We start from the raw sequence: 288358 nt of genomic DNA, 5'->3' as shown, positions 1-288358 counted from the left end.
ATGATTTGACGGTGAAGTGATGGCCAGCACATGGCGACTCACTGTTGCCAGCATTCTCGACAAGGAGAGAACAGCTGTCAGTGTGCCGGGGGACCTTGATGTGTGGATCCCGAGTGGTAATTCCACACAAGTTAAGGGATAGAGTGCTCAATGAGCTTCACGAGGTTCATCTGGGAGGGGTAAAAATGAAAAGCCTAGCCAGAGCTTATTTGTGGTGGCCGGGAATCGATAAACAAATCGAGGACCTGACCAAGAGCTGCTCAGGATGCCAGAAAGTCCAAAATGCACCACCACAGGCCCCTCTACACCCATGGGAGTGGCCTTCATCTCCATGGCAACGGGTGCATATTGATTTTGCTGGTCCATTCATGGACTCAATGTTTTTAATAGCCGTGGATGCGCACTCGAAATGGCCTGAGGTCATCAAAATGTCCTCCACCATCACAGAGAAAACTATTGCAGTCCTATGGACCATTTTTGCCAAGAATGGCTTGCCAGAACAGATTTGCTCCGACAATGGACCACAGTTTGTGTCCGAAGAGTTCCGGAGGTTCTTGAAAAAGAATGAGGTAAGGCATTACACATCCGCCCCGTATCATCCAGCCACAAATGGATTGGCTGAGAGGTTCGTACAAACCTTTAAGAAGGCAATAAAGGCTATGTACAATGGCAACATTCCGCTGCAGCACAAGGTGGACTATTTCCTGTTCGCCTACCGGAATGCGACACATGCAGTCACCAACCAGGCCCCAGCCATGATGTTCTTTATCCGAAGGTTAAGATCTCGCCTGGATTTGCTCAGACCAAACGTACGAAGAGATGTTGAGAGTAAGCAATTCCAGCACATCCATGAGAAGCCAACAAGGAGCTTCAATGTAGGGCAACCAGTCTTGGCCCGCGACTACCGAACAGAAAAATGGCAGCCTGGAACGATATGCACACAGCAGGGCCCACTAATGTACACAGTGGACGTTGGGGAGAGCATCGTGAGACGCCATGCTGACCAGATCCTAGAGTCACAGGAACAAGTCAACCCCATGCCTCGCCCATACGTGCCTGGTGATGAACCCGACGTACAGGTTGCATCTACCCCAGAAACAGTAGCATCGGAAGCTGATGAACCAACTGACGACAGGGGGCCAGAATCGCCTCCGCACCAAGAGCAAGACACTCGGGAAAGGCGCTATCCAGAAAGGATCAGGAAGCCTCCCCAAAGACTGAATATATAAATAGACTTTTTTCAGCTAATGTTGCATGTTAAAAGTGTTAATTGTAATTAGTTTGATATTTAATTGTTAAATGAGTGTTATGGTACTGTTAATCTAAAAGGGGAGGAATTGTGATGTTTATACCTTTAAGGCGGGAACTATCTTTTACAGCTCATGTATACTGCAGTACTGGCAGTGACCACACCTGTATATAGCTCTGAGTAGTAATATGTACAGATCAGTTCCAGTGTGAGCCACATTGAGTAAACACCTGTTTTACCGTTCTCCTGCAGTCTGTCTTATTATACACCGACACAACAACAGGCGCTATAAAATACAAGTTGTTGTTGTTATTTCAACTTAGCTCACTTTAACTTTTATTATAATTACATTTTTGATGTATATGCACCTTAAAAATAATATCAATCAAATATCCAAACATTCTAGCATTAATATGCCTTAATATATTTGTTGGCTTTACTTATTCTCTTTTATTTTAAAACATATAGGGCGCGATCTTGCCAGCCCTGGGAAGGTGGGTGTGGATGCAGGACTGCCGGGAAAATGGCAGAATCTGGGGGCGGGTGCCCAACCCGCCCCCCCACCCTACTCCGTGTCATCTTGCCAGGAGGCAGGTAGCCGACCCGCACCGGGTCCCGTCACCTTGGAGGCGGGAAAGGATTACAGCCACTTAACTGCCTGTTAACAGGTAGTTAACAGGCAGAAAATAGGCTTATCACCATTTTGCCCACACAAGTGCAGGCTTCCCGAAGGCTCCGAACCCCGCCAGGGTCACCGAGGCGAGTAGTGGGCCTGCAGGGTTGGAGGGGTGCAAAAGTGCGCTGTGGAGGTAAGTAATGGGTGCAAGTGTGGAGAGGTGAGTATCTGAGGTAAGTGCAAAATGTTAGAAAATGTGTACTTACCTTTGTTTCTTCCTGCAGGCTACAGGCCTTGTATATGCGGAGAGTCTCGCACTTCCACGGTAGAGATGACAGATGGCCGTTGAATTCTCCAATGCAGCAACCATCTCATTTCTGCAAAAGAAAGAGGTTTGATGAGGTCTTATAGATACATAGAAACATAGAAGGTAGGAGCAGGAGTAGGCCATTCGGCCCCTTGAGCCTGCTCCGCCATTCAATGAGATCATGGCTGACAATCCAAATTCAGTACCCTGTTCCTGCCTTCTCTCCATAGCCCTTGATCCCTTTAGCCTTAAGAAATATATCCAACTCCTGCTTGAATATATTTAATGAATTGGCCTCTACTGCCTTCTTTGGCAGAGAATTCCACAGGTTCACCACTCTCTGGGTGAAGAAATTCCTCCTCATCTCTGTCCTAAATGGCTTAACCCTTATCCTCAGACTGTGACCCCTGGTTCTGGACTCCCCGACCATCGGGAACATCCTTCCAACATCTAGTCTGTCTAGTCCTGTTAGAATTTTATAAGTTTCGATGAGATCCCCTCTCATTCTTCTAAACTCCAGCGAGTACAAGCCCAATCGACCCAATCTCTCCTCATACGTCATTCCTGCCATCCCACGTATCAGCCTGGTGAATCTTCGTTGCACTCCTTCCATGGCAAGAACATCCTTCTTCAGATAAGGTGACCAAAACTGCACACGATACTCAAGATGTGGCCTCACCAAGGCCCTGCACAACTGCAGCAAGACATCCTTGTTCCTGTACTCAAACCCTCTCGCTACAAAGGCCAACATACCATTTGCCTTCTTAACCGCCTGCTGCACCTGCATGATTACTTTCAGCGACTGGTGCACAAGGACGCCCAGGTCTCGTTGCACTTCCCCTTTTCCCAATCTATTGCCATTTAGATAATAATCTGCCTTCCTGTTTTTGACACCAAAGTGGATAACCTCGCATTTATCCACGTTATATTGCATCTGCCATGCTTCTGCCCAATCACCCAACCTGTCCAAATCATACTGGAGTTTCTCGGCATCCTCCTCACAGCACACACGCCCACCCAGCTTTGTGTCGTCTGCAAACTTGGAGATACTACATCTAGTTCCCTCGCCCAGATCATTAATATATATTGTGAATAGCTGGGGTCCAAGGACCGATCCCTGCGGTACCCCACTAGTCACTGCCTGCCACTCGGAAAAAGACCTGTTTATTCCAACTCTTTGCTTTCTGTCTGCCAACCAGTTCTCTATCCAAGTCAATACCTTGCCCCCAATCCCATGTGCCTTAATTTTACACACTAATCTCTTATGCGGGACCTTATCGAAAGCCTTTTGAAAATCCAAATACACCACATCCACTGGTTCTCCCTTATCTATTTTACCAGTTACATCCTCAAAAAATTCCACTAGATTAGTCAAGCACGATTTACCTTTTGTTGACTTTGTCCAATCCGGTCACTTTTTTCCAAGTGCCCTGCTATTACATCCTTTATAATGGACTCTAGCATTTTTCCCACTACCGATGTCAGGCTTACCGGTCTGTAATTCCCCATTTTCACTCTACCACCCTTCTTGAACAGTGGGGTAACATTAGCTACCCGCCAATCCATGGGTACCGTTCCTGAGTCTATCGAATTTTGGAAGATGACCAGCAATGCATCTACTATTTCTAGGGCCATTTCCTTAAGTACCCTAGGATGTAGATTATCAGGCCCTGGGGATTTATCGGCCCTCAATCCCATCAATTTCCCTAACACCATTTCCCTACAAATACTGATTTCTATCAGTTCCTCCCTTACATTAGACCCTATGTTCCCCGACATCTTTGGGAGGTTATTTGTGTCCTCCTTTGTGAAGACAGAACCAAAGTATGTATTTAATTGGTCTGCCATTTCTTTGTTCCCCATTACAAAGTCCCCTGATTCTGACTGCAAGGGACCTATGCTTGACTTCACCAATCTTTTTCTCTTCACATATCTATAAAAGCTTTTACAGTCAGTTTTTATGTTCCCTGAAAGCTTACTCTCATACTCTATTTTCCCCCTCTTAATTAATCCCTTTGTCCTCCTTTGTTGGATCCTAAACTGCTCCCAATCCTCAGGTTTACTGCTTTTTCTGGCGAATTTATATGTCCTCTCCTTAGATCTTATGCTATCCCTAATTTTCCTTGTTAGCCACGGTTGAGTCACCATTTTTGTTTTATTTTTATGCCAAACTGGGATGAACAAATTCTGTAGTTCATCCATGCGATCTTTGAATGTTTGCCATTGCCCATCCACTGTCAACCCTTTGAGTGACATTCCCCAATCAATCCTACCCAACTCGCACCTCATACCATCGTAGTCTCCTTTAATTAAATTCAGGACCCTAATCTCTGAGTCAACTATTTCACTCTCCATCTTAATGAAGAATTCTATCATATTATGATCGCTCCGACCCAAGGGGCCTCGCACAACAAGATTGCTAATTAATCCTTTCTCATTACATAATACCCAGTCTAAGATGACCTGATCTCTAGTTGGTTCCTCGACATATTGGTCCAGGAAACCATCCCTTATACACTCCAGGAATTCCTCCTCCACACTAATTTGGTTTGCCCAATCTATATGTAGATTAAAGTCACCCATGATAACTGCTGTGCCCTTATTGCACGCTTCTCTAATTTCCCGTTTAATGCCATCCCCAACCTCTGCATTACTGTTTGGAGGTCTATATGCCACTCCCACTAACGTTTTCTGCCCCTTGGTATTTCTCAGTTCTACCCATACAGATTCCACATCATCAGAGCTAATATCCTTCCTTTCAATTGTGTTAATCCCCTCTTTAACCAGCAATGCTACCCCACCACTTGAATTCAAGACCTCATCAAACTACAGAGAATGTCACTGTTTGACAACTTCACAGAGCTGTCAAGCGATGACAATTCACCTGTCAAAAATTTTTGACAGATGAAAAGTCATTTGTTGACATTCCCTGCAACTGGCTCTCCCTTAATTGGCCTGCTAAGCCCGCTGGGTGGGCTTAACAAGGTCAATCAAGGGAAAATATCATGAGTTGGCCAGAAGTTGATGGAGGCGGAACTGAAACCCAACAAGTGGGAATCCCACCTCCAAAAGCTCCCCATTGGCAAAATCACCCCCATACTTTAAAATTCATATATAAAGTAAATATCATTCTTCAATAGTACATGTACCACATAACAATGACTTCTGGCTTTTTTTAAGTGAACGACAAATCCAGTTTAATTACAGGTTTGCGGAGCCTTCCTGATCTCCTTACAGAAGGTTTTGGTGTTGAACCAATTTTAGGACTGACTTGTTTTGTTTCTGAATTCAAATCCTGTTTCCATCTCAGACTTATTTGAAACTGGTACTTCAGTTACTGAAGTCTGAACTGAGTAAAACTCATGTATGAGTTCATGATCAAGTGGTTCGCGATCATGTCTTGGTTCATCTTGCGCAGAGATCATTTAATCTACATGAAAACTTCAGATTTTGTTACCATTTCAACCAAATATCTCTTGGTTCCACCAACTTCTACTACAGTTCCTACATCCCACTTGTGCGAACTTGACTTGCCAGGGGGACTGAGAACACAAACGCACTCCTTTTCTTTGAAACTGCGTTCTTTCTGATTGGTGTTTCTGTTCAACTCTTGGGGCCAAATTTGGTTGAACAAGACTCAAATCGTGTCCTCAATCTCCTGTTCATCAAGAGTTCTGCTGGGATATGTCCAGTTGTAGTGTGCGGAGTAGTTCTGTACTTCAGCAAGAAATTTTTGAAATGTTGCTTCATGCTGAGTCACGAACAACCCTGCAACACTTGCTTTTTGAGAGCTTCTTTCACTATTCTGACTGACCTTTCGGCTGCTCCGTTTGAAGCTGGATGATATGGTGGAATGAGAATGTGTTTGATTCCGTTCCATTTCATGAATTCTTGGAATAGAGCAGAACAGAACTGAGGGCCATTGTCAGAAACAAGCTCTTCAGGTAAGCTGTGACATGCAAAGATAGACCTCAATTCATCTATGGTACTTTCAGTTGCATCATCTTGATTGCATAAGGAATTTGGAATTTCTTGCAAAATCTTATAAGACGTAGGAGTAGGAGTAGGTCATTTGCCCCCTCGAGCCTGCTCCGCCATTCAATAAGGTCATGGCTGATCTGATCTTGGCCTCAACTGCACTTCCCTGCCCACTCCCCATAACCCTTGACTCGCTTACCATTCAAAAATCTGTCTATTTCCACCTTAAATATATTCAATCTCCCAGCCTCCACAGCTCTCTGGGGAAGAAAATTCCAAAGATTCATGACCCTCTGAGAGAAGAAATTCCTCCTCATTTCTGATTTAAAAGGGTGCCCCCTTATTCTGAAATTATGCCCCCTAGTTCTAGATTCCCCCATGAGGGGAAACATCCTCTTTGCATCTATCCTGTCAAGCCCCCTCATCATCTTATATGTTTCAATAAGATCCCCTCTCATTCTTCTAAACACCAATGAGTATAGGCCGAACCTGCTCAACCTTTCTTCATAAGACAACCCCTTCATCTCCGGAATCAACCTCGTGAACCTTCTCTGAACTGCCTCCAATACAAGTATATCCTTCCTTAAATAAGGAGACCAAAACTGTACGCAGTACTCCAGGTGTGGTCTCACCAACACCCTGTTAAGTTGTAACAGGACTTCCCTACTTTTATACTCCATTCCCTTTGCAATAAAGGCCAACTTTCCATTTGCCTTCCTAATTACTTGCTGTACCTGCATGCTAACTTTTTGTGATTCATGTACAAGGACCCCCAGATCCCTCTGTACTTCAGCATTTTGTAATCTCTCTCCATTTAAATAATAATTTGCTTTTTTATTTTTCCTGCCAAAGTGGATAACCTCACACATTTTTGCCCACTCACTTAGCCTATCTATATCCCTTTGGAAATTCTTTGCGTCCTCCACGCAACTTTCTTTCCCACCTATCTTTGTATCATCAGCAAATTTGGCTACATTACACTCAGTCCCTTCATCCAAGTCATTAATATAGATTGTAAATAGTTGAGGCTCCAGCATTGATCACTGCAGCACCCCGCTGGTTACAGTTTGCTAGCCTGAAAATGACCCATTTATCCCAACACTCATTTTTCTGTTAGTTAGCTAATCCTTTATCTATGCTAATATATTACCCCCAATCCCGTGAGCTCTTATCTTGCGTAGTAACCTTTTATGTGGCACCTTATCGAATGCCTTCTGGAAATCCAAATACACGACATCTACTGGTTCCCCTTTATCCACCCTGCTCATTACATCCTCAAAGAATTCCAGCAAATTTGTCAAACATGATTCCCCTTTCATAAAACTATGCTGACCCTGCTTGACTATATTATGATTTTCTAAATGTCCTGCTATCACTTCCTTAATGACGGACTCCAGCATTTTCCCAATGACAGATGTTAGGCTAACTGGTCAATAGTTGCCTGCTTTCTGTTTCCCTCCTTTCTTAAATGGGGGCGTTACATTTGCGGTTTTACAGTCCACTGGGACCTTTCCAGAATCCAGGAAATTTTGGTAGATTAGAACCAATGCATCCACTATCTCTGCAGCCACCTCTTTTAAGACTCTAGGATGCAGGCCATCGGGTCCAGGGGACTTGTCCACCTTTAGTCCCATTAGTTTGCCTTGTACTTTCTCTCTAGTGATAGTGATTGTTTTAAGTTCCCCCCTCCCACCCCAATAGCCCCATTGATTATCCATTATTGGGATGCTTTTAGTGTCTTCTACCGTGAAGACCGATACAAAACATTTGTTCAAAGTCTCCGCCATTTCCCTGTTTCCCATTATTAATTCCCCAGACTCATCCACTAGGGGACCAACATTTACTTTAGCTACTCTCTTCCTTTTTATACACCTGTAGAAGCTCTTACTGTCTGTTTTTATATTTCTTGCTAGCTTACTCTCATAAGCTATCTTCTCTCTATCATTTTTTAGTCATCCTTTGTTGGTTTTTAAAAGTTTCCCAATCCTCTGGCCTTTCACTATTCTTCACAACATTGTATGCTTTTGTTTTCAATTTGATACCATCCTTTACTTCCTTAGTTAGCCACGGATGGTTCATCCTTCTCTTAGAGTCTTCCTTTCTGGAATATACCTTTACTGAGAGTTATGAAATATCTCCTTAAATGTTTGCCACTGCTTTTCTACAGTCTTACCCTGTAATATATTTTCCTGGTCCACTTTAGCCAAGTTTGCCTTCATACCTTTGTAATTACCTTTGTTTAAGTTCAGGACACTAGTTTGAGACCTAGCTTTCTCACCCTCAAACTGAATTTGAAATTCTACCATGCTATGATCACTCTTCCCAAGAGGATCCTTCACTTCAAGATCATTAATTAATCCAGCCACATTACCAGATCTAAAATAGTCTTCTCCCTGGTTGGTTCCACAACATATTGTTCCAAGAAACCATCCCGTATACACTCTAAGAACTCTTCCTCAAATCCACCTTTGCTAATTTGCTTTGTTCAATCTTATCCATCGTAGTCTGGAAGATTTTGAGGGAGGACTTTACATGACACGGCAGCTTGGTGTATGAGTGCAGTCCCTTGTGTGTGTTGATGGTGAGGTACTGTTGACTCTCTTTGTCAACATTCAGCTGAGTATAAGCACGCGACAGGTCAAACTTGGTGAAGACCTTTGAGCCTGAGAGTGGTGCATACAAATCTTGAGATGTAGGCAATGGGTACTGCTCATTGTCAACTGCTTGGTTGATAGTAACTTTGTAGTTACTACACAAGTTTTATCTGCTTTGGGCACTACCACAATCGGGGTAGCCCATTCACTTTTTTCAGTTTTTACTAGCACTACGTTCTCTCTGAGCTTCGCTAGCTCTTCCTCCACCTGAATTTTCAACGTAAACAAGACAGGCCTTGCCTTACAATAGACAGGCTTTGCGTTGGGCTTGATGCAAAAATGTGCATCATACCCAGTGATGCCCTCATAACTGTCTGAGAACATGCTTTTGTACTTGTTCAACATTGTGTCGAGTCGCTTCTTTGAAGCATCTGCACTAAAGATGTTTTTCCAGTCTAGTTTTAACTTTCTCAACCAGTCTTTGCCCATGAGAGTTGGCCTGTTGTTGTAGCTCACTACAATAATAGGCAGCTTTACTGACTGGTCATTGTGTTGAACTGTACATACCATTTGTCAACATGTCTCTAGGATTTCTCCGGAGTAAGTTCTAACTCTACGGTGCTCTTTGTAAGTGGTACCTGATTAAACTTACTCTCATATATGTCCGCACTCATGATAGAGCAGTCTGCCACCGTGTCAATACACATATCAATATATAGCTCGTTGATCAAAAGTTTTGTATGGAAGTCTTTCTCACGACTGCTCACATTGCCGTTAGTGGCATAGATATTGTAGATGCTGAGTTCTTCAGCATCAGGTGTGTTCACTTCAAGATTGTGTATTCCTCCCTTTTGTTGTTGCTGCTTTGCATTGCTGCTAAAATGGTTCTTACTTCCTGCTTTAGATTTAACTCTGCAAGCTGTTGAAATATGGCCTTTCTTCTGGCAGTGAAAACACTTCTCATTTCTGTATAGGCAGGACTGTGGTGAGTGGTTTCCATTGCAGTGATAACAATTTACTGAACTGCTCTCACTGACTTGCTTTCAACTCGGTCTCACAGCTTTAGGTTTGACGGTGGCTTTGTGACTGTAGGCCTCAGCTACACTAGTCACTTGAGTTGGATGGAGTTCCCTAGCATTCTTAGATGCCATCTCCATAGATAGGGCAATTTTCCATGCTACTGTATATCAAACGTTAGGTTTGAAGTGTTCAGTAACTTGGACTGTGTGCACTCATCCACCAGTCCACACACAAACGCTTCATGCAACACACGATCCAAAAATGTGCTGAAGTTACAATGCAAAGACAGCTTCTTAAGAGCTACGATGTACTCACTACTGATGGTTTCACTTTGTTTTTGGTTTCTGGTACTAAACTTGCAGCTCTCTGCTATTTCTAACAGCTTTGGGCCGAAATGGTTGTCAAGTTTCGCAACAATGTCTTTAAAAGAAAGACTTGCATTTATATAATGCCTTTCACGACCACCGGACGTCCCAAAGCACTTTTCAGCCAATGAAGTATTTTTGACGTGTAGTCACTGTTGTAATGTAGGAAACACAGCAGCCAATTTGTGCACAGCAAGCTCCCACAAACAGCAATGTGATAATGACCAGATAATCTGTTTTGTTTTATGCTGATTAAGGGATAAATATTGTCCAGGACACCGGGTATAATTCCCCAGCTCTTCTTCAAAATAGTGCCGTGGGATCTTTTACGTCCACGTAAGAGAGGAGACAGGGCTTTGGTTTAACTTCTTATCTGAAAGCCGGCACCTCCGACAGTGCAGCACTCCCTCAGCAATGCACTGGAGTGTCAGCCTAGATTTTTTTTGTGCGCAAGTCTCTGGAGTGGGACTTGAACCCACAACCTTCTGACTCAGAGGCGAGAGTGCTACCCACTTTTTTTTTAATATTATACTTTATTGAACATTAAGAACATTTACAACATCATGATCATTACATTGTATGATACAAATCAATTCCACTGCTCTGCACAGCCATTCCGTCACCACCTTTTAACATCAAAACCTGAAGTTTAATTTGTCACCTGCAACATATATTAATCGATTGTACTTTAAAAATTGGTTGTAAAATACTGTCCTTAAATTCCTTTCTGAATAAAACATCCACAGAGCCTTATAATGATCTTTTAGCTTATATTTAAAATATTCTTTTAGATTGATTCTCCTCCCTTTAAAAAACAGAGCATTCCTTCTTTGCACAATCACGAATCTAGCCAAACTGAACATTAAATTAATTGCCGCTCCACTAGACTCGGGCAGACTCTCCTGCAATCCCCATCTCAAAATTGAGCCCCACGGAATTCCCATTCTCGCTCTTCGGTCCCCACCCAGCAAAAAAGCTTCACACAACTGTCGAACATAGTACTTAAAGTCATTTAACTGTGGACATAACACCAGTAAATGGGACAGAGTCTCATTCTGTGTCCCACACATTGGGCAAGTTGTCGCCTCCACTCGTCCAATCTTGCACAAGACCGTCATGGTAAAAATCCGGTTATGAGCCAATTTGAAGTCCAGTTCAATCCATTCTGGGCATTTAAAATTCGCCCACACTCCCTTCCAAATCCTGTTGAAGTCCAGCTGTGGGTATAAACTCTGCCAAAACTCCTGACCAGCAGGTGTCTTGAATCTCCATTCTCTAAATACCTCATAGAAATCTCGAGTATTACAGTTGTCAAATTGAAACAACTCTCCCCCTTTCTCCAGTACAAAGCTTGGAAAAGCAGGACGCATTTTACTTCCTTTGGAGATTTCCGCATTTATTTCTTCCATCCAATCCTGTGGCATTGCCCTCACAATCTTCTCATACATGATTCTTATTGCTTTTCCTTCTACCTCCTGATCCTCCTACCACACCATGTCCCTCACTATCGCTTTCGGCAACCAACCTGGAATCACCTCGTATAATACATCTTTCACAGATATAATCCCAGCTTTTATAAAAGCTTGATTAAATAAAACCTCTCCTTCGATGTTGACACACATATTCAAAAATAAGGGCTGTTCTAAAAATTCCTCAGCCCCCTTGGGCATAAACTGCACACTTTTAAAAAATTGAGCCCAAGTCTCTACAACCCCCTTATAAAACCTAGGGAGAAGTTTAATCGATTTCAAAAACATATTATTATATTCCATATACAATATCCCCTGCCCTCCTATCCCACTTCGTTTAAAAAAATGCTCAAAACAACTCTTCCAAAAACTTGTACTTGACTTCTGAAGAAATCTCTTCACCCATTTGATTCTAAAGGATTTTTTTCTTCAAATCAATATCTGGGAAATTGAGTCCTCCCTGATTTCTCCGTCCAATGATGGTATTGCAAGCCACCAAGGCTGGTTTCCTTTCCCATAAAAACCTCACACAAGCCTCTCGGATGGACTTTTCTGCCCACTCAGGAATATCCTCCACCGTCAATAAGTACCATAGCTTAGATAGCAGGAGAGCAGACACCACTGTCGCTCTTCCTTGCACTTTCAACCACCTTCTTTCCCATCTTCCCAAAATCTTTTTAATTTTCATAACCTTCGGTTCCCAATTTAATCGATCCACTTCTTCCCTATCTTTCTTGCACCTCATATGCACCCCCAGAACTTCCAAAACCTCTACCACCTTAAAGGGACATACCCCCAACCATTCCCCCCTACCCCTCCCTGCAACCAGGCATTGGGACTTACTATAATTCACTCTGGCACCTGAAGCTCTACAATATTCCTCCACTACCTCCATAGCTTTCCTCACTGACTCCCCATTTCTCAATGTTAAGGTTGTGTCATCTGCATATTGGTGTATCACCGACACCAGCCCAGAACTGGGTACCACAATCCCAACTACACCTTGTTTCTTTCGCATCATGTAAGCTAATGGTTCTGCTACCAATGTGTACAGCAATGGGGACAGGGGGCAACCCTGTCTCACTGATCTCTGTATTGGAAAATACTTAGATAAAAAACCATTACATTTAACACAGCTAAATATGTTTGAATAAAAAATCCTTATCCACTGAATGAAATTTTCCTTGAAACCAAATGCTTCCAAAACCTTCAATAAAAACTCATGAGACACCCTATCAAAGGCTTTCTCTTGATCTATCTTTAAATCATAAGCCTCCCTCCCACTCTCTTCCATGAGCTCTATCGCATCTCGGATTGAGACCACAGAGTCTGCGATATCCCGGCCTATGACTCCATAGGACTGAGAGGGCCAAACTATCTCCAGTAACACCTCCTTCAAACGATTTGCCATAACCCTCGCCAAGATCTTATAATCCACATTTAATAGTGTGATGGGCCTCCAATTCTTCAGATCTCGTCTATCCCCTTTATTTTTATAAGCTAAGCTTATGATACCTCTTCTCATAGATGGGGCCAGGCTTCCCTCAATATTAATTTCCTTAAAAACTTCTAAGAGCAATGGACTTAAAATCTCGAAAAATTCCTTATAAAATTCTGCACTTAGTCCATCGGCCCCTGGGCTTTTCCCCCCCTTCATTCCACTTATTGCTATTTTTATTTCCGCTAATCCTACTTCTTTATCACACATGCTTCTCTCATCCTCCTTTAAACCCTTTTCAATAAAAGCAGTAACCTTCTCCATCTCCAAATTGGAAATGTCTTCTTTTGTATATAGCTCTTGATAAAAGCTGCTAGCCGTCTCCAAAACCTCCTCACTTTCATGAATGATCTTCTCCCCAACCTTCAACTCTTCAATTAACGATAATCTCTGTCGCAGCTTCTCTTGCTCCAGAAAATATCTGGTGCATCTTTCGCCCTCCACTGCATCTCTAGCCTTTGCGCGGAGAATGGCCCCCTTGCATTTTTCAGCTTGCAATAATTCCCACTCTTCCTTTAGCACCCGGAACTTAGTCTCAGCTCCCTTATCCCCTCCGTCAACTGCTTTACAGACATCCGTAAACATTTTGTTTATATTCTCTTCTCGATGCCGGTTAGCTGCTGCCCTCTTTTTCCCATAACGTACCGAAAAAACTTTTACCTCATATTTGAAATTGTCCAACCAAATTCTTCTTTCTTTCAAGAACAAAAGTTCCTTCCTGTTGTGTCAGTGTATAATAAGACACAGACTGCAGGAGAACAGTACAACAGGTGTTTACTCAATGTGGCTCACACGGGAACTGATCTGCACAGATTACAACTCAGTGCTATAGACAGGTGTGGTCACTGCCGGTACTGCAGTATACATGAGCTGTAAAAGATAGTTCCCCCCTTAAAGGTATATACATTACAATTCCTCCCCTTTTAGATTAACAGTACCATAACACTCATTTAACAATTAAATATCAAACTAATTACAATTAACACTTTTAACATGCAACATTAGCTGAAAATAGTCTATTTATATATTCAGTCTTTGGGAGGCTTCCTGATCCTTCCTGGATAGCGCCTTTCCCGAGTGTCTTGCTCTTGGTGCGGAGGCGATTCTGGCCCCCTGTCGTCGGTTGGTTCATCAGCTTCTGATGCTACTGTTTCTGGGGTAGATGCGACCTGTAAGTCGGGTTCATCACCAGGTACGTATGGGCGAGGCATGGGGTTGACTTGTTCCTGTGACTCTAGGATCTGGTCAGCATGGCATCTCACAATTCTCTCCCCAACGTCCACTGTGTACATTAGTGGGCCCTGCCATGTGCATATCGTTCCTGGCTGCCATTTTTCTGTTCGGTAGCCGCGGGCCAAGACTGGTTGCCCTACATTGAAGCTCCTTGTTGGCTTCTCATGGATGTGCTGGAATTGCTTACTCTCAACATCTCTTCGTACGTTTGGTCTGAGCAAATCCAGGCGAGATCTTAACCTTCGGATAAAGAACATCATGGCTGGGGCCTGGTTGGTGACTGCATGTGTCGCATTCCGGTACGCGAACAGGAAATTGTCCACCTTGTGCTGCAGCGGAATGTTGTCATTGTACATAGCCTTTATTGCCTTCTTAAAGGTTTGTACGAACCTCTCAGCCAATCCATTTGTGGCTGGATGATACGGGGCGGATGTGTAATGCCTTACCTCATTCGTTTTCAAGAACCTCCGGAACTCTTCGGACACAAACTGTGGTCCGTTGTCGAAGCAAATCTGTTCTGGCAAGCCATTCTTGGCAAAAATGGTCTGTAGGACTGCAATAGTTTTCTCCGTGGTGGTGGAGGACATTTTGATGACCTCAGGCCATTTCGAGTGCACATCCACGGCTATTAAATACATTGGCCTAGAAATTCAGTTGGGCGCGCCAGCCGTTAGCGCCTTAGGAGGAGTAGATCTCGAGCGCTAGGCGCTTAGTGCCCGGGCGCAGCGTGATCTGCACCTCGCCCCAACTTCAGTACACATTTAGCGCTGGCGCAAAGTCTTAGCGCGCTCCCTGCTGCGCGCGCAGATCATGACGTCATTTACTAGTGCAACGCCCTTTGTGCGCCCCGAAACGGAACTTCACTCGCGCCGGGCCATTGTGCGCCGGGCGGCCCTAACGACTGTGATGTGGAACGGTACACAGCCGAGGCTCGCCGCGGGGAGCGCTAATTAAAGGGCACTTACCCTGCACTATAAAGGCCAGCCATTTTGCAGCATTCACTCTTGTGCAACGGTTTTTTGGAGAGAGACCAAGGAGGAGAGCTTACTGGTTTGGACCAACACTAGGACAGGTATTTTTGGCTCAGGCCAGAGCTTAGCAATTATCTTTGCCTTCATTGAGAGCTCAGTGTTTGCCAGCATATAATGGGGGCTGCATTGGGTGCCAACGCTGACTTTCAGCCTTATGCCAGAAGGGCTTACAGACGCCGTGAGAGAGTGGCAGCCCTGGCTAGATGCAGAGGAGGCAACAGGCGTCGCCAACTGAGGCCTTACCCACCCAGGGTATACCGCCAGCAGTCCTCCTATCTGACCATGTCTGCCGCGATGTGTGTAAGAAGGCTGCGATTCAGAAGGGAGGTGGTTGCAGACATCTGCCAGCTGCTTCAGAGAGATCTGCAGCCACAGCTGATGCGCAGGACGTCTCTGTCGGTGGCAGTGAAGGTGACGGTGGCTCTCAACTTCTATGCCACCGGCTCCTTCCAATCCGCTGCTGGGGACATCGCTAACATCTCCCAGTTCGCCGTGCATTGCTGCATCCGCCAGGTGACCGAAGCCCTTTTCAGAAGGAGACATCAATTCATCTCCTTCCCCATGACCCTGGACAAGCAGCAGCAGCGTGCAGTGGGATTTGCAAGAATAGCGGGCTTCCCCATGGTGCAGGGCGCCATTGACTGCATGCATGTGGCTTTGCGAGCACCTCTGGAGCATGCCGAGGATTACTGCAATCGGAAGGCCTACCATTCCCTCAACGTACAGCTGGTGTGTGACCACAGGCAGCGCATCCTAGCTGTCAATGCCCACTTTCCAGGCAGCAGCCACGATGCCTTTATCCTGCGACAGACAACTGTGGCTGACATGTTCCAGGCACAGCCTCACCCAAGAGGATGGCTTATCGGAGACAAAGGCTATCCTTTGTGTACCTGGCTCATGACCCCGCTCCGCGCGCCCACGACCCCTGCTGAAGAGGCATACAACGAGAGCCATCAAGCGACTAGGAACATCATAGAACAAACAATCGGCATCCTAAAGCAACGGTTCCACTGTCTCGATCGCTCCGGGGGAGCCCTCCAGTATTCGCAGGAGCGAGTCTCCCAATTCGTCGTCGTTTGCTGCATGCTGCACAACCTGGCTATCCGCAGGACTCAGGCACTGCCACTTCACGTTGGACCCCCACCTCAGGAGGAGGAGCAGGAGGAGCATGAGGAGGAGGAGGACGAGGAGTACCAGCCCAGGAGGGGGGCAGAAGGTCCAAGGGCCGCCCGTCGGCGGCTTATTGAACGTCACTTCTAGGCCCCCTGTCAGGGAATGGCTTGTGCCAATGAAAGAACATGATTGCAGCCGCTCCGCAAGCCCTCAGCCGGTTAAGGCAACAAACACTTCAAAGATCAAACATGGACAATGTTAATAAATAAAATGCTTTATTGTACAAACTCAGGGCCCTTCCCACATGAAAACCAAAAACAGACGAGACCCCCAAAAAACACTCAAACACATTACTCGCTCCCACAACCTGGAGAGGATTAACAAAACAGTGCAACTCAAATGGCCGTCATCCTCGGCCTTCGTAAAAAACAAACATCCAATTCTCGGCCTCAAAAAACAAACATCCAATTCTCGGCCTCAAAAAACAAACATCCAATTCTCGGCCTCAAAAAACAAACACAACTGGCCACACATTCGACTTTTTGGCCCGCTAGGGCGATGCCTTGGCCATCTTTGTGTGGCCCCTGCCCGCCCTGCTGCTCCTCCTCAAAGTAAGGCCATTGGCTGCTGCAAGGCTGGGGGCAGGCTCCAGAGGGGCACATGTCGTGACGGCAGATGCCCTTGGGGGTCGGCCTAGTTGAGGTCTGGCCGTCGAGCGGCCGGCTGTTGAATGCTGCAGCTGTGGCTGGCCAGCATCAGTCGCTGCAGCAGCTCCTGGCAGCTCCACTGGGGGAGTGGCAGTGGCGGCGGGAGGAATGGGGGCAAGCTGGCGGATGGCAGGCGCTCGCTGGTCGCCTGAGACACTGGCACTCGCCTGGGCCAGCACTGCAGCATGCTCACCAATCTGCCGAGGGACAGACCGCTGTGCTGCTGCAGCGCGCCGGGTGCCCTGGCGATGCCTGGCTAACACAGCGAGTGTGGCAGCAGTGAGTGCCCGTGTTGACCTGTTCAGTGACCTCATCAGAGCACCCAGTGACTGCACGGCACCACTGATCAGCTGCCCATTCGCTGCCTGAGCTGCCCCGAATGCCGCCCGACTCGCTGCCTGCTCTGCCCCGAATTCCGCCAAACTGATGGCCTGTGAGGCCCCGACGTCGGTGACACTCCGAGAGAGGGACTCGATGGCCTCAGGCAACCGTGCCACTACCCCCATGAGCTCCGTTTGCCGGCGCTCCGAGTCCGCGGACAAGTCCTCGAGGCGTTCCATCTCCTCGGCGAAGACCATCTCCGGACTGGAGGCCGGACTCTCCCTCTGGGGAGAAGGCCGCCGAGCTGGCCGACCCTTCCTGCGTTACTGGCCGCCGCTGGGCCCAGCAATTGGACTCCCCTCCGACCCTTCCCCCCTCTGGGGAGAAGGCCGCCGAGCTGGCACCCCCCTCCCGCATTTCTGCAGGCCGCAGGTCCCATGAGCTCCCCTCCCCTCTGACACTTCCGCCACGCTCCCCTCCAGGGAAGACGTGTCCCCTACATTCGCATGGGTTGCCGCGGCTGAGGGTTCCCCTGATGGGCCGCCTTCCTCTTGCTCCTCCTCCTCCTCCTCTTCTGAGGGGCTGTCACTGGCAACTTCAGGGACCTCCTCCTCACCATCTGAAAGCAGGAAGGCACAAGAGTAGCTTTCGAGTGAGGAGAGGGCATCAGCGAGGGATGCATGAGTGGTGGCATTCAGCGCATTGGTCGGACAGTGGCAAAGGATGTAGATCTGATGCGCAAGTTGGACGAGAGAGGTACAAACGTTGATGTCCTTGCCATTGGTGCCCAGAACAGGGTCGGCATCTCCACATGCAACGGGGCCAATCGCCCGGCCACCCATGATGCGCTCCACGCGATGTTGCAGCTCAGTGAGCGGCTGGATCTGGGGTCGGCCTCCCCCAGTCGCAGTCCGGCTCTTCCTATTATTGGCCAGCTTGGACTGCAAGAGAAAGGACAGCCTCTAAGTACAGTGTGTCGCCCTGATCTTGTGTGCACTGTCTCCCATGGTGGAATAGCCTGGCCAGTGTGTCGCCCTGATCTTGTGTGCACTGCCTCCCATGGTGGAATAGCCTGGCCAGTGTGTCGCCCTGATCTTGTGTGCACTGCCTCCCATGGTGGAATAGCCTGGCCAGTGTGTTAAGTGCAGAATGTGCAATTGATGTTCATGCCTGTCCCATAGCTGCTGGATGAGGGCTGGCCATTAGGGCTTTCAGGTCCCTTTGCCCATAATGTGAGGTGCACATGCAAGGATGAGGAGGTCACTGGAAAGGGTACTCACCCTGACAATCCGAGTGAGGTCATTAAACTTTTTGCGGCATTGGACACCGGTCCTGGGGACCTCGCTGTTGGCTGACACCTTGCTGGCGACATGCCTCCAGGCTCTCCGGTAGGCGTGGACCGGCGCCTACCTGCCATTGTCTGGGTGCAAAATATGGCGCCTCTTCTCCACACCACCAACCAGCACACTCAGATCACGCTCTGAGAAGCGCTGCGCTCGTTCATGGGCCTTCTGCATGGCTTCAGGCGCTATTTGGGTCCAGCAGCAGTGTTCAGGCCTAGCTGGAGGGCTCCACTATCCAGGGCGTGGCAGCAGACCAAGTCGACCCTTCCCCCTTAAGAGCTGGCCGGCGCCAGGGTGCCTGCTGTCAATCACGAGATGGCCGCACCTGCGCTGCACCCGGCCTCGGCGCTCTCGCTCAGCACCTCCGGCTTAGCGCCTAAAGAGAGGCGTCCAGCGCCAGTTTTAGCGCTCGAGCAAACTCTTAGGGCGAAGCTAATGAATATCCGAGAAGTGGCCTCGATTTGGCGGCAGGTGCAAACTTTAGCGGCCGCCCGACTTTACCGCCCCAAAAGTGACTACAATGAATTTCTAGGTCATTGAGTCCATAAATGGACCAGCAAAATCAATATGCACCCGTTGCCATGGTGATGAGGGCCACTCCCATGGGTGTAGAGGGGCCTGTGGTGGTGCATTTTGGACTTTCTGGCATCCGGAGCAGCTCTCGGTCAGGTCCTCGATTTGGTTATCGATTCCCAGCCACCACACATAAGCCCTGGCTAGGCTTTTCATTTTTACCCCTCCCAGATGACCCTCATGAAGCTCATTGAGCACTCTATCCCTTAACTTGGGTGGAATTACCACTCGGGATCCACACATCAAAGTCCCCCGGCACACTGACAGCTGTTCTCTCCTTGTCGAGAATGCTGGCAACAGTGAGTCGCCATGTGCTGGCCATCCCTTCACCGTCAAATCATATACCCGAGACAGTGTCGGGTCATTTCGGGTTTCCTTTTCGATACAAGCGTTAGTTACCGGTAGGTATTCAACTATAGTCGAATGGAATATTTTGACAGGATCCACTGCTGGTGCTTCCTCCACAGTGGGCAGTGGCAGGTGTGATAGCCCATCAGCATTTCCATGCTGTTTCGTGCCCTTATCTTCAATCTCATAGTGGTGCGCCCCTAGAAAAAGTGACCATCTTTGTAGTCGTTGCGCAGTCATCACCGGAACACCCTTCTTCGGATTAAAAATGGAGTCAAGAGGCTGGTGATCAGTCTGCAAGGTGAATTCCTGCCCGTGCAGATAGTGATTGAACTTTTTCACTCCCCACATTAGGCTGAGGGCCTCCCTGTCAATCTGGGCATAGTTACGCTTGGCTGAGGTTAGTGATCGTGACGCAAAGGCTATTGGCCTCTCTGAGCCGTCCGAGAATTTGTGCAACAGCGCCGCTCCAATGCCGTAGGGTGACGCATCACATGCCAACCGAATTGGTAATGACGGGTTGTAATGAGCCAATACCTCTTTCGATGTGATTAGTGTTTTGCTCTTCTGGAAAGCTCGTCTACATTCGTCACTCCACTTCCATGGCATCCCAGTTTGCAGTAGGGTGTTCAGTGGGTGTAGTATTGTAGACAAATTTGGCAAGAACTTATGGTAGTAGTTTACCAGCCCGAGGAACGACCTCAGTTGTGACACATTTTCTGGTGCTGGAGCCTTGACTACTGCCTCAATCTTCTCTGGGGACTTATGTAACCCCTCTTTATCGATAAGGTGGCCACAATACGAGATCTGTTTTCTAAAAAACTCGCATTTGGGGCGGTTAGCTCAGAGCCCATATTCCTGCCATCTAGTGAGCACCTGCTCCAGGTTGGCAAGGTGATCACTGTCATTTTCGCCCGTGACCAGGATGTCGTCCAAATAACACTGGGTCCCTGGGATCCCTTGCAGGACTTGTTCCATTGCCCTCTGTCAAATAGCCGGAGCTGATGCTACCCCGAATACCAGCCGGTTGTACTGGTAGAGACCTTTATGGGTGTTGATTGTGAGGTATTTTTTTGATGCTTCTTCTACCTCCATTTGCAGATACGCCTGGGCCAGATCAATCTTAGTGAAGCGTTTCCCTCCAGATAGTGAGGCGAAAATATCTTCAATCCGCGGAAGTGGATATTGTATGGTGTGAAGGACCGGGTTCACTGTTACCTTAAAGTCCCCACAGAAGTGAACCTTCCTTGGTTCCCCAGGCGTGCTGCTCAACGACTTTTTCATCACAGGGACAATGGGTGTAGCCCACTCGCTCCAGTCTACCTTGGACAGTACACCTGAATGTTCCAGACTCTCCAGCTCTGCTTCGACGGCTGGCCGGATCGCATAAGGTACCGGTCTGGCCTTAAAAAATTTTGGGCTTGCGTTTTCTTCAATTTTAATCGTCGCTGTCATGCCTTTTAGTGTTCCGAGTCCTTGCTGGAACACTTCTTTCACGTCAGTTAGGATCTTTGACAGTCGCCCAGGTGTGACGTCGTCATCCTTTTTGTCAGCCACAGTCAGTGCCTGTATTGAATGCCAATCCAGTTGTATTTTCCGGATCCATTCACGTCCCAGTAATGGTGGTCCTCCATCTTGCAATACATACAGGTCTAGTTTTGGTGTTTCCTTACCGTTATATATAACGGTCACCCTTATTTTTCCTTTGGGGTAGACTTTCTGCCCCATGTACGTCTTCAAAATAATTTTTGTGTCTCTCAAGGGTATGTGTGAGAATAGCCGCTCGCCGTCCCATCGGTTTATGACTGTTCGGGCTGATCCTGTGTCCAATTCCATCTATACCTGGACTCCTGCTATCTTGAGAGTGACCCAAATGGTTCGGTGATCCTCCATTGTGATCACATTATGTAGTTTCAGACAACTCAGTTCCCTGCTTTCGGAGTCGTTATCACTCTTTTGTTCGTCTGAACTATTCTCCGTCATCTTATGTACCTTCTTGTACTTTTCTTTGGTAGGTTTCTTATTGTTGGTTTTCTTTCCTGACCTGCAGACTCGTGCTATGTGTCCTACTTTTCCACACTGTCTGCACACTTTGTCTTTGAACCAGCAATCATTCTGGTCATGTGTTGTTCTGCCGCAGTGATAGCACTTCTCTGTTCCATATGACATTTTGTTTGTGCCATATTCCTGCGGTCTCTGTTGTACCTCTGCAGCACCCCGTGCTGCTGCTTCATATGATACCGCAATGCTGAAAGCCTTTTCCAGCTTAAGGTCCTTTTCAGATAAAAGCCGTTTCTGGGTTCCTTCACTTTGAAGCCCACACACAAACTTGTCCCTTAAGGTATCTGCCAGTCCCGCTCCACACTGGCAGTGTTTCGATAGTTTGCGCAGTTCTGTTAAATAATCAGCATTGCTTTCATCCTTATGCTGGTTCCGTTTGTGAAACTTGAATCTTTCTGCTATCAGCAGCGGTGTGGGGTTTAAATGTTCCTGTAGTATCGTCACAATGTCTTCAAAACTCTTTTCCATTGGCTTCGTTGGGGTTACTAGATTTTGTAATAAACCATACGTCTTTGCACCCATTAAATTTAACAATACCGACGCTTTCTTGTCATCTGACACCTCATTTGCCTTGCAGTATACCTCTATTCGTTCGACATATGTAGTCCAATCTTCAACTTCATTGTCAAATGCGGTGATACTGCCACTCTTCGGCATTCTGTGTGTGGTTTAAAATGGCGTCTCCCAATGGCTTAAAATGGCGTCTCCCGCGCTTTCCTTCCTCCCCCGCTGCTGCCAACGCTGCTCCCAGCGGTTCTCATGGCAATGGCGGTGCCCTGTAGGTTTCGCGCGCTTCTCCTGCGCTGCTGCCAATGCCGCTCTCGGCGGTCCTCGTGACAATGGCGGCGCCTCGTGCGTTTCTGCACGTCTGTCTCTCCCTCTCTTCGACGCTGCTCGGCCCCTGAACACCGGCTGCGCCCTGTGTACTCTGCCCTCTCTCTCTCTCCCCCGTCGACGCTGCTCGGCCCTTTGCTGTGCCGCTCGGTCGGGCTCTAGCACACCGCTGTCCAGGAAGGGTCTGCGCACTGCCTGTTGCCAGCCCGTTTCTCTGGACCACCTCGACTGGAAAGCCAAACTTGGCTCTCGACAGCCTCCCCCACAATTCTCGAGTCTCTGCTGGATGACTGGGCGGTTGCCCGTGGTCGACGCCCGAGTCTCTGGCCTTGACCTCCAATCCACTGATCTCCAGGAACGAATCCCCGGGAGGTGATGCAGAGTTGCAGGTAGGTTCGAACTTGCCTTGTCGCCAATGTTGTGTCTGTGTATAATAAGACACAGACTGCAGGAGAACTGTAGAACAGATGTTTACTCAACGTGGCTCACACGGGAACTGATCTGTACAGATTACTACTCAGTGCTATATACAGGTGTGGTCACTGCCGGTACTGCAGTATACATGAGCTGTAAAAGATAGTTCCCCCCTTAAAGGTTACACTTCCGAGCATTCTTTATTATATTTATAATCCCTTCTTTATAAGCACTTTCTTTCAGGTATTGATTGTTTAAAATCCACACCCCTGAGCCAATCTTAACCCTGCTGTTCCTAATTCTAAGAACCAAAGCCGAGTGATCACTAAAAAATACTTTTTTATAATAAATCTCCATCACCTCCGAACTTAACCCTTCCCGCATTAACACAAAAGCTATTCGGCTCTGTTTTAAAACATCACCCACCCAACCTGCTCTGGAGAACTCCCTTTTTATGGGGTTCCGGTCCCTCCATAAGTCTCTCAAATTTAAATTTGCCATCATTTTTACAATCATCCCTCTGGAGTTATCGGCCTAGAAATTGGGTATAGACCCGCTTGGAGCGTTAGAATTGGCGCAGCGCAATTTTTATAGCCAGACGCAACTTATCGCCACCTCGCACGATATTGGGTTGCAGCGCCCCAAAGGTGATTGAGGCGCGAGTTCAGGCATTACACAGGGCTCCTAAGGTGCTAACATGCCGGCGCAACCCAATATCGGGGCGGGCGGGTGCAGCGCAGGTGCTCTCAATCACCGGTGACCACGAGACTTCCAGGCGCCGGCCAGCTCTTAAATGGGTGGGTCAGGCAGCTCCAGCATCCACACTCTGTGCCTTGTAGGCCTGCAAATCGGCGCAGGCCCTTCTCTGGTGCAAAAAACTTGGAGCAGATGGAAAGGATGAGGCAGAGAGCAGAGCGCTTCACCAATGTGTCTCTAGAGGAATTGGTGGCCGCAGTGGAGCGCCGGCGAGATGTCCTCTACCCCGACAATGGCAGGAGGCCTAATCATAATGACTACCGACGAGCTTGGAGGGATGTTTCTCAGAGGGTCAACTCCAGCAGCATGGCAACCAGGAGCCCTGTGCAGTGCAGGAAGAAATTCAACGACCTCACTCGGGTCGTGAGGGTGAGTGTTGTTTATGTAAACTTATGCATCCCTCCATTCGCACCTGACTTTATGGCTAACTCAGGGCATCATGTAACATCACTTCCCGTCCTTTCCCCTGCAGGCCAAGCTGGCGAAGATCCACAAGGACCTGCTTCGCACCGGAGGAGGTCCTCCTCAACTGCAGACTCTGACGGATCTCAAGGAGAGAGTCCACCAGATTGTTGGAGGACGTCTGAGTGGTCCTGTCACCACTGCAGCTGCCGACCCCATTGTCCACAGCGATGGTAAGGTTCTCACCTTTTACAGCTGTCTCCTTCCACTTGTTTCCCCTGCCAGCATGCTTTCTCACTGTGGACCCATGTCATAGCATTGCCGCACTCTTGCATCCCTTGCTGCCAAGCTGTCCTTTTGCTAAAGCCACTCTTCAACCTCCCTGCTTTCAGATGCTGCATCACCAGCTCGGGAGCCGGCCCCTCACGCTGCCAGTGCCAGTGCCTCCGGAGGCGACGATCAGGAGGAAGCCGGACCATCTGTGCCAGCCTCAGGGGAGCCAACGCATCTGGAGACTGGGGATAGTAGTTCCCTAGAGGGGAAGGGGGGCCCTCTGATGAGGAGCCAGTTGCAGGAACCAGCGGCCTGCAGCAACGCGAGGGGGGTAGGGAAGCTCGGGGGCCGTCTCCCCGGAGGTCGAGGCAGGCCACGATGACTGCTGCACAGAGTGCAGAGGAGGTGCGTTGCCTTGCCGATATGAGTGCCCAGGCCCGGCTCAGGCACACTGAGCTTATGGCTGCAGTGGGGAGGATGCCTGAGTCGATCAACACACTGGCAAAGAGTGTGCTGGACTTTGGGGCAGCAATGGAAGGGACTGTCCAGGGCTTCGGGGCAGCAATGGAAAGGTCTGTCCAGGGCTTCGGGGCAGCAATGGAAAGGTCTGTCCAGGGCTTCGGGGCAGCAATGGAAAGGTCTGTCCAGGGCTTGTCCGAGGCAGTGGAAAGGACTGTTCCGGCCTTCTCCGAAGCAGTGGAAAGGACTGTTCCGGCCTTGTCCGAAGCAGTGGAAAGGACTGTTCCGGCCTTGTTCGAAGCAGTGGAAAGGACTGTCCATGGCTTGTCCGAAGCATGGAACCTGCCACGCAGGTCCTCACTGCTGCCACGCAGTCACTTGCTGGCCTCGTCCACACGCAAATTGAGGTCACGCGAACACTCACTGCTGCCACCCTAGCTGCATCAGGCAGGATCACCCCAGGCCCTTGCAGCACCACAGCAGGCCATGAATCTGTGGAGCAGTCGGTTGTGGCGGATGATCCGGTGCGGCCCCGTCAGAGTGCCAGTGTGTCGGCCAACCACGGTGCAGGTGTCCTCTCTCTGCATGTGAGCATTCCTGATGCCACCGCTGGAACGTCAGCAGTGCAGCTGCCACCACCTGCACGGCAGACTGCTTCCAGACATGCCCAGTTGGAGCAGCCAGCTTGAGGGCCCTCCAAGCCCAGAGGTCATCCAGGCCGTCCCTCAGGGGCTTCAGCGCTTCCAGACACTCAGCAGGCATCCCCCAGCCTTGATGCAGCCACTGGGGTCCAATTACGGAGGAGCTGCAGGGAGGGATGGGGCCGACCTCGTAAGAGGAGCCGGTCTCCATCAAGGGGTCAACAGTAGAGGGAGGTGCTAAGACGTGTCTTTTTTCGAAATGAAGGCCGTCCACACCTGCTGTGTTTGTTTGTTATGTTTTGGTTAGTCTCACCGGGTTGTCAGACAGTTATCTGTTAGTTTGTTAGTTATGATTTCTGTTACCATGACGTTGTCATGCTGGAAGGAAGCACTTGTTTGAAAATAAAGAAAATGTTTTATTTACAATGGAGCTGTAGACTATTTACAATCATTGTGGCCTTCATAGGCTTACTGCGAACTGAAGGGCGCTGTTCCAATCACAGCCAGCATTCCGTCCGAGGGGCCTGGAACCGAGTCCTTATGAGCCTCTGACGAATGGCCCTTCCAGTTTCTGGAGCCCTCCCATCTTCCTCCTCCTCCTCCTCCTCCTGATTCTCCTCATCCGCATGCTCCTCCTCCTCCGCCTCCTCCTCCTCCTCCTCGTCCGCCTGCTCTGCTGGACCTTGAGGGTCAGCTGGCATGGGCTGGGTGCGTCGGATGGCCAGGTTGTGGAGCATGCAGCAGACAATGACGATGCGCGCCACATGCTCTGGCGAGTACTGTAGGGTGCCCCCCGAATGGTCTAGACAATGGAAACACTGCTTCAGCACACCAATTGTGTGCTCCACAATGTTCCTGGTCACCTGATGGCTGTTGTTGTAATGCTCTTCTGCCGGGGTGCTGGGCAAACGGAGAGGGGTCATGAGCCATGGGCAGAGAGGATAGCCCTTGTCGCCAAGAAGCCAGCCTCGTGGGTGAGCCGGGGCCTCAAAAAGGTCAGCCACTGAGGTCTGCCGCAGGATGAAGGCGTCGTGGCTGCTGCCAGGGAATTGTGCGTTGACCGCCATGATCATCTGCCGGTGATCACAGACCAGCTGGACATTAAGGGAGTGGAACCCCTTGCGGTTGCGGAACTCCTCAGGATTCTGTAATGGCGCCCGCAAAGCCACGTGTGTGCAATCAATGGCCCCCTGCACCATGGGGAAGTCCGCAATAGCCGCGAAGCCCTGCGGGCGCTCCCCCTGCTTCTTCGGGGTCACAGGGAAGGTGATTAAATCGCGCCTCCTTTTATAGAGGGCAGCTGTCACTTGCCGGATGCAGCAATGCACCGCAAATTGTGAGATATTTGAGATGTCCCCAGTTGCTGCCTGAAACGAGCCGCTGGCGTAAAAGTTGAGGGCAACAGTGACTTTCACGGCCACCGACAGAGAGGTCCTGCACCGTAGCCGCGGCTGCAGATCCTGAGCAAGCAGGTGGCACAGTTCAGTCACAACATCCTTACCGAATCTGAGCCTTCGCAGACACTGCTCCTCCGACATGGTAATGTATGAGACCTGCTGCCTAAAAACCCTGGCAACGTATGGTTGGATTTGGCGACGTCCATTGGCCCTCCTCCTTCTGGCCAATCCCGGCCCTCTCTCCCTCCGTCTCTGTGCCCTTGCCAGTTGTTCAGCCAGGATGAGGTTCCCCTCCAAAGCAGCTCCCATTATTCTGTCAGACGAGTAAGACGCAGTAATCTCTCAGGATCAAACTGTTCTGGACAGGGCTGAAGGTCCCAAGGCTCCTCTGGCTCAATGAGAAGAGCTCTCTGCAACTGAAGGTCTGCAACTCTCTCCAGCAGCGAGCAGGATGGCCAAGCCAAATGGCTGCCGCTTTTATACTAGCGCTGTCCCCTTTAAAGAGCGCCCCCCGAGTACGAGAAGGACCTGGTAACGCTCCATCCAACTGTCACTAATAGCGCCAGGCGGAACGGAGGGGGGCGCCACTGAATTTCCGGTCCAGGTCGCCAAAAAGGCGTTGCACAATGAAATGACGTCATGATCTGGCTGCGCCCACGAGCGGGCGCAAAGAGTTAGCACTGGCGCTAAAAGACTACTCAATATGGCAGGAAGCACTGGGATCACTGCACCTGGCTGAAAATTGGGTAACGCCTCAAAACTCGGGCTCATTAGGCGCTAATCGCTGGCGCAACCAACCGAATTTCTAGGCCATCATCTTTAAAGGTCATCTGGGCTGAAATGTCCATCCAAGATAAAAATACATTAAATCCCCCACTATACAAGGATTTTCCACCTCTGCCACTTCAGTGAATAACCCCGAAAAAACTTGCAATGCTTGCAATGGTCGTTCGGTGCATAGATATTAAAGAGATCACAATTAAATCCCTCCAATTTTAACCTTAGCCGTAAAAATTTCCCCTCAGTGTCCTTGTCCACCAAGGTAACGTTCTCTTCTATGGACGTCACCAAAACAGCCACCCCTCTACGGTTATTGTTTGCACAACTTGCAAACACCTCTCCCTTCCAAACCTTCTGAACTCTTTCTAGAATATCCTCATCCCAAAAGGTTTCTTGCAGACACAACAAGTCCGTGCCTTTAAAACCCTGCAACAACTGCTGCAATTTCTTCTCACCCCTCAGTCCGTTCACATTAATCGAGACCAATTTAATCATGGCTCCAAAGAAGGGAAGTATGCCCAATAATCTCCCCATCATTTAATCTCTGGCTCTTCCCTCCTCTCATGCTCCTTCTCAACTTTTCAGCCAGCTGTTGCTTTTTCCTGCAGCCTCCGGCTCTTTTTCACCTCCTGTTTGACCCCTCCCTGCTGTTTCAGCCTCTTCCTTGCCTTAAGTTTGGACCCAGGAGCTGCCCTTTCTCCCTCCTTCTGCCCCTCACTAACCTTTCCCTTTCCACATGATGCCACCCCATCCCCGACTTCCATGTCTCTATCCCCCTCTAATTCCTCACACTCAAGCTCTTCTGCAGTCCCCTGTGCCTGCTCCCGTCAGATACATAATCCTGCTCCCCGTCACATACTTCATCTCCCATAGAGAGTCTTCCTGCTATTGCAGTTTCTCCCACTGTGCCGCCCCCTGCGACCACGTCTCCACCACTGACCCTTGCACCTTGTTCCCTCACTCCATGGGACAATAGCGCACCTAAATTGTTCCCTTCTGACGTCTCTATCTCGCCGATCCCAACCTGCTGTCCCTTTAAGGCTCCTGCCTCTTGCACCCTCTCCCTGCCCTGCCCCCTCCCGCTCACCAAAATATCCGACTCCCCGTCTCTCCCCGGAGCACTCACTTCCACCACACACCCCACTCCTGCCTCCTCTCCCCCCGCAGACACCAGACTCCCCAGGGGGAGCCGAACTGCACTAAGGCTCGAGTCTGCACTCGACCCTCGCTGCCCGCTGCTGTCTTTGTTCCCCTCCACAGCCCTCGCCGTGTTTTCCGCCATCTCCATCTCGATCTCCGCTCCGCCATCCTCTGCCTCTTCCTGTGCTCCTTTTTCCATCATTTTACCGGCTGTGTCCTCCGACTGCACCGCACCTCCGGCCGTTCCACACTCCTCTCCTGCTCCTTCTCCCATCTCATCACTCATTTCACTCCCTTCTGCCACACACTCACAGCGGGTGGGGCCTTTACGACACACCCCACAGCTCTCCGCCTTGCAGCTCCGCGCGATATGTCCCGACTCACCGCAATTGTAACAATACAAATCAGAACAGTTTCTTACGAGATGGTCATGTCCCAGACAATAGTAACTCACCTTTACTTGGTTATCGTGCAGCACACGAAAGTACTGCACTCCTTCCAGTGTCTCGAACTTCATACTGTACGGCAAAGACCTCACCCCCTCTGGGAACCGCACCTTTACATACCGGGTTCTGTCTGCTACCCGTGTTCCCGGATAGTACCTCCTCTTTATTTCGGAACAGATTTTAATGTCCCACGACTCCAACTTTTTGCTCAGCACTTCGTCCTCAATGTACACAGGCAAGTTCAAAAATGAAACCACCACCTCCTCTGAATATAGCAGAGTCACCTCCAAGAATTTCTCCCCAACTTTCAGACTGAGCAGCAGTTTTTCCACCTCCTCACGGCCACTGACCGTCACCTCAAATCCCACGTTTGGTTTTGGTCAGCAGGCAAAACAGCTTCCCTCGCCACAGTCCTCATGAACCGCCTGAATTATATCCCAGGCTCGAATCTTCTTATCTTCACATTGCACCACCACCGTATTTTCTTTACCAAACCTCCTGAGGTCCCGGCCCAAATCTTTGGGCCTTTTTTTTCCCCTTCCCACCACAGTTTCTTCCCTAATAAAATTCCTCTTGGGAATATTGTCCTCTGAGGGGTCCGGCCCGGACCCCTCAGCAGCCATTTGGCTGTTTTTTTGGGCCAAAAAGGCCCTAAAACCTTGAAACAACACCCTAAAACCCTCCACCAACTTTTTACAAAACTAGGGATAGGGTGGGATATGTGTTGGTGTCGGTGTAGGGGTTACGGGGATCGGGTGGGATATGTGTCGGTGCAGGCTCGATGGGCCGAAATGGCCTCTATCTGCACTGTGGGGTTTCTGTGATCTGTCTGTGATCTGTGATCCCTCCAACACCCAGCTGCAATTAGGCAACCAGTCACACCTGGCTCACTCCTAGCCCCTCCCACCGAGAGAGTGCTACCCACTGAGCCACAGCTGACATCCTTCAATGACGCATCCTTCACTTTCCCAGGCGTGTGTAGCTTTGTCAACATTCTGAAAACATCTGGTCCAATCTCAGTTAGAAAAAAAGCTTTTTTCTGTTCACAAATTGCTTTATTTTAAGCTTGAACATGCTCATCTGCACCTTCGGTCTCAATAATGTTATTGTCCCTAAAAAACACCTCCATCCACTCAATGTAAGAACTGAATGGTTTGCGAGCTCGGTCATAAATGCCAAGGCTTCCGAAGAATCTCTTAGGCGTGGTCATGATTATCCCGATCCCGTCAAACAGTGACTCAGCACGCTATATGCAAATCAACGCCGCTGTTGCTGTGTATACATACACGCAAAGGCAAAGTATAAACAATTCTGCACATGCATTAACTGTAAAACGTCGCACAAAAAAAATTCAGTTTTGGTGTCACAAATTCACCTTAAACTTTTCTGCTCGAAGGTTGAACACTGTGTCCTTCCATGCTCCCTAAAATGGCTTTGGGATGCCATCCTTGTTGCCAAAATGTAATACATTTGGATAGAACAAATGAGCAACAAAGACATGATGAGTTGCCAGTCCATGTGCGTGTATATTCGGCTAGCGTGAACTGCGCACACTCATACAAAACCATGTGCATACATTACATAGAAACATAGAAGATAGGAGCAGGAGTAGGCCATTTGGCCCCTCGAGCCTGCTCCACCATTCAATGAGATCATGGCTGATCATTCAAATTCAGTACCCTGTCCCTGCCTTCTCCCCATATCCCTTGATCCAGTTAGCCTTAAGAAATATATCCAACTCCTTCTTGAATATATTTAATAAACTGGCCTCCACCGCCCTCTGTGGCAGAGAATTCCACAGGTTCACCACTCTCTCGGTGAAGAAATTCCTCCTCATCTCAGTCTTAAATGGCTTACCCCTTATCCTTAGACTATGACCCCTGGTTCTGGACTCCCCGGCCATCAGAAACATCTTCCCTGCATCTAGTCTGTCCAGGCCTGACAGAATTTTATAGGTTTCGATGAGATCTCCTCTCAATCTTCTAAACTCCAGTGAGTATAAGCCCAATCGACACAATCTCTCCTCATACATCATTCCTGCCATCCCAGGTATCAGCCTGGTGAATCTTCGCTGCACTCCTTCCATGGCAAGAACATCCTTCCTCAGATAAGGCGAACAAAACTGCACACAATACTCAAGGTGCGGTCTCACCAAGGCCCTGTACAACTGCAGCAAGACATCCTTGTTGGTTCATAGGTATTTACTAAGCAAGTCTGGGGGGGGTTTCTAAAGGATATACACAATACACAGGCTTATATAGCCCAACTGGCAATTACAGGCATTACGCACACCTGGGGCTCTTAAAGGCACATACACCATAATTGCTCTTAAAGGCACATACACCACAATTCCTCCCCTTCTAGCTAACTAGTACATCATATTTTAAGTAATTATTAATTACATGTTATATGCAAAATAATATACATTGCTGTATTAATTAATTATAAGTTAGTCTCTCAGGAGGCTTCCTGACTCGGTCCGGATAACGCCTCGGGGGTGCAGTAGTTTCTGGTGGTGTAGTAGGTTCTTCTGGCAAGGCTGATTCGACTTGAAGGCCAGTGTCGGGTTCATCAGGCTCCAGTACCACCGGATCGGAGGTAGATATGGGTATCTCTACTTCATCGTTAGATGTATAGAGTGGTGGTGTAGGTTGTCCCTTTTCGGATGACTTGATGATTTGGTCAGCATGGCGCCTTATTATGCTGTCTCCGATGTCCACGGTATACATCAGTGGTCCTAATCGTGTGCAGATAGTTCCAGGCTGCCATTTCTCGGTACGGTAGTCCCGGGCCAAAACCGGTTGGCCTATCTGGAAGGCCCTAGTTGGCCTTTCATTCATGCCCTGAAACTGCCGGTTCTCCACATCCCTTCGGATGTTGGGCTTGACCAAATCCAGCCAGCATCTTAGGTTTCTATTGTAGAACATCATGGCGGGAGTTTGGTTAGTAACCATACGCGTTGCATTCCTGTATGCAAATAAGAAGTTATCCACCTTGTGCTGAAGTTTTATGTCTTCATTACCCATGGCCTTGATGGCCTTCTTGAAGGTCTGGACAAACCTTTCAGCCAATCCATTGGTGGTGGGATGGTATGGGGCGGACGTGTAGTGCTTTACCCCATTGTTCTTTAAGAACTTTCTGAATTCTTCGGACACAAATTGCGGTCCATTATCAGAACATATCTGCTCCGGCAGCCCATTCCTGGCAAATATGGTCCTTAATACTGTGATGGTTTTTTCCGTGGTGGTGGAGGACATCTTTATTACCTCCGGCCACTTGGAGTGTGCATCAACAGCGATTAAGAACTTTGAGTCCATAAATGGACCAGCAAAGTCGATGTGCACCCTTTGCCAGGGAGATGAGGGCCACTCCCATGGATGTAGAGGGGCCTGTGGTGGAGCATTTTGGACCTTCTGGCATCCTAGGCAGCTCTTGGTCATGTCTTCGATGTCTCCATCGATACATGGCCACCATACAAACGCCCTAGCTAGGTTCTTCATTTTCACTCCACCCAGATGCCCCTCGTGAAGCTCCTTTAGCACTTTATCCTGGAGTTTGGGTGGAATCACCACTCTGGATCCACACATCAAGGTTCCTCGGCACACTGACAGCTGTTCTCTTCTTTGCGAGAATGCTGGCAACAGTGGTTCGCCATGTGCTGGCCATCCCTTCACTGTTAAATCGTAGACCCGTGAGAGAGTAGGGTCATTTCTTGTCTCCCTTTCAATGGCAGAATTTGTCACCGGTAGACATTCCACTATGGTAGAGTGGAATATCTCTACTGGGTCTACTGTAGGTGCCTCTTCTATCGTTGGCAATGGTAGGCGTGATAAACCGTCAGCATTCCCATGCTGTTTTGACCCTTTGTATTCAATGTTGTATTGGTGTGCCCCTAGAAAAAGGGACCACCTCTGTTGTCTTTGTGCCGTCATAATGGGAACACCTTTTTTAGGGTTGAATATGGAGATGAGGGGTTGATGGTCAGTCAGCAAGGTAAATTTTTGTCCGTGTAGGTAATGGTTGAATTTCTTCACTCCCCATACCAGGCTGAGTGCTTTCCTGTCTATCTGGGCATAGTTACGCTCAGCTGAGTTCAATGAGCGTGACGCAAAAGCTATCGGCCGTTCCGAGCCATCAGGGAATCTATGGGACAATACCGCTCCTATGCCGTAAGGGGATGCATCGCACGCCAGTCTGATTGGTAGTGATGGGTTGTAATGAGCCAAAATTTTCTCGGATGTGATTAAGTCTTTACATTTATGGAAGGCATGTTTACAGTCTTCGTTCCATTTCCAAATCACTCCTGTCTGTAGAAGATCATTAAGAGGGTGTAGAATAGTTGATAAGTTCGGTAAAAATTTATGATAGTAATTTATTAATCCCAGGAATGACCTTAATTGTGAAACATTTTCAGGTGCTGGGGCTTTTATAACTGCTTCAATTTTTTCAGGTGACTTATGCAACCCTTCCTTATTAATTATGTGGCCACAATATGATATCTGATTTTGGAAAAATTCGCACTTGGGGCGATTTGCTCGTAGGCCCCGTTCTTTCAGCCTAGTGAGCACCTGCTCCAAATTGGCAAGGTGCTCGTTGTCGTTTTCTCCTGTTATAAGGATGTCGTCGAGGTAGCATTGAGTCCCCGGAATCCCTTGCAGGACTTGCTCCATAGCTCTTTGCCAGATAGCTGGAGCTGATGCTATTCCAAAAACCAGTCGATTGTACTGATACAGGCCTTTGTGTGTGTTTATTGTGAGATACTTTTTAGAGGTCTCCTCAACCTCCATCTGTAGATATGCCTGTGCCAAGTCAATTTTTGTGAAACGTTTCCCTCCGGATAGTGAGGCGAAAATATCTTCTATCCTCGGAAGAGGATACTGTACCGTGTGAAGGACCGGGTTTACAGTCACCTTAAAGTCCCCACAGATGCGAATTTTTTTCTGTTCCTCAGAGTTATTTTTCAATGTTTTTTTCATGACTGGAACGATGGGTGTTGCCCATTCGCTCCAATCTATTTTGGATAATACGCCTGCCTTTTCCAAATTCTTCAGCTCTGCCTCGACTGCCGGACGTATTGCGTATGGCACCGGTCTTGCCTTAAAAATTTTTGGAATTGCTGTATCTTCCACTTTTATTGAGGCGGCGATGCCTTTCAAGGTTCCTAGTTTCTCTTGAAACACTTCTTTGGCGTTGGCCAAGATGTCTTTTAATCGTTCAGGTATGATGTCATCATTGTTTTTTTCCTTACTGGTTACCGTCAGTGCCTGAATGGAGTGCCAGTCTAAACGTATCTTCCTTATCCATTCACGTCCCAAAAACGGTGGACCACCATCTTGTAGAATGTATAAATACAACTTTTGTATTTCTTTGCCATTGTATACCACAGGCACCCTTATTTTTCCTTTGAGGTAGACTTTCTGCCCCGTATATGTTTTTAAGATAATGGATGTGTCTTTTAGAGGTATATGCGAAAATAGCCTCTCGTAATCTCGTCGATTTATTACGGTTAGAGCTGATCCTGTATCTAGCTCCATTTTAACTGGGGACCCTGCTATTGTGAGGGTAACCCAAATGGTTTGGTAATCCTCTTTGGCAAGTACATTATGTAATTTGAGACAGCTTAGTCTCTTGTTTCCGGAGCCGCTATCGCTATTCTGGTCTTCGGAGCTATTGTCCGTCATCATTTGTACCTTCCTGTACTTTTCTTTATTGATTTTTTGTTTTCTGTCAGTGGATTTATTTTGTCCAGATTGGCATACCCGTGCAATGTGTCCAATCTTACCACATTGCCTGCATGCTTTGCCCTTGAACCAGCAGTCCCTCTGGTTATGGGTGGATCTGACGCAGCGATAACATCTTCCGAACTCCTGTGTCACTTTATGGGTGCCGAAGTCCTGTGTCTCTTGTTGTATCTCTGCAGCTCCTTTTGCTGCTGCTTCGTATGATACAGCCATACTGAAAGCTTTGTCCAATGTTAAATCTTTTTCAGAAAGCAGTCTTTTTTGTGTTCCTTCACTTAAGAGACCGCAAACAAATTTGTCTCGAAGATAATCCGATAGTCCTGCTCCGAATTGGCAGTACTTTGATAGCTTTCTTAATTCGGTTAGGTAATCAGCGTTACTTTCATTCTTGTGTTGATTTCTCTTGAAGAACTTGAATCGTTCCGCTATCAGCAGCGGTGTTGGGTTTAAATGCTCCTGCAGGGTATCAACAATTTCTTTAAAAGTCTTGTCCTTTGGTTTGGCTGGAGTGATTAAATTTCGTAACAGCCCGTATGTCTTCGCGCCCATTAAGTTCAGAAGTACTGAAGCTTTTTTTTCATCTGTTATTCCATTTGCAGTGCAATAAACCTCTACTCTTTCCACGTATGTGGTCCAATCTTCTATTTCGCCATCAAAAGCCTCAACATTACCAGATTTAGGCATTTCAGAAAAGATATGGTGCTTCCCGCGCTTTCTTTTTTTCTTCTCTCTGTAGCAACGATATGGCATAATTGCTCTTAAAGGCACATACACCACAATCTTGCTACGAAGGCCAGCATACCATTTGCCTTCTTAACCGCCTGCTGCACCTGCATGCTTACCTTCAGTGACTGGTGCACAAGAACACCCAGGTCTCTTTGCACTTCCCCTTCTCCCAATCTATTGCCATTCAAATAATAATCTGCCTTCCTGTTTTTGCCACCAAAGTGAATAACCTCACATTTATCCACATTATAGTGCATTTGCCATGTTTCTGCCCAATCACCCAACCTGTCCAAATCGTACTGGAGTTTCACGACATCCTCCTCACAGCATACCCTCCCACCCAGCTTTGTGTCATCTGCAAATTTGAAGATATTACATCCAATTCCCTCGTCCAGATCATTAATATATATTGTGAACAGCTGGGGTCCTAGGACCGATCCTTGCGATACCCCACTAGTCACTGCCTGCCACTCGGAAAACGACCCGTTTATTCGAACTCTTAGCTTTCTATCTGCCAACCAGTTGTCTATCCAAGTCAATACCTTGCCCACAATCCCATCTGCCTTAATTTTGCACGCTAATCTCTTATGCGGGACCTTATCGAAAGCCTTCTGAAAGTCCAAATACACCGCATCCACTGGTTCTCCCTTATCTATTTTACCAGTTACATCCTCAAAAAATTCCAGTAGATTAGCCAAGCACGATTTACCTTTTGTAAATCCATGTTGACTTTGTCCGATCCTGTCACTGCTTTCCAAGAGCTCTGCTATTACATCTTTTATAATGGACTCTAGCATTTTCCCCACTACCGATGTCAGGCTTACCGGTCTATAATTCCCCGCTTTTTCTCTACCACCTTTTTTGAATAGTGGGGTAATGTTAGCTACCCTCCAATCCATGGGTACTGTTCCAGAGTCTATCGAGTGCTGGAAGATGACCAGCAATGCATCTACTATCTCCAGGGCCACTTTCTTAAGTACCCTAGGATGTAGATTATCAGGCCCTGGGGATTTATCGGCCTTGAATCCCGTCAATTTCCCCAACACCATTTCCCTACAAATACTGATTTCTTTCAGTTCCTCCCTCTCATTAGTCCCTATCTTCCCCGACATCTCTGGGAGGTTATTTGTGTCCTCCTTTGTGAAGACAGAACCAAAATATGTATTTAATTGGTCAGTCATTTCTTTGTTCCCCATTATAAATTCCCCTGATTCTGACTGTAAGGGAGCTACGCTTGACTGCACCAATCTTTTTCTCTTCACATATCTATAAAAGCTTTTACAGTCAGTTTTTATGTTCCCTGCAAGCTTACTTTCATAATCTATTTTCCCCCTCTAATTAATCCCTTTGTCCTCCTTTGTTGGATCCTAAACTGCTCCCAATCCTCAGGTTTGCTGCTTTTTTTGGCCAATTTATATGCCCTCTCTTTAGATCTTATGTTATCCCTAATTTCCCTTGTTAGCCACGGTTGAGTCACCTTTTTTGATTTATTTTTATGCCAAACTGGGATGAACAAATTCTGTAGTTCATCCATGTGATCTTTGAATGTTTGCCATTGCCTATCCACCGTCAACCCTTTGAGTGACATTACCCAATCAATCCTACCCAACTCGCATCTCATACCATCATAGTTCCCTTTATTTAAATTCAGGACCTTAGTCTCTGAGTCAACTACTTCACTCTCCATCTTAATGAAGAGTTCTATCATATTATGATCACTCCGACCCAAGGGGCCTCGCACAACAAGATTGCTAATTAATCATTTCTCATTGCTTAATTCCCAGTCTAAGATGGCCTGATCCCTAGTTGGTTCCTCGACATATTGGTCCAGGAAACCATCCCGTATACAGTCCAGGAATTCCTCCTCCGCAGTATTATTACTAATTTGGTTAGCCCAATCTATATGTAGATTAAAGTCACCCATGATGACTGCTGTGCCCTTATTGCACGCTTCTCTAATTTCCCTTTTAATGCCATCCCCAACCTCTGCATTACTGTTTGGGGGCCTATACACCCCTCCCACTAACGTTTTCTGCCCTTTGGTATTTCTCAGTTCTACCCATACAGATTCCACATCATCAGAGCTAATATCTTTCCTTACAATTGTGTTAATCCCCTCTTTAACCAGCAATGCTACCCCACCTCCTTTTCCTTTTTGCCTATCTTTCCTGAATATTGAATACCCCGGATGTTGAGTTCCCAGCCTTGGTCCCCCTGGAGCCATGTTTCTGTAATCCCAATCATATCATATTCATTTACCTCTATTTGCGCAGCTAATTCATCCACCTTATTACGGATGCTCCTTGCATTAAGACACAAAGCCTTCAGGCTTGTTTTTTTAATGCTCTTAGACCTTTTAGAATTATTATTTACTGTGGCCATGTTTGGTTTCTCTGTTTGCCATCTTTGTTTTTCTCTTTCTTGTCTTTTGCTTCTATCCTTGTTTCCCTTTCCTCTGTCTCCCTGCTCAGGTTCCCAACCCCCTGCCATTTTAGTTTAAACCCTCCCCCACAGCACTAGCAAACACTCCCCCAAGGACATCGGTCCCGGTCCTGCCCAGGTGTAGACCGTCCGGTTTGTACTGGTCCCACCTCCCCCAGAACCGGTTGCAATGTCCTAGGAATTTGAATCCCTCCCCCTTGCACCATTCCTCTAGCCACGTATTCATTTGAAGTATCCTTCTATTTCTACTCTGACTAGCACATGGCACTGGTAGCAATCCTGAGATTACTACCTTTGAGGTCCTATTTTTTAATTTACCTTCTAACTCCCTATATTCAGCTTTTAGGACCTCATCCCGTTCTTTACCTATATCGTTGGTACCTATATGCACCACGACAACTGGCTGTTCACCCTTCCTTTCCAAAATTTTCTGCAGCTTCTCTGAGACATCCTTGACCCTTGCACCAGGGAGGCAACACACCATCCTGGAGTCTCGTTTGCTGCCGCAGAAACGCCTATCTATTCCCCTTACAATAGAATCCCCTATCACTATAGCTCTACCCCTCTTTTTCCTCCCGTCCTGTGCAGCAGAACCACCCCTGATGCCAGGAGGTTGGCTGCTGCTGCCTTCCCCTGTTAAGCCATCCCCCCCAACAGTATCCAAAACGGTATAACTGTTCGAGAGGGGGATGACCCCAGGGGATTCCTGCACTACCTGCCTGCGCCTAGTATTCTGCCTAATGGTCACCCATTCCCTTTCTGCCTATGCAACCTTTACCTGCGGTGTGACCACCTCCCTAAACATGCTATCCACGACTTCCTCAGCCTCGCGAATGCTCCAATATCTATCCATCCGCTGCTCCAGTGCCGCAATGTCAGTATCTTCAGCTGGACACACTTCTCACACACATGGTCGTCAGGGACACAGGAAGTGTCCCTGATTTCCCACATAATGCAGGAGGAGCAAACAACGGGGCTGAGCTGTCCTGGCCTGACTTACCCTTTACTTCCTTTTAATTAAGTTAAGTTTTTGGTTACCAGCAGCCCCCGCTACACCTCAGAGCTTATGAACTATAAACCACAGAGTTTAAGTTTGGAAACAAAAGGAGAAAGAGAGAAATACTCACCAACCAATCGCTTACCTGCTTTCTGGTGACGTCACACTTTGATTACTTTTTACCTCTCTCTCCCGCTGCTGAATTGGTAAGCCTCGCAGGAGGCAACAACACGTTCAATGACTTTGGAGAAGAAAGAGGTTGAAGTGGGGGGTAGTTTGCAAAGACAGAGGGGTCAAGTGTGAATTTTTTGATGGTGGGGGGTGATGACGGCAGACTTAAAAGAGAGAGGGACAATATCTGTGGAGAGGGAACCATTTACAATGGCCATGGAAGGCAGTTGGGTGGTTCGCAGATAAGTGGGAATAGGGTCAAGAGAGGGAGAACAATGCATCATTCATTGTTCATGTGCAGTGAGATCAGAATGATCACAACCCATGAAGATGAAGTCATTCCCATCATGTGAAATCACTTATTGTAAAATATGGTCGTCACTCTTGCAGCATCATAAATAAAGCTGGGCCATGCTAGCAGCACAAACGACTATGGGACCTAGTGGACTTGTTCAGCTGAACTGATATATTGGTTAAAACCAGACATTAGGTCATGGTGTTGGGTTCCAATAAGATTTTTCCAAACCATTGGATTCTGGATCGGTCAGCTCCTGAACTTGATCATCTACACAGAACTGAATAAAGATACATGATGTTGATGTGTTAAAGTATATAGTAAGGACAGGTTGTGATGTGCTTCTTATGACTGTTTAATGGCCTACGTCACTTTCAGCATTACGTCAACAGAGGATAAATGAAAGGAAGTCTGCCAAATTAAGTTTTATTTTGCAGCAGATTCAGATAATGTGAAGTGGTGTCTGCATTTAGCTCCTTGTGGTTGCTGTAATCCATAGTAAATATGACAAGTGAAGCTTCCAGCTCCACTGGGAATTGCTGTTAGATAAAGCCTGCCACATATTGCTGGTATCTGTGACATCCTGGCACCCAGGCAGAACGCAGAAGGGGAGTGTTCCATAAGCACACAAATAAACAGAAATTGGTTTTATGTAGGTAATGATCATCTCATTTTGTGATATTATTCATGCATAAAGAAAGTTCATTGTTGTTGCTTACAAAATATGTGCTCAAACCTCATATGCAGGTAGAGCATATGAAAATATTTAAGTGATCGTAGACTTTAGCAATTTGTTTCTCAAACTGAATTCAGATGTGAATTTTAAAATGTAATGCTCTGAATGAAAAAATTGTATAGTGTACTATAATGTTCTAGAAATAGATTATTACTAGCCTGCAGCACAGCAAGCAGCAGTTACTGTTTTGATCATATAATGGCTTTATTATTTTGATAAAAAAGCACTGGAATAGAAAGGAACAGTAAGAATATTTCTTTTTTTCAGTATTCTTTCCACAAATTGGAAAAAGATGGCTTGCCTGTGACATTAATTGACTGGGTACGAAATGCGGGTGTAAGATTTCATATGTTACATACAACTTGAAGAGATGTTTGGATTAAAATTAAGTCATAACCTCTCAGGCAATTAAAATCACTCAAGTGTCTTGGGTATGACTGAGGAGAAAATAAAATCCTCTCTTCATATCTATATTTGTAAGAAAAAAACAACTAATTAATTTTAGTGTTCTTTGTACAAAAAAATGTCAGAATTGTTCCAAACCACTACTTCCTCTCCAGCGTACAATCCCTAATGAAAGGATAAAGAGAGCGGCAGCTATTTTTTACAGTGACATTCATGCAGCTTTCCTCTTAGCTCTCCAGTATATCCAGCAGCTGTGTGATCGGAGTTGACAAAAATCCAGCAGGGAATTATGGCAATATAAATCTGTCACATCGGAAATACAGACTCAGGAATCATCTGGGGGCATCATTACTGTAATTTCAGGGAACCAAACAATGTTTACTTCATAATGGCCATCTGTATTCTCAATTTATCTCTTCAATTTGTCTGCTATTCACTTTATTGAAAACAGAAAAATGGCACAAGACCAATGTAAATTTCATCTGGATTAGGTCTAAATGAAAAATAGAATAAAGAAAAAAAACACAGCTAAGAAAAAAATAAAACAAGCTGAGATTGACTGAAGAAGGAAGCAGGGGGAAAAATGAGCTTTAGCAGCTATACTAATATATTTCAGATTTTATTAATCTAATGCTGTACATTTATCTTATGCCAGATTGTGTACTGCAGGCTGCAGCAGAGGAAGCAGAGTCCCAACGGACGGATCAAAAATGCTGGCTTCTTTATTGCATTCATGGCCAACTGCTCCTAGAGCTGAGAATGACATTTATTAATACCAAGGGGTTGTTTTTCAGAGCTCAGCCAATGCTCTTACCACAGCTTAGAAAGGCACTTGCCTGATACCAAGCTGTCAGGCTAATCGCAGGATGATGGAAAATGCATCTATCAATACCCGGACTGGAGAAAAAATAGACTAGACATTTGAAACCTGAACCCACAGCTGTGACTGTATTCTGTCAATCTAATGCCTCAGCTTGAACCTGGAAGGAGAGCTGCATAATAATGAAGTGCTCTATATGTGCACCATTTATTAATTTCTTTTCGTGTCAAAGGTTTTGATATGTTAAGGGAATTTTTTCTGCTCACTAAAAGACTGAATGAGGCCTATTAAAAATGTCTAACCACTTCCTTTTAAAAACAGAGTGTAAGTTTTCCCTCTTATGCCAGCACAATGTTTACACTGGAAGGATGTGCAAATTACTCAAATTGCAGATTTCTGAAAGTCCCTGGCTGTGCTGTTGATTTTGAATGAGATGGTAGGTTTTTTTGTGGATTATCTTGTGCTAGGTGTAAATGAGATGCTGAGTGACAACTCTGCTTCCAGTGTGTACAGCTGGCTCCACAGGAGACTCAGAAATCTGTTTCCAGACAATGAAAGAAAACCATTGTGAGGGCAGATTAGATTACACCTCCTCACAGACTCCAACACTGATCAGTTAATAGCCATGAAAACACTCGCTTAACAAAGTACAATATCCAAAAATTGTCTATGATCTCATACAGTTGACCAGCTAGAAAAAGCTCAGTTGATTTTTCCTATTTTTCTTCTTCCAATATTATCCCCACCTCTCCCGAAAGTGCTGACTGTTGCTGAGATACAACTCCACAGGCAAATGCATGCCTCCAGGATGTTGCTGAAGTGATCATTCTTCATGTGTGAGCCGATACACTGAATGTTGGTAGACTATTTGACAGTGGGTGTAGCCCAGCCGACTCTGATTCTGTTCTCACTTGATGTTCACCCGCCCGCAATTTCCAGCAAGGGGTCACTGGACAATGGTTAGAAAGAAAGAAAGACTTGCATTTATATAGCACCTTTTACGACCTCAGGACCTCCCAAAGCACTTTACAGCCGATGAAGTACATTTGAAGTGTAGTCAACTGTTGTACGGTAGGAAACGAGGCAGCCAAATTTACGTACAGCAAGGTCCCACAAACAGCAGTGTGATAATGACCAGATAATCTGTTTTTAGGTGTTGCTTGAGGGGTAAATATTGGCCAGGACACCAGGGAGAATTCCCCTGCTCAGAGCACAGGGTTGCTGGCTTGGTTTTTCCTCTTTGTATCCCTGGGGCATAGAGGAAAATTACAATATCATTACTGCTGTCCTGACAGAAATCAGCTAACGTGGCATAGACCAGGGATCAAACCTGGGATTTTCCTGGTCTGCATGATTCAGTTCCACAGTTGGCAGTGAATTTACCACTGAGCCACCGAGGGAGCAACTGCTCCAATTCTGAATAATTTCTGCTGTGATATTATTGATCTAAATTAAAGAAAGTGTAGTGTATGTACCCGTCTACCTTTAAGAGAACTATTGTATGTAACCGTTCACCTTTAAGAGAACTATTTTAGGTGTGGCACTACTTTGTTTGGCTTCTGTATACGGTAATACCGGCGGTGACCACACCAGTATATAAGCGTTGTGCCAGGAGTTATTGGGCAGATTCGCCCTGACCTTCGAATAGTAAAGTCCTGTTTTAAGTTACTCTTGGAGTCTGTGTATTAATTAACTAAACAACCCACAGACTTTACAGTGGCGACGAGTCCGATCGTACCCTGCGGCAACAATAATTCCGAAGCAGTTAACGAGCGTCGAGAAGAGGCAACCGCCCTCGTCATTCTGCTGGGAGAAAACTCGAGTCTGCAGAGCTGGAAAGGAGGAAGAATTCAGAGACAAAGACTTCCATCTGCAACAGGCACTGACTGTCCCTTCTGCCACGGTGAGGAGTGAGCCGATCAGCACGAGAAGCAAGGCGGCCACGGTGACTGTGAGTAAGGGAAAAGTAAAAAGAATAACCGGAGGATAAGGGCGGTGCACTCGACCACGGTCGAGGGGGAAAGGAGCCGGACAGAAGTCGGGCCCAGAGGCGCTGAGACTGGGGCAGCGTGGAGCAAGGAAGCCGCGGTACAGACAGGCTGGGGACGCAACGGCGTCGTGAGACAGCTAGACCGCGACCGGCGAAAAAGGCCGGGCAGCGACCGAAGCCACGAAGCGCTGCGACCGGGAGCGTAGGCGCGGGAAGATATAAAAACTCAGCCGCAGCCGGGGAGGGAAGCACCGGACTGAGAGACGGCTGGGAGAGGCAGAGCCGACCAAGGGAGACTGCGCGAGAGCCAGTCCAGCGGCTGAAACTGTTCTCCGTCAATGGGGTGTACCCAGCGCTGGTAGAGCCGAGCGAGCGGGAGAGGCAGAGCCGACCAAGGGAGACTGCGCGAGAGCCAGTCCAGCGGCTGAAACTGTTCTCCGTCAACGGGGTGTACCCAGCGCCGGTAGAGCCGAGAGAGCGGGAGAGAGACCGAGCCCGAGCAAGGGGAACTGAGCGAGAGCCAGCCCAGCGGCTGAACCTGTTCGCCGTCAATGGGGTGTACCCAGCGCCGGTTGCCTTGCCGAGAAAAGGGAAAGCACTGAAGCTGACGCGCAGGCTGTGAATCTGAAAGCCAGCGGCCGTCGCCTGTGGGGGAAAGTGTACCCCTCCCACTAGGGAAGAAACGCGGGAAGCCGCCATTAGGCGGGGAAGAAGACAGAAGCGGGAAACCGCCATTGAAGTGGGCGGGGAGAGAAGATAAGCGCGGGAAACCGCCATTTTCGTGGGAAAACCGCCATCTTAGAAAAAAAAAATAAGTTAAAGAAAAAATTCGGGGTGTTATCAGAAAGAGAGGAAGATGCCTAAGCGTGGTAACATCAACGATTTTAATGCCGAGGTAGAAGACTGGGCCACGTACGTGGAACGCATCGAGATCTATTGTGAGGCCAATAAAATAGAAGAAGATGACAAAGCTATAACCTTGCTAAACTCGATGGGCGCGAAGACATACGGGCTCTTGAAGCATCTACTATCACCAGCTAAACCGGCGGATCAGACTTTCGATGATATTGTGGCTGTTCTGAAGGATCACTTGCACCCCACACCGTTGATGTTGGCGGAACGATTCAAATTCTATGCGAGAACGCAACGGAAAGACGAAAGCAACGCAGAATACTTGGTCGAACTGCGTAGACTAGCGAAATACTGCCAGTTTGGAGGGAATCTGACAGAGGCATTGCGAGACAAGTTCGTGTGCGGGTTGGCAAAGGAAGGAACGCAAAAGCGACTACTCGAAGAGAACGACCTTACACTTGACAGGGCTGTCCTTATTGCAGCATCGCACGAAGCCGCAGCGAAGGGAACTGCGGAAATGCAGCTAAAGACAGCAGCACGAAGTGTGGATCAAATTACCTCGACAACAACAAAATGCTATCGTTGTGGGAAGACAACACACGACCAGAACCAATGCTGGTTTAAGAACCAGGAATGTAGGAAATGTGGCAAACTGGGTCACATAGCTAAGGTATGCCGGTCAGGGAAGAAGACCAACAACCAAAGGACCAACAACCAAAGGAAGCCATCACAGGAAAAGTACAACAAGGTACACAAGGTGGCTGAGAAGAGTTCAGACGAACAGAATTCAGACTCAGACCCAAACGGCCAGGAGCTGGGTAGTCTGAGAATTCACAATGTGAGTAAGGAAGCTGACCTACAAACTATCTGGGTCATGCTAAAAATAGCTGGAATCCAAGTGAAAATGGAGTTGGACACTGGATCAGCTCTATCAGTCATAAATCGAAGGGATTACCACCGGCTATTCTCACATATACCCTTAAGAGATACCAAGTTCGTATTGCAGACATACACGGGGCATAAAGTATACCCCATGGGAAAGATAAGAGTCAAAGTGAGAGATAGGGGTAAAGAACACCCAAGAATGAACTTATACGTACTACATGAGGGAGGACCACCACTTCTAGGATGGGAGTGGATCAAGAAAATAGACATGGAATGGCACTATCTAAAAGCCATAACGAGTGAGGACTCGGTGCAGACAATCAGCTCAGATTCTGAAACGGATGACGATAAGACCAACCCAAATATGAAAGACAAGGCTGAAATGGACTTGCCGACGAAGGTTGGAAAAACGAAGGCATGCATAAAGGCTTATGTTCCAGAGAAGAACAAAGTTTTAGAACAGAACTCCACCGAACAACGACAACCTAGTTTGACAGAAAATTCTGAGCCTGTTCAAGTTACGGACATATCCATGACGGAAGAACACCGAGCTCGGACTCAAACTTATTTCAAATTACGACAACAATTAGAACAATTGAGTTACCGTCTCGTACAAGAGATGAAAACAATGAAAAAGTTCTATGACACCGAATGGGAGAATCTGGAAAGACAACAGAAGCAGCTAGCTCAAGCAGAGAGCGACCATAGAGCCATCGTGACCAATTACCGATCACATCTCCCTTATGCTGTTCAGGAGTTAGAATATTTGCAGGAAGAAGCAAATGAAGAGGAATCTTCAGGAAGCCAGGATTTTATTCCAGTTCTTCTCTACGACTCCTTACAAGCAGAGTGTGAGAAGTTGAAAGAACAGTATGAACAGGCCCAGGCTACAATTCTGGAAGGGGTTAACTCGGCAACCTCCGAAAAGCTAGTTTCAGTGGAAGCATATGAGCAACTGAAGGTTGAACATGAGCAAGAAGTCCAAAGGCTGCAGGAAATTCTTGATGAGCTCAAGGCCAAGACAGACTCATCGGTAGAAGTTCCATCCATAGATGAGAAATTAGAGGTGAAAGACATGGCAGAACATGAAAGACAAGATGTACAAGAACTCATAAAAATATTAAAGGAAACCCAAGACAAATATGGGGCGGCAATGACCGAGATTCAACAACTTGAAGAACAGATTCAACTGGGAATCCGTTCAGTGGAAGAAAAGGGAACTGTAAGAAACACAGAGACTGTAAGAATGGCCTCTGAACATGAGCTAGAGAGCATCAAGGCGCAACTTCTCCAAGCGCTGGAAGCCAAAGTACAAGAGGAAAAGAAGGTGAAAGCATTGGAGGAAAAGGTGGATGAAATGGAGAAGACTCTGACCCACAGTGTTCCCGTGGAAGAGTTAACGGTCAGCCAACTCCTTCATATGCTGAAGGACAAGACTCTACAATGGGAACAATCTGAACACGAGCTTCAATCTTCAAAGGGAAGGAGTTCGGAGCTCTCAAAAGTTATGGAAATAGCTGAGGTTGCAACACAGATTTTACAGGGATGCCAAAAGTACGCTGAATCACGTCAATGTGAACAGCAGAATGTTGAAACAGCTGCTCCAGTAGAAAGATTGAATAGCCTGATCAATCAATCCCCGAGGGAAGGGGAAGTGTTGAAATCACAAACGAGGTCATTAGTGAAGGATTTGCAGGAAACCCAGGAAGAGCGGGATGAAGATGAACGCATGAAGAAGCCTCTTCAGGAAAGATGTCTAGGGAGGGAACAACAGTCGGCTAACGTCCAGTTGGGTACGGAAGAGGTAGCAGGCCCTCTCGCTAGACTAGCTCAGGATGACACTGAATATTACCATGACCTGTTGAGTGACACGGAATATTACGATGACTTGGTCTGCCCAGCTTGTGATGAAAACTCCCAAAGTGCAGAAATCAGGATGAAGCACTTAAAGTCTAAGGAACATAGGGAGATGGTGGCGCTACAGCTGGCAGCGGATAAGGGAGCCCCGAGAGTCTCCAAGAAGCAGAAAAGAAAAAGACGAAGCAGAAGACGATAACCATCTAAATCATTATCACTTCTATCAGATCATGCACGTGGGCCCCACGAAGGGGGCCAAATCAGTTGGAAAGTAGGAAAAATTACCAAGGCAGTCCAGCTGTTTGTAAAAGTCAGCACTGCTGGTTCAGCAGGACGGAAGTTCAAGCTGTTAAGCCAAGGGAAAGACTATTGGATGAGTCACGCTAGAAATGTGAACCGGCTACACCACAGAGATGTTGTTCGGACCGAGTCAAGACCAGAGACTGAATCTGTGAACTGTTCCCGCAGAGACTGAATCTGTGAACTGTTTCCCGCAGAGACTATATCTGTGAATTGTTTTACATGAAGTTGATTATATGTTATGTTTAATGGGGAATAAGTATGTTGTAAGCTAAAAAGGGAGGATTGTAGTGTATGTACCCATCTACCTTTAAGAGAACTATTGTATGTAACCGTTCACCTTTAAGAGAACTATTTTAGGTGTGGCACTACTTTGTTTGGCTTCTGTATACGGTAATACCGGCGGTGACCACACCAGTATATAAGTGTTGTGCCAGGAGTTATTGGGCAGATTCGCCCTGACCTTCGAATAGTAAAGTCCTGTTTTAAGTTACTCTTGGAGTCTGTGTATTAATTAACTAAACAACCCACAGACTTTACAGAAAGAACTTGCATTTGTACATTTTTCACAAACTCAGGCTGTCCTAAAGCGCTTAACAGCCAATGAAGTATATTTGCAATGTCGTCACTGTTATAAATGAACCTCTTGTCTCAGAAACATGAATGGCGTCCCTTCACTAAAAGTAGCTTCAATGCTCTATACTTCCTCCTGGGCAAACCCGAGAAAGCCAGTTTCCTCTCATTTTATCATGTGTGCCCCCATATTGGGCTGAATTTTTATTTTGCAGAGTGTGCAGGTTTGCAAGCGGGTGGGCAGTTAAAAGCATTGAAATTGACCGCTTTGGGAAGCCAACTTCAAACCAATGGCTTCCGCCTTTAACTTCGGCACATTAGTCAGCGCGTGAGAGACCCCCCTCGGGAGAGGCGGGTGACCTAATTGAAGCATTTTAAAGATCATTAAGAGGCTATTAACAGCTTTTTTTTACCTGATGCTGCAGCTTTTACTGGCTGCTCATGGGATTCCCGGGCTTGCCTCGCCAGTGAAAGTAAGACGAGAGCAGAGCGGCAATTGTGGGAGCTGAACAAATGAAATGTTTTTTAAAAATCACATAAATACTCAGACCTCACACCTGCTTCCTTGCCTAAGGAAAAAGCTGTTGCTGACACCATTTGTGCTGAGAGTTTGCTTTCAGGAGTTTGCAGGTGATTTCTACAACTTTGGAAGTCACTCTCACTCTTCCACCTCTGCTCGCCACCTAACTTCTGTCATTTATCAGATCAGCATGGGTGCTGCTTATGCTGTTTCACCTTGGCACTCAGATGAGGACCAAGATGAGCCCTAGCAGCAACAACACCTGTAACACCAGCAGGAGCAGCCTTCTCCTCATCGACCTGCCACTCCACAGGAGAGAGGGGATGAGCACAGGTGTAAAGTCCACGCCTCAATAATACACGGACTTCGGGAGAACAGTTTAACAGGTACTTTACTGAACAAGAGGCAGCTTGAAACTGAAACTACAGAAGCCTGCTAGGGCCTTTTACACAGGGGTGGTCACTGCCGGGACTGCAGTCTAAGACCAGTTATTCCCTTAAAGGTACATACACAACAATTCCTCCCCTTTTAGATAAACAGTACATAACATTCATTTAACAACTAAATAATAACTAATTACAATTACAATTTCCTCAGTAAAATATACATCAACTGAAATAGTCATTTATAAGTTCAGTCTTTGAGGAGGCTTCCTGATCCGGACTGGATAGCGCCTTTCTCGAGTATCCTGTTCTGGCGGTGGAGTCAATTCTGGCTCATTGTCATTGGTTGGTTCGTCAGCTTCCAGTACCCCTGCTTCTGAGGTAGACGCAATCTGTACTTCGGGCTCATTACCAGGTGCACATGCTTGTGGTACAGGTTTGGCTTGTTCCTGTGACTCTAGAATCTGGTCAGCATGGCATCTCATGATGCCCTCTCCAATGTCCACTGTGTACATTAGTGGTCCCTGCTGTGTGCATATCGTTCCAGGCTGCCATTTTTCTGTTCGGTAGTCGCGGGCCAAGACTGGTTGCCCTATCTTGAAGCTCCTGGTTGGCTTCTCATTTATGTGCTGGAACTGCTTATCCTCAACATCTCATCTTATGTTTGGTTTGAGCAAATCCAAGCGACATCTTAGTCTCCGGTTGAAAAACAGTACGGCTGGAGTTTGGTTGGTTACTGCATGTGTCGCATTCCAGTAAGCAAACAGGAAGTTATCCACCTTGTGTTGCAGTGGTATGTCGTCATTATACATTGCCTTTATGGCCTTTTTAAAGGTCTGAACAAACCTCTCAGCCAATCCATTTGTGGCTGGATGATATGGGGCAGATGTGTAATGTTTCACCCCATTATTCTTCAGGAACCTCCGGAAATCCTCAGACACAAACTGTGGGCCATTGTCGGCACAAATCTGTTCTGGTAACCCATTCCTGGCGAAGATGGTCCTTAGGACTGCAATAGTTTTCTCCGTGGTGGTGGAGGACATTTTAATGATCTCTGGCCATTTCGAATGGGCGTCCACAGCGATTAGAAACATTGGCCTAGAAATTCATTAGGGCGCTGCCAGCTTTGCGCCCAGTTAACGCCTAAAGAGTGATTTTGCACCAAAAATGAGTTTGCGCAGATATTCAGCGCAGCGGTATTGGCGACGGTAGCCGTTAGCGCTGCGCCGGCACCGATGACGTCATCGGTGTGCGCAGTGCCCCGGTACCACCCCGAAACCGGCCCGATCCCCATATTTAGTTGCGGCCGCCTCCTCAGAAGCGGCCGCAAACAGCAACCAGAGAACGGGGCCGTACTGAATCCTTAGTGGGGCGCTTTAAAGGGGAAGGTGCGGCCGGCCGCTTTTTCGGCGGCCGCCTGCCCGCACCTCCTTCCCCGGCCTCCTCCACCACCCCCCCCCGCGGCATTGCCGGCTGGTTTGCGGGAGCCCGGCACTTCTCCGTTGTGCCGGGCTCTTTTGCCGGCACTCGCGATCGGGGCTCCGGCTGTTGCAGGCACCTCCCCCTTAAGAGAAGGAGGAGGCCTGCAGTACCGCAGCCTGCCACTCCGCAGCGGCTGGCGCAGCGGTGCCAAGAGCGCTGATATTCAGTGTCAGCGCCCCAAGCGGAGGCGGGCACACCCTGGTATAGCGCCCGGCTCCGAATTGGGGCGCTAACAATGAATATCTGACGATCGCTATAGGCTTCCCGCCCAGCGCTAACTTTTGGGCGCTAGCCAGCTGGCGGGGCCATAGTGAATTTCTAGGCCATTGAGTCCATAAATGGACCAGCGAAATCAATGTGTACCCGTTGCCATGGAGATGAGGGCCACTCCCATGGATGTAGCGGGGCCTGTGGTGGAGCGTTTTGGACCTTCTGGCATCCTGTGCATCTCTTGGTCATATCCTCGATTTCTTTATCGATTCCCGACCACCACACAAACGCCCTGGCTAGGCTCTTCATTTTTACCCCTCCCAGATGACCCTCGTGAAGCTCATTGAGTACTCTATCTCTCAACTTGGGTGGAATTACCACTCGGGATCTACACATCAAGGTTCCCCGGCACACTGACAGCTGTTCCCTCCTTGGCGAGAATGCTGGCAACAGTGAGTCGCCATATGCTGGCCATCCCTTCACCGTCAAATCATAGACCCGAGAGAGTGTCGGGTCATTTCGGGTTTCCTTCTCAATACTTGCGCTTGTAACAGGCAAACATTCGACTATGGTTGCATGGAATATCTCCACAGGGTCCACTGCAGATGCTTCTTCCACCATAGGCAGCGGTAGGCGCAACAGCCCATCAGCGTTTCCATGTTGTTTCGTACCTTTGTACTCTATTTCATACTGATGTGCCCCTAGAAAAAGTGACCATCTTTGCAGCCGTTGCGCCGTCATCACCGGAACGCCCTTCTTTGGGTTAAAAATCGAGACCAGGGGTTGATGATTAGTCAGTAGGGTGAATTTCTGCCCGTGCAGATAGTGATTGAACTTCTTCACCCCCCACACCAGGCTGAGGGCCTCCCTGTCAATCTAGGCGTAGTTACGCTCGGCTGAGGTTAGCGAGCGCGATGCAAAGGCTATTGGCCTCTCTGAACCATCACGGAATTTGTGTGACAGCATCGCTCCAATGCCGTAAGGTGACGCATCACATGCCAACCGAATCGCTAGTGTTTGGTTGTAGTGGGCCAATACTTCTTTTGAAGTGATTTGGCATTTACATTCCTGAAAGGCACGCTTACACTCATCACTCCATTTCCATGTTACACCAGTTTGAAGGAGGGCGTTCAGTGGGTGCAGAATTGTAGATAAATTCGGCAAGAACTTATGGTAGTAGTTCACCAACCCGAGGAACGACCTCAGTTGCGACACATTTTCTGGTGCTGGAGCCTTGACTACAGCCTCAATCTTGTCCGGCGACTTATGCAACCCTTCCTCATCAATCATGTGGCCACAATACGAGATTTGTCTCCTGAAGAACTCGCATTTGGGGCGGTTGGCTCGTAGCCCATATTCCTGCAATCTCATGAGCACCTGTTCCAGGTTGGCAAGGTGTTCATTGTCATTTTCGCCCGTAACCAGGATGTCGTCCAAATAACACTGGGTCCCTGGGATCCCTTGCAGGACTTGTTCCATTGCCCTCTGCCACATAGCCGGGGCCGATGCTACCCCAAATACCAGTCAATTGTGAGTGTTTATCGTGAGGTATTTCCTAGATGCTTCTTCCACCTCCATTTGTAGATACGCTTGAGCCAGGTCAATCTTTGTAAAATGTTTCCCTCCAGATAGTGAGGCGAAAAAATCTTCTATCCGCGGATACTGTACTGTGTGCAGGACTGGGTTCACAGTCACCTTGAAGTCCCCACAGATGCGAACCTTCCTTGGCTCCCCAGGTGTGCTGCTCAATGCTTTCTTCATTACAGGAATGATGGGTGTGGCCCACTCACTCCAGTCCACCTTAGACAGCACCCCCGAACACTCCAGACTCTCCAGTTCAGCTTCCACAGCTGGGCGTATCGCATATGGCACCGGTCTGGCCTTGAAAAATGTTGGGGTTGCGTTATCCTCAATCTTTATGGTTGTCTTTACTGCTTTTAGAGTCCCAAGTCCTTGTTGGAACACCTCTTCCATGTCAGATAGAATTTGTGACAGCCATCCAGGTGCGACATCATCATCTTTTTTGTCAGTCACAGTTAGTGCCAGAATGGAATGCCAATCCAATTGTAGTCTTCGGATCCATTCACGTCCCAATAATGGTGGTCCTCCATCTCGTAGTATATACATGTATAGTTTCTGTGTTTTCTTTCCGTTATATTCAACTGGCACCCTTATTTTTCCTCTGGGGTAGACCTTTTGCCCCGTGTATGTCTTCAATACAATGGACGTGTCCTTTAAGGGTATGTGTGAGAATAGCCGCTCATAGTCTCGTCGATTCATGACAGTTAGGGCTGATCCTGTGTCCAATTCCATCTTCACTGGGGACCCTGCTATCATGAGGGTGACCCAAATGGTTCGGTGATCTTCTTTTACGATCACGTTGTGTAATTTTAAACAACTTAGTCGCCTGCTCCCGGAGTCCTTATCACTCTCTGATCTTCTGAACTACTATCTGTCAGTTTCTTTACTTTCCTGTACTGTTCCTTAGTAGTTCTTGTCGTGTTGGTCTTCTTTCCCGACCTGCAGACTCTTGCTATATGTCCCATTTTCCCGCATTGCCTGCATATTTTGTCTTTAAACCAGCAGTCCTTCTGCTCATGGGTTGTTCTGCCGCAGCGATAGCACTTTTCGGCTCCATACGCCATTTCGTTAGCGCTGTATTCTTGTGGTTTCTGTTGTATTTCCGCAGCTCCCCGTGCTGCTGCTTCATAGGATACTGCCACGCTGAAAGCCTGTTCTAGCGTCAGGTCCTTTTTTGAATGTAGTCGTTTCTGGGTTCCTTCACTCTGGAGCCCGCAGACAAACTTATCCCATAAGGTGTCTGCCAGTCCTGCTCCGAACTGGCAGTGCTTCGATAACTTGCGTAGTTCCGTAAGATAGTCAGCATTGCTCTCATCTTTGTGCTGGTTTCTTTTATGGAACTTGAATCTTTCTGCTATCAGCAGTGGTGTAGGGCTTAGGTGTTCCTGTAAGATATGAACAATCTCCTCAAAACTTTTCTCCATTGGTTTAGCTGGGGTAATTAAATTCCACAATAGGCCGTACGTACTCGCACCCATCAGATTTAATAATACCGATGCCCTCTTTCCATCAGCCACCTCATTTGCCTTGCCGTACACTTCGATTCTTTCTACATACGTGGTCCAGTCTTCTACCTCGTTGTCGAAAGCAGTGATACTGCCACTTTTCGGCATCTTGGGCGATTTAAAATGGCGCCTCCCACGCTTTCGCTTCTTCCCCAATGGAATAAAATGGCGCCTCCCGCGCTTTTGCTTCTTCCCCTTACTGCCACGCTGCTCCTAGCGTTCTACGGGGTAATGGCGGCGACCCGCAGCTTCGGCGCGTCTCGCTTTCCTTCCCCCCCCGTTTGGTTTCTCTCTGCTGTCCTGTTCTCGAGCACCGACCACGCGCTGTGCACTCCACCCTCTCTCTCTTGTTTTCTTTTCCCGGCGACGCTGCGCAGCCCGTTTCGTAGAGCCGCTCGATCGAGCTTGAGCCCGCCGCAGTCCGGAAGGGTCAGCGCGCTACCTGCTACCAGCACGATTCGCTGGAACCACAGTCTCTCCCGCAATTCTCCAAACACCGATGGATTCTTTGGGCGGTTGCCCTCGGTTGACGCCCGTTGCTCAGACTACGACCTTCCAGGACCTTCCTTTCAGGCGAGATCCCCGTGAGATGATGCCACACTGCAGGTGAGTTCGAACTTACTCGTCGCCACTGTAAAGTCCGCGCCTCAATAATACACGGACTTCGGGAGAACAGTTTAACAGGTACTTTACTGAACAAGAGGCAGCTTGAAACTGAAACTACAGAAGCCTGCTAGGGCCTTTTATACAGGGGTGGTCACTGCCGGTACTGCAATCTAAGACCAGTTATTCCCTTAAAGATACATACACAACAACAGGGGTGCACCTTGCAGGATGCAACACCCCCAACACAGGGTATATAGGCAGAGGATCAGCTTCCTGGACATGACTGAACACCAGTGCCTCAGGAGGCTCAGGGTATCTTGTCAGGTCATGGCAGACATTTGTAGCCTGCTGGAAGAAGACCTGCTGCCAAGTATACCTGGTGGACACTCGTTACCAGTGGCTGTCAAAGTCACCACCGCCCACAACTTCTTCACTTCAGGCTCCTTCCAGGGTTCTGCAGGAGACATTTGCAGGAGCTTGCAGTTGGCCACCCATAAGTGCATCACCCATGTGACTGATGCCATGTTTGACAAGTCAGGCACTTATGTACACTTTGTCACTGATGAAACCAGTCAGACTGAGCTGGTGCTCTGGCTGGCTTCCCACAAGTGCAGGGCATCATTGACTGCACACATGTGGTCATCAAGGCACCCCCAGATCACCCAGGAGTGTTCGTGAACCGTAAGGGTTTCCACTCCCTCAATGTACAGCTCGTCTGCAGCCACAAAAAGATCATCATGCATGTGTGTGCCAGATTCCCAGGAAGCTGTCATGATTCATTCGTTCTGCGCCAGTCCATCCTCCCTCAGCTCTTCACACCTCAGACCAGACTTACCGGCTGGCTGCTTGGAGACAAGGGGTATCCACTGATGACGTGGCTGATGACACCCTGAGGAGGCCAAGCAATGAGGCCAAAGAGCGCTACAATCAAAGCCAAATGACGACGAGATGTGTAATAGAGCAAGCAATTGGGATGCTGAAGATGCGCTTCAGATGCCTGGACAGATCTGGAGGAGCCCTTCAATACGTACCAGCCAGGGTCTCCAGAATGATCATGGTATGTTGCGCTCTGGACAACACAGCGCAACAGCAAGGACTGAAGCTGCAGGAGGCGCAAGGCACTGAGCGCACAGACTCTTCAGAGGAGGAGGAGGGACACAAGGAACACGAGGAGGAGGAGGAGGGACCTGAAGTGAACATGGCACCAGCAGCAGCACACATTGCTGCCCGGGAGGCCCGGGATGGCCTCATAATGTGGCTCAAAAAGTAAACAGAAACTCAACAATCTAACATGTTGTAAGACACCCATGTGCATACCCTTGTGTATCGAGAATTGTTTAATCTTCCTCTTTCTTTAACTCCTACACCGTGCAACCCCTGTGGCTGCAGCAGAATTAGAGGCAGGCTGCTTACTTCCCTGCTCTGACAGCTTAGACACTTTTGACAGATGTCCTCTAGGTTTTGGAGCCCGTGAGGGCCTCGCCAAAGATTGCTCCTCCTGCACCTGTGCAGGTGCAGACTCGGCAATTGGTGCACGAGGAAGCATGTGGGGCTCTGACTGGGGGCGAGTGGTGGTGGGTGACAACAGGGAAGAAGTGGGAGCGTTTTGAGCAGAGTTCCCACTTCCATGTCCCCTCTCACCATCATCCCTCTTATGGCCCACCCGCACATCCCTGCTAGCAAGAAGCTGGAGAGCACTTTGCTGCACAGCAGTGGAGCGATGAACGGCCAAGCCTAGGTTTCTATCCATCCTAATTAAGGTGGAATTCAGAGTGCAAGCTATTGGTGAGGGCAAGCATGCACTCATTTGACTGCCACGTTTGATGCTCCATGCAGGTGTCCACACTTTCCATGGATGAACACATCATTGCCATGGCCTGCAACATCAAGCCAGTCATGCTGGAGATGGACTCCTCCATTCTCCCTGTAAGTGAGCACATCCGCTTTGTCAACTGCCCCTGAGGTTCAGCATCTTCATCCAGTTGAGCACTGCTTGGAGTGTCCTGCACCCTCCGACGAGGACTCTCCACTGCTGTCCCTGTCTCCACCATCTGCTCCTGCTCACATGTAATCTTTGAGACACCAGGTGACAACACTACTTTCTGACTTAAAGGACCCACCTACGTGTGCGTATCTGCACTGGTGCTTGGTGTGCATGGGTCGTGTGATGGTGCACCCTCAGAGTCCACGACCTCCTCTGATGAGTCGTCTTCCTCCTATGGCTGGACAATGGTGGCGGGGGGGACACTTGATGGGCCTGTGGGAGAGTAAAGACATGAATTAGAACTGTTATGATCAGAATGTTTTAAGTTACTATTATGCACATGATCATATTTCACTGGCTGACTGTTGTATGCCATGTGGCTGTGTGATGTTTAATTCTGTCTCCAGGTAGCTGGGAGTTCCTCCCTCTCCATCTTTGACTGCCAGCAGCTCCGCAACGTGGCTCAGCTCCAAGGCCTCCTTCTCTGCTGAACTGAACGGTGTCATCACTGGAGGACCACCACCGGTTTGCTGCCTCTCCCGGGCATTCTGTGCTTTCTTCTCCTGCAAGGCGGGAAACAAGAGACCTTTGAGTGAGAGTCATGGAATGAGTAGAAGGGATGGATGAGCACCATCTGTAGAGGGTGACTATGATGGAGAGGCATAACATTGCATTAAGATGAGAGTGAGTGTCAGTGGTGGATGGTCAGATGGGGATGTGAGTAAGTGCATAGATAGTGAGGGATGGGTGTACCTGCAAGGTAGGTTGGTGTGAGGAGTGATGTGCAGGAGTAGGCTTGGGAGGGCACAGTGGGAGGGTTGGGGTGACATGCATCATTGGAAAACATTGGAGAAGATACGAGAGGCATTAGCAACACTTGGAAGGTAAGATAACGTTTAACAGCCACATGATCACTCTGCGGTCGGGAGTGGCTGCCTCATCATGTAAAAGCAAGAACCAACTTTACCGACCTCATGGCCTAGGAATTCAATGGCGTCATCCTGTTTTTCAGGTGCGAGACGGGTTTCCGGGCGGGGTGCGCGTGCTTTTTACCTGCCGGAAATGCGCCGGCCGCCATATTGTTAAAGATAAAGGGGGGAGAAAAAAAGAGGCGTCCAGGGTATGTGTCCAAGACAGGAGTTTAGTAGGCCCTTTGCCTCGACAAATCAAGGGCCTCACGCCTGTTTGAGGCGCCGCTTCGCAAAAAACTGAGCTGCTGGAAAAACCCCAGGGGGATTATTACACTGCACAGGGAGTTGGATCATTGGGGTTGGTGAGTTGGATCGTGTGGGTCTCGGTGGGGCCTGTAAGTCAAGGCCGGGGGTGAGGGTGGGAGTGGGAGATCTTGGGGGGGGGTGGTCCAGGGGTGGAGGAACATCGGAGGCCAGGGCCAGGGCCCAGAGGTCAGTCGGAGGCCAGGGCCAGGGCCCAGAGGTCAGGGATCGGGATGGTGACTGATGGAAGTACTTACCTGGAGATAGACAGATTTTTGCAAGATAAGGGAGTGAAGGGTTATGGGGAGCGGGCAGGGAAGTGGCTTTGAGCCCAAGATCAGCCATGATCTTATTGAATGGCGGAGCAGGCTCGAGGGGCCAAGTGGCCTATTCCTGCTCCTATTTCTTATGTTCTTATGCATATCAGGATGTAGGGCAATGTGGCATTGTACTCACCTTTCCTGACCTCATGAGGTCATTAAATCATTTTTGACACTGGATCCAAGTCCTGCCAACAACACTCCTGCTGCTCACTTCGTCAGCAATCTCCAGCCATGCATTCTTTGTTTGGCCAGCTAGCCGCTTCCTCCCATCAGCACGGAACAGGTTGTCCCTGCGGGCCATGACTCCTTAGAGTAAGATTTCCAAGGAGGATCACTAAATCTTGGGCAGCTTTATGTCTTTGAGCCTGCATTTTTCAGTTTAGAGTTTTATCAACTTTCTCCGAACAGAACCAACTCACTATTTCCACTCCAACAACCTGTCTTCCACCTCAACCAGCCTTCAAGTGACATCTGCACACTGCTCCTTTAAAGAGCTCAGCTGAAGTCGAGTCATCCATGACGTCATTGGACCAGCTCCAGTTAATTGGTCGTGAAACCCGGAAACCTGATTCAATTGCAGTGGCTTCATTAAAAAGCCACTGCAAAACGCACCTCTCAAACATTCGGGTCCCCGACACGATCCACGCAACCCCCCCCCCCCCCCACTCCCCCTGACACAACCGCTGCCATTGCAACTCTAAGGTAAAAATTCAGCCCATTCATTCTGATGGCTCGTTCTGGACAGAATTAATAAAAAAATGTTTAATAAAAAACAACTGTGCTTCATTGAAGTTGGATTGAAGGTGTCAATGATTTACAAAATTCACCACAAAATTCTAAGCATTTAAGGGTTCTGTTTCTTCTGGTAACACATCGCCTATATGAGTTTGCGTAAAATTCCATTCTGCGCTATTTTAACAGTCGTTAGCCTTTTTTAAATTTTAAATAAGTTAACAATTGTATTAAAATAGACATTTTACGCAATCTATTAACCGGTGCCCCGGCCGAGGAAATTAAACCCCTCAGAGTCCTATTTCTGAAACATTATTGGCATAATTTCCCAGATTCATTTTTCTTGTGAGGCCCAATATTTCAAGAACTCGCATTATCACAAAGATGCCATCATTGTGGGAAGAAAAGAATGGTCAAAGATTTACTGCAATTTGTGGAGCTGTTCCACATCATTTCCACATGTCTGCCAAATTTCAAAACCAGAAATTGCTGCAATTTGTCAGTTTTTGGGAGAATTGTCCACTTTGTACTTACAGCAAACATTGTGAAAAACAAGAACAGCACACTGAAATAAAACAAGCACTTTTATTTGACAAGGCATATGTATATGTTTCAGGAAACAGAACAATGCCTAAGTGATTAACTTCTCACCTGGAAGGGTGGTAGTTCCAACAGTTGTTGATGTGTGTGTGTGTCTGTGTGTTGAGGGGATGGGGCTACCACTGACTTCCATTTTATTTATCTTTTTACAATAATTCTTGGTACACCAGGGTTAAGACATGCCGTTTGTAATGATCTTGGCACCAATTGCACCAAATGTGTCACTGTAATGTGATTTACACAGTAGGCTTTATTGAACTGCTGCAACAGAGGCTGATTTTATTGATTTTTAAAAGTTAATTTCAGAGGTTTGAAGCACAACAGGAGAAAATGATGCAGTGACCCTGAAATTGTGCATGACTATTTGCCCCAATGTTGCACTACAGAGCTGGAACTGTATATCGTGAGCTCAGCTCATTTGCATACCCACTGACATTAGTGACTGCCTTGTAACACGAGAATACTGTGTTGGGGGGGTGGGGAGTTGTTGTAAATTCAAAGTGCAGCCTTTAAAAAGCTTAGAATAACTGAAAATTTCAGCAGCGGGCCTCGAGAACAACAGATAAGTAGCAAACTTCTCACAAGACAGAGTTAACTGTCAGGTAGCTGTAATAAATGTCACATGTGAGATTTTGTGACACTTTTAAAGAAGGTCTTCAAGTTGAGGAACAGGCAGAACCAAAATTTTAATGAACCTTGTTGAATCCGTGATTCTTAAATTATGGTGTTTTCCAATAAGTAGATGGAGGCTGTAAATTAACAATCAATAGGTGTTTACTGGAGGAGGGTAGTCTAAAGACTAACAGTACAGAAGCATGCTCAAGGCTTATATACAGGTGTGGTCACTGCCGGTACTACAGTATACAGGAGCTGTAAAAGTAGTTCTCTCTTAAAGATACATACACTATAATTCCTCTCCTTTTAGATTAACAGTACCCATAACATTCAAATAACAGTTAACACTTTAACATGCACATTTAACTGAAATAGTCCATTGAAAGATTCAGTCTTTGGGGCGGCTTCCTGATCCTTTCTGGATAGCGCCTTTCCTGAGGTTCTTGTTCTTGGTGCGGAGGCGATTCTGGCCGCCTTTCGTCGGTTAGTTCATCAGTTTCGCTGCTACTGTTTCTGAGGTAGATGCTACCGGTATGTCGGGTTCATCCCCAGGTACGCGAGACATGGGGTTGACTCGTTCCTGTGACGCTAGGATCTGGTCAACGTGGCGTCTCACAATGTTCTCCCCAACATCCACTGTGTACATTAGTGGCCCCTGCCATGTGCATATCGTTCCGGGTTGCCATTTCTCTGTTCGGTAGTCGCGGGCCAAGACTGGTTGTCCTACATTGAAGCTCCTTGTCGGCTTCTCATTGATGTGCTGGAATTGCTTATCCTCAACATTTCTTCGCACATTTGGTCTGAGCAAATCCAGACGAGATCTCAACCTTCGGTTAAAGAACATCATGGCCGGGGTCTGGTTGGTAACTGCATGTGTCACATTTCTGTAGGCTAACAGGAAATTGTCCACCTTATGTTGTAGTGGAATGTCATCGGCGCACATGGCCCTTACTGCCTTTTTAAAGGTTTGTACGAACCTCTCAGCCAATCCATTTGTGGCTGGAAGATACGGGGCGGATGTGTAATGCCTTACCCCATTCCTTCTCATAAATTTCCGAAACTCTTCGGGCACAAACTGTGGTCCGTTATCAGAGCAAATCTGCTCTGGCAAGCCGTTCCTGGCAAATATGGTCCGTAGGACTGCAATCATTTTCTCTGTAGTGGTGGAGGACATTTTGATCACCTCAGGCCATTTCGAGTGCGCATCCACATGCTATTAAGAACATTGAGTCCATGAATGGACCAGCAAAATCAATATGCACCTGTTGCCATGGCGAGGAGGGCCACTCCCATGGGTGTAGGGGGGCATGTGGTGGAGCATTTTGGACCTTCTGGCATCCTGAGAAGCTCTTTGTTAGGTCCTCGATTTGTTGCTCGATCCCCGGCCACCACACATAAGCCCTAGCAAGGCTTTTCATTTTCACCCCTCCCAGATGGCCTTCGTGAAGCTCATTGAGCACTCTCTCCCTTAACTTGGGTGGAATTACTACTCGGGATCCACACATCACTGTCCCCTGGCATACTGACAGCTGTTCTCTTCTGGATGAGAATGCTGGCAACAGTGAGTCGCCATGTGTTGGCCACCCCTTCACCGTCAAATCATATACCCGGGACAGTGTCGGATCATTTCGGGTCTCCTTCTCTATATCCGCGTTAGTTACTGGCAAGCGTTCAATTATCGACAAATAAAATATTTCGATAGGGTCCACTGCTGGTGCTTCCTCCGCAGTAGGCAGTGGCAGGCGTGATAGCCCATCAGCGTTTCCATGCTGTTTCATCCCCTTATACTCTATTTCATATTGGTTCGCCCCTAGAAAAAGGGACCATCTTTGTAGCCGTTGTGCAGTCATCACCGGAACGCCCTTCTTTGGATTAAAGATGGAGACAAGTGGTTGGTGGTCAGTCAGCAAGGTGAACTTCTGCCCATGCAGATAGTGGCTGAATTTTTTTACTCCCCATACTAGGCTGAGGGCCTCCCTGTCAATCTGGGCGTAGTTGCGCTCGGCTGAGGTTAGTGACCGAGACGCAAAGGCTACTGGCCTCTCCAACCCGTCTGGGAATTTGTGCGATAGCACCGCTCCAATACCATAGGGTGATGCATCACACGCCAACCGAATTGGTAGTGCTGGGTTGAAATGGGCCAACACCTCTTTTGATGTGATCAGTTCTTTGCACTTCTGGAACGCTCATTTACATTTGTCATTCCACTTCCATGGTACCACCGTTTGCAGTAGGGTGTTCACTGGGTGTAATACTGTAGACAAATTTGGTAAGAACTTATGGTAGTAGTTCACCAGCCCGAGGAACGACCTCAGTTGTGACACATTTTCCGGTACTGGAGCCTTGACTACTGCCTCAATCTTTTCAGGGGACTTATGTAACCCCTCTTCATCAATGACATGGCCACAATACAAGATCTGCTTCTGGAAAAACTCGCACTTGTGGCGATTAGCTCGTAGCCCATATTACTTTAATCTAGTGAGCACCTTCTCCAGGTTGGCGAGGTGATCACTGTCATTTTCGCCCGTGACCAGGATGTCGTCCAAATAACACTGGGTCCCTGGAATCCCTTGCAGGACTTGATCCATTGCCCTTTGCCAAATAGCCGGAGCTGGTGCTACCCCGAACACCAGCTGGTTGTATTGGTAGAGACCTTTATGAGTGTTGATCGTGAGGTATTGTTTCGAGGCTTCTTCTACCTCCATTTGCAGGTACGCCTGGGCCAGATCAATCTTAGTGAAGTGTTTACCTCCAGATAGTGAGGCGAAAATATCCTCAATCCGTGGAAGCGGATATTGTACCGTGTGAAGGACTGGGTTCACCTTCACCTTAAAATCCCCACAGATGCGGACCTTCTTTGGTTCCCCAGGCGTATTACTCAACGACCTCTTCATTACAGAAATGATGGGTGTAGCCCACTCGCTCCAGTCCACTTTGGACAGTACTCCTGAACGTTCCAAACCTTCCAGCTCTGCTTCGATGGCTGGTCGGATCGCATAAGGCACCGGTCTGGCCTTAAAAAACTTTGGGCTTGCATTTTCCTCTATTTTAATCATCGCTGTTATGCCTTTTAGTGTTCCGAGTCCCTCCTGGAACACTTCTTGTGCATCAGTTAGCATTTTTGACAGTCGTCCAGGTGTGATGTCGTCATCCTTTTTGGCCTCAACCTTCAGTGCCTGTATGGAATGCCAATCTAATTGTATCTTCCGGATCCATTCACGTCCTAGTAGTGGTGGTCCTCCATCTGGCAATACATATAGGTCCATTTTGGGTATTTCCTGGCCTTTGTATATCACGTTCACCCTTATTTTTCCTTTGGGGTAGACTTTTTGCCCCATGTACGTCTTCAAGACAATCTCTGTAGCTTTCAAGGGTATATGTGAAAATAGCCGCTTGTAGTCCCTTCGGTTTATGACTGTTAGGGCTGATCCTGTGTCCAATTCCATTTTCACTTGGACTCCGTCTATCTTGAGCGTGACCAAGATAGTCTGGTGATTCTCCATTTTGATTACCTTATGTAGTTTCAGACAACCCAGCTCCTTGCTTCCGGAGTCTGTATCACTTTTCTGTTCGTCTGAACTACTGTCCATCACCTTATGTACCTTTTTGTACTTCTCCTGTGGAGATTTCTTGCTGCTGGTTTTCTTCCCTGACCTGCAGACTCTTGCTATGTGTCCTGCTTTTCCACACTGTCTGCACACTTGGTCCTTGAACCAACAATCCTTCTGGTCGTGTGTTGTTCTGCCGCAGCGATAACACTTCCCTGCTCCATATGACATTTCATTGGTGCCATATTCTTGCGGTCTCCGTTGTATCTCTGCAGCGCCCCGTGCGGCTGCTTCGTGTGATACTGCCATGCTGAACGCCTTGTCCAGCGTAAGATCCTTTTCTGATAGAAGCCGTTTCTGGGTTCCTTCACTTTGAAGCCCACACACAAACTTGTCCCTTAACGTATCTGCTAGTCCCAATCCAAACTGGCAGTGTTTCGATAGCTTGCGCAGTTCCGTTAAGTACTCAGCATTACTTTCATCTTTATGCTGGTTCCTTTTGTGGAACTTAAATCTTTCTGCTATCAGCAGCGGTGTGGGGTTTAAGTGGTCCTGTAGGATTTCCACTATGCTTTCGAAATCCTTATCCACTGGCTTCTCTGGGGTTATTAGGTTTCGCAGTAAGCCATAAGTTTTTGCACCCATGGAATTCAACAAAACCAGTGCTTTCCTAGCATCTGGCACTTAATTCGCCTTGCAGTACACCTCAATGCGTTCCACATATGTCGCCCAATCTTCGACTTCATTGTCGAACGCAGTGACACTGCCACTCTTCGGCATCCCTGGGTGTGGTTAAACTGTCTAAAATGGCGTCTCCCACACTCTCTCTTCTCCGCTGGCTCAAAATGACGTCTCCCGCGCTTTCCTTTCTTCCCGCGCTCGCCCTTCTTCTCCGCTGCGGCTTCTAAAATGGCGTCTCCCGCACTCTCCCTTCTTCTCCGTGGCTCAATGGCGTCTCCCGCGCTTCCTTTCTTTCCCCGTGGACGCCGCTCAGCCCTTGACCCCTGGCTGCGCTCTGCGCTTTCTCCTGTGCGCCTCTCTCGTTGCCGCCGCTTGGTCCTGAACCCCGGCTGTGCTTTACCCTCTCTCTCTTTTTTGTTTTCCGTCGACGCCGCTCGGTCTTCAACCCCCGGCTGCGCCCTGTGCGCTTCACCCTCTCTCTTACCCCGTCGATGTTGCTCAGCCTTTTCTGTGCCGTCGGTCGGCTCCAGCCGCCGCTGTCCGGGAAGGGTCTGCACTGTACCTGTTGCCAGTCTGTTGCTGGATCGTCGTGGCTGGAGAACCAAGCCCAGCTCTCAACAGCCTCCCCTGCGATGTTCACTCTCTGCCGGATGACTGGGCAGTTGCTCGTGGTCGACGCCCGTGCTTCTGGCCTCGACTTTCTTCCACCGTCCTCCCGGAGTGAATCCGTGAAAGGAAATGCAGAGTTGCAGGTAGATTCGAATCGACCTCGTCGCCACTGTTGAATCCGTGATTCTTAAAGTATGATGTTTTCCCAATAACTAGACGGAGGCTGTAAATTAACAATCAACAGGTGTTTACTGGAGGAGGGTAGTCTAAAGACTAACAGTACAGAGACATGCTCAAGGCTTATATACAGGTGTGGTCACTGCCGGTACTACAATATACAGGAGCTGTAAAAGTAGTTCTCTCTTAAAGGTACATACACTACAAACCTGACTTTCAGACTCCTGGTTGAAATGCAGCAGGAGAGAAAGGATGCAGAGAATGTGCTGGAAAAAGTTCAATGACCTGACGTGGACAGGAAAGGTAACAGACTGGCCACTTTCCCTTTGATTTCTTGGGCATTATGAACATACACATCATTCTAAAATAAATAGCTGCACAAGTCACCTTTCACACTGCATTGTGGTTCAAATATTTATTAACTCTGCATCTTTCAACATGTGTTGCCAACTCCTCTAATAGGACTTACTTCCAAGCAGAACTTTAAAATGCCTTACTCATCTATAAAAGGGTGCTACCAGAAGATTTATTCCATCAACGGTTTGATGCCACCTGGGAGAACTCCCTCAAGTGCTAACCATATTCCCATCATGTTATTACAACAGAAACTCGTACACAATGCCCTTGAAAAGCAGGAGACCAGAGGGAACATGCCAGATATTAGAGAGGTGCGCCCCTGCCCCCACAAGGCACAGGCCACAGAGCAAGAGTGAGGCACTGAATCATTGCAGGCTGCAGGTTAGTGGCTGCAAACCCAGGCAATCGCTATGGCATCCTTATGAAGCAGCAGATAGCAGAAGCATCCACACCTTTCAGTGTCTCCTTAATTTCAAGGACCCACCCATTCTAAGCTTATGCTTGCTTTCCTACAGATCCACCATTGCTATGGGTGCAAAGGATGATGATCACAGAATCACAGAAGCCCCACAGTGCAGATAGAGGCCATTTCGGCCCATCAAGCCTGCACCAACACATATCCCACCCTATCCCCGTAACCCCACGTATTTAATCCCCCTAACACTAAGGGTCAATTTATCATAGCCAATCAACCTAACCCGCACATCTTTGGACTGTGGGAGGAAACCGGAGCACCCGGAGAAAACCCACGCAAACACAGGGAGAATGTGCAAACTCCACACAGACAGTCACCCGAGGCCGGATTCGAACCCGGGTCCCTGGCGCTGTGAGGCAACAGTGCTAACCACTATGCCACCGTGCTGATGAGGAGGAAGAGAAGGAGGGAAGCAATGTATTTCTGGTGGACTATAATGATGAAGAGGAGAATGATGAGGACCAGGCTACACAAGAGTCAATAACATTTTTAATTAAATCATTTTCTATCTTCTTTGTGTCGCAGTAAAATCATTTTCCAATTGCTTTTATTACACTGAAAAAAATTGAAAATTGGAAGAGAAAGTTTAAAAGCTGCCTATTTTTCCTTCACTCACTCAGCATGCCCCCTTTGTATGTCCATGGCTGTAACTCTCCAGTATAAGGGAAGGGATAAGAGCTGGAATTACCTCAGTCATAACTGTTATGGTAAACATTCCATTTGTATCAACAACAGGGACCAGGATAAAAATATGACCCATGCCATGACTGATCTTGTTTTAGTTGTGAGAGCCTGAATGTGTGAAAAGTGCATACTATTCAGGAAAGGCGATGCTTAATCTTAAACTATGTATATCTCTGATTTCTACTATTTTTGTTATATGAATTTTTACAGTGTCTGACATGATTAATGATAATTAATGTTGAGCTCTGATACAGCATCCTATACATATTGTTCATCAGGCTTCATTAAATTGACTTTTGTGTTGTACATTTTTGATAAGCCTAACATTATAACAGGTATGCAAAATTTGAACCATAAATTACATCAAAAATGGCAAGTCAAATGAATAGTTGATGAAAAATGAGCCTAAATTAAACAGTGGGAATACTAACAATAATGCATATAACTACAAATGCCTTATGTCTCTTTCCTTCATTATGAAACACTTTCCTTTTATTTCTTAAATACCACACTCTAGGCATCATGCCAAGAAATTCAGAACCTATGTGTTCTGTTAAATACCCAATGGCTGCAACGCAATATAACTCTTGTATAATCAATCTATTACGAGCTTTGCTACTTTCTGGCCTCTATTAAGTTCCACATTACAGCATTTTTTAGGAGCAATCTGGCATTGCACTCCTAGGCAGGAGCCTTGTCTGCCAGTAGCACACATTTGGGCACATGCTGCACATAATTTTCCAATCGGTAATTGTCCTCCCAGGTTCAATTCCTGAAGTGCTAAATCAGCAGATCTCAGCTGGGATTACAATTCACCTTAGTACCCCAAGCTAAGGAAGGGGGGAGCCATCCGACATTCCCATTCTTGATTGCTTTCCAGTAACTCCAACTGGAAAGTACATGTGTATTGAAGTCAATGGAAAACAAAATCAACACTGTGTAAAAGGGGCTGCTGATTTGCTATGAGTATGTTTCACACTACCGGTGAAGACCAATTTCACCCCTTCCCCAGTGAGAATAGGATCAGTCTCAATTGTACTGCCTTCAAAGGTTGTATAGCATAAAAACAAACAGTCTCAAGGCTTACATATAAGGAATAGCTACTTGTTCAAATTATTTGAGGGCAGCAAATGCCCATGAAACTGAGGCATCATTTTCAAGATGAGATAGCAGAAAATTTAGGGTAATATAAAAATGGAGAATATTGATAGTCATGTGCTCACCTTTTTAATACAGTGTCAACGCCAAGTAGTCATTAGTTTTGGATCATTCAATGCAGTGTGATAAGAAAGTATGGTTCAATCAATTGACTGTGATGAAGCAAATAATCCTCTGAGCCTCCATTAGCGATGTAAGAAAATCCAGAGCAAGTAAAATGCCATTCATCAAAAGTGCCCCATCTAGAACTAATGAAGTAGAAAGCAGGCTTTGATCAGCATAGAGCCAATTAAACTGGCCAAACTGCATCAGAGGGACACCTCCCCAACCTAACATTTTCCAGGCCCAGTGGCTAATTGCGCCGCCTGATATGGCAGCATCCTGAAGCCGGCGGGATACCTCGGGACACTCATTTTATGACCACAGCCCACCGGCCCTATGGTAATGAAGCTCAGGCCTGTCGAGACTATTAGGCAATCAGTAGGCAGGCTCGGTCAACTAGCCCCCGAACACCACTCAGAGGTAAAATCTACCCACTAGCATCCTAGCAAAAGTGTCCAATAATACTTGCCTTGTATTTTGCTATTTTGGACTGTTTCCAGGACATTTCAGTAATGCCTGGCAATGGCTACATTGCACTATTATCCTCACAGCTGACTACCATAAACTTCTTTCTTGTCAGCCCTGCCACCAACATGATCACAACAACCTCCACTATTAGTGTTGGCCAAGAGTCAACCAATGAATATCTTCTATTGTTTGGAGTCAATGGGCCAGAATTTGCTGTCAAAATAACAGTGAGGCTAATTGTGCTCGCTGTTATTTATGCGCAAATGGTACAGCAACTTCAGCCGAGGGGCAAATGCAAGATAGTGAAACAGCTAGTTATGAGCAGATCTGAGCAATAACAAGTCACTTACTCTTCTGTTAAGAGCAGATATTTCTAACACTGGGGAAGTAGAAGACTGAGAATGAATATTTCCACCAAGAACATCAGTTTCCCATCAAAACCATCACAAATCAGTGAGAACGTTGACAAAGGGGGTATTGCAAATTGGCATCCCATATTACATCGCCTGATTTTTAGCACTGGTGAAGAGTTAGGAGGAATAAATGAAAACATGGTTGAAAAGGGGAGAGAGATTGCAAATCTGAAAGATTTAGGGAAAGAATTCCAGAGAGTAAGGCCAAGAATTGAGGTGGATGATCCATCTCAGCCAACTCCTGTCCTAAGGTCCCCATCATTACAGAAGCCAGTCTTCAGCCAAGTCGATTCACTCCACGTGATATCAAGAAATGGCAGAGCGCATTGGATACAGCAAAGGCTATGAGCCCCGACAACATCCCAGCAGCAGTGCTGAAAACCTGTGCTCCAGAGCTAGCCGTACCACTAGCCAAGCTATTCCTGTACAGCTACAATACTGGCATCTGCCCGACAGAGTGGAAAATTGCCCAGGTATGTCCTGTTGTGTATGTACCTTTAAGAGAAGAACTGATTCTATACTGCAGTACTGGCAGTGACCACCCCTGTATATAAAGCCATAGCAGGCTTCTGTACTTCAGTCTTGAATTACTCCCTGTTCAGTAAATACCTGTTTAATTGTTCTCCTGCAGTCTGAGTATTATTGATCCTCAGACTCTACACTGGCGACGGGCAGGTTTGAACTCACCTGCAGTACTGCATCACCTCACGGGGATCTTTTCCCTGAAGAGAAGCTTCTTGGAGGTCGAAGTCAGAACGGCGGGCGTCGACTGCGGGCAACCGCCCAGGGATCCATCGGAGAGTTGCAGGGGAGGCTGTGGAGAGCTGGGCCTGGCTCCCCAGTCGAGGTGTTCCAGCAAGTCGTGCTGGTAGCAGGTAGTGCTCTGACCCTTCCGGACTGCGGCGGGCTCGGGCTCGATCGAGCGGCTTTGCAAAGGGGCCGTGAAGCGTCATTGGGAGGAAGAAAGAGAGAGAGGGTGGAGCGCACAGGGCGCGGTCGGTGCTCAAGAACAGGGCAGCGTGTAGAGGATAGAACACGGGGAAGGAAAACTGAGATGCGCCGAAGCCGCGGGTTGCCGCCATTACCCTGTAGAACGCTAGGAGCAGCGTGGCAGCAAGGGGAAGAAGGAAAAGCGCGGGAGGCGCCATTTTATTCCATTGGGGAAGAAGGAAAAGCACGGGAGGTGCCATTTTATTACATTGGGGAAGAAGAAAAAGCGCGGGAGGCGCCATTTTAAATCACCCAAGATGCCGAAGAGTGGCAGTATCACTGCTTTCGACAACGAGGTAGAAGACTGGACCATGTATGTGGAAAGAATTGAAGTGTACTGCAATGCCAATGAGGTGGCCAATGGAAAGAAGGCGTCGGTATTATTAAATTTGATGGGCGCGAGAACGTACGGCCTATTGCGGAAATTAATTACCCCAGCTAAACCAATGGAGAAAAGTTTTGAAGAGATTGTTAATATCTTACAGGAACACCTAAACCCTACACCACTGCTGACAGCAGAAAGATTCAAGTTCCATAAAAGAAACCAGCACAAAGATGAGAACAATGCTGACTATCTTACGGAACTACGCAAGTTATCGAAGCACTGCCAGTTCGGAGCAGGACTGGCAGACACCTTACGGGATAAGTTTGTCTGCGGGCTCCAGAGTGAAGGAACCCAGAAACGACTACTTTCGGAAAAGGACCTGACGCTAGAACAGGCTTTCAGCGTGGCAGTATCCTACGAAGCAGCAGCACGGGGAGCTGCAGAAATACAACAGAAACCACAAGAATACAGTGCTAACGAAATGGCGTATGGAGCAGAAAAGTGCTATCACTGCGGCAGAACAACCCATGATCAGAAGGACTGCTGGTTTAAGGACAAAGTATGCAGGCAATGTGGGAAAATGGGACATATAGCAAGAGTCTGCAGGTTGGGAAAGAAAACCAACACTACAAGAACTACTAAGGAAAAGTACAAGAAAGTAAAAAAAATGACAGACAGTAGTTCGGATGATCAGGAGAGTGCTAATGACTCCGGAAGCAGGAGACTAAGTTGTCTAAAGTTACACAATGTGATCGCAAAGGAGGATCACCGAACCATTTGGGTCACCCTCATGATAGCAGGGTCCCAACTAAAGATGGAATTGGATACAGGATCAGCCCTAACTGTCATGAATTGACGAGACTATGAGCGGCTATTCTCACACATACCCTTGAAGGACACGTCCATTGTATTGAAGACATACATGGGGCAAAAAGTCTACCCCAGAGGAAAAATAAGGGTGCCAGTTGAATACAACGGCAAGGAAACACAGAAACTGTATCTACATATATTACCGGATGGAGGCCCACCATTATTGGGATGTGAATGGATCCGAAAAATACAATTGGATTGGCATTCCATTCAGGCGCTAACTGTGACTGATAAAAAGGATGATGACGTCACACCTGGACGACTGTCAAAAATTCTAACTGACGCGAAAGAGGTGTTCCAACAAGGACTTGGGACTCTGAAAGCAGTAACGGCAATGATAAAAATCGAAGATGACGCAAACCCAAAATTTTTTAAGGCCAGACCGGTGCCTTACGCGATCCGTCCAGCCATTGAAGCAGAGCTGGAGAGTCTGGAGCGTTCGGGTGTGCTGTCCAAGGTGGACTGGAGCGAGTGGGCCACACCCATCGTTCCTGTAATGAAGAAATCATTGAGCAGCACGCCTGGGGAACCGAAGAAGGTTCGCATCTGTGGGGACTTCAAGGTAACTGTGAACCCAGTCCTGCACACAGTACAATATCCACTTCCACGGATAGAAGTTATTTTTGCCTCACTATCTGGAGGGAAACGCTTTACAAAGATTGATCTGGCCCAAGCGTATCTACAAATGGAGGTGGAAGAAGCATCTAGGAAATACCTCACGATAAACACTCACAAAGGCCTTTACCAGTACAATCGACTGGTATTCGGGGTAGCATCAGCCCCGGCTATTTGGCAGAGGGCAATGGAACAAGTCCTGCAAGGGATCCCGGGGACCCAGTGTTATTTGGACAACATCCTGGTTACGGGATTACAGGAATATGGGCTACGAGCCAACCGCCCCAAATGCGAGTTCTTCAGGAGACAAATCTCATATTGTGGCCACATGATTGATGAGGAAGGGTTGCATAAGTCGCCGGACAAGATTGAGGCTGTAGTCAAGGCTCCAGCACCGGAAAATGTGTCGCAACTGAGGTCGTTCCTCGGGTTGATGAACTTCTGCCATCAGTTCTTGCCGAATTTATCTACAATTCTGCACCCACTGAACGCCCTACTGCAAACTGGGGTAACATGGAAATGGAGTGATGAGTGTAAGCGTGCCTTTCAGAAATGTAAATGCCTAATCACTTCAAAAGAAATATTGGCCCACTACAATCCAACACTACCGATTCGGTTAGCATGTGATGCATCTCCCTACGGCATCGGAGCGGTGCTGTCACACAAATTCCTTGATGGTTCAGAGAGGCCAATAGCCTTTGCGTCGCGCTCGTTAACCTCAGCCGAGAGTAACTACGCCCAGATTGACAGGGAGGCCATCAGCCTGGTGTGGGGGGTGAAGAAGTTCAATCACTATCTGCACAGGCAGAAATTCACCCTACTGACTGATCATCAGCCCCTGGTCTCCATTTTTAACCTGATGACACAACGGCTGCAAAGATTGTCACTTTTTCTAGGGGCACATCAGTACGACATAGAGTACAAGGGTACGAAACAGCATGGAAATGCTGATGGGCTGTCGCGCCTACCGTTGCCTATGGTAGAGGAAGCACCTGCAGTGGACCCTGTTGAGATATTCCATGTGACCATAGTCGAATGTCTACCTGTTACAAACTCAAGTATAGAGAAGGAAACCCGAAATGACCCGACACGCTCTCGGGCCTATGATATGACGGTGAAGGGATGGCCAGCACATGGCGACTCACTGTTGCCAGCATTCTCGCCAAGGAGAGAACAGCTGTCAGTGTGCCAGGGGACCTTGATGTGTGGATCCCGAGTGGTAATTCCACACAAGTTGAGAGATAGAGTGCTCAATGAGCTTCATGAGGGTCATCTGGGAGGGGTAAAAATGAAGAGCCTAGCCAGGGCGTTTGTGTGGTGGCCGGGAATCGATAAAGAAATCGAGGATATGACCAAGAGATGCACAGGATGTCAGAAGGTCCAAAACGCTCCACCACAGGCCCCGCTACATCCATGGGAGTGGCCCTCATCTCCATGGCAACGGGTACACATTGATTTTGCTGGTTCATTTATGGACTCAATGTTCCTAATCGCTGTGGACGCCCATTCAAAATGCCCAGAGGTCATCAAAATGTCCTCCACCACCACGGAGAAAACTATTGCAGTCCTACGGACCATCTTCGCCAGGAATGGCTTGCCAGAACAGATTTGCTCTGACAATGGGCCGCAGTTTGTGTCTGAGGATTTCCGGAGGTTTCTGAGGAATAATGGGGTGAAACATTACACATCTGCCCCATATCATCCAGCCACAATGGATTGGCTGAGAGGTTTGTTCAGACCTTTAAAAAGGCAATAAAGGCAATGCATAATGACGACATACCACTACAACACAAGGTGGATAATTTCTTGTTTGTTTACCGGAATGCGACACATGCAGTCACCAACCAAACTCCAGCCATAATGTTCTTCAACCGAAGGCTAAGATGTCGCCTGGATTTGCTCAAACCAAATATAAGACGAGATGTTGAGGATAAGCAATTCCAGCACATAAATGAGAAGCCAACCAGGAGCTTCAAGATAGGGCAACCAGTCTTGGCCCGCGACTACCGAACAGAAAAATGGCAGCCAGGAACGATATGCACACAGCAGGGACCACTAATGTACACAGTGGACGTTGGAGAGAGCATCGTGAGATGCCATGCTGACCAGATTCTAGAGTCACAGGAACAAGCCAAACCCATACCATGAGCAGGTGCACCTGGTAATCAACCCGAAGTACAGATTGCGTCTACCTCAGAAGCAGTGGTATTGGAAGCTGACGAACCAACCAATGACAATGAGCCAGAATCAGCTCCGCCGCAAGAACAGGATACTCAAGAAAGACGTTATCCAGTCAGGATCAGGAAGCCTCCTCAAAGACTGAATTTATAAATGATTATTTCAGTTGATGTATATAGTACAGAGAAAATTGTAATCGTAATTAGTTATTATTTAGTTGTTAAATGAATGTTATGTACTGTTTATCTAAAAGGGGAGGAATTGTTGTGTATGTACCTTTAAGAGAAGAACTGATTCTATACTGCAGTACCGGCAGTGACCACCCCTGTATATAAAGCCATAGCAGGCTTCTGTACTTCAGTCTTGAATTACTCTCTGTTCAGTAAATACCTGTTTTATTGTTCTCCTGCAGTCTGAGTATTATTGATCCTCGGACACTACATGTCCTGTCCACAAAAAGGTCAAATCCAATCCGGCCAATTACCACCCCATCAGCAAAGTGATGGAAGGGGTTGTACACAGTGCTGTCAAGTGCCACTAGCTCACCAATAACCTGCTGACTGATGTTCAGTTTGGGTTCCGCCAGGATCACTCAGCTCCAGACCTCATTACAGCCTTGGTCCAAACATGGACAAAAGAGCTGAATTACAGAGGTGAGGTGAGAGTGACTGCCCTTGAAATCAAGGCAGCATTTGACCGAGTGTGACATAACGGCTGGAGAAGAACTTGGAGTGGGAGGGGGACGATCCAGTTGTCATGGTCCACGTAGGAGCCAATTACATAGGTAGAACTAGGAATGATGTTCTGCTGAGGGAGTTTGAGGAGCTAGGATCCAAATTAACAAGCAGTACCTCAAAGGTAATAATCTCTGGATTGTTACCTGAGCCACACCACAAATTGGCATAAGGACAAACAGATTAGAGGTTTAAATTTGTGGCTCAAAGAGTGGTGTGGGAGGAAGGGGTTTCAGTTCATGGGGCACTGGCACCAGGACTGGGGAAAGAGGGAGCTGTTCCGTTGGGACGGGCTCCACTTAAACTGGGCTGGGACCAGTGTCCTGGTGAACCAAATAACTAGGGCAGTAGACAGGTCTTTAAACTAATGAAGGGGGGTGGGAGGATTCAGGAAAGAGTAAATTTAAAAGCAGCGAGAGAAATGTCAAGGCTCTAGAGCAGAGTAGAGATTTGGGTAAAACTAAGCAGAGTGTGTCAGGAAGGGACAGAGAGTAACAAAGGTAACAGGGCATCAGTGACTAAAGTAATATCAGGGAAAAATAGAAATAAGTCAAAGCTAAAGGCACTATATTTGAATCTGCGAAGCATTCGCAACAAAATAGATGAATTAATAGAACAGATAGAAATGAATTGGTTTAATCTAATAACCATTACGGAGACGTGGTTGCAAAGTGGCCAAGGTTGGGTACTAAATATTACAGAATACTTAACTTTTAGAATTGATAGGCAAAGTGGAAAAGGAGGAGGGGTAGCCCTGATAATAAAGGATGGGATAAAGACAGTAGAGAGAAAGGATCTTAGCTCCAAATATCAAGAAATAGAATCAGTTTGGGTGGAGCTAAGAAACAGCAAGGGGCAGAAAACGTTGGTGGGAGTTGATTTTAGGCCCGCAAACAATAGTTGTAATGTAGGGCAGAGTATAAATCAGGAAATTAAAGGCACATGTAACAAGGGTAATACAGTAATCATCGAGGACTTTAATCTACATATAGACTGGGCAAACCAAATTTGCAGTAACAGTGTGGAGAACAAATTCATGGAATGTATGCAAGATAGTTTTCTAGATCAGTATGTCGAGGAACCATAGAAACATAGAAAAATAGGAGCAGAGGTAGGCCATTTGGCCCTTTGAACCTGCTTCGCCATTCAATATGATCATGGCTGATCCTCTATCTCAATGCCATATAACATGCGATAGACAGAGCTAAGCGATCTCACAACCATCGAATCAAATCAAAGCTCTGCAGTCCTGCCACATCCAGTCGTGAGTGGTGGTGGACAATTAAACAGTTAACAGGAGGAGGAGACTCCAAAAATATCCTCATCCTCAATGATGGTGGAGCCCAGCACGTGAGTGCAAAAGGCAAGGCTGAAGCATTTGCAATTATCTTCAGCCAGAAGTGCCGAGTGGATGATCTATCTCGGCCTCCTCCTGAGGTCCCCAGCATCACAGATGCCAGTCTTCAGCCCATTCAATTCACTCCACGTGATGTCAAGAAACGGCTGAAGACACTGGATACTGCAAAGGCTATGGGCCCTGACAACATTCCGGCAATAGTACTGAAGATTTGTGCTCCAGAACTAGCTGCCCCTAGCCAAGCTGTTCCAGTACAGCTACAACACTGGCATCTACCCGGCAATGTGGAAAATTGCCCAAGTATGTCCTGTCTACAAAAAACAGGACAAATCCGACCCGGCCAATTACCGTCCCATCAGTCTACTCTCAATCATCAGCAAAGTGATGGAAGGTGTCGTTGACAGTGCTATCAAGCAGCACTTACTCAGCAATAACCTGCTAACTGACGCCCAGTTTGGGTTCCGCCAGGGCCACTCAGCTCCTGACCTCATTACAGCCTTGGTCCAAACATGGACAAAAGAGCTGAACTCAAGAGGTGAGGTGAGAGTGACTGCCCTTGACATCAAGGCAGCATTTGATCGAGTGTGGCATCAAGGAGCCCTAGCAAAACTGAAGTCAATGGGAATCAAGGGGAAAACTCTCCATTGGTTGGAATCATACCTAGCACAAAGGAAGTTGGCTGTGGTTGTTGGAGGTCATTCATCTCAATCACATGACATCACTGCAGGAGTTCCTCAGGGCAGTGTCCTAGGCCCAACCATCTTCAGCTGTTTCATCAATGACCTTCCCTCCATCATAAGGTCAGAAGTGGGGATGTTTGCTGATGATTGCACACTGTTCAGCACCATTCGAGACTCGTCAGATACTGACGCAGTCCGTGTCCATATGCAGCAAGACCTGGACAACATTCAGACTTGGGCTGACAAGTGGCAAGTAACATTCGCACCACACAAGTGCCAGGCAATGACCATCTCCAACAAGCGAGACTCTAACCATCTCCCCTTGACATTCAATGGCATTACCATCGCTGAATCCCTCACTATCAACATCCTGGGGGTTACCATTGATCAGAATCTGAACTGGACCAGCCATATAAATACTGTGGCTACAAGAGCAGGCCAGAGGCTGGGAATTCTGCGGTGAGTGTCTCACCTCCTGACTCCCCAAAGCCTTTCCACCATCTACAAGGCACAAGTCAGGAGTGTGATGGAATACTCTCCACTTGCCTGGATGAGTGCAGCTCCAACAACACTCAAGAAGCTTGACACCATTCAGGATAAAGCAGCCTGCTTGATTGGCACTCCATCCACAACCGTCAACATTCACTCCCTCCACCACCGGCGCACTGTGGCTGCAGTGTGTACCATCTACAAAATGCACTGCAGCAACTCGCCAAAGCTCCTTCAACAGCACCTTCCAAACCCGCGACCTCTACCACTTAGAAGGACAAGGGCAGCAGACGCATGGGAACATCACCACCTGCAAGTTCCCCTCCAAGCCACACACCATCCTGACTTGGACCTGTATCGCCGTTCCTTCACTGTTGCTGGGCCAAAATCCTGGAACTCCGTTCCTAACAGCATTGTGGGTGTACCTACACCATATGGACTGCAGCGGTTCAAGAAGGCGGCGCACCACCATCTTCTCAAGGGCAATTAGGGATGGGCACTAAATGCAGGCCTAGCCAGCCAGCGATGCCCACGTCCCATCAATGAATAAAATTTTTTTTTAAATTACCGCTGTCTCCCCGTACCCCTTGATGCCTTTTGTGTCTAGAAATCTATCTATCTCCTTCTTAAATATATTCAGTGACTCGGCCTCCATAACCTTCTGTGGTAGAGAATTCCACAGGTTCACCACCCTCTGAGTGAAGAAATTTATCCTGATCTTAGTCCTAAATGTCCTACCCCATATCCTGAGACTGTGACTCCTCGTTCTACACCACCCAGCCAGGGGAAACATACTCCCTGCATCCAGTCTGTCTGGCCCTGTCAGAATTTTATACGTTTCCATGAGCTCCCCTTTCATTCTTCTAAACGCTAGTGAATTCAGACCTAGTCGACTCAATCGCTCCTCATATGACAGTCCTGCCATCCCAGGAATCAGTCTGGTGAACCTTCGCTGCACTCCCTCTATGGCAAGTATATCCTTTCTTAGGTAAGGAGACCAAAACTGCACACAGTACTCCAGGTGTGGTCTCACCAAGGCCCTGTATAACTGTAGTAAGACATCCTTGCTCCTGTACTCAAATCCTCTTGCAATGAAGGCCAACATACCATTTTCCTTCCTAACTGCTAGCTGCACCTGCATGTTTGCTTTCACTGACTGGTGTACAAGGACACCCAGGTCCATTTGTACATCAACATTTCCCAATCTATCACCATTTAAATAATACTCTGCCTTTCTGTTTTTCCTACCGAAGTGGATAACTTCACATTTATCCACATTATACTGCATCTGCCATGTATTTACACACTCACTCAACTTGTCTAAATCGCCTTGAAGCCTCTTTGCATCCTCCTCACAACTCACAATCCCACCTACTTTCGTATCATCAGCAAACTTGGAAATATTACATTTGGTTCCCTCATCCAAATCATTGATATATATTGTGAATAGCTGGGGTCCTAGCACTTATCCCTGCGGTACCCCACTAGTCACTGCCTGCCACCCTGAAAAAGACCCATTTATTCCTACTCTCTGTTTCCTGTCTGTTAACCAATCCCATGTGCTTTAATTTTGCACACTAACATCTTATGTGGGACTTTATCAAAGGCCTTCTGAAAATCCAAATACACCACATCCACTGGTTCTCCCTTATCTATTCTACCAGTTACATCCTCAATAAACTCGTCGGTTTGTCAAACACAATTTCCCTTTCATAAATCCCGTTGATAGTTTCTAAGTGTCTTCTTATCACATCCTTTAAATTAGACTCTAGCATTTTCCCTACTACTGATGTTAGGCTAACCGGTCTGTAGTTCCCTGTTTCCTCTCTCCCTCCTTTTGTAAGTAGTGGCGTTACATTTGTCATCCTCCAATCAGCAGGAACTGTTCCATAATCTATAGAATTTTCAAAGTACTCTGGGATGCAGATTATCAAGCCCTGGGGAACTAGGGAACAGGCTATTTTAGAGCTAGTATTTTGCAATGAGAAAGGGTTAATGAATAACCTTGTAGTAAAGGGGCCTTTATGGAAGAGTGGCCATAATATGATAGAATTTTATGTTGAGTTTGAAAGTGATTTAGTTAAATCTGAAACTAATATCTTAAATCTAAACAAAGCAAACTATGTAGTATGAGGAGCGAGTTGGCTAAGATAGATTTGGAAACTACATTAAAAGGTGTGATGGTAGAGAAGCAATGGCTAGCATTTAAAGAATTAATACATAATTTACAACAAATATACATTCCTTTAAGGCACAAAAACCCCAGAGGAAAAGTGGTCCAACCGTGGTTAACAAGAGAAGTTAACATAGTAAGATAGTATTAGATCAAAGGAAGAGGTGAATAATGTTGCCAAAAAGAGTAGTAAGCCTGAGGATTGGGAGGATTTTAGAATTCAGCAAAGGTGGACCAATAAATTGATAAAGAAAGGGAAAATAGAATATGAGAGTAAACTAGCGAGAGATATAAAAACAGACTGTAAAAGCTTCTATAGGTATGTAAAAAGGATAAGATTAGTGAAAGTAAATGTGGGTCCCTCACAGGCTGAGACAGGAGAAATTATAATGGGGAATAAGGAAATGGCAGAGAAATTAAACAAATACTTTCTGTCTGTCTTCACAGAAGCAGACGCAAAAAACTTCCCGCAAGTAGTGGAGAACCAAGGCTCTTGCGAGAACGAGGAACTGAAAAAATTAGTATTAGTAAAAAGAGTACTGGAGAAATTAATGGGACTGAAAGCCGATAAATCCCCATGATCTGATGGCCTACATCCTAGGGTTTTGAAAGAGGTGGCTATAGAGATAATGGATGTATTACTTGTCATTTTCCAAAATTCCATAGATTCTAGAATGGTTCCCGTGGATTGGAAGGTAGCAAATGTAACCCCACTATTTAAGAAAGGAGGGTGAGAGAAAATGGGGAACTACAGACCAGTTCGCCCATCATCAGTAGTAGGATAAATGTTAGAATCTACTATTAAGGATGTGGTAACAGGGCACTTAGAAAATAATAACAAGATTGGGCAGAGTCAACACGGATTTATGAAAGGGAAATTGTGTTTCACAAATCTGTTAGAGTTTTTTGAGGTTGTAACTAGCAGAATAGGTAAGGGGGGACTCGTGGATGTGGTGTATTTGGATTTTCAGAAGGCATTAGATAAGGTGCCACACAAGAGGTTAGTGAACAAAATTAGGGCTCATGGGATTGGGGATAATATACTAACGTGGACTGAGGCTTGGTTAATGGACAGAAAACAGAGTGTAGGAATAAATGGGTCATTTTCGGGTTGGCAGGCTGTAACTCGTGGGGTACCGCAAAGATCAGTGCTTGGGCCCCAGCTATTCACAATCTACATCAATGATTTGGATGAAGGGACCAAATGTAATATATCCAAGTTTGCTGATGATAGAAAGCTGGGTGGGAATGTAAGTTGTGAGGAGGATGCAAAGAGGCTTCAAGGGGCTACAGACAGGCTAAGTGAGTGGGTAACAACATGGCAAATGGAATATAATGTGGAGAAATGTGAAGTTATCCAATTTGGTAGGGAAAATAGAAAAGCAGAGTATTTTTTAAATGGTGAGAGATTAGGAAATGTTGTTCAGAGGGACGTGGGTGTCCTTGTACACGAATCACTGAAAGTTAACATGCAGGTACAGCAAGCAATTAGGAAAGCAAATGGTATGTGTGGTAAACCACTGTTTGTATTCCACTGTGTACATGTCTGTACATGCCTCGGCTGACTCCTCCCACGAGTCCAGGTATAAAGGTGACTGCTCCACAGTCCCTCTGTATTCTGGACTGGTCGACCACTCGAGGCACACCTTCATTCTCTTGTTAATAAAAGCCTGTTAGTTACTCGCTTAACCTCAGTCTTTTGAGTGATTGATAGCGCATCAATTTTATTAACAAGATTTTTTTATAATGGAGAAGATCCTCACACCAGCATGCCTGGACTTAGACCATCGGGAGGCGGATGCATCCATCAAGTTTGCTCACTGGCTTAGGTGTTTTGAAAAATTCCTGACCGCCTCCGCTGCAACGGTCAAATCGGATGAGGACAAACTGGATGTCCTGACCTCCAGAGTGAACCACCGAGCATACTCGGTCATCCAGGACGCGACCTGGTACATGGCTGCTATCAAGCTCCTCAAGGACCAGTACACGTGCCCAGTGAATGAAGTGTACACCAGGCACCTCCTGGGGAGTCGTAAACAACAACCTGGGGAATCGACCGAGGAATACCTTCAGGCACTGTCTGTGCTTGGCCGGGCCTGTGGTTGTAAGGATGTAAAGGCCGCCGTGTACACAGAGGAACTTATCCGGGATGCTTTTGTAGCAGGCCACAGGTCCAATTACACCCGACGGCGACTGTTGGAGCAGAGTGACCTCGACCTCAACAAGGCCTCTGAACTCGCACTATCGTTGGACGCAGCCTACCGGGGCATGGATGCCTACTCCTCTGCACCGTGGACGCCGCTGGGAACGACAGCCTGGGATACGGTAGGACCGTTTCATAGCGCCGTGCCACCCCAGCCACATCCCAGCAATGGCCCAACTACCGCAGCAGTGTCCCAAGGCCAGAAATGCTACTTCTGTGGCCAGGCCAAACACCCCAGAGCGCGCTGCCCAGTGAAAAATGCGATCTGCTCGGGCTGCGGGAAGAAGGGACACTACGCCAGTGTCTGCAGGGCCAAAGCCACCCCGAACCCCAGCAGCGCCGCGCGTGGGCTGTGCGGGCTGCCATCTTGGGCCTCACCAGCCATGTGCGAACCACCGGAACAGCAGCCATTTTGGACGCCTCCAGCCACATGGGGATCATGGACGCAGCCATCTTGGACGCCAGCCGGGACGCAGCAGGCCCCCAGCACCGCCTCACCTGATACCCGCAACGACACACCGACCCCTACGCTGGCCTCCGTTACGCTGGACCAAGCGAGACCGCACCAACTGGCCCGGTCCACAATGGACATTAAGGTAAATGGTCACGAAACAATCTGCCTTTTTGACTCTGGGAGCACGGAGAGCTTCATCCACCCCGACACGGTGCGGCGTTACTCTCTCTCAGTCCTGCCTGCGCACCAGTGGATTTCTATGGTCTCCGAGTCCCAGTCGGCGGACATTGGCGGCTACTGCGTGGTGACACTCTTAGTAGACGGGGCTGTGTATGATAATTTTAAACTTCTGGTCCTGCCCCACCTCTGCGCTGTCGTTCTACTGGGGTTAGATTTTCAATGCCACCTTAAAAGTGTTACAATGGCGTACGGTGGACCCCTCCCCCCACTCACAGTCCGCAGCCAGCAGCTTCCAAATTGCCCGCCGCGCACCAGGTGCAACCTCTCCACACTCAGAGTCACCCCCCCCCCACTGTTTGCTAACCTCACCCCCGACTGTAAGCCCATCGCCACAAAGAGCAGGCGATACAGTGCCGGGGACAGGGTTTTCATTAAAACCGAAGTGGAGCGGCTCCTGAAGGAGGGGATTATTGAGGGCAGCACCAGCCCCTGGCGAGCCCAGGTTGTGGTCGTTAAGACCGGCGAGAAGCATCGCCTGGTCATCGACTACAGCCAGACAATAAATCGCTACACCCTGCTAGACGCTTACCCACTCCCCCGCATAGCTGATATGGTCAACCAGATCGCGCAGTACCGCGTCTTCTCGACCATTGACCTGAAATCAGCGTACCACCAGCTCCCTATCCGCCCTGAGGATCGCCAGTATACTGCCTTTGAGGCAAACGGCCGCCTCTATCACTTCCTTAGGGTTCCCTTTGGCTTCACCAATGGGGTCTCCGTCTTCCAAAGGGAGATGGACCAGATGGTTGATCAAAATGCGTTGCAGGCCACTTTCCCATATCTGGACAATGTGACCATCTGCGGCCATGACTTGCAGGACCATGACGCAAACCTCGAAAAATTCCTCTGCACCGCCCAACTCCTGAACCTGGCGTATAACAAGGAGAAGTGCATATTCCGCACAACCCGCCTCGCCATCCTTGGCTGTGTTGTGGAACACGGAGTCATCGGTCCCGACCCCGACCGGATGCGTCCCCTTATGGAACTCCCACTGCCCCACTGCCTCAAGGCCCTGAAGAGGTGCCTAGGGTTTTTCTCCTATTACGCCCAGTGGGTCCCCTACTATGCGGACAAGGCCCGTCCGCTGATCAAGTCCACCTCTTTTCCCGTGACGGCAGAGGCCCGCTTAGCCTTCCACCGTATCAAGGAAGACATTGCCAAAGCCACCATGCACGCAGTGGACGAATCCATCCCCTTCCAGGTGGAAAGCGACGCGTCCGACTTTGCCCTGGCCGCTACCCTTAATCAGACGGGGAGACCCGTGGCCTTCTTTTCACGAACCCTCCAGGGCCCGGAGACCAGACACTCCGCTGTTGAGAAGGAGGCCCAGGCTATTGTGGAGGCTGTGCATCATTGGAGGCACTACCTGGCCGGAAAACGATTTACCCTGCTCACTGACCAGCGTTCAGTTGCTTTTATGTTTAACAACAAGCAGAGGGGCAAAATCAAAAACGACAAGATCTTGAGGTGGAGAATCGAACTTTCCACCTACAATTACGAGATCTTGCACCGGCCCGGGAAGCTCAATGAACCCCCGGATGCTCTATCGCGTGGCACCTGCGCCAGCGCGCAGATCGATAGACTGCGGGCCCTCCACAATGACCTCTGCCACCCGGGGGTCACCAGGTTCTTCCACTTCATCAAGGCCCGCAACCTGCCTTACTCCATCGAGGAGGTCAGGACCATGACCAGGAACTGCCAAGTCTGCGCTGAGTGCAAGCCGCACTTTTATAGACCAGACAGGGCTCACCTGATAAAAGCCACCCGCCCCTTCGAGCGCCTGAGCGGTGATTTTAAAGGGCCTCTCCCCTCCTCCGACCGCAATGTGTACTTCCTCAACATTATTGATGAGTACTCCCGTTTCCCGTTCGCCATCCCCTGCCCGGACATGACCAGTGCCACGGTCATTAAATGTCTGAACGACCTCTTCACCCTGTTTGGTTTCCCCAGCTATATCCATAGCGACCGGGGCTCATCGTTTATGAGCGACGAACTCCGCCAGTACCTGCTCGCTAGGGGTATTGCCACAAGCAGGACCACCAGTTACAACCCCCGGGGGAACGGACAGGTGGAAAGAGAGAATGCAACAGTTTGGAAGGCCGCCCTGCTAGCCTTAAAGTCTAGGGGCCTTCCGACCTCCCGCTGGCAGGATGTGCTCCCCGATGCGCTCCACTCTATTCGGTCACTGCTCTGCACTGCCACTAACGCCACCCCTCATGAGAAAATGTTTGTCTTCCCAAGGAAGTCCACATCGGGGACATCGCTACCGCCATGGCTGACGTCCCCAGGGCCGGTCCTACTGAGAAGACACGTGAGGACCCATAAAATGGACCCCCTGGTCGAGAGGGTCGACCTCCTCCACGTCAACCCCCAGTATGCTTACATTGCGTACCCGGATGGGCGGGAGGACACAGTCTCCATACGAGACCTCGCACCCTCGGGGGCCCCAGTAACCCACTACCCACTACCACCCCCCCCCACGATCCAATATCCAACCCCAGCAGACGGCACGCCTGGGCCCCGCAACCCGCTCGACACCCACGAGGACTACACACCAGTGCCCCAGCCTACGCGGGACTCGACGCCGGAAGCTTCACTACCCCTGCCGTCGCCACGTCGATCACAGCGGCAGACAAGACCTCCGGAGAGACTCCAATATACTAACGTTTAATACACTTCACCCCGCCGGACTCATTTTTAAACAAGGGGTGAATGTGGTAAACCACTGTTTGTATTCCACTGTGTACATGTCTGTACATGCCTCGGCTGACTCCTCCCATGAGTCCAGGTATAAAGGTGACTGCTCCACAGTCCCTCTGTATTCTGGACTGGTCGACCACTCGAGGCACACCTTCATTCTCTTGTTAATAAAAGCCTGTTAGTTACTCGCTTAACCTCAGTCTTTTGAGTGATTGATAGCGCATCAGCATGTTGGCCTTTTACAAGAGGATTAGAGTATAAGAGTAAATATATCTTACTGCAATTATATAGGGCCCTGGTGAGACCACACCTGGAGTATTGTGTACAGTTTTGGTCTCCTTACCTAAGGAAGGATATACTTGCCATAGAGGGAGTGCAACAAAGGTTCACCAGACTGATTCTTGGGATGAGGGGATTGTCCTATGATGAGAGATTGAGTAGACTAGACCTATATTCTCTGGAGTTTAGAAGAATGAGAGGTGATCTCATTAAAACATACAAAATTCTTACAGGGCTTGACAGAGTAGATGCAGGGAGGATGTTTCCCCTGGCTGGGGAGTCTAGAACCAGGGGTCAAAGTCTCAGAATAAGGTGTCGGCCATTTAGGACTGAGATGAGGATAAATTTCTTCACTCAGAAGGTGGTGAATCTTTGGAATTCTCTACCCCAAAGGTCTGTGGAGGCTCAGTCATTGAGTATGTTCAAGACAGAGAGCGATAGATTTTGGATATTAAGGGAATCAAGCGATATGGGGATAGTGCAGGAAAGTGGAGTTGAGGTAGAAGATCAGCCATGATCTTTTTGAATGGCGGAGCAGGCTCGAGGGCCAAATGGCCTACTCCTGCTCCTAGTTCTTATGTTCTTATAAAGGAGCCCTAGTAAAATTGAAGTCAATGGGAATCAGGGGGAAAGCAGTCCACGGGCTGGAGTCATACCTAGCACAAAGGAACATTGTTGTAGTTGTTTGAGGTCAATCATCTCCAGGGCATCGCCAAAGGAGTTCCTCAGGGCAGTGTCCTAGGCCAAAAATCTTTGGCTGCTTCATCAATGACCTTCCCTCCATCATAAAGTCAGAAGAGGAAATGTTCGCTGATGATTGCACAGTTTTCTTCATTGCACAATCTTCTATGTTTCTATGGGTTTGGATGATCAGCCATGATCTCGTTGAATGGCGGAGCAGGCTTGAAGGGCCGAATGGCCTACTCCTGCTCCTATCTTCTATGCTTCTATGTTTCAGTTCCATTCGGAACAAGACCTTGACAACATTCAGGCTTGGGCTGATAAGTGGCAGGTAACATTCATGCAACACAAGTGCCCGGTAAAGACTAGCTCCAACAAGAGAGAGCGTGTAACCACCTCCCCTTGACATTCAATGGCAATACCATCATTGAATCCCCCACCATCAACATCCTGGGGGTTACTATTGACCAGAATCTTTACTGGACCAGCCACATAAATATTTTGGCTACAAAAGTAGGTCAGAGGCTAGGTATTCTGTGATGAGTGTCTCACTTCCTGACTCCCTGACTTCCTGACTTCCTCCATCTACAAGGCACAGGTCCAGAGTGTGATGTAATACTCTCCATTTGCCTGGATGAGTGCCACTCCAACAGCACTCAAAATGCTCGACACCATCCAGGACAAAGCAGCCCATTTGATTGGCACCCCATCCACCATTTTTATTTATTTATTTAATTCATTTATGGGATGTGGGCGTTGCAGGCAAGGCCAACATTTATTGCCCATCCCTAAGTGCCCTTGAAAAGGTCGTGGTGAGCCACCTTCTAGAACCGCTGCAGTCCATGTGGTGAAGGTACTCCCACAGTGCTGTTAGGGAGGGAGTCCCAGGATTTTGACCCAGCGACGATGAAGGATCGGCGATATAACAACAACAACAATTGTATTTGTATAGCGCCTTTAACATAGTAAAACTTCCTAAGGCGCTGCACAGGAGTATTTTAACACAAAAAAATTTGACACCGATCCACATAGGATAAATTAGGGCAGGTGACCAAAAGCTTGGTCAAAGAGGTAGGTTTTTAGGAGCATCTTAAAGGAGGAAAGAGAGGTAGCGAGGTGGACAGGTTTAGGCTGGGAATTCCAAAGCTTCGGGCCTAGGCAACAGAAGGCACGGCCACCAAAGGTTGAGCGATTATAATCAGGGATCCTCAAGAGGGCAGAATTAGAGGAACGCAGATATCTCGGGGGGGGTGTGCGGGTTGTGGGGCTGAAGGAGATTACAGAGATTGGAAGTGGCGAGGCCATGGAGGGATTTGAAAACAAAGGATGAGAAGTTTCAAATCGAGGCGCTGCTTAAACGGGAGCCAATGTAGGTCAGCAAGCACAGTGCTGATAGGCGAACGGGACTTGGTGCGAGTTAGGACACGGGCATCCGAGTTTTGGATGACCTCAAGTTTACATAGGGTGGAATGTGGGAGGCCAGCCAGGAGTGCGTTGGAATAGTCAAGTCTAGAGGTAACAAAGGCATGGATGAGGGTTTCAGCAGCAGATGAGCTGAGGCAAGGGCGGAGACGGGCGATGTTACGGAGGTGGATGTAAGCGATCTTTGTTATGCTGCAAATATGTGGTCGGAAGCTCATTTCAGGGTCAAATATGACACCAAGGTTGCGAAAAGTGTGGTTCAGCCTGAAACAACTGTTAGTGAGAGTGATGGAATCAGTGGCTAGAGAATGGAGTTTGTGGCAGGGACCGAAAACAATGGTTTCGGTCTTCCCAATATTTAATTGGAGAACATTTTTGCTCATCCAGAACTGTATGTCGGACAAGTAGTCTGACAATTTAGAAACTGTGGAGGGGTCAAGAGAAGAGTTAGTGATGTAGAGCTGGGTGTCGTCAGCATAAATGTGGAAACTGACGCTGTGTTTTCAGATGATGTCGCCAAGGGGCAACATGAAGATGAGAAATAGGAGGGGGCCAAGGATAAATCCTCGGGGGACACCAGAGGTAATGATGCGGGAGTGGGCAGAGAAACCGTTGCAAGTGATTCTCTGGTTACGATTAGATAGATAAGTATGGAACCAGGCGAGTGCAGTCCCACCCAGCTGTATAACGGTGGAGAGGCATTGGAGAAGGATGGAATGGTCAACCATGTCAATGGCTGCAGACAAGTCAAGAAGGACGAGGAGGGATAGTTTACCTTTGTCACAGTCACAAAGGATGTCATTTGTGACTTTGATGAGAGCCTTTTCTAAGTATACTTCTAAGTCAGGATGGTGAGTGACTTGGACGGGAACTTGGAGGTGGTGATGTTCCCATGCGTCTGCTGCCCATGTCCTTCTAGGTGGAAGAGGTCGCTAGTTTGGGAGGTGCTGCTGAAGAAGCCTTGACGAGTTGCTGCAGTGCATCTTGTAGATGCTATACACTGCAACCACAGTACGCCGGTGGTGGAGGGAGCGAATGTTTAAGGTGGTGGATGGGGTGCCAATCAAGCGGGCTGCTTTGCCCTGGATGGTGACAAGCTTCTTGAGTATTGTTGGAGCTGCACTCATCCAGGCAAGTGGAGAGTATTCCATCACACCCCTTGTGCCTTGCAGATGATGGAAAGGCTTTGGGGAGTCAGGAGGTGAGACACTCGCCACAGAATACCTAGCCTCTGACCTGCTCTTGTTACCACAGTATTTACGTGACTGGTCCAGTTAAGTTTCTGGTCAATGGTGACCCCCAGGATGTTGATGGTGGGAGATTCAGTGATGGTAATGCCGTTGAATGTCATGGGGAGGTGGTTAGACTCTCGCTTCTTGGAGATTGTCGTGTATTGATTGCGAGTTTGACACCAGTCAATACGGTAATGTAATGTGCGAGTTTAACACCAGTTAATACGGTAATGTAATGTGCAGTGCATTATGGGAATTACCCGGGAAAGCTGCAGTCAGCCATTTTACCAATAAAGTAAAGATCACAGTTAGAAGCCTGTCTGCCTGACTCTGATTTAATTCGACGTATCTACATGCTTGATTGAATGTATTAAAGCATAGATACAACATTGGCGATGAGGATAATAAAAAGAATCATTTTAAAAAGGTAGTTGCCCAAGATTTAGTTAGCTAGGATGGAGAAGACCGGCATTCAAAATTTTGCATGCTTCGCCGAGCCAGCCACGTTGGGTCCAAGATGAGAAATGGACTCATTATCGACGGTACTTCTACAGCTGCCACAAAGCAGAGGAGAAGAGCTCTACTTCTACACCTAGCAGGACCAGATGTCCAGGATATCTTTTCGACTCTACCGGACACAGGAGAGCCAGCAGACTACACGGCGGTGGTTAGTGCTTTGAATCACTACTTCGTGCCCCAGGTCAACGTAGCATTTGCTAGACAGACTTTTCATAAGTTGTCCCAGAAGGCAGGTGAGACTGTGCAACAATTTGCTACTCGCTTGCGGCAGGCTGCTAAAGACTGTGCTTTTGGGAGGGATGCGGATAATGAAATAAGAGACGCTATCCTGAGTAGGTGCACGTCAGCCTATGTGCGGAGGAAATTGCTAGAGGAAGGGCATGGTCTAATGCTTGCCCGCACGTTACAATTGGCCTCACAGTGTGAAAACGTCGAGGAGCAGATGTCAGCCATGTCATGTACAGAGAAGGCGGAGACAGATACTGTTCGTCGTGTTACACAGAAAAGAGGGTATTATGTGAAAAGCTCGACAGTGAAACCAAAAGGAAATGGCGATAGGAACGAAAGGAAATGTTACAGATGTGGACACACAGACCACATGGCCAGAGATCCGAAATGCCCAGCACGCGGACAAACGTGTCATAAGTGCAAGGGAAAGGATCATTTCTCCAAAGTATGCCGCACAAAGGGTACAAAGAAACACAGTGTGAACAATGTAGAGGAATAAAATAACTGTGCATTTGCTGTTACTGGAAATAACGTGACAGAGAGACTTACCTTTTGTGTGTGGGGAGTAAACCTGAGAAAGTTAATTGATTCGGGTGCAACTAATAATGTGATAGATGAGAATACATGGGAAGGATTAAAGTCAGAACACATTAAGTGTCAGTCACATGTCCCTAAGACAGAGAGAAAGTTATTCTCTTATGCTTCTAGCCGACCACTGTCAGTTAAAGGTATATTCACATGTGGGATTACAATAGGTAAGAGAACTGAGCAAGCGGAGTTCATTGTAGTTAAAGGCCATGGAGAGCCATTGCTAGGAAGGGAGACAGCCATGAAACTGGGAGTTTTAAAAATAGGCGCAGATGTCTCAGCTGTGGTAGATGTAAGACAGCTACTAGAACAGCAGTATCCAAAGGTCTTCCAGGGAGTAGGAAGGTTGAACACAAAACAGATCAGTTTGTATATCGACCCACAAGTGAAGCCTGTGGCCCAGCCGCTTAGGCGTATACCATTCAACTTAAGGGGGGCAGTAGAGGCCAAAATAAAACAATTGAGGGATATGGACATTATCGAACCTGTAACTGGTCCCACCCCATGGGTAAATCCTGTGGTTATTGTACCAAAAGCAGATAAGGATGTAAAGTTATGCCTAAACATGAGACGAGCAAACCAGGCATTAGTGAGGGAATGATATCCAATCCCCACCGTTGATGAGATACTCCAAGGTATGAACGGCTCGACGGTGTTTAGTAAGCTAGACCTGAAATGGGGTTATCACCAGCTAGAACTGACCCCTGAGTCACGAGAAATCACAACGTTTGCAGTACATAACGGAGTATACAGGTACAAGAGGCTGATATTCGGTGTATCTTCAGCTAGTGAGCAACATCAGCATGAGATAGCTAATGCCTTAGCTGGAATAGAGGGTGTTGAAAACATCTCAGACGACATTATCGTGCATGCACACGACCAGGAAACGCACGACAGATGCCTGCACACTGTCATGACCAGACTAATGGAAAGTGGACTGACTAAACTCAGAGAAGTGCCAATTCAACATGGACCGATTGATTTTCATGGGAATCCGGTTGTCTGAAAAGGGCATTGGACCAACAGCAGAGAGAATGCGAGCGGTGGCAGAAGCTCGGGAACCAGAGAATGCTACAGAGGTGAGGAGTTTCTTGGGACTCGTTGGGTACAGTAGCAGATTCATCCCGCAGTTTGCAATGCTAACAGAGCCACTGCGACGCCTGACGAGAAAAGACACACCATTTAACTTTGGATCACAACAGAGACAGTCATTCAGTGCACTCAAGGAAGAGGTGGCCAGAGCCGGCACTTTAACATATTTTGATAAGGACGCACCAACCAAGGTGATAGCAGATGCCAGTCCTGTAGGTTTAGGTGCAGTACTAGTTCAGGACCAACAGGGACAAGAGGTGCCAATATGCTATGTAAGTCGTAGTTTAACAGACTGTGAGAGGAAATACTCTCAAACAGAGAGAGGCTTTAGCTCTTGTATGGGCTTGTGAGAGGCTGCATCCATATGTGTATGACCGAAAATTTAACTTGGTAACTGACCATAAGCCATTACAAGTGATATACGGCCCACACTCTAAACCCTGTGCCCATATAGAGAGATGGGTACTTAGATTACAGCCGTACGATTTTAAGGTGATACACATTCCAGGCAAGCAAAACATTGCAGACCCGCTGTCACGATTGCTGGGGGAGACAGCAAAACAGGAGAGACATTCTCACGGCTCAGATGAATATGTGAGATTTGTAGCTATGAGTGCGACACCAAAAGCACTCACTACTAGAGAGGTGGAGGAAGCCTCTGCTACCGACCCAGAGCTGATTGAGGTACGGAAGGCAATCACAAACGGACATTTTGAGAACTGTAAAGCTTATGCAGCAATTGCAAACGAGCTGTGCATAGTGGGGTATCTAGTTCTTCGGGGAACACGCATCGTGCTACCCACAGTGTTACACGCACGAGCCCTGGTGTTAGCACATGAAGGACACTTGGGAATAGTTGGAACAAAGCAACATCTCAGAACTAAGGTGATACGCTTATCAATTACTCCATAAAAGGTGATGAATTAGGAAAGTAATGAAAAGGTTTTTATTAACTAAAGAACAGAGCATGCCTCTCGTGGCCAACTGGTTCCAAGAAGGAAGTGGGTTGCCGAAACACCCACCTTTATACCTGGTCATGTGGGCGGAGCCAGCTGAGGCATGCATTGGTACACAGCGCCAACCAGAGGTAACAATATGCAATAACGATAACAGTAGGATACAATAACAGTGGTTTACCACATTCACCCCTTGTTTAAAATTTAGTCCGGCGGGGTGAAGTGTACTACAAGTTCGTGTAGGTAAGTCTATCAGGAGGCCTTGTATGACGTCCTGATCGTCGTGGTGGCGGCGGCAGTGGTGCAGTATCCAACGTCGAATCTGGTGTCTGGGTGGTCAACGAAGGGTCCTGGGGCTCCGGCATGCCGTCTACAGGGGTTGGGTTGGGAGAAGTGGTGGGGGATAACGGTGGTAGTTCAGGGGCACCCGAGGGTGCGAGGTCTCATATGGAGACCGTGTCCTCCCGCCCGTCCGGGTATGCCACGTAGGCATACTGGGGGTTGGCGTGTAGGAGGTTCACCCTCTCGACCAGGGGGTCTGTTTTATGGGTCCTCACGTGCCTCCACAGTAGGACGGGCCCAGGAGAAGTCAGCCATTTCGGTAGCGAGGTTCCCGATGTGGACTTCCTGGGGAAAACGAACATTTGCTCATGAGGGGTGGCATTAGTGGCAGTACAAAGCAGTGACTGGATGGAGTGGAGCGCCGCAGGGAGGACCTCCTGCCAGCGAGAGGTCGGAAGGCCCTTAGATTTTAAGGCTAAGAGGACGGCCTTCCAAACCGTCGTGTTCTCTCTTTCCACCTGGCCGTTCCCCCGGGGGTTGTAGCTGGTGGTCCTGCTCGTAGCAATACCTCTCGCGAGCAGGTACTGACGAAGTTCATCGCTCATGAAAGATGAGCCCCTGTCGCTATGTATATAGCTAGGGAACCCGAACAGGGCGAAGAGGTCATTCAGACATTTGGTGACCGTGGTACTGGTCATGTCTGGGCAAGGGATGGTGAACGGGAAACGGGAGTACTCATCAATTATGTTGAGGAAGTACACGTTGCAGTCAGAGGAGGGGAGGGGCCCTTTAAAATCGACGCTCAGGCGCTCGAATGGGCGAGTGGCCTTGATCAGGCTTGCTCTGTCTGGCCTATAAAAATGCGGTTTGCACTCGGCACAGATTTGGCAGTTCCTGGTCATGGTCCTGACCTCCTCGATGGAGTAGGGCAGGTTACGGGATTTGATGAAATGGAAGAACCTGGTGACCCCCGGATGGCAGAGGTCATTGTGGAGGGACTGCAGTCTATTAACCTGCGCGTTGGCGCATGTACCACGTGATAGGGCATCTGGGGGCTCATTGAGTTTCCCGGGCTGGTACAAGATATCGTAATTGTAGGTGGAGAGTTCAATTCTCCACCTCAAGATCTTGTCATTCTTGATTTTGCCCCTCTGCTTATTATTGAACATAAAAGTAACTGAACGCTGGTCAGTGAGAAGGGTAAACCGTTTTCCGGCCAGGTAATGCCTCCAGTGACGCACCGCTTCCACAATAGCCTGGGCCTCCTTTTCGACAGAGGAGTGTCGAATCTCGGGGCCCTGGAGGGTCCTTGAGAAAAAGGCCACGGGTCTCCCCGCCTGGTTAAGGGTCGCAGCTAGGGCGAAGTCGGATGCATCGCTCTCCACTTGGAAGGGGATGGACTCATCCACTGCGTGCATTGTGGCCTTCGCAATATCGCTCTTGATAAGAGTGAAGGCTGCACACGCCTCTGGTGTCAGGGGGAAGGAGGTGGATTTGATGAGGGGTCTGGCTTTGTCCGCATAGTGGGGCACCCACTGAGCATAGTAAGAGAAAAACCCCAGGCATCTCTTCAGTGCTTTTTGGCAGTGGGGGAGGGGGAGCTCCATAAGGGGGCGCATTCTGTCGGGGTCGGGCCCGATGACTCCGTTCTCCACTACGCAGCCGAGAATGGCAAGGCGTTTGGTGCGAAACATACATTTCTCCTTATTGTACGTTAGGTTCAGCCGCTGGGCCGTACGGAGGAATTTTTCTAGATTAACGTCATGGTCCTGCTGGTCGTGGCCGCAGATGGTGACGTTATCCAGGTAGGGAAAGGTCCAGCGCGTTCTGGTCAACCATCCAGTCCATCTCCCTTTGGAAGACCGAAACCCCGTTGGTGACACCGAAGGGAACCCTAAGGAAGTGGTAGAGGCGGCCGTTCGCCTCGAAGGCAGTATACTGGCGGTCCTCATGGCGGATGGGGAGTTGGTGGTATGCTGACTTAAGGTCAATGGTGGAGAATACTCTGTATTGCTCAATCTGATTGACCATATCAGATATGCGAGGAAGGGGGTATGCGTCCAGCTGAGTGTACCGGTTTATGGTTTGGCTGTAGTCAATGACCAGGCGGCGTTTATCGGTGGTTTTAACGACTACAACCTGGGCTCGCCAGGGGCTGGTGCTCCCTTCGATAATGCCCTCCTTCAGGAGCCGCTCCACCTCAGAGCTAATAAAAGCTCTGTCCCCGGCGCTGTACCGCCTGCTCTTGGTAGCGATGGGTTTACAGTCGCAGGTGAGGTTAGCGAACAAGGGAGGGGGGGGGACTTTGAGTGTGGAAAGGCTGCAAGTGGTGTGCGGCGGGCGTAGTGGTTAGCACTGTTGCCTCACAGCGCCAGGGACCCGGGTTCGAATCTGGCCTCGGGTGACTGTCTGTGTGGAGTTTGCACATTCTCCCCGTGTTTGCGTGGGTTTTCTCCGGGTGCTCCGGTTTCCTCCCACAGTCCAAAGATGTGCGGGTTAGGTTGATTGGCTATGATAAATTGACCCTTAGTGTTAGGGGGATTAAATACGTGGGGTTACGGGGATCGGGTGGGATATGTGTCGGTGCAGGCTCGATGGGCCGAAATGGCCTCTATCTGCACTGTGGGGTTTCTGTGTGATTCTGTGTGTGTGTTGGTTGCAGACTGTGAGTGGGGGGAGGGGTCCACCATATGCTAATGTGACACTTTTAAGGTGGCACTGAAAATCCAACCCTAGCAGCACGGCAGCGCAAAGACGGGGCAGGACAAGAAGTTTAAAATTTTTATATTCTGTGCCCCTAACCGAAAGGGTCACCACACAGTAGCCGCTGACGTCCATTGAATGGGGCTTAGACGCCATAGAAATCCGATGGCGCGTTGGCAGGACCGTGAGGGAGTGGCTACGTACCGTGTCGGGGTGAATAAAACTCTCTGTGCTCCCGCTGTCAAATAGGCAAGTGGTGGCGCGGCCGTTTACCATGATGTCCATCATGGACCTGGACAGATGATGAGGCAGGGCTTGATCCAGCGTAACGGAGGCCAGGGTATGGCTTAGTGAGTCGATATGGTCGTCCGACGAGACGGTGGTCGAGTCCGGAGACAAGATGGCGGTTGAGTGCGGCCGACAAAATGGCGGCCGCCATGATTCAGGTCCCCACGCGGCCGGAGGTGCACAAAATGGTGGATAAGATGGCTGCCCCCACGGTTCGCACGCGACGCTGCTGGCGTTCGCGGGTTTCCCCCTGCAGGCATTGGCGTAATGGCCTTTCTTCCCGCAGCCCGAGCAGGTAGCGGTCTTAGCCGGGCAGCGCGCTCTAGGGTGTTTTAACTGGCCACAGAAATAGCATTTTTGGGCCTGGTTACGGGGCATCGCTGCAGTTGGTACTGGGGGCGGCGGTCCCGGTTGATTTCGGGACATCGCTGCAGCAGTTGGTACCGGGGGCGGCGGTCCCATGTCCCAAGGTCGCGATGGCCATGGCGCGGCGCCGTTACGTGAGTATGCTTCGAGGTTTCGGTGGGCCGCATCTAACAAGAGCGCAAGGGCTACGGCCGTCTTCAGGTCGAGCTCCTTGCTTTCGAGCAGTCTCTGCCGGGAGTAGTCGGACTGGAGGCCCCTAACGAAGGCATCACAGGTAAGTCCCTCCGCGTGCCCCGCAGCCGTTACCTCCTTACAGTCGCAGTCCCTGCAGAGTGTCTGTAACGCCCGTAAAAATGCCTCTACCGATTCCCCCGGTTGCTGCCTGCGGGATCCCAAGAGGTGTTTGGCGTAAATCGTGTTCACTGGGCGCGTGTATTGCCCTTTTAGTAGTCCGAGGGCCACCGTGTATGTAGTAGCGTCCCGGATGAGTGTATATACTTGAGGGCTCACCTGGGCGGTCAAAACTTTTAGTTTGTTCTCCTCCGATGTCACGGCGGAGGCTTCTAGGAAGGATGCAAAGCAGCTCAGCCAGTGTTCGAAATTGGTCGATGAACCCGCTGCTTGAGGGTTGAGGTCCAGGCATGCTGGTCTGAGGGCTCGCAGCAACGCCTGCTGTTGTTGCTGTTCAGGTGTCGACATTTTACTTTTAGTTAATAAAATTGATACGCTTATCAATTACTCCATAAAAGGCGATGAATTAGGAAAGTAATGAAAAGGTTTTTATTAACTAAAGAACAGAGCATGCCTCTCGTGGCCAACTGGTTCCAAGAAGGAAGTGGGTTGCCGAAACACCCACCTTTATACCTGGTCATGTGGGCGGAGCCAGCTGAGGCATGCATTGGTACACAGCGCCAACCAGAGGTAACAATATGCAATAACGATAACAGTAGGATACAATAACAGTGGTTTACCACATAAGGTTTGGTGGCCTGGCATGGACAAGGCAGCTGAAAAACACTGTAAAGCGTGCCACGGCTGTCAGATAGTAGCCAGACCCGACCCACCTGGACCGTTGAGACCAACACCATTACTGGAGGGCCCCTGGCAGGATGTAGCTATAGACTTACTGGGACCATTGCCATCCAACCACTCCATTCTTGTGGTAGTTGATTATTATAGTCGCTACTATGAATACGACATCATGACCTCCACAACAACAGAGAAGGTTATTGATAGTTTAGAGTCAATCTTCAGCCGTCATGGTTTGCCAATCACCTGCAAATCTGATAATGGTCCCCAATTCAGATCTAAATTATTCAAAGAATACTGTGAAAACAACAGGAGCAAACACCTGAAAACGACAGCAAAATGGGCTCAGGCTAACGGAGAAGTCGAGCGCCAGAATGCATCGCTGATGAAGAGAATCAGAATTGCTCAGTCAGAAGGACTAGATTGGAAACGTGAACTTAGAAAATATGTGACTGTGTACAGGAGCATTGAACATGCCACGACAGGAAAGAGCCCGGCAGAGCTGCTCTTTAAACGGAAAATGAGAGGAAAGCTGCCAGACATCACAGAGTCGCGCGCAGACATGGAAGTACGTGACCGGGACGCAGAACAAAAAGGCAAGTCCAAACTGTACGCAGATGAACAGCGGAGAACACAATACTCAGAGGTGGAAGTTGGCGACACGGTGCTGGTACGGCAGGACAAAGTGGACAAGTTCACCACTCCTTTTAACGCCACACCGCACAAAGTTTTGAGTAAAACAGGGAGTCAAGTAGTAGTGGAATCTCCAGAAGGAGCATGCTACTCAAGAAACACTACATTTGTGAAGAAATACAGAACCAATGAACCAAAGGAGACACTCCATGAGCAGGAGGGACTGAGGACAGTATAATAGACCCTGACACACATACCACTGTGACACAGGCAATACCCACTGACACCAACATGTCAGACATACCCAGAACAGCCAGACCTCAAACAGTTAAAAGAAAACCCCAAAGACTGTCTGATTATGTCACAACATAAACTGTGCGAGAACTGCATGGGTGATGTTAAATGTTTAAACGTGGGAATTATTTAGTTGTGTGGTAAGAAACAAGTTTGTAAAAAGTTTATTAATCAAATAAGTTATGCAGTGTTATTGTAAGCAAGTGTTTGTAAACTGCAAGTTTGTTTCCAAGGAAAAGGGGGATGTCGTGTATTGATTGCGAGTTTGACACCAGTCAATACGGTAATGTAATGTGCGAGTTTAACACCAGTTAATATGGTAATGTGATGTGCAATGCATTATGGGAATTACCCAGGAAAGCTGCAGTCAGCCATTTTACCAATAAAGTAAAGATCACAGTTAGAAGCCTGTCTGCCTGACTCTGATTTAATTCGACGTATCTACATGCTTGATTGAACGTATTAAAGCATAGATACAACAGGGATAGTCATTGCCTGGCACTTGTGTGGTGCGAATGTTACCTGCCACTTATCAGCCCAAGCCTGAACGTCGTCCAATCTTGTTGCATGCGGGCATGGACTGCTTCATTGTCTGAGGAGTTGTGAATGGCACTGAACACTGTGCAATCATCAGCGAACATCCCCATTTCTGACCTTATGTTGGAGGGAAGGTCATTGATGAAGCAGCTGAAGATGGTTGGGCTTAGGACACTGCCCTGAGGAACTCCTGCAGCGATGTCCTGGGGCTGTGATGATTGACCTTCAACCACCACAACCAGCTTCCTTTAAGCTAGGTATGACTCCAGCCAGTGGAAAGTTTTCCCCCCGATTCCCATTGACTTCAGTTTTACTAGGGCTCCTTGATGCCACACTCGGTTAAATGCTGCCTTGATGTCAAGGGCAGTGTAATGTATGTACCTTTAAGGGGAGAACTACTTTTTACAGCTCCTGTATACTGTAGTACCGGCAGTGACCACACCTGTATATAAACTCTGAGGAGTGATCTGTACACTTAGTTCTAGAGTAACCCTCATTCAGTAAACACCTGTTGATCGTTTCCTGCAGTCTTTTGTCTGATTATTGAAGGACACAACATTAAGATACACGGATCTAACATTGGCGACGACGCAGATTTGAACCTACCTGCAACTCTGCATCACCTCCCAGGGATTCGCTCCTGGAGAACAGTGGAAGGAGGTCGAGTCCAGAAGCATGGGCGTCGACCATGGGCAACCGCCCAGTCATCCAGTGGAGATTTGAGCATCGCAGGGGAGGCTGTCGAGAGCCAGGCTTGGCTTTCCAGTCATGGTGGTCCAGCGAAACGGTCTGGCAACAGGTACTGCACAGACCCTTCCCGGACAGCGGTGGCTAGAGCCGACCAAGCGGCACAGAAAAAGGCCGAGCAGCATCAACGGGGGAGAGAGAGAGGGCAGAGCGCACAGGGCGCAGCCGGTGTTCAGGACCGAGCGGCGTCAACGGGGAGAGAGACGAGAGAGAGCAGAGCGCAGCCGGTGTTCAAGGGCCAAGCAGCGTCAACGGGGGAGAGAGGCGAGAGAGAGCAGAGCGCAGCCGGTGTTCAAGGGCCGAGCAGCGTCAACAGGAGAGAGAGGCACACAGTCAAACGCGAGGCGCTGCCATTGCCATGAGGACCGCAGAGAGCGGCATTGGCAGTAGCGCAGGAGCAGTGCATGAAACCCACAGGGCGTCGCCATTTGCCATGAGGACCGCCGAGAGTGACGTTGGCAGCAGCGCGGGAGAGCCATTTTAAGCTGCAGCGGGGAAGAAAGGAAAGCGCGGGAGACGCCATTTTAAGCCAGTCTAACCACACCCAAAAATGCCGAAGAGTGGCAGTATCACAGCGTTCGACAATGAAGTCGAAGATTGGACGACATATGTCGAACGCATAGAAGCATACTGCAAGGCGAATGAAGTGCCATATGACAAGAAAGCGCTGGTATTGTTGAATTCAATGAGTGCAAAAATGAATGGCTTACTACGAAACCTAGTAACCCAGAGAAGCCAGTAGAAAAGGATTTTGAAAACATAGTGTCAATCCTACAGTACCACTTAAACCCCACACCGCTGCTGATAGCAGAAAGATTTAAGTTTCACAAAAGGAACCAGCATAAAGATGAAAGTAATGCTGAGTATTTAACGGAACTGCGCAAGCTATCGAAACACTGCCAGTTTGGAACGGGACTAGCAGATACTTTAAGCGACAAGTTTGTGTGTGGGCTTCAAAGTGAAGGAACCCAGAAATGGCTTCTATCAGAAAAGGATCTTACGCTGGACAAGGCTTTCAGCATTGCAGTATCACACGAAGCAGCCGCATGGGGTGCTGCAGAGATACAATGGAGACCGCAAGAATATGGCACAAAAGAAATGTCACACGGAACAGTGAAGTGCTATCGCTGCGGCAGAACAACACACGACCATAATGATTGCTGGTTCAAGGACAAAGTGTGCAGACAGTGTGGAAAAGTAGGACACATAGCAAGAGTCTGCAGGTCGGGAAAGAAAACCAGCAGCAAGAAATCTCCACAGGAGAAGTACAAGGAGGTACATAAGGTGACGGAGAGTAGTTCAGACGAACAGAAAAGTGATACAGACTCCGGAAGCAAGGAGCTGGGTTGTCTGAAACTGCATAATGTGATCAAAATGGAGGATCACCAAACTATTTGGGTCACGCTCAAGATAGCAGGAGTCCAAGTGAAAATGGAATTGGACACAGGATCAGCCCTAACAGTCATAAACCGAAGGGACTACAAGCGGCTATTCTCACATATACCCTTGAGAGATACAAAGATTGTCTTGAACACGTACACGGGGCAAAAAGTCTACCCCAAAGGAAAAATAAGGGTGAACGTTATATATAACGGCAAGGAAACACCAAAAATGGACCTATATGTATTGCCAGATGGAGGACCACCACTACTAGGACGTGAATGGATCCGGAAGATACAGCTAGATTGGCATTCCATACAAGCACTGACTGTAGATGCCAAAAAGGATGACGACGTCACACCTGGACGACTGTCAAAAATGCTAACTGATGCACAAGAAGTGTTCCAGCAGGGGCTCGGAACACTAAAAGGCATAACAGCGATGATCAAAATAGAGGAAAATGCAAGCCCAAAGTTTTTAAGGCCAGACCGGTACCTTATGCGATCTGCCCAGCCCTCGAAGCAGAGCTGGAAGGTTTGGAACATTCAGGAGAACTGTCCAAAGTGGACTGGAGCGAGTGGGTTACACCCATCGTTCCTGTAATGAAGAGGTCGTTGAGTAATACGCCTGGGGAACCGAAGAAGGTTCGCATCTGTGGGGACTTTAAGGTGACAGTGAACCCAGTCCTTCACACTGTACAATATCCACTTCCGTGGATTGAAGATATTTTTGCCTCGCTATCTGGAGGAAACACTTCACTAAGGTTGATCTGGCCCAGGCGTACCTGCAAATGGAGGTAGAAGAAGCTTCGAAACAGTACCTCATGATCAACACTCATAAAGGTCTCTACCTATACAACCAGCTGGTGTTTGGGGTAGCATCAGCTCCGGCTATTTGGCAAAGGGCAATGGAACAAGTCCTGCAAGGGATTCCAGGTACCCAGTGTTATTTGGACGACATCCTGGTCACGGGCGAAAATGACAGTGATCACCTCGCCAGCCTGGAGCAGGTGCTCACTAGATTGAAGGAATATGGGCTCCGAGCTAATCGCCACAAATGCAAGTTTTTCCAGAAGCAGATCTCGTATTGTGGCCACGTTATTGATAAAGAGGGGTTACATAAGTCCCCTGAAAAGATTGAGGCAGTAGTCAAGGCTCCAGCACCGGAAAATGTGTCACAACTGAGGTCGTTCCTCGGGCTGGTGAACTACTACCACAAGTTCTTGCCACATTTGTCTACCGTACTACACCCACTGAACACCCTACTGCAAACAGGGGTACCATGGAAGTGGAGTGACGAATGTAAATGAGTTTTCCAGAAGAGCAAAGCATTGATCACATCAAAAGAGGTGTTGGCTCATTTCAACCCAGCACTACCAATTCGGTTGGCGTGTGATGCATCACCCTATGGCATTGGAGCGGTGCTGTCGCACAAATTCCCGGACGGCTCGGAGAGGCCAGTAGCCTTTGCGTCTCGGTCACTAACCTCAGCCGAGCGTAACTACGCCTAGATTGACAGGGAGGCCCTCAGCCTAGTGTGGGGAGTGAAAAAGTTCAATCACTATCTGCACGGGCAGAAGTTCACCTTGCTGACTGACCACCAACCACTTGTCTCCATCTTTAATCCAAAGAAGGGCATTCCGGTGATGACTGTGCAACGGCTACAAAGATGGTCCCTTTATCTAGGGGCGCACCAATATGAAATCGAATATAAGGGCACGAAACAGCATGGAAACGCTGATGGGCTATCACGCCTGCCACTGCCTACTGCGGAGGAAGCACCAGCAGTGGATCCTGTCGAAATATTTCATTCGACTATAATTGAATGCTTGCCAGTAACTAACGCTGGTATAGAGAAGGAGACCCGAAATGACCCGACACTGTCTCGGGTATATGATTTGACGGTGAAGAGATGGCCAGCACATGGCGACTCACTGTTGCCAGCATTCTCATCCAGAAGAGAACAGCTGTCAGTATGCCAGGGGACCTTGATGTGTGTATCCAGGGTGGTAATTCCACCCAAGTTAAGGGAGAGAGTGCTCAATGAGCTTCACGAAGGTCATCTGGGAGGGGTGAAAATGAAAAGCCTTGCTATGGCTTATGTGTGGTGGCCGGGAATCGATCAGCAAATCGAGGACCTGACAAAGAGCTGCTCAGAATGCCAGAAGGTCCAAAATGCAGCACCACATGCCCCTCTACACCCATGGGAGTGGCCCTCATCTCCTTGGCAACGGGTGCATATTGATTTTGCTGGTCCATTCATGGACTCAATGTTTTTAATAGCCGTGGATGTGCACTCGAAATGGCCTGAGGTCATCAAAATGTCCTCCACCACCACGGAGAAAACTATTGCAGTCCTACAGACCATTTTTGCCAGGAATGGCTTGCCAGAGCAGATTTGCTCTGATAACGGACCACAGTTTGTGTCCAAAGAGTTTCAAAGATTTATGAAAAGGAATGGGGTAAGGCATTACACATACGCCCCGTATCATCCAGCCACAAATGGATTGGCTGAGACGTTCGTACAAACCTTTAAAAAAGCAGTAAAGGCCATGTGCGATGACGACATTCCACTGCAGCATAAGGTGGACAATTTCCTGTTAGCCTACAGAAATGCGACACATGCAGTCACCAACCAGGCCCCGGCCATGATGTTCTTTAACCGAAGGTTGAGATCTCGTCTGGATTTGCTCAGACCAAATGTACGAAGAGATGTTGAGAGTAAGCAATTCCAGCACATCAATGAGAAGCCGACAAGGAGCTTCAATGTAGGGCAACCAGTCTTGGCCCGCGACTACCGAACAGAGAAATGGCAACCAGGAATGATATGCACACGGCAGGGGCCACTAATGTACACAGTGGATGTTGGGGAGAACATTGTGAGACACCATGCTGACCAGATCCTAGAGTCACAGGAACGAGTCAACCCCATGTCTCGGCCATACGTACCTGGTGAGGAACCCGACGTACAGGTCGCATCTACCTCAGAAACAGTAGCATCGGAAGCTGATGAACCAACCGACGACAGGGGGCCAGAATCGCCTCCGCACCAAGAGCAAGACACTCAGGAAAGGCGCTATCCAGAAAGGATCAGGAAGCCTCCCCAAAGACTGAATTTATAAATAGACTATTTTCAGCTAATGTTGCATGTTAAAAGTGTTAATTGTAATTAGTTTGATATTTAATTGTTAAATGAGTGTTATGGTACTGTTAATCTAAAATGGGAGGAATTGTAATGTATGTACCTTTAAGGGGAGAACTACTTTTTACAGCTCCTGTATACTGTAGTACCGGCAGTGACCACACCTGTATATAAACCCTGAGTAGTGATCTGTATATTTAGTTCTAGAGTAACCCTCATTCAGTAAACACCTGTTGATCGTTCCCTGCAATCTTCTGTCTGATTATTGAAGGACACAACATTAAGATACACGGATCTAACAGGCAGTCACTCTCACCTCACCTCTGGAATTCAGCTCCTTTGTCCATGTTTGGACCAAGGCTGTAATGAGGTCGGGAGCCAAGTGGTCTTGGCAGAACCTAAACTAGGCATCAGTGAGCAGGTTATTGGAGTGTAACTGCCACTTGAGAGCACTGTCGATGACACCTTCCATCACTTTGCTGATGATTGAGAGTAGACTGATTCGGTGGTAATTGGCCAGGTTGGAATTGGCCAGGTTGGATCTGTCCTGCTTTTTGTCGACAGGACATGCCTGGGCAGTTTTCCACATTGTCGGATAGATGCAAGTGTTGTAGCTGCACTGGAACAGCTTGGCTAGAGGCCTGGCTAAGTTCTGGAGCACAAGTCTTCAGCACGACAGCCAGGATGTTGTCGGGGCCCATAGCCTTTGCTGTATCCAGTGCGCTCAGCCATTTTTTGATATCACGTGGAGTGAATCGAATTGGCTGAAGACTGGCTTCTGTGATGGTGGGCACCTCAGAAGTAGGCCGATATGGATCATCCACTTGGCACTTCTGGCTGAAGATGGTTGCAAACGCTTCAGCCTTGTCTTTTGCATTCACCTGCTCCACCACCGGTGCACCATGACTGCTGGGTGTACCATCTACAAGATGCACTGCACCAACTCACCAAGGCTTCTTTGACAGCACCTCCCAAACCCGCAACCTCTACCTCCTGGAAGGACAAGGACAGCAGGTGCAAGGGAACACCATCACCTGCAAGTTCCCTTCCAAGTTACACACCATCCTGACTTGGAAATGTATTTACGTTCCTTCATCGTCACTGAGTCAACATACTGGAACTCCCTCCCTAACAACACTGTGGGAATGCCTCCACCTCACGTACTGCAGCCGCTCAAGAAGATGGCTCAACACCACCTTCTCCAGGGCAATTAGGGTTGGGCACTAAATGCTGGCCTTGTCAGTGATGCCCACATCCCATGAATGAATTAAAAAAAACTGAGACAGGTCTGCCACCAATAATCACACTATCATGGCATTGGAAGCCTTTCTTAAAAGCTGTGACACGGAGATCTGGTTCTGTGACCACAACAGTGGCCTCATCTGCTGGCAAGGCTTTCCCTTCTCCTCTTTCTCCAGCTACTCCTGCTCCAGTCCACCCATGCAAAGAAAAATAGCATAACATAGGCGCAGTCACAAAGGATGTCATTGGTAACTTTGAGCAAGGCAGCTTCAGTGCTGTGGCAGGATATAACGTAGACTGAAAGGACTCAAATAGGGAATTGTGGGAGGGGTGACCACAATACCATGTTCATAATCTGAGTTGTAATGCCAAGATATATCTGCTGGTTGAAGTTTCATTTGACATTGTATATGGCTTTAGCATTATTAAGATAAGTTGCATGATGATTGATCTAATGCTAGGGCTTAATGTAGAATGGCTGAGATATCCCTTGCAGCATTATTAATAACAGCACATCTCCAATTAAAGTATTCACTTCCTTGAATAATTTAGTGATATAGGTTGCCACCAGCACATCATTTTTAAGAGAAAGTGCGGAACAGCACAAATACAAAAGTGTAGAAACACCAAGAGTGAAAGGTAGTACCGTGCCAGTTCAAAGTGTTTGTATTAATGTGCCAAGGAGAAAAATGTCATCCAATCATTTTATTAAACAACAACAAGAAAAATATGTCATGTCATACAAGCATACAGAAACTGTTCTTAAATTGCTGTTAGGCATTTTAAGAGACAATACCCATTACATGTTGATGCAGTCATTCAAATCACTAGATTGCATGGATTAGCTAACAGTATAACCATTAAGGCTAGTATTTGTCCATGAAAATGTGAGACAGACCCAAAAAATTTGTGATCTGACCTAAACTGAATAATTACAACATGTAGAGACATACTTCACAGAAATGTTTCAAAGATTATTCAAACATCTAAGACCAAACAAACTCAACAGTTCTTAAAATAAAATCTTACTTCTACCTAGATTGCAATCTCTTACAACCTTGTTTGGATCTGTTCAAAATTCCATTTTGGTTCAATGCTCATTTCTAAAACAAAAACGGCATTGAACTAGTGTCAAAATGTAATTTTAGAACTGCCTACATTGCTTTTCTTTCATTACAGTGTCACATTACTCATTGTTCTTGTTTTTTTCAATTTAGCGGAGACGTCTGCATTAACTTTGGGTCAAGAGTCTATTAAGGCTATGTTTATTTATGTTCTTATTCAAGCCTGTTATGCAGATACACGTATTGATAGTTCTGATTCTGATAGTTCACTTGAAATTCATCAGAACTCAAGTCACATCTAGTTGCCGGATAGAAAATGAAATTCTTCCTCAGCAGAGAAGGTCAGAGATACCACAACTGATAGTGGTAATTGACAATCAGAAAGGCTATTATAAAAACTGCATTTGTTTGAATAGTTGTTGTAAAATAGAAACAATCAGACTAATAATTATATACAAATGTAAACAAATGTAAATGAGAATAGTGTTTGCTTAAATGAGGGTGCACACCCCTCCTGCACACTGATTAAGGACATAAGAATTAGGAGCAGGAGTAGGCCATACGGCCCCTCAAGCATGCTCCGCCATTCAATAAGGTCATGGTTGATCTTCGACCTCAAATCCACTTTCCTGCTTGATCCTCTAGAGTCCAAATATCTATCGATCTCAGCCTTGAATATACTCAACAACTCAGCATCCACAGCCCCCTGGGGTAGAGAGTTCCAAAGATTCACAACCCTCTGAGTGAAGAAATTCTTCCTCATCTCAATCTTAAATGGCCGACCCCTTACCCTGAGACCATGCCCCCTAGTTCTAGACTCTCTAGCCAGGGGAAACAACCTCTCAGCACCTACCCTGTCAATACCCCTCAGAATCTTATATGTTTCAATGAGATCACCTCTCATTCTTCTAAACTCCAGAGAGTAAAGGCCCAATCTACTCAATCACTCTGCATCGGACAACCCTCTCATCCCAGGGACCAATCTAGTGAAACTTCGTTGCGCCGCCTCTAAGGCGCGTATGTCCTTTCTCAGATAAGGAGACCAAAACTGTGCACAGTACTCCAGGTGAGGTCTCACTAAATTCCTGTACAATTGTAGCAAGACTTCCTTACTCTTGTACTCCAACCCCCTTTCAATAAAGGCCAACATGCCATTTACCTTCCAAATTGCTTGCTGTACCTGCATGCTAACTTTCTGTGCTTCCTGTACGAGGACACCTAAATCTCTCTGAACACCAACATTTTAATGTCTCTTAATCTCTCCTGCTTTCTGTCCTATCACTGACCTTCCCTTTTGTTCTTTCATCCCCTCCCCCTTTTCCCAGCCCCTAAACTTGCTTTAAAATCTATTCCATTTCCTGCTTTTTTCCAGTTCTGACGAAAGGTCTTTGACCCGAAACGCTAACTCTGTTTCTCTCTCCACAGATGCTGCCTGGCCTGTTGAGTTTTTCCAGCATTTTCTGTTGTTATTTCGGATTTCCAGCATCCGCAGTATTTTGCTATTGTGTTAATAGTTTCTCACCATTTAAAAAATATTACGTTTTTCTATTCTTCCTACCAAAGCGAATAATCTCACATTTCCCCAACCATATCTGACAATGTACATCAAGGCTTAATCATTACCTACTTGCAGGGTATATTCTGCAGACTTATAAATTTCTGATACAATAAATAACAGGGCAGATTTTCCTATTTTGCTCTAGAGCATTAAAAAAATCATCTGGGTGTAGAGAATAAAGGAAAATTGGGAGGATCGTACACCTGAAATGGAGCCCACCCAATATTCTGTCTATTGATACAAAATTCCCAGCCTCCTCAGTTGGAGAAGCAAATATGCTGGAACTCTGCTGTGGTGGGGTTGCGGAGAGGTATCATCAGCCAGGTGTGGAGAAGGTATCCTTTGTCTCCTAGCAGGCATCTTCTGATATATATAGGTGGACAACTGGGGTGAGGTGGGGTGAGGGGGGTGGGGAATGGATGAATGTTGCAGAATGAAGGTGCTGTGGTAGCTTCCAGCGAAACTGGTGCAGACCTGCATGATCATTCTGTGGGGATCACACCCCAGTTAGAGGACAAATTTTAAACTATCAACTCAAACCAGAAGTTTTACTACGTTAAAGGCGCTATATAAATGCAAGTTGTTGTTTAGTAGTTTTAACTGTATTTTACAGCAAGAAACTCTTTGTAGTAAAACTTTGAAAATGAATCATGTTATGAATGTGGTTATTAAAACTGTAAATTTTATTCAAGGTACAGGTCTCAATGACCGACAGTTTATTCACCGTGGACTGCCGTATCACCCTGCAGTTTGGTGGCTAAGTTGTGGAGCTGTGTCGAAGCGCTTTTTTGAATTGTGTGGTGAGATCCAACTGTTCAAGGATCAGAAACGGAAAGATCATACTGGACAATGAATGGCTTCAAGACCTTGCTTTCATGGTGGATATTACAGGAAACCTGGATTAGCTCAACAGAAGAATGTAAGAGCATAACCGAGTAGTGACAGAATACTATGACAACATTCATGTCTTTGAAATTAAGCTTCAGCTGTGGGAGAAGCAACTTTCTCAGAATAACTTGGCACATTTTCCCACTTTGTTATCAGTGGCTCATTTGGTAGCACTGTCACCTCTGAGTCAGGAAGGGACAGAATTAGGGTTGCAAAGGGGTGGAAAGTTTCCGGTAAATTTCCAGAAATTTTCCACGGGAAGTTTAGCTTGGGAATTTTGGGAATTTTGCCCAAAAAAGCACATGCTAGCATAATATTGTTTTTTTTGTATTTCTTTCTTTTTTTTCCACAGGTCCTCTCTTAAAATTACTAACAGAGATGGAATCTTAATTATTAAGGAATTTCTTAATCAATATATGTTTATCTTCTTACTTGGCTTGTTTTAATAATTACAAGTTTTGTGTGTGACTGTGAACAAATGTGTCCTGATTGGTTGGATGAGTGGATGAGCGATTAGCTCCCTCTATTTGTAATATTTGTATATCGAATTGTGATTGGCCTGCAGCCATCTGTAAGACTGCTATAGTTTTTTTAAGATCCAGGTTAGGGGTCCTGAGGGAAGTCATTTTGTTTTCTGCTGATGTTGTGATGATGCAGTAAGTAAATCAGACTTTATACCAAATAAACCAGTTACTTGTTGAACTCTGTTGTCCTTCAATTTAAAATATACAAAATAATACACTATTGGTGATGTAGCATCGTGTGTGTACAGGTCATGCTTCCATCACATGGAGCATCAGCAAAAATGTACTCACCCTGTTGCAATCGTGCTGATCGACCGCAGTTCGACACAGAGATGAATGCCCTTTATTTCTCTGCATAGAACAATGCCACGTTTACCGTCGGATGTGTGGAAGCATTTTACCCCAGGCATTAAAGATGGAAAGACTGTGGCCTAGAAATTGGGTTTTGGCGCAGCGACGGCTTTAGCGCCGGAAGTTAGTGCCGGAGCTAAGTCGCGCTGGGCGGGCCAAAAATTCACTAGTTCTGCGCCCAAACGGCTGCCGGCGCTGCTGAAAGCTGTTTGCGCCTGAAAACTGGCGCTACGCGCTGAATTGCGGCGCTATTCCGGCGCTGCGGCGCCCGCTGCGGTGCGGCAGGTTCGGGAAGTGCAGGCCTCCTCCTTCCCTTAAGGAGGAGCTGCCTGCACCCGGCCGCGGCCCGCGAAAATCATTGTAAAAATGAGCCCGGCACCTCGGACAAGTGCCGGGCTTGCATCTGTCCCGGGGGGGGGGGGAGAAGTCCGGGGAGGGAGCTGTGGCCAGGCGGCCGGCGGGAAAGCGGCCGGCCGCCGCGGGGCCTTTAATGCGCCGGTGCAAAGTCCAGTAAGGCACCTCTGCCAGAACGTTGCTTGCGGCTGCCACGGGCGAGGCGGCCGCAAGTCAATTTCGGAGTTCGGGCGGGTTACCATGGCAACCGGGACGCTGCGCACACCGATGACGTCATCGGTGCCGGCGCAGCGCTAACGGCCTAACGCCGATTTAGGGACCCACTCAATTTCCAAACTGGCCATAACTCCGGCGCTAGGCCCTCTAGCGCCTCAAAAGCGGCGCTAAGCCTACCGAATTTCTAGGCCTGTGTACCTGTGCAAACACTGTAGAAAGCCATATGTAAAGAATGCCACAAAGATGCAGCAGCATTTATCCAACGATCTTGGATCACAAAAGGTCTTTGCAGTAGTTACTGACAATGCTGCGAATATGAAGGCTGCTTGGGCTCAAGTGGAGGAGGCCTACCCTCATATTACGTCTATTGGGTGCGCAGCTCATGGGCTTAACCTGCTCCTCAAGGACATCATGGGTTTGAGAACCATGGAAGCACTGTACAAGAGAGCCAAGCAAGTTGTTAAGTATGTCAGGGGAAAACAGGTAGTTGCAGCAACCTGCAACTCCAAGCAAATGACAAAGAACAAGAACACCACACTGAAGCTGCCCAACAACACTAGATGGGGTGGTGTTGTCATAATGTACGACAGCCTTCTGGAGGGTAAGGAGTCGCTGCAAGAAATGGCAATATCCCACTCTGGGGATATGGAAACCACCATCAAGAAAATACTGCTGGATGATGTGTTTTGGGAGAGAGTGGTTAGCAGCCTTAAACTACTCTCACCAGTAGCATCTGCAATTGCTCAGATTGAAGGAGATGACGCTGTCTTGTCAGATGTTCTCAGGCTTTTTACTGATTTAAAAGAACAAATCAGCATTGCCCTACCCACATCCCTGCTGCTCAAAGCAGAGGAGAAGGCAATTGTTCAATTCATACAGACGCGTCAAGAATTTTGTGTCAAGCCGATTCATGCTGCAGCATACATGCTGGACCCAAAGCATGTTGGGAGACCAATACTTTCTGGAGAACAGATCAACAGCGCTTACAGTGTGATTTCTACCCTCTCACACCATCTCAATCTGGACGTGGGCAAAGTTCTGGGAAGTCTGGCAAAGTTCTCTACCAAGCAAGGTCTTTGGAATGGGGATGGGATATGGGAATCATGCAAGCATATCAGTGCACATACCTGGTGGAAGGGACTTTGTGCATCTGAGGCCCTGTCACCTATTGCATCGGTGATACTCCAAATCCCACCTTCATCAGCGGCCTCTGAACGAAACTGGTCACTTTTTGGGAACACGCATACAAAGGAGCGCAACAGGCTGACTAACAAGAGAGTGGAGAAACTGGTGGCTATCCGGGCGAACCTACAACTTATTGAGCCAGATACAGAAGTGTCCACCACACAGCTAGACAACGACACAGAGGAGGAAATGGACACGTCAGAGCCAGAGTCAGAGAATCAGGAGGAGCAATGAGGAGTAGAAGACTCAGAAGACTCATGAGTAGAAGACTCAAAGGGACAAAATAAGGACAAATTACAGGCTAAATAAGCTGACGCTCTTTTTATTTTATTTAAATGGGTCTTTTTTGTGGGGGTTCAATAAAGTTCAAAATTATAACCTAAATAAAGTTTTGAAAGCCTGTTTTTATTTGTATGGAACAGTATGCCTATTTTGACGACAAAGATAATATAAGGGTCAGAGACAAAAACCATCAGTGTGCAAAAAAACTCAAAATTCCCATAAATTCCCATAAATTCCCAAAATTCCCATAAATTCCCGAAAATTCCCATGGAAAGTTTCCGCTTTTAAAAATTCCCAGAATTTTGCAACCCTAGACAGAATGTATAATGATAAAGGTAAAGTAGTAAAAGGGGTAAAAGCAGGAATAAATTGTCAGAAAACATATTTGAAAGTTCTTTATCTGAATGCACGCAGCATTCGTAACAAAATTGACGAATTGACGGTACAAATAACCACACATGGGTATGATCTGGTGGCCATTACGGAAACATGGCTGCAAGATAATGATGACTGGGAACTAAACATACAAGGGTATTTGACAATTAGGAAGGACAGACAGGAAGGAAAGGGAGGTGGGGTTGCTATGTTAATCAAGGATGGAATCACTGCAATAGTCAGAAATGATATTGGGTCAAAGGATCAGGATAGTGAAATAGTTTGGGTGGAGATAAGGAATAATAAGGGGAAAAAGTCACTAGTGGGCGTAGTCTATAGGCCTCCTAACAGTTGCAACTTTGTTGGTCGGAGTATAAATCAGGAAATAGTTGGGGCTTGTAATAAGGCAACAGCTATAATCATGGGGGATTTTAACTTTCATATTGACTGGACTAATCAAATTGGGCATGGCAGCCTTGAGGAAGAGTTCATAGAGTGTATTAGGGACGGGTTCCTTGAGTGGTATGTAACTGAACCAACCAGGGGGCAGGCAATCTTAGATCTGGTCCTGTGTAATGAGACAGGATTAATAAAAAATGTCCTAGTAAAGGATCCCCTTGGAATGAGTGACCATAATATGGTTGAATTCCAAATTCAGTTTGAGGATGAGAGAGTTGGATCTCAAACCAGCGTGCTGAGCTTAAATAAAGGAGACTATGAAGGTATGACAGTAGAATTGATTAAAGTGAACTGGGAAAACAGATTAAAGTGTAAGACGGTACAAGAGCAGTGGTCTACATTCAAGGAGATATTTCACATCTTTCAAGATAAATATATTCCACTGAGGAAAAAGGGGAATAAAAGAAAAGACAGCCATCCGTGGCTTAGTAAAGTAATAAAGGATAGTATCCGACTGAAAACAAGGGCATATAAAGTAGCCAAATCTAGTGGGAGGATAGAAGATTGGGAAGCATTTAAAATCCAGCAAACAATAACTAAAAGATTAATTAAGAAAGGGAAGATAGATTATGAAAGCAAACTAGCAAAAAATATAAAAACAGATAGCAAGAGTTTCTACAGCTATATAAAAAGAAAAAGGGTGGCTAAAGTGAACATTGGTCCCTTAGAGGATGGGACCGGGAAACTAGTGGTGGGGAACATGGAGATAGCAAAGACGCTGAACAAATATTTTGTATCAGTCTTTACAGTAGAGGACATTAAAAATATCCTAACACTGGACAAACAGGGGGCAATGGGGGGGAGGAGCTAAACACGATTAAAATCACTAAGGAGATGGTACTCAGTAAAATAATGGGACTTAAGGCGGATAAATCCCTCGGACCTGACGGCCTACATCCTAGGGTCTTGAGAGAAGTGGCGGTAGGGATTGTGGATGCATTGGTGATTATTTTCCAGAACTCCCTGGACTCAGGAAAGGTCCCGGCAGATTGGAAAACTGCTAATGTAACACTCTTATTTAAGAAGGGAAGTAGACAAAAAGCTGGAAACTATAGACCAGTTAGCCTAACATCTGTGGTTGGCAAAATGTTGGAGTCCATTATTAAGGAAACAGTAACAGAGCATTTGGATAAACATAATTTAATAGGACAGAGTCAGCATGGTTTTATGAAGGGGAAGTCATGTTTGACAAATTTGCTTGAATTCTTTGAGGATGTAACATACAGGGCGGATAAAGGGGAACCAGTGGATGTAGTGTATTTGGACTTCCAAAAGGCATTTGACAAGGTTCCACACAAAAGATTACTGATCAAGATAAGAAATCACGGGATTGGGGGTAATATACTGGCATGGGTGGAAGATTGGCTATCTAACAGAAAACAAAGAGTTGGGATAAATGGTTCATTCTCGGGCTGGCAATCAGTAACTAGTGGTGTTCCGCAGGGGTCAGTGCTGGGACCCCAACTCTTTACAATCTATATTAACGATTTGGAGGAAGGGACCGAGTGCAACATATCCAAGTTTGCCGACGATACAAAGATGGGAGGGAAAGCAGTGAGTGAGGACATAAAAAACCTGCAAAAGGACATAGACAGGCTAAGTGAGTGGGCAGAGATTTGGCAGATGCAATATAATGTTGGAAAGTGTGAGGTTATGCACTTTGGCAGAAAAAATCAAAGAGCAAGTTATTTTAAATGGAGATAGACAGTTTCCTAGCAGATAAGGGAATTAGGGGTTACAGGGAGAGGGCAGGGAAGTGGACGTGAGTCTAGATTCAGATCAGCCATGATCCTATTGAATGGCGGAGCAGGCCCGAGGGGCCGTATGGCCTACTCCTGCTCCTACTTCTTATGTTCTTATGTTCTTATGTTCTTATGAGTCAGAAGGTTCAAGTCCCACTCCAGAGACATGAGCACAGAAATCTAGGCTGACACTCCCAGTGCAGCGGTGAGAGAGTGCTGCATTGTCAGAGGTGCCATCTTTTGGATGAAATGTTAAACCGAGGCCCCATCTGCCCTCTCAGGTGGACATAAAAGATTCCATGGCACTATTTCAAAGAAGAGCAGGGGAGTTATCCCCGGTGTCCTAGACAATATTTATCCCTCACTCAACATCACAAAAAAACAGCTAATCTGGTCATTATCGCTTTGCGGTTTGTAGGAGTTTGCTGTGCGTAATTTGGCTGCTGCATTTCCTACATTACAACAGTGACAATACTTCAAAAGTACTTCATTGGCTGTAAAACGCTTTTGGACATCCTGAGGTCGTGAAAGGCTCTATATAAATGCAAGTCTTTCTTTCTTTTTTGACACAGTTGGAACTCAATGTAATGACAACACAGAACGGTACTTGGGCAAAATTGTTGAACTGAGAAAAGAAATTCAAGAACGATTCTCTGACTTTAGGAACCATGAAAATATTCTTTGCTGCTTTGGAAGATGGTCAGGAGTAAGGTTGGGCTGGTTACATATGAAAGAAAAAATTTGCATTTATATGGCACTATTCATGTCCTCAGGAAATGTCAAAGTGCTTCATAGCCAGTGAAGTAATTTTGAAGTGTAGTCACTGTTGTAATGTAGGCAAACACCGCAGCTAGTTTGTGCACAGCAAGGTCCCACAAACGGCAATGAGATAAATGACCAGTTAATCTTTTTTTGCCGGTATTGGTTGAAAGATAAATGTTGGCTAGGACATCAAGAGAGCTACCCACAACCTTCTAATTCAGAGGTGAGAGTGCTACCAACTGAGCCACAGCCATCCCTCTTCCTAACATCTGTCTGAGGCTGAACCACACTGTTCGCAACCTTGGTGTCATATCTGACCCTGAAATGAGCTTCCGACCACATATCCGCAGCATAACAAAGACCGCCTACTTCCACCTCCGTAACATTGCCCGTCTCCGTCCTTGCCTCAGCCCATCTGCTGCTGAAACCCTCATCCATTCCCTTGTTACCTCTAGACTTGACTATTCCAATGCACTCCTGGCTGGCCTCCCACGTTCCACCCTATGTAAACTTGAGGTCATCCAAAACTCGGCTGCCCGTGTCCTAACTCTCATCAAGTCCCATTTGTCCATCACCTCTGTGCTCGTTGACCTACATTGGCTCCCGGTTAAGCAGCGTCTCAATTTCAAACTTCTCATCCTTGCTTTCAAATCCCTCCATGGCCTCGCCACTTCCAATCTCTGTAATCTCCTTCAGCCCCACAACCCCCCCCCCCGAGATATCTGCGCTCCTCTAATTCTGCCCTCTTGAGGATCCCTGATTATAATCACTCAACCTTTGGTGGCCGTGCCTTCTGTTGCCTAGGCCCGAAGCTCTAGAATTCCCTGCCTAAACCTGTCCACCTCGCTACCTCTCTCTCCTCCTTTAAGACACTCCTTAAAACCTACCTCTTTGACCAAGCTTTTGGTCACCTGCCCTCATTTATCTTTATGTGGATCGGTGTCAAGTTTTTTTGTGTTAAAATACTCCTGTGCAGCGCTTTGGGACGTTTCACTACATTAAAGGCATTATACAAATACTTGTTGTTGTTGTTGTTGTTAGAAAAATTATATGGAATTTCTGTAGCAAAATTTATAATTTATAAAAATAGACTTGACCTTCATGTATTTATACACTGATAAAATTTAATTCAACAATGATACATATCATAGCTATATCTTACCCTAGAAATTTTAACAGTGTTTTATTTCAACAGAAGCTCTGCAACAGCAACTCGCAAGATAATTGATTTTGCTCATCACTGCCAACGCACAGCATACAACAACAAAGAAATTTGAAACAAAAACTGATATGGCACCTCACAGGCCACATCAGCAACAATTCAGCTTGTTCACAGTGGTTTCATTGGAGACGTTAGACCAATCAATAAATGTAAGGCATATAGTCCTTTTGCTAAATATTCTCAAAATGAATTGTAATCTTAATGATTTGTCCTTGGCTTCGAGGAAGAAGCTCCATTTTACAGTATTGTGATTGTTCTTAGCAAGAAAAACAATGACTAGTACTTTAGGATTGAGCAAGATAAGCAGGTATGTCCGAAAAGAGTGAAATATCTGAGTAACTGGATAAGTTTCTCAAATTTATCTGAGCTATTTGCACATTAATAAACAAAGGAGTTATTTTACAAGTAATAACTACTAATAATACTGATAACTATCCCCACTTGTCGCAGATAGTTAAGAATAACAATTACTGTACAATGGTTAGCTCATCTGAGTTGACTGCACAACTCCCCCTCCCCGCTCCAACTGTTGGCTAGATTTGAACCCTTTGTGAACTCACTTTAATTTAAATACATTTCAATATAAATCATACCCAAATCCTTCCATGATAAAATGGTTGAAATCCCAAAACGCAACAAGCTTCATATAATACGGATGCCCTTTCTTGAGAAGCTAATTTTAAGAAATCTTCAATTAATCCATCGCAAGTCTTTTTTTATATGTGATTACAACAGAGTATCAAAATATTCTTAATTGAGCCATTCTTACATTAGTTATCGCATTAATTCAAAATGTTTTAGGATCTGATGATAGTCATGTGATTAAAATGCTACAAACTGGGTAGTTTATTAGTCCAATAGGCTCTTCAATTCTATACTTTTATACTGTCAGTAAGTATACCCAAGTTAAATAATTCAAAACAATGTTTGCTTGTAAAGTGGCACACAAAATCTATAAGTTCTCCGTTGCTAATGTTAGTGTTTACATTGTGTAAAACTTCATGATGTGTGATTAGTGCCCAATTAATTTAAAATGACATAAGCAATGTAATCTGTTGAAATTATCTTTGGGAGCAATAGTTATTTCCAGTGGCAAATATTTATCTAGGCATAGCATAAAGTAAGACAAACTGACTGCTAACGGTATTACAAGAATCAGTCTCTTCTTTCTCTAGACAGTATAAAGCGCTCAGACTGAGATGAGCATAATTATGCCTGTGTAAATCAGCAATGGTGAACTAATGACAATCTGGACAGATTAGGTCATTTTGGCTTTCCTTGTATTTAGATACTCATTATCAGAGACCCTACTTAGTCTAAGTTAATTATTGGTCTAATAAGGATCCATATAGCGGACACAGTAATGGCTATACATCTGCCTTGGCTGCTCAAGCAAACTGTCACTGATGAGATTGTCTTGATTATTACAACATGGTGCACAAAGTGCACATGTGCATTATAACAGCTCCATTTTCATTGAACACTCTTTCCTGGTAACAGTGAAAGCTCCGATAATTGAAAATGCAAATGAAACATAACAGGCCTGAACAAGTGAGTGCATAGTGTCAGAGTCAGATGCATCTTACCAAGCCGGTGTGTTTTTTATTATTAAAGTAGAGGTATAAATGGAGCTAAAGCTTTTAATTACATCAAGGTTTCAGATTTGCAGAAATTTGCTGAATCTACCACTATTTAATCCTAAGAACAATTTATTTAGGGTGTCAGTTTGCCATTACAATATAAAATCCACCTTTTGAGTATTGCATTTCCCTTGCACAGACTTGTTTTCCATTACCTAACATCATCAGGAATTGGACTGGGATGAATTGCCAGTACAAAGCATCACATTTTAAAAATATTAATTCTCAGTGTCACTGGCAAGGCCAGCCTTTATTGCCCACAGTTAACCTGAGAAGGTGGTGGTGGCTGCCTACCTTTTGAAGTGCTGTACATAGCGGTGAGGTAACTGAGTGGCTTGTTAGGCCACTTCAGAGGGCAGTGAAGGATCAACCACATCGATGTGGGACTGAAGTCACATATATGCCAGACTGGGTAAGGAGGGCAGGTTTCCTTCCCTAAAGAATATTAGTGAAGAAGTTGGGGTTTTTACAACAATCCAACAGTTTCATGTTCACTTTTACTGATATCAGCTTTTTTTATTTCCAGATTTAAAAAAAAACTTAATTCAAATTCTGAAACTTCCATGGTGGGATTTGAACTCACATTCTCTGGATTATTAGTCCAGTAAATATAGGGTTTTGTATTCGTCACTTATACAAATACATGATAAAAAGGAACAAGGCATTTCTTCCCTCCCCTCCTCCACTGAGGTCAGTGATCCTTTGCTGGGTGCGGATCCAGTTACTTGCCCTCTTGTTCCTCACTTGAGTGATGATTATTCATATATTAACACTGGCTATTCTACCATGTGTCATTACAACTGAGTCACATTCTGTCCTCCCTCAATGTTCACACATGTGCACCTCCAGCAAAACTCATTGGATAGTACTGTGACTGTTTTTTTCCCTTCTCAAACCTACAATAATGAGACTAATTCTAGCATTCCTACTGCTGTTCCGAGAGGATCAGCTAACTCAACATATACCAGCGATCAATCCTGAAATGTTTCTGGTCTGTATGGCTCAGCTACTCAATGGATAAACTTACTAAGTCATCGGAAGCATTTGAGCATCCCTCCTTTAATATATACAAATTACTTCTTATGCTTTGTTCCAATCATGCAAACTGGCTGGTTTTGGGTCAAGTGATGAGGTTGTGAGTAATTAAGAACAATGGAGATGCAATGTCAGAAGTGCAACATTGTAATGGATGTCTCTCAGCAGTGCAAAATTAGTATTTTCTGTTCCAAGATTGTGCACGAGTGAAAGGTGACCAGAGATGAATTAATGTATGCAGTCCTGAGTTGGTTTGATGTACATGCATAACATGGGTTCATGTGCAGTTTACAAATGTATTGTGGTCTCTAAACCTTACCTGGAAACTATGTCAGGCATATTGGTCTATAGTTAACTGGCTTATCCCTTTCTCCCTTCTTAAACAGAGGTGAACCTCATGTTGCTGGCACAACTTCAATATCCAAGAATGTTTGAAAGATTGTGGTCAAAGCTTCTGTTATTTGCTCTCTCACATCCCACAGCATATTAGGATGTTATCAGGGTCCAGTGCCTTTTTCACTTTGAGTTCTACCAATTTTTCCAGTACTATTTCCTTATTTATACTTATTCCACCTAATTGCTCCACCCTCTTTCTCTCATACGTGTTTTGTAAACAAATAAGACAAAATGGCCCAGAAATTCGGGTCTCCACAGGTGAGTACGCACAGGGTACTCACCTGTAGGCCCAACGGAAGTGCCAGTTTCCTGCATGCAAGGGAAACCGGAACTTCCGTTCCCTTAAAGGAAGGGGCTCAGAGGTCGAACACATATGCCGGAGAGGCAGCGCGTGCGCATGGAACTTACGTTTTTTTGCAGGTTTCTCCGGGAGGGTAAGTCTCCAGGAGTTACACATGTAAAAAGCAGGCACAAGGCCTGCTTTTAACAAGGTAAGTGGTGAATTAATTAAAATTTAAACATTTTTTCCACAGGTTTATTATTTTTAAATACTTTAAAGAAAGGTAAGTTTATTTTTAGCCCCGTTAGAAAATGTAATTAATTTTTTCAACATTTTAAATTGTTTAAAATAGTTATTTTATGTAATTTATAGTTATTTTAAAAAGGTGATTTTTTTTTACATTTATTTGAAGTTTTAGTGATGTTTTGGGGCTTATAGTATTTATAGTTTTGACAGCTCTTCCTGTCAATTTTATGAATAGGCATTTCACTGCTACCATTGGCTCTCCATGGCCCACGTGATCCCAGGGGACGCATCGAACTAACTGCGTCCCGGGATACGCAAGCACTGCGCGCCGGCAGTTGGAGCAGGCCCAGGATCGGAATCCCATTCCAAGCATGTGCCTGAGGAACATAAAAATTGCATACTCTCCATCTGCCATTTTCTGTATATTTCTCCAGCCATGCATTTATGTCCCTTTTCTTACTATTCCTCTACAGAGTAGCAACTGGCACTGGGAGTACATAAGAACATAAGAACATAAGAAATAGGAGCAGGAGTAGGCCAATCGGTCCCTCGAGCCTGCTCCGCCATTCAATAAGATCATGGCTGATCTGATCCTAACCGCCAATCCACTATCACAGAACCATCTCCTGAATCTAACAGAATTAGACACATGAAATAGGAGCAGGATCAGGCTACACGGCCCCTGGGCCCGCTCCGCTACCCACAGGGCCATGACCGATCCGAACCTAGACTCATGTCCACATTCCTGCCTGCTCCCCGTAACCCTTAATTCCCTTTACTTCTAGGAAACTGTCTATTTCTGTTTTAAATTTATGCAATGATGTAGCTTCTACAGCTTTTTGGGGCAGCATATTCCATGGACCTACCACCCTCTGAGTGAAGTAGTTCCTCCTCATCTCAGTTTTGAAAGAGCAGCCCCTTATTCTAAGACTATGCCCCCTAGTTCTAGTTTCACCCATCATCGGGAACATCTTCCCCGCATCCACCCGATCCAACCCCTTCACAATCTTATATGTTTCAATAAGATCGCCTCTCATTCTTCTGAACTCCAATGAGTAGAGGCCCAATCTACTCAACCTCTCCTCATATGTCCATCCCCTCATCCCCGGGATTAACCGAGTGAACCTTCTTTGTACTGACTCGAGAGCAAGTATGTCCTTTCTTAAGTATGGACACCAAAACTGTACGCATTATTCCAGGTGCGGTCTCACCAATACCTTGTACAACAGAAGCAATACCTCCCTATTTTTATATTCTATCCCCTTAGCAATGAAAGCCAACATTCCATTGGCCTTCTTAATCACTTGTTGCACCTGCATACTAACCTTTTGAGTTTCGTGCACCAGGACCCCCAGATCCTTTTGTACTTCAGTACTTTCCAGTTTCTTGCCATTAAGATAATAACTTGCTCTACGATCTTTCCTGCCAAAGTGCATAACCTCACACTTTCCAGTATTGTATTCCATCTGCCAAATCTCTGCCCACTTACTTAGCCTGTCGATGTCCCCTTGCAGGATTTTTATGTCCTCCTCACTCACTACTTTCCCTCCCATCTTAGTATCATCTGCAAACTTTGATATGTTACACTCGGTCCCCCCCTCCAAATCGTTAATATAGATTGTAAAGAGTTGGGGACCCAGCACTGACCCCTGCGGAACACCACTAGTTACTGATTGCCAGTCTGAGAATGAACCATTTATCCCAACTCTCTGCCTTCTGTTAGATAGCCAATCCTCTATCCATGCCAGAATATTACCCCCAATCCCGTGATTTTTTATCTTAAGCAATAATCTTTTGTGTGGCACCTTGTCAAATGCCTTTTGGAAGTCTAAATACACTACGTCCACTGGTTGCCCTTTATCCACCCTATACGTTACTTCCTCAAAGAACTCCAGCAAATTTGTCAAACATGACTTCCCCTTCATAAAACCATGCTGACTTTGTCCTATTAAATTATGATTATCCAAATGTCCTGTTACTGTCTCCTTAATAATGGACTCCAAAATTTTACCTACCACAGATGTTAGGCTATCCGGTCTATAGTTTCCAGCCTTCTGTCTACTGCCCTTTTTAAATAAGGGTGTTACATTAGCAGTTTTCCAGTCTGCGGGGACCTTTGCCGAGTCCAGGGAGTTTTGGAAAATTATTACCAATGCATCCACAATCCCTACCGCCACTTCCCTCAAGACCCTAGGATGTAAGCCATCAGGTCCAGGTGATTTATCTGCCTTGAGTCCCATTATTTTACCGAGTACCACTTCCTTAGTGATTTTGATCGTGCTTAGCTCCTCACCCCCTTTAGCCCCCTGTTTGTCCAGTGTTGGGATATTCTTAGTGTCTTCTACTGTAAAGACTGATGTAAAATATTCATTCAGTGTTTTTGCCATCTCCATATTTCCCACCATTAATTTCCCGGTCTCATCCTCTAAGGGACCAACATTTACTTTAGCCACCCTTTTTCTTTTTATATAACTATAAAAACTCTTACTATCTGTTTTTATATTTATTGCTAATTTACTTTCATAATCTATCTTCCCTTTCTTAATCAATCTTTTTGTTATTTTTTGCTGTCTTTTAAAGTTTCCCAATCCTCTATCCTCCCACTAGATTTGGCTACCTTATATGCCCTTGTTCTTAGTCAAATACTATCCTTAATTTCTTTACTTAGCCACGGATGGCTGTCTTTTCTTTTACACCCTTTTCTTCTCAGTGGAATATATTTTTTTTGGAAGTTGTAAAATAACTCCTTAATCCTGAGATTATTGCCTTTGAGGTCCTGCTCTTCAATCTCTCTCTGGATTGATCTAACTACCTTTACAGGACCTCAATTATATTGCTTTCTATGTCATTGGCTCCAACATGAACCATGACATTTGACTGCTCCTCTTCCCGCTCCAAACTCTTTTGCATCCATTTTGTTTTACCCCTTGTCTTGGCACGTGGAAAGCAAGACATCACTCAAGACTCTTGGCTACAAAAGCTACTGTTTATTCCCTGGCTATGGAATTCCAATTAAGATTGCGCTTCTTCACTTCACTGCCCCCCCCCTCCCCCTCCCACTCCCCCTCCCTCTCCCACTCCCCCTCCCTCCTTTGGCAGTCAGTTGCTTCACAGTGCAATGGCATTGTATCTCCACTTCCTACTTCAATGAATAGTCATCCATTTCCTTTCCACACTAATTTGCTCAGCCTGTCCAGTGGTGGACAGAATGTACATTCTAAGAGTTCATCTATCTCCTGTATGTGACAGAGTATTGTCACCTGCTCCTCAATCTTAGAATCTTTGAGCTTGAGGACAGGCATTCGGAGAAATTTCCCACAAAGTATCCAGAATCTTCCACATTGCATAGGTTCTGCACATCACAGATTTCAGCTGACTCCACCCCCACCCCACCCCATACTAAACTAAACTGTTTTCTAATAAAAGTTTAATAAAATCAAACACAATTTAATAATTTTACACCTCAAATATAGTTTTAGGTCAATTGCGCCTTGATGCTGAACTTCCTGTGTGGCTGAACTCCTGCTGAGCTAAACTCCACATTAAACTGGTCCTCCGCACTCCACTGGTCTCTCACTGCTCAAGACATGTATGCTATGGGATTTCATGTAAGGAATTCTTGTGGTCACACAGGCTTCATTTATGAAGAAATGGGGCTGAAAATCCACAGGAAGGAGTCCCAGTGTATGTGCCAGGGTGCCAGCCTGCCTCCTCCACCAAATTAGGCAGGGGGCCTAATTTTAATATTTTAGCCATATAAATGAGGCCCACACATGTCAGGAGCATGGCCTCCTCCTACCCACCAAAATTACCCATTGGAAAATTGGACACAAGTGAAAATCAGTTACGCACACAACTGATTTTCCAACTTATGCCCACTGCCTGCGAGGTCCCACACTGTTGACAGAGCCTAATAAAATTGGGGCTTTATAGTTAAGAGTTAATGTCATTAGTTAATGCTGTCGCTAGGCAACTTTGTTCATATATCACACATCACAGATTCAGGTGTGTACTGCCCACAATTTTCCAACCATTAAAACTATGGTCAGAAAATCTTGGGCAGCGCATGCCTGCATTTGTAATATCCGCTGCCAGTGGGTGAAGCTCCCTGCTGGAATCTCGGATGCGTAACATTATCTTAATCCAGCAGCAGCAAGTATTGTGATATCATGTGGAGAAGAAGTTGTTCATAAACTCCCTGAAGTAGCTAATGGTTGCTAATATCTGTAAGTGGAAAGGTTTCATTTGGAACTTAATTCTTTACTGTGTACATAGAATGAATGTTCTTGCAGAATGGAGTGTTCTGTGCAAAAAATTTAAAAGGGAGGTGTCTGGAAGCTGAAGTTTTGCCGAGAAATCTGAACCTATTTGTGCTGAGAAATGGACAATAAATTGTTCCTTAGTGCGAAGAAGATTAAGGACTATCCAGGTTTAAAGCAATGAAAATCAACCTTCAGTTTTTTCACCCAAGAATTCAGATTTTTCTTTGTTTCTTTTTTCTCCATCTAAATAATCTGAGCAAGACAGTAGGTCAAATGCTACTTGGACAAAAATAGGTAACTATTCAGTTATTCTTTTGAGGCTTTTCTGCTATTACTGAATATCAGATCCAACAAAAGAGACGCTGGCGGCTTGATGCACCAGAATTGCTTTCTGTGTGTTGTTTTCAGCCCTTAAGGGCTGAATGCATTAGAATATTTAAGGCAACTGTGAATTTTTTTCCCAGTCAAATGCTGGCATATGCTAATCTAATATGACCTCTGAGGGTTTTTTACTCAAAATGTGTTCTGCTAATGAATAATTAATATGCAGCTTTACAATTTAAAATTAAATACACCAGACAGCACAGTCCTAGGTTTGCAGTCTAATTTCATGATAACATCCTGGCGGTGCGAGTAGGGTTTACTGATGCCTGGCAATGACTACATCGATTCTCTCAATCACTCCGTCCCTACTATCTGCTTACCACCATGAAAGACTGACAGCAAACTGAACCTGCAGGCTGAAGCTGGGAGCTCACTTCCCTTCAGTTTAGCTGCTAACTTTGATCTCCTTGAGTTGCTCTTGTACAATTGTGTTTGGGAGCTGGGGGCCTAAAAAGAGACTACTGAGGAGTAAATTCACAAACAAGAGCACTTATAAGACCCAAAGCACACTCTTGAACATCATTGCTACTTCCTTTGCCATATAAATTGGCTCAATTTGATTCAGATAAGCAAATGCGAGCTATTTTAAAGGGAGGCCAATTAAGCAAACTGACTAGCAATTAATCTGATTGGTGGTCTTCTCCAACACTGAGAAATCAATTCATTGCTGGATCTGTGGCTATACAATGCAAAGGGCACCACGTAAACTGCTGACTGGCTGCAAAAGTAAATTATTCATTAAATGCTCACTCAGTTTTATGTGTATTCAGCTGTTGAAACACTGATCATGTAGTCTGATGGCTTCAGCACAACATCTGTTGGAGCAGCAATTGATTTTTTGAAGTCTCATGAAATTCCTTCATCGTTTGCTTTCAAGACTTTTTTGTCAGACTGAGAAAGCAAATACTGTTAAATTCAAAAATAACAACAGAAAGTACTGGAAACACTCAGCAGGTCAGGCAGCATCGAGGAGAGACAAACAGAGTCAACGTTTCGGGTTGAACCCTTCGTCAGAACTGTTAAATTCAAACTTGGCTGAATCTGCTGAGTACAAGACAAATTCCTTACACTCACCTCATTTAAAATGTATGCATATTCTCATCAAAAAGCTATTTAATAAGGCAGAGTGATAGGTGAAAAACAAAATGGCTTTCATTCATAAGTTGCAAGAAAGCTCCAGTGGTTTGTTCACATGTAGACATACCCCACAAAGTCTCACTTAGTTTTCGGGAGACTCATTCATTTTTTCTTTAAATAATGTTAGCTGTCATATTTCTGCATGTCTCGTGGTTGAAAAATAAACACAACTCATCTCAGTGGAATAGATTTGTAATCTGTCTCAACGATAATGGGCGCAAAATTTGAAGCCATAGCGCTTTTTGGGTGCTATGAATGCCCTTAGAGGTCCAAAATTGCATCTGCGGCATGCACACACACTTCTGGTGTGAGTTGCGCCAGACCCCATATTGGTGAGGGCGTTAGCATGTGCACAACGAGCGTCTGGAGTAGGCAGATCATGATGTCAAGCTACCTGTTAGCGCTGATTTGATGCCAGCGCTATCATTTTGGAGCTCAACGCTCCAGCTAACGTCCTCTCTTAAGCTCGCACAGCTAAACATGCATTCAGTAGCAGGAAGGACCACCCCACTAGTGCTATTTAAAGGGATCATCAACTACTTACAGCTTAGTTGCTGATTGATTCCTACTAGCTTTTGCTGATATTGTACTAGTATTTGGTGCTTTGTAGAGTTCTTTAAAGTTGCTAAAGTCTACAGGGAGCGGTGTGGCAGGTGCTGAAGGACTTTGTCCTAACTTGAAGGCTTCTGCACAAACCATTTACTTCCAGACATGGGTGCAGTAGTAGGCATTCCCCTTTGACTACAGTATGATTAGGAGAATGAGAAGAGGCAACACAGAGCAGGGCAAGCTGCTAGAAGAGGGAGGAGCAGGAGGGGGAGAAGGGCTCTCAGCAGGAGGCCATATCCACCCAGGGTGTTCAGGGAGCAATTCTCCTATCTGAACCTCAGTGAGGAACAGTGTGTCAGACATTTGCGTTTCACTAAGGACCCTGTCACTGAAATCTGCCACCTGCTGCAGCCACAACTGCAACCTCAGAGCAAGGCAAGGAACGCATTGCCAGTGGCTGTGAAGTGAGCTTGGCGATTAACTTTTACAACACCTTGCAGTTTGCCATCCACTGTTGCATAAGGGCTGAGGCTCTCTATTCCAAGAGAGCTCACTACATTTCATTCTCTCTTGCCAGAGAGCAGCAGACGGGGCGAGAACGCAGCTTCATGAGGATTGCAGGCTTTCCCATGGTGCAGGGTGCCATTGACTGCATGCACATCACTTTGTGGGCACCGTATGTCAACCCTGAGATGCACCACAACCGAAAGGGATTCCATTCCCTCAACTTCCAGCTGGTGTGCAACCATACGCAGCAAATCATACAGGTCAATGCCTGGTATCCTGACAGCAGTCATGGTGCCTTTATCCTGCAGCAGTCCGCTGTGTCATCTGCATTTGAGCCACCACGACAAACCAAAGGGTCACTACTGGGCAAAAAAGGGCTATCCTTTGATGACATGGCTTATGACTCTGGTGCGCAACCCAAGCACACGTGCACAGCATGCATACAACGAAAGGCATGTTGCCACATGAAATGTGGTAGAGAACACAATTGACATGCTGAAAAAATGCATCTGTTACTTGGACCGCTCTGGAGGAGCCCTGCAGTACTCGACAGAGTGTGTGTCAAGAATCGTGGTGGTCTGCTGCATGCTGCACAACCTCACCATCATGACGGCACAGCCCTTGCCACCAGCTATATGACAAGCAGCAGAGGAACAGGAGGAGGAGAAGGAAGGGAGGACGCAACCTAGACAATTCATTTCTGGCCGGGCTGTCTGTGAACAACTCATCCAACTGTGATACTAATAAACGCAACCCCCTCTTCCCCATTCACCAAGAGTTCCACACCTTACCTTCCCTCTGTTACTGACCATCACAGCGTCCTCTTGGCCACATTGCAACAATAAAAGCCAACACAAAATAAACTTTCCAAACCAAATTTATAAATCAAATCATGCCATATTGCATACAAACATCAACTAATCACCCTTGTGCATTCCCTTAGTGCCTGGCTTCCATGTGCCTTTGCCTATCCTAGTGCTGCTATGCTGTGCTACCCCAATGGCTGCAGTATGGCTGGTGGAAGGCTGCTGATTTTCAGTGGGGAAGACTGCAGATGGCCTTGGAGGATGCTTGAGGTCATCCTCAAGCATCCTCCAAGGCCTAGAAGACATGGCTTTGGACTGCACCATTTCGGCACCGGGGAGCTGGCACCTGTGCTATCCTTGCCAGCTGCCCTGGCTGCAGCGAACTTGTGCCCGGTGTCTCACCACATGCAGATCCCACCTCTAATCTATCCTCTAAGATACACGCAGTGTCAGTATTTGAACTGGTGGCTGCGAATGTGAAATAAAATCATGGTGTGTCTTCATTATTACTCTTTTCTTGGTGTTCCTCCACTGCCTGACCATGTTGCATCCCTTGGGTATCTGAAAGGAAAAAGGCACAAGGGCAAGGTTGTGGTGAGGGGAGAGGAGGAAATTAAGAGATGCATGCTTACACCATCTGCAGCTTGTAAGTCAGAAGAAATTGTGAAATGAGGGGGAAGTGGGATGTGAGAAGGACAATTAGGTATGAGGATGCTGTCATCTTCAATGGTTTCAGCCCCGCCGCTGGCCACAATCTTAGCAATGGCCCATCCGATAATGGGCAGCACTGTCTCCTCCATGGGGGTTAGAGTATGCAGGCACGCTACTCCCCCTCCGGTAAGTTCCTGCTGCCTTTCGTTGTGCGCCATCTTCTCCTGCAAGAAAGAGTGTCGTGAGTGTCGTAGAATCTGTTTGGGTGATGTGGCTGTTGGCTGAATAGCTGGCAGTGTGCAAGCTGTGAGATATGAGTGTGAGTCTTGCAACAGTGCTAAGTGTGTGAGGGTGAGGTGAAGCATATAATGTGGTATGAGTCCTGATTGATAGAGGCTACTGGTAGATGAGTGATGTGGGCATGGTCATTTGAGCAGTGGTTGAGGCTAGTGGTGCAGTTGGTAGGATATGGCATTTGAAGATGCATTCACTGACCTTGACCACTGCTGTGAGGTTATTAAACTTCTTGCGGCTCTGTATCCAGGTCCTCGGGGCTAGACTCCTGGCATTGACCTCCATGGCTATCTGCTCCCACTGCCATTTCACTGTGTCTGGAGGGCCTCCTGTGTGGCTGGTCTCATTAAGTTTCTGGTCAATGGTGACCCCAAGGATGTTGATTGTGGGGATTCGACGATGGTAATACCGTTGAATGTCAAGGGGCGGTGGTTAGACTCTCGCTTGTTGGAGATAGTCACTGCCTGACACTTGTGTGGCGCGAATGTTACCTGCCACTTATCAGCCCAAGCCTGAATGTTGTCCAGGTCTTGCTGCATGCGGGTATGGACTGTTTCATTATCTGAGGAGTTGCGACTGGCACTGAACACTGTGCAGTCATCAGCGAACATCCCCATTTCTGACCTTATGATGGAGGGAATGTCATTGTTGAAGCAGCTGAAGATGGTTGGGCCTTCTCTCCCCCCAACAGGTTCCTGCCCTCCCAACAAGTTTCTAACCTTCCCCCCACCCCCCGAGTTTCTGACCTTTTCCCTCCCCAACAAGTTCCTGATCTTGCCCCCGCCAAGTTCATAACCTTCTCCCCTTCCCCCTGCCCAAGTTCCTGACCTCCACCTGCCCCCCCCACCAGGTTCCTGACCGTTTCCCCCAACAAGTTTCTACCCCCACCCCCCGAGTTTCTGACCTTTTCCCTCCCCAACAAGTTCCTGATCTTGCCCCTGCCCCCCAAGTTCATAACCTTCTCCCCCTTCCCCCTGCCCAAGTTCCTGACCTCCACCTGCACCCCCCCCGGGTTCCTGACCGTTTCCCCCAACAAGTTCCTGACCTTCCCCACCCCCATAGATGGGGCATTGTGTGTGGGTCACAGATTGTTAACAGGTTTATTGGGTATGAAGTGAATAGTGACAATAGTTCCTGACCTCCTCTCCCCCCTCCAAGCTCTTCTCCTTTCCCCCTCTGATCCTCTCTCTTCCCCCCTCTACCCCCTCTCTCTCTCTAGCCTCCGATCCCCTCTCTCTCTCAAGCCTTCGACCTCCTCTCTCCCCTTTCCGATCCTCTCTCTCTCTCCCCTCCGACTCACTCTCTCTCTCCCCCCTCCGATCCTCTCTCTCCCCAGTCTCTTCCTCCCTCAGTCTCCCTCTCCCCCAGTCACTGTCTTTCTCTCCCCATCTCTCTCTCTCTCCTCCAGTCTCTCTCACTCTCTCCCTCAGTCTCTCTCTCTCCCCATCTCTCTCTCTCACCCGTCTCTCTCTCTCCCCGTCTCTCTCTCCCCCAGTCTTTCTCTCTCCTCCAGTCTCTCTCTCCCCAGTCTCTCACTCTCCCCAGTCTCTCTCTCTCGCTCTCTCTCCCCAGTCTCTCTCTCTCCCAGTCTCTCTCTCTCTCCCCCAATCCCTCTCTCGCTCCCCCAGTCCCTCTCTCTCCCCGTCTCTCTCTCTCTCTCCCCAGTCTCTCTCTCCCCAGTCTCTCTCTCTCTCCCCAGTCTCTCTCTCTCTCTCCCCAGTCTCTCCCTCTTTCCCAGTCTCTCTCTCTCTCCCCCAGTCCCTCTCTTGCTCCCCAGTCCCTCTCTCTCTCCCCCAGTCTCTCTCTCTCTCCGTCTCTTTCTTTCTCTCTCCCCCAGTTCTCTCTCTCTATCCCCCAATCTCTCTCCCACCCCTCCGATTCCCTCTCTCTCCCTCCTTTGATCCTCTCTCCCCCCTTTCGATCCTTGATCTTCCCCCCACCCCCAGCCACCAACAGATCCAGTGATACGATAGCAAAATACTGCGGATGCTGGAAATCCAAAATAACAACAGAAAACGCTGGAAAAACTCAGCAGGCCAGGCAACATCTGTGGAGAAAGAAACAGTGTCAACGTTTTGGGCTGAAATCCTTCTGCAGAACTGAGAAAAAAAGGCAGGAAATGAAAAGATTAAAAGGCAGTTTGGGAGGTGGGAAATGGGGAGGGGATGAAAGAAGAGACATTAAGAGATATTCAAGGTGAGACGAGATAGTAATAGGACAGGTAAAGAAACAAACAATGGCTCTAGATGAAGTGTGAAATGCGCTGGCAGAGTGAAAGACAGCTGTCATGTGGGAGAGAGAGAGAGAAAAAAGGAAAAGGCACAAACCAAAAGTGTGGATCAAAAATATAAAAATAGATCCAGTGACCTTCTCCGCACGGAGCCGAGGAAAGCGTGGCCCACGGTGCAGGCCGCAATTGGGTAATGCGCATGTGCAGCTCCAGTATACAGCATGCATGCGCAGAAGGCTGCAAAGGTGTTCGTGCAAATAATCACAGCAATCTTTTATTTCTTCAATTTCTTTCATTATTCCCTGCTTTTGTCACACCATTATCACTTCTGTAATTTAATCATCTCTTGTCTTCCACCTAATCACAAACCATTCTTTTGTTCTTCTACGATAGCAAAATACTGCAGATGCTGGAAATCCGAAATGACAACAGAAAATGCTGGAAAAACTCAGCAGGCCAGGCAACATCCGTGGAGAGAAAATAGAGTCAATGTTTCAGGTGCAAACCCTTTGTCAAGACTAAAGAAGCACAGGAAATGAAATAGATTAAGAGGCCAGGCTGAGAGAGAACAAAAGAGAAGAGACATTAAGAGGTATTCAAAACGAGACGAGATGGTGATAGGACTACTGGAGACAAAAGACAGCTCTAGATTAGGTGTGAAATGCACTTGCAGAATGGGAGACAGCTGCCATGTGGGAGAGAGAAAAAAAAGAAAGGGTGGGTGGGGGGGGAAAGGCCAAAACAAAGGTGTGGATAAAAAATATAAGTAAAAATGTAATAGGGGCCGAGGTTATGATCTGAAATTGTTGAACTCGATATTGAGTCCGGAAGGCTGCAAAGTGCCTAATCGGAAGATGAGGTGCTGTTCCTCGAGTTTACGGTGAGCTTCCATGGAACAATGCAAGAGACCGAGGACGGTGAGGTCCGAGTGGGGATGGGGCGGTGAATTAAAATGACAGGCGACCGGAAGCTCGGGGTCACCCTTACGGACTGAACGGAGGTGTTCCGCAAAGCTACCTTCCTTTTTTTGGAGTTGTTGCCTGACCTACTGAGTGTTTCCCGTATTTTCTGTTTTTAATTCAGATTTCCAGCATCTGCAGTATATAACTTTTTTTGTTAACATCCATTAATCTATTGGGAAGAAATATAGTCAACGTCCTGTTAATAAGTACTCTGGAAAAAATGTAACTTTTAAAACAAAATGAAATTTACTGCTATGTTTGGGTAGTTTATACTGAATCTTTTAAAAGGTGCTGTATATATTGAATAGACTATTGTTATGTTTAAAAGGAAGATTGTGTTACAGACAACTGATCCTAGCTTTATTGTTTAACGTGTCTGCTACACTTCTTGGTGTTGCTGTTTAAATTTCACATCATTGTCAACATCAAAGTACTTCCAGAAAAAAGGCATTGTACTGTTTCTTCTTGAAATGTCACGTCGCCTGAAGAAGGAGACCTACATGACTCCAAGAGCGTGTGACTCACTAGATACACTTTAGTTAGCCTAATAAACAGTATTCATTACTGACACAAATACAATACCATTCTGAAAGAGCAATTTTAAAAATAACGTATATGCTGATAAAACTCTGTATAATGGGGATCTCGGAGTGCAGTGATTGCAGCCAGATAATACTGTGTGCATTTTTGTTTGAACATAACATCAACTGCCTTGGATGTAATTTCTGATTAACCATATATTGATGTGAATTCATGAAAAAAGAGCAGACTAGACTTGTCTTCCACATTACCATATATTGGCTCAGAAATTATCATTTTTTAAAACTATATTGGCTTAATTGCTCTAATTAATCTTCATATATTAAATCTACCTTCCAAATTCCTTGCTGAAATAGCCTGAAAATATCTTATTCCAAAAATCCTGCATAAACTGATGAGATTCCCAAAGGTTTTAGGAACAACTCCTAAGGGTTTATGTGGGACATTTATTCTATGAAGAAGTGTTTCTCTTATATATGTTCAGCTTTTATTTTCCCTCATTACTGTGCTATTGTTAAGAACAACAACAACTTGTATTTATATAGCACCTTTAACATAGTAAAACATCCCAAGGGGCTTCACAGGTGTGTTATAAAACAAAATTTGACACCGAGCCACATAAGGAGAATTTAGGGCAGATGAAGGTTTTAAAGGAGGAAAGAGAGCTAGAGAGGTGGAGAGGTTTAGGGAGCAAATTCCAGAGCTTAGGGCCTTGGCAGCTGAAGGCACAGACACCAATAAAGAAAGAACTTGCATTTACATAGTGCCTTTTATGTCCTCCGGACATTCCAAAGTGCTTCACAGGCAATAAAGTAGTTTTTGATGCGTAGTCACTTTTGTAATCTGGGCAAACGTGGCAGTCAATTTGCGCTCAGCAAGGTCCCACAAACAGCAAAGTGATAAACGACCAGATAATCTGTCTTTTATTGATGGTGTTGATTGAGGGATAAATATTTGGCCAGGACACTAGGAGAACTTCACTGTCATGAGATCATTTACATCCACCTGAGAGGGCAGACAATGTCTCATTTGAAAGACAGCACCTGCAACAGTGCAGCGCCCCTGCAGTACTGCCCTGAAGTGTCAGCCTAGATTATATGATCAAGTGTCTGAAGTGAGACAGAGTACAATCACTGAGCCACAAGGCTGACACTTGTTATCGGCATATTACACATTTACTTTCTCATTATAATGAAAAATCAACAAAATTCTTAACAAATTTGGCTCTCTTAATGAGATCGATTAATATTTCAGCATTTTCTATAATATTTGCCAAGACTTTGTTATACATTAAGATGCTTTTCATCAGTAAAAACCTAGAAGAATTCCATTTGCCAAAGATTATAGGGAGGCTCTGAAGGTGATTACAATAAGCAACCTCTTATTATGCACTGCAGTATATAATGTTCAGAGAGACCTAGAGGCTGATATTCAAGCTCTCGAGCTCCAATGACATTTAATCTCTTGTGGTTTCATGACATCATCAGAATACTGAGATTGAGTGACAGCTTTGTAACTCACTCCCAGATACCTATTATTTATTATACAAAAGAATTATCACCGTGACCAGTGAGATACCAAGTCTCGTGGGGCCTAGGGAAATGTAATATAAAACCATAACAATGGTGTGCATCAGACCACTACAGTGAACTGTGCTGGGTAAAACTTTTCATTTGTGGAATCAAGTACCAACAATACATTTATTAAAAAGAATAGTAAAAAAATCCTGTTCATAAACAACACAATATTAAACAACACAATTTATACAATGGGAATGTCTGCAATTTCATTGTATGAATTGGATTGAAATAATGTTTTCATGGTTGCCGATCTTACTGTTACAACAGACTTGTGAACTTGTCACTCATGTTAGGTCGCTGGTTGTGAAAAAAATCATATCACCCCAGTAGCTGCCAGAAGGCCTATTTATATATTGCGGCAACTGGAGAGAAACATCAGCAGTTGCATTGTATTGAACAGGTTTTTTCACAGTTTTTTTTTTAGCTTAGTGCTACTGTTGGCGCTTGCTACCTTCTCGCTATGTTCTGTGTGGATTTCCAGTTAAATCCCACTGCAGAATGTTAAACATGAACAGAAGCCGCTCACTGATGATTCACTTGAGTGGATAATTTCTTTTAAATTTGTATTTGAATTAATTATTGTTTTCATTCTCTGAGAATTGACAAGTAATGCCTCCTTCCATAAGAGCAAAATCCCAAACCAACTTGAGTAGAGTGATTTGGATGAAACAGATTCTGCAAACGAAAGCAAAAATATTAAAGGTAGTAAGGTGGCAGTGGCAAGCTTCAGGCTCATTGCTAACTAGAGACTGTGCTGAAGCTGGAACCAGCCACTGTGAGGTTAGATCATGTATCAGCTCTACTACTCCCGGCAGCAGGATCTCATTTGAAATTCATGAAGATCGAGTAATGCTTTTGTTTCCTATCAGTGGGATGAGCTCTAACACACTCTTGCTGAAGACTAGCTAACATAGTATAATTGTTTTCTCCCTGAATAATACATACTGGGCTGCCTGTTCTTGTTGATATTACAGATCTTGGTGTACAACAGCTGAATGATAAAAAGAGGTCTGGCACAGATGGGCTGATTAGAAATTTTGTCATCCAAATTTCAGCAAGTGTATTTAGCTTTGATCCAACGACTAGAATTTGCAGAAGACTGAAGCACCTCATCCTCTCATTAAAGCCCTGCTTCACGTACATAGACACAGACAGATGTACACAAGTACAGTGAGAATCATTTGGGTTTCCTCTGAATTGAAACTATAAACAAAACACAATTCCAATTTATTTCAAATAATGTGAATGATGGGCTTCACTCGTGGTTTGAGCAATGCTTTAATGTTCAGATCTCTTGCAAGATTGCAGAAAGATGGAAATATTTAACAAGCAATTAATTTCTGATGCACAGGTAATGTGTTGCCATTATTGATCCAATTGATTTTGCTCTTTAAGTGCCCCTCTGCACTAAATAAGATACAGGCTAACACTAACGTGCTTTCCTTGTAGATAAATCAATATTTTTGGCTTCTGCAGCTCAGCTGGAAATGTGATATTAATAGAAAACAATCAGCCAGATATTCGATGTACCGGTGTCTTATATTTTTACATGATGTAGTTACATGGCTGTGATGGGGTCAAATATAAATGGTTAGATGAGCATGAATCAGACATTGGCAGGTCTCTTGTGGGCGCTATTCTTGAATTATTCAAATCTGTCAATGGATATAAAAAGAAGTAAAGACATTTTCCATGTCAAGATGAAATCAAAGGAAAGAATGTCAAAGGAGGAATTCAATGATTCTGACACCTAGGCATCACGTTTATTAGTTTATGCTTTTGTGGTAGCAAGGAGGACAGGAAAGGAATGAAAGGATAATAAAAAAGATAGGTTAGATGGAAAGAAATATTAAATCCATGAAATAATGGTTGCATTTGATGTAGCAACTATGCACAATTCCTACTTATTTTAACATTATACAGAGTAAAGATGGTAGCAAGAAAAAGAATAAAGATTAATAAATAAAGAAACAGAAGGAAAGGGAAAAGTGACAATAGTTACTGGGAGATGAAGACTGTTCAGCAATAGGTTATCATCATCGGCATCCACATTGTATCTGAATCATTTCCAATTATAATGTGCTAATGCTTTGCAGTCATGCTCCCGGATAAATATTGATACAGACAGTTTTTTTTCAAAAGGTGTTACTTGCATTGGGGATATGAAAGATACTCTGATATGTCTGAGTTCATGCCGTGCTTCACATTTACAGACTACGCAAAATGCATAAATTGTTCGTGTATGGGTGGATTATTACAATCAAGCAACTGCTTTCTTTAGTCCAAATCCTACTCAAACACTAAGGAATTTTTACATTAAAGGTTTTCAGCAAAAGCATTTTGGATATGCATTTTAGTTGAACATGTCTTGCTGTGAAGTGTTAGTGTTTCTGCATAGTCTCCTAGATAATTTCCATGTTCAAATGCATTACAGACTGAACAACAAATACGTGTAGCTTATATGTTACTAGACATGTGAATCTGTGTCATATCATGCATACAGTCAGGAATCCGTGAGACCATAGACTTTAAGTTGCTTAAAGTAAAAAAGATAGACGGTATCACATTTATATTAAAGTGTTATTTATAAGTGAGAAGCAATGGCTTATTCCTCTATCAGGATTATTTTAACAATCAGTTATGAAATTCCCACTAATGTGGCACAGGCAGGCACTGTTCACCAGACCTCCCCATCACCTTTTCTGCAACTCACATAGGCCAGATGGTCTCAATGAATCTGAATTTCTTTTATCCTTTCCTCAATTCAGCGCAGTCTTTTCCTGTTGAACTACCACTATGGTTGTGTTCTGTGTCTGACCCACTTCTTCTACATCTTCTTGTTAGTATTAATCTTTCCAATTCTGGTCTCCACACCCTCCTTTCTGCTTTCTGTCTGTCCCACATCTCACTGTCTCCTTAGTGTCCTGTTCCCAGCCTCCCCCTCCTTTGTTCATTAGGTCTCTTTTCCTTTCTCGTGCCCTCTTTTGCAGTTTGCTTGCTGATGCTATTCTTTTACATCATATTTTGTCTTTCTGCCAATCAATTTCCACAAATGGTGAATTAAAGCAGATGCCGGCAGGAGTCTTGTATGTCAGCTTTATCAATTAATTGTCTCCTAACACTCCATTTTTCAGTGCATGTTATTGTATAATATGCGAGTCATAATGTATTGTCAAAAATAAGAACAATACTGCAGTAAAATATATTTTAGATGCGGCATGTTTCAATGCAAACTATCACCAATACCACTGCATTCTCAGTACCACAAAGTGAAACATACTGGCCTAGAAATTCAGTCTGGACACTTTTGGGGCGCTAAAGTCGGGCGCTCGCTAAAGTTAGCGCCCGCCGGAAAGTGTAGGCCACATCGCCGAAATTCAGTAGTGTTGGCCCTAAGTTTGGCCGAGCGCTGAAACTGGCGTTGAAATGCTGTGTTCCGGCGCTAAGCCGGCGATGCGGCCTAATAACGCCGAAGCCGGGCGCAGCGCAGGTGCGGTCATGTTTTGATTGACAGCAGACACCCTGACGCCGGCCAGCTCTTAAAGGGGGAAGGGTCAACTTTGACTGCTGCCACGCCCTGCATACTGGAGCCCTGCAGCTAGGCCTCAGCACTACTGGTGTGCCAAAATAGCGCCTGGAGCAATGGAGAGGGCCCGTGAGCGAGCGCAGCGCTTCTCAGAGCATGCTCTGAGTGTGCTCATTCATGGTGTGGAGAAGAGAAGAGAGATCCTGTGCCCGGACAGTGGCAGGAAGGCTCCCAGGAGCCAGTACAGGAGAGCCTGGGGCAAAATCGCCCGCAGGGTGTCATCCACCTGTGATGTCCCCAGGAGTGCGGACCAATGCCGCAAGAAGCTCAACGACCTCACTCGGATGGTGAAGGTGAGTACCCTTTCCAGTGTCCCCCTCATCCTTGCATGTGCACCTCACATTATGGGCAAAGTGACCTCAAAGGCCTAATGGGCAGCCCTCCTCCCGCAGCAATGGCACTTGTATGTTCATCAATAGCACTTTCTGCACTTAACACACTGGCCAAGCTATTTGACCATGGGAGGCAGTGCACCCAGCAACAGGGCACCACACTGGCCAAGCTATTCCACCATGGGAGGCAGTGCACACAGCGACAGGGCACCACACTGTACTTAGAGGCCGTCCTTTCTCTTGCAAGCCAAGCTGGCGAGCAATGTAAGGAGCCAGGCTGTCACTGGTGGAGGCCGTCCCGAGTACCAGGCGCTCACTGATCTGGAGGAGAGCGTGGCACGACTCATGCGTGGCCGGGTGACTGGCCCTGTCGCGATCGGCGAGGCGGACCCTGTACTGGTACCCACTGGTAAGGACATGACCGGTTGCACCTCTCTCGTTGCCCTCACGCTTCAGATCTACATCCTTTCCCACTGACCGACAAATGCGCATAATGCACCACTCAGGCCTCCCTCGCTGATGGCCTGTCCTCACTCTAAAGCTACTCTTGTGCCTTCCTGCTTTCAGCTGGTGAGGAGGAGGTGGTCCCTGAAGCGCAGAGAGCCAGGCCCTTGGAGGAGGAGGACGTCGAGGACCAGGAGGAAGGTGGCACATCGGGGGAACCCTCCTCCGCGCCAGGGGATGGCAATGGAGGGGAGGTGTCTGGCCTGCAGGAGAGCCAGGGGGAGGTGTTGGAGGGGAGGGCCGAAGCTGGTCCCAGTAGGGTGGACGCACGCGGGAAGGGTCCGGCAGCACGCCAGCCTTCTCCCCAGAGGGGGGAGGTGTTGGAGGGGAGGGCCGAAGCTGGTCCCAGTAGGGTGGACGCACGCGGGAAGGCTCCGGCAGCACGCCGGCCTTCTGCCCAGAGGGGGGAGGTGTTGGAGGGGAGGGCAGAACCTGGCCCAAGTGGGGTCGACGCACGTGGGAAGGGTCGGCCAGCTCGGCGGCCTTCTCCCCGGAGGGAGAGTCCGCCCTCCAGTCCGGACACGGTCCTCGCCCAGGAGGTGCGCGTCCTCGATGAGATGTCGGCGGCGTCTGAGCGGCGCCACCAAGAGTTCATGGGGGTGGTCGAACAGATGCCTCACGCCATTGAGTCCCTGGCTCAGAGTGTGGTGGCTTTCGGGGAATCACAGGCCAGGGGGTTCGAACAACTCACGGCAGCGCACGACAGGGGTGTCCAGCAACTGGCCGCAGCGCACGACAGGGGTGTGCAGCAACTCGCGGCAGCGCAGGACGCGGGTGTGCAGCAACTGGCAGCAGCGCAGGACGCGACTCGCGAGATGAGTGGTGCCGTCCACACACTGGCAGAGCTGATGCGGGCACATACCAGGGCAGTTCGGGCACTCACTTCTGCCACACTCGCTGTGGCATGGAGGCATCGCCATGGCACCCGCCGCCCTGCTGCAGCACAGCAGTCTGGCCTCCCCCAGATTGCTGCGCTTGCTACACTGCCAGCCCGGCCGAGTGCCAGTGTCTCTGGCGAGCAGCGCGCACCTGCCATCAGCCAGCTTGCCCCCAATGGTGCTGCCGACACTGCCACTCCCCCAGCCAAGGTGCGACGAGCTGCTGCTAAGACTGATGCTGCCCAGCCACAGCTGCAGCAGTCAGCAGCCGGCCCCTCCCGGGCCAGGCCTCGTCTAGGCCGACCCCCAAGGGCATCTGCCGACACGCTTTGTGGCCCTCGTGAGCCTTCCCCCAGCCTCGCCACACCCGCAGGGCCCAGGTTGAGGCGGAGCAGCCGGTCGGCCAGGGGCCGGAGAAGCCTGTCTAAGGACTCGCCCTCTCGGCACACCCATTAGAGTGTGGTGAGAGCGGTTTCTTTTATATTGGGGGGCTTGTGTTGTGGGGGGCATTATTTTGTTAAGGCCGAGGATCAAGGCATTTTTTGTTTTCATGGGGGTGTCTCTGTTGTGGGGGGGGGGCTTATTTTTGTAAGGCCGCTGTTGAAGGCCTTTTGGATGGGCAAGTTTTGTTAGTCCTCCCCAGGTTTTGGGAGTGACAGATGTTTTTGACTGTTTTTTGGGGGTCTTGTCTGTTTTTCTGTTTCATGTGGGAAGGGCCCTGAGTTTGTGAAATAAAGCTTTTGATTTATTCAGCATGCCCAGGTGTCATGTTTGAAGTGGTTGTTGCGTTAACCGGCTGAGGGCTTGCGGAGCGGCTGCCTCAGGTGCGTTCATTGCCACAGGCCATTCCCTGACAGGGGGCCTAGAAGTGTCGATCAATAAGCCCCCGGCGGACGGCCCTTGGCCCTTGTCGCTCCCTCCTGGGCTGGTCCTCCTCCTCCTCCTCCTCCTCCTCCTCCTCCTCCTGCTCGTCCTCCTGAGGTGGTGGTGCAATGCCAGGTGGCAGTGCCTGAGTCCTGCGGAGAGCCAGGTTGTGCAGCATGCAGCACACGACGACGAACTGGGAGACTCTATCCGGCGAACACTGAAGAGATCCTCCGGAATGATCCAGGCAGCGGAACCGTTGCTTGAGGATGCCTATCGTTTGCTCGATGATGTTCCTTGTGGCTTGATGGCTTTCATTGTATGCCTCCTCCGCTGGGGTCCTGGGCGCGCGGAGCGGGGTCATGAGCCATGTACACAAAGGGTAGCCCTTGTCCCCGATAAGCCATCCCCTTGGTGGAGGCTGTGTCTCGAACATGTCAGCCACAGTAGTCTGGCGCAGGATAAATGCATCGTGGCTGCTTCCTGGGAAGCGGGCATTGACAGCTAGGATGCGCTGCCTGTGGTCACACACCAGCTGTACATTTAGGGAATGGTAGCCCTTCTGGTTGCGGTAATCCTCGGCATTGTGGATAGGTGCCCGCATAGCCACATGCGTGCAGTCAATGGCGCCCTGCACCATGGGGAAGCCCGCGATCCTGCCAAATCCGACTGCACGCTGCTCCTGCCTCTGTTGGGTCATGGGGAAGGAGATGAATTGGTGTCTCCTCGCATAAAGTGCATCGGTGACCTGCCGGATGCAGCGATGTGCGGCGAACTGGGAGATGTTCGCTATGTCCGCAGCAGCGGCTTGGAAGGAGCCGCTTGCATAAAAGTTCAGAGCCACCGTGACCTGCACTTCCACCGAGAGAGACGTCCTGCACATCAGCTGTGGACGCAGATCTGTGTGAAGCAGCTGGCAGATCTCTGCAACCACCTCCCTTCTGAAGCGCAGCCTCTTCACACAATGCGCCGCAGTCATGGTGAGATAGGACACCTGCTGCCGGTATTGCCTGAGTGGGTAAGGCCTACGTTGCCGACGCCTGATGGCCCCTCTGTGTCTAGGCATGGCTGGCCCTCTCTCACAGCGTCTGCGAGCCCTTCGCACATAATGCTGCAACTGAGGGTTGGCCCCCCATACAGCCCCCATAATAAAGTTGAGAACAGATAAATCACAATGAATCAAATGTCAAAGCACTGGCCAGAAGCCAAAAATACCTCTCCTATGTTGTCCCAAATCTGTAACCTCTGTCCCTTGGTCTCTGTCCAGAAATCCAAAGCAGTAAAGTCATTGCAGCAAAATGGCTGGGCTTTATAGGTCAGTGTAAGTGCCCTTTAATTTGCGCTCCCCGAGGCCCACAGGGCCTCTTTTGCGTTCCACCTCACAGTTCTTAGCAGCGCCACGCCCACATTGGGCGGGCGCCACTGAATTTCCGGTTTGGGGCGCACAAACAGCGTTGCGCGACGATATGACGTCATAAGCTGCGCGCGCACCTGAGCGGGCGCAAACACTTTGCGCCGGCGCTAAATGTCAACTGAATTTGGGCGTCGGCGCAGATCGGACTGCGTTCAGGCGCTAAATGTCTAGCGCCGGAAATATAGCCCTTTTATGGCGTTAGCGGCTGGCGCAACCCACTGAATTTCTAGGCCACTGTGTCAGCTTTGTTCATCTGAGATGACAAGATCCATTTCTGCCAAGTAGGTACCTCAGCTGAAAACTGACAGACCTACCATGTGTATCTGCTTCCTTTGAGTTTCAGGCAGCCCAAATCTTTTAACCTATTGCCACGAGGATGTAAAGATAGCACCTTAAACACAGCACTAGATCTGTGCAGTTCAAAATGTATTTTCTGCCATGGGCATTGCTGCAATTTTCTCAGTCATTGATCGTGATATTTCACAGCCCCAAAAATAAAAATAACATTACAGTAATGTGAAATATCATGTAATGGATGCTACTTTGTGCAGTGTTCCAGAACAATTGTACAGTTCAGCCCAACAGTGCCCACAAAATGAATAAAAATATCTCACTGGGTGATGGCATGCTGTTCTTTCACTTGTGAGAAAGACAGTCATAACTCATTACCACCTGCTGTACTCATAAAAGAATAGCAACATGTGATATCCTAATATCATAGCTAGATCTTCTACTGCAGGCACAGTATGAGAGTGGTATCTACCTTTAGAGTGGTGCTAGCTGACAGCACCTAGATACAAGGCCAGCTCTGTACTGTTATCAAATCATATAGAGTATAACTATGTACATGTGTACTTAGACATGTGCTACAACTCTCTTAAACAGCATTGGAATGGCAGTGAATATTAGAAAAGAACTGACTGTCCTATTGCTTCTTAAATGACATTCAAAAGCTTAATAGACAAGCAACAAAGATGATTACACTTTAAAAAGTTGTATTTCCACAGGTTCAAATGGTGTGAAGGCAAAGTGATGTGAAACTATGTCCTGAACGTGGTCTCACACTCGAATATATCCAAAAAGCGAGAATCTAACCACTGTCCCTTGACATTCAATGGCATTACCATTGCCAAATCCCCGCACAATCAACATCCATGGGGTTACCATTGAACAGAAACTTAACTGGACCAGCCACATAAATCCTGTGGCAACAAAAGCAGGTCAGAGGCTAGGTATTCTGCCCCACCTGTGACAGAGACTGTAGATCTCGCATTGGACTCACCACTCACCTGAGAACTCATTTTTAGTGTGGAAGCAAGTCATCTTGGGTTCTGAGGGACTGCCTAAGAAGGAGAAGAGAGAGATTCTGCGGCGAGTGTCTCACCTCCTGACTCCCCAAAGCCATTCCACCATCTACAAGGCACAAGTCAGGAGTGTGATGGAATAATCTCCACTTGCCTGGATTAGTGCAGCTCCAACAACACTCAGGAAGCTTGACACCATGCAACCTGCTTGATTGGCACCCCATCCACCGCCTTAAACATTCACTCCGTGCACCACCGGCGCGCCATGCAGTGTATACCATCTACAAGATGCACTGCAGCAACTCACCGAGGCTTCGTCGGCAGCACTTCCCAAACCCGCGACCTCTACCACCTGGAAGGACAAGGGCAGCAGGTGCATGGGAACACCACCACCTGTAAGTTTCCCTCCAAGTTACACACCATCCTGACTTGGAAATATATTGCTGTTCCTTCATCGCCGTTGGGTCAGAAGCCTGGAAATCCCTCCCTAACAGCACTGTGGGAGTACCTTCACCACAAGGACTGCAGCGATTCAAGAAGGCGGCTCACCACCACCTACTCAAGGGTAATTAAAGACGAGCAATAAATGCTGGCCTTGCCAGCAATGCCCACAACCCATATACAAATTTTTAAAAAGTTGAAACCTGACATGATGCTAGTTTGGCTGCAGTCATATTGCATAGATTGTCTTCCTCTTCTTCTTAGGCAGTCCCTCGGAACTGAGGATGACTTGCTTCCACATTAAAAATGAGCTCGCAGGTGGCTGATTAGTCCAATGTGGGACCTACAGTCTCTGTCACAGGTGGGGCAGACGGTGGTTAAAGGGGCAGGTGGGTGGGGTGCTTGGGTTGACGTGCGCTCCTTGCACTGCTTGCGCTTGGCTTCCGCTTGCTCCTGGCGAAGAGACTCGAGTTGTTCTGGTCCTTCCCGGATGCTTCTCCTCCACTTTGTGCGGTCTTGGGCCAGGGATTCCCAGGTGTCGATGGGGATGTTGCACTTTTTCAAGGAGGCTTTGCGGGTGTCCTTGAAGCGTTTCCTCTGTCCACCTGGGGCTCTCTTGCCGTGCCGGAGCTCTGAGGAGAGCGCTTGTTTTGGGAGTCTCGTATCGGGCATGCGGACAATGTGACCCATCCATCGGAGCTGATTGAGCGTGGTCAGAGCTTCGATGCTGGGGATGTTGGCCTGAGCAAGAACACTGACGTTGGTGCGCCTATCCTTCCAATGGATTTGCAGGATCTTGCGGAGGCAGCGTTGGTGGTACTTCTCCAGTGCTTTGAGGTGCCTGCTGTACATTATCCATGTCTCTGAGGCATACAGCAGGGCAGGTATCACTGCTGCCCTGTAGACCATGAGCTTAGTGCCGGGTTTGAGGTCCTGGTCTTCAAACACTCTCTTCCTCAGGCGACCGAAGGCTGCACTGGCACACTGAAGACGGTGTTGGACTTCGTCGTCGATGTCTGCCCTTGTTGACAGTAGGCTCCTGAGGTATGGAAAGTGGTCCACGTTGTCCAAAGCCTTGTCGTCTATTTTGATAATCGGGGGGCAGCACTGTGTGGCGGGGGCAGGTTGGTAGAGGACCTTTGTCTTACGGATATTTAGTGTAAGGCCCATGCTCTCGTATGCTTCGGTGAAGGTGCTTACGATGGTTTGGAGTTCGACCTCCGAGTGAGCGCAGACGCAAGCATCGTCTGCATACTGTAATTCGACGACAGAGGATGGGACGACCTTGGATCGGGACTGGAGGCGATGGAGGTTGAACAGTTCCCCATTTGTCCTATAAATTAGCTCCACTCCAGTGGGGAGCTTACTGAGGGTGAGATGGAGCATTGCAGCAAGGAATTGCATAGATTGTATTGTTGCAAAGTCAACACCACTTTGCAACAATACAAAACCTTTAGTATAATTACCCTATTTGAATGCCATTTCACTGCCCTGCAGTCATTCTTTCACATCAGTCATTACAAAAGTAATGATATGCATTTATGAAAATAAAATACATGATCTTGCCATACAGTGATATGCGACAAACTCATTTCACAAAGCTGAATATTGTTCTACACAATGGTGCAAGTACAAAAGGAACTGCAATGGGAAGCCAATAGAAAAAGAAATCAAGAAACCGCACGGGTGCCATGGTTCTCAGTGTTACTACATAAAAATAAAATATTTTTAAAAATTTCACACTTTGAAGATTTAGAAAATGTTTCTGATTCCTTAACAACAAACAAAAAATATATAATATAAACAATGTTGCACCTCAAAAAAAGCCAACATCCACTTAGAACATTCTTAAATGGATATCTTGCAGTCATGGTAAATCATAAGAACTGATCCAAAGACAGCTTTGTTGTAAAACTGCAGCATAAAAATAAAAAAGATGGATTTTGATAAAGATCAGCATTAGACAAGGGCAACCATAGACCATGGTGCCCTGTAGAGCAATGGACGATTCTATAGGCAGGATCACCAGGTTGCAAATGAGTTGTTTATTGTGGAAAATTTACCCACAATTATCAGTGCAGAAGTTCCACGTGCAGAACATATTGGCCTACCTGCCAGCTCCACTCACCCATTTGATTTTTTGGTGGTCTGGGCAGGTGGAGGTAGAAACTTGGGGACGTGTTCCACCGTGTTCTCTGGAATCAACTCCCGTTGGGCAATAGTTGGCCCACCTTTATGCTCATTGTAAATTGGATGCAGATGAGGGAAACAAAGCTGCCATGTATGCTGTTCCACCGTTCACTTGTCAGGGGAGGGGATCTCAGGCCAAATAGAGAAGAGGAGTCTGTGCAAACGCTTCAGGATGCTGCCAAGCACAGGCCCCACCATGAAAAGATGTTATCTTAAGATTTAAAAAAGTCACAAGCAGTGTGCTGGCTGCCACTTTCTCCCACAGGCTTCAGGAGCTTGCTGCAGCACATTTCAGCCCCCAGAACTACTCAGCAGAGGACAAGGAGCCTGCCTTGTGTATGCTAATGACCCTGGGAACAGGAGGGATCGGAGGGCATCTCATGGGTGGACAGAAATCCTGTCCCACTGGAGATACGCTCCAATTAAAGGAGCAGCAGAAAGCCTTGGCCTTATGAGTAGATCTGGTCAGCTAATCAAAATAAGGATATTATTGCTCATGATAAGGTACAGAGGGTGCAGAGACACGTAACAAAGATTATTTTAGGTATGATGGATTTAAGCTATACCGAGAGGCTGAAGAAGTTGAATTTGTTTTATTTAAAAAGAGAAGACTTTGACCGAATTGAAATGTTCAAGATTACGACTGGATTTGAGAAAATTAATCCGGACAAGTTGTTCACGGTGGCGAAGAACTCAAATATTAGGGGCAGAAGTTACAAAATTAGGAACTTAGAAGTAAGAAGGAAAATCAGGCAGAACTTTTCACCCAAGGACAGCAGAGTTGTGGCATAAATGATCAGGCAAAGACATTGTAACAGGCAGTATAAATGGATTCAAGGGACAATTGATGTGTTTTGTTAAGAAGGGAATATTATGTAGGGAAGGAAGTTAGACAGGTCTGATCTGTGAAAAAGGGATAGGTTTGTTAGGCCGTTTCCTGTTCCTGAGAAATGCTGTTGTTCTTATATTTTATGCTGCTGGAAAAATACAATATTCAATCATATATTAGCACTAATAATTATTAATTACCACATATATTGACCCAAAATTAATCACATCAATCTATATTACATTACAACAGCACAGAAACAGGCCATTCGGCCTAACAGGTCCATGCCAGTGATTATGTTCTACACGAGCCTCCTCACATCGTCCTTTATCTAACCCCATCAACTTACCAACAACAGCAACAACTTGCATTTATGCAGCACCTTTCACATAGTTAAATGTCCCAAGGCACTTCACAGGAGATATATCAAACAAAATTTGAAACTGAGCCACATAAGGTGATATTAAAAACATAGGAACATAGAGACATCGAAAAATAGGAGCAGGAGTCGACCATTCGGCCCTTCAAGCCTGCTCCACCATTCAATATGATCATGGCTGATCCTTTATCTCAATACCATATTCCTGCTCTCTCCCCATATCACTTGATGCCTTTTCTGTCTAGAAATCTATCTCCTTCTTAAATATATTCAATGACTTAGCCTCCACAGCCTTCTGTGGTAGAGAATTTCACAGGTTCACCACCATCTGAGTGAAGAAATTTCTCCTCATCTCAATCCTAAACGTCCTACCCTGTATCCTGAGACTGTGACCCCTTATTCTAGACCCCCCAGCCAGGGGACACATCCTCCCTGCATCCAGTCTGTCTAGCCCTGTCAGAATTTTATACGTTTCAATGAGATCCCCTCTCATTCTTCTAAACTCGAGTGAATACAGGCCTAGTCAACCCAATCTCTCCTCATACGACAGTCCTGCCATCCCAGGAATCAGTCTGGTGAACCTTAGCTGCACTCCTTCTATGGCAAGTATATCCTTTCTTAGGTAAGGAGACCAAAACTGCACACAGTACTCCAGGTGTGGTCTCACCAAGGCCCTGTATAACTGTAGTAAGACATCCTTGCTCCTGTACTCAAATCCTCTTGCAATGAAGGCTAACATACCATTTGCCTTCCTAACTGCTTGCTGCACCTGCATGTTTGCTTTCAGTGACTGGTGTACAAGGACACCCAAGTCCCTTTGTACATCAGCATTTCCCAATCTATCACCATTTATATAATACTCTACCTTTCTGTTTTTCTTACCGAAGTGGCTAACTTCACATTTATCCACATTATACTGCATCTGCCATGTATTTGCCCACTCACTTAACTTGTCTAAATCACCTTGAAGCCTCTTTGCATCCTCCTCACAACTCACAATCCCACCTAGTTTCGTGTCATCAGCCAACTTGGAAATAATACATTTGGTTCCCTCATCCAAATCATTGATATATATTGTGAATAGCTGGGGCCCAAGCACTGATCCCTGCGGTACCCCACTAGTCACTGCCTGCCACCCTGAAAAAGACCCATTTATTCCTACTCTCTGTTTCCTGCCTGTTAACCAATTTTCAGTCCATGCCAGTATATTACCCCCAATCACATGTGCTTTAATTTTGCACACTAACATCTTATGTGGGACTTTATCAAAGACCTTCTGAAAATCCAAATACACCACATGCACTGGTTCTCCCTTATCTATTCTACCAGTTACATCCTCAAAAAACTCCAGTAGGTTTGTCAAACATGATTTCCCTTTCATAAATCCATTATGAATTTGTCTAATCCCGTTGATATTTTCTAAGTGTCCTGTTATCACATCCTTTATAATAGACTCTAGCATTTTCCCTACTACTGATGTCAGGCTAACCGGTCTGTAGTTCCCTGTTTTCTTTCTCCCTCCTTTTTTAAATAGTGGGGTCACATTTGCCACCCTCCAATCTGCAGGAACTGTTCCATAATCTATAGAATTTTGGAAGATGACAACCAATGTATCCACTATTTCCATGGCTACCTCTTTTAGTATTCTGGGATGCAGATTATCAGGCCCTGGGGATTTATCAGCTTTCAGTCCCATTAATTTCTCCAGCACTATTTTTTTACTGATATGAATTTCCTTTAATTCCTCCTTCTCACTAGACCCTTGGTTCCCTAGTATTTCTGGGAATTTATTAGCGTCCTCTTCCTTGAAGACAGAACCAAAGTATTAGTTTAATTGCTCTGCCATTTCCTTGTTCCCCATTATAAATTCTCCTGTTTCTGACTGTAAGGGACCGACATTTGTCTTCACTGTTAGATCCGTGTGTTAATGGAGACACGGAATGCAGGAGTTGATTTAACAAGTGTTTACTGAACAAAGTCTGGAGGTGAACTAACTACACAAGACGCTCTACAGGCTTATATACCCGAGTGGTCACTACCGGTACTACAGTATACAGGGGCTTCAAAAACATAGTTCCTCTTAAAGGTACATACACTACAATTCCTCCCCTTTTAGATAAATAGTACATAACATTTTAAGTAATCATTAAATAACATTTTTACAAGAACAATAATATACACATTTGCTGAAGTCAATCAATTACAAATTCAGTCTCTCTGGAGGCTTCCTGACTCGATCCGGATAACACCTCGGTGGTGTAGTAGGTTTCGGTGGTGTAGTAGGTTCTTTTGGCAAGGTCGATTCGGCTTCAATGCCAGTGTCGGGTTCATCTGGTTCCAGTATCACCGGATCAGAGGTAGATACTATGGGTACCTTTGCTTCATCACTAGGCGTATAGAGTTGTGGTGTAGGTTGTCCTTTTTTGGATGACTCTATGATCTGGTCAGCAAGGCACCTTATTATGCTTTCTCCAATGTCCACGGTATACATCAGCGGTCCTAGTCGTGTGCAAATAGTTCCAGGCTGCCATTTCTCGGTACGATAGTCCTGGGCCAAAACTGGTTGACCTATCTGGAAGGTTCTAGTTGGCCTTTCATTCATGCTTTGAAATTGCTGGTTCTCTACATCCCTTCTGACATTTGGCTTGACCAAATCCAACCGGCATCTTAGTTTTCTATTGAAAAACATCATGGCGGGGGTTTGGTTTGTAACCACATGTGTTGCATTCCTGTACGCAAACAAGAAGTTATCTACCTTATGTTGTAGATTTATGTCTTCATTACCCATGGCCTTTATGGCCTTCTTGAAGGTCTGGACAAACCTTTCAGCTAATCCATTGGTGGCGGGATGGTATGGGGCGGACGTGTAGTGCTTAACCACATTGTTTTTTAAGAACTTCCTGAATTATTCGGATACAAATTGCGGTCCATTATCAGAACAGATCTGTTCAGGCAGCCCATTCCTGGCGAATATGGTCCTTAATACTGTGATGGTTTTTTCCGTGGTGGTGGAGGACATCTTTATTACCTCCGGCCAATTGGAGTGTGCATCCACCGCAATTAAGAACATTGAGTCCATAAATGGACCAGCAAAGTCGATATGTACCCTTTGCCATGGAGATGAGGGCCACTCCCATGGATGTAGAGGGGCTTGTGGTGGGGCGTTTTGGACCTTCTGGCATCCTAGACAGCTCTTGGTCATTTCTTCGATGTCTCCATCGATACCTGGCCACCACACAAATGCTCTGGCTAAGTTCTTCATTTTCACTCCACCCAGATGCCCCTCGTGAAGCTCCTTTAGCACTTTATCCTTGAGTTTGGGTGGAATCACCACTCTGGATCCACACATCAAGGTTCCTTGGCACACTGACAGCTGTTCTCTTCTTTGCGAGAATGCTGGCAACAGCGGTTCGCCATGTGCTGGCCATCCCTTCACTGTTAAATCGTAGACTCGTGAGAGAGTCGGGTCATTTCGCGTTTCCTTTTCAATGGTAGAATTTGTCACCGGTAGACATTCCACTACGGTCGAGTGGAACATCTCCACTGGGTCCACTGTAGGCGCCTCTTCCACCGTTGGCAATGCTAGGCGCGATAACCCGTCAGCATTCCCATGCTGTTTTGTTCCTTTGTATTCTATGTCATATTGGTGTGCCCCTAGGAAAAGGGACCACCTCTGTAGCCTTTGCGCTGTCATAATGGGAACACCCTTTTTCGGGTTGAATATGGAGACGAGGGGTTGATGGTCAGTCAACAAGGTAAATTTTTGTCCGTGTAGGTAATGGTTGAATTTCTTTACCCCCCACACCAGGCTGAGTGCCTCCCTGTCGATCTGGGCATAGTTACACTCAGCTGAGTTCAATGAGCGTGACGCAAAAGCTATCAGCCGCTCCGAGCCATCAGGGAATCTATGCGATAATACCGCTCCCACGCCGTAAGGGGATGCATCGCACGCCAGTCTGATTGGCAGTGATGGGTTGTAATGAGCCAACACTTCCCTGGACGTGATCAAGCCTTTGCATTTATGGAAGGCACGTTTACAGTCTTCGCTCCATTTCCAAACTACTCCCGTTTTTAGCAGTGCGTTAAGAGGGTGCAGAACCGTCGACAAGTTGGGTAAAAATTTATGATAGTAATTTACTAATCCCAGGAACAACCTTAATTGTGAGACATTTTCAGGCGCTGGGGCCTTTATGACCGCTTCAATTTTTTCAGGTGACTTATGCAACCCTTCTTCGTTAATGACATGGCCACAATATGATATTTTTGTAACCCCTTCACGGTTCTCTAGATATATGTGAGATGTGGTCTCTGTTGTAGACAGTATTCTATAGTCCAGTAAGGAGCTCACTACTACTATGGCTTAATTCTAATTATCTTACTTTATAGTTTTAACGTCAGACAGTATAGGAAGATTACAGGTCAATGAACTAAATTAGACATTTGCATACATTAGAATGAATCTAGACATAATAAATATACATTCTCCATTTACATGGATTCAAAGGAGAATCTGTCCCTGTGTCCAAATTCGAGTGCACTCTTTCGTTGGCGCGCTTAAGCTGGAGCTCATGGTATGTATAATGTCTGCAAGACTTACGACTCCGAACCCCTTCGTTGAATTCTCTTCACGATCACTGAATCCCACTTTGTGTTCTGGATGCAGAGCTACTAATACGAAGGGCGGCAGCCGAGTTTGGAAGTCCGGGACGGGATGCGGCAGCCATTTGCCTCCTGAGCCCTCTTTTCAGAGCTCCTGCCCTCTTTTCTTCCAGTCGCTCGCATTTCCCGCTCGAAAATCCCGACTCCACCCCTTCCTCCTGGGGTTTCTGCCTGGAGACTGCGCAGCCTCACTGTCTGCAACAGTTGATACTGGTGCAGAATTATGGAAAGTCTGCTCTTAGTCACATTGTGTCCTTAAAAGTTCTTGCCGTACCTTCACATGGGCAACTTTAACCCAGGGATTTATAACAATGATAATACAGTGTCTAAGTTAAAGATTGATAACCATACTTAGCGTACATAACATTTCCAGTGGGTATTACACTCCCCCCCTACCAAATATAGGCATGTCCCCATGACTAATGAACTTTACACATAAGTGGTTGCATGCTTCCCAACCATGTATAAAGGGAGGTAACATATCGAACCGTAGGGGCTATCATTACACTTGGCACTCCTAGTGTACTGTATGTCAATCTTTCAGGAACCTTCTTAACTCGCTGTGAGCTCCTTATTTCGGATACCTGGTCTTCAGTTCCTTCAACTACGTTGGAGGCGTTGGTTCCTTTGTTATCATGCCTTTCAGTCTCTTTTATCTCCTTCTCGGAAGCATCTGGTTCTTCCCAGACCATGTCCAAGTCTGAGCTAAATGGTTCAGACAATTCATCCAGATTCTGTCTTATGCGTCTTTCTGGGAGGTCGTACCATAGATCCCATTCTTCATCTTCCGACTCATCAGGTTCCTCATGATCCACACACTGTGTCATGCGTTTTCTGTCTTCGGGAACAAAGTTTTCCTGGTTTCTCATTTTTTTCCTTCTTCTTCTCTGCAGGGTTCTCCTACTAGGTGTCGGCTCATTATCCGCTGGCGGATCCAGACGCACTTGCTGTCCCAATGGCAGGATACGATTCCGGTGCAGTATTTTTATGGGTCCATTCCCACCTGCAGGTTTTAGCCGAAACACAGGTAGTTGTGACATTTGACTTTCAACAATGTAAGGTGTAGAAGCCCAGCGGTCTGCTAACTTATGTTTCCCTTGAAGTCCTAGGTTCCGTATGAGAACTCGGTCACCAGGCATGAGTTGGGAAAAACGGATCTTCTGGTCATACCTCTGCTTATTTCCTTTATTCTGTTTGGCAGAAACAGACTCAGCAAGTTCATAAGCAGCTTGCAATTCCTTTCTCATGTCAGATACATACTTGAGGTAAGTTCTCTGTGATGTGCCATCACTGGATACTCCGAAACACAAATCCACCGGCATCCTCGCTTCACGTCCAAACATGAGGTAGTATGGTGAAAAACCAGAAGCGTCATTTCGGGTACAATTATAAGAATGAACAAGATGTCCAATGTGCCGACTCCACTTGTTCTTTCGCTTTGAATCCAGCGTTCCAAGCATGTCTAACAAAGTACGGTTAAACCGCTCAGGTTGAGGATCTCCCTGAGGATGGTATGGAGTTGTTCTTGACTTCTCAATCCCGAGCATGGACAACAACTCATGTATAAGTCTACTTTCAAAGTCTCTACCTTGATCACTGTGTATTCGCTTTGGCAGTCCATAGTGGATGAAGTATTTCTCCCACAACACTTTGGCAACGGTGGATGCTTTCTGATCCTTTGTGGGAAAAGCTTGGGCATAGCGAGTATAATGATCTGTAATGACCAAGACATTTGCGGTATTGCTGGAATCGGGTTCGATGGACAGAAAATCCATACAGACAAGGTCCAGAGGTCCAGCACTTTGCATATGAAACAGAGGAGCAACTCTTTTAGGTAAAGTCTTTCTCTGGACACAGCGTGCACAGGACTTGCAGAACTCCTCAACCGCAGACTTCATACGCGGCCAATAGAATCTGTCCTTGACCAACCCATAGGTCTTATCTACTCCCAGATGACCTGCGTCATCATGCAAAGACTTCATCACTATTTCCCTGTACTTTTCAGGCAGGACCAACTGTGAATGACATGGTTTAGTGGGTGGGTGAGTGATTCTACACAACACTCCCTCTTTAATTTCCAAGTGGTCCCATTCTCTTAGGAGCAGACGACAGTCAGGATGTTTTGATTTGTCGATCTGTGTAATATCACCCAGACGGAGAGCTGAAAACACCTCATGAATACAGGGATCCTCCTGTTGTGCTTTGGATATTTCAGATGAACACAACATGGGTAAGTTTTGTACATCCAAACTGGAAAGGTTGCAAACTGCCTGGGGAACAGCATGCATTGACACTCCCAAGTGGTCAATCTCTCGGGCATGAAATGAATTCTTTGGTCCAGATACCACGGACATCTGACACATTACTTTCACATCTGCTGAAGCAACATCTTTCCACTCTGGTTTCTGGTAGTGTGGGCGATGAGACAGAGCATCTGCGTCAATGTTCTGGTTCCCAGGTCTGTACCTGAGACTAAAGTCGTAAGCAGATAGTGCAGCAAGCCAGCGGTGGCCGGTGCAATCAAGTTTTGCAGAAGTCAACACATAGGTTAATGGATTATTGTCTGTCCTCACTTCAAACTTCGCTCCATACAGATTATCCTGCAGCTTATCCACCACCCCCCACTTCAACGCCAAGAATTCTAGCTTATGAGCTGGGTAGTTACGCTCTGATGGTGTAAGACTGCGACTGATGAACGCTACGGGTCTCAGTCCTGCTCCTTGGTCCTGATACAACACACCACCCAACCCTTCTTGACTGGCATCCACGTGTAGCACATATGGCAGCTGTGGGTTTGCAAAAGCCAACACGGGGGCTTGAGTAAGACTTTGCTTTAAGGTGTGGAAGGCCTCTTCGCATTTCTCACCCCATCTAACACCAAAAGGCTCAGAGGGTTTGAAGTAGTCCTTGTTCTCCTTACCTTTAGCCTTTTTCTTCCTCTCGGCTGGTGGGAGGTAACCAGCCAGCAGCTGATTCAGAAGATGGGCCACTTTGGAGTAATCCTGCACAAAGCGCCTGTAATATCCGCAGAACCCAAGAAATGACCGCAAGGCAGCCACTGTGTTCGGTTTGGGCCATGTGGTAACAGCTTCGATCTTGGATGGATCTGTGGCTACTCCATCCTGTGATACAATATGCCCCACATAGGACACGGATGTTTGGCAAAACTGACACTTGTCCAATGATAGCTTGAGACCTTCATCCTCCAGGCGACCAAGCACTTTCAGCAACCGAGCTTCGTGTTCTTCAAGGGTTGCCCCAAACACAATGATATCATCCAAGTACACCAATACTTCGAGCAAGTTCATGTCCCCAACTGTTTGTTCCATTATTCTTTGAAAAGTTGCTGGAGCGCCTGAAACTCCCTGTGGCATCCTTTCAAATTGGTAGAACCCAACTGGACATATAAAGGCTGTCTTTTCTTTGTCCGATTCACTCATCGGTATTTGGTAGTATCCACTTCTGAGATCCAACACACTGAACCACTTGCTTCCATTAAGACAAGCCAGTGCATCCTCAATTCTTGGAACGGTGTATTGGTCGGGCAGCACGGTGGCATAGTGGTTAGCACTGTTGCCTCACAGCGCCAGGGACCCGGGTTCAAATCCGGCCTCGGGTGACTGTCTGTGTGGAGTTTGTACATTCTCCCTGTGTTTGCGTGGGTTTCCTCCGGGTGCTCCGGTTTCCTCCCACAGTCCAAAGATGTGCAGGTTAGGTTGATTGGCTATGATAAAAATTGACCCTTAGTGCTAGGGGGATTAAATACATGGGGTTACTGGGATATGTGTTGGGGTAGGGATTACGGGGATCGGGTGGGATATGTATCGGTGCAGGCTCGATGGGCCGAAATGGCCTCTATCTGCACTGTGGGAATTCTGTGAATAGTACGTCTGTTAAGCGTCCTAAAGTCCACACACATCTGAATCTTTCCGTTCTTTTTCCTCACCACCACTATAGGAGATGCATAAGGACTCCTGGACTCGGTAATGATCTCAGCTTCTTTTAACTGCGACAGGTGCTGTCTCACTGCTTCGATGTCAGCTGGTGCCAGCCGTCGAGACCTCTCCCGAAAGGGTTTATCCTCGGTAATTCTGATAGAATGGCGAGTACTCTTACTACAACCAACATCAAACTCATGAGTAGAGAAAACTCCTCTCCGCTCCATCATCTTCCTGACTAATCGGTCCTTCCATTCTTTAGGAACGAATGAATCTCCAAAGTTGAAGGAGGAGGGTGTCAGATCTCCGGTTGAGTTAACTTTGGACTCTTCCTTCACATGTGACAACAGTACATTTACAGGAAACAGATGCGCAATCGGCATTCCTTTCCTCAATGTGATTCCTTTGCCTGACATATTCCTCATGGTCACTGTAACTCTCCTTGACATCACAGCTGTCGGGGTCTGCAACTCTGGTCTCACCAGAAGCTCATTTGGAAACCGTGACTCTTCTGCAGGATCATCAGGTGACTCTATCAGAATGGCTTCAGTACCTGGCGTTCCAGGGAATTTTGGTATCCCAGGGATTCTAGCCACTCCTCCAGGATGCAGGGTGATAGGTTTGGCTCGAACGTACCACACAGTTCCTCTTTTGCTATCATCTACGTCGGAAGAAAGTTCAGGCAGTTTCTCAAAAGCCTTTTTGAAAACAGGGTGAATGTGTCTGGTGCTCAAGAAGTTTTCACCTCCCTGCTCTTTGCAGCTTGTCAGGAGTCGTCTCACTATGGGTGTATTACTGCCAACCAGTATGGAAACCTCACCTTTCACCATGGGGTCAGGGCAAACCAACACAAGTGCATCAATGGTCTCAGTGGTCCCTACATCAGCTTCCAAGAACTCCAACCTCAGCAACAAATAGCCATCATATGGGTAATCAGCAGGACTAAGGCCCCAGATTTGCAGAAGACTGATTGGGGTTAACGGCAAATGCGTCAGGTATCGGTCATAGAAGGATCTGTACAGTATGGTAACCTGAGAACCCGTGTTGAGGATAGCTTTAGTATAAATGCCTTCAATCTGTATTGATACAGCAGAACTCGGCCCTACTAAACCTTCAGGTATGATGTCTTTCATATCCCCTCGTCTATTATTGCACTTAGCGGAATGTGTCTTAACTACAGGGACAGCAGGCCGTTCCGTTACTGTGCCCCTTTGTAGTTTCCCGACTTCTTGGTAAGTTTTATGAGACGGTCATTTACATTTTTTAGATTTTCCTCACCTCTACATTCTCGCTTGAAATGTCCATCCTTTCCACAGTTATAACAAAAGACTCCAGGTCTATCTCCTTCATGGGGATATCCTTTAGAGGAATCATTCATTTTGCTGTTAGACTTCGCAGGGTGTTCAACCTTTTGCACCCGTGCGTCATCCCTTTCTGTGTTGGGCTTAGACCAAAAATATGCCATCTCGGCTCTCATGACATTTATTTCCTTCTTCAACTGTTCCATCTCAGGGTTGACATCACCCTTAGGAGTAGGAACTGTAACAGGAGTCACAAGCTTGGACATCACAGCACTCTTTGCTACATTCCGGGCCTGAAGCATATCCTCCTCCTCTCTGACTTCCCTTAGCAGCTCAGTGAAGGTAATTGGATCTCGCAACTTATGGGTCATGCGTATGCGAAGAGCAGTCACGTCTTCGAGCAATGCACCTCGCACAACCTGTTCAATGCGGAACCGATTCATTTCAGGCAACTCAATCCCTCTTTTCCGTAACATACAATGCAGCAGTTTGTCTATTCTCAGCAGATAACTGGACAGCTTCTCTCCCTCACACTGGAATGTGCTTCTGAATCTGACCATCAAATCGGAAATGGTTTCAGTAGTTCCAAAGGCAGTTTCTAGAGCCTGCATGTAGTCAAAGGAAGTAGCAGAGGTGTTCTGCGCCTTTAAGAATCTTACAATGTCAGCAGCAGGAACCTTAAGGCTTTCTACTATTCTCTGCCTCTTCACATTGTCACTGCACTGCCATTCCTCTAGCAGAGGCAGGGTCTGCTCAGCCCAGGCGTCGTACTCCTCTTCCCCACTGGGAGTTGGTCTCACTCCTGAGAACATACGGAGCTTACGGTATCCCTGAGCCTCGAAGGGCAGATTGGTGCATTTATCCACCAGAGAACTAATGGCACTGACCAACTGAGTGTTCATATCCAGGGCCGAAGGACCTATCAGACCTTTGACATCAGCAACAGTCTTTCCTTCTTGTCTCAAGAATGACAACAACTTGGTCTGAAACCCTTCTTCTTCCTTAGTAGTAATAGGGACAAACTGAACTGGCCAGGGACCAGCCTCTTCAGAAAGCCCAACTGCCTCAGGTAAACCATGACCTCTCAGGTTCTCTGATGTCTGGATCAACACAAACTGCTTCTTGGTAGCTGTATCCAAGCAGCGCTCAACTATCCTAACCTTTCCAAAGGCTTTGACACAATTCAGAGCCCTTAGCAAGACATCATCAGGGTCATCGTTAGCAACACCATTCAGCACAATGGCATGGGTAGTAGCTATCTGCATCCGTTTGCACCAAGCTTCAACCTCAATAACATCCATCTTTTATGCTCAAACAGCCCAGTAGAAACCACAAACCACTCTCTTAGCAATGAGCATTCAATACTGTTAGTTTACTGACATAAATAGACCACGATCCCGGACGAGCCCCCAAAATGTAACCCCTTCACGGTTCTCTAGATATATGTGAGATGCGGTCTCTGTTGTAGACAGTATTCTATAGTCCAGTAAGGAGATCACTACTACTATGGCTTAATTCTAATTATCTTACTTTATAGTTTTAACGTCAGACAGTATAGGAAGATTACAGGTCAATTAGCTAAATTAGACATTTGCATACATTAGAATGAATCTAGACATAATAAACATACATTCTCCATTTACATGGATTCAAAGGAGAATCTGTCCCTGTGTCCAAATTCGAGTGCACTCTTTCGTTGGCGCGCTTAAGTTGGAGATCATGGTATGTATAATGTCTGCAAGACTTACGACTCCGAACCCCTTCGTTGAATTCTCTTCACGATCACTGAATCCCACTTTGAGTTCTGGATGCAGAGCTACTAATACGAAGGGCGGCGGCCGAGTTTGGAAGCCCGGGACGGGATGCGGCAGCCATTTGCCTCCTGAGCCCTCTTTTCAGAGCTCCTGCCCTCTTTTCTTCCAGTCGCTCGCGTTTCCCGCTTGAAAAACGCGACTCCACCCCTTCCTCCTGGGATTTCTGCCTGGAGACTGCGCAGCCTCACTGTCTGCAACAGTTGATACTGGTGCAGAATTATGGAAAGTCTGCTCTTAGTCACATTGTGTCCTTAAAAGTTCTTGCCATACCTTCACATGGGCAACTTTAACCCAGGGATTTATAACAATGATAATACAGTGTCTAAGTTAAAGATTGATAACCATACTTAGCGTACATAACATTTCCAGTGGGTATTACATTTGTTTCTGGAAAAATTCGCACTTGGGGCGATTTGCTCGTAGGCCCCGTTCTCTCAGCCTCGTGAGCACCTGCTCCAAGTTGGCAAGGTGCTCGTTGACATTTTCTCCTGTTACAAGGATGTCGTCTAGGTAGTATTGAGTCCCCGGAATCCCTTGCAGGACTTGTTCCATAGCTCTTTGCCAGATAGCCGGAGCTGATGCCACTCCGAAAACCAGTCGATTGTACTGGTACAGGCCTTTGTGTGTGTTTATCGTGAGATACTTTTTAGAGGTCTCCTCAACCTCCATCTGTAGATATGCCTGTGCTAAGTCAATTTTGGTGAAACGTTTCCCTCCGGATAGTGAGGCGAAAATATCTTCTATCCTCGGAAGAGGATACTGTACCATGTGAAGAACCGGGTTTACAGTCACCTTGAAGTCCCCACAGATGCGAATTTTTCTCTGTTCTTCAGATTTATCATTATTCAACGTTTTCTTCATGACCAGGACGATCGGTGTTGCCCACTCACTCCAATCTACCTTGGATAACACGCCTTCTTTTTCCAAATTCTCCAGCTCTGCCTCAACGGCTGGACGAATTGCGTATGGCACCGGCCTTGCCTTAAAAAACTTGGGAATTGCCGCATCTTCCACTTTTATTGAGGCGGTGGCGCCTTTCAGGGTTCCTAGTTCCTGTTGAAACACTTCTTTGGCGTTAGCCAAGATTTCTTTTAATTGTCCAGGTATGACGTCATCATCGTTTTTTTTCTTACTGGTCACCGTCAGTGCCTGAATGGAGTACCAGTCTAAACGTATCTTTCTGATCCATTCACGTCCCAACAACGGTGGACCACCATCTTGCAGAACGTATAAATACAACTTCTGTATTTCCTTGCCGTTGTATACAACAGGCACCCTTATTTTCCCTCTGGGGTATACTTTCTGCCCCGTATATGTCTTCAAGACAATGGATGTGTCTTTCAAAGGTATATGCAGAAATAGACGCTCATAATCCCCTTGACTCATGACGGTCAGAGCTGATCCTGTATCTAGCTCCATTTTGACTGGGGACCCCGCTATCGTGAGGGTAACCCAAATGGTCTGGTAATCTTCTTTGGTAATTACATTATGACAGCTTAGTCTCTTGTTTCCGGAGTCGCTATCGCTCTCCTGGTCTTCGGAGCTACTGTCCGTCATCATTTGTACCTTTCTGTACTTTTCTTTATTGACCTTTTTACTGTCAGCGGATTTCTTTCCAGATCTGCATACCCGTGCAATGTGTCCCATCTTTCCGCATTGCCTGCATGCTTTGTCCTTGAACCAGCAGTCCTTCTGGTCATGGGTGGATCTGCCGCAGCGATAAGATCTCTCGAAACCCCGTGTCATTTCATGGGTGCCGAAGTCCTGTGGCTTTTGCTGCAACTCTGCAACTCCTCTTGCTGCAGCTTCGTATGATACAGCCACACTGAAAGCCTTGTCCAGTGTCAAATCTTTCTCAGAAAGTAGTCTTTCCTGTGTTCCTTCGCTTAGGAGACCGCAGACGAATTTGTCTCGTAGAGAATCTGCCAGTCCTGCCCCGAATTGGCAGTGCTTTGACAGCTTTCGTAATTCGGTGAGGTAATCAGTGTTACTTTCATTTTTTTGCTGATTCCTCCTGAAGAATTTGAATCGTTCCGCTATCAGCAGCGGTGTTGGGTTTAAGTGCTCCTGTAAGGTATCAACAATCTCCTTAAAATTCTTGTCCATCGGTTTGGCTGGAGTGATCAAGTTTCGTAACAGCCCGTATGTCCTTGCACCCATCAGATTTAGAAGTACCGATGCCTTTTTATCATCCGTTACTTCATTCGCCTTGCAATATACCTCCACTCTTTCCACATATGTGGTCCAATCTTCTATATCACTATCGAAAGCAGTAATATTGCCAGTCTTCGGCATCTTGAAAATCTAAAATGGCGCTTCCCGCGCTTTTCCTCCGTCCCCGATGGATCAAAATGGCGCCTCCCGCGCTTTTCTTTCTTCCCCGCTGAGTTAAGATGGCGCCTCCCGCGCTTTCCCGCCGCTGCCGCTGCTGCCAACGCTGTTCTCCGCGGTTCCCGTTGCGACCTGCAGCTTTTCGCGGTATTTCTATTTTTTTAAATATATATCGCTTCAATAGTTTCTCCGTTACTTGGAGAACCGTTCCCGTCGTGGAGCGGACCCTCTGGGACTTTCCCCTCCCTCTGCTCGGTCCGAACGCCGACCTGCTTTGCAGCACCGGCTGCGCCCTGAGTGCTCCACCCTCTCTCTCTCTTTGCTTCTGCTTCCCAACTCGCTGCCCGGCCCCGTTGCAGAGCCACCCGATCGAGCTCTGGCCCGCCGCAGCCCAGGAAGGATCAGTGCACTACCTGCCACCAGCCCGTTTAGCTGGTGAAACCACAGTTTTTTTTTCTTGCTTCTGGCTCCGACCTTCGTCTGAGGAATCGATCCCCTTGAGGTGCTGCCGAATTGCAGGTAAGTTCGTTTCTAACTCATTGCCACTGTTAGATCCGTGTGTTAATGGAGACACAGAATGCAGGAGTTGATTTAACAAGTGTTTACTGAACAAAGTCTGGAGGTGAACTAACTACACAAGACGCTCTGCAGGCTTATATACCCGAGTGGTCACTACCGGTACTACAGTATACAGGGGCTTCAAAAACATAGTTCCTCTTAAAGGTACGTACACTACATTCACTAATCTTTTTCTTTTTACATACTTGTAGAAGCTTTTACAATCTGCTTTTATGTTCCTTTCAAGTTTACTCTCCTACTCTATTTTTCCCCTCTTAATCAATCTCTTGGTCCTTTTTTGCTGAGCTCTAAACTGTTCCCAATCTTCAGGCTTGCTACTTTTTCTGGCAACTTTATATGACTCCTCTTTGGGTCTAATACTATCCTTAATTTATTTTGTTAGCCATGTTTGGGCCTCTTTTCTTTTTGTATTATTGCGCCAGAAAGAAATGTATAACTGTTGCAATTCATGCATTCGTTCCTTAAATGTTAGCCATTGCCTATCCACCGTCATGCCTTTTAATGAAGCTCCCCAATCTATCATAGCCAACTCACTCCTCATAACATTGTAGTTTCATTTGTTTTGATTTAGGACCCTAGTTTCGGATTGGACTTCTTCACTTTCCATTTTAACGAAGAATTCTAACATATTATGGTCACTCTTCCCCAAAGGACCCTGCACAACAAGATTATTAATTAACCCCTTCTCATTGCACAATACCCAATCTAGGATAGCCTGTTCCCTAGTTGGCTCCTCAACGTACTGGTCTAAAAAACCATCTCGTACACACTCCAGGAATTCATCCTCCACAGTATTATTGCTAATTTGGTTTGGCCAGTCTATATGTAGATTAAAGTCACCCATGATTACTCTAGTACCCTTGTTACATGCATCTCTAATTTCCTGTTTGATGCCATCCCCTACATTACCACTACTGTTTGGAGGCCTATAGAAAACTCCCACCAATGTTTTCTGCCCCTTGGTTCTTCTTGATTTTCTGAGCCAATATCCTTTCTCACTATTGCTCTGATTTCATCCTTTACTAACAAGGCCACCCGAATTCCTTTTCCTTTTCACCTGTCCTTCCTAAAGATCAAATATCCTTGGACATTCAGCTCCCAGCCTTGGTCACCCTGCAGCCATGTCTCCGTAATCGCAATTATATTGTGTCCGTTTACATCTATTTGTGCTGTTAATTCATCTATCTTATTACGAATGCTTCGTGCATTCAGATACAGTGGGCAGGATTTTCATTGGGCCGTGGAGGCAGGATTGGAGGTGTGCAGGTGGTTAAAATTGCAAAAACTGGTGGGCGGGCCCAAACCCGCTTCCATCCCGCCTCCACGCAATATTCAAAAATTTGTGTCTGACGGTACCGTCTCCAAGAGGCGGGATAGGCCGTTAAGACCCTTAACAAGCACAAAATTGCCTCTATAATGCCATTTTGAATGGCCATTGCGATTTTAACACTTTTCCCACATGAAACATGCCTGTTCTGAAACACGACGGTGAAACCTGGCAGGAGCACGATTAGATTGCTGACTATTAGCTGCAGGTCAACCATTAAAGAGGAGATTTGATCAGCCATCATTTGCAGGTGGCAGGACTTTGTAGTCTCAGGTCTGGGGGAACTTTTAGAAGGCATAACCACAGCTGTGGAAGTTTGGAGCCAGACACCCATCTCCAGTGTGACCTCCTGGGAAACCCCTCTCGCCACCTTCACTGAGCGCTTCCTTAACTGAGGCACATACCAGAAGCATGGGAGCCATTTATTTCCTTCCCTTCTGGATATTAGATGAGGCCGAACAACAGCAGCAACAACAACAGCAGCCCCAACAGCAGCAGCAACAACAACAGCAGCACCAACAGCAGCAGCAACAACAGGAGTGCCAAGCTGCTGCTCACCCACCTGAAGATGCACAGGCCAGAAGGGGCCAGCGCATGGAAGCCCATCGGCGCAGGAGATACCCCCCAAACAGGGTCTACAGACACAGGTTCAGCTATCTCAACATGTCTGAGCAGCAGTGCCAAAGGCGGCTCCGACTTTCGCGAGAGGTAGCGGGAGACATCTGCGCAATGCTGCAACAAGACCTGCAGGCCAGAGTACCAGGTGGACAACCCTTACCAGTGGCCATCAAAGTCACCACCGCACTCAACTTTTTTGCCTCAGGCTCATTCCAGGGATCAGCAACAGACATCAGCGGCATCTCCCAGGCGGCCACACACACTTGCATCACGCAGGCAACCGATGCCCTCTTTGCCCTCACGCACAAGCACATCCATTTCACCAAGGATCGAGCAAGTGTCACGGCGCATGCGGTTGGATTAGCTCATCTGGCAGGCTTTCCAAGGGTGCAGGTCATCGTTGACTGCACACATGTGGCCCATAAGGCACCCGATCGCAATCGAGGTATTTTTGTCAATCACAAGGGTTTCCACTCCCTTAACGTTCAGCTGGTGTGTGACCACAAGAAGGAAATTTTGCATGTTTCTGCCAAGTACCCTGGCAGTTTCCTTGACTCCTTCATACTGCGCCAGTCTAGTGTGCCTCCGCTATTCAGTCCGCCAGACCAACTTAACAGATGGCTACTTGGAGACAAGGGCTATCCCCTGAGGACATGGCTAATGATGCCATTGAGGAGACCATCCAACGAAGCTGAGGAGAGCTACAACTCCAGCCACATGTCCACCAGAGCCATAATCAAGCAAACCATTGGTTTGCTGAAGATGCGCTTCAAATGCCTGGATAGATCAGGTGGAGCCCTGCAGTACTCAGCAGCCAGGGTCTCCAGAATCGTCGTGGTTTGCTGTGCACTTCACAACATGGCACAGCGTTGTGGCTTGCAGATTCCTGAGGACAAAGTGGCTCCTCACATATCCTCCTCAGATGAGGAGGAGGAGGAGGAGGAGAAGAGTGAAAACAAACATCCTGCTGAGGCCCATCAACCAGCGGCAGCAGTACGCGAGGACACAGCTGACCGGGATGCAAGGAATGCATTCATCTTGGCCAGATTTGCTTAGCCTAGCCACTCAAGCACTTTTGCCTCGCATCTTCTTGCCTGAGAATCGACAATGGCCATGAACCAGCTGATTCCTAGCAATTTGACCACCATATTGACAATTGCAAGTAATCCTAAACCCTCAATGTGGAAGTCCCATTCACGAAATGACACATGCCACAACTACAGCAGTAGCCATCAGATTTTTTATGTACATGATTCATATGATGGCTTTTACACATAAAACATCAAATTTCACCCAAGTGACTACCCTTGTGACTATTTGTGCAGTATAATTCCCTTACGCGTGTTCCTATGTAGTGCTTCCCCTGTGGCTTCAGCAGATCTGGAGGCCCCTTGCTCAGTTTCTTGCTGCTCCTGTCTCGACACCTTTGGGGTGGCGAACCTGTGAGGGCTCGTCAACAGTCTGCTGCTCCTCCGGCTGTGCAGGGGTTGAGATGCCTCTCTCAGTGGGGGGGGACTCTGGTGGCGCTCTGACCGAGGGCTCTGCAGTGGCATGGAAATGTGAGCGCTTGGAGAGGAGCCCCCACTTCCTTGATGTCTGCCCCCAACTTCCCTCTCATGGGTCAGGTCCCCCTCAGCGCTTGCAAGTGGCTTGAGAGCACCTTGCTGCACATCAGGGGTGTTATGTTCATTAATAACTAGTCATTTTTATTAAGAACAGCTAGCTTTTGCTAGACACTTTATTGAGCACATGTGGACTAGGTACAGTATCTGTAGAGGCATCCATCTTGACTACTCCCTTGTGGGTAGCCTTGAGCATCATGGGTAGTGTAGTCTTAAACACAATCAACTAGATATACAGCTCTATACAGCTCTACGGCTCCGTCTAGTGTACTATTCTAGAATGACATGTTATTGATCATTACATCCCCCTTTCTTTGAGGTTAAACAAAATCAGCATCAATCAATATCAATCAACTACAACATAAACATCTTCAACAGTCAATACATTTTCAATGTAGTTTTCTTTGTACTCAAAGATTAAGTCTATCAGGCTTTTTTACTTCACGTGTGGATCTTCTCAGCACAGGTAAGTCTGATGTGCTTTCATGAGAGCCTGTATGTGTATTTGTGTTAGATTGTTCTGGTGGTGAGTGACAAGATTCAGTTGCGGCATTGTCATCGATTTGCTCTTCGATAGTCTCTTGTGTTTTTAGGAGGGAACGACGGTTCCTCCTGAGAATCTGTCCTTCCTCAGTTCTAACAGTGTATGACCTTGGTCCTACTTCCTCAAGAACTGTAACTTTCCTGTTCCATGCATCTGGATCCTCAATCCTGACAACATCATCCCTTGTCAATGGTTTCAGAGTTTTGGATGACTTGTCATAGTATGATTTCTGTTTCAGCTTTAACAGTTGAAGTCTCTGTCTCAGTTCCTTACTCTGCTTTTCTTTTGCACAGCAGGGTAGCGTGGTTCGCAACTTGTGACCCATTAGGAGTTCAGCAGGTGAAGAACCAGAGTCTAAAGGTGAGGCTCGGTAGCTCAGCAGGGCGAGATAAGGATCAGACTTGCTTTCTGTCGCTTTCTTCAGTAGCTGCTTGAGAGCTTGAACACCTTTCTCTGCCTTACCATTCGACTGAGCATACAAAGGACTGGATGTGATGTGTTGAAAGTCATAATGTGCTGCAAACTGTTGCCACTCCTTACAGTTGAAGCATGGACCATTGTTGCTAACGGCAATCCTGGGAATTCCATGTCTGGCGAAGATGGATTTCACATGCATTATGACACTGCTTGCTGTGGTGCTTGAGAGCAGCGCCATCTCAGGATAGTTAGAATAGTAGTCAATCACTATTAGATAGTCTTTACCATTTAAAAGAAAAAGGTCCATACCAACCTTTTGCCATGGTGCTGTTGGTATGTCAGCTACTATCATTGGTTCCTTTGCTTGTTTGTTTTGGTGTTTCTGACATGTCTCACATTTGCCTATCATGTTCTCAATGTCCTTATTTATGCCAGGCCAATAAACAGTGTCTCTCGCTCTCCTTTTGCATTTTTCAATTCCGAGGTGTCCCTCATGAATCCTTTTGAGCATGTCTTGACGTAGAGCCTGTGGAATGACTATTCTGTTCTGTTTTAGTAATAGTCCACTTGCGACACTCAATTCTGACCTTATGTGAAAATAATTTGGACAGGAACCTTTTGGCCAACCATGATGAATGTTCTCTATTACTGTTTGTAATACTGTATTTTTTACTGTTTCTTCTGCTATTTGCTTTGATTTTGTGTCTGACACGGGCAGCGCAGCAGTGACCATACTCACATGAACATCCACGTCTTCTTCAGTAGAGCTCACATGACTCATTGTGGGTGCTCAGGATAGTGCATCTGCTAACACTATGTATTTGCCTGGTGTGTAGATCAGTTCAAAGTCATATCTTTGCAGCTTCATCATGAGTCATTGAATCGTTGGAGACATCTCATTCAGGTTCTTTTTTATGACGGCAACCAATGGGCTGTGGTCTGTCTCAACTGTGAAGGTGGGAAGTCCATATATGTAGCCATGAAACTTTTCTAGTCCAACTACCAAGCCTAGACATTCCTTTTCAATCTGGGCATATCGACACTCAGTATCCATCATAGGCCTGGAGACATAGGCAACAGGCTTCCAATCTTCACCCTCTGCTTGTAGCAAGACCGCACCTAGGCCATCTTTTGATGCATCCGTTGACACTTTGATTCTTTTCGTTGGGTCAAAGAAGGTGAGTACAGGTGTGGTTGTCAGCACTGTTTTGAGGTTTATCCACTCTTGTTCATGTCTTTCTGTCCATGCGAACCCATTTGTTTTACGTAGCAGGTCTCGCAGACAGGCTGTCTTGGCTGACAAGTTAGGAATGAACTTTCCAATGAAGTTTATTATCCCCATGATGCGTAGCATTCCTTTTTTGTCAGTGGGTCGGGGCATTTTGAGTATGGCGTTTACTTTTTCCATATCTGGCTCTATTCCTTTACCAGATAGATTATCTCCTAGGAAAGTGACTTCCTGGACGCCAAACTGACACTTGGCTTTGTTGAGCTTCAGTCCATTCCGGCATATGCTCTGTAGCACTTTAGTCAGTCTCTATTTGTGTTCTTTCAGTGTGGAGCCCCAGATGATGATGTCATCAACATAGACCCGAACTCCTTCCAGACCTTCAATTATGTGTCCCATCGCTCTATGAAAGATTTCAGATGCAGATGTTATCCCGAAAGGCATTCTGAGGAAACAATACCTGCCAAATGGTGTGTTGAAGGTACAGTATTTGGTGCTCTCTTCATCCAGTTTTAGTTGCCAAAATCCTTGTGAGGCATCGAGCTTTGTAAAGTATCTGGCACCTGACATTTCACTGGTGATTTCTTCTCGCTTGGGAATCTGGTAGTGTTCACATTTTATATTTGCATTTAAGTCCTTTGGATCCATGCATATTCTTACATCATTGTTCTTTTTCTTTACACATACCATGGAGTTAACCCAGTCTGTTGGCTCTTCGACTTTCCTGATGACTCCTAGTGTGGTCATTCTGTCCAGTTCATTCTTGAGCCGGTCACGCAGGGGTGCTGGAACTCTTCGTGGAGCATGTACCACTGGCTGAGCATTCTCCTTTAGCTGGATCTTGTAAGTGAATGGTAGAACTCCAAATCCTTTGAACACATCCTGAAAATTAATCACTACAGAACCCACTGAGTCATCTGGTCTGCTTATGGCACAGTTTATACGGTAGACTCTCTTGACCAGTTCTAAGTCCTCACAAGCTTTGTCACCCAGTAGTGAATCAAGTCCTTCAGCCACAACAGAAAACATGAGATGATGCACTTTGTCTTTGACTGTCACTTTAAGTCTGCATACACCTAAGCTATCTATTTTCTGTCCATTATAGTCCTTCAGTAGTACTGACTTTTTCTGTATTTTGGGCTTTTCTTTCATATTGTTAATGTCACTCATACTGATTAAGTTTGCTTTTGCCCCAGTGTCTAGTTTCAATATAACTAATGCTCCATTTACCTGCAGTGGGATCATCCATTTGTCCTCTTTTACTGCATTAACTTTATGTTCAGCATTGTTAATTCCTGAGGGCTGCACATTTTCTGTATCCTTTTTGATATTGTCACATGACACCATTCCTACAAAACATGTCTCACTTAAATCAGTGTCCTCAATTACATTAACTCGTTGCCCTTTCTTAGTTTTTACTTTTGAAAAGCATTGTTTGGCAAAGTGATTCTTTCCATGACATTTTGTGCATATTTTTCCAAATGCTGGGCATTGTCTTAACTGGTGTTTGTAACCACAGCGTTTACAATTAAAATTTCCTTCCTCCGATTGCTTTTCATTTCTGTTCTGCCCATGTTTCTTCCCCTTGTAGGACACAGCACTGACAGCAGCACTGACTACATTCGCATCATTATTGATTTCACTGAAAGTTTTGCATGCTTTTGAGCTAGCTCGCTGGCTTGGCATATTTTCACAGCTTTTTCCAATGTCAGTTCGGTTTCTCTCAACAGATGTTCCCTGACCTTTTTATCCTGAATACCAAACACAATTTGGTCACGAATCATGGATGCTTTCAGCTCAGAGAAATTACATGTCTGTGCTTTCAGTTTCAGATCAGTCACAAAGCTATCAAAAGTCTCATTTTGCTGCTGTGTCCGAGAACAGAACCCGTACCTTTCATAGGTCTCATTCTTTTTGGGAGAACAATGTGTATCAAATTTCTTTAGCACATCTTCTAATTTTTCTCTGTTCTCCTCTGGATTAAATACAAATGTATTAAATACCTCTATCGCCTGTGGGCCTGCAACCATAAGCAGCAACGCTATTTTCCTTGCGCCTGGCTTCGTGCCGAATCCGATGGCAGCAATGTAGAGTTTGAATTGTTGTTTGAAAGCCCGCCAATTGTAGTCGACATTTCCTGTGAGGTTCAGACCTCCTGGTGGCTTCAAAGACTCCATGTCGCGTTTCACAATGTTTAGCAGATTTTCACAACTCCTGGTACCATGTTATGTTCATTAATAACTAGTCGTTTTTATTAGGAACAGCTAGCTTTTGCTAGACACTTTATTGAGCACATGTGGACTAGGTACAGTATCTGTAGAGGCATCCATCTTGACTACTGCCTTGTGGGTAGCCTAGTGCATCGTGGGTAGTGTAGTCTTAAACACATACAACTAGATATACAGCTCTATACAGCTCTACTACTCCATCTAGTGTACTATTCTATAATGACATGTTATTGATCATTACAAGGGGGACCATGGGGACCCGTATCTGCACTGGCAGTCCTACTCAGCGGGACTGCCATGAAGGTCTGGTTTCTCTGTTCAATAGCTGACCATCGCTCCTCCAGAGATGTCAGTCTATTCTGAACACTCACCATGTTTTCAACACTCTGGTGACTTAGCACCTCCATGGAGGTTGCCATCCTTTCCATGTTGATGTGTTCATGCGCCAATGACTCCACAAAGGCTCTGCTCATGTTAGCAAGGGACTCCTCCATTCGCTCCACACTTGCAGTGACCCTGGAGACAAAACCTGCCAGAGACTCCTGCATCTTTTCCTGGAGTGCCATCACCGCTGATACTGTGGATGGACCCAGAGGCAGAGGGTCGACATGCAGCTGAGCCGAGCTGGCAGAGTCCTGCGCCCTCCGACTAGGACTCTCCACTACTGTCCCTGTCTTCACAATCTGCTGATGCTCACTTGTGAGCTGTGATACACCAGGTGACAACACTACTCTGTCCCGAAGCTCTCACCGAGGTGTGAGTGTCTGCGCTGGTGCTGGTTGTGCTGAATTCTGCTGACGCTGCGCCCTCAGAGGTTGCAGCTTCCTCTGAGGAGTCTGGATGCTCAGCCTATTCCTCCTGGCTAGTGGGGACGGGTGCTTGCGATGGTCCTGTGAGGGAATAAAGGAAAGAGTCAGAGATGTGATGCCAAGGTTACATGCACATTGCATATTGCAGATGATCATTAGTCCATCTGTTAGAGCTTCCGAAATATTATCAGCGACTCATGCAGTGTCAATGAGAGAGATGGAAAACAATTCTGCCACCAGCTTGGTGTGATGCACCCATCTGTCTATCCCCCACATGCGCGTCGTCCTCCACTCCTGCGATCTCCAGGACCGCCTCCTCCCAGGGGGTGAGGTGGGCTACTGATGGTGGCCCTCTTCCTGTCCTCGCTCGTTCTCTTTTATTGTGAGCTCTCTTTTCCTGCAATGAGGGAGACAAGTGGAGGTTGAATGAGAATGTAGGAGTGAGTGTAGAGAATCCATAGCATAGATGCTTAGAAGGAGACAAAGATGGAGTGAGTTGGCAAGACCAAGGGCCCTCCCTGTGTGTTGTCAGTTGTTTTCATAGCATCACAGTGATAGGGAGTGTGAGGGCTGCATAGTCAAATAGTTAGGTGAATGTGACCATAGAGAGAGGGAATGGGTAAGGGTGCATGGATGTCAGTGTCAAGTGGGATGTGGAGGAAGAGATTGCTAAAGCTGAGTGCTGGTGAGGAAAGGCAATGGGGATCAGATTGAGAGTGATGGGAAATTCATACTCACTTTTACAGTGCGCTGAAGGTCATGAAATCTCTTCCTGCACTGTATCCAGGTTCTGCGGGTAGCTGATAAGGAGTTGACCTCCTCTGCCACTTGCAGCCACACAGCCATTGTCTGCTGGGGAGGCTTCTTCCTCCCTGATGAAGGGAAGAGCACCTCCTTGTGAGCTCTTGCTCCCTCCACTAAAGCCTGCAGGGCAACGTCGTCGAACCGGGGTGCAGACCTCGTTCTTTCTCTGGCCATTCTGCTTCCAGCTCAGTGTATCAGCAAATGCCAAATGGTTGGCAGTCTGCAGAAGAAGCAAGGCTTGTTGTAGACCTTAAATGCCGTAGCAATGATGACGTCATCGGAGGCGACTTTCAGACTGGAGAAACTCATTTGCTGTGGGTTCCCGCACGCTGGAACTCAATTGGGCAATTTAGTTAAAATAGCATCAATCTCCCACATCGAATTAGATTCGTGTGGATAACACAAAATGCAGATTACACGACACCAACCCGCACCTGAATGAAAATCCAGCCCAGTCCCTTTAGATTTGTCTTTTTAACATTTTTAGACATCTTAACATTAGGGCAGATGACCAAAAGCTTGGACAAAGAAGTAGGTTTTAAGGAGCGTCTTAAAAGCGGAAAGAGAGGTAGAGAGGCAGAGAGGTTTAGGGAGGGAATTCCAGAGCTTAGGGCCTTGGCAGCTGAAGGCACAGCCACCAATAGTGGAGCGATTAAAATTGGGGATGCTCAAGAGGGCAGAATTGGAGGAACGCATATATCTCGGGGGGGTTGTGGGGCTGGAGGCGATTACAGAGATAGGGAGGGGTGAGGCCATGGAGGGATTTGAAAACAAGGGTGAGAATGTTAAAATCGAGGCATTACCTAAACGGGAGCCAATGTAGGTCAGCGAGCACAGGGGTGATGGGTGGACGTGACTTGGTGCGAGTTAGGACATGGGCAGCTGAGTTTTGGATGATTCAAGTTTACGGAGGGTAGAACATGGGAGGCCGGCCAGGAATGCATTGGAATAGTCAAGTCTAGAGGTAACCAAAGCATGGATGAGGGTTTCAGCCACAGATGAGTTGAGGCAGGGGCGGAGTCGGGGGAACTTCCAGAGGTGAAAATAGGCGTTCTCAGTGATGGTGCGGATATGTGGTTGGAAGCTCATTTCGGGGTCAAATATGACACCAAGTTTGCGAACAGTCTGGTTCAGCCTAAGGCAGTTGTCAGAGAGAGGGATGGAGTTGGTGGATAGGGAATGGCATTTGTGGCGGGGACAGAAGACAATAGAAACATAGAAACATAGAAGATAGGAGCAGGAGTAGGCCATTTGGCCCTTAGAGCCTGCTCCGCCATTCAAGGAGATCATGGCTGATCATCCAAATTCAGTACCCTGTCCCTGCCTTCTCCCCATATCCCATGATCCCTTTAGCCTCAAGAAATATATCCAACTCTTTCTTGAATATATTTAATGAACTGGCCTCCACCACCCTCTGTGGCAGAGATTCCACAGGTTCACCACTCTCTGGGTGAAGAAATTCCTCCTCATTTCAGTCCTAAATGGCTTACCCCTTATCCTTAGACAATGACCCCTGGTTCTGGACTCCCCAGCCATCAGAAACATCCTTTCTGCATCTAGTCTGTCCAGACCTGACAGAATTTTATAGGTTTCGATGAGATCCCCTCTCAATCTTCTAAACTCCAGTGAGTATAAGCCCAATCGACACAATCTCTCCTCGTACGTCATTCCTGCCGTCCCAGGTATCAGCCTGGTGAATCTTCGCTGCACTCCTTCCATGGCAAGAACGTCCTTCCTCAGGTAAGGTGACCAAAACTGCACACAATACTCAAGGTGCGGTCTCACCAAGGCCCTGTACCACTGCAGCAAGAAATCTTTGTTCTTGTACTCAAACCCTCTTGCTACGAAGGCCAACATTCCATTTGCCTTCTTAACCGCCTGCTGCACCTGCATGCTTACCTTCAGCGACTGGTGCACAATAACACCCAGGTCTCTTTGCACTTCCCCTTCTCCCAATCTATTGCCATTCAAATAATAATCTGCCTTCCTGTTTTTGCCACCAAAGTGGATAACCTCACATTTATCCACATTATAGTGCATTTGCCATGTTTCTGCCCAATCACCCAACCTGTCCAAATCGTACTGGAGTTTCACGACATCCTCCTCACAGCTTACCCTCCCACCCAGCTTTGTGTCATCTGCAAACTTGGAGATATTACATCCAATTCCCTCATCCAGATCATTAATATAATATTGTGAACAGCTGGGGTCCTAGGACCGATCCTTGCGGTACCCCACTAGTCACTGCCTGCCACTCGGAAAACGACCCGTTTATTCCAACTCTTTGCTTTCTGTCCGCCAACCAGTTCTCTATCCAAGTCAATACCTTGCCCCCAATCCCATCTGCCTTAATTTTGCACGCTAATCTCTTATGTGGGACCTTATCGAAAGCCTTCTGAAAGTCCAAATACACCACATCCACTGGTTCTCCCTTATCTATTTTACCAGTTACATCCTCAAAAAATTCCAGTAGATTAGTCAAGCATGATTTACCTTTTGTAAATCCATGTTGACTTTGTCCGATCCTGTCACTGCATTCCAAGTGCTCTGCTATTACATCCTTTATAATAGACTCTAGCATTTTCCCCACTACTGATGTCAGGCTTACCGGTCTATAATTCCCTGCTTTTTCTCTACCACCTTTTTTGAATAGTGGGGTAACATTAGCTACCCTCCAATCCATGGGTACTGTTTCAGAGTCTATCGAGTTCTGGAAGATGACCAGCAATGCATCTACTATCTCTAGGGCCACTTCCTTAAGTACCCTGGGATGTAGACCATTAGGCCTTGGGGATTTATCGGCCTTCAGTCCCATCAATTTTCCTAACACCATTTCCCTACAAATACTGATTTCTTTCAGTTCCTCCCTCTCATTAGACCCTATGTTCCCCGGCATCTCTGGGAGGTTATTTGTGTCCTCCTTTGTGAAGACAGAACCAAAGTATGTGTTTAGTTGGTCTGCCATTTCCTTGTTTCCCATTATAAATTCCCCTGATTCTGACTGTAAGGGACCTACGCTTGACTTCACCAATCTTTTTCTCTTCACATATCTATAAAAGCTTTTACAGTCAGTTTTTATGTTCCCTGATAGCTTACTCTCATATTCTATTTTCCCTTTCTTAATTAATCCCTTTGTCCTCCTTTGTTGACTCCTAAACTGCTCCCAATCCTCAGGATTATTGCTTTTTCTAGCCAATTTATATGTCCTCTCCTTGGATCTTATGCTATGCCTAATTTCCCTTGTTAGCCACGGTTGAGTCACCATTTTTGTTTTATTTTTATGCCAAACTAGGATGAACAAATTCTGTAGCTCATCCATTTGGTCTTTGAATGTTTGCCATTGCCTATCCACCGTCAACCCTTTGAGTGCCATTCCCCAATCAATCCTACCCAACTCGCTCCTCAGACCATCGTAGTTTCCTTTATTTAAATTGAGGACCCTTGTCCCTGAGTCAACTATTTCATTCTCCATCTTAATGAAGAATTCGATCATATTATGATCGCTCCGACCCAAGGGGCCTCGTACAACAAGATTGCTAATTAATCCTTTCTCATTACATAATACCCAGTCTAAGATGGCCTGATTTCTGGTTGGTTCCTCGACATATTGGTCCAGGAAACCATCCCGTAAACACTCCAGGAATTCCTCCTCCACAGTATTGTTACTAATTTGGTTGGCCCAATCTATATGTAGATTAAAGTCACCCATGATGACTGCTGTGCCCTTATTGCACGCTTCTTTAATTTCCCTTTTAATGCCATCCCCAACCTCCGCCTTACTGTTTGGAGGTCTATATACCACTCCCACTAATGTTTTTTTCCCCTTAGTATTTCTCAATTCTACCCATACAGATTCCACATCATCAGAGCTAATATCCTTCATTGCAATTGTATTAATCCCTTCTTTAACCAGTAATGCTACCCCACCTCCCTTTCCTTTTTGCCTATCTTTCCTGAATATCGAATACACCTGGATGTTGAGTTCCCAGTCTTGGCCACCCTTGAGCCATGTTTCCGTAATCCCAACCAAATCATATTCGTTTACCTCTATTTGCGCAGACAATTCATCCACCTTATTCCAAATGCTCCTCGCATTAAGACACAAAGCCTTCAGGATTGTTTTTTTTAACGCCCTTAGACCTATTAGAATTATTATTTAATGTGGCCACGTTTGATTTAAACCGTTGATTTCTCTGACTGCCACTTTTGTTTTTCTCCTTCCTATCTTTTGCTTTTATCCCTGTTTTCCTTTCCTCTGTCTCCCTGCTCAGGTTCCCAACCCCCTGCCATTTTAGTTTAAACCCCCCCAAACAGTGCTAGCAAACCTCCCCCGCAAGGATATTTGTCCCGCTCTGGTTCAGGTGCAACCCGTCCGACTTGTACAAGTCCCACCTTCCCCAGAAGCAGGCCCAGTGATCCAGGAAACTAAAGCCCTCCCTCCTGCACCCCACGCATTCATCTGTTCTATCCTCCTAGTCCTATACTCACTAGCACGTGGCACCGGGAGTAATCCAGAGATTACAACCTTTGAGGTCCTTCTCTTTAATCTGCTACCTAGCTCCCTAAATTCTTGCTGCAGGACCTCATCCCTCTTCCTACCTATGTTGTTGGTCCCAATGTGAACCACGACCTCTGCCTGTTCACCCTCCCCCTTCAGAATGCCCTGCAGCCATTCAGTGACATCCTTGACCCTGGCACCAGGGAGGCAACAAACCATCCTGGAGTCACGTCTACGGCCACAGAAATGCCTATCTGTTCCCCTTACAATAGAATCCCCTACCACTATTGCTCTCCCACTCTTTTTCCTCCCATCCTGAGCAGCAGAAGCACCCCTGGTGCCAGGAATTTGGCTGCTGCCGCCCTCCCCTGGTGAGACATCCCCCTTAACAGTATCCAAACTGGTATACCTGTTTGAAAGGGGGATGGCCACAGGGGTCCCCTGCACTACCTGCCTGCTTCTATTGCTCCACCTGGTGGTCACCCATTTCCCTTCTGCTTGTGCAGCCCTACTCTGCGGTGTGACCAACTCATCAAATGTGTAATCCACGACCCTCTCAGCATCGTGAATGCTCCACAACCCATCCATCTGCAGCTCCAGCACCTCCATATGGCCCGTTAGTAGCTGCAGCTGGATGCATTTCTGGCACACGTGGTTATCAGGGACACTGGCAGCGTCCCTGAATTCCCACATAGAGCAAGAGGAGCATAACACGGGGCTGGGCTCTCCTGGCATGACTTACCTCTTTAATTAATTTAAATTAATTCAATACCACCAGTTAAAGATATACTCTAGGGCGCTTATTTACCAACTGTCCCCACTACACCACAGAGACCCAAGAAAATATAAACCGCAGAATTTAAGCTTGTAATGTAAAGGAGAAAGAAAGAAATACTCACCTGTTGAGATACCGCAGCAAACGTGGGAGTCGAGACCAGAGTTGATGGAACACAACTGCTTTAATTTACATCATGGCAAAAAGAGAACTTGAAAAGGCCGCGCAACCACTTAAATACTCCCCAGACAGGAAGTGCTCCCGGCAGCCTGTCCCTGCGGGAAACAAGTTGCCGGAGGAAAGGGCCCCCGGCTGGGGGCGGCTGCTGCCGGCAGTGCACCTGCGTAAACTGTCCGTGCCGCCGTGAGCGGATTATGTCCAATGGTGGCGTGTCGCCACAGAGCTCCCCCCAGAATCCACTTAGGAGGAGTGGACGAGTCGTGACGGTGGTCTAATGGTTCTGCCGGAGCGGCTCTGAGTGGCCGCCGGTCTAGTTGGTGGGGCCGGGCGGTTCGCTGCCAGCTGTGCTGGCTTGCTGGCGGGACGGCCTCTAGTTGGAGGTTGGGCCATGGGGACCTGTTTCCCTGGTTCTGTGTGTGCTGGTTTGAGTCGGTCGATGGAGACTGTTTCGACCCTGTCGCCGAGTCACAGCTTGAAGACCTTGTCCCCGGTTTGTAGTACCTCGTACGGTCCGTCGTACGGGGGTCGCAGGGGTCCGCGTGCGCGTCGTGTCGCACGAAGATGAAGCGTGCCTGCTGTAAGTTTGGCGGGACGTGAGGGGCGAGTTCACCGTGTCGGTTGACCGGAAGTGGGGCGAACTGTTGAGCAGAAGAGGAAGAGTTGAGCCGCTGCTGTTCGGCCGACCAAGGCGTGGTAGCCTTCGGGAGGAATTCGCCTGGTACGCGCAGCGGTTGTCCGTAGACTAACTCCGCTGCTGAGGACTGGAGGTCTTCCTTGACCATGGTGCGTAGGCCTAGTAGCACCCACGGTAGGCGGTCAGTCCAGGTACTGTCCTGCAGGCTGGCACGGAGTGAGGCCTTGAGTGACCTGTGGAAGCGTTCACACAGCCCGTTGGCCTGCGGGTGGTATGCCATGGTTCGGTGGAGCATCACCCCGAGGTTGCGTGCTGTGGCCGTCCAGAGTTCGGAGGTGAACTGGGCGCCTCTGTCGGAGGTTATGTCGGCCGGTACGCCGAACCTCGCGACCCAGGTGTTAACGAACGCCCTGGCGATGTCGGCTGTGTTGGTGGAGGTCAGCGGCACTGCCTCAGGCCAGCGTGTGTAGTGGTCGACCATCGTGAGGAGATAAGTTTGGCCTTGTGATGGCGGCAGAGGACCGACGATGTCGACGTGTACGTGGTCGAAGCGGCGGCTGGGTACCTCGAAGTCTCCCAGGGGTGCTTTTGTGTGCAGCTGTACCTTAGCCCATTGGCAGGCGAGGCAGGAGGTGGCCCAAGTCCGAACATCTTTGCTGAGGCCGCGCCAGACGAAGCGCTGGGAGAGGAGTTTGACGGATGCGCGGGAACCCGGATGGGAGAGCCCGTGGAGCGCAGCGAAGATGCAGCGGCGCCAGGTTGCAGGGACGACCGGCCTGGGTTGGCCGAGTGAGACATCGCAAGTGACTGCCGTGGCTTTGGGCCCGTGCGTGACCTTGGCTAGGCGTAGCCCTGGCAGGCTGGTAGCCGCCGAGAGGAGGTCTGGGTCTGTGAGCTGGGCCGCTGCTAGTTGGGCGTAGTCGACCGCTAGGTGATTCGCGCAGATGGCGGGACGGGAAAGGCAGTCGGCGACAACATTGTCTCTACCGGAGGCGTGCTGGATGTCCGTGGTAAACTCGGACACGGCCGCGAGCTGGCGTTGCTGCCTAGCGGACCAGGGTTCGGTGTTCTTGGCCATCGCGTATGTGAGCGGCTTGTGGTCCACGTACGCGGTAAAGGGGCGGCCCTCCAGGAGGAACCTGAAATGGCGGACCGACAGGTGGAGCGCGAGGAGCTCGTGGTCGAAAGTTGAGTATTTGACCTCCGGGGGGCGCAGTTGGCGGCTGTAGAAGGCAAGTGGCTGCCACGCGCCATTGACCCACTGCTCGAACACGGTTCCGACTGCATGGTCGGAGGCGTCGGTGGTGAGCGCGACCCGGGCATCGGCCCTCGGGTGCGCGAGCAGGGTGGCGTCGGCGAGCGCGTTTTTGGTGGCGTCGAAGGCGGCTGACGTGTCAGGGGTCCAGGCTACGGCCATCTTGCCGGATTTACCTCGGAGGGAGTCGTATCGGGGCTTCATGAGGGCTGCAGCTCTGGGGATGAACCTGTTGTAGAAGTTCACCATCCCGAGGAACTCCTGGAGGCCCTTGATGGTTTTGGGGCGGGGGAATTGCTGGACAGCCTGCACCTTGTTGGGCAGGGGGACGGCCCCAGCAGGGGTGATGTGGTGGCCGAGAAAATCGATCTTGGCTAGGCCGAATTGGCACTTCGCCGGGCTGAGGATGAGCCCGTGTTGGGCTAGGCGCCCGAACAGGATGCGAAGGTGTTCGAGGTGTTCCTGTTTGGAGGAGCTGGCCACGAGAATGTCGTCTCGATAGACGAATAGGAAGTTCAGGTCCCGGAGGACTGAGTCCATAAGGCGCTGGAAAGCCTGGGCTGCATTCTTGAGGCCGAAGGGCATCCTCAGGAACTTGAACAGGCCGAATGGGGTGATGACGGCCGTTTTGGGGATGTCCGCGGGGTGTATGGGGACTTGGTGGTAACCGCGCACCAGGTCGGCCTTGGAGAAAACTGTTCGTCCGGCCAGTCGGGCCGAGAAGTCCTGGATGTGCGGCACCGGGTATCGGTCGGGGGTGGTGGCATCGTTGAGGCAGCAGTAGACCCCGCAGGGGCGCCAGCCTCCGCCGGGCTTGGGGGCGATGTGGAGGGGCAAGGCCCAAGGGCTGCTGGAGCGGCGGATGATGCCGAGTTGCTCCATGGTGGTGAACTCGGCCGCGCGATTTCCAGCTTGGCCGGGTTGAGTCTGCGGGCGTGGGCAGAGACCGGGGGGCCGGTGGTGGGGATATAGTGCTCCACACCGTGTTTGGCGGCTTTGGCCAAAAAGGTTGGGTTAGTGAGGGCGGGAAACTCGGCTAGTAGTGCCGAGTAGTCGTCCGTGGCTCTGGCGAGGCAGTAGGTCGTCAGGCCGGCCGAACGGGCCGGGGTGAATGCGCCAGGGATGGGGGCCATAGTGTTGATGTCGACGAGGCGGTGCCTCGGAATGTCGACAAGGAGGCCGTGGGCGCGTAGGAAGTCGGCGCCGATGAGTGGGCAGAGGACCTTGGCTGTGAGGAACTCCCAGCGGTAGCGGCGGCCTGCAAGGTCGAGCGTGACCATGCGGGTGCTGTATGTGCGGATGTCAGAGCCATTGGCTGCAGCCAGCGTGATACCCCATGCGCCGCGTTGGATTTCAAGGGCGGAGGTGGGGGTGATGCTGTGCTGGGCTCCTGTGTCGCACAGGAATCGGCGGTTGGTGCTGTCGTCGGTGACGTACAGTAGGGGCCCCTTTTGCCCCGCGGCCATCGTGGGGGCCGGTGCGGGGGGGGTTTGAAAGTGCACGGTGGCGTGCAACGTTGGGCCCTAGTGCCAAAACGGGTGTGGTAGTAGCAGTGACCCGGAGTGGAAGGGCGGTCGGGCCTAGTGGGCCGGGGGGACCGCGTGGTCGTTGCCGTGAGGTCGGGCGCGACGTCGCGGGCGGTCTTCCCGGAGCGCAGCCGGTTGGCCTTTTTGGCTATCTCATTCAGGTCCGTGGAGCCAGACTCCACAATGAGCGGGCGGATGCTGGCGGGGAGCTGCCGAATGAAAAGCGTGCGAAAGAGGGCGCCGGGGTTTTTGTCGTCCGAGAGGGACAGCATGTGGGAAAGCAGGTCTGATGGTGAAGCGTCACCAAGGCCTGGGAGGTCGAGGAGTTGGCAGTTGCGCTGGTAAGAGGACGCCTGAAATTTTTTAAGAAGCGCGGCCTTCAGATGTTCGTACTTGCCTTCCTCTGGTGGATCCTGCAGCGCTGCCCAAACCTTGGGGACTGTGGCGCAGGTGAGAGAGGCGACGAGGTAGTCGTACTTCGTGGCGTCGACTGTAATGCTTCTCAGCCGGAATCTGGACTCGGCTTGAACGAACCAGGCCTCGGCCAGGTTCTCCCAAACGTCCGGTAGTTTAACCGTGACTGCGTTTGTATCCGCCATGCAAGCTTAGGATTCGTCCTGAGCGTCGGGGTCACCAGTGTTGAGATACCGTGGCAAACGTGGGAGTCGAGACCAGAGTTAATGGAACACAACTGCTTTAATTTACATCATAGCGAAAAGAGAACTTGAAAAGCCCGCGCAACCACTTAAATACTCCCCAGACAGGAAGTGCTCCCGGCAGCCTGTCCCTGCGGGAAACAAGTTGCCGGAGGAAAGGGCCCCCGGCTGGGGGCGGCTGCTGCCGGCAGTGCGCCTGCGTAAACTGTCGGTGCCGCCGTGAGCGGATTATGTCCAATGGTGGCGTGTCGCCACACACCAACCAATCACTTACCTGCTTCCTGGTGACGTCACACTTGGATTACTTTTACCTCTCTCCCCGGCTGTTGAATTGGTCGGGCCGCTCCTCACTCACTGCCGCCGATTTCCAACTGCCGCCGATGCTCAGTGTTCCCACGCAGGTCCGCTCTGGTCGGGCCGCTCCTCACTCACTGCTGCCGATTTCCAACTGCCGCCGATGCTCAGTGTTCCCACGCAGGTCCGCTCTGGTCGGGCCGCTCCTCACTCACTGCCACCAATTTCCAACTGCCGCCAATGCTCAGTGTTCCCACGCATGTCCGCTCCGCTTTAATAGATTGGCCCATTGGGAGCGGAGGTGGGGGGCTCAGAAGCAGTCGGGAATCCCAGGAGAACGGGTTTCCCACAGGCCCAGCCGAATTTAACGGCAGACCTGATTTGCATTGGAAACCTCTATTTCCCACCCGCAGCCAGCCAGACTGAGAGACTGGCTGGCTGCGGGTGTGTAGGTCTGTGGCACTAGTCCACAGAGAGGAGGCAGGGATCGTGTGTGGGCAGGGGGGTGCGGCGGGCTGGAGAAGCATGGGGAGGGCTGGAGGCGCAGGGAGTGGGGGGGTGGCGTTGGATACTCATTGGGGGCTGGAGTGGCAGATCGGAGAGCTGGAGGAGCAGTGGGGGAGGCAGGGGGGATCTAGAGCAGATTGAAGGGCCAGAGGAGTGGGGGAGTGGGGTAGGGAGCAGATCGGAGGGCTGGAGGAGCAGTGGGGGAGGCAGGGGGGGATCCAGAGCAGATTGAAGGGCCAGAGGAGTGGGGGCGGTGGCATAGAGAACAGATCGGAGGGCCGGAGGAGCAGGGGTGAGGGTTCCAGAGCCTCATTGGAGGGCCAGGACAAGCATGGTGTGTGAGGGGGTGGGGTCAGGAACATCATTTGAGAGCCAGGAGGAGCATGGGGCGGTGGGGGGAGCATCTGGAGCCTCATCGGAGGGCCAGGAGGAGCATGGCATGGCAAGGAGGAGCAGTGGATGGGAGGCAGATGGCATCATGGGCTGGACGAGCATGGGAGGGGGATGACTCATGGGGGGTGGGTAGCCCTCATGTGGGTGATCAGAGGCCTGGGAAGTGGATCAGAACTAGGGGGGTCAGAGGCCTGGGGGGAGGGATCGGAGGCCTCATGGAGGGTCTCCATTCGGCGGGGGTGGGGGGGGACCGGGGGTGGGGGTGGGGGGCGGGTCAGGCAGGGACGCTGGATCCAGGAGGAATTTGTAAAGGCACTTCCTTCATGTATCCAACAGCCCTCACCTTCCACAAGCTGGCAGGTTTCATGAGGCATGCAAAATCTGAGCAGCTACAGTTAAATTTAAAATGGTGGTTAAATCTGAGGCACGGCAGGATTCAGATTTTTCACACTTTAACTTCCCACACAACCCCAACCCAATGGCTTGGGTCTTCCCAATATTTAGTTGAAGGAAATTTCTGCTCATCCACTGTTGGATGTCAGACAAGTAGTCTGACAATTTTAGAGACAGTGGAGGGGTTGAGAGAAGTGATAGTGAGGTAGAGCTGGGTGTCGTCAGTGTACATGTGGAAACCTGTGACAGAGACTGTAGGTCCCGCATTGGACTCATCAGTCACCTGAGGACTCATTTTTAATGCGGAAGCAAGTCATCCTCGGTTCCGAGGGACTGCCTAAGAGAGAGAAGAGGAAGCTAACACTGTGTTTTCAGATGATGTTGCCGAGGGGCAGCATGTAGATGAGAAATAGGAAGGGCCCAAGGATAGATCCACATTCTAACCATTCTCTGGATAAAGAGGTTTCTCCTGAATTTCCTGTTAGATTTATTAGTGACTACCTTAAAGTTATGGCCCCTAGTTCTGGTCTCCCTGCATGTGGAAACATCTTCTCTACATGTACCCTATCAAACCCCTTCATAATCTTACTAAGGCCTCTATCAGGTCACTTCAGTGAGGATGCCGGGAGGAGGGTGGGCATGTAGGATGGGGTATTTGGAGCATAGGAGGAGTAAGAGAGCTCAGAGGAACGCTGACCATTATAGTATCAATAAGATATAGAAAGGGTTGGAGAAGAGAGAGAGAGGTTGGAGGTTGGGAGTGAGAGAAAGATCCCCAAACAGACAATAAGGGCTGGATTTTGCCAGGTCCCAACCACGGGTACCCCGCTCAGAAGTTAGCCTGATTGACAGGCTGGCTTCCAATCGTGCGGGGAACTCGGAGAAGGAGGCTGCAGCAACAGGTAGATGCTGGGCCCAGGATGGTGGTGGAGTGGGGGGGGGTCCGATCCCCCGGAGGGATGTCCGATCGGAGTCGCGATTCCCGAGGGAGTCCGATCCCTGACCCCTGGGCCGAATCACGATCCTGGGGGTTGGAGGGAGGGTAGTGTTCAAGGCCCGGTGGGGGACTGATTCTGGGGGGGGGGGGGATCCAAACCTCGATCCCGGGCAGGGCCAGGTTGATGGTGGGGGAGCTTGGGGGGCCAGAAGGAAGCACTCCTGCTCCTCCCGACACACAAGCATTGCTCCCTGAGGCTGAGGCCGCCTCGTTGCAACCACCGGGAATCCCAAGCCCCGGAATCCCTGGCTGCCTGCAGTAAAACTGGCAAAACAGGCTAAATTAGAGGCTTCAGGCCTCATTATCATATGTAAATTGCCAACCTGCCTCTTGGCAGCAGGTAGGCAGCCCGCCCCCCAGCCCGCCTGAGTGAAAGGTGAAAGTAGGCGGGTTGGGGTCAGGGTTCACATTTTTTCAACTTTCACTTCCCGTCATAAAAAGAAAGACTTGCATTTATATAGCGCCTTTCACATCCCAAAGGGCTTTACAGCCAATGAAGTGCTTTTTAAGTGTAGTCACTGTTGTAATGTGGGTATGCCTCCAACCCACCCGTTCTTACCTCAGAAAATTCTGTCCTAAGCCTTTTCTTGTCCAGAAGGGTGAGAGAGGGGCCTCCCCAGACATGGGAGCAAGATTGCAGTCGTGTGTCAGCTATGGCTCAGTGGGTAGCACTCTCTAGGTGGGAGGGGCTAGGAGTGAGCCAGGTGTTACTGGTTGCCTGATTGCAGCTGGGAGTTGGTGGTGGGTTTTGGGGTTTTGTTTTCAGGTTTTAGGGCCTTTTTGGCCCACAAAAAACAGCCAGATGGCTGCTGAGGGGTCCGGAGTGCCGGGCCCCTCAGAGGACAGTGTTCCCGAGAGGAATTTAATTAGGGAAGAAACTGTGGTGGGAAAGGAAAAAAAAAGGCCCAAAGATTTGGGCCGAGACCCCAGGAGGTTTGGTAAAGAAAACACGGTGGTGGTGCAGTGTGAGGTTATTATCCTTGGGATATTATCCAGGCGGTTCATGAGGACTGTGGTGAGGGAAGCTGCTTTGCCTGCCGACCAAAGCCAAATGTGGGATTCGAGGTGACGGTCAGTGGCCGTGAGGAGGTGGAAAGACTGTTACTCGGTCTGAAAGTTGGTGAGAAATTCTTGGAGGTGACTCTGTTATATTCAGAGGAGCTGGTGGTTTCATTTTTTAAATTGCCAGTTTACATTGAGGACGAAGTGCTAAGCAAAAAGTTGGAGTCGTGGGACATTAAAACCTGTTCTGCAATAAAAAGGAGGTGGTATCCGGGAACACGGGTAGCAGACGGAACCCGATATGTAAAGGTGTGGTTCCCAGAGGGGGTGAGGTCATTGCCGTACAGTATGAAGTTCGAGACACTGGAAGGAGTGCAGTACTTTTGTGTGCAGCATGATAACCAAGTAAAGGTGTGCTATTATTGTCTTGGACATGACCATCTCGTAAGAAACTGTCCAGACCTGTATTGTTACAATTGCGGCAATTCGGGACACATCGCTCGGAGCTGCAAGGCGGAGAGCTGTGGGGTGTGTCACAAAGGCCCCACCCGCTGTGAGTGTTTGGCAGAAGGGAGCGATATGAGTGATGAGGAGATGGGAGAAGGAGCAGGAGATGAGAGTGGAACGGCCGGAGGAGCGGTGCAGTCGGAGGACATAGCTGGTAAAATGAAGGAGAAAGGAGCACAGGAAGAGGCAGAGGATGGCAGAGTGGAGAACGGGATAGAGATGGCGGAAAACACGCCGAGTGTTGTGGAGGGGAACAAAGACAACAGCGGGCAGCAAGGGTCGAGTGCAGACTCGAGCCTTAGTGCGGTTCGGCTCCCCCTGGGGAGTCTGGTGTTTGCGGGGGGAGAGGAGGCGGGAGCGGGGTGTGTGGTGGATGTGGGTGCTCCGGGGAGAGGCGGGAAGTTGGATATCTTGGTGAGTGGGAGGGGGCAGGATGGGGAGAGGGTGCAAGAGGCAGGAGTCTTAAAGGGACAGCAGGATGGGATCGGCGAAATAGAGACGTCAGAAGGGAACAATTTAGGTGCGCCATTGTCCCATGGAGAGAGGGAACAGGGTGCAAGGGTCAGAGGTGGAGATGTGGTCGAAGGGAGTGGCACAGTGGGAGAAACTGCAATAGCAGGAAGACTCTCTATGGGAGATGAAGTATCTGACGGGGAGCAGGCACAGGGGGTTGCAGAAGAGCTTGAGTGTGAGGAATTGGAGGGGGACAGAGACATGGAAGTCGGGGATGGGGTGGCATCATGTGGAAAGGGAAAGGTTAGTGAGGAGCAGAAGGAGGGAGGAAGGGCAGCTCCTGGGCCCAAACATAATGCAAGGAAGAGGCTGAATCAGCAGGGAAAGTTTAAACAGGAGGTGAAAAAGAGTCGGAGGCAGCAGGAAAAAGCAACAGCTGCCCGAAAAGTTGGGAAGGAGCATGTGAGGAGGGAAGGGCCAGAGATTAAATGATGGGGAGATTATCAGGCATACTTCCCTTCTTTGGAGCCATGATTACATTGGTCTCGATTAATGTGAACGGACTGAGGGGTGAGAGGAAATTGCAACAGCTGTTGGAGGGTTTTAAAGGTACGGACTTGTTGTGTCTGCAAGAAACCTTTTGGGATGAGGATATCCTAGAAAGAGTTCAGAAGGTTTGGAAGGGAGAGGTGTTTGCAAGTTGTGCAAACAATAACCGTAGAGGGGTGGCTGTTTTTGTGAGTCCGTCCATAGAAGAGAACGTTGCCTTGGTGGACAAGGGCAGTGAGGGGAGATTTTTCGGCTAAGGGTAAAAATGGAGGTATTTAATTGCGATCTCTTTAATATCTATGCACCGAACGACCATTGCAAGCGTCGCGAGTTTTTTCGGGGATTATTCACTGAAGCGGCAGAGGTGGCAAATCCTTGTATAGTGGGGGATTTCAATGTATTTTTATCTCGGATGGATATTTCAGCCCAGATGACCTTTAAGGATGATAACTCCAGAGGGATGATTGTAAAAATGATGGCAACTTTAAATTTGAGAGACTTATGGAGGGACCGGAACCCCATAAAAAGGGAGTTCTCCGAATCAGGTTGGGTGGGTGATGTTTTAAAACAGAGCCGAATAGATTTTGTGTTAATGCGGGAAGGGTTAAGTTCTGAGGTGATAGAGATTTATTATAAAAAAGTATTTTTTAGTGACCACTCGGCTTTGGTTCTGAGAATTAGGAACAGCAGAGTTAAGATTGGTTTAGGGGTGTGGATTTTAAACAATCAATACCTGAAAGAAATGGCTTATAAAGAAGGGATTATAAATATAATAAAGAATGCACGGAAGGAACCTTTGTTCTTGAAAGAAAGAAGAGTTTGGTGGGACAATTTCAAATATGAGGTAAAAGTTTTTTCGGTACGTTATGGGAAAAAGAGGGCGGCAGCTAACCGGCGTCGAGAAGAGAATATAAACAAAAGGTTTACGGATGTCTGTAAAGCAGTTGACGGAGGGGATAAGGGAGTGGAGACTAAGTTCTGGGTGCTAAAGGAAGAGTGGGAATTATTGCAAGCTGAAAAATGCAAGGGGGCCATTCTCCGTGCAAAGGCTAGAGATACATTGGCGGGCGAAAGATGCACTAGATATTTTCTAGAGCAAGAGAAGCTGCGACAGAGATTATCGTTAATTGAAGAGTTAAAGGTCGGGGAGAAGATTATTCATGAAAGTGGGGAGATTTTAGAGGCGGCTAGCAGCTTTTATCAAGAGTTATATACAAAAGAAGACATTTCCAATTTGCCGATGGAGAAGGTTACTGCTTTTATTGAAGAAGGTTTAAAGGAGGATGAGAGAAGCATGTGTGACAAAGAAGTAGGATTAGCGGAAATAAAAGCAGCAGTAAGTGGAATGAAGGGGGGAAAAAACCCAGGGTCCGATGGACTAAGTGCAGAATTTTATAAAGAATTTTTCAAGATTTTAAGTCCATTGCTCTTAGGAGTTTTTAAGGAAATTAAAATTGAGGGAAGCCTGGCCCCATCTATGAGGAGAGGTATTATAAGCTTAGCTTATATAAAAATAAAGGGGATAGACTGGATCTGAAGAATTGGAGGCCTATCACATTATTAAATGTGGATTATAAGATCTTGGCGAGCGTTATGGCAAATCGTTTGAAGGAGGTGTTACCGCAGATAGTTTGGCCCTCTCAGTCCTATGGAGTCATAGGCCGGGACATCGCAGACTGTGGTCTCAATCCGAGATGCGATAGAGCTCATGGAAGAGAGTGGGAGGGAGGCTTATGTATTAAAGATAGACCAAGAGAAAGCCTTTGATAGGGTCTCTCATGAGTTTTTATTGAAGGTTTTGGAAGCATTTGGTTTCAGGGAAAATTTCATTCAGTGGATAAGGATTTTTTATTCAAACATATTTAGCTGTGTTAAATATAATGGTTTTTTATCCAAGTATTTTCCGGTACAGAGACCAGTGAGACAGGGTTGTCCCCTGTCTCCATTGTTGTACACATTGGTTGCAGAACCATTAGGTTACATGATGCGAAAGAAACAAGGTGTAGTGGGGATTGTGGTCCCCAGTTCTGGGCTGGTGTCGGTGATACACCAATATGCAGATGACACAACCTTAACATTGAGAAATAGGGAGTCAGTGAGGAAAGCGATGGAGGTAGTGGAGGAATATTGTAGAGCTTCAGGAGCCAGAGTGAATTATAGTAAGTCCCAATGCCTGGTTGCTGGGAGGGGTAGGGAGGAAGGGTTGGGGGAATGCCCCTTTAAGGTGGTGGAGGTTTTGGAAGTTCTGGGGGTGCATATGGGGTGCAAGAAAGACAGGGATGAAGTGGATCGATTAAATTGGGAACCAAAGGTTATGAAAATTAAAAAGATTTTGGGAAGATGGGAAAGAAGGTGGTTGAAAGTACAAGGAAGAGCGACAGTGGTGTCTGCTCTCCTGCTATCTAAACTATGGTACTTATTGACGGTGGAGGATATTCCCGAGTGGGCGGAAAAGTCCATTCGAGAGGCTTGTGTGAGGTTTTTATGGGAAGGGAAACCAGCCTTGGTGGCTTACAATACCATCATTGGACGGAGAAATCAGGGAGGGCTCAATTTCCCAGATATTGATTTGCATAAAAAATCCTTTAGAATCAAATGGGTGAAGAGATTTCTTCAGAAGTCAAATACGAATTTTTGGAAGAGTTGTTTTGAGCATTTTTAAAAACGAAGTGGGATAGGAGGGCAGGGTATATTGTATATGGAATACAATAATATGTTTTTGAAATTGATTAAACTTCTCCTGAGGTTTTATAAGGGGGTTGTAGAGACTTGGGCCCAATTTTAAAAAGTGTGCAGTTTATGCCCAAGGGGGCTGAGGAATTTCTAGAACAGCCCTTATTTTTGAACAGGTGGGTCAACATCGAAGGAGAGGTTTTATTTAATGAAGCTTTTATAAAAGCTGGGATTATATCTGTGAAAGATGTATTATACGAGGTAATTCCAGGTTGGTTGCCGGAAGCGATAGTGAGGGACATGGTGTGGGAGGAGGACCAGGAGGTAGAAGGAAAAGCAATAGGTATCATGTATGAGAAGATTGTGAGGGCAAAGCCACAGGATTGGATGGGAGAAATAAATGCGAAAATCTCCAAAGGAAGTAAAATGCGTCCTGCTTTTCCAAGCTTTGTACTGGAGAAAGGGGGAGAGTTGGTCCAATTTGACAACTGTAATACCCGAGATTTCTATGAGGTATTTAGAGAATGGAGATTCAAGACACCTGCTGGTCAAGAGTTTTGGCAGAGTATATACCCACAGTTGGACTTCAACAGGATTTGGAAGGGAGTGTGGGCGAGTTTTAAATGTCCTCAATGGATTGAACTGGATTTCAAATTGGCTCATAACTGGATTTTTACCATGACGGACTTGTGCAAGATTGGACGAGTGGAGGCGGCAACTTGCCCAGTGCATGGGACACGGGATGAGACTCTGTCCCATTTACTGGTGTTATGTCTGCAGTTAAATGATTTTAAGTACTATGTTCGACAGTTGTGTGGAGTTTTTTGCTGGGTGGGGACCGAAGAACGAGAATGGGAATCCCATGGGACTCAATTTTGAGATGGGGATTGCAGGAGAGTCTGCCCAAGTCTAGCGAAGGGGCAATTAATTTAATGTTCAGTTTGGCTAGATTCGTAATTGTGCAAAGAAGGAATGCACTGTTTTTTAAGGGGAGGAGAATCAATCTAAAAGAGTATTTTAAATATAAGTTGAATGATCATTATAAGGCTCTATGGTTGTTTTATACAGAAAGGAATTTAAGGATAGTATTTTACAACCAATTTTTAAAGTACAATCGGTTAATATATGTTACAGGTGACAAATTAAACTTCAAGTTTTGATGTTAAAATGTGGTGGCGGAGTGGCTGTGCAGAGCAGTGGAATTGATTTGTATCATACAATGTAATGATCACGATGTTGTAAATGTTCTTAATGTTCAATAAAGTATAATATAAAAAAAGTGGGTGTTACATCGTTATATTATTACATCGTTAAATGGAACTACTTGTTACATCGTTATATGGAACTACTTTGGTTAGTGTATTTATATTGCTATGTGGCACACTGTAAAAGGCAGTGAGCAGTGCAAGGTCGGACATCTTGTATCACTCCGCACCATGCGGCAGCAACAGCATAAAAGCAAGAATACAACTGAGTAAATGTCGTAAACTAAAATGAGTTAAAAGTGTCTGTATTACATAGTAATAAGAACACAAGGAGACACAACATGGTGGCAGCGGTATAAGTGAGTACAACTTGTGCCATACGAACTACGAATAAGACGAAAAGTGAATATATGAGCTGATCGTGAGTGCCGGTGTCTGCGGTGATTGAGCGTGAATCGTATGGGCAACTAAGATGGTGGCTGCTGTGGCACTGACTGCGCAAATGCAACCACTCATGAACTGGGAAGCCGACGATATAGTAGAGGCATTTCGCAAGTTCAAACAGAAATGTGACCTTACATTCAAAAGCTTCCTGAAGGGTACTGCCAACGAGGAAAAGGTTAGTTACATTCTGTTGTGGACAGGAGAAAAAGGTCTAGATTTGTATAATAGCTGGAGTTTGACTGAAGAGGAAAAGGAAAACCCTGCAACAATCTTTGAGAAAATCAGCAACCATCTAGAGCCTAAATCCAATCACCATATACACAGATACAAATTCCAGAGTCTAAGACAGGAACCCGGTGAAACAGCTGACAATTTCCTGACAAGGCTGAGAAATGAAGCCAGCAAATGTGCATTTAAGGAAATGGAGGAAAGGCTTGTGGACCAGCTGATATGGGGGTCAGTGCATGCAGAGGTGCAAAAAGCCCTGATAGGGAAGGAAAAGCTTGAAATAACAGAGGCTATAGATACTGCGAGAGCTCATGAAGCCATGAAGCAGCAAATGAGAACGCTGATTTCTCAAACGACTGACATGCGGACGGCTTCTGAGGCGGACAACAGAGTGGATACAGTGAGAGAAAAGTACAACACACAAAGACATGCACATGACAATGGGAGAAACATGTGCAGAAACTGTGGAAGACCGCACAATTATACAGACAGGAGAAAATGTCCAGCACATGGAACAAGCTGCAATGCATGTGGCAAACTAAACCACTGGGAAAAGAGGTGTGGAACGAAAAAAGACGGAACATACATCAAAAACAAAGGCGGACAGCAGAACCAGAGAAAGAAACACAATATCCATGCCATGGATAAACAGGATGACGATGATTATGGTCATGACAATACACTAAACATCGAAACCATAAAGGTACAGCTTCACGAGATGTCCAGAGCGGAAAACACTCAGAAGAGAGAATTGCACACCATCATCCAAATCGAAAAGAGGGTCAAAGGTCAGCCCACAACCATCAACTTAATGTTGAAGCTAGACACAGGGGCTCAGAGCAACATTCTCCCATTGAGACTATACCAGCAGATCTTTCCCGAAAACTTGAGAGAAGATGGCTACCCGAAAAATGGTTGTTTAAAGGCAAGTAATGTCACGCTGACAGCATACGGGGGGAGTGAGATTAAACAACTCGGAATAACCTTTGTCAAAGGGACACATAAAAGAAAGAACATCAACTGCATGTTCTATGTCACCGACACTGAGGGGCCAGTGATCCTGGGATTAAACAGCTGCGAGAAGTTGAGATTGATCTCAGTGAATCACGAGCTGACGGAAACGTCACTGAGGATAGACAGCAACACCCCGCTGGAGAATCGCCCACAAATCAAGAGTAAAAAAGATTTGATAGACATGTATCCGGAATGTTTCGATGATACAGTGGGATGTTTCAGAGATTTCCAATACCACATCACCATCGATCCAGAGGTAAAGCCCCTTATCCATGCTCCATGAAAAGTGCCCATCGAGCTGAAGACAAAGCTTGAAAGAGAGCTAAAGGAGATGGAAGAAAAGGGAGTGATCGTAAAGGTCACTGAACCCACAGACTGGGTAAGCTCAATTGTGGTACGAGAAAAGCTAAACGGGCGTCTCAGAATATGTTTGGACCCCGAAGATCTAAACCAGGCGATAAAGAGGGACCACTATCCCACCCCAACGCTAGAGGAGATTACGCCATCACTGGCAGGAGCCAAGGTTTTCTCAAAACTAGATGCCAGAAATGGATATTGGAACGTGAAGTTGGATGAGGAATCAACAACACTGACAACATTTAACACACCATTTGGGCGTTACAAATTCCTGCGGCTACCATTCGGGTTAAAGGTCAGTCAAGATATCTTTCAACAGAAAGTAGACGAGACATACAGAGGCTGTGGAGGAGCTATAGGAATAGCTGATGATATTCAGATCTATGGAGCAGATGAAAGGGACCATGATATGCACCTACATGAGGCCATGGAGCGTACCAGGAAGGCTGGCATCAAGTTAAATGCCGATAAGTGCATAGTTAAAGTCAAGGAATGTCAATTCTTCGGTATGATTTATACACCAGAGGGAGTCAAGCCAAGTCCTGAGAAGATTGCGGCGATTGCTGAAATGAAACCACCCAAAGATAAGAAAGAGCTGAGGAGTTACCTCGGCTTGGTCCAATACATGAGTTCTTTCATCCCAAACATGTCGGAACATACAACAAATCTCAGAGAGCTAATGAAAGAAGACGCCGAATACCAGTGGTCTGAATCACATGAAAGGAATTTCAAACAACTTAAAGAGCTGTTGTGCAAAGAAACAAGCCTGTCATATTATGACAGAAGAAAACCAGTCACTCTACTAGTAGATGCTTCGACTAGAGGACTAGGGGCAGCTCTTGTGCAGGAAGGAAAGCCAATAGCTTTCGCATCAAAGGCTTTGACGTCAGCTGAGATGAGATACACCAACATAGAAAGAGAACTATTAGCAGTAGTGTATGGATGTGAGAAATTCCATACATACTTGTATGGAAGGCAGTTTACAATAGAGAGTGACCATCGTCCACTAGAACAGATCTACAAGAAGAAACTGTGCAAAGCACCTACAAGACTGCAAAGACTACTTCTAAGGCTCCAAAGCTATGACTTCATGCTTAAATATAAGCCAGGAAAGGAAATGGTGCTAGCAGATGCGTTGTCTCGATTGTCACCATATGAGAAACACGAGGTGGAGGGTCTAACAGTAAAAATCCACCACCTAGTGAGTGTTACCCCTACAAAGCTCAGTCAAATCAGAGATGAGACTAGCAAAGATGAGGAATTGCAACTACTCACACAAGTGATACAGGGGCGGCTGGAGAGAATCCAACAGGTACAGGTGACAATTCGTCAACACTGGACAATTAGAGATGACATCGCAATACAAGACAATTTTCTCCTTGCTGGATCGAGGATCATCGTGCCAAAGACGATGCAGACAGAACTTCTCCATCTAATACATGAAGGTCACATGGGAATGGAGAAATGCAAGCTGAGAGCCAGATCAGCTGTATACTGGATAGGCATGTACAAAAATATCGAACAGATGGTTTCTGCACGTGGTATATGCCAGAAATACAGAAATGCACAACAGAGAGAGATGATACCTAGTGAAATACCGTCACGACCATGGCACACTGTTGAGGCAGATCTCTTCATGTGCAAGCAAGAATGGTATCTCATAGTGACAGATTACTATTCCAAGTTTCCTTTTGTGAGAAGGATGAAAGATCTGAGAGCCACAACTACCACCAGAATTGCAAAGAGCTTGTTTGCCGAACAAGGAATCCCGGAAAAGGTAATCTGTGACAATGGAACCTGTAGTGTCCGCGTATCAATAATACACGGACTGCAGGAGAACAATAATAACAGGTATTTACTGAACAGAGGGTAAGCTTAAACTGAAAGTACAGAAGCCTGCTATGGCTTTATATACAGGTGTGGTCACTGCCGGTACTGCAGTATAAAATCAGTTCTCTCTTAAAGGTACATACACAACAATTCCTCCCCTTTTAGATAAACAGTACATAACATTCATTTAACAACTAAATAATAACTCATTACAATTACAATTTTCTCTGTACTATATACATCAACTGAAATAATCATTTATAAGTTCAGTCTTTGAGGAGGCTTCCTGATCCTGACTGGATAGCGCCTTTCTCGAGTATCCTGTTCTTGCGGCGGAGTCAATTCTGGCTCATTGTCATTGGTTGATTCGTCAGCTTCCAATACCACTGATTCTGAGGCAGACGCAATCTGTACTTCGGGTTCATTACCAGGTGCACATGCTCGTGGTATGGGTTTGGCTTGTTCCTGTGACTCTAGAATCTGGTCAGCATGGCGTCTCACGATGCTCTCTCCAATGTCCACTGTATACATTAGTGGTCCCTGCTGTGTGCATATCATATCTGGCTGCCATTTTTCTGTTTGGGAGTCGCGGTCCAAGACTGGTTGCCCTATCTTGAAGCTCCTGGTTGGCTTCTCATTGATGTGCTGGAATTGCTTATCCTCAACATCTCATCTTATGTTTGGTTTGAGCAAATCCAGGCGACATCTTAGCCTTCGGTTGAAGAACATTATGGCTGGAGCTTGGTTGGTGACTGCATGTGTCGCATTCCGGTAAGCAAACAAGAAATTATCCACCTTGTGTTGCAGTGGTATGTCGTCATTATACATCGCCTTTATTGCCTTTTTAAAGGCCTGAACAAACCTCTCAGCCAATCCATTTGTGGCTGGATGATATGGGGCAGATGTGTAATGTTTCACCCCATTATTCCTCAGAAACCTCCGGAAATCCTCGGACACAAACTGTGGTCCAATGTCGGAGCAAATCTGTTCTGGCAAGCCATTCCTGGCGAAGATGGTCCGTAGGACTGCAATAGTTTTCTCCGTGGCGGTGGAGGACATTTTGATGATCTCTGGCCATTTCGAATGGGCATCCACGGCGATTAAAAACATTGAGTCCCTAAATGGATCAGCAAAATCAATGTGTACCCGTTGCCATGGAGATGAGGGCCACGCCCATGGGTGTAGCGGGGCCTGTGGTGGAGCATTTTGGACCTTCTGGCATCCTATGCATCTCTTGGTCATATCCTTGATTTCTTTATCGATTCCCGGCCACCACACAAACGCCCTGGCTAGGCTCTTCATTTTTACCCCTCCCAGATGACCCTCAAGAAGCTCATTGAGCACTCTATCTCTCAACTTGGGTGGAATTACCACTCGGGATCCACACATCAAGGTCCCCCGGCACACTGACAGCTGTTCTCTCCTTGGCGAGAATGCTGGCAACAGTGAGTCGCCATGTGCTGGCCATCCCTTCACCGTCAAATCATAGACCCGAGAGAGCGTCGGGTCATTTCGGGTTTCCTTCTCTATACTTGAGTTTGTAACAGGTAGACATTCGACTATGGTCGCATGGAATATCTCAACAGGGTCCACTGCAGGTCCTTCCTCCACCATAGGCAACGGTAGGCGCGACAGCCCATCAGCGTTTCCATGCTGTTTCGTACCCTTGTACTCTATGTCGTACTGATGTGCCCTTAGAAAAAGTGACGATCTTTGCAGCCGTTGCGCCGTCATCACCGGAACGCCCTTCTTTGGGTTAAAAATGGAGACCAGGGGCTGATGATCAGTCAGTAGGGTGAATTTCTGCCCGTGCAGATAGTGATTGAACTTCTTCACCCCCCACACCAGGCTGAGGGCCTCCCTGTCAATCTGGGCATAGTTATGCTTGGCTGAGGTTAACGAGCGCGACGCAAAGGCTATTGGCCTCTCTGAACCGTCAAGGAATTTGTGTGACAGCACCGCTCCAATGCCGTATGGAGACGCATCACATGCCAACCGAATCGGTAGTGTTGGATTATAGTGGGCCAATACTTCTTTTGAAGTGATTAGGCATTTACATTTCTGAAAGGCATGCTTACACTCATCACTCCATTTCCATGTTACTCCAGTTTGCAGCAGGGCATTCAGTGGGTGCAGAATTGTAGATAAATTCGGCAGGAACTTATGGTAGTAGTTCACCAACCCGAGGAACGACCTCAGTTGCGACACATTTTCCGGTGCTGGAGCCTTGACTACTGCCTCAATCTTGTCTGCGGACTTATGCAACCCTTCCTCATCAATCATGTGGCCACAATACGAGATTTGTCTCCTGAAGAACTTGCATTTGGGACGGTTGGCTCGTAGCCCATATTCTTGTAATCTAGTGAGCACCTGCTCCAGGTTGGCAGGTGTTCACTGTCATTTTCGCCCGTAACCAGGATGTCGTCCAAATAACACTGGGTCCCCGGGATCCCTTGCAGGACTTGTTCCATCGCCCTCTGCCAATTAGCTGGTGCTGATGCTACCCCGAATACCAGTCGGTTGTACTGGTAAAGACCTTTGTGAGTGTTTATCGTGAGCTATTTCCTAGATGCTTCTTCCACCTCCATTTGTAGATACGCTTGGGCCAGATCAATCTTCGTAAAGCGTTTCCCTCCAGATAGTGAGGTGAAAATATCTTCTATCCGTGGAAGTGGATATTGTACTGTGTGCAGGACTGGGTTCACAGTTACCTTGAAGTCCCCACAGACGCGAACCTTCTTCGGCTCCCCAGGCATGCTGCTCAATGATTTCTTCATTACAGGAACGATGGGTGTGGCCCACTCGCTCCAGTCCACCTTGGACAGCACACCCAAACGCTCCAGACTCTCCAGCTCTGCTTCAACGGCTGGGCGGATCGCGTAAGGTACCGGTCTGGCCTTAAAAAAATTTGGGTTTGCGTTATCTTCGATTTTTTATCATTGCTGTTACTCCTTTTAGAGTCCCAAGTCCTTGTTGGAACACCTCTTTCGCGTCAGTTAGAATTTTTGACAGTCATCCAGGTGTGACATCATCATCTTTTTGTCAGTCACAGTTAGCGCCTGAATGGAATGCCAATCCAATTGTATTTTTCAGATCCATTCACGTCCCAATAATGGTGGTCCTCCATCTTGTAGTACATATAGATACAGTTTCTGTGTTTCCTTGCCGTTGTATTTAACTGGCACACTTATTTTTCCTCTGGGGTAGACTTTTTGCCCCGTGTATGTCTTCAATACAATGGACGTGTCCTTCAAGGGTATGTGTGAGAATAGCCGCTCATAGTCTCATCGATTCATGACAGTTAGGGCTGATCCTGTGTCCAATTCCATCTTTACTTGGGACCCTGCTATCATGAGGGTGACCCAAATGGTTCGGTGATCCTCCTTTGCGATCACGTTGTGTAACTTTAGACAACTTAGTCTCCTGCTCCCGGAGTCATTATCACTCTCCTGATCTTCTGAACTACTGTCTGTCATTTTTTTTACTTTCTTGTACTTTTCCTTAGTAGTTCTTTTAGTGTTGGTTTTCTTTCCTGACCTGCAGACTCTTGCTATGTGTTCCATTTTCCCACATTGCCTGCATACTTTGTCCTTAATCCAGCAGTCCTTCTGATCATGGGTTGTTTTGCCGCAGCGATAGCACTTTTCTGCTCCATACGCCATTTCGTTAGCGCTGTATTCTTGTGGTTTCTGTTGTATTTCTGCAGCTCCCCGTGCTGCTGCTTCGTAGGATACTGCCACGCTGAAAGCCTGTTCTAGCGTCAGGTCCTTTTCCGAAAGTAGTCGTTTCTGGGTTCCTTCACTCTGGAGCCCGCAGACAAACTTATCCCTTAAGGTGTCTGCCAGTCCTGCTCCGAACTGGCAGTGCTTCGACAACTTGCGTAGTTCCGTAAGATAGTCAGCATTGCTGTCATCCTTGTGCTGGTTTCTTTTATGGAACTTGAATCTTTCTGCTATCAGCAGCGGTGTAGGGTTTAGGTGTTCCTGTAAGATATTAACAATCTCTTCAAAACTTTTCTCCATTGGTTTAGCTGGGGTAATTAAATTCCGCAATAGGCCATACGTTCTCGCGCCCATCAAATTTAATAATACCGACGCCTTCTTTCCAGCGGCCACCTCATTTGCCTTGCAGTACACTTCAATTCTTTCCACATACGTGGTCCAGTCTTCTACCTCGTTGTTGAAAGCAGTGATACTGCCACTCTTTGGCATCTTGGGTGGTTTAAAATGGCGCCTCTCGTGCTTTTCCTTCTTCCCCTTGCTGCCACGCTGCTCCTAGCGTTCTACAGGGTAATGGCGGTGACCCGCGGCTTCGGCGCGTCTCACTTTTCCTTCCCCTCGTTTTATTTTCTCTACGCTGCCCGGTTCTTGAGCACCGACCGCGCCCTGTGCGCTCCACCCTCTCTCTCTCTCTTTTCCTCCCGACGACGCTGCACGGCCCCTTTGCAGAGCCGCTCTATCGAGCTCGAGCCCGCCGCAGTCCGGAAGGGTCAGCGCACTACCTGCTACCAGCACGATTTGCTGGAACACCTTGACTGGGGAGCCAAGCCCAGCTCTCCACAGCCTCCCCTGCAATTCTCCGAACTCCGATGGATCCCTGGGCGGTTGCCCGCGGTCGACGCCCGTTGCTCTGACTTCGACCTCCAAGAAGCTTCTTTTCAGGGAAAGATCCCCGTGAGGTGATGCAGTACTGCAGGTGAGTTCGAACCTGCTCGTCGCCAGTGTAGTGTCCGCGTATCAATAATACACGGACTACAGGAGAACAATAAGAACAGGTATTTACTGAACAGAGGGTAAGCTTAAACTGAAAGTACAGAAGCCTGCTATGGCTTTATATACAGGTGTGGTCACTGCCGGTACTGCAGTATAAAATCAGTTCTCTCTTAAAGGTACATACACAACAGAACCCAGTTCACATCGAGTGAATTCAGAGCTCTGGCAGAAAAGTATGGGTTCAAAATAGTAACCTCATCCCCACATTTCCCAAGGGGACACGGGTTCATCAAAAGACAGATCCAGACTGTCAAGAGAACTCTCATCAAAAGCAGTGAGATGGGGGAAGACTAAGACCTTGCCCTCCTATCACTCAGATCAACACCACTGAAAGCAGACATGAAATCACCTGTGGAATTGCTGAATGGGAGGAAGTTTAAGACTACCCTACCAGCAAAAATACATCCTCCCCAGGACCAGGAGGACTTCAGACAGAAGCTGGCAGAAGCACAAGTCGTAGGAAGCAAACATTACGACAAACATGCAAAGATGCTACCAGAATTGCTGAATGGGCAATCAGTGCATGTGCAAGACGCGGTGTTGAAAACCTGGAATCCAGCCAAGGTCATTGGAAAAGCTGATACTCCAAGATCCTACTTCGTAGAGACCGAACCTGGTAACCAATACAGACGGAACAGACTCCACATCAGACCTTCACCTGAACTGGTTAAGCAGCAGGCAACATCAGCAACATTGACAACACCAGCTACCACAAGCAGTACAATGCCAGAAACAAGCGCCACAAATCAAACAACCACGAGCATGCACACTCCAACTCCAAGTGCAACAGCAACAACAACAAAACACCGCAGAGAGGTGTGGTCACCACCAAATCCACAAGATGGAGGGACAACATCCAACCACCTGAGTGATATCGCGAATAAGAAAAGAAAACTCACGATTCTTTGTATTTGATAATAATAGTTTAGATATAATATTTTAAAAATTAAATTAAATTTCATGTATTAGTTTTTTTGAGAAAGAGGGATGTTACACCTTTATATTATTACATCGTTAAATGGAACTACTTGTTACATCGTTATATGGAACTACTTTGGTTAGTGTATTTATATTGCTATGTGGCACACTGTAAAAGGCAGTGCGCAGTGCAAGGTCAGACATCTTGTATCACTCCGCACCATGCGGCAGCAACATCATAAAAGCAAGAATACAACTGAGTAAAAGTCGTAAACTAAAATGAGTTAAAAGTGTCTGTATTACATAGTAATAAGAACACAAGGAGACACAACAGTGGGTAGCATTCTCACCTCTGTAATCCAAAGGTTCAAGCCCAACTCTAGAGACTTGAGCAAATAATCCAGGCCGACACTCCCACTGGAGTACTGAGGGAAGGCTGCACTGTCAGAGGTGTCATCTTTTCGGTGAAATGTTAAACCAAGGCTCTGTCTGTCCTCTCAGGTGAACATAAAAGATCCCTTGTCACTATTTAGAAGAACAGCAGGGGCGTTCTCCTCGATGTCCTGGATAATAATCATCCCTCAACCCACATCTCTAAAACAGATTGGGGGAGAAATTCAGTTGTTTGCGCCACCCGTTAGTGCCTTAAGAGGGCGAAAAGTGGGGCGCGAGGCGGCTAGTATTATGTCCGTGTATAATTGAGACATGGACTGCAGGAGTTGGTTATAACAGGTCTTTACTGAATGGAGGCAACCTGGAACTACTATGCAAATGTTACTACACAGGCTTATATACAGGGGTGGTCACTACTGGTACTGCAGTATACAGGGGCTGCAGAATATAGTTCCTTCTGCAAAGTACATACACTACAATTCCTCCCCTTTTAGCTAAACAGTACATAACATTCGATTAACAATGAAATAACATATTTACAATTACAGTTGCTAGATACATTAGTTGAAGTTAAGCAATTATAAGTTCAGTCTTTGAGGAGGCTTCCTGATTCTGTCTGGATAACGCCTCTTTGGGGTATCAGGTTCTTCTGGCAACGTTGAGTCAGGATCGATGTCGTTGTTTGATTCGTCTGCTTCCAATATCACCGATTCTGAGGTAGATGCAATTGGTACTTCGGTTTCATCGCCAGGTGTATCAGATCGTGGTGTGGAGTTGACGTTTCCCAGTGACTCTAGAATCTGGTCAGCATGGCGTCTTACAATACTCTCTCCAACGTCCACGGTATACATTAGAGGTCCTTGCCGTGTACAGAACGTTCCTGGCTGCCATTTCTCTGTGCGGTAGTCCCGGGCCAAAACTGGTTGACCTATCTTAAAACTCCTGGTCGGCCTTTCATTCATATTCTGAAACTGCCTGTTCTCCACATCTCTTCTGATGTTTGGCTTAACCAAATCCAAGCAGCATCGTAAGTCTTCGATTGAAGAACATCATGGCTGGAGTTTGGTTGGTAACCGCATGTGTCGCATTCCAGTAGGCAAACAAGAAGTTATCCACCTTGAGCTGTAGGGGTATATCTTCATTACACATTGCCTTGATAGCCTTCTTGAATGTTTGAACGAACCTCTCGGCCAATCCATCAGTGGCTGGATGATATGGGGTGGATGTGTAATGCTTAACACCATTGTTCTTTAAGAACCTCCGGAACTCTTCAGACACAAACTGTGGTCCATTGTCGGAGCAAATCTGTTCAGGCAGCCCATTCCTGGCGAATATGGTTCGTAAGACTGTGATAGTTTTTTCTGTGGTGGTTGATGACATTTTTATTACCTCTGGCCATTTTGAATGTGCATCCACCTCAATTAAAAACATCGAGTCCATAAATGGACCAGCAAAATCAATGTGCACCCTTTGCCATGGAGATGAGGGCCACTCCCATGGATGTAGAGGGGCTTGTGGTGGGGCGTTTTGGACCTTCTGGCATCCTGCACAGCTCTTGGTCATCTCTTCGATTTCTCTATCGATTCCCGGCCACCACACAAACGCTCTGGCTAAGTTCTTCATTTTTACCCCTCCCAGATGACTCTCATGAAGCTCATTGAGCACTCTATCCTTCAATTTGGGTGGAATTACTACTCTGGATCCACACATCAAGGTTCCTCTGCACACTGACAGCTGTTCTCTTCTCGGCGAGAATGCTGGCAGCAGTGGTTCGCCATGTGCTGGCCATCCCTTCACCGTTAAATCATAGACCCAGGAGAGTGTCAGGTCATTTCGTGTTTCCTTTTCTATGTTTGCATTCGTCACAGGGAGACATTCGACTATGGTCGAGTGGAATATCTCCACTGGATCCACTGCAAGTTCTTCTTCCACCGTCGGCAATGGTAGGCGCGACAATCCATCAGCATTCCCATGCTGTTTAGTTCCTTTGTACTCGATGTCATATTGGTGTGCCCCTAGGAAAAGGGACCACCTCTGTAGCCGTTGTGCTGCCATTATCGGTACGCCCTTCTGAGGGTTGAAAATGGAGACAAGAGGTTGATGATCAGTAAGTAGAGTAAATTTCTGACCGTGCAGGTAGTGATTGAACTTCTTCACCCCCCACACCAGGCTGAGGGCCTCTCTGTCAATCTGGGCGTAGTTACGCTCGGCTGAAGTTAACGAGCGTGACGCAAAAGCTATCGGCCTCTCTGAACCATCAAGGAATTTATGTGACAGTACCGCCCCAACACCGTAGGGAGACGCATCACACGCCAGTCTTATCGGTAGTGATGGGTTGTAGTGAGCCAATACTTCTCTTGAAGTGATTCGGTCCTTACTCTTCTGAAAGGCCCGCTTACATTCATCGCTCCATTTCCATGCTACTCCCGTTTGTAGTAGGGCGTTCAGTGGGTGCAGAATTGTGGACAAATTGGGCAAAAACTTATGGAAGTAATTCACCAATCCGAGGAATGACCTCAGTTGCGACACATTTTCAGGCGCTGGAGCCTTAACTACCGCTTCAATTTTGTCAGGGGACTTATGTAACCCCTCTTCATCAATCGCGTGGCCACAATACGATACCTGTTTCTTAAAAAACTCGCACTTGGGGCGATTGGCCCGTAGCCCATGTTCACGTAGTCTAGTGAGCACCTGCTCTAGGTTGACAAGGTGTTCACTGTCATCATCACCTGTCACTAGGATGTCGTCCAAGTAACACTGAGTCCCCGGAATTCCTTGCAGGACTTGTTCCATCGCTCTTTGCCATAGCGCCGGAGCTGATGCTACTCCGAATACCAGTCGATTATACTGGTAAAGACCTTTGTGAGTGTTTATCGTGAGATACGTCCTAGAGGATTCTTCAACCTCCATCTGCAAATATGCTTGTGCTAGGTCAATTTTTGTAAAACGCTTCCCTCCAGATAGTGATGCGAAGATATCTTCTATCCTTGGAAGAGGATATTGTACTGTGTGAAGGACTGGGTTCACCGTCACCTTGAAGTCCCCACAGATGCGAACCTTCCTTGGCTCCTCAGACTTATTGTTTAACGTTTTCTTCATGACAGGAACGATGGGTGTCGCCCACTCGCTCCAGTCTACCTTAGATAACATGCCTGCATTCTCCAGATTCTCCAGCTCTGCCTCGACAGCTGGGCGAATTGCATATGGTACCGGTCTTGCTTTGAAAAACTTGGAATTGCATTCTCTTCTATTTTTATCGAGGCGGTTACGCCTTTAAGAGTTCCCAGTTCTTGTTCAAATAACTCTTTGGCGTTAGCTAAGATTGTTGCCAATCGTCCAGGAGTGACGTCATCATCCTTTTTACCAGCCACCGTCAGTGCCTGAATGGAGTGCCAGTCTAAACTTATCTTTCTGATCCATTCACGTCCCAATAACGGTGGTCCACCATCTTGCAGTATGTACAGATACAATTTCTGTCTTTCCTTGCCGTTGTATTCGACAGGCACCCTTATTTTTCCTCTGGGGTATACTTTTTGCCCCGTATACGTCTTCAAGACAATGGATGTCTCTTTCAAGGGTATGTGTGAGAATAGCCGCTCGTAGGCTCGTCGATTCATGACGGTTAGAGCTGATCCTGTATCCAATTCCATTTTGACTTGGGACCCTGCTATCGTGAGGGTGACCCAAATGGTTCAGTGATCCTCTTTTGCGAATACGTTGTGAAGTTTGAGACAGCTTAGTCTCTTGTTCCCGGATTCACTATCACTCATCTGGTCGTCGGAACTACTGTCCGTCATCTTTTGTACTTTCCTGTATGGTTCCTTAGTAGCCTTTTTGTTGTCGTTGGTCTTCTTCCCAGACCTGCAAACTCATGCAATGTGTCCCATCTTTCCGCGTTGCCTGCATATTTTGTCCTTGGACCAGCAGTCCGTCTGGTCATGGGTTGTTCTGCTGCAGCGATAACATTTTGCAAATCCCCGTGTCATTTCGTGGGTGCCGTATTCCTGTGGCTTTTGCTGTATTTCCGCAGCTCCCCTTGCTGCTGCTTCGTACGATACTGCCACGCTGACAGCCTTATCTAGCGTCAGCTCTTTCTCTGAGAGTAACCTCTTCTGGGTTCCTTCACTCAGGAGTCCACAGACAAATTTGTACCGTAAGGTATCTGCCAGTCCTGCTCCGAACTGGCAGTGCTTTGATAGCTTGCGTAGTTCCGTAAGGTAATCAGCATTGCTCTCATCTTTATGCTGATTTCTCCTGTGGAATTTAAATCTTTCTGCTATCAGCAGCGGTGTAGGATTTAGGTGTTCCTGTAGGATAGCAACAATTTCATTAAAACTCTTCGCCTTCGGTTTGGCTGGAGTAATCAGGTCCCGCAATAGGCCGTACGTTCTTGTGCCCATTAAGTTTAGCAGTACCGATGCCTTTTTCTCATCGGCTACTTCGTTTGCCTCGCAATATACCTCGACTCTTTCCACATACGTGGTCCAGTCTTCTATTGCATTATCGAAGGCAGTGATATTGCCAGTCTTCGGCATCTTGGAAATCTAAAATGGCGCCTCCCGCGCGTTGCCTTCTTCCCCGATTTAACAAAATGGCGCCTCCCACGCTTTGCCTTCTTCCCCGCTGGATTAAGATGGCGCCTCCCACGCTTTCTGTCTTCTCCGCTGTTGATAGCACTGTTGCTGGCGTTTTATGCCTTGATGGCGACGCCCTATGGTCTTCGCGCACTTCCCCCAGCGCTGCTGCTAACGCCGCTCTCCTCAGTTCCTGTGGCAAACTGCAGCTCCTCGCGGCTTTCTGCGCATTTAATTTTTATTATTTCCCCGTCGTTGGAACAACCCTGCGGGACTCTTGCCTCCCTCTTCTCGGGTCTGTACGCTGCCCGGCTTCGTAGCACCGGCCGCGCCCTGTGTGCTCCACCCTTTCTCTCTCTCCTCTTCCCGACAATGCTGCTCGGCCCTGTTGCAAGCCACCCGCTCGAGCTCTAGACTGCCGCAGCCCAGGAAGGATCAGTGTACTACCTGCCACCAGTCCAATTAGCTGAAGCACCATCGACAGGATAACCAAGCCCCGCTCTCGACAGCCTCTCCTGCAAATCTTCAACTCCGCTGACTCAGAGGCGGATGTCCACGGTCGACGCCCGTTTCTTCTGTTTCTTTCTTCCTTCTGGCCTCGACCTCTGATAACTTCGCTTCAGGGATGGAGCCCCACGAGGTGGTGCAGACTGTAGGTAAGTTCGTATCTGCTCGTCGCCAGTATTATGTCCGTGTATAATTGAGACACGGACTGCAGGAGTTGGTTATAACAGGTCTTCACTGAATGGATGCAACCTGGAACTACTATGCAAATGTTACTACACAGGCTTATATACAGGGGTGGTCACTACTGGTACTGCAGTATACAGGGGCTGCAGAATATAGTTCCTTCTGCAAAGTACATACACTACAGCTAGCGCCCGGGCGCGGCGAGACCTGCGTCTCTGGTGAAATTGAGCGGACATTTAGCGGCAGCGCAAAACCGCAATGCCCGCTCAGCTGCGCGCGCAGCTCCTGACGTCATTTCATGGTGCAACGCCCTTGGGGCGCCCCAAACCGGAAATTCAGTGGCGCCCCCCCTCCTTTCCGCCTGGCGCTCCCAGCGACTGGTTGACTGGAATGGTTCCCAGTCACTGTGGGGCTGGGGGGGCGCTATTTAAAGGGGGCTCTTCCTGGCTTCTTTGTGGTAGCCATTTTTGGACCACTCCTAATGTGAGAGAGAGAGAAATATGCAGAGAGACAAAGGGAGAGAGCTTTCTGCATTGAGTCAGCGCTCGCTGAGGTACTTTCAGCTTCTGACCAGAACTTTATATTTGGTTTGCTTTTTCACTGGCATAACCTTGAGTGGCCACATATTATGGGGGCTGCAATGGGTGGAAACGTCGGGCACAGAGACACCGAGAGAGAGTGCCAATCATGGCCAGACGGAGGAGGGCCAACAGGCATCGGCACACAAGACCTTGCCGTCCCAGGATTTTCCGCCAACAGTTCTCATACCTCAACATGTCTGAGGAGCAGTGTTTTTGGAGGCTGCAATTCAGCAGGGAGGTGGTCACTGAGCTCTGCCACCTGCTTCAGCCAGATCTGCAGCCTCAACTGAGGAGCAGGTCGTCTCTGTCGGTGGCAGTGAAGGTGACAGTGGCTCTCAACTTCTATGCCACCGGCTCCTTCCAATCCGCTACTGGGGACATTGCCAATATCTCCCAGTTCGCGGTGCATTGCTGCATCCGTCAAGTCACGAATGCCCTCTTTAAAAGGAGACGTCAGTACATTTCCTTCCCCATGACCCTGGACAAGCAGCAAGAGCGCGCAATGGGATTTGCAAGAATTGCGGGCTTCCCCATGGTCCAGGGCGCCATTGACTGCACGCATGTGGCTATGCGGGCGCCGCAAGAGAATGCCGAGGATTACCGCAACCGGAAGGGGTTCCATTCGTTGAACGTCCAGTTGGTGTGTGACCACAGACAGCTGATACTAGCTGTCAATGCCCGCTTTCCAGGCAGCAGCCACGACGCCTTCATCCTGCGCCAGACTTCTGTGGCAGACCTTTTCGAAGCCCCGGCTCACCCAGGAGGCTGGCTTCTTGGGGACAAGGGCTATCCTCTGAGCACCTGGCTGATGACCCCGCTCCGTGCGCCCAGCACCCCTGCTGAAGAACGATACAATGAGAGCCATCAAGCGACCAGGAACATCATTGAGCACACAATCGGCGTGCTCAAGCAACGGTTCTGCTGTCTGGACCATTCCGGGGGAGCCCTTCAGTACATACCTGAGCGAGTCTCCCATTTCATTGTAGTGTGCTGCATGCTGCATAACCTGGCAATCCTCAGGACTCAGCCACTGCCACCAGACATTGGAGCACCAGCAGAGGAGGAGGAGGAGGAGCAGCAGCACCAAGACGGGAGGGAGGCACAAAGTGCAAGGGCCGTCTGTCAGCAGCTTATTGCAAGTCGGTTCTAGGCCCCCTCTCAGGGAATGGCTTCTGCCATTGAAAGAACATGAATGGAACCATTCCGCAACCCCTAAGCCGGTCAAGGCAACAAATAGTTCAAAGAGAAAACATGCACATTCTGAATAAAGACACTTCTTTATTTAACAAACTGTGTGCCCTTCCCGCATGAAAAAGTAATAGAGAGAAACCCCAAAAAAAGCAGTCAGACACATAACTGGCTCTCACAACCTGGAGACAATGAACAAAAGAGTAAACAAAAAATGACCACGATCCTCGGCCTTCAATAAAAAATTTAACAGCATTTTGCCACACCTCCTACTTTTTGCCCTTTGAGGGTAATCTGCTTCGCTTGCGAGATTCGCCCCTTCCCACTCTGCAGCTCCTCCGCAATGGGACCCCAGTGGCTGCAGCAAGGCTGGGGGAAGGCTGCTGAATGTCAGAAACTGAGTCGCCAGATGCCGTTGAGGGACGGCCTGGACCAGCTCTGGGCCTGGAGGGCCCAGCTGCTGACTGCTCCAACTCTGCATGGGCGGCAGCAGTCTGTCCTACAGGTGGTGGCAGCTGCAGTGGAGAAGTGACAGTGTTGGCAGCAGGAATGCTGCTATCCTGACAGAGGACAGCCACTCCCTGGTCGGACGACACACTGGCACTCCCACGGGGCAACACTGCAGCATGCGGAGCAATCTGCTGAAGCACAGACTGCTGGCCTGCTGCGGCGCGGCGAAGGCCCCGGCGATTCGTGCCCGATCCAGCGAGGGTGGCAGCAGTCAGTGCTCGTGTGGCCTCAATCTGCATCTGCATCAGACCAGCCACTCACTGCATTGCACCACTAAACACTTGTGTGGAAGCCGCCTGTGCTGCCTGTGCTGTGCCGAAGTCCTGGAGACTCCTTGCCAGTGCTGCACCGAAGTCCTGGAGACTCCTTGCCTGTGCTGCGCCGAAGTCCTGGAGACTCCTTGCCTGTGCTGCACCGAAATCCTGCAGACTCCTTGCCAGTGCTGCGCCGAAGTCCTGGACACTCCTTGCCAGTGACTCAATGGATTCGGGCATCCTTGCCACTGCAGCCATGAGCTCAGTGTGCCTGTGCTCCGCCTGGGCGCTCATTTCAGTGAGGAGCCGCACCTCTTCTGCGCTCACTGTAGCAGGACTCGAGGCCAGACTCTCCCTCCGGGGAGAAGGCCGCCGAGCTTCCCTACCCCACCCGCGTTGCTGTTGCCCGCTGGCCCCCGGAGCTTCACCCTCCTCAGACCATTCCCCCCTGCTCCCCTCCAGGGAAGACGTGTCCCCATTATGGCCATGGACTGCCTCGGCTGAGGGTGGCACTGATTGCCCGGCTTCCTCTTCCACCTCGCCTTCAGAGTCACTCACAGTGGCAGCTTGAGGGCCCGCCTCCTCACCTGGTGAATCAGCACCTGAAAGCAGGGAGGTACAAGAGTGGCTTTAGCGTGAGGACAGGGCAGCAGTGAGGGAGGCATGAGTGCTGCAATGCACTGCTTTGGTTCGATAGTGGCAAAGGATGCTGGTGTGAGGCACAAGTGGAAGGAGAGAGGTCAAAAAGGTGATGACCTTACCATTGCTGTCCAGAACTGGGTCGGCATCTCCAGTGGCGACGGGGCCAATCATCCGGCCTACCATAATCCGCTGGACTCACTGCTCCAGATCGCTGAGGGCTTGGAGGTGAGGCCGGCCTCCCCCGGTCCATTGCTGCTGCCTCCTGTTATGGGCCAGCTTGCCCTGCAAGAGAAAGGACGGGCTCTGAGTACAGTGTGAAGCCCTGATCTTGGCTGCACTGCCTCCCATGGTGGAATAGCCCTTACAGTGTGAAGCCCTGATCTTGGCTGCACTGTCTCCCATGTTCAATTAGCCCTTACCATGTGTAAATTGCTGAATGTGCGTGTGAGTTTCATGAAAGGCCCATAGGTGTTGGATGAGGGCTGGGCATTGGGGCTTTCAGGACCCTTTGGCCATAAAGTGAGGTGGACATGCAGGGATGAAGAGGATACTGAAAAGGGTACTCACCCTGACGACCCAAGTGAGGTCGTTGAACTTCTTCCTGCATTGCACAGGGGTCCTAGGCACCATGCTGCTGGAGGTCACTCTGTGAGCCACCTCCCTCCAAGCTTTGCGATAGTTGTTGGGCAGCCGCCTCCTGCCACTGTCCGGAAACAGGATAGATCGCCTGCGCTCCACCGCGCCAACCAGAACCTGCAGGGCCCCCTCACTGAACCGCTGCGTTTGCTCCCTGGCCCTCTCCATGGTCCTAGGCGTTAGAATGTGGCAGCAGGTCTGTCCAGGCCGAGAATCAGGGCTCCGATGCGCAGGGTGTGGCTGCAATCCAAGATCAAACCTCCCCTTTAAGAGCTGGCCAGCGCCAGCGTGTCCGCGTGCAATCGCTAACTGGCCGCACCTGCGCTGCGCCCGCCCTCGGTGGTAGCGCCTTGCTTCTCTGGCTTAGCGCCTTAAGACAGTCGTGCAGCGCCTGTTTTAGCACTCCAAGCACCTCCTGGGGCGAAGCAGGTCAATTTAGCAGTAGGTGGCGATAATTTGCGCCGGGCGCTAAATTTCGCGCCCGCTCGAGTATTACGACCCAAACGTGGCAATACTGAATTTCTCCCCCATTATCTGGTCATTATCACATTGCTGTTATGGGAGCTTGCTGTGTGCAAATTGGCTGCCACATTTCCTATATGACAACACTTCAAAAGTACTTTAGCAAAATACTGCAGATGCTGGAAATCCGAAATAACAACAGAAAATGCTGGAAAAACTCAGCAGGCCAGGCAACATCCGTGGAGAGAAAAAATAGAGTTAACGTTTTGGGTCAAACCCTTTGTCAAGACTGGAAAAGCACAGGAAATGAAATAGATTAAAAGGCCAGGCTGGGAGAGAACAAAAGAGAAGTCAAAAGACATTAAGAGGTATTCAAAAGGAGACGAGATGGTGATAGGACTAGTGGAGACAAAAGACAGCTCTAGATTAGGTGTGAAATGCGCTGGCAGAATGGGAGACAGCTGCCATGTGGGAGAGAAAAAAGGGGGGGAGAAAGGGCCAAAAAGTACTTAATTGGCTGTAAACCACATTGGAGACGTCCTGAGAGTCATAATAGGTGCTGAATAAATGTGAGGTCTTTCTTTTGAACAGACCCTGGGCTTCGCAGAGAGTGTAGAGTGAGCGAGAGGCTGCTCAGTGTAGAATTAGTGAGAGTCTGAGGGTTGATGGTCTGAGGGTCTGAGGGCTGAAATCTGGGGGGTTGAGGGTTTGAGTTGTGAGGAATGATGGTCTGATGGTCTGACGTTCTGACGGTTGAGGGTTGATGGTTGAGGGTTGATGGTTGAGGGTCTGGAGGGCTGAGGGACTGAGGGTCGAGGGTTGGAGGTTGAACCACATGATGAAATTTCATCTGCAAATCTAGGTGAAAAATTGAATTGAATATGCTTGAGTCTCGATTAACTGGCTGCGCCCATGTACCAATGTGTTCATCTGTCAGTAACAACCTTTGACAAACTGTACTTTGCTTCACAAAATATATGTATGTACTTTGTTCTTAAGATAAAATATATAAAAAGAATAAAAAAGAAAGCATATCAACAATACTCTGCCTAAGTTCATACATGAAGGATACCCACTTGATCAAAGTACTGGAAGGCTACCAATGCAAGTGGATCCAGATTGCTTGAGAGTCATGAGAGGAAGTGAGAGAATGGCAAGAAAAACTGGGGACACTCATTTTACTATTCTTTGCCTGCCTTAGAAAATTGTTTCTTTGATCTTGTTGATCTTTGCTACAAGGAGTCCATGCACCTCATTAACAATGAACCTTTTGTTTGCTTAAATTGCTCCTTTCCTTAGATTATTTTGCTTCTGTATCATGTTCCATGAGTCCAAGGCCCTGATTCAACACCACTGCAGCTCTGCGTCAAATTTGGTTACACTTAAAATCTAATTTCTGCATGTTTAAAATTTGTGAACAGAGACTTGAGCACATAATCTAGGCTGGCACGTCAGTGCAGTACTGAGGGTGTGCTGCTGGGTGAGATGTTAAATTGAGGCTTTGTCTGCCCACTCAGGTGGATGTAAGATATCCCATTGCACTATTCCAATAAGAGGAGAGTACTCCTGGTGTCCAGGACAACATTAATCCATCAACCAATATCATTAAAAATACAAATTATCTGGCTACTTATCACTTAGCTGCAATTTTACCCTGTGCAAATAGGCTGCTGTGTTTCCTACATTACAATAATGACTTTAAAAGTGCTTCATTGGCTGTGAAGTGCTTTGGGACATATACGCTCACAACACCCAGCTCTACCTCACCACCACTTCTCTCAACCCCTCCATTGTCTCTAAATTGTCACACTCCTTGTCCAACATCCAGTACTGGAGGAGCAGAAATTTCTTCCAAATAAATATTGGGAAGACCAAAGCCACTGTTTTCGGTCCCCGCCACAAATTGTACCCCCTACCCACCGACTCCATCGCTCTCCCTGGCAACTGTCTGAGGTGGAACCAGACTGTTCGCAACCTTGGTGTCATATTTGGCACCGAGATGAGCTTCCAACCACATATCCGCGCCATCACTAAACTGTCTATTTCCACCTCCGTAACATTGTCTGACACCGCCCCGCCTCAGCTCATCTGCTACTGAAACCCTCAACCATACCTTTGTTACCTCTAGACTCTATTCCAATGCATTCCTAGCTGACCTCCCTATTTTCTACCCTCCATAAACTTGAGGTCATCCAAAACTCTGCTGCCCATGCCTTAACTCGCACCAAGTCCCATTCGCGCATCACCCCTGCGCTCGCTGACCTACATTGGCTCACATTGTTTTCAAATCCCTCCATGGCCTCACCCCTCCCTAACTCTGTAATCTCCTCCAGCCCTACAACCCACTGAGAAAACTGCACTCCTCCAATTCTGGCTTCTTGAGCATCCCCAATTTTAATCACTCCACCATTGGTGGCTGTACCTTCAGCTGCTTAGGCCATAAGCTCTAGAATTCCCTCCTTAAACCTTTACATCTCTCTACCTCTCTTTCCTCCTTTAAGATGCTCCTTAAAACTTACCTCTTTGACCAAAGTGGCTTGGTGTCAGATTTTGTTTGATAACGCTCCTGTGAAGTGCCTTGGGGCTTTTTACTATGTTAAAGGCGCTATATAAGTACAAGTTGTTGTTCTTCTTCTTTCTTTCAATACAAATGTAAAATACATCGACATTTAAATGTGCATCATATGTGAGGCAAATAAAAAGAGTAGAGTTTAGCTCATGGTTTTTCAGAATGAAGACTGGGCTGCTTTGAGACTGAATGAACTGCTTGTTTAGAAATCTAGTCTAAGTCCTCCCAATGAACAAGTTATACAAAGAGACAAATATTTATTCAGTCATCTCTACACCAATTTCTATTTCATCTGTGTTTAGTGAGTTTTTCTATATTTTCTATATTGTTACCTTTTTCTAAAAATGCATATAGCTTTAAACGAATAAGGTACTTTGCATAATTTCATTCATTGCCTACAGTGTTTCAACTAAACCTTACAACAAAAACAAGACACGATTTTTCAAATGTGTTCAAATACATTTGAGGAAAATACCACTTGCATGCCTATCACATTTAATGTTATATGTTTGTGTAGTTCAGTAACCATAAGGATAAAGTTATTAGGCTGAAGGTCCACTGCCAGGGAATTCAATTAACGGTTAGTTGTGCATATTTCAACCCACATGATCCTTTTGATTTGGTAGAAAGCTTTAGATATCTGGCATTTTTGTGATTTCTCAGTATAGTGGACAATGAGCGTTTAGGGAATCCAATAAGCTCTTATTACACGGTCAATGTCCAGCACAACCAATCACGAAGCATCATATGCTCTACATTATCTGGATAATAATTGCGCATTATGATGTGATTAGCATCAATCTGATCAAGAGACTTATATTACCTTAATAGAGCGTTCTTAACCTTTCAGTACTGTACTTTCATTCTTCTTCTTACTTCTTCTTAGGCAGTCCCTCGGAACCGAGGATGACTTGCTTCCACATTAAAAATCAGTTCTCGGTGACTGATGAGTCCAGTGCGGGACCTACAGTCTCTGTCACAGGTGGGGCAGACGGTGGTTGAAGGGGCGGGTAGGTGGGGTGCTTGGGTTGACGTGCGCTCCTTGTGCTGCCTGCGCTTGGCTTCCACTTGCTCCCGGCGAAGAGACTCAAGGTGTTCGGCGCCGTCCCGGATGCTTCTCCTCCACTTTGTGCGGTCTTGGGCCAGGGATTCCCAGGTGTCGATGGGGATTTTACACTTTTTCAAGGAGGCTTTGAGGGTGTCCTTGAGGGTTTCCTCTGCCCACTTGGGGCTCTCTTGCCGTGCCGGAGCGCCGAGGAGAGCACTTGTTTAGGGAGTCTCGTATCGGACATGCGGACAATGTGACCCGTCCATCGGAGCTGATTGAGCGTGGTCAAAGCTTCGATGCTGGGGATGTTGGCCTGAGCAAGAACACTGACGTTGGTGCGCCTATCCTGCCAATGGATTTGCAGGATCTTGCGGAGGCAACGTTGGTGATACCGCTCCAGTGCTTTGAGGTGCCTGCTGTACATGGTCCATGTCTCTGAGGCATACAGCAGGGCGGGTATCACTGCTGCTCTGTAGACCATGAGCTTGGTGCCGGGTTTGAGGTCCTGGTCTTCAAACACTCTCTTCCTCAGGCTGCACTGGCACACTGAAGACAGTGTTGGACTTCATTGTTGACGTCTGCCTTTGTTGACAGTAGGCTCCCGAGGTATGGAAAGTGGTCCACATTGTCCAAGGCCTTGTCATGGATTTTGATAATCGGGAGGCAGTACTGTGTGGCAGGGGCAGGGGCAGGTTGGTAGAGAACCTTTGTCTTATGGATGTTTAGTGTAAGACTCATGCTCTCGTACGATTCGGTGAAGGTGTTGACGATGGTTTGGAGTTCGATCTCCGAGTGATCGCAGATGCCAGCTTTGTCAGCATACTGTAATTTGACGACAGAGAATGGGACGACCTTGGATCTGGACTGGAGGTGACGGAGGTTGAACAGTTTCCCGTTTGTTCTGTAAATTAGCTCCACTCCAGTGGGGAGCTTACTGAGGTTGAGATGGAGCTTTGCAGCAAGGAAGATCGAGAAGAGCATTGGTGTGATGACACAGCCTTGTTTGACCCCAGTTCATATGTGAATTGGGTCTGTGGTGGAACCGTTGGTCAGGATCACAGCTTGCATGTCGTTGTGAAGCAGGCAGAGGATGGTGACAAACTTTTGAGGACAGCCGAATTTGAGGAGGACACTCCACAATCCCTCATGGGTGACAGTGTCGAAGGCCTTTGTGAGATCAAAGAAGGCCATGTGCAGCGGTTGGTGCTGTACCCTGCATTTCTCTTGTAATTGATGTGCGGTGAAGATCATGTCCATTGTCCCCCTTAGTGGGCAGAATCCGCATTGCGACTCTGGGAGGAGCTCTTCGGCCACTGGGAGAAGGCAATTGAGGAGGATTCTTGCAATGACTTTCCCTGTGGCAGACAGCAGGGAAACTCCTCTGTACTTTCATTACAACAGTGACTACACTCCAAAAGTACTTAATTGGCTGTGAAGCACTTTGAGATGTCCGGTGGTCGTGAAAGGCACTATATAAATGCAAGTCTTTCTTTCTTTCTTTCTGTACTTCAGCCAGTTGAATTTCTTCTGTAAGTCTCTAATACAAAGGTTTTGCTATGGAATATCTGTTAACTTGCACCAAGTCCCGTTCGCCCATCACCCCTGTGCTCGCTGACCTCGCGATTAAGCAATGCCTTGATTTCAAAATTCTCATCCTTGTTTTCAAATCCCTCCATGGCTTCGCCCCTCCCTATCTCTGTAATCTCCTTCAGCCCCACAACTCCTGAGATATCTGCGCTCCTCTAATTCTGCCCTCTTGAGCATCCCTGATTATAATCGCTCAACCATTGGTGGCCGTGCCCGCTGTTACTTAGACGCTAAGCTCTGAAATTCGCTGCCTAAACCTTTCCGCCTCTCTACCTCTCTTTCCTCCTTTAAGACGCTCCTTAATACCTACCTCTTTGACCAAGCTTTTGGTCACCTGCCCTAATTTCTCATGTGGCTCAGTGTCAAATGTTTTGTCTTATAATACCCCTGTGAATGCATGGGGACGTTTTACTTTGTTAAAGGCACTATATAAAAAGTTGTTGTACTGATAATTTAAGTGCCTGTTTTACGCAATATTTTACATTTCATTCTGGTGTCTGATTTAGCTTGGCATGGATGAGTAATGAGCAGAAAAATAATTGTCAGTGTGCATTTATGTGCACATTATGGTGCCTGAAATTATTTATTAATTTATATGAGAACAAAAACTCACCTTCTGCATGAATGGAGTGAAATTGTGAAGTCGGTAATGAATGTGTTAATATTGCGCCATGCAATTTCAACACAGAAGAGTTTGACAATCCCGCATTGTAGTTGTGGGAGAAAACGTGGAAAGATTGGAGGACAAACCCTAGGGAGCCATGGGAAGATTTAACTTCCTAATATTCTGCTGCTTTTGGTTTATTTTCACAGGGTGTGCAGGGAACTGCTTTTTCACTGTCTGTGGCCTTTGCTGTAAAGTTGGGGCAGGCAGAACTCCTGGAATCTCTACTCTATACGTTGTCCATGCACCTCATTAAAGATGAGCCTTTTGTTTGCTGCTGGTCTATCTCATGTACCGATTGTAATGTATATACCTTTAAGGGAGGAACTACTTTTTAGAGCTCATGTATCACTGTAGTACCGGCAGTGACCACACCTGTATATAGCACTGAGTAGTAATCTGTACAGGCAGTTCCACTGTGAGCCACGTTGAGTAAACACCTGTTGTACCGTTTCTCCTGCAGTCTGTGTCTTATTATACACAGATACAACATTGGCGACAAGGCACGTTCGAACCTACCTGCAACTCTGCATCACCTCCCGGGGATTCGTTCCAGGAGATCAGTGGATTGGAGGTCAAGGCCAGAGACTCGGGCGACGACCACGGGCAACCGCCCAGTCGCCCAGCAGAGACTCGAGAATTGCGGGGGAAGCTGTCGAGAGCCAGGCTTGGCTTTCCAGTCGAGGTGGTCCAGCGAAACGGGCTGGCAACAGGTGGTGCGCAGACCCTTCCCGGACAGCGGCGGGCTAGAGCCCGACCAAGCGGCACAGCAAAGGGCCGAGCAGCGTCGACGGGGGAGAGAGAGAGAGGGCAGAGCGCATAGGGCGCAGCCGGTGTTCAGGGACCAAGCAGCGTCAAGAGAGGGAGAGAGAGACGCACAGAAACCCGCGAGGCGCCGCCATTGCCACGAGGACTGCCGAGAGCAGCATTGGCAGCAGCGCAGGAGAAGCGCGCGAAACCTACAGGGCGCCGCCATTGCCACGAGAGCCACCGGGAGCGGCGTTGGCAGCAGCGGGGGAGGAAGAAAAGCGCGGGAGACGCCATTTAAGCCATTGGGAGACGCCATTTTAAACCACACACAGAATGCCGAAGAGTGGCAGTATCACCGCATTTGACAATGAAGTCGAAGATTGGACTACATATGTCGAACGAATAGAGGTGTACTGCAAGGCAAATGAGGTGTCAGATGACAAGAAAGCGTCAGTATTGTTAAATTTAATGGGTGCAAAGACGTATGGTTTATTACGAAATCAATAACCCCAACGAAGCCAATGGAAAAGAGTTTTGAAGACATAGTAACGATACTACAGGAACATTTAAACCCCACACTGCTGCTGATAGCAGAAAGATTCAAGTTTCACAAACGGAACCAGCATAAGGATGAAAGCAATGCTGATTATTTAACAGAACTGCGCAAACTATCGAAACACTGCCAGTTTGGAGCGGGACTGGCGGATACCTTAAGGGACAAGTTTGTGTGTGGGCTTCAAAGTGAAGGAACCCAGAAACGGCTTTTATCTGAAAAGGACCTTACGCTGGAAAAGGCTTTCAGCATTGCGGTATCATATGAAGCAGCAGCACGGGGCGCTGCAGAGATATAACAGAGACCGCAAGAATATGGCACAAACGAAATGTCATATGGAACAGAGAAGTGCTATCGCTGCAGCAGAACAACACACGACCAGAATGATTGCTGGTTCAAAGACAAAGTGTGCAGACAGTGTGGAAAAGTAGGACACATAGCACGAGTCTGCAGGTCGGGAAAGAAAACCAGCAATAAGAAACCTACCAAAGAAAAGTACAAGAAGGTACATAAGATGATGGAGAATAGTTCAGACGAACAAAAGAGTGATAATGACTCCGAAAGCAGGGAACTGAGTTGTCTGAAACTACATAATGTGATCACAACGGAGGATCACCGAACCATTTGGGTCACTCTCAAGATAGCAGGAGTCCAGGTAAAGATGGAATTGGACACAGGATCAGCCCTAACAGTCATAAACTGACAGGACTATGAGCGGCTATTCTCACACATACCCTTGAGAGACACAAAAATTATTTTGAAGACGTAAACGGGGCAAAAAGTCTACCCCAAAGGAAAAATAAGGGTGACCGTTATATATAACGGTAAGGAAACACCAAAACTAGATCTGTATGTATTGCAAGATGGAGGACCACCATTACTGGGACGTCAATGGATCCGGAAAATACAACTGGATTGGCATTCCATACAGGCACTGACTGTGGCTGGCAAAAAGGATGACGACGTCACACCTGGGCGACTGTCAAAGATCCTAACTGACGCGAAAGAAGTGTTCCAGCAAGGACTCGGAACACTAAAAGGCATGACAGCGACGATTAAAATTGAAGAAAACGCAAGCCCAAAATTTTTTAAGGCCAGACCGGTACCTTATGCGATCCGCCCAGCCGTCGAAGCAGAGCTGGAGAGTCTGGAACGTTCAGGTGTACTGTCCAAGGTAGACTGGAGCGAGTGGGCTACACCCATCGTCCCTGTGATGAAAAAGTCGTTGAGCAGCACGCCTTGGGAACCAAGGAAGGTTCGCTTCTGTGGGGACTTTAAGGTAACAGTGAACCCGATCCTTCACACCGTACAATTACCACTTCCGGGGATTGAAGATATTTTCGCCTCGCTATCTGAAGGGAAATGCTTCACTAAGATTGACCTGGCCCAGGCGTATCTGCAAATGGAGGTAGAAGAAGCATCAAAAAGATACCTCACAATCAACACCCATAAAGGTCTCTACCAATACAACCGGCTGGTATTCGGGGTAGCATCAGCTCCGGCTATTTGGCAGAGTGCAATGGAACAAGTCCTGCAAGGGATCCCACGGACCCAGCGTTATTTGGACGACATCCTGGTCATGGGCGAAAATGACAGTGATCACCTTGCCAACCTGGAGCAGGTGCTCACTAGATTGCAGGAATATGGGCTCCAAGCTAATCGCCCCAAATACGAGTTTTTTAGAAAACAGATCTCGTATTGTGGCCACGTTATCGATAAAGAGAGGTTACATAAGTCCCCAGAGAAGATTGAGGCAGTAGTCAAGGCTCCAGCACCGGAAAATGTGTCACAACTGACGTCGTTCCTTGGGCTGGTAAACTACTACCATAAGTTCTTGCCAAATTTGTCTACAATACTACACCCACTGAACATCCTACTGCAAACTGGGGTGCCATGGAAGTGGAGTGATGAATGTAGACGAGCTTTCCAGAAGAGCAAAACACTAATCACATCGAAAGAGGTATTGGCCCATAACAACCCGGCATTACCAATTCGGTTGGCATGTGATGCGTCACCCTATGGCATTGGAGCGGTGCTGTCGCACAAATTCTCGGACGGCTCAGAGAGGCCAATAGCCTTTGCGTCACGATCACTAACCTCAGCCGAGCATAACTACGCCCAGATTGACAGGGAGGCCCTCAGCCTAGTGTGGGGAGTGAAGAAGTTCAATCACTCTCTGCACGGGCAGAAATTCACCTTGCTGACTGATCACCAGCCTCTTGTCTCCATTTTTAATCCGAAGAAGGGCGTTCCGGTGATGACTGCGCAACGACTACAAAGATGGTCACTTTTTCTAGGGGCGCACCACTATGAGATTGAATATAAGGGCACGAAACAGCATGGAAATGCTGATGGGCTATCACGCCTGCCACTGCCTACTGCGGAGGAAGCACCAGCAGTGGATCCTGTTGAAATATTCCATTCGACTATAGTTGAATACCTACCGGTAACTAACGCTTGTATCGAAAAGGAAACCCGAAATGACCCGACACTGTCTCGGGTATATGATTTGACGGTGAAGGGATGGCCAGCATATGGCGACTCACTGTTGCCAGCATTCTCGACAAGGAGAGAACAGCTGTCAGTGTGCCGGGGGACCTTGATGTGTGGATCCCGAGTGGTAATTCCACCCAAGTTAAGGGATAGAGTGCTCAATGCGCTTCATGAGGGTCATCTGGGAGGGGTAAAAATGAAAAGCCTTGCCAGGGCTTATGTGTGGTGGCCGGGAATCGATAAACAAATCGAGGACCTGACCAAGAGCTGCTCAGGATGCCAGAGAGTCCAAAATGCACCACCACAGGCCCCTCTACACCCATGGGAGTGGCCCTCATCTCCATGGCAACGGGTGCATATTGATTTTGCTGGTCCATTCATGGACTCAATGTTTTTAATAGCCGTGGATGCGCAGTCGAAATGGCCTGAGGTCATCAAAATGTCCTCCACCACCACGGAGAAAACTATTGCAGTCCTACGGACCATTTTTGCCAGGAATGGCTTGCCAGAACAGATTTGCTCCGACAACGGGCCACAGTTTGTGTCCGAAGATTTCCGGAGGTACTTGAAAAAGAATGGGGTAAGGCATTACACATCCGCCCCATATCATCCAGCCACAAATGGATTGGCTGAGAGGTTCATACAAACCTTTAAGAAGGCAATAAAGGCTATGTACAATGACAACATTCCGCTGCAGCACAAGGTGAACAATTTCCTGTTCGCCTACCGGAAAGCGACACATGCAGTCACCAACCAGGCCCCAGCCATGATGTTCTTTAACCGAAGGTTAAGATCTCACCTGGATTTGCTCAGACCAAACGTACGAAGAGATGTTGAGAGTAAGCAATTCCAGCACATCCATGAGAAGCCAACAAGGAGCTTCAATGTAGGGCAACCAGTCTTGGCCCGCGACTACCGAACAGAAAAATGGCAGCCAGGAACGATATGCACACGGCAGGGCCCACTAATGTACACAGTGGACGTTGGGGAGAGCATTGTGAGACGCCATGCTGACCAGATCCTAGAGTCACAGGAACAAGTCAACCCCATGCCTCGCCCATACGTACCTGGTGATGAACCCGATGTACAGGTCGCATTTACCCCAGAAACAGTAGCATCGGAAGCTGATGAACCAACCGACGACAGGGGGCCAGAATCGCCTCCGCACCAAGAGCAAGACACTCGGGAAAGGCGCTATCCAGAAAGGATCAGGAAGACTGAATATATAAATAGACTATTTTCAGCTAATGTTGCATGTTAAAAGTGTTAATTGTAATTAGTTGATATTTAATTGTTAAATGAGTGTTATGGTACTGTTAATCTAAAAGGGGAGGAATTGTAATGTATAAACCTTTAAGGGAGGAACTACTTTTTACATCTCATGTATACTGTAGTACCGGCAGTGACCACACCTGTATATAGCACTGAGTAGTAATCTGTACAGGCAGTTCCACTGTGAGCCACGTTGAGTAAACACCTGTTGTACCGTTTCTCCTGCAGTCTGTGTCTTATTATACACAGACACGACACCGATGAGATTTTTAATGATAAAAAAGAACTGGAGAGAGGGGCTCTGTCGGTTAATTCACTGCATGATATGTTGATAAGCAGCACAATTAAGGAAACTCCCAGATTGAAACCCTGGCCAGTGCTGAGTTGACTGCTCTCAGCCTCAATGTTTCTTATATGCAGTGTGAATCCAATTTCCACACTGATTATTTCAAATTCAAATAGTCTCATGAATATTTATTTGTCAGTGCAATCTGGTGCATTGTGCTACTGAATCAAATAGAACAATCAGTGCTTTGATTGACTTAAATTATGTTCAGTGTGGGCACCAGTGATGAGAAAGAAACTAAATGGGGCAAATGTATGTTTAGATAGTTCCAAATGAATTTGGACAATAAGTTTAAGAGGGAATATTGTTATGGGGATAATAATTGTTGCAATACTTAGCTAACAAACTCTGGGAAGTGCATAGCCAGTGCAAAATGCATCGATACATGAGAGTACATGGATATTCTGGAGAGCACATAGCATTAATATGACAAGCAATAGTCGAAGGGAGCATAGCTGATATCATTGAGTATTTGTCACTAACATTTTCGAGATGCCCACATCATTAATGACAAAAATGCAGCTCTTATGAACACATGTGTGTGTATGTTCATGAACAAAAGCAGACAGAGCTATACAGAAAAACATGTCTCTCTCTGTATATTCAAAGCCAGTATCATTATTGTGGCATTATAACTTTGCAATAACATCATTTATTATTGAGCAACATATTTTTTTATTATTAAACAATCATGGCTCATAAACATTTAATGACCAAGATTCTGGAAACATAATTAAACCTTTGTTCCTGAACGAGCACTGTTTCATTTTAATTGAATTTAGAAAGGATGTCTGTTTGGCGGATTTAAATCATTGTAAGTCTACTCCAATAATAGTTACATCATCCATTTAAAAACAAGAGTCATCTTACAAATTTTGACTTAATAACTGTGATTTATTGGCTAGAAATGACTGTCGACAATGTTATTGTATGAATGCTTAATGGAACATAGAAACATAGGAACAGGAGTGGGCCATTCAGCCCCTCGAGCTTGTTCCGCCATTCAATGAGATCATGGCTGATCTGCGATCTAACTCCATATACCCGCCTTTGGCCCATATCCCTTAATACCTTTGGTTAACAAAAAGCTATCAATCTCAGATGTAAAATTAACAATTAATCTCGCATCAATTGCTGTTTGCGGAAGAGAGTTCCAAACTTCTACCATCCTTTATGTGTAGAAGTGTTTCCTAATTTCACTACTGAAAGTTGTGGCTCTAATTTTTAGACTATGCCCCCTAGTCCTAGAAACCCCAACCAGTGGAAATAGTTTCTCTCTATCTACCCTATCTGTTCCCCTTAATATCCTGAAAACTTCGATTAGATCGCCCCTTAACCTCCTAAATTCTAGGGAATACAACCCTAATCTGTGTAATCTCTCCTCGGAACTTAACCCTTGAAGTCCAGGTATCATTCTGGTAAACCTACACTGCACTCCCTCCAAGGCCAATATATCCTTCCTAAGGTGTGGTGCCCAGAACTGCTCACAGTATGCCAGGTGTGATCTAACCAGGGCTTTATACAGCTGCAGCATAACTTCTACCCCCTTGTACTCTAGTCCTCTAGATATACAGGCCAGCATTCCATTAGCTTTTTTGATTATTTTCTGTGCCTGTTCATGACATTTTAGTGATCTATGTACCTGAACCCCCAAGTCTTTTTGGACATCCACTGTTTTTAGCTTTTTACCATTTAAAAAGTACTCTGTTCTATCCTTTTTAGGCCCAAAGTGGGTGACCTCACATTTGCTTACATTGAAATCCATTTGCCACAGTTTTGCCCATTCATTTAACCTATCAATATCCCTTTGTAATGTTATGCTTTCATCCACACAGCCAACAATGCTGCCTACCTTTGTGTCATCGGCAAATCTGGATATATTACTTTCTATGCCATCATCTAAGTCGTTAATAAATATTGTGAATAGTTGAGGCCCCATGCACTCATATCAAATTCCTCTTGCAACTATTTTAATGGAGGTGCTTATCCATTTAAAATAAGATGGGGTTCCTACATAATGACAGTGACTGCACAGTAAATACAGCCGATAAAGTATACATTGGTCGCAGTCAGACACTCCTGCATCTACAATCCCCTAAAACACTAAGGGGCCACCTACATCTTAATAATCCATCCTGTGTGGAATGTGGATTGTCTTTCAGATCCATAAAAGCACATTATAACTTTGCAATATCAATAACATCATTTTCTGTATCAGAGAGAGGATTTTGAGCATTACATGCTAAATTAGAAAATGGAAGAATGAAAGGCTAATTTATATTGTTTTGAGAAATTCTATTTGATTAAAATATATTATCATGCTCCAGTGTGGTACAAAATGTATCACTTAGTGTATTAATGTTGCAATTAGAACTGCTTCTTCCTCTTTCAAATGCTTTACAACATCAGATATGGAATAGCCAGTAGAAAACGGAAAGTTTGGCAATGTATGAAAACATTTGTCTGTATATGGAGTAATGGTCATGATGCTGAAACTTCACATTCACTTTAGCATCCAATTGTTTTAAAAATTATTCCAGGGTTTTGGCTTCCTCCACTCTATCTGGAAGTTTATTTCACAAGTTGAGCACTCATTGAGGTTGTGCGATAGTATAAAATGGGTGATAGCGAGTTGGCAGCCCGTTTTATATCTCTCCCCATTTTTATTTCTGATGTAAAATGAGATGTCGACTTGCTATCACCCATTTTACACTATTGTACAAAATCAAAATCTACCCCATTGTGAAGAAGAATTTCCTGATATTGATCCTGAAGTTATCTTTTACTAGTTTGAATCAATGTCACCTTGTTCTAATTCCAGAGTTTAGTTTAAAGTAATATTCTGGGTTAACTTTTTCTATACTCTTAACATTCTTCTATACCCCTATGTGATCACCTTTCAGATGCCTCCTGTCAAGGCTGTAAAGACCAAATTTATCCAGTAACTCAGACCTTGTAACCGTCATTTTGGGCATGTTGGCAGCACGGCCGTTGCCTGCGCTCGCTGGAGAAATGGTAATGAGGCATGTAATGACGTCAATCAGTATGCAACACTGATTTGACGCAAGGGAACTGGCAGAGTGGCAGTAGTGAGAGTAGGAATGCTGTCATCCTGAGAGAGGACAGCAGGTTCTTGGCCATGGAGCCACTGACACCAATGTTCCCTCTAATTTATTTTTTCCCTGCGCTGGCCCTTTAAATTTGCTGCATGCCATATTTCATCCAGCGGCAGCGCTGGTGAGCGGCCTACGTGGGACCTCACGATCGGTTCGTGGCCGCGCACCTTAGGGGGAAAATTGACTGTCACTCCTCTGGGGCGATGCCTCAGCATTCCTAGCCATCTGTTGGAGCACAGATTGCTGGACTGCTGTGACACCCTGCAATCCCCTTTCCACACACGTAAACCCAGCCATGATGGCAGCAGTCTGATCTTGCGTGGCAGCACTGAGACATTGGATCGCTTCTGCTTTTGCTGCAATGGAAGCTGCGAGATCGTCCATCACACCCAGCATTATGGTTGGGTCCACAAGTGTCCTAATGGAGTTGCTCATTATTTCCATCCTGGAAGGCATGGCTCCAAGCTCCATGCAAAACCCTGTGCAGTGTTGGAGCCGGACTCCTCCATGCTCCTTGACACTAACAAGAGGCTCTCTGGCAGGCTTGCCATTGCACCAAACATTTCTGTGTGCATGCCCATCACCCTTCTTCTGAAGGCCGCCCCATCAAAGTCATCATCTGTGTCCTGCACTGCAGAACTCGTGGGCAAACTCACCCTCCGGGGAGCTGGCACCCAAGCTACCCTTTCCCCCTGGCCTGGCTGCAGCCCACTCATGCCCGGTGACTCACTACGTGCAGATCCCACTTCTAAACTACCCTCTAAAGTACACGTAATGCCATTTTCTGAGCTGGTGCCTGTGAGTGTCAGATTGAGTGACGAGTGCCTCTTCTTCTCCTTCACTTTCTTCTTCCATAACATCAGGGACAGGCTGGACTGGTGGCACTTTTTGGGTATCTGAAAGCAGAAAGGCACAAGAGTTGTGGTGAGGAGAGGGGGGGAAAGCAAGATGTGCATACTTAGACCATCAGCAGCTTGTAAGTGAGAAGAGATTGTGGGATGAGGGGTAAGTGGGATGTGAGAAGAAGGATTAGGTATGAGCATACCGTCATCATCGGCAGTGCTTTTCAACTTCACCGCTCACCACGGCCTCGGTGACGGCCCCTCCAATTATCTCCAGCACTGTGTCCTCCAGCTCCGTGAGCTTGTGAAGTCGGGCTTCCCCTTCACCCGTTTGCTGCTGCTCACGGCAGTTATGCGCAACCTTTGCCTGCAAGAGAAAGGGAAGTTTGTCAGTGAATGTGGTGCAATGTGTTTGGGTGATGTGCCTGTCATGGTTGAATAGCTGGCAGTGTGTGTAAGGTGTGAGATGTGGGTGTGAGTCTTGCAGCAGTGGTAAGTGTGTGAGGGTGAAGTGAAGCTATGATTGTGAGGTATGAGTGGTGATTGCTAGAGATTGTTGGTAGGTGAGTGATGGGGGTGTGGTGCATTGAGCAGTGTGTGAGGCTGGTGGTGCAATTGGTGGGACATGGCATTTGAAGATGCATTCACTCACCTTGACCACTCGTGTGAGGTTATTAATCTTCTTGCGGCATTGATCCAAGGTCCTAGGGACAACACTCGTGACACTGACAGCTTCTGCTATTTCCTCCCACAGCCTTCTGGCGTGCTGTCTGGAAGGCCCCCTGCCCCCCCCCCCACCCCCGTGACCTGACGTCATCTGTGAACCCCCAGGACCAATGCCTTCTGTGCTGCATCAGAAAGCCTCCTTACCCTCTCTTCCCTGTTGGACCATGGCTTTATCCAGGGTAACATTGAGATGCTTCTGCAACAAAGCACCTCCCTTTTAAGTAGTGCAGAGAGCCTAAGCCAAACATTATTGGCCATTAGACTGCACCCGATATTGGCTCCATTGCTCAGTGCTAAGCCAATCAGCAGCGCGTTTAACGCTGAGCTCAGTGCTCCAATCATTATAATGAGCAGGCAGCATGAATTTTGTGTGCTGCCTGCACCACTTTGAATGGGCGCGGGTATATCGTGCTTCATGCGCTCCGCGCCCATTTTTAGGCTTTATCTAATTTCACCCCCTTAGGATGTAAATAAAGAAAGATTAGAAAAACTTTATTCTTGCAGTTTTGATATCACTAAATGGCAGATGTAATAGTGATATTTTGATATTTTATGGAGAATACATTTATGAAGAAACAAGGTAGAACTTGGAAAATGTTGATGTGCATTTGCAGAGTAGTACCTGTACTGTAGTTTGTGCCTCTGCATATGCAAACTGCCATTTTATTTAGAAAAAAATAGACCAATCCTAAAACATAGCACTAGACTGCAACCAGTGTCTCTTTTTTCTAAAAGAATTTAGGTCATCATATTTGCCAACCATTTGTTTATCTGGGAAAGAGAGGAGCCCGAAAACGCAAGTGTAATTTTCATCACAATCTGCAAGTATTGCCTTTCAATCTGACTTTCAGCTTTTTTATACAGATATAAACAAATAAACAAAGTTTTCCAAACACTATTTATTGAATACAGCTACCCTTTATTTTTTACACTTACCCACTGCCAACAATGACACCGGGGGAATTGTAACAGGGACTATTATATGGAAAGGGGCCGTTTTTGCTCATGCAGAAGTGCAGGCAGTTTTTTAAAGGGAGAGGTCAACCAAAATGATTTAATTGGGCAGAGTTCAGACATTCACAAATAAGCCTACAAAGGATAATTTCCCACTTAGAATTAATGATCTCTAGAATTATGTATAAAATGCCCTACTAACAATAACCATTGTACTTCAAAAGTAATTATTTGTCAAGTGCTTTGAAATATTTTGACATGTACTGCTCTACAAATGTAAGTATTTTGTTTTTACATTACTAAAAGTTATATAAATTCCCTGTATTTGTCAGCAACAACTTACAATAAGGTGAGGATGACCTTTTGCTGTATGTGACCATTTTGTTAATGTGGTGTAATTAAAACCAAGTCATCAGAATCTGTTAACAAAGGCAGTACTTGTGACTTTGCAGAAATACCATTAACGTGCAAAACCACATTCCTATTTTGCATAATATCTCAGTAAATCAAATTGAATCCACATTATGTCAGTAAAATTAATTTGAACAGAATCTGAATTTAGAAAATTCATGTAACTATGGTCCTAATAATATTAACAGCATATAACTGTGTCACAAATGTCAACGATACTTCCTTATTACAACAATCATTCAAGTACCAGTATAATTTGCAAATTTTTGATGTTTAGTTCTTCTGTGTCTGTGTAGATTGTGCTGGAACCAACAATAATGGCTTTTTGGCCAATAGCAACTCCGTTTTCATCTCCAGTAATTCTCTTTATTAGATTAGCTGCACTGCATATAGTCATTCTCAATAATTAGATTTTCCTGCCTTTTTGTAAGAAAGATAATTCCTGTGCTGTTTAAATGAGCTGTGTTGCCACTGCAGAATTATATCAGCGGGGATGCAGAACAGGATGTGTCACAATTCTTATATGATATAACAGCAACTTTCTATTGCCTATGGAACCAATTTTAAACTTTTTTTCTGACAATGTGCTGCATTTACATATTTTTGTTAAATGAGTACCAAGCTTTCATATATCACTTTTAATTAAAAGAATATTCTGTATAACAAACACAAATGGCCTAGAAATGAGTTTACACCTATTTATGGGTGAAGAACGGTTGGCCGCACAGAGCATGGCCAGAAGCTGAAGGCCTGAGTCTCGCCCAAAATCGGGCTCCGGGCCTCATTTTAATAATTGTGCTGAGCTGCCTGTGCCTGTCGCGGCTCCAGGGGTAGCTCGCCACTTTGCTCAGTTACAATTTTAGCTGGCTGCCTTGTTGGCACTGACCCTCAGTTCGGTCCTGGGAGAGGGGAAGAGAATGGGAGGGGAGCTAGCATGGTTCAGCAGCGGCCTGTAGTAGTGTTGTGGAGCCCGGAGGAGAAGTCCTACTCCCAGAGATCCCTTTCGGGACCGCTGGTGAGACCACATGTAGACCAAGTAATCCTGAGAGGAGCATGTCCGGATGTCTGCTTGCTCAGCACTGCCCAATTTTGGGAAGGGATCCTTAAACATCACTTGGTTCCCTCAAGGGGCCTAATGTCTGTTTTATATAACTGTTAGGGATGTCTGGAAAGCTGCCTTTACCAATATGGCTACACACATAACACAGGTGCAGATTGGGCACAGGACGTTGTGTCCTGCAATTGGCCCTATTCTCCCTATTTTCCGCCCAGAGAACAGATGCAACGAGGACCAATTCCTCACCTATTGTTCCCCTGATATATAATTCCTGATCTTCATGTTAGCTTGGCTTGTGTCTCAATTAGAAGGTTCTGGGTTTGAAGGTTCTGGGTTTCAGCCCTACACCAGTACTTGACTGCATAAGCTAATGCATAATTAAAGGAACCGTCCTTTGGATCAACAGTCTTGCATGCCTGTTTAGGTGAGTGCTACAGAGCCCATTGCAGTATACAATGAAGAGCAGAAAGCTTTCTTACTGTCCTGGCCAGCATTTCTCCCTCATCCATCACCACCAAAATGCAGATTAAGTCATGATTCATCAGCCCTGATTTTAACCAGGCGTAGGTAGGTAGGTATTTGGCAGGTGGAGGCAAGGCCGTATGGCCTACTCCTGCTCCTATTTCTTATTAAGGCCAGGGGCAAATCTCCCTGACTTCGGCAACGTGAGGCCCGAGCAATTTTAATTCCCAGGCCTCATCTGCATGCCACCAGTCAGTTGCCCACCTGGAACCGATGGGAACTAGCAGCTAGCTAGCAGGAAGGAGTGGAATTTTGGGCAGCAGGAGGCCGGTGGCCGGCACCAAAGGAACAATTGTCAGAAACAAGTTAAGTCGCAAAATGGAGTTTTGGAACGTCTCATGAGCGGGAAGGAGGCAAGCCCAGGGCTGGGGAGATCTCAGCTTCCTTTGTGGGGCCCAGATGAGCACTCCTGCTCCTCTAGGCCCCACAATGAAAATAAAAGTAAGTAAAAAAAATATAGTCCCAGATCCTCTTCATGCTAGCTTCACCTGGCAGGAAAGCCACAAGAGTGTCACCGTTCAAGCCACAAGTAAAATTAAAGTCAGATCCTGATTATGTCATCAGACTTTGATTTGCATATTTAAAGAACGGCCCCGACGGCTTCAGGCGAGGGTCCTTGCCACCTGCTCAGAAGAGCAGGTTATAATTGAAGATGGCGAGATCAGTGCGGGACTTTGACAGGTAAGTCACCGAGCTAATTTTAACTGCCCACTTGCCCAATTTCTGCCAGACAGGTACGGTTAAAATTACCCCCAAACGATAAGCACTGCACTCAAAAATGTAATTAATTGTGTGTATCACTTTGAGATGAGACAATTGGATAAACTGTCATATAAATGCAAGTCTTATTGCTTATTATTGTTAATTCTTTCTCTCACATTCACAGTAAAATTAAATGGATATTTTCATTTGTATGGTCTTATGTTGGCAATGAAGGGTCTTGGTTCTGTCAATTTGGTGAGGCTTTTTGTTCCCGGCAGTTTACATCCATTTTCATATCTTCATTTCTTCTTCCTTTCCAATATTTTCATTCAGCATTCATCGAGAAAGTCCACAATCTTCCATTCTTACCACATAGTTAAACCACACAAGTCTGATCTCTGGTCAGGTGTAATACAATCTGCTATAGTACAGACTGATTTGTGACACCACCTTTCCGTGACTTGACTCTCGCTGATGTCCAATTTTATCATCAGTGTGCTTAATCAGTTTTCAGTTGCTTTGGACAGCTGCCAAGTCTTCTGCCATAAAGTAGTCTTCAAAACAAGGACGGTTATATCGACCTTGGTTGCTTTGCTGATCATGCTCTTCCTCATAATGTTGTTCATCACTCCTTGTGGCAGTCCTACACATTTATTGGTTCAAAAGCTGATAAACCACCTCTGTTTGTATAGTGTCCCCAATGTGAAGCACCTTCCATCACTTAGAAAATTCATACTTCTCTGGAGTTCTCCAAACTTTTGCCCCGATATTTACTGGGGCAGGGTTTCGAAGCGGGGGGAAGGAGTTATTGTCGGGAAACCTGGGAGTGCAGGTTTCCCTGAACGCACCCAAAAGCTAGGCTAATTGACAGGCTTGGCTACCTGTCAGGCAATGAAAAGGAAAAGGCTGCAGCCGAGGAGCAGGTATGTTTAGTGGTGGAGGGGAGAGTTGGGGTGCTCGTGAAGGTGGCGGGGGGTGGGGTTTACAGGGTCAACTTGTTGGGCCCGGAGGAAACACTCCTGCCTCTCTTGGCCCACAAGCAGTGTTGTAAGGCATTTACCTTATGGATCCAGCCTTTCTCACCTCTTTTTGCCTGCCAGGTTTCCCGTGGCACGGGAAACCCAGCCGACAGCAGTAAAAAGTAAAAACCTTATTAAAATGGAGGCACGCAGCCTCCTTAAAAGGTTTCAACGACCACCCCGCCTTCTGAGAGCGGATTGCTCACCTGCCCCTTGTCTCACCTCTGTTAAAATGGAACTGGGCGGGTTCAAGGTGGCTTGGGTTCAGATTTGAAATTTTTAACATTTTAGCTTCCCGCCCAACCCAAACTCAGTTGTTTTTATGGGTTAAAATTACCCCCATGATCTCTCTTGGCAGACATTCTGGGACATATAGCGAAGACATAGCTTAGTATTTACAGTGTGCCTAAGAGCTAAAATCAATCAATTAATGTTTCTATTATGATCCCAAAGTAATCTTGATTCAACATATTAAGCATTTTGTATGACATATTGCTAGACAATAGTTGTTCATAGCATACATTCACCTACTCCCATAAAAATGGAATACAAGAGGGCAGAAGATATTCCCATTCACAACTGGACACCCACTCTTAGGCCGCGATTTCGCCAGCGGATGCAGGATCGTGGCGGGTGAGGTGGTTGGTGGGTCCCGGCCATGCTCCCGGCTCCAGCCAGCTCTAACCAAGTGATGCTATGGAGATTGGGCTTGTTAAACCAGCCCTGCATGTTTCCCGACCAATTAAATGGAAGCGGGTCTGATGATGTCATTTGATGACAAGTCATCAGCCGGTTTCCTTAAAGGGACCATGGTCGCATTCATTTTGACAGTTGTGCTGTCAGTGTTCTGCAGCATTGAGGTGCTGCAAACACTGACAAGCACTGCACAAAGGTGGATGGCTGCTCCCAGGCTCCCGCATCACTCCCGACATATGAGGAAGTCATAGCACACAGGGAGGTTCTCTTCCAATTGTTGTGTATGTACCTTTAAGAGAGAACTGACTTTATACTGTAGTACCGGCAGTGACCACACCTGTGTATAAAGCCATAGCAGGCTTCTGTACTTTCAGTTTTAAGCTTACCCTCTGTTCAGTAAATACCTGTTATTATTGTTCTCCTGCAGTCCATGTATTATTGATACGCGGACACTACACTGGCGACGAGCAGGTTCGAACTCAGCTGCAGTACTGCATCACCTCACGGGGATCTTTCCCTGAAAAGAAGCTTCTTGGAGGTTGAAGTCAGAGCAACGGGCGTCGACCGCGGGCAACCGCCCAGGGATCCATCGGAGTTCGGAGAATTGCAGGGGAGGCTGTGGAGAGCTGGGCTTGGCTCCCCAGTCAAGGTGTTCCAGCAAATCGTGCTGGTAGCAGGTAGTGCACTGACCCTTCCGGACTGCGGCGGGCTCGAGCTCGATCGAGCGGCTCTGCAAAGGGGATGTGCAGCGTCGTCGGGAGGAAAAGAGAGAGAGAGAGAGGGTGGAGCGCACAGGGCGCGGTCGGTGCTCAAGAACCGGGCAGCGTAGAGAAAATAAAACGAGGGGAAGGAAAAGTGAGACGCGCCGAAGCCGCGGGTCGCTGCCATTACCCTGTAGAATGCTAGGAGCAGCGTGGCAGCAAGGGGAAGAAGGAAAAGCGTGGGAGGCGCCATTTTATTCCATTGAGGAAGAAGGAAAAGCGCGGGAGGTGCCATTTTAATCCATCGGGGAAGAAGAAAAAGCGTGTGAGATGCCATTTTAAACCACCCAAGATGCCGAAGAGTGGCAGTATCACTGCTTTCGACAACGAGGTAGAAGACTGGACCACGTATGTGGAAAGAATTGAAGTGTACTGCAAGGGAAATGAGGTGGCCGATGGAAAGAAGGCGTCGGTATTATTAAGTTTGATGGGCGCGAGAACGTATGGCCTATTGCTGAATTTAATTACCCCAGCTAAACCAATGGAGAAAAGTTTACAGGAACACCTAAACCCTACACCGCTGCTGATAGCAGAAAGATTCAAAGTTCCATAAAAGAAACCAGCACAAAGATGAGAGCAATGCTGACTATCGTACGGAACGACGCAAGTTATCGAAGCACTGCCAGTTCAGAGCAGGACTGGCAGACACCTTATGGGATAAGTTTGTCTGCGGGCTCCAGAGTGAAGGAACCCAGAAACTACTACTTTCGGAAAAGGACCTGACGCTAGAACAGGCTTTCAGCGTGGCAGTATCCTACGAAGCAGCAGCACGGGGAGCTGCGGAAATACAACAGAAACCACAAGAATACAGCGCTAACGAAATGGCGTATGCAGCAGAAAAGTGCTATCGCTGCAGTAGAACAACCCATGATCAGAAGGACTGCTGGATTAAGGACAAAGTATGCAGGCAATGTGGGAAAATGGGACACATAGCAAGAGTCTGCAGGTCAGGAAAGAAAACCAACACTAAAAGAACTACTAAGGAAAAGTACAAGAAAGTAAAAAAAATGACAGACAGTAGTTCAGAAGATCAGGAGAGTGATAATGACTCCGGGAGCAGGAGACTAAGTTGTCTAAAGTTACACAACGTGATCGCAAAGGAGGATCACCGAACCATTTGGGTCACCCTCATGATAGCAGGGTCCCAAGTAAAGATGGAATTGGACACAGGATCAGCCCTAACTGTCATGAATCGACGAGACTATGAGCGGCTATTCTCACACATACCCTTGAAGGACACGTCCATTGTATTGAAGACATGCACGGGGCAAAAAGTCTACCATAGAGGAAAAATAAGGGTGCCAGTTAAATACAACGGCAAGGAAACACAGAAACTGTATCTATATATACTACAAGATGGAGGACCACCATTATTGGGACGTGAATGGATCCAAAAAATACAATTGGATTGGCATTCCATTCAGGCGCTAACTGTGACTGACAAAAAGGATGACGACGTCACACCTGGACAACCGTCAAAAATTCTAACTGACGCGAAAGAGGTGTTCCAACAAGGACTTGGGACTCTAAAAGGAGTAACGGCAACGATAAAAATCGAAGATAACGCAAACCACAAATTTTTTAAGTCCAGACCAGTACCGTACGCAATCCGCCCAGCCATTCAAGCAGAGCTGGAGAGTCTGGAGCGTTCGGGTGTGCTGTCCAAGGTGGACTGGAGCGAGTGGACCACACCCATCATTCCTGGAATGAAGAAATCATTGAGCAGCACGCCTGGGGAGCCGAAGAAGGTTCGCATCTGTGGGGACTTCAAGGTAACTGTGAACCCAGTCCTACACACAGTACAATATCCACTTCCACGGATAGAAGATATTTTCGCCTCACTATCTGGAGGGAAACGCTTTACGAAGGTTGATCTGGCCCAAGCGTATCTACAAATGGAGGTGGAAGAAGCATCTAGGAAATACCTCACGATAAACACTCACAAAGGTCTTTACCAGTACAACCGACTGGTATTCGGGGTAGCATCAGCCCCGGCTATTTGGCAGAGGGCGATGGAACAAGTCCTGCAAGGGATCCCGGGGACCCTGTGTTATTTGGACGACATCCTGGTTACGGGCGAAAATGACAGTGAACACCTTGCCAACCTGGAGCAGGTGCTCACTAGATTACAAGAATATGGGCTAAAAGCCAACCGCCCCAATTGCGAGTTCTTCAGGAGACAAATCTCGTATTGTGGTCACATGATTGATGAGGAAGGGTTGCATAAGTCCCCAGACAAGATTGAGGCAGTAGTTAAGGCTCCAGCACTGGAAAATGTGTCGCAACTGAGGTCGTTCCTCGGGTTGGTGAACTACTACCATAAGTTCTTGCCGAATTTAGCTACAATTCTGCACCCACTGAATGCCCTGCTGCAAACTGGAGTAACATGGAAATGGAGTGATGAGTGTAAGCGTGCCTTTCAGAAATGTAAATGCCTAATCACTTCAAAAGAAGTATTGGCCCACTACAATCCAACACTACCGATTCGGTTGGCATGTGATGCGTCTCCCTACGGCATTGGAGCGGTGCTGTCACACAAATTCCTTGACGGTTCAGAGAGGCCAATAGCCTTTGCGTCACGCTCGTTAACCTTAGCCGAGCGTAGCTACGCCCAGATTGACAGGGAGGCCTTCAGCCTGGTGTGGGGGGTGAAGATGTTCAATCACTATCTGTACGGGCAGAAATTCACCCTACTGACTGATCATCAGCCTCTGGTCTCCATTTTTAACCCAAAGAAGGGCGCTCCGGTGATGACGGCGCAACGGCTGCAAAGATGGTCACTTTTTCTAGGGGCACATCAGTACGGCATAGAGTACAAAGGTACGAAACTGCATGGAAACGCTGATGGGCTGTCGCGCCTACCGTTGCCTACGGTGGAGGAAGCACCTGCAGTGGACCCTGTTGAGATATTCCATGCGACCATAGTCGAATGTCTACCTGTTACAAACTCAAGTATAGAGAAGGAAACCCGAAATGACCCGACTCTCGGGTCTATGATTTCACGGTGAAGGGATGGCCAGCACATGGCGACTCACTGTTGCCAGCATTCTCGCCAAGGAGAGAACAGCTGTCAGTGTGCCGGGGGGCCTTGATGTGTGGATCCCGAGTGGTAATTCCACCCAAGTTGAGAGATAGAGTGCTCAATGAGCTTCATGAGGGTCAACTGGGAGGGGTAAAAATGAAGAGCCTAGCCAGGGCGTTTGTGTGGTGGCGGGGAATCGATAAAGAAATCGAGGATATGACCAAGAGATGCACAGGATGCCAGAAGGTCCAAAACGCTCCACCACAGGCCCCGCCACACCCATGGGAGTGGCCCTCATCTCCATGGCAACGGGTACACATTGATTTTGCTGGTCCATTTATGGACTCAATGTTTCTAATCGCCGTGGATGCCCATTCGAAATGGCCAGAGGTCATCAAAATGTCCTCCACCACCACGGAGAAAACTATTGCAGTCCTACGGACCATCTTCGCCAGGAATGGCTTGCCAGAACAGATTTGCTCCGACAATGGGCCACAGTTTGTGTCCGAGGATTTCCGGAGGTTTCTGAGGAATAATGGGGTGAAACATTACACATCTGCCCCATATCATCCAGCCACAAATGGATTGGCTGAGAGGTTTGTTCAGACTTGTAAAAAGCCAATAAAGGCGATGTATAACGACAACATACCACTACAACACAAGGTGGGTAATTTCTTGTTTGCTTACCGGAATGCGATACATGCAGTCATCAACCAAGCTCCAGCCATCAACCAAGCTCCAGCCATAATGTTCTTCAACCGAAGGCTAAGATTTCACCTGGATTTGCTGAAACCAAACATAAGGCGAGATGTTGAGGATAAGCAATTCCAGCACATCAATGAGAAGCCAACCAGGAACTTCAAGATAGGGCAACCAGTCTTGGCCCGCGACTACCGAACAGAAAAATGGCAGCCAGGAACGATATGCACACAGCAGGGACCACTAATGTATACAGTGGACGTTGGAGAGAGCATCATGAGACGCCATGCTGACCAGATTCAAGAGTCACAGGAACAAGCCAAACCCATACCACGAGCATGTGCACCTGGTAATGAACCCGAAGTACAGATTGCGTCTACCTCAGAATCAGTGGTATTGGAAGCTGACGAACCAACCAATGACAATGAGCCAGAATCGACTCCGCCGCAGGAACAGGATACTCGAGAAAGGCGCTATCCAGTCAGGATCAGGAAGCCTCCTCAAAGACTGAACTTATAAATGATTATTTCAGTTGATGTATATAGTACAGAGAAAATTGTAATTGTAATTAGTTATTATTTAATTGTTAAATGAATGTTATGTACTGTTTATCTAAAAGGGGAGGAATTGTTGTGTATGTACCTTTAAGAGAGAACTGATTTTATACTGTAGTACCGGCAGTGACCACACCTGTATATAAAGCCATAGCAGGCTTCTGTACTTTCAGTTTTAAGCTTACCCTCTGTTCAGTAAATACCTGTTATTATTGTTCTCCTGCAGTCCGTGTATTATTGATACGCAGACACTACACCCTTCCCATGGGCGGAAGAGACCTCCCCAGGACACCAACGCAGCCTGGTTCCAAATTGCGCAAAAGGATAAAAGCAGGGATGTCATCAGGAGGACCAGGCTGCAGTGGCACAAGCCTTTCAATGATCTGAGCAGGTCATGAAACGTTACTGCCAAGCCACACTCAATCTCATCCTGCTGTGCCATTCATCACATCCACATCATTCTGCCTTCCCTACAGTACTCCTGCACATCTTTAATCACACCAACTTACCTTGCACCTCCACCCATCCCTCTCTATTTACATTATCACTTCGCCATCTCACTAGCCACCCCTCACACTCACCCTCATCCTAGTGCAATCATACCAACTAAAGGGATGCTTTATCGTGCTGGTGTGGGGTGGTGTCAGCCTGGTGCATCATGTGGCAGCCAGGGTGTACAATGTGAAGTGAAGTAAATCTGGCCATGGTGATGCCATTGCTGACCTCCCAGGAATGTTGTCGGGTGCTGATGCCCTGTGTCCTGTGCAGCATCAGGTGATTGCGGAGAAGGTTGGTGTTGGTGTGCCTGGTGATGTTGGTGTGCCTGGTGATGTTGGTGTGCCTGGTGATGTTCGTGTTGGGGCTGATCGTGGAGGGATTTAGAGAACCAAGGTGAGATTTTTTGAAGGGCACTGATGTTGCTGGAATAGATGGCCGGTGAAGTTGAGATGACAGAAGCGATCTGTCAATGGTGAGAGAGGTTGCTCCAAGGAGGTGACAGTGGATAAAGTGTTTACTCCAAACACTTCCAAACTGCATAAAGCTCAAAAGTGTCTTCCAAGTCCTGAAGGCTCAAGCTTCTGACATTGGAAAGTGACCAGCTGTCAAATGATAGCTTTCATACCACTTTTGCAGCTGTTGCCTATTCACAGCAATGGGGAGACATAAAGAAGCCGACCTACTTACCTGACGTGATCTCCGAGCGACGTGAACCCTGTTAAAAATGTGATAAAATAGAAATAGGCTGTCAAAATAGTAGTTAACAAGCATTTAACAAGCACTTAACTATCTTAAATGCCTCTCCTGCCGCTTGGTGTCGGGTCTGTTCCGCCTCCAAATCCGTACTCTGAGCGCCAGCAAAATCGCGGCCTCATTCTTTTCAATGGGAGGTCAAAGTATCAACACAAGTCACCAATGACTGAATTGCTCAACAAAAAAAAGAAACTAAACCATGACACAGTTGTCAGACATTAGAGTTTCAGGCCTGCCATCCACCCTCCATTCTAATGATGACACTTCGATCGTTAATAAGCCATTCTGAATTCTTGGCAATTATGCAGATTTAGAGGCTGACTTTCTGTGGCTGTTCTCTCGCTCGTCCACCATAACTTCAGCAGGTGAGCATGGAAACCCTGGAGAAATGGTGTAAATGCCATTTATGCCATTTTTCCACAGGGCCAAAGAAAGAGGATATAAACATTTAGATTCAGATTATCAGCAATAAGCATTAATATTAAACTAATAATCTAATCAAGCATTGTAAATAGTCTGATGTAATAGTGGCCCTAAACTACTACACTAAACACTGTAAGCACAATTTTACACAAAAATAAATAAAAGGAGGCACTTTACCAACGCCAAGCATAAAACAGGAATGAAAAGGAAAATAAATATGGTTTTTGCATTTTTATAACACTTTTCATGTCCTCAGGATGTCTGAAAGGTCTCCACAGCTGATGGATTACTTCGGAAGTGTAGTTACTGATGTCTTGTATCCAGATGTGACAGCCATTTTGCGTGCAGCAAGGTCCCACAAATAGCAATGAGATAATAACCTATTAATCTGTTTTGGTAGTGTGGGATGAGGGATAAATGTTGGCCAGGGCACTGGACACTGGAAAATCTCCCTTTGTTTGTTTGTTAAATAATACCATGCAATCTTTTACATTTATCTGAAAAATCAGAGGAGGCCTCAGTTTAATGACTGATCTGAAAGATGGCACCCCCAAAATGTAGCACCCTCTCAGTACTGCACTGCGATGTCAGCTTACATTACGTGCTGAAGTCCTGAAATGGGGCTTGAACCCATGCGTGACCTTCTGACTCAGAGTCAAATAAGAGACTTTTTTGTTTTTCACTCTATGGAAATGCACACACAAAATATTGTTCAGTTGGTAATGTGCTGGGACCTTATGGGCAGATCACTAAGTAGGGTGAACTCTTTCCAGCATCTGCCTGCAATCTCACAACACAGCAGTCACAATGAAATACTCTATTAATACAGATTACTTCATTATAGATCATATATTATTTTCTGATTTGCTTCTTTGCTTCAGGCCAATATTTATAATCACAAGTTTACCTCCAGAATTATAATGGTACTTTGATTGCCGAGGCATGCAGCATGCAAATCAGAATTAAACCGTGCACTGAGTGCAGACATTCAGTGTTTAGTACGAAGGCCCCTCTGTCTAGTGAGCAACTGTATGTATAAGACCATTTCTATTCATGTACACTTCATAGCATTGTTCAACTTGACCTCTAGTGTGTGCAGATAGCATCAGACATTATTGCACCTATTAACATCCATTTACCAGCCACAAACGATTGCCTCTGAAAGAAAAGTTACAGCCTAGCAATAAAGCATGTTCATCAATTAAGTGGGGATGTGATTCCTCCATGGCAACAGCTGAATAGGATAGAGAATGTGCATCCAGCTATATGCTTGGTCCTTTGGGCTTGTTAGGATTCAGAAGATTCCAGTAGGCTGATTTAACAGTTATTAAAGTATGAGCAATAGCAACTCCAATTCACTTCTTTGCTAATAGCTTAGAAACAGAGATATTACTTAATTCCCAACAAACTATCTGTAGTTTTCATAAATGAATTGAGTGAAAATAGTTCATCCAAATCAAAAGGAAGCTTTTTCAGAGGATTTCAAACAGCCGTAGTCTTTTAATTAACAAGATCATCAGTTATATTTGACAAGATTTTCCATGAAAATGCTTGGGTTACACATGTTAGTGCCCTCTGGCACTGCCAACACCAGAGTTTGTACAGACAGCAGGAGGGCACCTAATGTCCATGGCGCAGGCGCGTGCCTGGGCCACTACAGGCACCTGGCTACACCTGATGTCAGCCATGTCCTCCTTGGTAAGTGAGCCAATCAATACAGTTTTTAACAAATATCCCTTTTGTTTGGGTGCCAGGCTGCTTCTCTGGCCTAGATGGGATCCATATTCGCCCATTTGGAGGTCGCTTTGTCTCAACCCATTTGACACATCGGCCTCCAGAGATACCTGGAGTCCCAACTGAGCCAAGCAAATGGGAAATCACAGTGCAGAGAGCTCCCTACCCCTGGTTCCAGCCTGCTGACGACATTTGTCTTGTAAGGTATGGTGGAGATTCTGCCCTTTGCAAGACACGTTGGAAGCCCTGGAAAAGGCAAAGACCCACTGTTTCTTCCAGAGTTACAGCAGGAGAGCAATAGGAGCTTGGCGGAAACCCTGCAGATGTTCGGGACCAACCCTTTTTATCTTATATTTAGGCATAGGTAATATTTTAGGTTCAAATGCTGGATTGGATTCTGAGAAATAAAAATGTGGCACACTATTCCACAAACAAAAACAAAAATTAAAAATACAGAAAATAGATCAGTTAGCATCTAAAAAGAGAAAAGACAGGTTAACATTTTGGGTGAAAACTCTTTAACAGAATAGTTTTGAAAAAAATATTCAAATGAAACCTTAACCAGTTGTTTTTCTTTCAGGTGCAGACTTGTGTCCTGCAGTCTCTTTCCAGCATTTTCTGCTTTTATTTCCAATTTCCCACATTCACAGTTGGTCTTTATAAGTCCCTTACCTTGCTCAGTAATTTTCTATTCCACCTTAACTCATTCACTACATACTGTCACTGCAATCTCAGTTCGTACCCCAAACCCTCTCTGCACAGCATTGACAGTAACGTCGCCAGTGTGCAATAAGAATAACATTGCAGTACCACGAGGTAGGCTGTGAACACTTTTTCAGAATAACAACATTGTACATCTCTCACCACCAGTCAACAAATCCTAGGTCTTAGCAACTTCCATGTATGCAACAAGGTCTAATAAATGAAATTGGATATTGTGATTAAGTCTGGAAATCTTAATCGGAAATCTAAAAATTCCTTTTACTGGAGTAAATTAAATATATAAGTATAAAATATAACTGAACTTAACAAGGTTCAGCAAGATTATCCAGTTTCAGGTTTGATTCCATCTGTGCAGAGTTAGACGAACTCAGCTGGAGTGCTTCAATTGGCTTTAGTGCTCCTGGTTATCATAGGGGAAGATCAGGTTTCTGAGCACTCTCCAATGACTACCATTGGAAGTGTGTGTGTGGATACTGGATGAAAATAGAATTAGGTTCAGCTGGTTAAATAGGCTGCTGATACCATCAAGATGCAAATATTACTAAAAGCTATTTGGTTGCTACACTGCATCCTAGCAAGGAGTCAAAGGCCAGAAATTTAGTCAGTTCTTCCATTCGACAGCCGTAACGTCAGCAGAAGATCAGCAAAGCCCTGGATACACATGTAAACCGAGTCTCTGACAAACTAACAGTGGCCTCCAAGGAAATTCCCAGCAAAGCTTTCATGAGAGATGAGAGGAGGGAAGGGGAGTGAACAAAACTCAAAGGTACAGCCAAGGAGTTCTATCAGGGTTTCTGTTTCTGTGTTGCATTACATTGTGGGAGATCTTTTCTCACTGTCCAGACCAGTGAAAATTAAAAGGGATTTCAAACTTTAAAGTGAAGCTACCTCAGCAATACTATAACAATCTATATGCTATGGGATGTTAAATACTTTATTATGGGGAATATTTACAGCTGTTCTGGTAAAATATATCTTTTCAGTTACAGAATGTTCCAGTTAATTATAACCCTATGTTCTAAAAGTCCAGGTAACCAATCAAAGATTTACTAAGGGCAAGTGTTTAGTCAGAGGTTAACCAAATAAAGACTTCCTCAGTGCAGTTGCTGTGGTATGTTCACATGTTTATACTACGCATTGGCATGTCCCCAGCTCAGGGGATGTAAATTCAGACATAATCAACCTAGTGTGTATAAAAACTAACAGTGCAACAGGAAAGTTTGCTGACAGCCCTGAGGCGAAAATCACTAGAGATCTTACTTTGGAGTTATATAATAAAATCGGTCTTTTTTTTTACTGCCTGCACTGTAGGATTCTTGCAAATTAGTAAAATACAAAACAGCACTGAAATAATCACATAAAATATTCCATAGGGTTGTTGTACTTATTGGTGAATAGTGAACTTAGTTTTCTAACATGTGATTTATCACAGGTATGTAATATTGATATGGTGTCATCCGCATCGCTTCAACTGCCAATGGGAAATAATTCATACGATCTCATAGCATCCTGCTGCTCAGAGTTTGGAATCCCTGAAGTCCTCACTTCATCCCATGCCGGCATGCCTAGAATAGAATGACAACCAGTTTGCTTCCTCAGTGGTCAAGAACCTACATTTTCACTCAACAAACGCAGATACTACTGGGTTTATCAGGGGCGTGTCTGTCAGGGTTCCTGGGGTATCTCAGGAATGCCCCCAGACATGCCTCAAACTGCTGCTGGGATGCAAGAGGAGCGGGCAGAAGTGCCTGTGCTCTCGGGTCAGAAATGGGGTGGAAACCCTCTTGATCTGGGATCCAGCCCAATTATAGTTCTTCTGCCAGGTCTGCTCGGGACATCAACCCTATAAAAAGGAGCAGAATTTCTACCTTGAAGGTTATATTTCCTGAATCACCTTCATCGCAGACTGGCAGAACCTGAATGCAATGGAAATTAATCCCGCTGGAATTGATTGTCATTTGCTACTCTATCTCTAAGGCCCACTACTTTCAACAGGTGTAAGTGCAGTTGGGTGTATCAAGGACACATCTGGCCATAGTCCAGGGGTGACCTAGGAATTCTCCCAGACGTGGCCCTAGACTACTGTTAAGATATATAAATGGGGTGAGTATAAGAAGCACCTGTATTTGGGTTCAGCCCCTTTTTCAACCTTTCTGCCTGATTTATACCATCATTATGCTAACAATTTTGGTCTAAAAGTTCCTGTGTTGCTAGGCCCTGGGGACAGGGAAGAATTTTGTCTGTAGATGGCAGCTCGCCAAGGCTGAATGGTCAAGATGTGAGGATGGATGAATATTCTTAGTTTTACTTAACAACCTTGGGGGTCAGGGAGTATTTGTGCAGAATGTCCCTTCAGAGGATTAAACAGCTGAAATAGATGCAGTCCATGATAGAAACATAGAAGATAGGAGCAGGAGTAGGCCATTCGGCCCCTCGAGCCTGCTCCGCCATTCAATGTGATCATGGCTGATCATCCAAATTCAGTACCCTGTCCTTGCCTTTTCCCCATATCCCTTGATCCCTTTAGCCTCAAGAAATATATCCAACTCTTTCTAGAATATATTTAATGAACTAGCCTCCACCGCCCTCTGTGGCAGAGAATTCCACAGGTTCACCACTCTCTGGGTGAAGAAATTCCTCCTCATTTCAGTCCTAAATGGCTTACCCCTTATCCTTAGACTATGACCCCTGGTTCTGGACTCCCCGGCCATCAGAAACATCCTTCCTGCATCTAGTCTGTCCAGACCTGACAGAATTTTATAGGGTGGGTTGTACATGATCTGTGGAAGTAGCAGCTTTGAAGGGTTGCAGGATCTTTCCTTATTCTATGGTATCTTATGTTCTTGTTTTTGAAGGTATTACAGGTATGTACTTTCATAGTAAGCTTTTTCCAATGCAAAGATATTTAGAGAAAATAGATTAGAATCCATCATGCAATGTAGCACACCTTTGGGTCACTGGTCTCAGATATTCAATTATCATTAATCTTGGGAACATCCAGATAGCAAACACTTGCTTTAGGGGTTATTATAGGAGAACAGTTTACTCATGTGCCCCTTGAAATGACAAACTGTGTAAACACTGTGATACAATTAGTGCAAGGTTATCGAGTGACAATCTGCACTGGTTTGCCAGACAGTTATTTGGTTATTCATTACCAATGCATATTAATTTGCACCAGCTAACTTAGCTCATTACAATATTCTTTTAAAAACATGCCAGATGTTTTAAACCTGTAGTGTATGTACCTTTAATAAAAAGAGTTAAGGGGAGAACTGCATTTTACAGTTCCTGTATACTGTAGTACCGGCAGTGACCACACCTGTATATAAACCCTGAGTAGGGATCTGTACGTTTAGTTTTTAGAGTAACCCTCATCCAGTAAATACCTGTTGATTGTTCCCTGCAGTCTCGTGTCCAGTTATTGAAGGACACACAACATCAAAATACACGGATCTAACATTGGCGACGAGGCAGATTCGAACCTACCTGCAACTCTGCATTACCTCCCAGGGATTCGCTCCTGGAGAACAGTGGAAGAAAGTTGAGGCCAGAAGCACGGGCGTCGACCACGAGCAACCGCCCAGTCATCCAGCGGAGATTTGAGCATCGCAGGGGAGGCTGTTGAGAGCTGGGCTTGGTTCTCCAGTCACGGTGGTCCTGCGAAATGGGCTGGCAACAGGTACGGCGCAGACCCTTCCCGGACAGCGGCGGCTAGAGCCGACCGACGGCACAGAAAAGGCCGAGCAGCATCGACGGGAGAAGAGAGAGGGTAGAGCGCACAGGGCACAGCCGGTGTTCAGGACCGAGTGGCGTCGATGGGAGAAGAGAGAGGGTAGAGCGCACAGGGCGCAGCCAGTGTTCAGGACCGAATGGCGTCGACGGGAAAAGAGAGAGAGGCGCGAAGGAAAACGCGCAGAGCGCAGCCGGTGTTCAAGGGCCGAGCAGCCGCAGCGGAGAAGAAGGGAGAGCGCGGGAAACGCCATTTTGAGCCGCAGCGGAGAAGAAGGGAGAGTGCGGGAAAACGCCATTTTGAGCCGCAGCGGAGAAGAAGGGAGAGCGCGGGAAAACGCCATTTTGAGCCGCAAGAAGAAGGGAAAGCACGGGAAAATGCCATTTTGAGCCAGTCTAAACACACCCAGGGATGCCGAAGAGTGGCAGTATCACAGCGTTCGACAATGAAGTCAAAGATTGGACGACATATGTCGAACGCATAGAAGTGTACTGCAAGGCGAATGAAGTGCCAGATGAGAGGAAAGCGCTGGTATTGTTGAATTCCATGGGTGCAAAAGCGTATGGCTTACTGCGAAACCTAGGAACCCCAGAGAAGCCAGTGGAAAAGGATTTTGGAAACATAGTGTCAATCCTACAGAACCACTTAAACCCCACACCGCTGCTGATAGCAGAAAGATTTAAGTTTCACAAAAGGAACCAGCATAAAGATGAAAGTAATGCTGAGTATTTAACGGAACTGTGCAAGCTATCGAAACACTGCCAGTTTGGAACGGGACTAGCAGATACTTTAAGGGACAAGTTTGTGTGTGGGCTTCAAAGTGAAGGAACCCAGAAACGGCTTCTATCAGAAAAGGATCTTACGCTGGACAAGGCTTTCAGCATGGCAGTACCACACGAAGCAGCTGCACGGGGTGCTGCAGAGATACAACGGAGACCGCAAAAATATGGCACAAATGAAATGTCATACGGAACAGTGAAGTGCTATCGCTGCGGCAGAACAACACACGACCATAATGATTGCTGGTTTAAGGACAAAGTGTGTGGAAAAGTAGGACACATAGCAAGAGTCTGCAGGTCGGGAAAGAAAACCAGCAGCAAGAAATCTCCACAGGAGAAGTACAAGAAGGTACATAAGGTGATGGAGAGTAGTTCAGACGAACAGAAAAGTGATACAGACTCCGGAAGCAAGGAGCTGGGTTGTCTGAAACTACATAAGGTGATCCAAACGGAGGATCACCAAACTATCTGGGTCATGCTCAAGATAGCTGGAGTCCAAGTGAAAATGGAATTGGACACAGGATCAGCCCTAACAGTCATAAACCGAAGGGACTACAAGCGGCTATTCTCACATATACCCTTGAGAGATACAGAGATTGTCTTGAAGACGTACACGGGGCAAAAAGTCTACCCCAAAGGAAAAATAAGGGTGAACGTTGTATATAACGGTAAGGAAACACCAAAAATGGACCTATATGTATTGCCAGATGGAGGACCACCACTACTAGGACGTGAATGGATCCGGAAGATACAGCTAGATTGGCATTCCATACAAGCACTGACTGTAGATGCCAAAAAGGATGACGACGCCACACCTGGCCGACTGTCAAAAATGCTAACTGACGCACAAGAAGTGTTCCAGGAGGGACTTGGAACACTAAAAGGCATAACAGCGACGATCAAAATAGAGGAAAATGCAAGCCCAAAGTTTTTTAAGGCCAGACCGGTGCCTTCTGCGATCCACCCAGCCGTCGAAGCAGAGCTGGAAGGTTTGGAACGTTCAGGAGTACTGTCCAAAGTGGACTGGAGCGAGTGGGCCACACCCATCGTTCCTGTAATGAAGAGGTCGTTGAGTAATATGCCTGGGGAACCAAAGAAAGTTCGCATCTGTGGGGACTTTAAGGTGACAGTGAACCCAGTCCTTCACACGGTACAATATCCGCTTCCGCGGATTGAAGATATTTTCGCCTCGCTATCTGGAGGGAAACGCTTCACTAAGATTGATCTGGCCCAGGCGTACCTGCAAATGGAGGTAGAAGAAGCCTCGAAACAGTACCTCACGATCAACACTCATAAAGGTCTCTACCAATACAACCGGCTGGTGTTCGGGGTAGCATCAGCTCTGGCTATTTGGCAAAGGGCAATGGATCAAGTCCTGCAAGGGATTCCAGGGACCCAGTGTTATTTGGACGACATCCTGGTCACGGGCGAAAATGACAGTGCTCACCTTGCCAACCTGGAGCAGGTGCTCACTAGATTGAAGGAATATGGGCTCTGAGCAAATCGCCACAAATGCGAGTTTTTCCAGAAGCAGATCTCGTATTGTGGCCACGTTATTGATGAAGAGGGGTTACATAAGTCCCCTGAAAAGATTGAGGCAGTAGTCAAGGCTCCAGCACCGGAAAATGTGTCACAACTGAGGTCGTTCCTCGGGCTGGTGAATTATTACCATAAGTTCTTGCTGAATTTGTCTACAGTACTACACCCACTGAACACCCTACTGCAAACGGGGGTACCATGGAAGTGGAATGACGAATGTAAACGAGCTTTCCAGAAGTGCAAAGAATTGATCACATCAAAAGAGGTGTTGGCTCATTTCAACCCAGCACTACCAATTCGGTTGGTGTGTGATGCATCACCCTATGGCATTGGAGCGGTGCTGTCGCACAAGTTCCCGGACGGCTCGGAGAGGCCGGTAGCCTTTGCGTCTCGGTCACTAACCTCAGCCGAGCATAACTACGCCCAGATTGACAGGGAGGCCCTCAGCTTAGTGTGGGGAGTGAAAAAGTTCAACCATTATCTGCACGGGCAGAAGTTCACCTTGCTGACTGACCACCAACCACTTGTCTCCATCTTTAATCCAAAGAAGGGCGTGCCGGTGATGACTGCGCAACGGCTACAAAGATGGTCCCTTTTTCTAGGGGCGAACCAATATGAAATCGAGTATAAGGGCACGAAACAGCATGGAAATGCTGATAGGCTATCACGCCTGCCACTGCCTACTGCAGAGGAAGCACCAGCAGCGGACCCTGTCAAAATATTTTATTCGACTATAATTGAACGCTTGCCAGTAACTAACGCTGATATAGAGAAGGAGACCCGAAATGACCCGACACTGTCTCGGGTATATGACTTAACGGTGAAGGGATGGCCAACACATGGCGACTCACTGTTGCCAGCATTCTCATCCAGAAGAGAACAGCTGTCAGTATGCCAGGGGACCTTGATGTGTGGATCCCGAGTGGTAATTCCACCCAAGTTAAGGGAGAGAGTGCTAAATGAGCTTCATGAAGGCCATCTGGGAGGGGTGAAAATGAAAAGCCTTGCTAGGGCTTATGTGTGGTGGCCGGGGATCGATCAGCAAATTGAGGACCTGACAAAGAGCTGTTCAGGATGCCAGAAGATCCAAAATGCACCACCACATGCCCCTCTACACCCATGGGAGTGGCCCTCATCTCCATGGCAACGGGTGCATATTGATTTTGCTGGTCCATTCATAAACTCAATGTTTCTAATAGCCATGGATGCGCACTCAAAATGGCCTGAGGTGATCAAAATGTCGTCCACCACCACGGAGAAAACTATGCAGTCCTACGGACCATATTTGCCAGGAACGGCTTGCCAGAGCAGATTTGCTCTGATAATGGACCACAGTTTGTGTCCGAAGAGTTTCGAAGTTTCATGAAAAGGAATGGGGTAAGGCATTACACATCCGCCCCGTATCATCCAGCCACAAATGGATTGGCTGAGAGGTTCGTACAAACCTTTAAGAAAGCAGTAAGGGCCATGTGCGATGACGACATTCCACTGCAGCATAAGCTGGACAATTTCCTGTTAGCCTACAGAAATGCGACACATGCAGTCACCAACCAGACCCCGGCCATGATGTTCTTTAACCGAAGGTTGAGATCTCGTCTGGATTTGCTCAGACCAAATGTACGAAGAGATGTTGAGAGTAAGCAATTCCAGCACATCAATGAGAAGCCGACAAGGAGCTTCAATGTAAGGCAACCAGTCTTGGCCCGCGACTACCGAATGGAGAAATGGCAACCAGGAACGATATGCACACGTCAGGGGCCACTAATGTACACAGTGGATGTTGGGGAGAACATTGTGAGACGCCATGTCGACCAGATCCTAGAGTCACAGGAACGAGTCAACCCCGTGTCTCGCGCACCTGGTGATGAACCCGACATACAGGTAGCATCTACCCCAGAAACAGTAGCATCGGAAGCTGATGAACCAATTGATGACAGGGGGCCTCTGCACCAAGAACAAGACAGTCAGGAAAGGCGCTATCCAGAAAGGATCAGGAAGCCGCCCCAAAGACTGAATTTATAAATGGACTATTTTCAGTTAATGTGCATGTTAAAAGTGTTAATTGTTAAATGAATGTTATGGTACTGTCAATCTAAAAGGGGAGGAATTGTAGTGTATGTACCTTTAAGGGGTGAACTACTTTTTACAGCTCCTGTATACTGTAGTACCGGCAGTGACCACACCTGTATATAAACCCTGAGTAAGGATCTGTACGTTTAGTTTTTAGAGTAACCCTCATCCAGTAAATACCTGTTGATTGTTCCCTGCAGTCTCGTGTCTAGTTATTGAAGGACACACAACATCAAAATACACAGATCTAACAAAACCCCTCCCCGCCTGGGTGGGAACGTTGGGGTTAAAGTCGTGTCTGTGGTCTCCCCGCAACCTATCTGAACCATTTGCGTCCCCCCTCACCATCATTTTAACTGACCTGTTTCTGGCTGTCTGCCCTGGTAAGTGGGGTCCTAATTCAAAGGTCAAAATTGTGTTCTGATGATGTCATTTTAACTGGAATTATTGGATGCTCCGCCCAATCTTGGACCTGCCAGCAAAACCCATTGGATTTGGATTTGTTTTGGATTTGGATCTGTTTGGAGACTTGTAAGGCTCAGCGTTGGAACAATTGCTTTTTACCATTTGTATTAATGATCTGGATGTGGCCATGATCTGCAAATTTGCAGATGATACTAAGATCTGTGGGAGTGCTAGGACTGTAGACGGTGCTTGTCTGCTTCAGGCAGATCTTAATGTGTTGGGAGATTGGGCCCATGACTGGCAAATGATGTATAACTTGGATAAGTGCAGTGTTGTGCATGTGGGCAGGGCAAATGCTCAATATTCATACACCCTTCAGGAAAAAGCATTAAAGAAGGTGGAGATAGAAAGAGATTAGGGCATTCTAGTGCATACATCTCTAAAGGTACATGAGATCTCTTTACAATCTATATTAACCATTTGGAGGAGGGGACCAAGTGCAACGTATCCAAGTTTGCCGACGATACAAAGATGGGAGGGAAAGCAGTGAGTGAGGAGGACATAAAAAACCTGCAAAAGGACATAGACAGGCTAGGTGAGTGGGCAGAAGTTTGGCAGATGGAATATAACGTTGGAAAGTGTGAGGTTATGCACTTTGGCAGAAAAAATCAAAGAGCAAGTTGTTATCTAAATGGAGAGAAACTGCAAAGTGCTACAGTACAAAGGGATCTGGGGGTCCTGGTGCATGAAACACAGACGGTTAGTATGCAGGTACAGCAGGTGATCAGGAAGGCCAATGGAATCTTGGCTTTTATTGCAAAGGGGATGGAGTATAAAAGCAGGGAAGTCTTGCTTCAGTTATACAAGGTACTGGTGAGGCCACACCTGGAATATTGCATACAGTTTTGGTTTCCATATTTAAGAAAAGATATACTTGCTCTCGAGGCAGTTCCGAGAAGGTTCACTTAGTTGATTCCAGAGATGAGGGGGTTGACTTATGAGGAAAGGTTGAGTAGGTTGGGCCTCTACTCATTGGAATTCAGAAGAATGAGAGGCGATCTTATCGAAACATATAAGATTGTGAGGGGACTTGATCGGGTGGATGCGGAGAGGATGTTTCCACTGATGGGTGAGACTAGAACAAGGGGGCATAATCTTAGAATAAGGGGCTGCCGTTTCAAAACTGAGATGAGGAGAAACTTCTTCACTCAGAGGGTAGTAAATCTATGGAATTTGCTACCTCAGAGAGCTGTGGAAGCTGCGACATTAAATAAATTTAAAACGGAGATAGACAGTTTCCTAGCTGATAAGGGAATTAGGGGTTATGGGGAGCAGGCAGGGAAGTGGACGTGAGTCTAGGTTCGGATCAGCCATGATCCTATTGAATGGCGGAGCAGGCCCGAAGGGCCGTATGGCCTACTCCTGCTCCTACTTCTTACATTCTTATGTTCTTATGAGCAATGCCATGAAGCAATAGCTCAAGCAAATAGGTTATTGGGGTGTATCCATAGGACAACTGAGTACAAGATGAGGCATACTATTCTGTCCTTATACAAGACCTTGGTCAGGCCTCACTTGGAATACTGTGTCCAGTTTTGGTCTCCTCACATGGTGGGTGATGTTGAGGCTTTGGAAAGGGTGGGCCACTGGACTAATTCACAGTTTAAAGCATCTTAGTCATCAAGATAGGCTAAAAAATTTGGGACTCTACACTTTAGAGAAGTGTAGATTAGAGGTGATCTGATAATGAAGGGAGTAGATTGTGTTCCAGTGACAATTTGTTCCAATTAAATAGGTTAGGAAAACCAGGGGTCACAAATTTAAATTGTATAAGGCCAGATCTAGGTTAGATGTCAGGAGATGGTTCTTTTCCCAGAGAATAGTGGACCTCTGGAACAGGCTGCCATCCCGTGCAGTAGATGCTGATTCGTTGAACTCCTTCAAGCGAGAGCTGGTCCTGTTTCTGGCTGGGGCGGGGATCACCTCTTACACAAGGTAGGTACTGCAGGGAATTCAGGGCCAGAGTGATCGCCTGGACTAGTTTCAATTGCCTAGTTGGGTCAGAGAGGAATTTCCCAGATTCTTTCCCCCCCAAATTGGCCTGGGTTTTTATCTGGGGTTTTTCACCTCTCCCAGGAGATCACATGGTTTTGGGTGGGGTGGAGAGTATATATTGTGATACACAAGTAAACCACTCTGCAGACCAAAGTCTCAAAGGCTATTATTTAATGCCAAATGTAATAAATACCTTCCATTCATTTCTCACCCAGGTGACCAACCCATAGTGCTTTACTTTAAAGAAGATTTCCTAACTCTACTACTTCTACAAGATGCTCCCCTAGTGGCCTGAGCAGAGCTGGTGAAGGCTCCTGTTCCTCATGTTGAAGACTCTTGAGATGCTCATGGCCATTGACTTCTGGAAGCTTGAGCCTATGAGAGCCAGAGCTGTCTGGCCCAGCTGATTTGCTGGCACTGGGAATCCCTGGCCCAAGACCGCACATATTGGAGGAGAAGCATCCGGGAAGGCGCCGAGCACCTCGAGTCACTTCGCCGAGAGCAAGCGGAAGCCAAGCGCAAGCAGCGCGCATGAACCCAAGCACCCCACCCACCCGCCCCTTCAACCACCATCTGCCCCACCTGTGACAGAGACTGTAGGTCCCGCATTTGACTCATCAGTCACCTGAGAACCCATTTTTAATGTGGAAGCAAGTCATCCTTGGTTCCGAGGGACTGCCTAAGAAGAAGACCAGGGTAGGCACTGGTTGAGGGGAAAGGGGGGCGGGGGGCAAATTTTCAGATGTGCTGACTTCCTGAGAGAGGCCAGCACGTACTGCTCCTATCATGCCACTGCAACTCCCTCGGCGCTGGGGCTCATCAATTCCACTCACCTGCGGGAGAGCAGATTTCAGAAGATGACTGACCCCTTCAAATCCCCAATCCGGTTGATCCACCATCCTCTCTATTGTGATACCCAGAGTCTGCATGGCAGCCGTTTGAGCTTCCACCAAAGCTGCAAATCATGCTAGCGTGGATTCCATGCTGTAGCACTATCTTTTTGATAAGATGTTGAACCTGAATGCCATGTTTGCCTGTTCAGGTGAATGTAAAAGATCCCATGGCATTATTTGAAGAATAGTTGGGAAGATCCCCATGTTTAGGCCAACATTCATCTCTCAACCAACAACAACAAAATAGATTAAATGACTGTTCATCTCATTTGCTGCAAATAGGCTGCCGTATTTGCTTACATAACAACAGTGATTACACTTGAATTAATTTATTGGCTGTGAAGCACTTTGGCATTTCCTGAGAATGTGAAAGAGACAAAATAAATGTTCTTTCATTCTTTATCACCAGCCAGCATTCCCGTCAATGCATCTTCCCACCAAGGATTACAGAAAATGCCTAAGAATTACTGGCCAACTCCATCATCACCTTGCAAACAACCTTCTACATGGCTACAGCACAAGCTGACGAGCAGCAGTACTGACAAGGGGAAATATTTTAAGTGCTGTCATTGCCATAAACTGTCCGGTTTCACCTATCACAGGGGTAAATGAGTTCAAACTGCATAACTAGCTTTAGTATAATACACTAAAGGAAACATTTTCCACTACATTCCAAATTAAATCACATGCTGAGTGAATTTCCTTAGCAGATACCACCATTCACTGAAGCCAAACCAAAAGACCATGGATAGTGGTCAACATGACTGAATCCCTTCCAAAGTGAAACTATATCTGGAGTGACTGTGATAAATGCTTATATTCCACTGATCGTACATTCAGGTAAATCATATTCTCACTGTGTTTATGTCTGTCCTGATTTTTGGGAGGACTGCATCCTGGCAGCTAGAGTTCCCGTCAGAAAGTAGTGATGCTGATGCTAAAAGAATATCTAGTGCAGATATGAAATTTGTAATGTATGTATTTTTGGGGAGAGCAAGGATTGAGGGAAAGGGTGAGAAGATGGGTAGATGGGATCATCTATAGAAAAGGGATGGACTTGTTGGGAAAGGTCATTTTAATAAAAATGAACACTGGAATGATAAATAAATTGTCTATGCATTCTGTCAATGGAGTAATGAAAAACGATAGATCTTACTTGAAGGGGCCAATGGCTAGCACATCCAACTATTCACCTGACTGGAAAAACATAAGTTCCAGGTTTTTCTGTCAGTTCTTGTTTAGATTTACTTCAAGAATAGAGAAAAATTGCCTTTTTGGAAGAAATCCAAACTTATGCTGATTGTATTAACCAAATTTGGATGTCTCAGATTTCAGATTAAGATTTGACCTCATTCCTAAGATTCCATTTTTTAAACTGATAGTGGAGCAACGGAACTCACAATGTAATTGTGATAATCAGCTCTCTCAAAAATTTCCACTGCTTTAATTCCTGCATTTATAAAAAGTTATAGTGGTTGTAGTGCAGGATCACACTAGTTCTATACGAGAGTAAGGAATAATGGCCGCAAAATTCAGCACCTTAGCTCCGATAGTTAAGGTCATTTTGAAAAAAAATGGCTTTCACTTCGCTTCCGCCGATTCCGGTGCGGCTCCTGCTTTTTGCCATCTTGGTGAGGGCGATAGCGCGGGTGGGACGTGTGTGCAGTGGCAGTGTGCAGAGTAGGCAGATTGTGATTTAACGCACGACCTGCCATTTTGGATGTCGCCATTACATTCAATGCCGTCTCCTAAACAATCTGTTCAGCTCCAGGAGGACCCCCAACCAGTGCTGTTTAAAGGGAGACATCCAACTTGCAGGTAAGTTGATTATTTACCTTGTACTGGCTCTTGCAGAGTTTATATGATTACTGGGTTTCTGGAAGACATTTATAAAGTTGCTAAAGTGTGCAGGGAGTACTGCTGAACGTTGGGAATGTGTTGGCTGCGACTGGAAGACCTTTCAGTACACCACTTGCTCCCATTCATGGGGGCTCTGCTTACAGTCTCCCTCGTGCTGCAGCATGACAGATGGAGCAGAGGCAGCAAAGAAGATAAGGTGCTCACAGAGGGAGGAGGGCTCTCAGGAGGAGGCCCTACCCACCTAGGGTCTTCAGGGGGCACTTCTCCTACCTGCACCTAAGCTAGAAGCAGGGTGTTTGGTGGCTTCGCTTCACCACGCTTTCACTTCTAAAACAGAGGAGAACAACATCGAAATTCTAACCGTAGAGCTGAGCAAAGTAGTAGTGACCTCAGTGTACAAGCCACCTGGCACAGATTTCAGCTTCTCTAACCCTGTACCCAACCTGCACAATAAACCACAGATCATCATTGGAGACTTTAATAGCCACAGTACCCAATGGGGGTACAAGGAGTCTAACAATGATGGAGAAGCAGTCGAAGAATGGATGGACGCTAACCAGCTTAGTCTCATCCGCGATCCTAAATTGCCAGCCTCCTTCCACAGTGCCCGCTGGAAGTGTAGATATAATCCAGATCTTGCCATTGCCAGCAACGACATCGCTGGCCTCTGCAAGAAGCTTGTCACAGACCCAATACCACAGACACAACACCGTCCTATTAGTATCCAGGTAAATGCAACAGTGTTACCAACCATCATACCATTCAAAAGGCGCTTCAACTTCAAGAAGGCCGATTGGAACGGTTTCACACGAGCACTTGACCGCAAGGTTAAACGCATTAAACCATTACCTGAGCACTACAACCTCTTTGCAAAAGCTGTCCAAAAACCAGCTAGAAGGAAGATCCCCCGAGGTTGCAGAGTACACTACATCCCTGGTCTCACCAAGGAGAATGCTGAACTCTACTGGGAGTATGTCTCAATGTTTGAATCTGACCCCTTCTCAGAGGAAACAATATCTACCGGTGAGAGGGTGATGTTAAGTATCTCTCAAGAACGTCAAAACACCTGGAACACCTTGATAGAGACAACAGATCTTACAAAAAACAGCAAGAAGGCATGGTCTCTTATATGCAAACTTGGAGGTGATCCCAAGAAAGCTGCCCAACATCCAAATGTGTCTGCTAACTAAGTTGCACACCAGTTGCTCCTAAATGGAAAAATCAACAAGAAACAACCAAGCGCACAACTAGATAGGAAGAAGTACAGCGATGATCCTGGCTTCACTAGACCATTCACCATGGAAGAGATGGAAACTGGTACATCTAATCTAAAACACGGGAAAGCAATTGGTCTTGACAACATAGCAACGGAGCAGATAAAGCATTTTGGACAGCAAGCAAAGAAGTGGCTCCTACAATTGTTCAACCACTGTCTGGCAACACACAAGCCACCTAATATCTGGCAGAAGGCACATGTAATAGCACTATTAAAGCCTGGAAAAGATCCCTCAGATCCTAAGAGTTTTTGGCCAATTTCACTGCTTTGCCACACCTATAAGCTGTTTGAACGCCTGATACTCAATAGGATAGCACCAACTGTAGATGAGAAGATCATTCCAGAGCAAGCAGGTTTCCGCCCCGGCAAATCAACAACAAGCCAACTGCTGAACCTCACACAACACATCGAAGATGGTTTTGAGCAAGGGATGGTAACAGGTGCTGTTTTTGTAGACCTGTCAGCAGCATACGATACAGTGAACCATAGACGCCTCCTCTGCAAGATTCTAGAGATGACAAAAGAGATTCACTTAACAGAGCTGTTAGAAAGCATGCTTCAGAATCGCCGGTTCTATGTTGAACTAGGTGGGAAGCGCAGCAGGCGGCGTATTCAGAAGAATGGTCTTCCTCAGGGAAGCATGCTTGCACCGCTGCTGTACAACATCTACATGAATGACCAACCTATAGACGGTGTCACACGCCGTTTTATATATGCTGATGACTTATGTGTCACTGCCCAATGCACTGATTTTAACACCATGGAGAAAACGCTTTCTGAGGCCTTGGAGGGACTAAAATCCTACTATGAAGAAAACCACCTTCGCGCAAACCCATCAAAGACGCAAGTTTGTGCATTCCACCTCAGAAACCGTGAAGCCAAAAGCCAGTTGAAAGTAACCTGGTGTGGAGCAACACTGACGCATTGCGAGCACCCTATCTACTTAGGAGTCACCCTTGACCGATGCCACACCTTCAAGTACCACATCGAGAAGACAAAGGCAAAAGTGAGCGCACGAAACAACATCCTGAATAAGCTCACTAACACAAGATGGGGAGCAAGCCCGAAAACATTGCGAACCAGTGCACTTGCTCTTTGCTATTCCACTGCCGAATACGCCTGCCCTGCATGGGAAAGGTCTACTCATGCCAAGAAGATGGATGCCGTTCTGAATGCAAGCTGCCGATTTATCACAGGTTGCTTAAAACCAACAAACGCCAACAGCCTATATATCCTGGCGGGTATCGCGCCCCCTGATATAAGAAGAATGGTAGCCAGCAAGAAAGAGTGACTCCGTCAAACATCAGATGAGAGGCACCCTCTGCATTGTCATACACCTACACCCAGCCGCCTAAAGTCAAGGAAGAGCTTCATGAACAGTGTTGTTCCATTACAATCAACCTCATCTGAAGCCCGCATTGCCTTGTGGAAAGATCGGCTCGCCAGTCTTGAACAACCCCCAGCGATGGAAATTTTACCTGATGAAAGCTTTCCCCCAGGAGCTAATTGCAACTGGGCAATCTGGAAGTGCCTTAACAGACTTAGGTTGCTCAAAGGTGTCACTAAGCAAATGGGGATATTCAACCAGCCCGACAACTTGTGAATGTGGAACTGAGGCACAGACTATGCAACATCTCCTGCAATGCCCATCGTTAGAGGAACCCTGCACTGTTGCAGATCTTGCCGAATCCAACAACAAGGCGCAAAAATGTGTCCAGTTCTGGCTGGGCTATGTATAGACTGTCCGTGGACACGATAAGAAGAAGACCAAGGAGGTGGTTAGAGGACTCTGTCACCTCTTGGAACCAGACGTGCAGCCTCAGAGCTGGGTGATGACAGCGCTGCCAGTGGCCCTCAAGGTGACCGTGGCCTGATTTTTTCCGCCAGCGGATCCTTCCAGGCTGGAACAGATGACATAGCAAATATCTCGCTGTTCACTATCCATCGCTGCAACCAACAGGCCACAGATGCTCTGTACTTCAGGAGAAGGGACTTCATTGTCTTCTCTCTGAACAGAGAGAAGCAGGAGGAGCGCACACGTGGCTTTGCCAGGATATTGGGCTTCTTCATGCTGCAGGGTGCCATCGACTGCACACACGTGACTTTACGGGTGCTGCATATCAATGGCGAGATGTACTGTAACCGCAATGGGTTCCACTCACCTAATGTGCAATTGGTGTGCGACCACACCCAGCACATCATGATGGTGACAGCCTAGTATCCTGGCAGCAGTCATGATGCCTTCATCCTGTGCCAATCTGCTGTGCCAGCAATCTTCCAGCCACCATGTCGAACCCAGGGGTGGCAGCTAAGTGCCAAGGGCTATCCGCTCTACACCTGGCTGATGACTCCCTCTGCAAACCCACCACTCATGGCCAGGAATCAGATAATGACACCCATGCTGCCATGAGGAACGTCACCGAGGAGACCATCAGGATGCTCAAGCAATCGTACCGCTGCCTTGACCACTCGGTGGGAGCCCTCCAGTACTCGCTGGAGCAGGTATCCCAATTTGTGGTGGTCTGCTGCATACTCCGCAACGGCCATCATGAGGGCACAGCCCTTGCCACCATAGGTTCTGCAACCACCTCAGGAGGAGGAGGAGGAAAAGGAGGAAGCCTGCAAATTCCCGTTCTGGACAGGGTGTCCATGAGCACATCATCAGACTCCGGTTCCCCTAAATAAAACCCCAGATCCCCATTGCTAACACTTCCCCACCTTACCATTTCTCTGTCAGAGAACATCACAGTGTCCCCTTGGCCACCATGCTGAAATAAAACAAACATTCCAATCATAATTTATAAATGATTAATTCCAAAACTACTTAACAAAGTCAATTAATCAACCTTGTGCATTCCTTTAGTGCCTATTTTTTGCGTGCCTTTGCCTATCCTAGTGCTCCTACAAAATGCTACCCCAGTGGCTGCAGCATGGCTGGTGGAAGGCTGCTGACTTTCAGTGGGGGACACGGCAAATGGTCTTGCTGGTCGACCTTGAGGAGCTGGTGGCTGGGAATGTGAAATCGAGTGATGGTGTTTCTTCTTCTTCTTCTTCGCTTTCCTCTCCCTCTTTTTGGTCAACCATTGGCTGGGCAGGCTGCATTTCTTGAGTGTGTGAAATGAAGCAGGCACAAGGGTGGAATTGTGGTGAGGGGGGGATGGGAAAGCAAGAGCTGTATGTGAGAAGGAGGATAACATAAGAGGTTACCAGCATCTTGTATCATTTCAGCTGCGCCGCTGAGCTTCCACTGCAGCACTCAGACGTTGGGTCACTTCTACTTGTGCTGCAATGGAAGCTGCGACATCGTCCATCAGACCCTGCATCATGCAGTAATGGAGTTGCCCATAACTTCCATCCTGGAAATCATGGGCTCCAAGCTCTGTGCAAAGCCCTGTGCAAGTTTGGTGCTGGACTCCTCCATGCTCCTTGAGAGTGACAACAGTCTCTCTAGCAGGGCTGCTAATGCACCAAGCATTTCTGTGTGCATGGCCATCATCCTTCTTCTGAAGTCTGCCCCATCAAAGTCCTCATCTGAGTCCTCTGCAGCAGAACTTGTGTGCAACCTCACCCTCTGAGGAGCTGACATCTGTGTTTCCCTTTCCCCTGCCCTGACTGCAGTTCACTCATGTCCGGTGACTCACCATGTGCAGATCCCACCTCCATACTAATGGCTAAAGTACGCACAGTGACATTTTCTGAGCTGGTGCCTGCGAGTGTCAGATCGATTGACGATATATCTTCCTCTCTATCACTCTCCTCTTGTTCTTCCTGCACAGGCTGGACTGGTTGGTGTTCTTGGGTAGCTGAAAGGAGAAAGGCACAAGGGTAGGTTGTGGTGAGGGGAGGGGTGGAAAGCAAGGTGTGCATGCTTACACCATCAGCAGCTTGTAAGTGAGAAGAGATTGTGGGATGAGGGATAAGTGGGATGTAAGAAGGAGGATTAGGTATGAGCATACCGTGATCATCAATGTTTTCAGCCTCACTGATCACACGGCCTCTGTTATGGCCTCTCCAATGATATCCTGCACTGTCTCCTCCAGCTGGGTCAGGTTCTGCAGCCGTGCCTGCCTCCGTGTGTCTGCTAATGCTATCTCCTGTTATGTGCCACCTTGGCCTGCAAGAGAAAGGGAAATGTGTCAGTGAGTGTTGTGCAATGTGTTTGGATGATAGGCCCATCATGGTTGAATAGCTGGCATTGTGTGCAAGGTGTGAGATGCGGGCGTGAGGCTTGCAACAGTGGTAAGCGGGTGAGGGTGAGTTGAAGCTATGATTGTGAGGTATGAGTTGTGATTGACAGAGATTGTTTGTAGGTGAGTAAAGATGGTATGGCGCATTGAGCAGTGTGTGAGGTTAGTGGTGTAGTTGGTGGGATATGGCATCTGAAGATGCATTCACTCACCTTGACCACTCGTGTGAGGTCACTAAACTTCTTTCGGCACTAGGTCCTGGTCCTGGGGGAAAGACTGGTAACACTGACCGCTTCAGCAATATCTGCTCCCCCTGCCTTCTTACCGTCAGTCTGGAGGGCCTCCTGGCCCCTTGCGGGTAGAGGATCTGTCTCCTCCTTTTGACCCCCTACACTATGGCTGCCAATGCTGCGTCCGAGAATGGAGGTGCCCTTTCCCTGCCCTGTTGAGCCATAGGTACTTTCCACTTCCCTTTGCTACACTAACAATGAGATGCTTCTTTCAGAAAGCACCTCCCCTTTAAGAAGTGCAGACTGTGTTTCATACTGCAGGTTACCTTTAAATAGAGATCACATTTTGCACGAAATTGGGACACCTGCTGAGCACTGAGCCATCCAGCAGGGCGTTCAGCGCTTGGCTCAGCGCTTCAACCGTGTTAATTAGCAGCACAAATGTCGCGTGCTGCCTGCGTTACTTTCAATGGGCGCAGGCAGATCACCCATTGCGATCCCCATGCCTGTTTTTGGGTCTTATCGATTTTAGTCCCCAAGATGCTTATTAATAGAGCAATTATAACACATATCTTGCATGGAAGCAAATTGGTTACAGTCTCACATCAATGCAACATCTGGATTGTTGCTCCACGAGGGAGCCTTGCACCATTTCAGTTTCACACCAACTGCAGTACAATTGAAATTGCTGCAAAACAAATTGACTCTCTGGAAACTTTCTTTGTTAATCTTTATAATGCTTACAAAAATCAACTGCCCCATTACACAATTGCAGTTTTGTTGCCCTGATTGCAACATGGAGCCAACACAACTTTGGACTGCTAGCTCCACTTTGCTTTCAGCAAATGCTAGGTTCAAACTAGTACCTCTGAGATAATGGCCCCGATACTTACTGGGTGGGATTTCCAGGCTGGGGGGTGGGGGGGTGGGGGGAGCTGTTCTGGTTGGGAATGCTGTGGAGTTTTAAAAATATGTGTGTGTTTTTTTAAGCCAGTTCCCCCGCCTGGCAGCCAGCCTGATTGACAGGCTTGGCTCCCTTTTGGGCGGGGAATGCTCCAGAAGAGGCCGCAGCCCAGGAGCAGGTAGGTTCCCTACTCATCGGGGTAGAGATCGTGAGGAGGTGGTGTGGGTACAGCATGGTTTGGAGGATCGGGGGGCGATCGCAGGGGGACAGAGAGAGATCAGGGCAGAACTGGGGGAGCAGTGATCGACGGGGAGTCAGTGATCACGGGAGGAGTACAGTGATCGCAGAGGGGTTGGTGATCGCGGGGGGCAGTCATTGATTATGGGGGGTCGGTGATCGTGGTGGGTGGGGGAAGCAGGTAAGTTTAGGGGGCTGAGGGGAAGCACTCTTGCTCCTTTTGGCTTACAAACAGTGCTGGAAAAGCATTTACATCTTCCACGAAGCAGTCCTTGCCTCCCTTTAGCTGCGGGTTTCCAGAAGCCTGGAAACCCAGCCAGTCAGCGTTAAAGTTTAAAGAGAGATAGAATCTGAGGCATGCAGCCTCATTAAAATATTTAAATGAGAAACCCGCCTCCTGGAGCGGGTTGGCTGCTCGCTCCCAGTCCCGCCTCTATTAAAACTGGAAGTCGGCAGGTTCGAGGCGGGTTGGGTTCGGGTTTGAGAGTTTTAAAATTCTTACATCCCACCCGACCCAAATCCACCCATTTCTGGATTCCCTAAAACACTAGCTGATAACTAGGCCCAGTCTTACATTTTGCAATGCCCTATGCAGCAGTTGGCTTGCGCCCTTCAATCTTGTCAGGAAATTTTGGGGGAGAAATTCGGTGGGCTGTGCCACCAGTTAGCACCTAAAGAGGGCACTCAGTGGCTTTAGCGCCACTGGCCACGCCTCCCGCGATATTTAGCTGGGGCGCTAATGGCAGCGTTAGCCTGTTGCGCTGCGCCGCCACCGATGATGTCATCGGTGTGCGCAGCGCCCCGCTACCGCCCCGATCGCGATATTTGGCAGCGACCGCCTCTGTAGCACCGCTCGCTAATCGCGCCCGGTTCACGGGGCCTACCTGTGGCGGCAGTGGCGCAAATTAAGGTGGAGGTGCGGGGTGGCCGTTTTTTTCGGCGGCCGCCTGCCAGCACCTCTGTCCCCGGCCTCCGGTTCTCCCCCCGCGGCATTGCCGGCTGTTTTCCGAGAGCCCGGCACTTCTCCTCGGTGCCGAGCCCTTTTGCCAGCACTCGCGATCGCTCATCGCGCTGGTGCAGGCCCCTCCCCCTTAAGAATGGGAGGAAGGCCTGCAGTACCGCAGCGCGCCGTGCTGCAGCGTGTGGCACTGCGGCACGTTGCACTGCGATATTCAGTTTCAGCGCCCTAAGAAGGACGCGGAGCGCCTCGAGCCTTGCCCCGTGTCCCTCTTGGGGCGCTCAAGCTGAATTTCCGGCGATCGCTGCTGCTCCGATCGCAGCGCAAAATCTGGCGCCCAGGCGAGCTTGGCGCCCCGTTTGCGGCTCCACCCAATTTCTTCCCTTATCCCATTACCAAAGCTTTCTATACAAGTCTTTCAGATCTGAAACCCAAGTACTGAGGGATTATACTCCTTGAACTGAATAAACATGTACTGCTGTCACTCTCATTAGGACACTATTAAAATAATAAAAGGCACAGGCATAATTTTTTAATCAAAACAAGATAATAATATTTGCCTAATTTTATTGAAAACTCCGGAAACATTCAGATACAACAACAGATTTTGCTGAGAGTTAGGAGGCTCGGTAAGTTGTGTAGATGGGAGCAGGAAGTTACAAAGGGACATAGGTTTGATGAGTGGGCAAAACTGTGACAGATGGAGTTCAATATGGGGAAATGTAAGGCCATTCACTTTGGATCCAAGAAAGACAAAGGGGGAGAAATTCAGTTGTTAGCGCCACCCGTTAGCACCTTAAGAGGGCGATAAGTGGGGCGTGATGCGGCTAGCGCCCGGGCGCAGCGAGACCTGCACCTCTGGTGAAATTGAGCGGACATTTAGCGGCGGCACAAAACCGCAATGCCCACTCAGCTGCGCGTGCAGATCCTGACGTCATTTCATGGTGCAACGCCCTTGGGGCGCCCCGAATCGGAACTTCAGTGGCGCCCCCCTCCTTTCCGCCTGGCGCTCCCAGTGACTGGTTGACTGGAACGGTTCCCAGTCGCTGTGGGGCTGGGGGGGCGCTATTTAAAGGAGGCCCTTCCTGCCTTCTTTGTGGTAGCCATTTTTGGACCACTCCTTCTGTGTGAGAGAGAGAGAGATTTGCAGAGAGACAAAGGGAGAGAGCTTTCTGCATTGAGTCAGCGCTCGCTGAGGTACTTCTGGCTTCGGCCCAGAAATTTGTAGTTGGTTAGATTTTTCACTGGCATAACCTTGAGTGGCCACATACTATGGGGGCTGCAATGGGTGGAAACGTTGGGTTTCTCCATTGCATTGAGAGGGCTCAGAGACGCAGAGAGAGAGTGCCAATCATGGCCAGACGGAGGAGGGCCAACAGGCATCGGCACAGGAGGCCTTACCCTCCCAGGGTATTCCGCCACCAGTTCTTATACCTCAACATGTCTGAGGAGCAGTGTTTTTGGAGGCTTCAATTCAGCAGGGAGGTGGTCACTGAGCTCTGCCACCTGCTTCAGCCAGATCTGCAGCCTCAACTGAGGAGCAGGACGTCTCTGTCAGTGGCAGTAAAGGTGACAGTGGCTCTCAACATCTATGCCACCGGCTCCTTCCAATCCGCTACTGGGGACATTGCCAATGTCTCCCAGTTCGTGGTGCATTGCTGCATCCGCCAAACCTCAAAGGTTGTAATCTCTGGATTACTCCCAGTGCCACGTTCTAGTAAGTATAGGAATGGGAGGATAGAGCAGATGAATGCGTGGCTAAAGAGTTGGTGTAGGGGGGAGGGTTTTACTTTCCTGGATCACTGGGCCTGCTTCTGGGAAAGGTGGGACTTGTACAAGTCGGACGGGTTGCACCTGAACCAGAGCGGGACAAATATCCTTGCGGGGAGGTTTGCTAGCACTGTTGGGGGGGGTTTAAACTAACTTGGCAGGGGGATGGGATACAGAGGGGAGCTGAAATAGGGGGGGATGTGCTGCCAATTATAGAGAAAAAAACAAGTCAGCTTGGTAGACAGGGCAAATATATAAGGGCAAGGCTGGATGGCATCTATTTTAATGCAAGGAGTCTTGCAAATAAGGTGGATGAACTAAAGGTGTTGATAAACACATGGGAGTATGATATTGTTGCTATCACGGAGACATGGTTGAGGGAAGGGCAAGATTGGCAGCTCAATATTCCGGGGTACAGAATCTTCAGGCGAGACAGAGGAGGAGGTATAAGAGGAGGGGGTGTCGCAATATTAATTAAGGAGTCAATTACTGCAGTAAGGAGGGATGATATATTAGCAGGGTCCTCTAATGAGGCCATATGGGTGGAGCTTAAAAACAAAAAGGGGGCAAGCACTTTGCTGGGAGTGTACTATAGGCCTCCAAACAGTCAGGGGGAGATAGAGGAACAGATATGTAGGCAAATCTCAGAGAAATGTGCAAATAATAGGGTAATAATAATGGGGGATTTCAACTTCCCCAATATTAACTGGGATAGTCAGAGTGTGAAAGGCTCAGAGGGTGTAGAATTCTTAAAGTGCATCCAGGAGAGCTTTTTGAGCCAGCATGTAGAAAGTCCTACAAGAGAGGGGGCGGTACTGGACCTAATTCTAGGGAATGTGGCCGGCCAAGTGGAAAAAGTGCTAGTAGGGGAGCACTTTGGTGATAGTGACCATAATATGGTAAGATTTAAGGTGGTCATGGAAAAGGACAGGGATGGGCCGGAAATAAAGGTTCTAAATTGGGGGAAGGCCGATTTTAATAGGATAAGGCAGGATCTGGCCAAAATGGACTGGGATCAGCTACTTGTAGGAAAATCCGCATCGGAGCAATGGGAGGCTTTCAGAAGGGAGATTGAGATCATACAATGGCAACATGTTCCCGTAAAGGTCAAGGGTGGTTCCAAAAACCACAGGGAACCTTGGATGTCAGGGGATATACGAGAATGGATTAGGAAAAAAAGGAGGGCTTTTGGCAGATACAAAAGGCTAAAGACGGAGGAAGCCCTAGAGGAGTACAAAAAGTGCAGGGGGATACTTAAAAAAGAAATTAGGAGATCAAGGAGGGGCCATGAAATAACACTGGCGAGCAAAATAAAGGAAAATCCGAAGATGTTTTATAAGTATATTAAGGGTAAGAGGATAACTAGGGAAAAAATAGGGCCCATTAGGGGCAAAAGTGGCAATCTGTGTGTGGAGCCGGAAGATGTAGGAGGGGTTCTAAATGAATTTTTTGCATCTGTTTTCACTATGGAGAAGGACGATGTAGACATAGAAATAGGGCGGGGGGACTGTGATATGCTCGAACGTATTAACATCGAGAGGGAGGAGGTATTGGCGGTTTTAGCAGGCCTAAAAATGGATAAATCCCCAGGCCCGGATGAAATGTATCCCAGGCTGCTGTGTGAGGCAAAGGAGGAGATTGCGGGGGCTCTAACACATATATTCAGGACCTCTCTGGCCACAGGGGATGTGCCAGAGGACTGGAGAACCGCTAATGTAGTACCATTATTCAAGAAGGGTAGTAGGGAAAAACCGGGGAACTACAGGCCAGTGAGCCTAACATCAGTGGTAGGAAAATTATTGGAAAAAATCCTGAGGGACAAAATTTGTCTCCACTTGGAGAGGCAAGGATTAATCAGGGATAGTCAACATGGCTTTGTCAAGGGAAGATCATGTCTGACTAATTTGATTGAATTTTTTGAGGGGGTGACTAGGTGTGTGGATGAGGGTAACGCAGTGGATGTGGTATACATGGATTTCAGTAAGGCCTTCGATAAAGTCCCGCACAGGAGACTGGTCAAGAAGGTAAGAGCCCATGGAATCCAGGGTGCCTTGGCACATTGGATACAAAACTGGCTTAGTGGCAGAAGGCAGAGGGTGATGGTCGAAGGTTGTTTTTGTGACTGGAAGCCTGTGGCCAGTGGGGTACCACAGGGATCGGTGCTGGGTCCCTTGCTGTTTGTGGTCTACATTAATGACTTGGATATGAATGTAAAGGGTATGATCAGTAAGTTCGCGGATGATACAAAAATTGGTAGGGTGGTAAATAGCGAGGAGGGTAGCCTCAGTCTGCAGGACGATATAGATGGGTTGGTCAGATGGGCGGAACAGTGGCAAATGGAATTTAACCCGGAAAAGTGCGAGGTGATGCACTTTGGGGGGACTAACAAGGCAAAGGAATACACAATGAATGGAAAGACCCTAGGCAAGACGGAGGGTCAGAGGGATCTGGGTGTGCAAGTACACGGATCCCTGAAGGCGGCGGAACAGGTGGATAAGGTGGTAAAAAAGGCATATGGGATACTTGCCTTCATTAGCCGAGGCATTGAATATAAGAGCAAGGAGGTTATGATGGAGCTGTATAAAACACTGGTTAGGCCACAGCTGGAATACTGTGTGCAGTTCTGGTCGCCACACTACAGGAAGGATGTGATCGCGTTAGAGAGGGTGCAGAGGAGGTTCACCAGGATGTTACCAGGGCTGGAGCGCTTCGGCTATGAAGAGAGACTGGGCAGATTGGGTTTGTTTTCCTTGGAGCAGAGGAGGCTGAGGGGGGACATGATTGAGGTGTACAAAATTATGAGGGACATAGATAGGATGGATGCTGAGGAGCTTTTTCCCTTAGTAGAGGGGTCAATAACTAGGGGGCATAGATTCAAGGTAAAGGGCGGGAGGTTTAGAGGGGATTTGAGAAAGAACTTTTTCACCCAGAGGGTGGTTGGAGTCTGGAACTCACTGCCTGAAAGGGCTGTGGAGGCAGAAACCCTCACAACATTTAAGAAGCATTTGGATGTGCACTTGAAATGCCATAGCATACAAGGCTACGGGCCAAATGCTGGAATATGGGATTAGATTAGGCAGGGCTTGATGGCCGGCGCGGACACGATGGGCCGAAGGGCCTCTATCCGTGCTGTATTACTCTATGACTCTATGACTCTAAGTCACGAATGCCCTCTTTAAAAGGAAACGTCAGTACATTTCCTTCCCCATGACCCTGGACAAGCAGCAAGAGTGTGCAATGGGATTTGCAAGAATAGCGGGCTTCCCCATGGTCCAGGGCGCCATTGACTGCACGCATGTTGCTTTGCGGGCGCCTCAACAGAATGCCGAGGATAACCGCAACCAGAAGGGGTTCCATTCGTTGAACGTCCAGTTGGTGTGTGACCACAGACAGCTGATACTAGCTGTCAATGCCCGCTTTCCAGGCAGCAGCCACGACGCCTTCATCCTGCGCCAGACTTCTGTGGCAGACCTTTTCGAAGCCCCGGCTCACCCAGGAGGCTGGCTTCTCGGGGACAAGGGCTATCCTCTGTGCACCTGGCTGATGACCCCGCTCCGTGCGCCCAGCACCCCTGCTGCAGAACGATACAATGAGAGCCATCAAGCGACCAGGAACATCATTGAGCACACAATCGGCGTGCTAAAGCAATGGTTCCACTGTCTGGACCATGCCGGGGGAGCCCTTCAGTACTCACCTGAGCGAGTCTCCCATTTCGTTGTAGTGTGCTGCATGCTGCATAACCTGGCAATCCTCAGGACTCAGCCACTGCCATCAGACATTGGAGCACCAGCCGAGGAGGAGGAGGAGGAGGAGGAGCAGCACCAAGACGGGAGGGAGGCACAAAGTGCAAGGGCCGTCCGTCAGCAGCTTATTGCAAGTCGGTTCTAGGTCCCCTCTGAGGGAATGGCTTCTGCCATTGAAAGAACATGAATGGAACCGTTCCGCAACCCCTGAGCCGGTCAAGGCAACAAATAGTTCAATGAGCAAACATGCACAATCTGAATAAAGACACTTCTTTATTTAACAAACTGTGTGCCCTTCCCGCATGACAAAGTAATAGATAGAAACCCCCAAAAAAGCAGTCAGGCACATAACTGGCTCTCACAACCTGGAGACAATTAACAAAAGTGTAAACAAAAAATGACCACGATCCTCGGCCTTCAGTAAAGAAATTAACAGCATTTTGCCACACCTCCTACTTTTTGCCCTTCAAGGGTGATCTGCTTCGCTTGCGAGATTGGCCCCTTCCCAAACTGCAACTCCTCCGCAATGGGGCCCCAGTGGCTGCAGCAAGGCTGGGGGAAGGCTGCTGAGTGTCAGAAACTGAGTTGGCAGATGCCCTCGAGGGACGGCCTGGACCAGCTCTGGAGGGCCCGGTTGCTGACTGCTCCAACTCTGCATGGGCGGCAGCAGTCTGTCCTACAGGTGGTGGCAGCTGCAGTGGAGAAGTGACAGTGTTGGCAGCAGGAATGCTGCCATCCTGACAGAGGACAGCCACTCCCTGGTCGGACGACACACTGGCACTCCCACGGGGCAACACTGCAGCATGCGGAGCAATCAGCTGAAGCACAGACTGCTGGCCTGCTGCGGCGCGGCGAAGGCCCCGGCGATTCGTGCCCGATCTAGCGAGGGTGGCAGCAGTCAGTGCTCGTGTGACCTCAATCTGCATCTGCATCAGACCAGCCACTGACTGCATTGCACCACTAAGCACTTGCGCCTGTGCTGCCTGTGCTGCCTGTGCTGCACCGAAGTCCTGCAGACTCCTTGCCAGTGCTGCACCGAAGTCCTGCAGACTCCTTGCCTGTGCTGCGCCGAAGTCCTGGACACTCCTTGCCAGTGGCTCAATGGATTCGGGCATCCTTTCCACTGCAGCCATGAGCTCAGTGTGCCTCTGTTCCGCCTGGGCGCCCATTTCAGTGAGGAGCCGCACCTCTTCTGCGCTCACTGTAGCAGGACTGGAGGCCAGACTCTCCCTCCAGGGAGAAGGCCGCCGAGCTTCCCTAACCCCCCCCCCCAGTGTTGCTGCAGCCCGCTGGGCTCCGGAGCTTCACCCTCCTCAGAACCTTCCCCCCTGCTCCACTCCAGGGAAGACGTGTCCCCATTATGGCCATGGGCTACCTCGGCTGAGGGTGGCACTGATGGTCCAGCTTCCTCTTCGTCCTCGCCTTCAGAATCACTCACAGTGGCAGCTTGAGGGCCCGCCTCCTCACCTGGCGAATCAGCATCTGAAAACAGGTGGTACAAGAGTTGCTTTAGCGTGAGGACAGGGTGGCAGTGAGGGAGGCATGAGTGCTGCAATGCACTGTATTGGTTCGATAGTGGCAAAGGATGACGGTGTGAGGCACAAGTGGAAGGAGAGAGGTCAAAAAGGTGATGACCTTACCATTGCTGTCCAGAACGGGGTCGGCATCTCCAGTGGCGACGGGGCCAATCATCCAGCCTGCCATAATGCGCTGGACTCGCTGCTCCAGATCGCTGAGGTCTTGAAGGTGAGGCCGGCCTCCCCCGGTCCGTTGCTGCTGCTTCCTGTTATGGGCCAGCTTGCCCTGCAAGAGAAAGGACAGGCTCTGAGTACAGTGTGAAGCCCTGATCTTGGCTGCACTGCCTCCCATGGTGGAATATCCCTTACAGTGTGAAGCCCTGATCTTGGCTGCACTGCCTCCCATGGCAGAATAGCCCTTACAGTTTGTAAAGTGCTGAATGTGCGTGTGAGTTTCATGAAAGGCCCATAGGTGTTGGATGAGGGCTGGGCATTGGGGCTTTCAGGACCCTTTGGCCATAAAGTGAGGTGCACATGCAGGGATGAAGAGGATACTGAAAAGGGTACTCACCCTGACGACCCGAATGAGTTCATTGAACTTCTTCCTGCATTGCACAGGAGTCCTAGGCACCATGCTGCTGGAGGTCACTCTGTGAGCTGTGGTGTATGTGCCTTTAAGAGCAATTATGGTGTATGTGCCTTTAAGAGCCCCAGGTGTGCGTAATGCCGGTAATTGCCACTTGGGCTATATAAGCCTGTGTATTGTGTATATCCTTTAGAAAACCCCCCCCAGACTTGCTTAGTAAATACCTATGAACCAACTCCTGTCTTCAGTGTCTTTATCTACACACGGACACTACAGTGGCGACGAAGTGGAAATGGCCTTACCTGCAATTCGGCAGCACCTCAAGGATAGCGATTCCTCCAGCGTCCAGAAGACTCAAGGAAGTAAGAGAAACTGTGGTTTCACCAGCTGGCCAAGCTGGTGACAGGTACTGCGCTAATCCTTCCTGGGCGTCAGGCTGGAGCTCCAGCGGCGGGCTCTACAGCTGAGACAGGCAGCGAAATCGGAGGCAAGCAATAACGGACTGGGAGGGTGCACTCGAGAGACGGCCGGCGCGGCAAGCAGGTCAGCGTTTAAACCTCCGTCGGGAACGAGTCTCCAACAGTGAATAAACTGAAACCACAGTAAAACAGCGTTGTTATCGGTAGCAGCGGCGGGAAAGCGCGGGAAGTGCCATATCGTTGCTACAGAGAAAAAAAAAGCGCGGGAAGCGCCATATCTTTTCTGAAATGCCTAAATCTGGTAATATTGAGGCTTTTGATGGTAAAATAGAAGATTGGACCACATACGTGGAAAGAGTAGAGGTTTATTGCACTGCAAATGGAATAACAGATGAAAAAAAAGCTTCAGTACTTCTGAACTTAATGGGCGCGAAGACATACGGGCTGTTACAAAATTTAATCACTCCAGCCAAACCAAAGGACAAGACTTTTAAAGAAATTGTTGATACCCTGCAGGAGCATTTAAACCCAACACCGCTGCTGATAGCGGAACGATTCAAGTTCTTCAAGAGAAATCAACACAAGAATGAAAGTAACGCTGATTACCTAACCGAATTAAGAAAGCTATCAAAGTACTGCCAATTCGGAGCAGGACTATCGGATTATCTTCGAGACAAATTTGTTTGCGGTCTCTTAAGTAAAGGAACACAAAAAAGACTGCTTTCTGAAAAAGATTTAACATTGGACAAAGCTTTCAGTATGGCTGTATCATACGAAGCAGCAGCAAAAGGAGCTGCAGAGATACAACAAGAAACACAAGACTTCAGCACCCATAAAATGACACAGGAGTTCGGAAGATGTTATCGCTGCGGCAGATCCACCCATAACCAGAGGGACTGCTGGTTCAAGGGCAAAGCATGCAGGCAATGTGGTAAGATTGGACACATTGCACGGGTATGCCAATCTGGACAAAATAAATCCACTGACAGAAAACAAAAAATCAATAAAGAAAAGTACAGGAAGGTACAAATGATGACGGACAATAGCTCCGAAGACCAGAATAGTGACAGCGACTCCGGAAACAAGAGACTAAGCTGTCTCAAATTACATAATGTACTTGCCAAAGAGGATTACCAAACCATTTGGGTTACCCTCACAATAGCAGGGTCCCCAGTTAAAATGGAGCTAGATACAGGATCAGCTCTAACCGTAATAAATCGACGAGATTACGAGAGGCTATTTTTGCATATACCTCTAAAAGACACATCCATTATCTTAAAAACATATACGGGGCAGAAAGTCTACCCCAAAGGAAAAATAAGGGTGCCTGTGGTACACAACGGCAAAGAAATACAAAAGTTGTATTTATACATTCTACAAGATGGTGGTCCACCATTGTTGGGACGTGAATGGATAAGGAAGATACGTTTAGACTGGCACTCCATTCAGGCACTGACGGTGACCAGTAAGGAAAAAAACAATGATGACATCATACCTGAACGATTAAAAGACATCTTGGCCAACGCCAAAGAAGTGTTTCAAGAGAAACTAGGAACCTTGAAAGGCATCACCGCCTCAATAAAAGTGGAAGATACAGCAATTCCAAAATTTTTAAGGCAAGACCGGTGCCATACGCAATACGTCCGGCAGTCGAGGCAGAGCTGAAGAATTTGGAAAAGGCACGCGTATTATCCAAAATAGATTGGAGCGAATGGGCAACACCCATCGTTCCAGTCATGAAAAAAACATTGAAAAATAACTCTGAGGAACAGAAAAAAATTCGCATCTGTGGGGACTTTAAGGTGACTGTAAACCCGGTCCTTCACACGGTACAGTATCCTCTTCCGAGGATAGAAGATATTTTCGCCTCACTATCCGGAGGGAAACGTTTCACAAAAATTGACTTGGCACAGGCATATCTACAGATGGAGGTTGAGGAGACCTCTAAAAAGTATCTCACAATAAACACACACAAAGGCCTGTACCAGTACAATCGACTGGTTTTTGGAATAGCATCAGCTCCAGCTATCTGGCAAAGAGCTATGGAGCAAGTCCTGCAAGGGATTCCGGGGACTCAATGCTACCTAGACGACATCCTTATAACAGGAGAAAACGACAACGAGCACCTTGCCAATTTGGAGCAGGTGCTCACTAGGCTGAAAGAACGGGGCCTACGAGCAAATCGCCCCAAGTGCAAATTTTTCCAAAATCAGATATCATATTGTGGCCACATAATTAATAAGGAAGGGTTGCATAAGTCACCTGAAAAAATTGAAGCAGTTATAAAAGCCCCAGCACCTGAAAATGTTTCACAATTAAGGTCATTCCTGGGATTAATAAATTACTATCATAAATTTTTACCGAACTTATCAACTATTCTACACCCTCTTAATGATCTTCTACAGACAGGAGTGATTTGGAAATGGAACGAAGACTGTAAACGTGCCTTCCATAAATGTAAAGACTTAATCACATCCGAGAAAATTTTGGCTCATTACAACCCATCACTACCAATCAGACTGGCGTGCGATGCATCCCCTTACGGCATAGGAGCGGTATTGTCCCATAGATTCCCTGATGGCTCGGAACGGCCGATAGCTTTTGCGTCACGCTCATTGAACTCAGCTGAGCGTAACTATGCCCAGATAGACAGGGAAGCACTCAGCCTGGTATGGGGAGTGAAGAAATTCAACCATTACCTACACGGACAAAAATTTACCTTGCTGACTGACCATCAACCCCTCATCTCCATATTCAACCCTAAAAAAGGTGTCCCCATTATGACGGCACAAAGACTACAGAGGTGGTCCCTTTTTCTAGGGGCACACCAATACAACATTGAATACAAAGGGTCAAAACAGCATGGGAATGCTGACGGTTTATCACGCCTACCGTTGCCAACGATAGAAGAGGCACCTACAGTAGACCCAGTAGAGATATTCCACTCAACCATAGTGGAATGTCTACCAGTGACAAATTCTGCCATTGAAAGGGAGACAAGAAATGACCCTACTCTCTCACGGGTCTACGATTTAACAGTGAAGGGATGGCCAGCACATGGCGAACCACTGTTGCCAGCATTCTCGCAAAGAAGAGAACAGCTGTCAGTGTGCCGAGGAACCTTGATGTGTGGATCCAGAGTGGTGATTCCACCCAAACTCCAGGATAAAGTGCTAAAGGAGCTTCACGAGGGGCATCTGGGTGGAGTGAAAATGAAGAACCTAGCTAGGGCATTTGTATGGTGGCCAGGTATCAATGGAGACATCGAAGACATGACCAAGAGCTGCCTAGGATGCCAGTAGGTCCAAAATGCTCCGCCACAGGCCCCTCTACATCCATGGGAGTGGCCCTCATCTCCCTGGCAAAGGGTGCACATCGACTTTGCTGGTCCATTTTTGGACTCAATGTTCTTAATCGCAGTTGATGCACACTCCAAGTGGCCAGAGGTAATAAAGATGTCCTCCACCACCACGGAAAAAACCATCACAGTATTAAGGACCATATTTGCCAGGAATGGGCTGCCGGAGCAGATATGTTCTGATAATGGACCGCAATTTGTGTCCGAAGAATTCAGAAAGTTCTTAAAGAACAATGGGGTAAAGCACTACACGTCCGCCCCATACCATCCCGCCACCAATGGATTGGCTGAAAGGTTTGTCCAGACCTTCAAGAAGGCCATCAAGGCCATGGGTAATGAAGACATAAAACTTCAGCACAAGGTGGATAACTTCTTATTTGCATATAGGAATGCAACGCATATGGTTACTAACCAAACTCCCGCCATGATGTTCTACAATAGAAACCTAAGATGCCGGCTGGATTTGGTCAAGCCCAACATCCGAAGGGACGTGGAGAACCGGCAGTTTCAGGGCATGAATGAAAGGCCAACTAGGGCCTTCCAGATAGGCCAACCGGTTTTGGCCCGGGACTACCGTACCGAGAAATGGCAGCCTGGAACTATCTGCACACGATTAGGACCACTGATGTATACCGTGGACATCGGAGACAGCATAATAAGGCGCCATGCTGACCAAATCATCAAGTCACCCGAAAAGGGACAACCTACACCACCACTCTATACATCTAATGATGAAGTAGAGATACCCATATCTACCTCCGATCCGGTGATACTGGAGCCCGATGAACCCGACACTGGCCTTCAAGCCAAATCAGACTTGCCAGAAGAACCTACTACACCACCAGAAACTACTACACCCCCGAGGCGTTATCCGGACCGAGTCAGGAAGCCTCCTGAGAGACTAACTTATAATTAATTAATACAGCAATGTATATTATTTTGCATATAACATGTAATTAATAATTACTTAAAATATGATGTACTAGTTAGCTAGAAGGGGAGGAATTGTGGTGTATGTGCCTTTAAGAGCAATTATGGTGTATGTGCCTTTAAGAGCCCCATGTGTGCGTAATGCCGGTAATTGCCACTTGGGCTATATAAGCCTGTGTATTGTGTATATCCTTTAGAAACCCCCCCCCAGACTTGCTTAGTAAATACCTATGAACCAACTCCTGTCTTCAGTGTCTTTATCTACACACGGACACTACATGAGCCACCTCCCTCCAAGCTTTGCGATAGTCATTGGGCAGCAGCCTCCTGCCACTGTCCGGAAACAGGATAGATCGCCTGCGCTCCACCGCGCCAACCAGAACCTGCAGGGCCCCCTCACTGAATCGCTGCGCTCGCTCCCTGGCCCTCTACATGGTCCTAGGCATTAGAATGTGGCAGCAGGTCTGTCCAGGCCAAGAATCAGGGCTCCGATGTGCAGGGTGTGGCTGCAATCCAAGATTGACCCTCCTCTTTAAGAGCTGACCGGCGCCAGCGTGTCTGCGTGCAATCGCTAACTGGCCGCACCTGCGCTGCGCCCACCCTCGGAGGTTGCGCCTCGCTTCTCCGGCTTAGCACCTTAGGACAGTCGTGCAGTACCTGTTTTAGCACTCCAAGCACCTCCTGGGGTAAAGCAGGTCAATTTAGCAGTAGGTGGCGATAATTTGCGCCAGGCGCTAAATTTTGCGCCCGCTCAAGTATAACGCCCCAAACGTGGTGATACTGAATTTCTCCCCCAAATTGTTTTAATCACAAGAGACTAGAAACTGTGGAGTAGGAAAGGGATTTGGGTGTCCAGGTACACAAATCACTAAAAGCTAGTACACAGGTACAAAAAGTAATCAAAAAGGCTAAATGGGCTTTATCTCACGGGGGCTTGAATACAGAGGAGGAAGTGATGTTTCAGTTGTACAGAGCCTTGGTCAGACCCTGTCTGGAGGACTGATTTCAGTTAAAGGATTATGAGGACAGGTAGCATAGACTTGGCTTGTATTCCCTTGAATTTAGAAAAGCGAGGGATGATTTAATTGAAGCTGCGGTTGCTGGGTAAATCGAAATTTTCAAGACTGAGATCGACAGATTTTTATTAGGTGCGGTTATCAAGGGATGTGGATCAAAAGCGTGTCCATGGAGTTGAGGTACAGATCAGCCAGGACACAAGGGCGGACCGTGCATGATTCCCCTTAAAATTGCATTTGGGGTCCTACCTGCTGATGCGCTATCAATTACTCATAAAAGACTGAGAGTTAAGAGAGTAACTAAAGGCTTTTATTAACAAAAGAATGAAGGTCTGCCTCGAGTGGTCGACCGGTCCAGAAATACAAAGGGCTGGGGAGCAGTCACCTTTATACTAGGACTTGTGGGAGGAGTCAGCCGAGGCATGTCCAGGCATGTACACAGTGGAATACAAACAGTGGTTTACCACATTCACCCCTTGTTTAAAATTGAGTCCGGCGGGGTGAAGTGTATTAAAAGTTAGTGTATTGGAGTCTCTCCGGAGGTCTTGTCTGCCGCTGTGATCGGCGTGGTGACGGCAGGGGTAGTGGAGCTTCCGGCGTCGAGTCCTGCATAGGCTGTGGCACAGGCGTGTCGTCCTCGTAGATGTCGAGCGGGTCGCGGGGCCCAGGCCTGCCGTCTGCTGGGGCTGGATATCAGATCGTGGGGGGGGGTGGTAGTGAGTAGTGGGTTACTGCGGCCCCCGAGGGTGCAAAGTCTCTTATGGAGGCTGTGTCCTCCCGCCCGTCCAGGTATGCAATGTAAGCATACTGGGGGTTGGCGTGGAGGAGGTCGACCCTCTCGACCAGGGGGTCCGCTTTATGGGTACTCACGTGTCTTCTCAGTAGGACCGGCCCTGGGGACGTCAGCCATGGCGGTAGCGATGTCCCCGATGTGGACTTCCTTGGGAAGACAAACATTTTCTCATGAGGGGTGGCGTTAGTGGCAGTGCAGAGCAGTGACCGAATAGAGTGGAGCGCATCGGGGAGCACATCCTGCCAGTGGGAGGTTGGAAGGCCCCTAGACTTTAAGGCTAGCAGGGCGGCCTTCCAAACTGTCGCATTTTCTCTTTCCACCTGTCCGTTCCCCCGGGGGTTGTAACTGGTGGTCCTGCTTGTGGCAATACCCCTAGTTAGCGGGTACTGACGGAGTTCGTCGCTCATAAACGATGAGCCCCGGTCGCTATGGATATAGCTGGGGAAACCGAACAGGGTGAAGAGGTCGTTCAGACATTTAATGACCGTGGCACTGGTCATGTCCGGGCAGGGGATGGCGAACGGGAAACGGGAGTACTCATCAATAATATTGAGGAAGTACACATTGCGGTCGGAGGAGGGGAGAGGCCCTTTAAAATCAACGCTCAGGCGCTCGAAGGGGCGAGTGGCTTTTATCAGGTGGGCCCTGTCTGGTCTATAAAAGTGCAGTTTGCACTCAGCGCAGACTTGGCAGTTCCTGGTCATGGTCCTGACCTCCTCAATAGAGTAAGGCAGGTTGCGGGCCTTGATGAAGTGGAAGAACCTGGTGACCCCCGGGTGGCAGAGGTCATTGTGGAGGGCCCGCAGTCTATCGATCTGCGCGCTGGCGCAGGTGCCACGCGATAGCGCATCCGGGGGTTCATTGAGCTTCCCGGGCCGGTACAAGATCTCGTAATTGTAGGTGGAAAGTTCGATTCTCCACCTCAAGATCTTGTCATTTTTGATTTTGCCCCTCTGCTTGTTGTTAAACATGAAAGCAACTGAACGCTGGTCAGTGAGCAGGGTAAATCGTTTTCCGGCCAGGTAGTGCCTCCGATGACGCACAGCCTCCACAATCGCCTGGGCCTCCTTCTCAACAGCGGAGTGCCTGGTCTCCGGGCCTTGGAGGGTTCGTGAAAAGAAGGCCACGGGTCTCCCCGCCTGATTGAGGGTAGCGGCCAGGGCAAAGTCGGACGCGTCGCTTTCCACCTGGAAGGGGGTGGATTCGTCCACTGCGTGCATGGTGGCTTTGGCAATGTCCTCCTTGATACGGTGGAAGGCTAAGCGGGCCTCTGCCGTCAAGGGAAAAGAGGTGGACTTGATCAGCGGACGGGCCTTGTCCGCATAGTAGGGGACCCACTGGGCGTAATAGGAGAAAAACCCTAGGCACCTCTTCAGGGCCTTGAGGCAGTGGGGCAGTGGGAGTTCCATAAGGGGACGCATCCGGTCGGGGTCGGGGCCGATGACTCCGTGTTCCACAACACAGCCAAGGATGGCGAGGCGGTTTGTGCGGAATATGCACTTCTCCTTGTTATATGTCAGGTTCAGGAGTTGGGCGGTGTGGAGGAATTTTTCGAGGTTTGCGTCATGGTCCTGCAAGTCACGGCCGCAGATGGTCACATTGTCCAGATATGGGAAAGTGGCCTGCAACGCATTTTGATCTACCATCCGGTCCATCTCCCTTTGGAAGACGGAGACCCCGTTGGTGACGCCAAAGGGAACCCTAAGGAAGTGATAGAGGCGGCCGTTTGCCTCAAAGGCGGTATACTGGCGGTCCTCAGGGCGGATAGGGAGCTGGTGGTACGCTGATTTCAGGTCAATGGTCGAGAAGACGCGGTACTGCGCGATCTGGTTGACCATATCAGCTATGCGAGGGAGTGGGTAGGCGTCCAGCAGGGTGTAGCGATTTATTGTCTGGCTGTAGTCGATGACCAGGCGCTGCTTCTCGCCGGTCTTAACGACCACAACCTGGGCTCGCCAGGGGCTGGTGCTGCCCTCAATAATCCCTTCCTTCAGGAGCCGCTCCACTTCGGTTTTAATGAAAACCCTGTCCCCGGCACTGTATCACCTGCTCTTTGTGGCGATGGGCTTACAGTCGGGGGTGAGGTTAGCAAACAGTGCAGGGGGGGGGTGACTCTGAGTGTGGAGAGGTTGCACCTGGTGCGCGGCGGGCAATTTGGAAGCTGCTGGCTGCGGACTGTGAGTGGGGGTAGGGGTCCGCCGTACGCCATCGTAACACTTTTAAGGTGGCACTGAAAATCTAACCCCAGCAGGACGGCAGCGCAGAGGTCGGGCAGGACCAGAAGTTTAAAATGATCGTACACAGTCCCGTCTACTACGAGTGTCACCACGCAGTAGCCGCCGATATCCGCCAACTGGGACTCGGAGGCCATAGAAATCCGCTGGTGCGCAGGCAGGACTGGGAGAGAGCAACGCCGCACCGTGTCGGGGTGGATGAAGCTCTCCATGCACCCAGAGTCAAAAAGGCAGATTGTATCATGACCATTTACCTTAATGTCCATTGTGGAACTGGCCAGCTGGTGCGGTCTCGCTTGGTCCAGTGTAACGGATGCCAGCGTAGGGGTCGGTGTGTCGCTGCGGGTATCAGATGAGGCGGTGTTGGGGGCCTGCTGCGTTCCGGCTGTCGTCCAAGATGGCGGCGTCCATGATCCCCATGTGGCTGGAGGCGTCCAAAATGGCTGCTGTACCGGTGGTTCGCACATGGCCGGGGAGGCCCAAGATGGCGGCCCGCATGGCCCACACGCGGCGCCGCTGGGGTTCGGGGTGGCTTTGGCCCTGCAGATGCTAGCGTAGTGTCCCTTCTTCCCGCAGACCGAGCAGATCGCGTTTTTCGCCAGGCAGCGCGCTCTGGGGTGTTTTGCCTGGCCACAGAAGTAGCATTTCTGGCCTTGGGGCACTGCTGTCTGGCCTTGGGACACTGCTGCGGTAGTTGGGCCGTTGCTGGGGTGTGGCTGGGGTGGCACGGCGCTATGAGGTGGTCCTACCGTGTCCCAGGCTGTCATTCCCCGCGGCGTCCACGGTGCAGAGGAGTAGGCATCCATGCCCCGGTAGGCTGCATCCAATGATAGTGCGAGTTCAGAGGCCTTGTTGAGGTCGAGGTCACTCTGCTCCAACAGTCGCTGTCAGGTGTAATTGGATCTGTGGCCCGCTACAAAAGCGTCCCGGATAAGTTCCTCTGTGTACACAGCGGCCTTTACATCCTTACAACCACAGGCCCGGCCAAGCACAGACAGTGCCTGAAGGTATTCCACGGTCGATTCCCCAGGTTGTTGTTTACGACTCCCCAGAAGGTGCCTGGCGTACACATCGTTCACTGGGCGCGTGTACTGGTCCTTGAGGAGCTTGATAGCGTCCGCGTACGAGGTCGCGTCTTGGATGACCGAGTACACTCGGTGGCTCACTTTGGAGGTCAGGACATCCAGTTTGTCCTCGTCCGATTTGATTGCTGCGGAGGCGGTCAGGAATTTTTCGAAACACTTAAGCCAGTGAGTAAACTTGGTGGATGAGTCCGCCTCCCGATGATCTAAGTCCAGGCATGCTGGTGTGAGGATCTTCTCCATTATAAAAATTTTGTTAATAAAATTGATGCGCTATCAATTACTCATAAAAGACTGAGAGTTAAGAGAGTAACTAAAGGCTTTTATTAACAAAAGAATGAAGGTCTGCCTCGAGTGGTCGACCGGTCCAGAAATACAAAGGGCTGGGGAGCAGTCACCTTTATACTAGGACTTGTGGGAGGAGTCAGCCGAGGCATGTTCAGGCATGTACACAGTGGAATACAAACAGTGGTTTACCACACCTGCATCATAGGACCCCAATTTGCATAGTAAAGAGGCCTACCACCTGAAACAGGTGGGCACTCCAGGCGTCCATGGCAAGGCCCTTTTAAAAATTATGGCAGCTAGACTATTGCCGTTAATGGTGTGGTAAGTCTACCTACCCCATTTTGAGCCCATTACTGCCCCATTACTGCTGATTTTGGCTGGTTAAGATCAACCCCGATGAGTCTGGGATGAGCCAATTGATTTTCATTTTCTCAGTTTGAAATAGACTGTGAACCATAACATTCCACAAGCTGGTCCATCTAGCTTTAATAAACATCTCCAATGCCTGCCACATTAACAAATAAACCATTTGTCTGAATGGCTGCAGCATGTGGCTACAAAGAGATTTCTAACCTTTGTGAATCCAAAGGGCCCCTTGTAGCATAGTGTCCTATTGCAAAGGCATAAAAATGGCACTACCAATGGTCAAGTCTATTAAAACAAAAGTTAATAGCTGAGGCCTTTAATTAGAGGGCAGCACTTCAAATAATGGGGCTCCTATCCTATGGGCATGGTCCCCTTAAGAAGGTCTTAAAAGGACTCTATTCCTCCCCTTGGCCACTGTCTGAGGCTGAACCAGACTGTTCGCAACCTCGCCATCCTAAGCCGAGCTTCCGTCCCCCTATCCTCTTCAACTCCAAGACCACCTACTTCCACCTCCATAATATTGCCCACCTCCAGCCCTCCGGGATCTCTGTGCTCCTCCAATTCTGGTCTTTTGCACGTCCCTGATTTTCATCGCTCCACCATTGGCGGCTGTGTCTTCAGCTGCCTAGGCCCTAATTTCTGAAATTCCCTCCCTAAACCTCTCCCTACTCTCCACCTCTCTCTCCTCCTTTAAGTTGCCCCTTAAAACCTACCTCTTTGACCTCTGTCACCTGTCTTAATATCTCTTTATGCGGCTCGGTGTCAAATCTTCACTGAAAACGCTCCTGTGAAGCACCTTGGGACATTTTTGTTGTTGTCTCGGTGCCATCTTTAACATTCAAGTTATGTTCAAGACTATACCAAGGACGAATACTTCCTCACTGGCCAGTGAGATCTCATTACTTTGACAAACTATCTGTCCATAACTGTGGAAATTAATTTAATTGGGAAGAAGTCCAAGGCATATAATGCAGTGAATTCCTTTTACAGCCTCAGAAAACATTACAAATAAACAAGAAATGACAATAACCGGGCTCCATTCCAACAGGATATCGTTTCCTTCAGAGAATTGATTGTGATGAACCAGTTTGAAATAAAATCACTATCAATCAAGTCAATCACTATTTTACAGTGACTGCAATTGCAGTGCTGTAGAAGTTTTGATTATATTCTCCATTCAGAAGGAGCTGTGAAGACTTGTATCTGACTGGTGTGACACAAAAACAATTAATGTGCATGAAGATGTGTGAGAAGAATGACAGTATTAGGCTGAAAGTCACAATATAAAGTGACATTAACAGATAAAAAAATTGAATAGGGATCAAAATGAATTGAATTGTTTGGAAAAAGCAATAAGCAGGAAATAACAATGGAGCAAAGTCAAATTCACTGTACTGGTAACAATCATTTCATGCTGCATTGGCAAATGTTAAAAGGTTTTTTTATGTTTTGTCTGTATTTGTTTTTCTCTTTCTGGCAGTACGTAGATAAAAACATATTTTTATATTTTTCTTTCCCCAGTTCTGAAAATGTTGATCCTCATTGGGGAACACTTCTACAGGCTCCATTTCTTTTATTCATTCACGTGATGTGGGCATCACTGGCAAGGCCAGCATTTATTGCCCATCCCTAATTGCCCTTGAGAGGCTTGCTAGGCCATTACAGAGGGCAGTTAAGAGTCAACCACATTGCTGTGGGTCTGGAGTCACATATAGGCCAGACCAGGTAAGGGCAGCAGATTTCCTTCCTTAAAAGACATTAGTGAACCAGATGGGTTTTTACAACAATCCAGTAGTTACAAGGTCACCATTTCTGATACTAGCTTTTTATTCCAGATTTATTTAACTGAATTTTTTAATTCCCCAGCTGCTGTGGTAGGATTTGAACTCTTGTTTTCAACAGATTATTAGTCCAGGCCTACTAGATTACTTGTCCAGTAACATTACTACTATGCTACTGTTCTTGCATTTGTCTAGTGGTACCTCAACCAAGTGGCCACTATTCATGTATGAGCATCAGTGGGCTATTCAAGCCTGAGAGCATCACATAGAAACATAGAAACATAGAAGATAGGAGCAGGAGTAGGCCATTCGGCCCCTCGAGCCTGCTCCGCCATTCAACGAGATCATGGCTGATCATCCAAACTCAGTACCCTGTCCCTGCCTTCTCCCCATATCCCTTGATCCCTTTAGCCTTAAGAAATATATCCAACTCCTTCTTGAATATATTTAATGAATTGGCCTTAACTGCCTTCTGTGGTAGAGAATTCCACAGGTTCACCACTCTCTGGGTGAAGAAATTCCTCCTCATCTCTGTCCTAAATGGCTTACCCCTTATCTTTAGACTGTGACCCCTGGTTCTGGAATACAGTCATACTCAATCCTGTCTTAGGTCAATATCCACAAATGCATATTTTTCAGCAGGAGACATAGGGGGTGATTTTCATATAGCTCTTATATCAGACAGGTGGTGAGCATGGCACCTGCTATGCCTGCCCGATGACGTTGGTGGGAGGCCTGAACCATTTTCATAGTCAGGGCCAGTTTTAACAAAAGATCATCGACCTGAAACGTTAACTCTGTTTCTCTCTCCATAGCTGCTGCCTGACCCGCTGAGTATTTCCAGCATTTTCTGTTTTTATTTCATGGCCAGGCCTCATTTTTAATATTAATGGCAAGCTGGCCACTATTCACAATAACCATGGTATGGTCGCGGTGGTTGGGAGGAGGGAAGCGGGAATTTTGGTGGGACTGCTGCTATTTAAAATCCAGACATGTCAAGATAGCAGAATCTTTCCTTATGGAGTCCAATGCTCGTTTGATGAGGGTTGTCATGGATGTTTGTGGGTTTTGCAGAGGAGTCATGAGTCACATGTGTAGTGGATAGCCCTTATCCCGAAACTGCCAGCCTCAGACTTGATGAACGTAGTCAAATATTGGGGGCACAGAGGACTGGCACAGTGTGTAGGGATCATGGCAGCTGCCAGGATAATGAGTACAGACCTACACAATGAACTGCTGGCCATCACACACCAGTTGGACATTTAGAGAATGGAAGCCATTGCAATTGACATATGCACCATGGTCTTCCAAGAGAGCAGTCAATGTTGCCCTGAACTTGGAGGAAGCTGGAATGTCTACAAACCCCAGAGCCCTACCATGTAGTTTATAGTTGTCCATGGGGAAAGTGATGACTGTGCCAAATTGCTCTGGCAAACATGGCGTCAGTCACTTACATGGACTGTAGACTGATTTATATTACTGATGTTCCCTGCAGCATGGAAGGAGCCAGATGTTAAGAAGTTCAGGGCAACAAGGACTTTGACTGCCACAGGCAAGGCTATTCTAGCTCTGACAGTGGGCTGCAGGCCCTATTGCAGGACATAGCTCTGTCACTGTCTCCCTGGAGTAGCACAGCCTCCTTATATGCAGTGCTCTTCCAAGAACTGCAAGTAAGATGCAAGTTCTTTGATGCAGATTTGTTTCTGAAATCGGAAGTGCGCTGTTCCCCAGCACTAACATTTCTCACTATGCTGACTTAAATTATTTAATTAAAAAGTAATTTAAAAATTGTATATTTGAGTCTGTACACTTAGGGAGAGTTTACAGGCTCAACAGCAACAGTTGGCATCAAGGAGCCCTAGTAAAATTGAAGTCAATGGGAATCAGGGGAAAAACTCTTCACTGGCTGGAGTCATACCTAGCACAAAGGAAGTTGGTTGTGGGAGGCCAATCATCTCAGCCTAAGGACATTGTTGCAGAAGTTCCTCAGGTTAATGTCCTAGGCCCAACCATCTTCAGCTGCTTCATCAATGACCTTCCCTCCATCATAAGGTCAGAAGTGGGGATGTTCATTGATGATTGCACAGTGTTCAGTTCCATTTGCAACTCCTCAGATAATGAAGCAGTCTGTGTCCGCATGCAACAAGACCTGGACAATATTCAGGCTTAGGCTGATAAGTGGCAAGTAACATTCGCGCCACACAAGTGCCAGCATTGACTATCTCCAACAAGAGAGAGTCTAGCCACCTCCACGTGACATTCAACAGGATAACCATTGCTGATTCCCCACCATCAGCATCCTGGGGGTCACCATTGATCAGAAACTTAACTGGACCAACCACATAAATACTGTGGCAACAAGAGCAGGCCAGAAGCTGGGTATTCTGCGGCGAGTGTCTCACCTCTTGACTCCCCAAAGCCTTTCCACCATCTACAAGGTACAAGTAAGGAGTGTGATGGAATACTCTCAACTTGCCTGGATGAGTGCAGCTCTAACAACACTCAAGAAGCTTGACACCATCCAGGACAAAGCAGCCCAATTGATTGGCACCCCATCCACCACCTTAAACATTCACTCCCTCTGCCACCAGCGTGCCATGGCTGTAGTGTGTACCATCTACAAGATGCACTGTAGCAACTCGCCAAGGCTTCTTCAACAGCACCTCCCAAACCTGCGACCTCTACCACCTAGAACGACAAGGGCAGCAGGTGCATGGGAACACCACCACCTGCAAGTTCCCCTCCACACACTATCCTGAATTGGAAATATATCGCCATTCCTTTATAGTCACTGGGTCAAAATCCTGAAACTCCCTCTCGAACAACGCTGGGAGTACCTTCACCACATGGACTGCAGCGGTTCAAGAAGGCAGCTCACCGCCACCTTCTCAAAGTCAATTAGGGATGGGCAATAAATGTTGGCCTTGCCAGCGACGCCCACATCTCATGAACGATTTTAAAAAAAAACCTCCTGCACACTCTCCTCTTTCTGCCTGTGCTCCCTGCAGGTGCAACTCTGTGTATCTCTTCTTGCTGCTCCTCCTCCTCCTACAGCCACAATGGAATTCCTAGCAGGACCCCCATGATTTAAAAAGTGGGTGACCAGAAGGCTCCTCTCAGTAGCCAATGGTGTAGAGACAGTACCGGTAATTTAAAAAGTTCAAAATAGCCAAAATTGACAAAGTTTGATAAGCCAAAAGTCAGAAAACAATTTTCCAGCATTTGATCTTCTAAAATCCCCTAGCTTCTGGAAAGGTCCAAATGGATTGGAAGGTAGCTAATGTAACTCTGCTATTCAAGAAAGGAGGGAGAGAGAAAACAGGGAACTACAGGCCAGTTAGCCTGACACCAGTCATTGGGAAAGTGCTGGAATCTATTATTAAAGAAGTGGTAACAGGGCACTTGGAAAAAAATAATAATATGATTAAGCAGAGTCAACATGGTTTTATGAAAGAGAAATTGTGCTTGACAAATTTATTAGAGATTTTTGAGGATGTAACTATCAAGGTAGACAAATACGAACTCATTTTTAATGTGGAAGCAAGTCATCCTCGGTTCCGAGGGACTGCCTAAGAAGAAGTAAGAAGAGACAAAGGTGAACCAGTGGATGTAGTATATCGGATTTCCAAAAGGCATTCGATAAGATGCCACTTAAAAGGTTGTTACACAAGATAAGGGCTCATGGGATTGGAGCTAATGGCCCAGAAATTGGTGTCGGGGGCTTCCCGCGGGTGCAAGTCCCCGACCTACACTTACATAGCGCACCGACAGTTGAAGCCTGGCCCTGCGTGGATTTCCTGTCAGTGGCCCGGTTCAGCTCCCGGCGCGCTGTGCTTGCCTGATCCAGCAGCGTAGTTAGTTCGATGAGCCGGCTGGGATCACGTGAGCACCGGGCAACCAATCGGAGGTTGCAAAAGTTCATTCATGAGTTTGATAGTAAGAACTGTCAAACTCATGAAAACTCCGGGTGCCCAAAACAGTACTTAAACTTCAAATAAAAGTTAAAAAAACATCCCACTAATTAAATGAACTATTAATAACTGTAAAAAACGAATTTAAACAATTATTCAAATTTTTGAAAAAAATAATTTTTTAACAAATCGGGTCTAAAAATACACTTACCTTACTGTAAAGTCTTTAAAAATAATAAACCTGTGGGAAAAAAATTCTAACTTTAATCAATAGACCACTTACCTTTTAAAACTAAGTACTTACGTCTGCTTTTTTCTCGCGTAAAAACTGGAGGCCTTATCGCACGGGCAACCCTGTAAAAATAAAAGGAATTTCAGCGCACACGCGCAGACTCCTGCGCACACGCGTTCGACCTCAGAGGATCGGAAATGCCGGTTTCCCGCGCATGCGCTGCGCATGCAGAAAACCGGCAATTCCATCGGTCCCACACGTGAGTACACGATGCTTACTCACGCGTTGGGACCCAAATTACTGGGCCCTTGTATTAGCATGGATAGAGGACTGGTTAATTGACAGAAAGCAGAGAGTTAGGATAAATGGGTCATTTTCAGATTGGCAGGCTGTAACTAGTGGGGTGCCACAATGATCAGTGCTTGGGCCTCAGCTATATTAACAATCTATATTAATGAATTAGATGAAGGGACAGAGTATAATGTATCCAAGTTTGCTGATGATATAAAGCTGGGTGGGAAAGTAAGCTGTGAGGAGGACATAAAGAGCCTGCAAAGGGATATAGACAGGTTAAGTGAGTGGGCAATAACATAGAAACATAGAAGATAGGAGCAGGAGTAGGCCATTCGGCCCCTCGAGCCTGCGCCACCATTCAATGCGATCATGGCAATAAGGTGGCAGGTGGAGTATAACGTGGGGAAATGTGAGGTTATTCACTTTGGTAGGAAGACTAGAAAAACAGAATATTTTTCAAATGGTGAGAAACTATTAAATGTTGGTTTCAGTGATATTTAGGTGTCCTCATACAGGAAATGCAGAGAGTTAGCATGCAGGTACAGCAAGCAATTAGGAAGACAAATGGAATGTTGGCCTTTATTACTCGGGGTTTAGAGTATAAAAGTAAGGATGTCTTGCTACAATTGTACAGGGCTTTGGTGAGACCACACTTGGAGTACTGTGTACAGTTTTGGTCTCCTTATCTAAGGAAGGATATACTTGCCTTAGAGGCGGCTCAACGAAGGTTCACTAGACTAATCCCCGGGATGAGAGGGTTTTCCTATGAGGAGAGATTGAGTAGATTAGGCCTATACTCTTTGGAATTTAGAAGAATGAGAGGAGATCTCATTGAAACATACAGGGCTCAATTTTAATTCAACTGAGCGGGTTGGTTTGGAGGTGGGTCGGGCGCTAAAATCGGAAAAACAGCCGGTGGGATGCGAACCCGCCTCCATCCCACCGCCACACGATTTTCGCAAGTGTCGGGTCACCTGCTCCCGAACTGACCCGACAGCAAATGGCGGGACAGGCAGGTAAGGCAGTTAGCAGCTTGTTAACTGCCTGGATAATCCTATTTTCACTGCCTGTTCCGATTTTGGTGGTTTTTCAGCATGCTGCCTGCCTTCACAATAACACACCCGCTGAATCGAGCCGGGTTCAGCGAGGGCTTGAACTGTTGTCAGCTGCTCGAGCAGCTTCACAGCGTTCCTGCAACATCTCTGCATTTCAGATGCCACAATGTAGTGGTGTGAGGTTTGCCCAAGCCTTTTTCAGCTCTACTAATCTTGTGAGTGTTCTACCTCCTTGGAGTGTGACCTCCTTGGAATACCCTCTGGCCACTTTGTCTGAGCGCAAAGAACCTCCACTTCCCACAACACATAGGCCAGAACTTCAACTCTTTGCCATCACTTTAATCTAATAACATCACAAAAGGATGACATTGTAAAGATAACAACATAAAAAAACAACCAAGTGACTACCTTTGTGACAATTTGTGTTTCAACTTCCTCTTACACGTGCTTCTACATGGTGGTTCCCCTGTGGCTTCAGCAGATGTAGAGGCACCTTGCTCAATTTGATGCTGCACCTGCTTAGATGCCTTTGGCAGGCATCCACTGGGTTTGGGAGCCTGGGAGGGCTCCTCCACTGTCTGCTCTTCCTGCAGCTGTGCAGGGGCTGAGATGTAGTCAGCATGGCTTTGTCAGGGGGAAATCATGTCTAACAAATTTGATTGAATTTTTTGAGGGGGTGACTAGGTGTGTGGATGAGGGTAGTGCAGTTGATGTAGTCTACATGGACTTCAGTAAGGCTTTTGACAAAGTCCCGCATGGGAGACTGGTCAAGAAGGGAAGAGCCCATGGGATCCAGGGCAATTTGGCACATTGGATCCAAAATTGGCTTAGTGGCAGGAGGCAGAGGGTGATGGTCGAAGGTTGTTTTTGTGACTGGAAGCCTGTGTCCAGTGGTGTACCGCAGGGATCGGTGCTGGGTCCTTTGCTGTTTGTAGTGTACATTAACGATTTAGATATGAATGTAGGAGGTATGATCAGTAAGTTCTCAGATGACACGAAAATTGGTGGAGTGGTAAATAGCGAGGAGGGACGCCTCAGGCTACAGGACGATATAGATGGGTTGGTTAGATGGGCAGAACAGTGGCAAATGGAATTTAACCCTGAAAAGTGTGAGGTGATGCATTTTGGGAGGACTAACAAGGCAAGGGAATACACAATGAATGGTAGGACCCTAGGAAGGACAGAGGATCAGAGGGACCTTCGTGTGCATGTACATAGATCCCTGAAGGCAGCAGGACAGGTAGATAAGATGGTTAAAAAGGCATATGGGATACTTGCCTTCATTAGCCGAGGCATAGAATATAAGAGCAGGGAGGTTATGATGGAGCTGTACAAAATGCTAGTTAGGCCACAGCTGGAATACTGTGTGCAGTTCTGGTCACCACACTATAGGAAGGATGTAATTGCATTGGAGAGGGTGCAGAGGAGATTCACCAGGATGTTACCTCGGCTGGAGCGCTTCAGCTATGAAGAGAGACTGGACAGGCTGGGGTTGTTTTCCTTAGAGCAGAGAAGGCTGAGGGGGGACCTGATTGAGGTGTACAAAATGATGAGGGGCATAGATAGGATAGATAGAAAGGAACTTTTCCCCTTAGTAGAGGGGTCAATAACCAGGGGGCATAGTTTCAAGGTAAGGGGCAGGAGGTTTAGAGGGGATTTGAGGAAAAACATTTTCACCCAGAGGGTGGTTGGAATCTGCAACCCACTGCCTGAAAGGGTAGTAGAGGCAGGAACCCTCACAACATTCAAGAAGCATTTAGATGAGCACTTGAAATGCCATAGCATACAAGGCTATGGACCAAGTGCTGGAAAATGGGATTAGAATAGACAGGGCTTGATGGCCGGTGCGGACACGATGGGCTGAAGGGCCTCTTTCTGTGCTGTATAACTCTATGGGCAGGATTTTCATTGGGCCGTGGAGGCAGGATTGGAGGTGTGTGGGGGGTTAAAATCCTGAAATCGGGGGGCATGAACCCATCCTGCCCCAACCCACCTCCATGCCAGTTTCAAAGGAGGCAGGTACCCAACCCGCACTGGGACCCGCCTCCCCGAGGCGGGAAGGGGATTTGTGCCAATTAACTGCCTGTTAACAGGTAGTTAACAGGCAGTTTTTAGCCTAGTACCTATTTTCATTGGTGAAATGTGAGATTCCCGACAGCTCCAAACCACGCCAAGTCAGCGAGGCAGGCCGTCGGGATGAAGGGCTTGGAGGGTGTAATGATCAGTAAACTGTCATTCTGGAATGGTACACTAGGTGGTGCTGTATGTATATAAGAGTGGGCTACCCACGATGCACTAGGCTACCCACAAGGCAGCAGTCAAGATGGAGGCCTCTACAGATACTGTACCTAGTCCACATGTGCTCAATAAAGTGTCTAGCAAAAGCTAGCTGTTCTTAATGAAAACGACTAGTTATTAATGAACATAACATGGTACCAGGATTGGTAAGATCTGCTGAATATTGTGCAATGCGACATGGAGAATTTGAAGCCACCAGAGCATTTGAAACTCACAGGAAATGTCGACTACAATTGGCAGACTTTTAAACAACAATTCGAACTCTACATTGCTGCCATCGGGTACGGTAGGAAGCCAGATGCAAGGAAAATAGCGTTGCTGCTCATGGTTGCAGGCCCACAGGCGATAGAGGTATTTAATACATTTGTATTCAATCCAGAGGAGAACAGAGAAAAATTAGACGATGTGCTAAAGAAGTTTGATACACATTGTTCTCCCAAAAAGAATGAAACCTATGAGAGGTACATCTTCCGTTCTCGGACACAGCAGCAAAATGAGACTTTTGATAGCTTTTTGACTGATCTGAAACTGAAAGCACAGACATGTAATTTCTCTGAGCTGAAAGCATCCATGATTCGTGACCAGATTGTGTTTGGTATTCATGATAAAAAAGGTCAGGGAACGTCTGTTGAGAGAAACCAAACTAACATTGGAAATTGCTGTGAAAATATGCCAAGCTAGCAAGCTAGCTCAAAAGCATGCCAAGACTTTCAGTGAAATCAATGATGATGCGATTGCAGTAAGTGCTGCTGTCGGTGCTGTGTCCTACAAGGGGAAGAAACATGGGCAGAACAGAAGTGAAAAGCAATCGGAGGAAGGAATTTTTAATTGTAAACACTGTGGTTACAAACACCAGTTAAAACAATGTCCAGCGTTTGGAAAAATGTGCACAAAATGTCATGGAAAGAATCACTTTGCCAAACAATGCTTTTCAAAAGTAAAAACTAAGAAAGGGCAACGAGTTAATGTAATTGAGGACACTGATTTAAGTGAGACATGTTTTGTAGGAATGGTGTCATGTGACAATATCAAAAAGGATACAGAAAATGTGCAGCCCTCAGGAATTAACAATGCTGAACATAAAGTTAATGCAGTAAAAGAGGACAAATGGATGATCCCACTGCAGGTAAATGGAGCATTATTTACATTGAAACTAGACACTGGGGCAAAAGCAAACTTAATCAGTATGAGTGACATTAAAAACATGAAAGAAAAGCCCAAAATACAGAAAAAGTCAGTACTACTGAAGGACTATAATGGATAGAAAATAGATAGCTTAGGTGTATGCAGACTTAAAGTGACAGTCAAAGACAAAGTGCATCATCTCATGTTTTCTGTTGTGCCTGAAGGACTTGATTCACTACTGGGTGACAAAGCTTGTGAGGACTTAGAACTGGTCAAGAGAGTCTACCGTATAAACTG

Source organism: Somniosus microcephalus, chromosome 1 (genome assembly GCF_052327205.1).
Source record: "Somniosus microcephalus isolate GS21.2 chromosome 1, FLI_Smic_1.0, whole genome shotgun sequence".
NCBI classification, from domain to species: Eukaryota; Metazoa; Chordata; class Chondrichthyes; order Squaliformes; family Somniosidae; genus Somniosus; species Somniosus microcephalus.
Note: the sequence above shows the minus strand (reverse complement) of the source record.